Source organism: Cervus elaphus, chromosome 21 (assembly GCF_910594005.1).
Source record: "Cervus elaphus chromosome 21, mCerEla1.1, whole genome shotgun sequence".
In the NCBI taxonomy this organism is placed as follows: Eukaryota; Metazoa; Chordata; class Mammalia; order Artiodactyla; family Cervidae; genus Cervus; species Cervus elaphus.
This window is the reverse complement of record NC_057835.1, coordinates 13,533,684-13,822,041: the sequence shown is the minus strand read 5'-3', so window position 1 is coordinate 13,822,041 and position 288,358 is coordinate 13,533,684. Positions and strand designations below refer to the sequence as shown.

At 42.0% G+C, this 288,358-nt stretch overlaps 2 protein-coding genes and 1 pseudogene across 6 annotated transcripts; 2 read left to right on the top strand and 1 right to left on the bottom strand.

Moving 5' to 3' along the window:
• Positions 1–44,229: 44,229 nt before the first annotated feature.
• LOC122679335 lies at positions 44,230–45,147 on the top strand (annotated as a pseudogene).
• Positions 45,148–177,381: 132,234 nt separating this feature from the next.
• EFR3A (EFR3 homolog A) lies at positions 177,382–259,368 on the top strand. Of its 5 annotated transcripts, XM_043879191.1 has the most exons (24): positions 177,382–177,614; positions 178,613–178,636; positions 204,487–204,563; positions 206,700–206,827; positions 208,073–208,223; positions 210,772–210,893; positions 216,346–216,495; positions 218,127–218,264; positions 220,517–220,595; positions 222,905–223,040; positions 224,690–224,857; positions 226,627–226,741; positions 227,493–227,544; positions 228,877–229,049; positions 229,581–229,656; positions 230,873–231,034; positions 233,783–233,914; positions 235,026–235,093; positions 236,049–236,176; positions 243,119–243,210; positions 247,956–248,004; positions 251,953–252,056; positions 252,560–252,609; positions 256,976–259,368. In XM_043879191.1, the coding sequence occupies exons 1-24, from the start codon at positions 177,605–177,607 to the stop codon at positions 257,079–257,081; spliced, it is 2,490 nt and encodes an 829-aa protein (XP_043735126.1). In that variant the 5' UTR covers positions 177,382–177,604; the 3' UTR covers positions 257,082–259,368. The 5 variants fall into 5 exon arrangements, with proteins under 5 accessions (XP_043735126.1, XP_043735127.1, XP_043735129.1 ...); XM_043879192.1 differs by lacking the exon at positions 178,613–178,636; XM_043879194.1 differs by lacking the exon at positions 178,613–178,636 and having other exon boundaries at positions 204,487–204,633.
• Positions 259,369–261,745: 2,377 nt separating this feature from the next.
• Positions 261,746–285,982, bottom strand: OC90 (otoconin 90). Its single transcript, XM_043880542.1, has 14 exons — positions 285,937–285,982; positions 284,090–284,155; positions 282,533–282,589; positions 279,986–280,160; positions 277,444–277,556; positions 275,191–275,319; positions 274,998–275,039; positions 273,155–273,205; positions 270,986–271,033; positions 270,156–270,209; positions 267,405–267,521; positions 266,649–266,820; positions 264,864–264,970; positions 261,746–262,231 (listed from the first exon to the last, which is right to left on the bottom strand). The coding sequence occupies exons 1-14, from the start codon at positions 285,980–285,982 to the stop codon at positions 261,957–261,959; spliced, it is 1,452 nt and encodes a 483-aa protein (XP_043736477.1). The 3' UTR covers positions 261,746–261,956.
• Between the last annotated feature and the right edge of the window lie 2,376 nt (positions 285,983–288,358).

Genomic DNA, 288,358 nt, shown 5'->3' with positions numbered 1-288,358 from the left:
CAATTAAATGATTGTTCTGCTTATCAAAATCCTCATTGGAATATATTGGGCAGGAAGTAATTTTCTCCTCTCTGATTTTCATGAATATACATAGGATTGAAGCACTGAAATAAAATACACATTAGTCAGATTCTATAGCCAATGTGAAGGTGGATCTAATTTATCTTTTTTAAGATTTTAGAGCCTGAGGAAAAAGAAGGAATAGAAAGAGATTACAAAGTCATCAAATATTTACATAATGCTTAACAGTTTAGAAAGAAAATACTTTTTCTTGGAGAAAGAGATGTTTTAGCTATTATTACTCCACGGATAAGACTCTGAAATGATAATTTTCCCCTGAGATAAGTCAGCTGTTAAATCACCAATGGATTTAACTAACTCCATCCACTAATGCTAGAGTCTGTGTTTCTCCTGTCAGTAACTGCCTGGAAAAGTCAAAAGCTTGATTTTTATTTTGCTCTGCACTTTACTCATTATTTTGACACACGTTAACTTAATCCATCTGCTCACAACAGTCCTGAGAGTTGGGCACAAGAAAATTGAGGATGAGGTTTTTTGGAGAGACTAACCCAGGGAAGACTCTGACGGTTAGAGTTTAATTCCAAACATCAAGAGTCTGTAGTCATGGAATTTGGTGTCCAATGCACATCCCATCAGATGACTTCCTGTCCTTCTCCCTTCCCCTGTCTTTCCTCTTCTGGTGTCTCTTCCTCTTGAGCTGCAGCTCAAGTCCATAGATCTCTGGGAAATTGAGGGTAACCACCACACTGGTTACCTCTCTTGGCTTCTTTTGTCCCTGATAACCTGGGATGTTGCTGCACTGATCATTCCATAGGACAATGTTGTAATATGTTTCTCCCACTGGGGCACAAGTGCCTTGAGGACAGGAATCCTAGGTCTTGCATCTGCTTTACACCTACACTTGACATAAGACATGGATCAAAGCACGTTCTTATTGCATAGTTATTGAATAAATTGGGATGGGGAGACACATTTAGGAACCACCTCCTTTGGCAGGCACTGCTCAGACTGCCGTCTTCATAAACACACACAAAAAACACATAAGACATTAGATGATATTCTTAACTTCTATTCTGTATTGAATTCATTAAGGGTTTTTCCTCTATCTTGGTCTGTTCTGGCTGCTATAACAAAATAGCATAGACTGGGTAGCTTGAAAGTGAAAAGTGAAAGTGAAAGTCACTCAGTCCTGTCTGACTCTTTGTGACCCCCATGAATTCCATACAATCCATGGAATTCTCCAGGCCAGAACACTGGAGTGGGTAGCCTTTTTCTCCAGGGGATCTTCCCAACCCAGGGATCAAACCCAGGTCTCCCGCATTGCAGGCAGATTCTTTACCAGCTGAGCCACAAAGGAAGTCCAAGAATACTGGAGTGCGTAGCCTATCCCTTCTCCAGGGGATCTTCCCAACCCAGGAATTGAACCAGGGTCTCCTGCATTGCAGGTGGATTCTTTTCCAACTGAGCTATGGTCTGTTTTGGCTGCTATAACAAAACAACACAGACTGGGTAGCTTAAGCAATGGAAATTTTTTTCTCACAGTTCTAGTGGCTGGAAGTCCAAGAAGAGGGTGCAGCATGGTCAGATGAGGGCCCTCTTCTGTATCGTTGACTTCTCATTGTAATTTTACAAGATGGAAGGGGCTCTCCGGAGCCTCTTTAAAAGGTACTAATCTTGTTTGTGAGGACTCCACGTCTTTCACCTGATGGCTTATGCAATCCTCTTACTTACCTCATTTTCCTCCTCTGCAAGATGGAAGTGACATTATGGTTTTCAGAAGCGCAATTTGTTGTACATTGAGAGGCTCATTAGTATTAATTTTCTTCTTTCTTCACACTAATTGCCTTTCCATGTGGTTTCAGGGTCTTTTACTCTTCATTTATTGAGTTTTTTCCTATCTCTGAACCAACAGCACACTGTCTGGAACCAATATAATACTAATTAAAATCCAGTGTGTGTACTGTGTGTGTCAATATAAATTGACAACCTAATTTTAAAATTATATAGAGTCATGAAGACTAAAGAGACTTATTCATACTTTTAGACATGAAGGCTTATTATAAAGCTACAGTAAATAAAACTGTATAATAGAAGCACAAGTGTAGACAAATAGACTAATGGACTAAAACAGGAGTTTTTTTAAAACATCCATACATTTATGCCGAAAGTGATAGGTCAGTGTGGAAAGAAATTATTTGTTATAAAAGGTGCTGATCAATTGGATATCCATGTGGAAACTATAAACTTCAATTCCAGGTCCTTTGTAGATCCACATGTGAAAAATAAATCAATAAAATTTCTAGAAGATAATGTTCATTTGACCTTAGGGTAGGCAAACATTTCCTAAACAGGACATGAAAAGCACTAAATATAAAGGAAATAATGACAAACATAGACAATATTTGTATTAAAAACCTCTGATGTTCATAAGATACCTCTAGGAAATGAAAAGGCAGGCCAGGCACTGGCAGAAGATCCTGTACACGTGACTAGCAAAGGATTTGTACTGGAATATATATATTTAAGAAATTAATTATGTATAGACAGACAGCTAATGAGAACATACTATGTAGCACTGGGAGCTCTGCTCAATGTGCTGTGGTGGCCTGAGCGGGAAGGAAGTCAAACGGGAGGGAATATATGTGTGTGCTCGGCTGGTTCCTTTTGCTGCAAGCAGAAACTAACAGTAGATTCTAAAGCAACTACATTCCAATAAAGATTGATTTTAAAATAAAAATAAATTAAAAACTATGAACAAATAAGAAAAAGACAAACAACCTTATTGAAAACATGGCAAATGATATGAATAGAAATTGCAAAGAAATGATACATTCAAATGATCAATGAACGTGAAAACGTATTAGTAATCAGAGAAATGCAAATAAAATCACAATGAGATAGCATCTTGTAATTAACAGACTGACTCAAACATAAATCTTCTGATAACCATTGCTGATGAAAATGTAGAACAATTGGTATCGCCAGTCTTCCAGGATCCCAACTATATTGAGAATATAGTTATCACCACTTTGAAAATTAGTGTTATTTGTTGTGGTTGAACAATGTAACCGTGATAATGTTGAAATGTCATTCCTAGATGTTAACCAAATGAAATGAGTGCACATTTGCCCAAGAAGGCATGTAGAAGATTGTTCAGATTAGCATTTGAACAATACTCAAGAATCAAACATTGGGGAGAAAAACAAGATTTCATCAACAGTAGGAAAAATAAAGTGGTATATTTTTACATGGCAGTATCATACAACAATGAAAATTTAAAAATTACAGATACATGCAATAACCTAAGTGAATCTCATGAACATAATATTAAACCAATAAAGCCAAACATAAAAATGATCAATGTTGTATGATTCTTTTTGTATAAAATTCAAAATCTGACAAAACTGATCTATAACAAAAGGAGTCAGGATAGTTTTTACATTTGTGGGGGACATGAGAGGATGTCAGATGTAATAGAATATTTTATTTCTCACTTTTAGTGATAGCTATACCAGTGGGCTCCTTTTGTGATAATTCACCAAGCTGTAGAGTTGATTTCTGTTTCTCTAGCATGTTATGTTTTCATTAAAAATTGTAAGTGTTTAAGTATTTTTCCAGGCCAGAGGCATGTATGTGTTACTAGCAGTTAAATTATAGAACAGAACTAGAAGGAACCTCATAGGTTTTCCTGTTCAATTCTCTGATTTTATCCAGCAAATCATTAAAGGATGAGTTGTAAGAGCTGGGCTTCACTTGTCTCTCATTTTGTCAATATCGAGAAGAGGAAATATTTGGTGACAGATTTATATGACTATTCCTTGGGAGCTCAAATAAGGTCATCAATTATTTTGCAGAAAAGAATCAGTAATCAGTAGTGAGCTACTTTGTCCTAGACTACTAGTCAGACAATCATTCACCTTCTGGAAAACCCTTTTATCCCGCCTCTGTGGTTCATCTGACAGTGGAATGTAGACACGCAGAAAATAAAAGAGAGAGAGTGCTGAAATATGTAATTCAAACAAAACATATGCATTAAAAACAAAGGAAAATATTAATGCTAGCTAAGATATATAAATGAAGACAGAACAAAAAGAAGTATATTGGCAAATGAAGAAATGTGATTATAATAAATTTACTATGAAAGAAGAATGCAGAGTTTACTTCACAACAAAAAGCTAAACTTGTGCTACATATTAAAAAAAAAAACACTTCTAAAAATGAAGAAAAGCAAGAACGCTGAAGTAGAAAGAATGGCCAGAACACTACCAGGCAAATGCAGATCCAAAGGAAGAGAAAAGAGAGCTGCAATAAATAATAATAGATAATTAGATTTAATTCCATGTTCAGTTCAGTCACTCAGTCATGTCCACACTTTGCAACACCATGAACAGCAGCACACCAGGCCTCCCTGTCCATCTCCAACTCCCAGAGCTTACTCAAACTCATGTCCACAGAGTTGGTGATGCCATCCAACCATCTCATCCTCTATTGTCCCCTTCTTCTCCTGCCCTCAATCTTTCCTAGCCTCAGGGTCTTTTCCAGTGAGTCAGTTCTTTGCCTCAGGTGGCCAAAATATTGGAGCTTCAGCTTCAGCATCAGTCCTTCCAATGAATATTCAGAACTGATTTCCTTTAGGATTGACTGGTTTGATCTCTTTGCAGTCCAAAGGGCTCTCAAGAGTCTTCTTCAACACCACAGTTCAAAAGCATCAATTCTTCGGTGCTCAGCTTTCTTCACAGTCCAATTCTCACATCCATACACGACCACTGGAAAAACCATAGCTTTGACTAGATGGACCTTTGTTGGCAAAGTAACGTCTCTGCTTTTTAATATGCTGTCTAAGTTGGTTACAGCTTTTCTTCCAAGCAGCAAGCATCTTTTAACTTCATGGCTGCAGTCACTATTTGCAGTGATTTTGGAGCCCAAGAAAATAAGTCTGTCACTATTTCCATTGTTTCCCAATCTATTTGCATGAAATGATGGGACTGGATGTCATGATCTTTGTTTTTTGAATGTTGAGTTTCAATCCAGCTTTTTCACTCCAGGTAGAAAGCACTAAATTGGATAAAATAGGGCACATTATCAAAACAGGTTTTAATTCCTTGGATAAAATAGGGCACATTATCAAAACAGGTTTTAATTCCAGGTAGAAAGCATTAAATTGGATAAAATAAGGTGTTTTATTAAAACAGAATTATTGCACTGTTTGCTGAATATGTACCAGTCTTTAATAAGCCAAAGTCAATGTCATCCAAATTTACAAATCTAACAGAATATAAGAAACAAAGATAGAAATATTATAACTACTCAAGTAGCTTAATTCAACTCCTTTGGCCCATATTAGATCAATAGACCTAATGAAGTAAGCCAGTGAAGTAAGGCTATAGAAGATCTAAGTAACAAAATAAATGAATTAGAGCTTGTTCATCTATGACTAATTTAATGCTCCCCAAATAGAGAATAAAACACCTCCCTTTAAGAGTCTATGAAACCAACACAATTCTACAAAGCAGTTATCCTTCAATTAAAAAACAAATAAATTTAAAATAGACTCTATGAGACCTTTGTGAAAACAGATATTAAGGTGCAAAGAAAACCATAAATTTCAAAAAAAATAAGGAATACAAATAAGTACCTGGCCATAGGGAAATAGGGAATACCCTTGTGGCTCAGTGGTAAAAAATCCTCCTACCAATGGAGAAGACACAGGTTTGATCCCTGGGTTGAGAAGATGGATAGGTCATGGTGGAGAGTTCTGATAAAAATGGTCCGCTGGAGAAGGGAATGGCAAACCACTTCAGCATTCTTGCCTTGGGAACTCCATGAAGAAGTATGAAAAAGCAAAAAAATATGACACTGAAAGTTGAACTCCCCAGGTCAGTAGGTGCCCAATATGCTACTGGAGAAGAGCAGAGAAATATCTCCAGAAGGAATAAAGGGCTAAGCAAAATGGAAACAGCGCCCAGAAACAAGTGGATGTCTCTGGTGGTGAAAGTAAAGTCTGATGCTGTAAAGAACAATACTGCATAGGAACCTGGAATGTTAGGTCCATAAATCAAGGTAAATTGGAAGTGGTCAAACAGGAGATGGCAAGAGTGCGCATCAACATTTTAGGAATCGTGAACTAAAATAGACTGGAATGGGTGAATTTAATTCAAATGACCATTATATCTACTACTGTGGGCAAGAATCCCTTAGAAGAAATAGAGTAGCCCTCATAGTCAGCAAAAGATTCTGAAATGCAGTACTTGGGTACAATCTCAAAAATGAATGATCTCTGTTCGTTTCCAAGGCAAACCATTCAATATCACAATAATCCAAGTCTATGCCCCAATCACTAATGCTGAAGAAGCTGAAGCTGAATGGTTCTATGAAGACCTACAAGGCCTTTTAGAACTAACACCCCCCCCCCCCCAAAAGATGTCCTTTTCATTATAGGGGACTGGAATGCAAAAGCAGGAAGTCAAGAGATAGCGAAGTAACAGGAAAGCTAGGCCTTGGAGTACGAAATGAAGCAGGGAAATGGCTAACAGAGTTTTACCAAGAGAACGCACTGGTCATAGCAAATACCCTCTTCCAACAACACAAGAGATGACTTTACACATGGACATCACCAGATGGTCAACACCAAAATCAAACTGATTATATTCTTTGCAGTCAAAGATGGAGAAGCTCTATACAGTCAGCAAAAATAAAACTGGGAGCTGACTATGGCTCAGATCATGAACTTCTTATTGCCAAATTCAGATTTAAATTGAATGAAATAGGGAAAACCATTAGTCCATTCAGGTATGACCTAAATCAAATCCCTTATGAGTACACAGTAGAAATGACAAACAGATTGAAGAAGGGATTAGATCTGATATACAGAGTGCCTGAAGAACTATGGACGGAGGTTCATGATAATGTACAGGAGGCTGTGATCAAATACACCCTGAAGAAAAAGAAATGCAAAAAGGCAAAATGACTGTCTGAGGAGGCCTTACAAATAGCTGAGAAAAGAAGAGAAGTGAAAGGCAAAGGAGAAAAGGAAAGATATACTCATCTGAATGCAGAGTTCCAAAAACTAGCAAGGAGAAAAAGAAATAAGAAAGCCTACTTAAGTGAACAATGCAAAGAAATAGAGGAAAGCAATAGAATGGGAAAGACTAGAGATCTCTTCAACAAAATTAGAGATACCAAGGGAACATTTCATGCAAAAGGGGCACAATAAAGGACAGAAATGGTATGAACCTAATAGAAGCAGAAGATATTAAGTAGAGGCATCAAGAATACACAGAAGAACTATACAAAAAAGATCTTCATGACCCAGATAACCACAATAGTTGATCACTCACCTAGAGCCAGACATCTTGGAGTGTAAAGTCAGGTGGACCTTAAGAAGCATCCCTATGAACAAAGCTAGTGGAGGTGATGGAATGCCAGTTGAGCTATTTCAAATCCTAAAGGATGATGCTGTTAAAGTACTGCACTCAATATGCCAGCAAATATGGAAAACTCAGCAGTGGCCACAGAACTAGGAAAGACCAGTTTTCATTCTAATCCCAAAGAAGGACAATGCCAAAGAATGTTCAAACTACGTCACTTTGCACTTATTTTACATGCTAGCAAAGTAATGCTCCAAACTCTTCAAGCCAGGCTTCAACAGTACGTGAACCATGAACTTACAGATGTTCAAGTTGGATTTAGGAAAGGCAGAGGAACCAGAGATCAAATTGCCAACATCCATTGGATCTTAGATAAAGCAAGAGAATTCCAGAAAAATATCTACTTCTGCTTCATTGACTAGGCTAAAGCCTTTAACTGTATGGATCACAACAAACTGGAAAATGCTTAAAGAGAGGGGAATACCAGACCACCTTTCCTGCCTCCTAAGAAATCTGTATGTAGGTCAAGAAGAAGCACTTAGAACCAGACATGGAACAACAGACTGGTTCCAAATTGGGAAAGGAGTACGTCAAGGTTGTATGTTGTCACCCTACTTATTTAACTTGTATGCAGAGTACATCATGCAAAATGCCAGGCTGGATGAAGCACAAGCTGGAATCAAGATTGCAAGGAAAAGTATCAATAACCTCAGATATGCAGATGACACCACCCTTATGACAGAAAGTGAAGAGGGTACTAAAGAACCTCTTGATGAAAGTGAAAGAGGAGAGTGAAAAAGCTGGCTTAAATCTCAACATTCAAAAAACAAAGATCATGACATCTAGTCCCATCACTTCATGGCAAATAGATGGGGAAACAGTGGAAATAGTTACAGACTTTATTTTCTTGGGCTGCAAAATCACTGCAGATGGTGATTACAGCCGTGGAATTAAAAGACTCTTGCTCCTTGGAAGAAAAGCTATGAACAACCTAGACAGCATATTAAAAAGCAGAGACATTACTTTGCCTATGAAGGTTTGTCTTCTCAAACCTATGGTTTTTCCAGTGGACATGTATGGATAAGAGAGCTGGACCATGAAGAAGGCTGAGCACAGAAGAACTGATGCTTTTGAAATGTGGTGTTGGAGAAGACTCTTGAGAATCCCTTGGACTGCAGAGAGATCAAACCAGTCAATCCTAAAGGAAATCAATCCTGAATATTAATTAGAAGGACTGATGCTGAAGCTGAAGCTCCAATAGTTTGGTCAACTTTATGCAAAGAGCTGATTCATTAGAGAAGACCCTGATCCTGGGAAAGATTGAGGGCAGGAGGAGAAGGGGATGACAGAGGATGAGATGGTTGGATGGCATCACTGACTCAGTGGACAGGAGTTTGAGCAAGATCTGGGAGATGGTAAAGGACAGGGAAGCCTGGCTGCAGTCCATGGTGTCACAAAGAGTCGGACCCAACTGAGCGAATGAACTGAACTGATATAAGTAAATGGCTCTTCTTTAAAAAGTTAGAACCCAATAGGAAAACTGGAATAAAACAAGGACAGAGATTTCACAGACAAGTGAAGAAATTTGCCTTTAAACATATGAACACAGGCCTACTGTTTGTCATAGATTTTAAAATACAGTTTAAAAAAATGATGAACTGCCATTTTTTATTTATCTGTTGAACAAAGATTATAAAGTTAGATGAGGAGTAAGCTGATGAGAGAGTAACTCAGTAAAATTTCTTTGAACTGCAATTTTGGAAATGTCCACTGAATTCTTAAACCTGTTGATCTAGCTATCTGGTTTCAAGATATTTATCCTACAGCAATAAAGTACAAAAATAACTGTGCAGAAGAATATCTACGGCCGTGTTGCTTGTATTAGCAGTCTAGAAACAGTCTAAACATCCATCAAGAAAGAATGAGTTCAGTACCTTTTGTAACATCCATACGATAGAACAAATTGTAGCCATAATCTGAAGGTATTCATAGAAAATGTTCTTCTCCAAGTCAGACTACTGAGAAAAAAAAAGAGATATAAAACAATGCTCATGAACACACAAGTTGTATCAAATGTGCATGGATCCATCATATTTCATAAAGATACCAGGCTCTGGTAACAACAGTGCCAGAGGGATTTGAGAAGTTGAAGATCTGTGTTGGCAAAAGATATACTTTTCAATGGGTACCCTTTGAAAATGTTCTTATATGTATGAAATATTTTTCCAAAAATCCTTTAAAAATAGGATAAATCAGTGATAAAACAAAATATACCCCCAGACAATTCTGAAACAAAGCCAAGCTTGGGCACCCTTGTCCTAGAACAAATTTGTTTCACTTTACTTGACATCCCCTCCAACCAATTCCAGAGGAACCAAGGATAAGCAAGTGAGGGTCACTGTGACCTCTAGGCAAATAGTAAGAGTAAAAACAGCAATAATAAAAGTTTAGTGTCAAAGGTTATGCTGTGTGCTGGGGCTTCTGCCAAGCACTGTACATGCCTGGTCTCATTTGACTTCACCATTAACCAGTGAAACGAACACTAATATTGTTCTCATTTTACCATGAGGACCATGAGGAGTAGAGTCTGGATTCTGAATCAGTCTGCCTGCCTCCAACCTCATGCTTTACCATGAGGAAACCTTAAAGAGCAACTACCATTGTCCTTCGCAGAGAACAACACGTTGTCTACTCCAGGTGTTGACCTGGAGTGGAATATTCACTAACCTTAGGTCAGCACTCCGGCTCTATTGCCACTTGCTAGCTGTTGCCTGAGGCTTCGGATAAGTCTTTTTACCCTATCATCTGTAAAGCAAGGATAATGGTAAACATTTTTAGCTTGATTAGTTTGTCTTTTTTGGTAGTGGGACTTCCTGGGTGGTCCAATGGTTAAGACTTCAGCTTCCAATGTAGGAGGTGTAGGTTCAATCCCTGGTCAGGACCCTAAGGTCCCACATGCCTTGTGGCCACAAAACCAAAACATAAAATAGAAGCAATACTGTGATAAATTCAATAAAGACTTAAAAGAACGGCCCACATAAAAATTCTTTAAAGAAAAAACTTAGGTAGTAAATAATGATATGTTCCCTATTTTGCAGATGAGGTATTTGATCCCACATGTGATCAAGTGCTTTATTATAAAAGACCACACTCCATCAGTCAAGGACTGGAGAAATGGAGACCGTAAGTAACTCTCCCAAAAATGAGCACGGCATTTGGAAGCGATGCAGAAACCTGGCAACTACCAAGATAGAAAAGAATACCACTAACACGTTAATAACCCTCCAGTTCACACATTATGGCTCTTGATTTCTACCACATTCTTTCCATTTCAAATGCAATTATTCCTCATTAAGAGAGTAAACTCGAAACCTTGGCAGCCATCACGTTTAGAACTGCCAAGGAAAGCATGTGTTGTTGTCACCTACCCAAGTTCAGAAGTGAAAAAAGTTCCACTGCTTTTCATGATCAGTATCGACCGAAACCGGTTTATGTGCCAAATGACTGAGGTTTCTCCGCTAGACTGTGCGTTCCTTGAGAGTACTCATGGCACTTGCCCTGCCGCATTCATAGTACAGTCCCTGCACGATGAGCATTTGTTCATGACGGAATGGACGGAGGAGTGGGTGGGTGGGTGGATGGATGGACGGTCAACCAATGGACATAAGGGTGGATGGACAGATAAATGTTTGAGTTACCACAAAGAATTTTCCTGGTAATAATGACTACTTAGTTTGCAATATGAAATATAATCATTTTATAAAAAGCTACATGGCAGAAGGAGACAGTGGTTCCATTTAATCGGTACATGTTTGCCGTTTCTCAAAGCTCCCACTTATGATAAATTGGCATTTCAGGTGCACCTGCAGAACAAAGAGAACTTGCCAAGAACCTCTGAAGATGAGTTAACCACGTGACAAAAGGAGAAAACATTCAGAGAGAAAAATCATCTCAATAATCACTATAGCACTTAAACAGACTTCCAACTTGGAAAGCAAAGAGGGAATAATTTTCTAACTTTCTAATGAATGTTGCACTTAGCCAGCTGTCAAATACACAGTTAATTTTTCATTCTAATTATTTGGAGTTTTTTTTTTTTTCCTGGGTCGCACAATTGTTAGTTGCTCCATCGTGTCCAACTCTTTGCGACCCCATGGACTGTAGCCCGCCAGGCTCCTCTGTCCATGGAATTCTCCAGGCAAGAATACTGCAGTGGGTTGCCATTCCTTTCTCCATGAGATCTTCCCAACCCAGGGATCACACCTGGGTCTCCTGCATTACTGGCAGATTCTTTACCATCTGGGCCAGGCTGTAAATCCCAATTCTGTATGCTCTGTGACTGATAGTTAAGCTGACAAAGGTTCTGCAAGCCCAGAGTCCACAACAGTGTCTGAGCTTCTTACTAACGGGCTGTGCCAGTGCATACTTATGCCTCACAAACTCCTGTGTTACTCAGTCTTGTACAAGTTCACAGCCCTACCACCTTTACGGGGAAAGTGAGAGCTGGCTAGGATAGGAGGAGGTCAGGTAATTGTATGAGAGGTTCATCTTGTACCTTCCAGGATCCTGAGAGCAAAGGCTAAAGAAATGGCAGCCAAGGAAAGACAAGGAACCAGGGTCAGGGCAACACACACAACATCCGTCTAGAGGGTAGTGGCCAAATCAAAACTGAGAGACAATAGTTTGCAGTGAAATAGAAAGTGTGTGGTGGGCATGTTATTTTTCTCTCTAGGGTTTTTTGTTAGCTTGTTTTTTTGTTCCTTGTTTATTAGTTTGTCTGTTTTGTAACAGCACTTTGTTTTTCTCTGGGGGAATTCTCTCCCCACTGTATATAAGCTTACTGGATCAGTCCTCAATAGATTGGACACTAGCTTCCGTCTAGAGAGTGGAGGTTCATCCATTCACCCGAGGCTGGAAAACACATTCCTCAAGACCGGAAAAGAGAAATGTGTTAACTATCTGCCTCCCAGGGCTGGAGGGCTGGAGCCTTTGGAGTAATTATTTGTAAAGACAGACTTAAACATCATTTGCTATTAATTAGTTTGCATACTGGAGTCCTAACCGCTGGACTGCAAGGGAATTCCCCCTAGTGCTTTCAAATTCTGATCAGATTATATTAAATCTTGGCAAAATTTGGCTTTTAATACCATCACCTATTGTCTTTCAGTTTGCCCAGTATCTTGCTCGTATTTCACCATCAGGTCATCAATTAGATTTTGTCTGAAGAGAAGATAGATTAGTTTCTTAGCAGCGTTTCGCTGTTCAGTTGCCAAGCCGTGTCTGATTCTCTGCGACCCCAATGGACTGCAGCATGCCAGACTTCCCTCTCCTTCACTGTCTCCCAGAGTTTGCTCAAACTCATGTCCATAGAGTCAGTGATACTTACGCCATGGCACACTTACAATTATAATATTTGCAGGGCACTTGAGTCAAGTTTGAAATGAGGTACCCAGAGTCAACTGCCTTAGAGAGTTCAGTTGCCCCAGACACATTGTATCCAGCTCCCTGAGGGCCTAGGAGGTGAATAACTCAGTCCCCTGTAAACTGGCTATAGCACATGTGTTAGGAAATTTGCCTCAGATAATACAGCTACATCAGTTAAAAAAAAAAAAGCAAAATCAGAAACTCCAAACCTCTCTCTTCTGTCACCTCACCAAGTCCAACAGAGGATAACTGTTATTTCTGGAGAAGAGACAGCATATCAGGCAAAACTGGGAACATAACTCTTAAACCTGCATTAAAACTTCCAATAATCATTAGGTTAAGGGGGAGAAAGCACACAGGAACTGTGTGGCTATGTAATAACTCATAAATATAAATCAGAGACTTTAAATTGCTGTTTGAACAAATATTTGGACACATCGTTATCGATAATTATATAGCTTATCTGACACAAAAGAAAATTGAAGGAAGCGGTTTGCGCTTGAGATCCATTCAACTTGCAATAGACTTGATTCCTCAAAGGACAAGCTCAACAGTGTGGTTGCCTAGATGGCTGCCTCTGAGTTTTCCAATGACCCTGCATGGCAAAATATAGCTCCACAGTGACCTTGAACAATCTCTGAAATTCCACTTGCCAACTCTTTGGGTGAAGTCAAGAATGCTCTTATTCTTTTTCTTATTGCTATTGTTTTCTTGTTTTTTTTTAAATCAGATTTTTTAATTTTTTTGGCCACACAATTTGTGGGATCTTAGTCCTCTGACCAGGGATCGAACCTATGACCTTGGCAGTGAAAGTTCTAACCACTGAACTGCCAAGAAATTTCCAAGAATGCTCTTGCTTATTTTGGACTAAGCAGTTGTCATTAATTCAAATTAATTCCATATTAAGAGTTAGTTTTTCAGAAATCTAAGAGTTAGTTTTTCAGAAATCTTAAAGTTAGTTAGTTTTTCAGGAATCTAAAAACCTAACCTCAGTGGAGTTCCCAGGACACCTTCCCTGATCCTTAAGAAGAGGAGTGTAATTTGGGGTCAAGACCAGAAACACTTAAAGTCTTTAGAAGGACAGACCTGGGTGTACAGAGAGATTTTAACGACCTAAAAGCCTTTGTTTCTTAGCAAAGAATCTCTTGGCCATTGGATGTTATTTCTCTGTTGTATTTTTTTTTCTCTCTGTGACCTCATTTTGGGAGGTCTCATTCTCTCTGACTCCATTCAAGGAGCATTTATTGAGGTGTTCTGCAGCATGAGCTGGATGCAGAATACAAACAAGAGCAGGGCTGCTGCATTCCCTGACCTCGCAGAGCTGTAACCAAGAATGATGACAATCAGATGCCAGGTGATCTAGGAACAGGAAAAGGAAGACAAAGAGAAGCAAATGAGCAGACAAAGAGGTGCAAGAAAACCTTTATTCCAATAACACATTTTCTTCACAGAGGAGTAGAAAGCTCACAACCCCAGCTAGTTGAGTACCTTCAGTTAAAGTACTTTCCCATCTCTGGGCATTGGCATATGCTGTTCCCTCTGCTGGTAAGGTTTCACACACTACTTCCCATGCTGAAACCTCCCCCCATCCTTCAAGAACCAATCCAGGGCTTCGCTGGTGGCTCAGTGGTAAAGATTCCACCTGCCAATGGAGGAGACACGATTTCGATCCCTGATCTGGAAAGATCCCACATGCCTCAGAGCAACGAAACCTGTGTGCCACAATACTGAGCCCACGCTGTAGAGCCTGTGAGCCAAAATTACTGAGCCCACGTGCAGAGCTACTGAAGCCCACGTGCCTGAGAGCCTGCGCTCCACAACAGGAGAAGGCACCACCATGAGAAGCCTGCAAGCCACAGCCAGAGAGTAGCCCCCGCTAGCTGCAACCAGAGAAAAGCTCATGAAGCAACAAAGACCCAGCACAACCAAAAATAAATAAAATTATTTTAAAAGAGAACCATTCCAAACGTTCCCTCCCTTGTGAGTCCCTCCCCTCACCCCTCATCACCGCAGCCCAGGGTGGATCTGTGTATTTGTTGATGCCAACACTCCTTGCACACAACTCCATCCTATGACACATCGCAATGTGGCCTGCCGATGGCTTCTGTCTATATTGACTCTGCCAAATGATGACTTGTGTAAGCAGGGGCTGTTTGCTGTTCATTTATGCATCCAGAATCTAATATGGGACTTGATTTATAGCTGGTACTCAATAAATTCTTATTGAAGCTACCTGCGGATATCAATTAAGAGAGGGAGTGAATAGAGGAAGCTGACAGATTCATCACAACACACTACTTCTCCTTCTTCCCTTACCCTATTTTTTTAAGGAAAACTTTATTTCTGTCCCCCAGGGAGGCTAAGTGAGTAGATGCTGCCTGCAATCTCTGCCTGCAGCCTTGTGCTAATTTGCTAAACTTAACTCACTTTCCTTCTCTCATCTCCTCCCTTCCCTCTCAGTAAAAGCCAGTCAACAGGACCAGTAAAACCTAGAGGTGGATACATCTGCAGAACTGATTGAAAAAGAGGAGGGTGAAAGCCAAGCAATCCCTTTGGTGAAGCCATTTCCCAAGTCTGTCAAAACTTACCCATTTCCACTGTCTGTAAATGTCCCAGTTTCCACTGAGATCTCTAGATGTCAAGGGTAGTTCATCGTAAACTCAATCACAACTTTTCCTCCTCCTTATCCCAAGTCAAAACTAAAGAGCCTCTGGACCTGAGGTCTCACCTCTAGATGTTAATAACTGTGTAGTTCCTGAATGATCACTGCATGCAAGGTGGCATATCGTTGTTGTGTTGTGATTGCAACTTAGTTTTGTTAATGACTGGGCTGGTTAAAAATTATGGCCCTTTATGGGCCGTAAAGGAGGCCAGAATTTAAAACATATATGGAATCAGAGAAAGTAATTCCCAGAATCTTTGGAAACATCAACTCTGCTGTTCCAGAAAGAGAAACTGAGGCCCAGGAGGAATAGAATTTAACATCTGAGCTGTGTTCTTTGCTGTGAAGGAATTTATGACTCTATCAGAGAGATGAAGTATAAACACAGGGAAAATTAAGCAACAACCTAATAAAGTGCACGGGCCTTTTAGACTGAGAGGCTAATGAGTAATCCAAAGAGGGAATGTGTGAAATTTCATTCAGCATCATCATCATCAACATCATCACCACATCATCACATATCATCATCATCATCACCACCACCATCACCACGATCACCATCATCATCATCACCATCACCTTCATCACCGTCATCACCTTCACTATTACCTGTTGACTGTTTCAATGTGCCAGATGCTTTCCTAAGTGCTTTATAGGTATGACCTTATTTAATCTTTTCCCTACACTTAACAGGAAGATTTTATCTCAGAGATGAGGTATCTGGGGTCTAAAAAGTTAAGTTTTAAGGCTCTGGAGTCAGAATTTGTGGGTTCACATACCAGCTCTGCACCTAACAAGGTGTGGCTTTTCTCAACCTCTTTACACCTCTGTTTACTGACATGTTTAGTGGGGAGGCGAGTGCATAACTGAGATGAAATGACAATCAAGTGAGTAAGTGCATGTAAAGCATTTCACACCTTGCCTCGCCCACCGTCAGTGCGCCATTACAAGTCAGCTATGAGCATTCTTGTCGTTGTTGTGTTGTGACCGTAACAGTTTTGTTAATGATTGGAATGGGCTTTGATCTGTACCTTTAGGAAATAACAAAATAAATCTGAAGGAACATAAAGACAGACTATGAGAGAAAGTTGGTATGATTCCTAATAACAACAAGCACTTATATGTAGTTCCCTCTGTACCCAGCAATGCATATATAATGAACAGTGATTGGAGCTGAATGTTTGGTGGTGGTGGTGGTTTAGTTGCTAAGCCGTGTCCAACTCTTGCGATCCCATGGACTTGCTCCTGCCAGAGTCCTCTGTCCCTGGGATTCTCCAGGCAAGAATACTGGAGTGGGTTGCCATTTCCCTTTCCAGGGGATTTTCCTGACCCAGGAATAGAACCCAGGTTTCCTGCATTGCAGGCAGATTTTTTACCAACTGAGCTACAAGAGAAGCCTGGAACCAAAACAATATTGTGATGGAGAGCTGAGCAAGAAAATGGAAACTTGGGCTTCCCTGGTGGTCCAGTGGTTAAGAATCCACCTTGCAATGCAAGGGACACCAGTTCAATCCTTGTTCTGGGAAGATCCCACATGCAGCAGACCAACTAAGCACACACCACAACTACTGAACCAGAGCTCCAGAGCCCAGAAACCACAACTACTCAGCCCACATGTTGCAAGTACTGAAGCCTCTGCACATAGAGCCCAAGCCCTGCAACAGGAGAAGCCACTGCAATGAGAAGCCCATGCACTGCAACAAAGAGTAGCTGCCACTCACTGCAACCAGAGAAAGCAACAAAGACCCAGCGCAACCAAAAATAAATAAATAAATCTTTAAATAAGAAAAAGAAAAAGGAGGTGGAACCTCATTATAAAAAGCAAGGACACCCAGCAGAAGACCCTGAACTAAAGGCTCTAGTGCATACGGTCCAGAGGAAGTGCCTCCTCCTCACCTGAAGGAGAGTGAGAGTTGAGTCCCCAGGGCTATTCCAAGATGGCAATGACAACTCTTAGACAAAGGGGAGTGAGAGAGGCAGTCCATCAGAATCAAGCCTTAGGAGGCCAGGGTGGCATATGCAAAAATTGTGGTCCTCAGAGCAGTGGGAAATGCCCAGTGGCCTCAAGGTACTTTTATTCTTTTCTGGTAGCTCAGCTGGTAAAGAATCCACCTGCAATGAAGGAGACCCTAGGTTGATTCTTGGGTCAAGAAGATCCACTGGAGGAAGGATAGGCTACCCACTCCAGTATTCTTGGGCTTCCCTGGTGGCTCAGCTGGTAAAGAACCCACTTGTGATGCAGGAGACCTGGGTTCGATCCCTGGGTTGGAAGACTCCCCTGGAGAAGGGGACAGCTACCCACTCCAGTATTCTGGCCTGGAGAATTCCATGAACTGTATAGTCCATGGGGTCTCAAAACAGTGATACAACTGAGCGACTTTCACTTTTCACTTTGAGCCCACTTAAAGGGTTAAAGTAGGACAGAAGAGAAAGAGCAAGGACTATGATGTCAACATTTATTTGTTCATTCTTTCTTTTATTTATTTACTTAGCAATTAATGAGCACCTAATAGGTAGGTAGGTTCTATGTTGCTAGATACTAGAAATTTAATGAGAAGCAAGAATGCCTGGTTATCAACAAGATGCCAGGCACTATATCAGACCCTTTAAAAACCTTTCTAATCCCTAAAACAACTCTCCCAATTGGAATTTATTATTACCATTTCATGGGAGGGGGCAAGACCTAGGGCTCAGAGTAGAAAAGCATTAAATAACTTTCCCAAGATCATACAGCTAATAAGGAACAGTACCACTAGGATTTAACTCAGTCAAGTCAAACATCAGAAGGAAAATAAAAGAGAAAAACAAAGATTACCCCATTTCCATTCTCAAAATTCCCCCAGCATCTCATTTCCTAAAGTGGCTGTGGTTAAATTTAACAGTCTGCAATTGCTTCCCAGTCCAGTCAGCATGACTGACTGCAAGATTTGGGGGTGTCGCTCTTTGATTAGGGGCATAAAAACAAGCTGTGGAGCCACCTTGGCCCAGCACAACAGGGGCCCGGCTGGGGAGTGAGTCAGCCAGGAAGGCCTCCTGAATGTCAAGCACAAACACCCAAGAATAGCTGCTCACTGGCCAGGAGGCCTCAGGAACTGCCCCACGTGTGCCAGCCTGTGAATTGGAAATGGCAGTGAACTTGACACGATGGATCTGAGCCAAAAATAATCCCTGTCTGTTCCATAAGGTTTGCAGGGAAGTGAAAGCAATCTTCAGGCAGAAGCAAATTAGGAGGACTTCCCTGGAGGTCCAGTGGTTAAGACTCCATGCTTCCACTGCAGGGGTTGAGGGTTCGATCCCTGGTCAGGATACTAAGATCCCACATGGCACATGGTGGGGCCAAAAAAATAAATAAAATAATTTTTTTTTTTTTAAAAGAAGCAAATTGGGAGACTTGTAACTGATGATTCCCAACTACAGATGGGAAAGTGGTCCATCTCATGATGTTAGCTGTGATCAAGGTACTGGACATGTTTAACCTGAGGCCACGTTGGACATCTCAAGTGGTTTTTAAATATTTTTAACCTGACAACATAAGGTTCTAGACAAAAAAGAAAATTAGAAACTAGAATACTCACTAATACATGAAGAAACAGGGTGGACTTGAGTTTTAAAAAACAAGAGATTCAGGCTTTTAAATACCAAATACCTAATTAGGGCCTACAAAGTGGCAGGCAATGAACTTGGCACTTGAGCACTTGAGGTATAAACAAGGAATTGCTGAATACTATTTTGTCAAAGCTGAACCTCCTTAACCAAACACTCAAGAGTTCTCCCTTTGAGAGGATGCATAATATACTAGTTAGGTCTCTTTGGGGGCAAAGGTAAGAGAAGCACAACTAAAAATGAATTAAGGGAAACAAAAAGGAGTTTTCTGGCTCATGTAATAAAATTGGAGAGTTAGAATGTCTTCAGGTACGGCTGGATCCAGATGCTAGTGTCACCAGACTATCTCACTTGCTGCATTTCTGGGCTCCGTCTTCATCAGTTTTGGATCCCTTCTCTGGAATATTTTCCTTGGGAACTCCCAATGACTTTAGGCCTTCATACTCAGCTCATGTAGAGTATGATTCCTGTAAAGCATTTAAGATTGTCTCTAATTGAACTGACTTGGGTCGCATGCTCATCTTGAACTGTTAACTGCAAGGGTGATAAAATACACTTGTTGCTCAGTGTTGGGCTCTCCACCCAGTAACGGAGGATGAGAACAGACACAGAATTCACCTGTGATTCTGTGAGTAAGAGAACGGTGGCTTCCCTAAAGAAAGGTACCTTCTCCAGGGGATCTTCCCAATCCAGGGATCGAACCCACAGGATATCTTGTCTAATTCAATTCTATGCAGAAACCCAATACTCAATTTATACTTCAGACAGTCAAAAGAGCAAACTACTTGTGTTGAACCAGTGGAAATAACTGGGGAGGAGCACTGCCTTAATCCTCTTGGAGTCACCCCTGAGGCTTACATTGACACATCTTGTCAGCACTTTGCATCAGGTGGAGGGAAACAGCAGACAAAGAAAAAAGGAAGCCAGTCAAAGTGCATTGTCAAGTGAATGGCCACCGGAACTGAATCCCCCTGGGTCACCTTGGGAGACAATGTACAGACACCTCAGACTTAGCTCCCCCCCAAGATGTTTATCCATTCTGTCCCATCAGCCTTTGGTGGAGGGTTACACCCAGAGGGTGCTCTGCTCTGACACTTCCAGGTTGCCCTGCTCAGGTGACCAGAGAGAGCCTTCAGGGAGGGAATAGCAAGATCTGGCCATTGGAAATGTTAAATGCTGAGGCAATGAGGGACAGGTACCAACAAGGTCTGTCAGAGAGGCATAAACATTATCTCACGCACTTGACGTGGATTTATTGAGAAGTACTCCACTCAGGATGGTATTGGGCCAAAAATTTCATACCATCTTACAGGAAAACCCCAACGAACTTTTTGACCTATCCAATAAATAGCTGGAATTCCTGCCCTCCTAGAGCTTATGGTCTGACAAGGGGGCCAGATGGGTCAAGGGACTCTAGTGCTATGTGACGGGTAATGATGAGGCTGCAGGAAGTATGATACCACAGGGAATGAGGGGGGGTGGGGGATGGTTAACCCAATATTTAGAATGGAGGGAGTCGTGGAAAGCTTATTATAAAAACGACACCTTAGCTGAAATCTTCAAATTAATCATTTACTTCCCACTCATGCCAAGATTAGCAGAAATTCCATCATATTCTTCAATCACCCATCATAGGCTAAATGTGAATCCTAAAAATTCTTATGTTGAAACCCTAGCCCCCTTCCCCAGTATTTCCAAGTGTGACCCTATTTGCAGAGGGAGGTGATCTTTGCAGAGTTAATCAAGTAAAATGAGATCCTTCAGGTGGACTCCAGCAGGTTTCTGCTGGAGAGGGGAGAGGCTACCCACTCCAGTATTCTTGAGATTCCCTTGTGGCTCAGCTAGAAAGAATTTGCCTACAATGAGAGAGACCTGGGTTCCATCCCATGGTTGGGAAGATTCCCCTGGAGAAGGAAATGGCTACTCCCTCCAGTATTCTGACCTGGAGAATTCCATGGACTGTATAGTCCATTGTGTCGCAAAGAGTCAGACACGAGTGAGTGACTTTCCCTTTCAGGTGGGTTCTAATTCAGTGTGACTGGTGTCCTTATACAGAGGGGAACTTTGGAGAAGACACACACGCGTGGATGACACCATACAGAGAACTACCAGAAGCCAGGAAAGAGGCCTGGAATGGATCTTTTCCTCACAGCCCTCAGTTGGGTCACCACGGGCAAGTCATTTTACCTTTTTGAGCCTCAGTTTCCTTAACAATATCGTAGACATAATATCCCTATCTAAACAGTGTACTTCCTGATAAGATCAAATAAATACCACACATGTGGTGTTTTGCCAACAGCAAAGCGCCATGCATGCATACGAAATTGAACTCGTTGTACAAAGAGCTGTGGATGAAAACACTGGAAATATTTGATGGTAATCCAAGAATACTATCTGAAGCTCCCTTTTCACAACTCCATTTTACAAAGGATTTCCGGTATGATTCATTCTTCAGACTCAACTGGCTTTCCCACGTGAATCCATGCCACTTGAAATAGCTTTTCAAAGCCAGACCTTAAATCATCATGCTAGATTTGGTATCTTGCCCAAAGCAATATTCATATGAACCAGTCCAATTAAATGAAGCTCAAATGCCATCTCCTTCATGAAGTTTTCACTGATTCGAACGGTCCCCAGAACTACCACAGCAATAAGACTCTGGAAGTCTTCTCGTTCTCATCTGAATTCACTCCCAACCCTAGCACCCCTAGGATTCCTGTTCTCGTTGAGATGTCTAGTATCTTGGAGACATAAAAACAAACAGGACAGAATAGGACAAATTGACATAAAACTAAATTATTAGCCTGCCCTTAAAATATCTTGCGTAGGTAGGGGTTGCAGGCACCAGATTAGAAAGTAGCCCCTCCCCGAGAACCATAGTACCAAAACATAGATCCTTAGTAGGTCTTGGCACCAAGCACTCAGTATCACAGATACTGCCAAGCTATCTAATGGGACAGCTTCACTGATACCACATACAGAGTATAGAGTCAGATCTACATCATTCCAATCCTAGCTCCACTCTTTATACCACTTCTATGGCTTTGGAGAAGCCACTTAATTTCACTGAGTCCAGATACTTCATCTATAAGATGAGAAGTAATAATAGCTCTTAGCTTAGAGACTTGTGGCAAATATTAAATGAGATCATATAATACTTGAGTGCCAGACAGCAAGGAAATTATCCATAAATGTTAGCCATTGCTATTGCATATTTTCAGGGACCTAGGTCCAAATTCTCATGCTACTCATGTCATGACATAGGCGTTTATAGCAACCTCTCTAGCTAGACTTTCCAGTGGTCGTATGCTCCCAAGATGGAAGACATCTCTTTCCCTTTTGTGTTTATCATGCATTTGTTGACATTTATTTTTCAATCCCCTTCTCCTGAAGCATCATATACATTTTCCACAATAGTACTCATTGCCTTGAAGAATTGTAATTGACTCTCTTCCTTTAAGATTCTGGCAATCTTGTTTCCAGTTTGTGATTCATCTAGCCTGGTATTTCACATGATGTACTCTGCATTTAAGGTACATAAGCAGGTGACAATATACAGCCTTGATGTATTCCTCTCCCAATTTGGAACCAGTCCACTGTTCCATGTATGGTTCTAACTGTTGCTTCTTGACCCACACACAGGTTTCTCAGGTTATGGGTAAGGTGGTCTGGTATTCCCATCTCTTTAAGAATTTTCCAGTTTGTTGTGATTCACACAGTCAAAGACTTTAGTGTAGTCAATGAAACAGTAGTTTTTTTTGGAATTCCCTTGCTTTTTCTATGATCCAGCAGATGTTGACAATTTGATCTCAGGTTCCTCTGCCTTTTCTAAACTCAGCTCATTGGAAAAGACCATGATGCTGAGAAAGACTGAAGACAAAAGGATAAGAGGGAGGCAGAGGATGACATGGTTAGATAACATCACCAATTCAATCGGCATGAATCTGAGCAAACTCCAGGAGACAGTGGAGGACAGAGGAGCCTGACATGATGCAGTCTACGGGGTCACAAAGAGTCAGACATGACTTAGCAACTGAACAAAAACAACTTTAAGATTCTGAACACCTCCATTGCCTTTTATTTCCAAGTTGCCCCGAAACAATCAGCCCATCATTGATGTTTAATATTTGTTAAGCTAATTAAAAGAGGAAATATTATTTGATCTGACCTTGCTCAAAGCACTCACTGGGTAGCACAAGGAGGTAGAAGTAACACAGAGAGTTTCCACAATACATCAAACTTCATACTATGCAGTTTATGATTGTTAAACTATCTTCATCAGTAAAGAATACATTCAGGTAGATATATAAGCCAACCAAGAGTGGCTTACAGAAATAGGATTTATTTCCCCTCGTTTTCACAGGTGAGAACATTCTGTTTTTGCTTCTGCTCTTTATTGGCGCCATTTGGACCCTGTAGTGTGCTCCCTGCTCTGCCATTTTTAGTTTTGTTCTCTTGCTTGCAAAACGGCTGCCACAGCCCCAGGCAACACTTCTACACTCAAAGCAAAATAATAGGGGGGAAGATGCAGTAGTGTTTTCTGCCCCCTTTTTTTTCAGGAAATGAAAAACTGCTCTAGGGACTTCCCTGGTGGTTCAGTAGTTAAGACTCCATGCTTCCACCACAGGGGGTACAGGTTCAATCCTTGTCTGGGAAACTAAGATCCAACATGCTGTGCAACAGGGCAAAAAAAAATTTTAAAAACTACTTCCGAGACCCACAGTAGAACTCTACCTAGGTCCTCTTTGCCAACCCTAGTACGTGGGAGGCCTAGTATGTGAAGGTATATTTAGCTGGGTACTTGCTGCTCCAAACGTATAAGCAAGTTTCTTATCTAAGAAAATATATATTAGCTAGGCACTTAAGAGTTTCTGCCATGAAACCTCAAAGTTTCATGAAAACCTAATGGAAGTGTTATCAGTGCCTCCATTTCATAAAGACAGAACCTGAAGCTGAGAAATAAAGCAATTCATGCAACTGCAAATAGCGGTTCCATGGAATTTTGCTTAAGCCAACATTTTGCCAACTTATTGCCATAAACCACAAAGAAAATTAACAGGCAAAATATATCTAAAGTTGTGTTTATATATGGTTAGACTAAGCCGAGGCTTCCCTGGTGGCTCAGTGGTTAAGAATCTACCTGCCAATGCATGAGATGCAGGTTTGATCCCCGGGTCAGGAAGATCTCCTGGAGAAGGAAATAGCAACCCATTCCAATATTCTTGCCTGGAAAATCCCATAGACAGACGAGCCTGGTGGGCTACAGTCCAAGGGGTTCCAAGAGTCCTACACGACTTAGCAATTAAACCGCCACCACAAGAAAAAGCAAAGCTTTCACCCACCATTTCCTTATTTTTAAGAAGAGGTTGTTTGCTAAAGAAGACAAATTCTTGGCTTTCCTGCCATAGGCCTCAAATCTCAACCAAATTAGCAGCCACTCCCATTTTCTGCATGCTTTATAAATCAGTTTCAAATCATATTTAGCAAAAAGTCAATCCAGTGTGTCTCACTGCTAAAATGTGTTCAGCATAAGTTTTGAGAGTTGGAATGAATCGCAATGTAGTTTTAAGAATTGTGCGTGGCTAAGAAACCATTCAGACTGACAAAAATAAAAGCTTAATCCTGCTCTTTTGAAGAAAACCTTAGATGAGCCCATTCAACTGGAACATTCTAACAGCTTAGAGCAATAAAATACCTTTGTGGCCTTCCTAATCCATTTTTAATTTTTGAATAAAATTAATAACCTAAATACCTAGGAGTTTCCAGCTGCATTCTTTCCTAAGGATATAAGACTCTGATATAGTAATATATTCTCCATCTGTCTTTGCCAAATCCAGGTGCAATTTATAAACATAAGAATGATTGTGTCTGCTTTGCAGATGGAGGATTTAAGACCCAGAGTAGGTACAGTTTCTTGGCCAAGGACAGGAAGCTATAAAGATTAATGTTACTTTTTCATTTCTACATTCTTATTAGTCCCCTTCCCAGCCCAATACTTTGGCCACCTGACATGAAGAGCTGACTCATTTGAAAAGACCCTGATGCTGGGAAAGATTGAAGGCAGGACGAGAAGGGGACAACAGAGGATGAGATGGTTGGATGGCATCACCGACTCAATGGATGTGAGTTTGAGTAAACCCCAGGAGTTGGTGATGAGAGGCTTGGCGTGCTGCAGTCCATGGGGTCGCAAAGAGTTAGACACGACTGAACAACTGACACACACACACAATATCACAAAGAACCCAGGAAATAGCAATTCAGACATTAATAAGATGCCTAAAGAGGGCTTAAAATGGGGAGGAAGGCAGCCAGAATGTTTTCTACACAAATATAACTTCACTTGCTTAAACTTTTAATGTTGAATATAGCTCTTCGGGTACGCCTTAAGACATAAATAATTCAAATCACAGGTTTTCTTTTCTTTCAAAACTGAAATAAACTTCGGTACAAGCAAATATACCTATAGCTCTTTACCTAAAAGATAGCAGAGAGAGACTTCCCTGGCAGTCCTGTGGTTAAGACTCTGCGCTTCCACTGTAGGGGGCATGGGTTCGATCCCTGGTTGAGGAACTAAGCCACATGCCACACGGCCAAAATAAATAAATAAATTAAATAGAAGAGGATACCAATGTAACAAAAACACAAGCAAGGATCAGATTCCTAGTGTGGGAGATCAAACGTTGAGGCTGGAAAGGACTTGCTTTAAGTCTCTCCCAGTTAGCCAGAATGAAACCAGAGCAAATCTCCAAGGACATGGGGCTCCTCTCTGCCCTGATTTTCCACTGTGCTAACAAAAGACTGCATCTTGCAGGGTACTAGCTTGTCCTCCTCCTTCCTTACTCCTGCTACACAAACAGCTCCAAATGAAAATGTCATTTGGATCAAAATATTCGAGACACATTAAGACATCTAAAATTGCACACAGATCAAAGTATATGAAGTCATAGATTTCCTGGCTTCCCCTCAAGACTGTCATCAAAATAATAAAGAAGCCATTTGCCACCTCCCACACTAATTCCACCATAATCAGAACATAGTCATATATTTGCCTTTGCCAAATTGGGATTTGTGAATTATGAGCATAAGTGGGAACGGTAGCGGCTGCCAGGGGTTCAGAGATTGAAGCTTATATCATTTTGCTGTGATGGGTTGGGGAGTCCTGGGCTTTAACCTAACTGGAAAATGACCAAAGGTCAAAACTCTTTCCTTTGCCATCTACAACCAGGTAGCCTTCAGCCTACTAGAAAAGCCTTCCCTAATCCTGCCAGCTAAAGAAATCTGTTCTGTGTTCCAGACATACACAATGTCACCACTGAGGTCTTCCAAGGGATTTCTCAATAGCATGAGATGCTTTAGAATAATGAAAAGGTATTATTCATTGAAATTAGAAAACCTAAGTGTAGATTCCTGGCCCTTCGTTCACTCATCCGGACTGAGCAGTCTTACTGTCTCTGAGACCCAGACATGATGCCAATGTCATTCCCCGTGAATGTTACATTCAGTGGTTAATTTCTGCTCCCTATAATGAGACAAACGCGACCCCTCCAAGCTTATGTCAACACATCCTTTGATGTCCATTTGAGGACAGAATGTGATCTCCAGGCTGTTGTCTGAAAGCGACCGAGTAGTACAGTTGAATCAAGGAAGAACCAGGAAATTAAGCCATACAACAGAAGTCCATGACCACAGCAAGTGGGGACACAGCAGGAGGAAGAAAGACAAGGTCCTGGGCCCGGACTGCCATGGAGGAAACTGCAAACCATGGATGTGGACGTGACTGTGGCTTCCACTCGAGCATGGACAGTCTGGAGGAGCCACTTAACAACCTCAGCAACCCAGCGCCAAAGAAGCACCTCCTGCCTTGCAGACAGACACGGTGCTGGTGAGTGGTGTCACGCAAGCAGAGCAAGACGTCTAAAGGCCTTACCTTTATCAAGTTCTTGGACAGCCTGAAGGTTTGCAACTTTGGGAGAAATGACCAGCACTTCAGCCCCAGTAACACCAAGACCGTAAGTCTTTCATTAAACAAGCCAGAACACTTGGTGACCAATGACATGTTGAAAAGGAAGAATTTATATGAATATGTGTCAGGTTCTATTCTCTTCTCATTCCACTATAAAACCAACCTTTGTTGAGTAGCTCTGAATTACATATAGTTTATGGGTTGCTTTATTTTTTTCTTGGTGAATCTTTTTAAATAATAGAACTCATTATTTCTTTTCTTTCTTTTTTTTTACTAACCAGAAAGGATATAATGTCAGATATGTGTGAGATAAGCTTTGATGTAAGAAAAATGCATGAGTGAATGAAATATGATGCCACAAAAACCTTGGATTGAATCCCATCTGAATCTCTAGCTGGCTTTATGGCCTTGGAACAATGATTGATCTCTGTGAATCTGACTTTCCCTTATCTATAAAAAGTAATAATGGCTACCTGTGCTTGTCTCTCAATTAAAAATCTCTAACATGTGCTAGGGTTTCCAAGTTGGCACAGTGGTAAAGAATCTGCCTGCTGGTTCAGGAGATGTGAGTTCAATCCCTGAATCAGGAAAATCCCTTCGAGTAGGAAATGGCAATCCACTCCAGTACTCTTGGCTGGAGAATTCCATGGACAGAGGAGCCTGGTGGGCTACAGTCCATGGGGTTGCAAAGAGTCGGACACGACTGAGTACACGCACACACACACACACAACAATATGTGCGAAGTTTACCTCCCATAAAGAGAAGCTTAGAAAAACAAGGAAGGGGAAGACAGCTTTCCTGTGAAGCCAATGATGGCTCTCAGAGCCTCTATAAGACCAGAACTGAAAAGACATTTCAGAATCCACAGACACGCTATTCCTCCTAATCCTCTAGGGTCTGGGTGGCTGTGGTCCCCCCAGAGCAAGGGCTCATGGCGCTTCCCTCCAGAGCTACAATACCATGGCAGCCGCATGTGGCTTCTGCTTGCCTGTGTTTCATGTCTGCCCTTTTCCCCGTGAACAACTGCCGATTCGCCCTTAACTTTCCTGTATAAATTCTTGGAAAATTTCCAGTGTAAATTCCTGCAAGAGAGGATCTGTTTATCCTGATAAGAATCAGATTATCTGATAAACCACCTGGCACTTCCCAGGTGGAGCAGTGGTAAAGAATTTGCCTGAGACATGGGTTCGTTCTCTGAGTCGGGAAGATCCCCTGGAGTCAGAAATGGCAAACCACTCCAGCATTCTTGCCTGGAAAAGTTCCATGGGCAGAGGAGCCTGGAGGGCTAGAGTCCGTGGAGTCACAAAGAATCAGATATGACTGAGCACACACAACACACATACACACAGCTCCCATCATCTCCAGTGAAGTCAAGGAAGAGAGAACAGGGCTCCAGAACTCGCTTCCTTTTGCTCAAGGAACAACTAAGGATCAATTTCTTCAGTGGGGAATGTGGGTGTTGCAGCATCACCACCTATTTGTCAAGTATACCGGTGAATAGGCTGTTATAATGGGGCATATAAACTGCCTGGCTCCTAATGGGTACACTATAAAATGGAATTATTACTATTTTGAACAGACTCAAAATTGGATTCCAGCTCTCAGAAAAACTAATAATCATGTGATTTATAGCTAACACTTAATTGAGTACATTCTGTATCCCCCTGACTTTTCTTACATCTCTTTTAACCTGCACAATAACTTCATCCCATTAGTGTCCTTACTTTAAAGAAAAGGAAATTCAGGCTCAAATGATTTATGTAACTGACTTAAGGACGAGAAGCTAATGACCTTGAATCCAGAGCTCTTCCATTAGAGCCCACATCTATGAACACTGCCTCAAAGTAATCAGAAACACCTCTCTGGAACCTGAGTTCCAGGCCTTCAGCCTTGCCTAAGTCACTGAAACTCAGGTGCTTGGTGTCCCGGGTAATCAACAGAAAAGTGACCCTCAATGATAATAGACACTGGGCTTGCAGTGAGAAAACCTGGCCTCCGGTTTATGACCCCGCGCTTCTGGGTTGTGTAACTCGCACTAACCTCAAACTTTTTGAGCCTTACCTTCGTGAGCTGTAGGTTGGAAATGATATTACATGCTCTGTCGGCCTCACATCAAGCAGTGAGAATAAAAATGAAATACTACTTGGAGGAAATTGCCTAGGAACCATTTAAGCATTATATGAACGTGAGTTGTTATTATTATCAGAAGTCCATTTGGACTCACATTTTATCGCTTGAAATCCTGCAGTAGTATTCTGTTTAATGATATTGTTCAGCTAACTTTCAATTATTCATTCTCTCTCATATAAAACCTATTGACCACCTACGGTAGCCAGGGATTGTGAGAGGAATAGGAACATAACGATGAAAAGGGCAAGAGCTCTCTTCTCAAAATGCTCACAGTGTGGGCGGAGGCTGAGGGTGGGGAGTGGGCAGGAAACAGGTGATTTCTGGAGCAGTTTGGAAAATGCTGTATCAGGAGGTAGGAACAGAGCGATATAGTAACACAGATGAAGCAGGGCGGTCTGCCTGGGGAGAAAGCTTAATTTAATCAAGGTAGCATCTCAGCAGGTTGGATGGCAAGTGAGAAAGGTGGATGAAGACAATTATAAGATGACAGATCGGCCCGAATTCACCCCCTCCCAACCCCCTCAGCATCTGTTCTATTCTTTCTCTAAACCTCGTGGGTTTTAGCTGGAATCGTGGCTGCCTGGCAGTCTCCATTCACCACCTCCTTTGCAACTGAGTGTGGCCGTGTAACAGTGAGCTGGGAGCCCAAGCCACGAGCACAGCCTCTAGTTCATCTCCTTAAAGAACAAAACCAGGTGGGCACTTCCATGTGGTCCAGTGGTTACGGCTCCATACTCCCAATGGAGGGGGCCCAGGTTGGATCCCTAGTCAGCAAACTAGATCCCACATGCCGCAACTAAGAGCTAGCACAGCAAAATTAATTTTTTTTTAAATTTTTTTGTTTAAAAAAACCACTTGGACTGGAGCGTGAATGTGGAAGAGGAGTAAACTTCAACCACACAGCAAGAACAATGGGAGGAAACCTCAGAGCAAAAAGATGAAAGAGCCCAGGGAGCTGATGTCCTTGTGAAACAGAGCTGCCCCACACCAGCACAGGACCACTCACTTCTGTCTGTTTCATAAGAGAAAAATTAGCATCTTTCTTGTTTTAAAGACCTTATTTTTTAGTCTTTTTTTTTTTTTTAAGATACCTAACAGGTTACTCAACAGGAACATATGAAAAAATTCTGGAATCATGAAGAGATAAGCCAGCTGTGTTTAGGAAGTGATCAAAAATGTAGTTTGGTAGCTACATGGGGACCCAAAAGTGTAGGTAGGTTTCTATGAGAGCGTGAGGTGATCCCAGAGATGTAGACTTGGGTTGAGATTTCAGGACAATTATTGATCAAACTTGGGCTTTTCAACTTAGTCCCTGGGGCACATGGGAGACAAAGAGTGCCCTCATGTCTCCTAAATATCTTCTCTCTTAAAAAAGAAATATTATTTATTTGGCTGCGCTGAGTCTTGGTTGTAGCACGGGGGATATTTAATTACTGCATGTGGGATCTAGTTCCCTGACCAGGGATCAAACTCAGGTCCCCTGCACTGGGAGCAGGAAGTCTTAGCCACAGGACCACTACAGAAGTCCCCTAAGTATCTTCTCTTGAAAAGCCAACACCAGAGAGTACATTATGGGAAAAAGGGGAAAGGAAGGTAGGAAAGGAGAGAGGGAGGGTGGAAGAGAGAGAGGAAGTAAATGAAAAAAATAATAGAGGCAGAAATCAGAGCTGCTAAATCTTAGGCATATGGACTTCTGTAAATTCATCTCAACCTCAACTTTTTCAACTTTAAAATGGAAACAGTAATAGGTTTGCAGAATTATTTTAAGGACAAAATGAAATCAGGTAAATAAAGTATGTGACAGATGTTAGAAACCCCAAAATTATTCTATTATCAATAACCCAGGTCTTCTATTTCTGGAAGTTCTTCCTACTGTCCCACAGAGCTTTCTGGGTCTGATGTTAGAGTCACACAGTTGCTGCTGATTCCACTTTGTAGGACACACTTCCCCCACCAAAGTTTGCCTCACTCTTGTTTTCTTTTTTTCTTTTAAAGATTTTTTATGTGGACCATTTTTGCACTAGTGGTAAAGAACCCGCCTGCCAATGCAGGAGACATTAAGAGATGTGGCTTCCATCCCTGCATTGCAAATATCTTCTGGAGGAGGACACGGCAACCCACTCCAGTATCCTTGCCTGGAGAATCCCATGGACAGAGGAGCCTGAGAGGCTACAGTCCATGGGGTCACAAAGAGTCAGAAACAACTGAAGTGACTTAGCATTTTTAAAGTTTGTATTGAATTTGTTACAATATTACTTCTGTTTCATATTTTGGTTTTTTGGCCACAAGCCATGTGGAATCTTAGCTCCCTGACCGGGAATTGAACCACACCCCCTGCATTGGAAGGTGAAGCTTAACCACTGGACTGCCCACTAAGTTCCAGTTTGCCTCACTCAGTTACAGACATCTCTCCCTTGACCACCCAAAGCCACTGCAGCTGCTCAGCCAAACTCGGCATCATTTGCTCGTTTACTCTTCCCTCGTGAATGGATCCCTTCAACCCCATAACTATCCTGTTTACTCTCCCTTGGATGAGTTCTAAATTGACTCCTTTGGGCTGGTACTGAGATTTGCATGTGGTGAAAAGTGAACACAAAGCTGCCGTCACCCAAGGACAAGTGTAAGGGAGGAACACTTCTAATAGCCATTTTACTCCCTCTGGCTCCTGCTCCCCAGGTGGGATTTCTCTGGATAGGAAGGTGCAGGTGATTGGTCCCATCCTGCTGCAGCCTTCATTCGAAAGACAGAATCCTGGGTAACAGGGAGGGTGTTTAAGTATACAGAGTTGACTCACAAATTCAGGGGTTTCAGTGGAGACCTGTGGAGACCTCAGCTTTCAAGGGATGCCTAAGACCTATTGGAAAATGGTGATGAAGATCTTAGACCAGCAGATCAGGTCTCTGAAACAAAGGTATTTCAGGCACTAAATTAAGTGAGGAGGACCCTCCAATGCATTGGGCCAGCATAGGAATGCTCCAGAATGGCCCCAAATGGGATGTGCCCTGAGGGATCTTGATGAATAGAGAATGCCCTTGGAGAAGCTCTGCTGATGTCCCCAAATGCTCCAAGCCTTGGTGCTGGGAAATTTCATCCAAATTCCTCTGTGGGAAAAGCAGTAAAACTAAAAGATTAAGCTATTTTGGGAACCTGAAGAGCTTTAGTACTTTTTGAGAGGCCAGGTGGTATGAAGCTGACTGAGAAAAGCATAATCCCCATAAAAACAAAACTCAGGGCAGCAAAAGACTTGACCCAGGTCTTCTGACTCATGTGCCTTCTCTTCTACTGCTGGTGAAATGAGAAGGTCCTAGGGACTTCCCTGGTGGTCCGGTGATTAAAAGTCCACCTTCCAATGCAGGGGATGTGGGTTCAGCCCCTGGTCAGGGAACTAAGGGCCCACAAGCTGTGGGGCAACTAAGATTGAATGCCACAACTGCAGAGTCTGAGCACTGCAACCAGAGAAGCCCACACACCCCAACGTGAGAAGACCACACACCATGGCAAAGACCCGGAAGAGCCAAAAAAAAGAAACAAGAGGGTGCTGTATCTTTCTTTGGAGCTGCTCTGGTTTTCTCAAAGACAGGAGGATATAGGCCCCAGACGGGTACCTCACTAAATACCCCTAGACAGCATATTGAAAAGCAGAAACATCACTTTGCTAATAAAGATGCATATAGTCAAAGCTATGCTTTTTGTACCCATGTGACAGTTGGGCCATAAAGAAAGCTGGGCACCGGAAAATTGATGCTTCTGAACTATGGTGCTGGAGAAGACTCTTGAGAGTCCCTTGGACTGCAAGAAGATCAAACCAGTCAATTCTAAAAACAATCAACCCTGAATATTCATTGGAAGGAGTCAATATTCATTGATGCTGAAGCTTCAGTTTCAATACTTTGGCCACCTGATGTGAAGAACTGACTCATTGGAAAAGACCCTGATGCTTGGAAAGATTGAGGGCAAGAGGAGAAGGGGGTGACAGAGGATGAGATGGTTGGATGGCATCGTCAACTCAGTGGAAGAGGGAATTCAGTACAGCTAGAATGAATATGGGGTGGGGTGATGGGGAAATAAGTGAGATGACCTAGGGCTTGGGAAAGAGATAGGACCCCTGTGGTGACAGCACTGCCGCTAAGCTAAGGACATGTTTAGGGGAAGAAGCATATAAGGATTTTGAGGGAATAGCAAGGCCACTTGTATTTTCAAAATAGCACATCAGAGACTTATTTAAGGGGAAAAAAAGACTGGAGGCAGAGACCTCTCAGGAGGTAGTACAGCTGTTCATGTGAGATAGAACGCGTGCTGGTCCAAGCTAACTCTTATTCATGCTCCACAGGTTTGGTGTCTTCTCTTCCAAGAAGTCTTCCCTCTTGCTTAAGTCATCCTCATTCTCAAGACACATGGCACAAAACTATCTCATCCAAGGGCAATTATCTGTTTTAGAGTCAGTCGTCTCCAAGAGACTGAGTGCCCCATAAGGGCAGGGGCTGCATTTTATTCTTCTTTACATTCCCAGTACCTTGTAAAATGCCCAGCACGGAGTGGAAACAATGCATGCTTGATGAATTGACTACAGTCTCTTGGGATAGAAACAAGGGCAGGACAAGTCCCAGTACCAAAGGAGTAGGTGTAGGATGACTATCAAAGCAACATCTCAATAATTCAGGCCCAACTGCAAAAACAAGATACTTAATAACTGAATTGAAAGATGGAGGGGGCTTGGTACCAAGGCAGAAAACTCAAGCAGGAGGTTTGATAGTCAAGGTCAAAGTGATATGCAAAGTATGTGATCTGAGCCCCAGATTCTCACTTTGAAACGCCCTCCTGCAAACTCCTAAGACTGCAAGTAGGAGTCAAGGAAACCCAATGACTTGGGAGAAGGAGACAGAAGAAGGGAAGAGGAGAGGGCAGACTTTTGGTGGCCAAGTGCCTCCTGCGTTGTCATCATGGCTGTACATAGTGTTGGGAGACATTTCAGAGAGAAGTTCAAAAGGTGTCATGGGGCCCCTGGGAAAGTGGGTGGGGGCTGGGGAGGAGAAGTGCAGCTGGTATTTCTCCCCTCTTTTTTTTCCCTGGAGTGAGGCAGTGCCCAAGCTATTTGTCACCCAGCATGTGTCAGAACAGACCCCTCACTTACAGCTCACACCCCCCCTAACCTTAGAACACTGCTTCTCCTCCCCTTAGTATACTGGTGATTATCATACTAACAATTAATGGTGAACATGCAGGATGGATCCTTTTTGTAAAAAATATTTATTTGGCTGTGCCGGGTCTTAGTTGCAGCATGTGAGATCTTTAATAATAGCATGAGAACTCTTAGTTGGGGCATAGGGGATCTATTTCTTTGGCAAGTATTCAAACCCAGGTCCCCTGCATTGGGAGCGCAGTCTTGGCCACTGGACCAGCCAGGAAGTCCCCAGGATGGATCCTTTCAATGTGCCTAGAGCCTGGGCTCACAGCGAAGCTTCTTAGAGCCTGAACTAGGGCTGAGGTTCCCACAGTCCAGAGAAACAGGTAAAAATCCAGCTGAGAGCCCCTGGAAACAAACATCTCTGAATTAAAGGATCAGTCACGTGTGCAACTATCTCCTCTCCTTTCATCTCTGCCAAGAGCATCACAGCTACTTCTTCATGAGTTGCAGAAGAATGGGGAAAACTGAACTCTGCAAACTGAACACTGTGGAAAAGGATGTGGCCCTCATAAAACACTTTATAAGCACTCACTTCTTTGAGCCTGTTGTTTAATTGCTAGGTTGTTTCTGACTCTGCGACCCCATGGACTGCAGCACACCAGGCGTTCCTGTCCTTCACCTTCTCCCAGAATTTGCTCAAATTCATGTCCTTTGAGTCAGTGATGCCATCCAACCATCTATCCTCTGTCGTCCCCTTCTCCTCCTGCCTTCAATCTTTCCCAGCATCTTGGTCTTCTCCAATGAGTCAGCTCTTTGCATCAGGTAGCCAAAGTATTGGAGCTTCAGCTTCAGCTTCAGCTTCAGTCATTCCAATGAATATTCTGGTTTGATTTCCTTTAGGACTCAAGGTTGAATCCTATATGCTAGAGAGCATTGATAGATGGTTAAATTTTCCTAGATTCTGTAAGCCAGATCTGTTCTACTCTGCCACCAGGTAACAAAGGGCTATCACTGATTCTAAAGAGGACCAAGTCCAGGTAGTGAGAAAACTAGAGCTAGAGCATCTTATTTATCTGACAAATATATATTTATCAGTCAACTTTTGCCTCGCCCCAGCCAATCCTATGAATTCTAATTCCCAGTCAGCTGGCTAAGCATCTTTTAATAGCAACAGTGCAAAAGGATCCTTCAAAAAAGTCACTTTTTATGAAAACCAAATAGGATTTGAGGAATAAAAGAGGAGTTGATTTAAATTCTCTGCCAGCTGCTGTGAGATTTCAACACACTCCTGACCAATGCCTTTGATGTCCAAGCATAAGGACACTGCACTGATTATTGGGCCTGATTTCTATTCTGAGAGGAGCTGTTAATTTCTTTCTGTTTCCTCCAGTACTTTTCCATTTCTCCATCAATTACTGGAGGCCAGCCTGCCACTGCTATTATATCAAAGAATTTGCCCATTTCTGATCACCATACTGCATTCAGAACTTTTCTGAGAATGACAAAGCTTTTATTATTTGTCTGGATTTTTTAATGATTGTCATAGTGGTGGCTTTGTTAGTAAAGGGGGTGATGGTGATTCAGCTGTTAAATAATGATTAATGACTGAGCAGCAACAATGTGGCATAAACCACACTGTAGAATGGGTGCTGAGCCAGCCTTGTGGGGAGGCAGTGAAGGTAAGAATATAATGGAACTGAACAGAGGTATTGGCACTTGTGGGCATGGTGGAGCTTGTGGTGGAGATGGAGTTGGTATGATTCTGGCAGGGGTATGGTATCAGTTGTGACAATGGAGATGATAGTTGTAGAAGAGACTGCCTGTGAGGGAGATGAGATGTGACTGTGGGGACCTTGAGAGTCAACACTGATGGAGCTACCATGTTAGTATAGATGATGGTTATCAATGTAGAGATGTCAGCAAGCATAACAGATAGAAATATATGGAAAAATATCTATATCTATAATATATACACATACTATATATTTACGACATATATTTATATATATACTGTTGTTTCTCAAATAATATTGTTCCCCAAATATTTTCAGATTTGTCTTCTCAGCCAAACTCAAGCCAGAGACAAAGAGTAGCTTCTTTTTCCTCAGAAAGATATTCCCTCCACTGGATCATAAAAATAGAAAACGCACGTCAAAGTAACCAAGCCCTGGATGCATCATTAGCTAGAACAGCTAACAAGTTAGAAGTTGTCAGATGCCATCTGTACTGATGGAATTCTAGCTTAAGCCATCTTCTCAAAGTTCTTCCAGAAAGAGAGAGCACTGGGGAGGGAGAAGGAATTCTTACAGGGATTAGGGGGTGTGGGGCTGAAAAGACCTTGTATGGGGGTCCCAAGACTACTCCCAGGTTCAGTGATTGGCTGGAAGGACACAGAAGACTCAGAAATGGTTGAACTTGTGCCTAAGATTTATTACAGTGAAGGATACAAAACAAAAGTGACAAAAGGAAAAAAATGCATCAGGCAAGGTCTAGAGGAAATAAGACGCAAGCTTCCAAGAGATCTTCCCAGTGAAATCACACCGGACATGCCTAATTTCTCCTGGAACAAGTTGTGCCATCTCACATGAATTGTTGTCTTCAGGAAAGCTCTTTAGAAAGTCAGCACCCAGCGTTTTTAGTAGATGGTCATGTAAGCTCCCTCTGCCTGTTATTGTTGCTGTTCAGTCGCTAGGTCATTTCTGACTCTTTGTGACTTCATGGACTGCAGCATGCCAGTTTCCTCTGCCCTCCACTATCTCCCGGAGTTTGCTCAAATTCATGTCTTTTGAGTCGGTGATTCTATCTAACCATCTCATCCTCTGTTGCCCCCTTCTCCTCTTGCCCTCAGTCTTTCCCAGCATCAGGGCCTTTTCCAATGAACTGGCTCTTTGCATCAGGTCGCCAAAGTTTTGGAGCTTCATCTTCAGCATCAGTCCTTCCAAAGAATATTCAGGAGTTGATTTCCAGACTCCGGGGCGTTGAGGGGTGGGAGGGAACCCAGATGTTCAAAATAAACCGCATTGTTTGTCCAAACCGTTTAGACACAATAAGCCATACAGAAAAAAATTTTATGTCAATGTAAGAAACTGTATAAGTTCTGGCAGCTCTATGGTGGGGTTAATGACGACCTCCTCCAAGAGGGTTTATGCCATACCCAGGTCTGCTGCGCCCAGAGCCCCTGCCCCTGCAGCAGGCCACTGCTGACCCTGACTCCACACTCAAACACTCAAAGGCAGGTCTGGTTCAGTCTCTGTGGGGTCTCCTGATGTGCACAAGGCTTTGTTTGAGCCCTCCAAGTGTCTCTGGCAGGTATGGGGTTTGATTCTAAACGTGATTTCACCCCTCCTACAGTCTTGTTGGGGCTTCTCCTTTGCCTTTGGAGGTGGGGTATCTTCTTTTGGTGGGATCCAACATTCTCCGGCCAATCGTTGCTCAGCAGCAAGTATTAAACATATTGAAAACAGCACATTAAAAAGCAGAGACATTACTTCACTGATAAAGGCCCATCTAGTCACAGCTATGGCTTTTCCAGTGGTCATGTATGGATGTGAGAGTTGGACTATAAAGAAAGCTGAGCACTGAAGAATTGATGCTTTTGAAATGTAGTGTTGGAGAAGACTCTTGGGAGTCCCTTGGACTGGAAGGAGATCAAACCAGTCAGCCCTAAAGGAAATCAGTCCTGAATATTCATTGGAAGGACTGATACTGAAGCTGAAGCTCCAATAATTTGGCCACCTGATGGGAAGAACTGATTCATCTGAAAAGACCCTGATGTTGGGAAAGACTGAAGGCAGGAGGAGAACAGGATGACAGAGGATGAAATGGTTGGATGGCATCACCGACTCAACAGACATGAGTTCAGGTAAACTCTGGGAGTTGGTGAGGGACAGGGAAGCCTGGCGTGCTGCAGTCTATGGTGTCGCAAAGAGTTGGACATGACTGAGCAACTGAACTGAACTGGTAAGAAACTGTTTATCAGCCATGTTCCAAGACACCAACCTAAGGTCAGCTATGCAAGCAGCTTTCTATGAACAGATGTCTCATCTCCAATGTACAGGAGAGATGCAGATGGCGATGGCTGAGAACCAGCATCACCCATACACAGAAGGCTGGTCTCACAACCTCACAAGGCCTTTGCAAGCAAAAATGCAGATGCAGCAGCACTGTCCTTGACCTCACTGGGTTGGTGGATAATTACATAGCCCTGGGGATCTATTTCCACTGATTAAGAAGAGTCCAGCTGCATCACAAGCAGATGTGTTACTCATTGGGGTGACTATAAAGTGATGAGTCCTCTAACAAAAACAAATCTAATTACCTCAGAATTGCATCTCATAAAAGAAGTGTTTGCAAATCCAGTCTGGTTTTGTCATTGATTCATATTTGAGTTGCAAAATTTAGAGTGGTAAAATAGAAATTTTAAGTCAAAATCTGGTTTTTACTATTTATTAGCTAGTTGACTTCAGATAAATCACTCTGGGTCTCAGAAAGTTGCATGGTTTCTTTGGGGGCTTGGCATTCAAGGTCAGAGAATTGGGGTAATCAGTCTTCAGGTCTTGCTACACTCTTTTCATTAGTGCCATCAAGGACCCTCTCTTATGTCACTTTATATTTTAACTTCAGTTCTTTTTTCTCATTCCAGTTCTACCCACCAGCAGCTCCACATATAAATGTGCTTGGAAGAAGTCTATGTATCTAAACTTTATCATTTGTAAAATGGATATATTGATAATACCATCCTTACTGACCTCACTGTGTTTTTGCAAAGGTCGGAAAAAGATGCCTAAAAACACTCATCATCAGAAGCACCATGTAAATATTAATAGTGATTGTTTTTCAGTCACAAATGGCTCCTGACCTTTTTGTTCTAGGTTTCTGTATCTTCTCTTCCGGGCTTCCCTGGTGGCTCAGTGATAAAGAATCCGCCTGCTAATGCAGGAGACACAGGTTTGATCTCTGGATTGGGAAGATCCACTGGAGAAGGAAATGGCAATGCACTCCAGTATTCATGCCTGGAAAATCCTATGGACAGAGGAGCTTGGCGGTCTACAGTCCATGGGGTCACAAAAAAGGTCAGAAACAACTTAGTGACTAAAACAGTCACAAAAATCTTCTTTTTCATCCCTCTTGGCCCAACACAAACACTGGGACAGGACTGCTGTGTTCTCATCTACTACAGGTTGAACTGTGCCACCCACTAAAAAACGACATGCACAAGTCCTAAGCCCCAGTACTTGTGAATGTGAACTTACTTGAAAATGCATAGAGTCTTGCCAAAGTAAAAAAATTAAAATGAGATCACACTGGATGAGGATGGGCCCAATGGCAATGACTGGCACCCCTACAAAAGAAGGAAATTTGGACAGAGAGACACAGAGAAGACACGCATGGACAAAGCCATGTGACAGTGGAGGAAGAAATCAAAGTGATGCATCTACAAACCAAGGAATGCCAAAGATTGCTGGCCACCACCAGAGGCCAGGGAGAGGGAGTAAGGACCCTCCCCAAGAGTCTTTGGGGAGAGCCTTGTTGGCTTCCCAACAATTAAATTTTATACATTTAGCCTCAAGAAATGTGAGAGAATACATTTCTTCTGTTTTAACTCCCAGTGTTTTGTGGTGATGTGTTATAGCAGCCTTAGAAAATTTCATCCCATCTCACCACCATAGCACTCCGTGGTCTTGGCCAAGACGCTTCATCAGGCTAACATAGGCTGTGGTCCAGAGGAGAGACAGCATGGATTAGCCTTGATTCTGTGGGTTATGGAAATATTGGGTTGGCCAAAAATATTCATTCAGGGTAATATGGAAAAACCCAAAGGAACTTTTTGGTCAACCCAATAGTAAGACCAGAGCCATACCTTGGAAAAGCCAAAAGAGAAATTCCAAGAGTGCCCTCTTTAGTGTGCAGAAATGTGGCTTCAGGCCTGTGCTTCTAGGTTTATGCATGAGAGAACCAAGGCAGCGGGTGATGAAATCCCTCAGCTCTGGTTATACAGTGAGTTAGTGGCAGAGCAAAGGAAGAACGTGGGTGTTTGGCCTTCCTAAGTCTGGGCTTTCTCCATGTCACACAGGGTACTTTTTTCTGTTTGGCCCCCAACATCAGGAAGATGCAAGAACAAGGATGGCAAAGCAGCCTGTTCTGTGCGGGAGCAAGGAAGCCTGCTGCAAGGGGAGTGATGCGTGGGAATTCTTAGTGGCAGTAAATCATCTCTCCAAAGTCAGCGCCAGCAATAAAGGGAGGGGGGTTTTTGCAGTGGTCAGACCGGTTGATTCACTGTGGTTTAAGACCAGACCTGGCTCTCCCATTCATTTTAACTCCAACTCAGTTTGGAGGGATTTACGACCACATTGTATGAGCGTGATTTGAGTTACAGCTTGGCCTGGTAGTGTTCGGGAGTCAAGGGCAGAATGTTTCATTTTCCAGACTGTTGAGTTTCTTTTTAACTCTCCTTCCTTGAAAACATAAATAAAAGCAAGACATTGAAAAATGATCCTGCATTTCCTGATGGTTGAATCCTATTCAGAACTTCAAGAAGAAAAACTGAACAATCAGAGAAATAACCTGAGAAGATCTGCATGCGTGCTAAGTCGCTTCAGTCATGTCCAACTCTGCAACCCTATGGACCATAACCCACCAGGCTCTTCTGTCCATGGGATTCTCCAGGCAAGAATACTGGAGTGGGTTAGTTACCATGCCTTCCTCCGAAGGATCTTCCCGAACCAGGGATCAAAGCCACATCTCCCGTGTCTCCTGCACTGCATGGAAAATGGACCAAACTCTTGTGATAAGTTTTAGATTACATCATCTGAGTTTGAAATGAGAATTCCTGGCTGAAGTAGTCCAGGCTAGTGATGGTACACCAAAGAAGTGAAAAAGGAAATGTATGAATGCAGTGGAAAGATGCCTCTATCAGCCTATTCAGTATTAGTGGAAATATAGAAATAATTCGAGTGCCAAGCAATAATATATCCACGTGGCCACTTGTTCATTAATAGTCAAGCCCACTGCAAAAGAGTCAACTATCTGAATTTTCCACAGTGTGTCCATTGCTGGCCATTCCAGCCTCTTTATCCATTCAGTGTTCCCACCCCCAGGTATATTTTTTCATATATTTATTTCGGCTGCACCAAGTCTTAGTTGCAGCATGTGGGATCTAGTTTCCTAACCAGGGATCGAACTCAGGGCCCCTACATTTGGAGCACAGAGTCTTAGCCACTGGAGCATCAGCAAAGTCCCAGAAGCGGCTAGCCTCTCACTCCACCTCCTGGGAGCAGTGCTCAATATAGGATTGTTTGTTTGTTCTTTGATGTTTTGAAATATTTACTTTTGATGAAGAATGTTAGACCTAAAATGATTCTAGGAAAACTCATTTTCAAAACACAATTTTATAAACAAATATAAACTAATGGATGCCCGTGTCCATTAAAAAATGTCTTTGCTATCTAAATATTAAAAATTAACATAAATAGAATAAATATTTTATAAGTAGTCATGTATTTTAATGCTTTTCCAAAGAATGTATTATTTTTCAATTTAAACATTACTTTTTAAACATTTCAACATCAAAAACTATGCAATTTTTTTCAGGGCAACATTTTTTTTTAATTAAAAATAATTGATATATACATGGAGAGAATGACCAAAATACAGTGTGTGTGTGTGTGTGACAGAGAGAGAGTTAGCAAGAATATACAAGGAAAATAATTTAGTAGAATTATTATTTCTTTCTTTGCTCCTGTCATCAATTTGGTTTTATGCTGTTTGGAAAGGCTTTTAAATTTTGGTTACATTTGTTCAGAATAAGATGGCACTATTCAAGCAACCTATTAACAAATGGAGCACAAAAGCTTCCCTATTTTAAGAGGCTAAGAAGGCAATTATTGAAAATAAAGCTTGCAAGCATTAAGACATTGATATTTATACATAATAAAGAAGGAACTGAGCAAAACATAAGATGAGAATGTCAATGACGTAATACAAAACTTAATTTTGGAATTCTCTGAATATTTTAGGGCAATTTTGTACATGTGAAATTTTGTTTTTGAAACACATATTTCTAGAATTAAAATTATTTAGTTTTGAAAAATATGCACTTTTTTAAGACTTAAATTGCCCTCTAGAGTTTTATGTCAGTTTTCACCAGTAAATACTGCTTAAGAAGTTGTCTCTCCACTGATGTAGAGAGCAGACTTGGGGATACAGTTGGGGGAAGAAGAGGGTGAGACAAACTGAGAGAGTAACTGACATATATACATTACTATGTGTAAAACAGGTAGCTAGTGGGAGGCTGCTGCATGGCCCGGGAGCTCAGCTCGGTGCTCTGTGATGACCGAGCCTAGATGGGCGGGTTGGGAGGGAGGGAAGAAGGCTCAGGAGGAAAGGAATATATGTACACACATAGCTGATTCACCTTGTTTTACAAGAGAAACTAGCACAACATTGTAAAGCAAATATACTCCAATTTAAAAAAAAAGAAAAGAAAAAAGGAAATTATCTCTTGAGTTCAAATTTATCCTCAGTGTAAGATTTCCTTTGCCCAGTAGTTTTCCCAAGCTACCAGTCACATGGCTCCGTCCAGCTTCTTGGAACAGAATAGGTCAAGGGTAGAGAAAGGCCAAATGTATGTTTAGGGTAAATTCCTTTTTCATAGCAACAGAGTGGAGAAAATGACCTTCCCCTTCAACACGTTCTACATCCAGCTTCCTCCACATGGTGAAAATGTGGCACCAGGAACCCCAGACTTCTTTCTGCTGAGCTTGGCAACTCCAGGAGAATGAAACGTGTTCCTCCCAATGTCCATACAGCAACCCTTTCTCCTTCTCCTCTGAATCGTTCTGTTTCCCTCCGTGTCATTCTGATCCCTGTGATGTCTGTCTGTCATCTTGCACCGTCTCTGTGTTTCACAGGTTTTGTTTCTCTTTGCCATCCTAAATTTCTCTGACACTGTGCCTCTTTCTGTCCCTCAGTCTACTTTTGTCTCCCTGTATCTTTCTCACAATGTGGGAAGAAAAAAAAGTCAAAACCAGGACAGGGTGTCTCAGCAGCCCAGCAGCTGATGGAAATTTTCCATCCAGCCAGATCCAGCTCCATCAACTGGGTTTATGCATCCAGATTCCCAGACCACAGCCTCCTCCACCCACCTAGCAGGTGATATAAGACCTTGGAGGCCAAGGATACTAAAAAAAAGTGTCATTGTTCCAAGAGCTAATGGTCTATGAAATGAAAGTGCTTGGCCCACCTGCTCCACACGGCCACCTCACAGTGGGAAGCCTCCACTGGCTCAATCCAACCCTGAGGAAAAGGAGGAGGAGACTGCCCCAGATCTGAGTCAGCAGAGATCAGAAGAGCCTGCTGAATGCAAAGAGCTCAAGCCAAGATTTTCCCTTCACCAGTGCCATTGTCCTTGTTATTGTTTAGTTGCTCAGTCATGTCTGACTCTTTGAGACCCCACGGACTGTAGCCTGCCTGGCCCCACCATTCTTGGGATTTCCCAAGCAAGAATACTGGAGTAGGTTGCCATTTCCTTCTCCAGGGGATCTTCCCAACCCAGGGATAGAACTCCCATCTCCAGCATTGGCAGGCAGATTCTTTATTGTTGAGCCAACGGGGGAGCCCCTCACCAGTGCCAGGCAATATTCCAAATATGCCCAGAGTATGAGGTTCAAAAAACTCTAAACTGTCAGAAGACCTGGATTTGACTCACAGCTTTGCCACCAACTGACTGCAACCTTGGGCTTTCTGGACAGCCGTGTTCTCATATGTGAAAGGAGGTGCACAAATGTGATCAACTAATTCTACAGTGGCTTTAATTGTAAGGAGATTAGGCCCATTCTGTTTCCCTGTAAATTAGCTATCTGTTGCCTATACACAAGCATCTATAGTGCCTTTTCATAGGATGAAGGAGCCAAGCAAGAAATAATAAGGACTGGCGTATTGAAGTGAACCTGAACCGGCGCAGACTTAGAAAGCTCCAGTGAACCTAAGGATGGCGGGCACTGGTTTGGTGGCCGGGGAGGTTGTGGTGGATGCGCTGCCGTATTTTGATCAGGGTTAGGAAGCGCCTGGTGTTCGCGAAGCGGCTGCGGCGTTGGTGGAGGAGGAAACTCGTAGATACCGACCTACGAAGAACTATCTAAGCTACCTGACGGCCCCAGATTATTCTGCTTTTGAGACAGACATAATGAGAAATGAATTTGAAAGACTGGCTGCTCGACAACCAATTGAATTGCTCAGTATGAAACGATATGAACTTCCAGCCCCTTCCTCCGGTCAGAAAAATGACATCACTGCATGGCAAGAGTGCGTAAACAATTCTATGGCGCAGTTAGAGCATCAGGCAGTCCGAATTGAGAATTTGGAACTAATGTCCCAGCATGGATGCAATGCCTGGAAAGTGTATAATGAAAATCTAGTTCATATGATTGAGCACGCACAGAAAGAGCTTCAGAAGTTAAGGAAACATATTCAAGACTTAAACTGGCAACGAAAGAACATGCAACTCACAGCTGGATCTAAATCAAGAGAAATGGAGTCAACCTGGGTATCCCTGGTCAGTAAGAATTATGAGATTGAAAGGACTATTGTACAATTAGAAAATGAGCTCTTTCAAATGAAGCAGCAACACGGAGAGGCAAACAAAGAAAACATACAGCAGGACTTCTGAAGTAAACTGGCTTGGTGGGTAGAGTGGAAGGTACGTTGGGCTTTCACAGAACATCAAGCATCTTAACTATGAAGAACATCAGCATCTTTTGGAAGCCATCAGTGGTTATATGTTTAGAAACTGTAAAATGTGGATAGTTGTATTCTGTTTGTACATTTTAGCAAAATAAAAAACTTCAACATGGAAAAAAAAAAAGAAATAATAAGGATGGGAGAGTAAAGTTTTGAAAAGATATGTACTTCTCCATCCTTAAAAAGAAACGTAAGTATGAGACTTCCCTGGCGATCCAGTAGCTAAGACTCCAACTCGAAATGCAGGGGGACCTGTGTTCAATCTGCAATCAGGGAACTAGATCCCACATGCCACAACTAAGACCTGGCACAGACAAATAAATAAGTAAAAGAAACCTAAGTAGTTACTTAGGAGGCAGACATTTCAGGTTCCTTCTTTGTGCTACACAAATACCTGTTCTTGAGGACATGTCCCCAGACTCCTGTTTTATCTCTATTTGGGGGGATTAAACACATAGTTCATGATGCCAGCCCCTTTCAGCTCAAACTCCTGGCTGGCCCAAAATTCCCTTCTCAGGGAATCAGCACTACCAACATCTTTATTCAAGGGAGGCTTCTGATTGAACCAAGAAGGAAATATGACCCAAGAGATCCTACCACAGACTTTCTTGGTAGCACAGTGGATAAGAATCCTCCTGCCAATGCAGGGGACATGGGTTCAATCCCTGGTCTGGAAAGATTCCACATGCCAGGGAGCGGCCTAAGCCCATGCACCACAAGCAGTGGGCCCGCGTGCTGCAACCCCTGAAGCCTGCATGCCTAGAGCCCGTGCTCTGCTGCAAGAGGAGCCGCCACGATGAAAAGCCTGAGAACTGCATTGAAGAGTAGCCCCCGGCTGCAATTAGGGAAAGCCTAAACAAAGCATCAAAGACCCAGCACAACCAAAAAAAAAAACTAATTAATGATTTTTAAAAAGAGATCCCATCAGTAGTTTGGCCAGTGATTGTTGAGGTCGCCTGGAGTAAAGGACCAAAAGAGGGAAAAAATTAGCAAAGTCATCATCGGAGTCCCATCTGAAGCAGAAGTTAGTAACAGAGCTGGTTTACCAGCCACGAAGGAAAAGAAAATGGAGCAGAGACAGGAGAGAACGGGAGGTGATTAGAGACAGCGACAGTCCAATTCAGGAGGATGACAGAGAATAGTGGTCCCTGTGTCCAGGTGGCTCCTGGCAGCACCCAGGTCAGCAAAATTCCAACCTTCAGGAATCCATGCAGTGATCTCTCTTTTTCCTTTAGTGGCCTAAGGAAGTGTTCCTGGCAACCCACAGAATGTCATCAACACACATAAATGAGGACATCATGCTGCAAGCACGGGCACCAAATTCCTTTGATGTTATGCATATAGGCAGCCAGTGATGTCAACGGTATGACCTCTAGAAAAGTCTATGAAACCACACCTTTGGGCAACATAAAAACCTTTGTATTAATCATTTCCCCAAAACCTATAAAATATTGATACAGCAAGTTAAAAAAAAAGATATACAGACCATTAATTAGTACAACTCTTCATTTTACAGTGAATTTAAAGAAAATGTAAATGAAAAACTGAGTTTCAAATAACTTAAGAAGCACAGAAATGTTTATCCTGTTTTTCATGAATAGCTCTTCCATAAGCCCTCCAATCACATTCCTCCTCTTTGAAGGGGTAGGGTACATGAGGTAAAGCATGGTACGCTTGTGTTCTGGAGTCAGGAAAACTCAGTTTTGTGACATTGAACAACATTGTTTCTGTCCCTGTTTGAGTAACCCTACTTCTTTTAGCATATTGCTCTCCCCACCCTTGCAGGCTTATAATCCCATTTAAAATCCTCTAGCTCCCTGCTGAATGGGAAGGTAAGAGGGAGGACACAAGACCTTCGTCTAGGCAAACATAGGACCCAGTTCTCCTGACCACAATTTTTGGTCAAAAGGTAAGCATATAACCTGAGCAAAGCTAATCAGAATCATTTCTTAGAAGGGTTTAGATTAGAACATGAAGGAAAGGACCCTAGATTTTCAGGTCACAGAGCTGGAAGTATATGAGATGGGGTTTTGCAATGGGTGTCTTTCCTCCAAGTGGGGATAAATGGAGCAGAGAAGAGAAATGAGGGAGTAAGCAAACTATCTTGAGTCTCTAAAGCACGGGACCATAATTCAATGCATGCTTAAGCGCTGTCATATATAGATTTCTCTTTCCTCTGTTAATTCCATATCATTCTGTAAAGTAAGGAACTTTACCTATGCCCATAAATGTTCTGCTTCAGGTAGACAGATGATAGATAATTGATAGATAAAAATATATAGATATATAAATATGAAATATTTATGTGCTCCTCTGTCTAAGTGGGAAAGGATAGATGTAGGGAGTTATGGGTCAATCAGATACCTTCAGGAAATTAGAAGCTGTATTATGAAGGACTGATTGTCAACTCAGGTGGTCAAACACATAGACCGGGTAGAAAACAGATTCCAAAAAGGTTTAGAAGGTGATGCATTCATTGGTCTGTAGCATTTCCAGAGGAAAGCTGATTTGCTAACGGAGTCTCCTTTCTCCAGGAAGATGAAGCCTGTGAATAATGAGTCTAATTATCATGAAATGGTACAATAAAGTAAATGGCAAAAAGAAGTAGGATATCCTGTGAATAAGACTTAATGTTCGTGGGAGGCAGAAGGGAAGAAGGGAGAAAGGGAAAGGGGAGTTCTCTGTCTGCATTGCTGGGCCAGCAGTGCTGTTCACTGAGGTTGCAGACCACGAGCTGCCTGGAGGGCCAAGGCCACAGGTGGGAATAAAGCGAAGATACCTTCTGATCCACTGATTCTCGCTAGTTACCAGGGAAGCTAGGAGACCACCTGTGGAGAGACTGGGAAAATCAGCTTCTGAGAGAGTTTGATTTGCTGCTAGTAGTTTGAGGTCCCATGGTACTGTGCTGCATGATGTGAACTCACCAACAGGCATCTAGGTAAGGTGAGACAGCCCAGAACGTCCCAACTATCCAAGCTCATTTGATTGTTAACAGTTAACAGTGTGTACATGCTCAGCCGTGTCCGATTCCTGGTGACCCGATGGACTGCAGCCCACCAGGCTCCTCTGTCCTTGGAATTTCCCAGGCAAGAAGACTGGAGTGGGTTGCCATTTCCTTCTCCAGGGGATCTTCTCAACCCAGGGAATGAACCCATGGCTCCTGAGTCTCCTGCATTGGCAGGTGGATTCTTTGCTACTGCACCACCTTGGGGCTCTGCGATATGTAAATAATGCACTTTGAATCCCAACACTTCTGTTTTCTAGATTTGTGATCTCAAACAAATAAATTCATCTCTTCAACTGTGTTAGGACAATAATGTGAGAGAGCTCTGATAAAAAGTGAATATTGCACATAAGTCAGACCTAGCACAGAGCAGCCAAACAGTGGCCCTTTGTTCCCATCTTCAAGTGTTTCTTCCACTCGAGAAGGCAATGCCTTAGTCACTTACCACTCACATTTCCTTCTCAAAGTAGATGGCAGTTCTCCCTTTCAGTACAGAATTCTTGGCAGTTTAGCCTCTCTCTTCCTCCTGTTTTGGGTTATGGATGGTAGTGTCTGAATTTTTCACTGTGAGTCAAAGCTCTAATATTGGAGAGGCAGTGGCCATGGCTTTATCATCACTCTCTCTCCCATTAGAAGATGACAGTGAAAATTTTACCGATAAGTTCCTAGCTAACTCTACTTCATCCACACATGCACCTGTGATGAGTTCAAAAGCTAAAAGGCTCATAAAGGAAAGATAAAGGAAAGGCTTATAAAGGAAAGATGGCAGCATTAAGCATTATCAGTTTAGTCACTCAGTCATGTCTGACTCTTTGCAACCCCATGGACTACAGCATGCCAGGCAGGCTTCCCTGTTCATCACCAACTCCTGGAGTTTGCTCAAACTCATGTCCATTGAGTTGGTGATGCCATTCAACCATCTCATCCTCTGTCATCCCCTTCTCCTCCTGCCTTCAGTCTTTCCCAGCATCAGGGTCTTTTCCAATGAGTCAGTTCTTTGCATCATGTGGCCAAAGTATTGGAGTTTCAGCTTCAGCATCAGTCCTTCCAGTGAACATTCAGGACTGATTTCCTTTAGGACCCAGAGACCCCACAGAGACTCAGCCAGACATATCTTTGAGTATTTGAGTGTCTCCTGCAGAGGTACAGGTCAGCAGTGGCCTGCCGCAGGGGCAGGGGCTCTGGGTGCAGCAGACCTGGATCACACAGCGTGTGGCATAAGCCCTCTTGGAGGAGGTTGCCATTAACCCCACCATAGAGTCACCAAGCAGACGACCCACAAACTGCAGAACAATTATACCAAATAAATTCTCACACTGTTAAGAAAGTTCTAGAACCCACAACAGATTTCCCAACCTGGGGATCTGGCAAAGGGACTGAGAACCTCAAGGGAATTTTACTTTGGAGGTCAGTGGGATTTAATTATAGAACTTACACAGGACTGGGGAAACAGACTCTTGGAGGGCACAAACAAAACCTTATGTGCACCAGGACCCAGGAGAAAGGAGCAGTGACCCCACAAGAGGCTGACCCAGACTTCCCTGTGAGTATCCAGGAGTCTCTGGCAGAGAAGTGGCTTGGCAGTGGCCTGCTGCCAGGTCGGGGCACTGAGCGTGGCAGTGCGTGCATGTGACCTTTTGAAGGAGGTCGCCTTTATCTTCATTACCTCCACCATAGTTTGGTCTCAGGTCAAACAACAGGGAGGGAACACAGCCCCACCCATCAATAGAAAATTGGATTAAAGATTTACTGAGCGTGGCCCTACCCATCAGAACAAGACCCAGTTTCCCCCACAGTCAGTCTCTCACTTCAAGAAGCTTCCATAAGCCTCTTATCCTTATCCATCAGAGGGCAGACAGAATGAAAACCACAATCACAGAAAACAAGCATTATAGGGTGACATTTGGGTTTGCCTAATAGAGAAAGTCTTGTCACAAGGAACAGCTTCATTCCACAGACAACTGGCAAAGTGTCACCATCCAGAAGGGGAAGAGGGTGAGGTGACCCCCAAAGGAGAGAGGAATTGGAGAATGGACTTAAGTGTCAAGGTGAGGTTGTTCTACAGTTGGGAGAAGAGTGTCTGGTTCAGAGAGGTCCAAAGCCCACAGTAGATCAGGGGCTTTTAAAGACTTAAGTTCTTATTTATGGCTAGAGATGCTGGGTGCAGTTTTACATGGCAGGCAGACCAAACAGGCTCCAAAGGCTAGAAATGTGCATTTGCACCATATTAAAACCAATTTAAGGGCATTTCCTGGCAGTCCAGTGATTAGGACTCAATATATTCTTTGCCATGGCCTGGGTTCAATCCCTGGTTGAGGAACTAAGATCCCACAAACGATGCAATATGGCCACAAATAAAGTAATTGGATGTGTAAGAATTTTAATTTGGTGCCAATAGGCTTTGAATTAAGGCATTCATAATAGTACTAACTTGCTGTGAAGTGAACATAGGGGCGAGTACCCCAGGACCATCTTTATCACATTATTATTTTCAGTGGTTCATAGTCCAAGTTTTAGATTCAGAGCTTTGTCCCTATCAATAAGGAGAAAACTTCCTGGAAATGTCTATTCCTTTAGGCTAAGGAAGGTCAATCAGAGACTGTAACCAATATTCCACACCTTCCTGCCATGTCCCAGAGACTGTTTTGAAATATCACATGTACTTTTTTGGTCTTCCCTGGTGGCTCAGAAGGTAAAGAACCCACCTGCCAATGCAGGAGACTTGGGTTTGATCCCTGGGTGAGGAAGATCCCCTGGAGAAGGGAATAGCCATCCATTCCAGTATTCTTGCCTGAGAAATCCCATGGACAGAGGGGCCTGAAAGGCTATAGTCCATGGGGTCACAAAGACTTGGACAGAAATGAGTGACTGACACGTAACTTTAACTTATGTGCTTTTTTTGCTGTGAAGATTCTGTTTGATCTTCATCAAATTCAACTTTATTCCAGTGTTTCTAAATCTGGGGATATTACTTTGTAAATGTCCAGGGCCCAACCTGGACCAGCTAAATGAGAATCTCTGAGAGTGGGGCCTAGACATTGGTATTTAATCAGCAATTCTCTGATTGGCTGATGGTGAAGGAAGAGGATGGTGTCATGGTTTTTCCAGTAGTCATGTATGAATGTGAGAGTTGGACCATAAAGAAAGCTGAACGCCCAAGAATTGATGCTTTTGAACTGTGGTGTTGGAGAAGACTCTGGAGAGTCCCTTGGACTGCAAGGAGATCCAACCAGTTAATCCTAAAAGAAATCAAGTCTGAATATTCTTTGGAAGGACTGATGTTGAAGCTGAAACTCCAATCCTTTGGCCACCTCATGCAAAGAACTAACTCATTGGAAAAGACCCTGATGCTGGGAAAGATTGAAGGCAGGAGGAGAAGTGGACGACAGAGGATGAGATGGTTGGATGGCATCACCAACTCGATGAACATGAGTTTGAGCAAGCTCCGGGAGTTGGTGATGGAGAGGAGAGCCTGGCATGCTACAGTCCATGGCGTCGCAAAGAGTCGGTTACCAGTTAGTTCACTGAATTCTCTCTGTAAGAAGACAAATACAGTCAAATTCATATCATGGTATCTTATTCATTTGTTTATCTCAATGGGAGTGAAAGTGAGAGGGTAACAGGCAGGAAGGCCAGGGGTCTCCAAATGGAGGAAAGAGGCTGTAAGTGCCAGACATTTTTATCTCTCTTAAGCGGCAGGAAGAAACAAGCCAGCGATCTGTTTTTACTTCTCTATACATATTTAAAAGGAGGTTTCTCTTAACATTCTGTGTTGCCATGACACCTGGTCTCACCTAAAGCTAACTACTCTCAAACTTTGAGTTAACCAATACATTTCTTTTTCGTATGGAAATGTTGTCTTAAGCTATGTTAATGAACCCCAGACTCTATCTTCAAGTTGGTTCCGCCAAATGGCCTAGCTTACTTACTCAGGTATTGTTCCCCTAATCTATGTAAGCGGAACTATTTGTTGGTATTCTGCCCTTCTACAAGATTCAAAGTCAATCGTTTTATGGCCTGAGATGAATTATCTGGTGCCATTCTAAATTTTATGACATTCCTTTCATTTCATTAACAGACTGTGAGTGACTATATAACATACAGCTAAAGACTAGGAGGGGGGTACTCTTTTGCCCCCTTCTGATGCCTATGTCAGAAGCTTTCTCTATCTCCTTTATACTTTAATAAAACTTTATTACACAAAAGCTCTGAGCGATCCAGCCTCGTCTCTGGCCCCAGATTGAATTCGTCTCCTCCGGAGGCCAAGAATCCCGTGTCTTTTCATTCAGCAACAACCTTTCCAAAGCACTTTGAAGTTGTCTTGCTCCATAGCAAAGTTAAGGGCATCTTCTGAGTTAGTAGCTATTTCCTGAAGGAGCTGAAATGCAGAGGGAGCCATTCAGAACACCACCCAGTGCTCCATCCCCCTTTTTCTCATTCTCCATCTCATTTCCTGTTACAGCTTCTCCTAGGAACAATGGCCCAGCCCCAAGGCCAAGGCTGACCTCAGCAAATGCCTCCCAGCTAATTTCCCTCCCCCCAAGAGTGCAGTACCTGAAGGAGAGGTACAGGAACACTTGCAGAGGTACATGAGCAGACTTGGGACTTCCCACTGAGAAAGGCTTCCCACTAGCATCCCTGAGTTCAGTAAAGCACTAATTCATAGGCAATATTCAACACTGGGGCTGACAGTGAAACTTTTTTCTGGGTTGTAGCAAAAAAAAAAAAGGAAAAATGAAAAGCAATCACATACTGTTTCTGTCATAGAGATACCGCCTACCAGATCTGTCTTCAGTACCGGGGTACGGAGATGGATGAAATCAGAGCCTGTTTTCAAAAACCCGTGTGGAATCTAGAAAAGTGGTGTGAGTGATCTTATTTGAAAAATAAAAATAGAGACACAGACGTAGAGAACAAACATACAGACATTAAATGGGGAAAGAGGGTGGGTGGGATGAAACAGGAGATTGGGATTGACTTATATACACTATGGATACTATATATAAAATAGATAACTAGTGAGAACCTACTATATAGCTCAGGAAAACCTTCTCAGTACTATGTGGTGACCTAATGGGAAGGAAATCCAAAAAAGATGTGTGTCTGTATATGTGTAGCTGATTTACTTTTTTAGTACAATAGAAACTAACACCACATTGTAAAGCAACTATATTCTAATAAAAATTAATTTTAAAAAAATCTGCAGCCCTAAAAAATCTAATGGGAAGATTGTGGTTTGGAGAGAAACCTTCAACATCTAGTAGAGGGGGTGGGTTGCCGCCCATGGGAGTCACAAAGAGCTGGACACGACTTGGCTACTGAACAACAGAGAGGGCGGGGGCAGAGAGTGTCCTCGTTTGTAGAATTTGCCAACTTCTATGGCAAAGAGTGAGACACGACTGAGCAACCTCACTTTCGCTTCAGTGGCTCAGCAGTAAAGAATCTGTTTGCAATGGAGGAGACGGGTTCAATCCCTGAGTCAGGAGGATCTCCTTGAGAAAGAAATGGCAAAGCTACCCACCCAGTATACTTGTCTGGGAAACCCCATGGACAGAGGAGCCTAGAGGGCTACAGTCCATGAGGTTGCAAAAGAGTCAGATATGACTTAGAGAATAAACAACAACAACATGATCTAAATACTCCTGCCATTTCATTCGTTCTCTAGTTTCCATTATCTTCATCTACTTGTCATCCATTCCCAGTCAGTGCTGTTCATTCAATGTTGGTTTGTCCTACAACAGGCCTCAGTATCAGTCTCCATGTTTTACTTTTGCTTACATCAGCCCTGTGACTAAAAACAGTAAAATATTTTTAAGAGTAGTCATAGGAAGTCCTAAACAGAAAAGTTAAAACTTGGAGGCTGAGGCAGTTTTTTGTGATGCTAATAAAATATAAGCTTCCGGGTACCTTACTTGCCTGTGCTTCTTCTAAATATATGTATATTTGCATATCTAATTTTGTATTCAGAATTCTGTATGCTTGTTTTTAAAAGGCCAGACTAAATTATATAAACTTTAAACTCAATCTCTGTTTGATCTTGTCAATCTGTTTCTTTAAGGTGTACACCACAGTGCACAGGAGCTAGCCCACTGTTTTTTCTCATAAAACACTGTGGATCATGTTAAAATGCAGGCTCTGACTCAGGAGGGAAGTGCAGGTCCTGCAACTTTGCATTTCTAACAAGTTCCCAGGTGGTGCTAAGGCTGTGGTTCCATGGACCACATTTTTCATAGCAAAGTCTTACAATAGACTCTCTTACAATGCAGTCTATACAACATCGGCCACAGAATCTAGCAAAGCTTTTAACGGGCCCTTCATTTGAGATGACACCACACATGGTAATTTCACTATCTGTTTTTTCACTGGGCAAAGTAAATTACCAGTGTTCCATCATCTAATGTTAACCATGTCTTCTCTGCTTTCTAACTCAATGTGTTCAGATTCCCAGATTTCCTTTTCTGAGGTCTCTTCACTGCAATCATGCCCAATGCTAATTCACAAATGGATCAGAGTGAGTCGATGAAAGCAGTAGAATTCACTTTATCTAGAGAAAGCAGGAGGGAACTTCTTAAAATATTTATTTATTTGCTTATTGAGCTGTACCAGATTCTTTAGTTGAGGCATGCAAGATCTTTTAATGCAGCATTCAGGATCTAGTTCCCTGAACAGGGATCGAACCTGAATCCCCTGCATTGGGAGCACAGACTCTTAGCCACTGGACCACAGGAAAGTCCCAGAAGGGAACTTCTTATAGGGCCAGGCCAAATGAAAATCACTCAGTTGTGTCTGAATCTTTGTGACCCCATGGACTATACCGTGCCCAGCTCCTCTGTCCATGCAGTTCTCCAAACAAGAATACTGGAGTAGATAGCCATTCCCTTCTCCAGGGGATCTTCCTGACTCAGGGATCAAACCAGGGTCTCCCACATTGCAGCTATATTCTTTACTATCTGAGCCACCAGGGAAGTCCTGTTATAGCACACAAAGTAATTCACTGAAGCCCTAGGACTTAAGCACATATGTATTCTAAGAGAAACAACTAAGCCAGGAGAAATGAATGCTTGCGTTGGAGGTCCTCACATCTCAGCTGCCCATCACTCAGCACTTATGATGCTGGAGACCAGAAGGTATGTCAGTCCTCAGATCCTGGAGGACCAGATACCCCTATCACCCCATGAGCCAAAAGTTGCACTCTCCCTATGTCTGACTGACACCTCATGTGGGTCACTCTCCCTTCCAAGTCTCAGCCCATCTCATTCACTCAACAGAACCAAAGTCAGATGCAGAACCTGGCCCATAAGTGTTCCAAAAACACAGTGTTCAGCTTAGTAGTCCCTTTAGAACAGAAAGACATGGTAGAAAGGAGTGAGAGTGGATGTTGAATGAGCCAGTCTTCAGAATCAGACAAGCAACCAATGGTCTTGAGTAAATTAATGGATGTAATCTGATTTGAATTACTTACTTGTGATTCCTGATCTCCATTGTAATGTCAGCTGAGAGATGCTGACTCCACCTTTACTTTTGCGTAACTGTTCATCTCTGTAAGGCATAGTTCGGACTAAGGCAGAAAAGGAGAGACGACCTCAACAGATGTAGGTTACCTTTATTCAGGCATGGAGGGGCAACAGTCAGCCTAACGACCAGGCTGAGTTCAAGAAGGATCAGGGAGGCTTCATATTTAAAGGGAGGTTTGTGGAAGCGATCAGGGAACCATTAGTCAGGCAGGACGTTTTGGGTATTCTTTAGTTGAGATGGCATTTGTAATTGAACAGGGGGTGGGAGGTTTTGGGCAGGGAGTGATAAGTCCCAAGTAGATACAACTGGCCTGGAGCATCAGGGCAGGACCTAAAGTTCAGTTTTGTTTTCTCTGAAGTTAGATGATTCATCAAGGGCCTTTGAGACTGTTGGTTTCTTTTCTAGGCGCAAAGACTCTTTCAATCTCTAATCTCCATTACCCATGGGTTGCAGTCTGAGTCCCCTTACTTCAAAATCCCAGGAGACAGAAAGATTTTTCACTAGCTAGACAATAAACCGATTCTTCATGGGTCAGGTGTCCAGCTCAGCTTTAATTTGCTGTAGCTACTGAGGTTGAAGTGGTCAAAATCTGACTGCCTAACCCTGCTCCTTCTCCTGGGAAGGGGAATTTCCTTAAATAAAGAGACTTTGAAAAAAAAAAAAAACCTACCCGAGAGCCTGTCAGCTATAACGTCTGAGGTAGGTTTTAAAGGAGAAATAGGCATTCTCAGTAGTCGTGTACGGATGTGAGAGTTGGACCATAGAGAAAGCTGAAAGCCCAAGAATTGATACTTTTCAACTGTGGTGTTTGAGAAGACTGAAGGTCCCTTGGACTGCAAGGAGATCAAACCAGTCAACCTTAAAGTAAATCAACCCTTAATATTCATTGGAAGGACTGATGCTAAAGCTGAAGCTCCAATATTTAGCCACCTAATGTGAATAACTGACTCATTGGAAAAGACCCTGATGAAGGCAGGAGGAGAAAGGGATGACAGAGGATGAGATGGTTGGATGGCATCACTGACTCAATGGACATGAGTTTGAGCAAGCTCTAGGAGTTGGTGACGGACAGGGAAGCCTGGCGTGCTGCAGTCCATGGGGTCACAAAGAGTCATAAATGACTGAGGGACTGAACTGAGCTGAACTGAGGCATTCTCAAGACGGACAAAGAAGCAGACCATCAGAGGTAGAGTAGTGCATGATACTCAGTCGTGTCCATCTCTTTGTAACCCCGTGGACTGTAGCCCATCAGGCTCCTCTGTCCATGGAATTTTCCAGATGCAAGAATACTGGAGTGAGTTGCCATTTCATTCTCCAGGGGATCTTCCCAACCCAAGGATCGAACCTGTGTCTCTTGGGTCTCCTGCCTTGACAGGGGTATACTTTACCACTGTTCCACCTGTAGAGCAGACAGACATGCAAAGACATGACAATTTAAACTATTTGATTGAGTTGGTCAAAACATTTGTTCAAGGTTTTCCATAAGATATAATGGAAAAACCCAAACGGACATCTTGGCCAACCCGATACAAGTGTTTTATCTTTTCTTCCTTCCATATATTTGCTGACATGTGCCTCAAAACTCTACAAGCAAGTATTAGTCCTCTTTCCACTGCCTACACTCGAAAAAATAATTAACTCTTCTCAACCCCCATTCTCTTCATCTTGCTACTTCTTCATAAGCCTCTGACTATTCTTAGGCATATTATATAATTTCATTGAGTTTCCTTCCTATAAAATGGGGACAACAGAACCTAGTTCTTCTAAGTTATAGTGAGAAGCAAATGGCATGCTGTAAGTGAAAATGCCAACAGTGAACATTAACAACACTGCGTAAATAGAACTGATTAAAATGGTGATGGTCTCTCTAGCCTAGATTTTTTTCCCAAGGCATTAAAGATTCTTTTTGGAATCTCCTAATTAACCCCTGTGTTCCCCTCAGGCAGCAAAGGACATGATGTGAGATGTGGCCCCAGAGAGCTCCCTTCTGCACTGGCTCAGCAAGTTGGCTGCAAAGCTTGGCCAGGGTGCCAAGGTCTTCACCTTCCCATCCTCTGAAGGACCTCACCCACACTCAAGTTTTGCTCCCGTGATCACTACGGCTGCTCACCAAAGAATAACCTGAAGTGCAGGCTAAGCTGGGGGCCAGGCTTGCACCTGCCTTGGGCTTCTATTGAGAGTCAAGGACAGCTAAAACTGGAAGTGTTGCAGGGAGAAGTCAACTCTGACTCGATGTTGGAACTGTTTCTTTGACTTGCTTTCCATTCCTTCTGTTATTATAACCATACATAATGTCCTGCCTCAGCGAATCCTGCCCCTCTGCCTGACCATTAAAGTGACTTTGTTCAGAACCCTGTCCACCTATAGATGGCAGGAAGGAAAAAATTAACACATTCCCCTGCCTGAGGCTTGCCATTCTAGGAGATGTTTGCAAGCTTATTGGCCTTTTTACTTTGTTTCCTCATTTCCACCCATCTCTGATCTATAAAAGAGCTAGCATCCAGACCCTGATAAGATGGTTACTTAGAGACATTAGTCTGCCATCTCCTCAGCCATATTCCATGCCTCCACCCCTTGTCTCTGATTCCTAGGCCTGTTGTGTGGTGAGCAGAGTGAGCTTGAACTCAGTAACAGAAGGAACTTAGATTCTTTAATCTTGCCCTCACCCCAGCTTTTCCCTTTCTCACATGATGGTATGCACAGTCTCTCAGTTACTCAAGCCAGAAGTCTGATCTTCTTCTTCCTTTCTTTGCCCATCCACCCCTTGCCCATCAGCATGTCCTGTTAGCTCTACCTGCAAAGGATAACCCAAATAGAATCAATTATGTCAAACTCCCTGGCTGCCCACTGGTTCAAATCAAGTCATCATCTTGCGTGGGCTTCTGCAATGCCTTTCTAGCAAGGCTCTCTTTTGATGTTTACTCCTGTAATCTATTCTCCAAAAGAAGCTAGGGTAGCTTCTTAAAAATTAGTTCAGAACATCCTGTTAAAAGCTGCAATGCTTCCATGTCCTGGCTATTATAAACAGTGCTGTGATGAACATTGGGGTACACGTGTCTCTTTCAGATCTGGTTTCCTCGGTGTGTATGCCCAGGAGTGGGATTGCTGGGTCATATGGCAGTTCTATTTCCAGTTTTTTAAGAAATCTCCACACTGTTTTCCATAGTGGCTGTACTAGTTTGCATTCCCACCAACAGTGTAAGAGGGTTCCCTTTTCTCCACACCCTCTCCAGCATTTATTGCTTGTAGACTTTTGGATAGCAGCCATCCTGACTGGCGTATAATGGTACCTCATTGAGGTTTTGATTTGCATTTCTCTGATAATGAGTGATGTTGAGCATCTTTTCATGTGTTTGTTAGCCATCTGTATGTCTTCTTTGGAGAAATGTCTGTTTAGATCTTTGGCCCATTTTTTGATTGGGTCATTTATTTTTCTGGAATTGAGCTTTAGGAGTTGCTTGTATATTTTTGAGATTAATCCTTTGTCTGTTTCTTCATTTGCTATTATTTTCTCCCATTCTGAAGGCTGTCTTTTCATCTTGTTTATGGTTTCCTTTGTTGGGCAAAAGCTTTTAAGTTTAACTAGGTCCCATTTGTTTATTTTTGCTTTTATTTCCAATATTCTGGGAGGTGGCTCATAGAGGATCTTGCTGTGATTTATGTTGGAGAGTGTTTTGCCTAAGTTCTCCCCTAGGAGTTTTATAGTTTCTGGTCTTACATTTAGGTCTTTAATCCATTTTGAGTTTATTTTTGAGTATAGTGTTAGAAAGTGTTCTAGTTTCATTCTTTTACAAGTGGTTGACCAGTTTTCCCAGCACCACTTGTTAAAGAGGTTGTCTTTTTTTCCATTGTATATCCTTGCCTCCTTTGTCGAAGATATGGTGTCCATAGGTACATGGATTTATCTCTGGGTTTTCTATGCTGTTTCATTGATCTATATTTCTGTCTTTGTGCCAGTACCATACTGTCTTGATGACTGCGGCTTTGTAGTATAGTCTGAAGTCGGGCAGGTTGATTCCTCCAGTTTCATTCTTCTTTCTCAAGATTGCTTTGACTATTTGAGGTTTTTTGTATTTCCATACAAATTGTGAAATTCTTTGGTCTAGTTCTGTGAAAAATACCGTTGGTAGCTTGATAGGGATTACATTGAATCTATAGACTGCTTTGGGTAGAATAGCCATTTTGACAATATTGATTCTCCCAATCCATGAACACTGTATGTTTCTCCATCTGTTTGTGTCCTCTTTGATTTCTTTCATCAGTGTTTTATAGTTTTCTATGTATAGGTCTTTTGTTTCTTTAGGTAGATATACTCTTAAGTATTTTATTCTTTTTGTTGCAATGGTGAATGGTATTGTTTCCCTAATTTCTCTTTTTGTTTTCTCCTTGTTAGTGTATAGGAATGCAAGGGATTTCTGTGTGTTAATTTTATATCCTGCAACTTTACTATATTCATTGATTAGCTCTAGTAATTTTCTGGTAGAGTCTTTAGGGTAGCCAGGACATGAAAGCAACCTAGATGCCCATCAGCAGACGAATGGATAGGGAAGCTGTGGTACATATACACAATGGAATATTACTCAGCCATTAAAAAGAATATATTTTAATCAGTTTTAATGAGGTGGATAAAACTGGAGCCCATTATACAGAGTGAAGTAAGCCAGAAAGATAAACACCAATACAGTATACTAATGCATATATATGGAATTTAGAAAGATGGTAATGATAACCCTATATGCAAGACAGAAAAAGAGACACAGATGTATAGAACAGACTTTTGGGATCTATGGAAGAAGGCAAGGTTGGGATGATCTGAGAGAACAGCATCGAAACATATATACTATCAAGTGTGAAACAGATCGCCAGTCCAGGTTGGATGCATGAGACAAGTGCTCAGGGCTGGTGCACTGGGATGACCCAGAGAGATGGGATGGGGAGGGAGGTGGGAGGGGGGTTCAGGATGGGGAACACATGTAAATCCATGGATGATTCATGTCAATGTATGGCAAAAAACCACTACAATATTGTAAAGTAATTAGCCTCCAACTAATGAAAATAAATGGGAAAAAAAAAGCTGCAATGCATCCTATCATAATTAAATTAAAACCCATAATCCTTACCATGGTGGCCCCTGCTTCTCTCTGTGGTTTCTCTCTATCCACACCTTTCAACCACAGTCTCTTTCCTGTTTCTTAACCTTAGGCCATTGCACTTTGAGCTTTGCACGACTCCAACTTGCACAGAGTAGGCACTCAAGGAGGTTGGGATGGGTGTGTGGATGGATGGATGGATGGATGGGAAAGAAAATAGCCTCCTGTGACCTCTATGGTTTTGTTCTCACAAACACCACTATCAGCGAATGGGAAGCTCGAGGCACTTGGATCAATAAAGTCAAGGGAAGTCGGAGGATTGGGGAATCCAATTTTTAACAATGCTGACAATGAGAGGCCAGATGTCAGGCAGCCCCTCATTTTTCCTGGCAACTAGAGCAGAAATATTGAGATCTTCCAAACCAGAAGCCAGAGCCTGTTCAAGGAAAGAAATTGTTAAAGCCAAGGTAAGTCAAGATAAGCTCGGGAACATAGATTTTTTCCACCAACAGCACTTCTGGTGCCTCTTAATAAACCGCTAGATTGCAGGCCTGACAATGATAGAACTTTGGAGGCTCCAAGAAGCCATTATTCACTTATCAATAAAATAGGTAGAGAACACTGATCTCATTTCTCAGCTGCAGAAACAATTCAAAATGAAGAATCATCTTCAGTTTGAGCTTCTACATGCTGTTCTTTCTTTCTTTCCTGAAGCAGAATTTATTTCAAGTTGGAACATTTAATTGCCTTAGCAACATGTTGACTTAGGTCATGGATCAGAGAGAATAGTCCAGAATCATAGCAATTACAGGTTTCTGTAAAAACTAGTCACAATTTCACAAGAACCCCTACCCCTCTGGCTTCTCACTGTCCCTCCCCAAGCCCTCATGAGCCAGGATTGGACATCAGAGGAGTCCTTCAAATGGCAAAACACCAGAGTTTCATATTAACAAATCAACTTCCTTTTTCTCCTTCAGTGAAGGATATTCTTTGCTCACTTCCTGGAGTGGAAAGGCAGACTGAATGGGCTTTGAATTCTAACTCTACTAATGTCTGGCTGTGTGACTTTGTAAGAGTCAATTTTCCTTCCAGGGATCATGTTAGAGAAGGGATGATAGTGGAGCTAGGAGGAAGAAACATGAGAATCTATGTATAAAAGCACTTAACATGGTCCCTGGCATATAGCAGGTACTTTATTAATGTAGCCTTCTCTCCCCCACCCTAATATCAAGTCCTCCTTTCAGAACCCAAGCAAAAGCTTGGTCAGGCATATTGTGGTCCAGTGGTTAAGAGTCCACCTGCCAATTCAGGGACAGGGTTTGATCCCCAGTCCAGGACTATTGCCACTAAGTCCCTGTGCCCAACTACTAAGCCCACACTCTAGAGTTCGTGCTCCTCAACAAGAGATGCCACCACAATGAGAAACTTTCACACTGCAACTAAAGAGCGGCACCCACTCACCACAACTAGAGAAAGCCCACATACAGTACCAAAGACCCAGTGCAAACAAAAATAAATAAATTTTTTTAAAAAAGAACAGCTCTTCCACTCCTACTGAAGCACTCCTATGAAATGAGCTGTCATCCCAGTTGGGTCTTTCTGTCTTTATTCACGTAAGGCTAATAAGCAGCCATGTGGCAGCAGCATCACTCAGGAGCCAGTCTGCCCATAGACTCACGTTGGCACTTACGTTCTGGATAACCTGTGACAAGTTCCGTAACCTCTGCGTGCCTCAGTCTCCCTTCCATAGTAATAATGCAAAAATCCACATAGGATTGTTGTGAGTATCCATGAGTTATATGCCATGTGCTTGGAGCAGTGCACAGGGCATAGTAAGCCCCATAGAAGTGTGGATTGAGTTTATATGGCAACTTGCTCTAAAGGTCTGCTTTATTGAAATGCCCCACCCCCTGCTCCCATCTTTTGTCCTTCACTGGGATGATGATCACCTTTCTGTAGCCCAGGGGTATCAGCACACACCGGAGGAGAGGTATGGCACAGGGTGGGGGTGGGTAGGGGTGGGAGTGAGATAAGGCTTAATGATATGGAGGGCACATGGTCAAGTGCTTGAAGTTAAACCTTAATAGGAGAAGGAATGTTCTTTTCTCCATCAGTCTTAGGCTTTCTTGGAATCAGATTTCAGGGAGTCCCGAAGTCTGAGCTCTACCCCTGGGCTCAGATGGGCTTAGATGGTACCCATCACAGAGAACAGGCAAGAATAGAGCCTCAGAAAGCACACCGTAGTTTAGAACTCAGATTATCTAGTTTTGTGCTGTTCTATCCTTGTATCTCTCTTATGAGTGTTTGTACCTCCTCTTATGTGTGTTTTCCATAGCAAATGAATTTTGATTTACATGCCAACTCCACTCTGCAGGTAGAAGCTGCAGAGGATTGAGACAAAAAATCTAAGGCTCCCTCTGGAGTCAACAGAAAGTGTAGCCATGCTTAATTTGCATCGCCTTCCAGGTATTAAAGGTTGGAGCATGAAGGTACATGGGTCCTCGTGTCTTCCTGGATCTGTCCAGTCCTGCTTCAGTGTCCCTGCCTCAGCTCAACTGCAGCATCAGAAGCAAAGAAATAGCCAAATAATTCATGTGACCCAATCTGACCTGATAGGAGCCTGTCTCTCCATAAAGCAGTGGTTTTCTCTTACCATGTTTTTCAAGTTAATTTCTCAGAATTGTATGTGATGTATTAAGTCACTAGATAATACATAAAGAGGAACTGATGTATTTTCCCAACCAGCTTCCACACGCGCACCTCAAACTCCTTGACCTTCATCATTCAGACCAGACTCCAACCTGAGAAAACCATCCTGGGAAGAATCTGGAATGTCAAATTCTTGTCTCCTGAGTTTTAAAGAGCCTAGACTAGAACAAGAAGGTGGAGACCTCCTGAGCAACCTGTGCGCTGCCGTTATTTCGACTGCCTGGCTTCAGATACGAGGCACGGGGCAAGTTCCTGGACCTCCCCATACCTCGATTTTCTCAGATACTGAGCATGTGGTAACACGAGCACCTCCCTGGGAAAGTGAGCATCATATGAAATATATGGAACACTTGGCACTGTGCCTGGTGCATAGGAACCACTCCATCAGTGACAGCTGCTATTATGTCGGGGAAGGATGTGAGCTGAAAAGACTTTCCTTGTCTGCCATGACTTGATTAAAAAAAGCTACAAATAGAAAAAAAAAATATATATATATATATATAACTATAGTTAGATTATAGTCACAACTTGATTTTTTAAAACTGTATATGTAACTATGTATAGTTATATATATAGCCACAACTTGATTAAAAAATTATATATAGCTATATAAAACTACATATAACTATAGTTTTATATATACTCACAACTTGATTTTTTAAAAAACCATATATATATAACTATATGTATAGTTTATATATATATAGCCACAACTTGATTAAAAAATTATATATAATTATATAAACCACATATAATTATAGTTATATATAGTCACAACTCAATTTTAAAAAACTATATGTGTAACTAAATACATACATATATATAAAGCCTCAACTTGATTTTAAAACTATATATGTATATATATATATAACTATAACCAATGCAGGAGGTACAAGAGACTCAGGGTCAATCCCTGGGTCGGGAAGATCCCCTGGAGGAGGAAATGGCAACCCGCTCCAGTATTCTTGCCTGGACAATTCTATGGACAGAGGAGTCTGGTGTGCTAAAGTCCACAGGGGCGCAAAAGAGTCGGACATGACTGAGTACATGCACACCCATATAAACTACATATATAAATATACAAAACTATATATATAAGTACATATATTTATGTAACTGGAAAAAAGGAAAACATCAGTATTAGAGAAGCTGTAGCAGAGTGAGATGCTGATAGTATCTTGAAAAAAGGCTTCCTCATTCTACCTGACCCCCACCCCCAACCTCCACACACACCTGGAGTTGTCACCACCTTCTCCCACATCTGGATCTGGCAGCAAGTGTGATGAGGAATGGGCTTTCCAATAGAACACAGAGCTGAGGGGTGGTGGGGGGGATGGGGCAAAAGCTCAGAGGACATTGTGTTCCCTTCCAGACTTTTGTGCTCCCATCCCAAGCAGACACCCAAGAAAGGAAGGGTGTCCTCAGAGTTCCATCTTCACCGAGTCTGAGTGGGGCAGGACGAGGCTGGCAGAGGGCCTGAGAGATCCTGCGGGTCTCCTGCAGACCCCTATCCCCAGAAGAGCTGCTGAGGGAGTGTTCCCTCCTGGTTTTCCCAGGGGCCCACAGAGGGCAAAGTCAGGACAGAAGAAAGAGCCCTTTGGTCTGAGAAGAGAGTTTGTCATCACCAGACTCTGGACAGCCCCTCAAAGTCATTCAGCGGGAGAGTTGTCGGTTTCTGGGAGGTGGGTGGTTGGGATGTGGATGGGGTTGGGGACAGTTGAAAGAATTAAGGGGTTTGAACATTTATGAGGGAGGTTGGAGTTTGGGTTGTTTGTTTAGCTTGGTGTTTACTTTCCTGGAGGCTCAGATGGTAAAGATGGGCATGTATTTCTGCGGCAAATGAGACATAGGTTTGGTTTAGACCAAGCTAAACCAAACAACCTACAATGCAGAAGACCTGGGTTCAATCTCTGGGTTGGGAAGATCCTCCGGAGAAGGGCATGGCAACTCACTCCAGTATTCTTACCTAGGAAATCCCACAGATAAAGGAGCCTGGTGTGCTACAGTCCATGGGGTCGCAAAGAGTTGGACAGGACTGAGTGACTACACTTTGTTTCCAACACTCGGTCTGGAAAACATTGAGCTTAGACCTAGGGGACTTCAAGATGGCGACCACTGTCGCTGAGGGGAGGGGGCTCCTTCACGTCTTTCTTTGCAGTGTGGAAGAGCTGCTTCATTCAGGCTCCCTTGCCCCTTTACTCTCATTCTCTTATTCACAGGCTAGTCTCTCAGGGGCAAAAGTCACAACCCTCAGTGCCCCTGGGGCATTTGCTTCTGGGCTCTGAACTCAAAGTGTCTGTTCCATCCACCAGAAGGCAGCCAGGTAGAGAGGTTCCACCTGTGAGCAGAGTGGTCCTGGGCCTCCCTCAGGCACCTTCGCCTCCTCCACTGCTTCATCCAGGAGTTGGGACACAAAGAAATGTGAAAGAGAAAGCCTACTGTCAATGGCAGTGTTCCCATTTCCAGCTGTGTATTCTTAAGCAGATCAGGCCTGGGCTTGCAGATCATTTTCTCCATCTGCACCTCGGACATACATTGTAGACAAGGATCTGGGGGCCTAACAGTCCATGATTCACTGAGTCATCCGTTCAACTGTCCCTTCGCCTACCCCTTAATACCTAGCAGGACCCTCTGGGCCTCCTGGGCACAAAAGCTTTTCTATGTCCCCTTTGCTGAGTTCCAAAGGGCAGGTTCAAACAGTTGCTAATTAGGGAAGGGAGGGGATACCGAGAGAGGGATGAACAATCAAAAGAAGCAATAGCACAGCCTTGGGCCTGGATCCTGGCTTCTCCTCAAGGAATACACATAACAAAACAATATCTTCGAGTGGTTTTGCAGATCCTGAAACCCCCACCAAGTGGGAGAAGTGAGCTGTAAGGTGCCCACAATCACATAGGCCCCAGAACCCTGGAACCAGAAGGTTGGTTATGCTGACTCCCACTTACCTCCCCACCAAGCAATCAGAAGAGTATCCGTGAGCTGCTCACACCCTGTCTGAACCATTACCAGAAAACTCCTCACTGCCCTCTCAAGGGGGAACACAGTTCTGAGGGCATTAGCCTTCTGTGGCCTCCTTTGTCTGGCAAAGCAATAAAGCTATTCTTTTCTGTGTTACCCAAAACTCTGACTCTGAGATTTAATTCAGTGTAAGGGTACAGAAGCCAGATCAGCTTCACCCTCCACTGCCTCCCTGCACCCTGTCTCTTTAATTCCTGCTCTTGTCCCTGCGGTTGGGGTTAGGAGTGACCCACAGCCCATCCCAGACAAAGTATTTTGCCAAACTAGACTCAGGAGAAGAGCTCCTGCCATCTCCCGCTGTCTCCTGGTGCCAATCAGCCAAGCAGCGGCATTTGCAGAGGAACATTTTTAGAATGAGCCCTGGGCAGAGGAATAGGATTGCATAATTGCTCTGTTTTAATGAAGGAGAGAGGAAGAAAGGAAGCAAGGGAGATCTTGGCAGAGATGCAGGGCTTTAATGAATTGTTGAAGTGAGAACACTCAGTGTGGAAAGTTGAAGCAAGATGCTGAGCCTGGCTCATTTGCCACAGAAATACATTCAGGAGCACTGGTACCCAAACAAGATTGATTATTTGATTGCATCAGCTAGACAGTGAAATTAGAGAACTGGTCAATTCAGTTGACTATTACTTGTATTATTTTTTAATCTAACCCACTTGCACACTGAATGACTGGTATGTTGTTGGTGTTCAGTCACTCGGTTGTGTCCAACACTTTGCAACCCCATGGACTGCAGCATGCCTAGCTTCCCTGTCCTTCACCATCTCCCAGAGCTTGCTCAAACTCATGCCCATTGATTCGGTGATGCCATCCAACCACCTCATCCTCTGTCATCCCCTTCTCCTACTGCCCTCAATCTTTCCCAGCATCAGGATCTTTTCAAATGAGTCAGTTCTTCGAATCATGTGGCCAAAGTATTGGAGTTTCAGCTTCAACATCAGTCCTCCCAATGAATATTCAGGACTGGATATTCAATATTTAGGATGGACTGGTTGGATCTCCTTGCAGTCCAAGGTACTCTCAAGAGTCTTCTCCAACACCACAGTTCAAAAGCATCAATTCTGCATCACTCAGCCATCTTTATGGTCCAACTCTCACATCCATACATGACTACTGGAAAAGCCATAGCTTTGACTATATGGACCTTTGTCAACAAAGTAATGTCTGCTTTTTAATGTGCTGTCTAGGTTTGGCTTCCTAAATTGTTGGGGTAAACAACAATTTCAAGGGTCTGTTCAAATGCTGTTAATATTACCACCCTGGTTCCACCAGTTAAAAGACATGTTTCCTTCCTGATAACTTGCATAACATTATCTAAGTATCTCTCTGACCATTTGTTATTTTCCCCTTGAAATTGACCTTCCTTCTGGGTCCAGAATCTGATCCAGAACAGAACCCATGCACAGTGTCTACCTGTCCCCTCCATAGCGATGTGTTGTAATGCCAAGAACCAGGTACCTATGTTTCAGATATTTGTAAGTGAGTAGATGAAAAGTACCATGTTGGCACAGTGTGTCTCTCTTTAGTAAATTATTGAATGTCTACCATTCATTCATTTATTCAATAATAAATACTGAGAAATTACTCTGTGCCAGGTATTATTCTAGGTTCTGGAAATACAAGCAGTGAATAAAAGAGACAAGAGCTCTACACCAGGACTTACAATGTGGTCAGCTGATCAGTTTTAAACACCCAAACCCCTAATGGAAAGTCAGTAGGTCTCTGGAAAGGAATCAGTTTGTGATTCCAACAAACATCTTGACTCCTCAACCTTCTTAAGAACGTGGGAAGAGCACAAATCTTGGCATCACAAAATAAACAGTCGTGGGGCTCAGTTTTCTTACCTGTATAATTGGAATAGCAGTGTCCTATTTCTTAGGGTGGAAAAAGCGCCTGGCACTACACCTGGCACATTTGGGGCACACCTCGTATCACCTTCCCCCAAGCCAGCATCACCACATCTTCAATAAAGAACAGTGAGAGGCACATCTTACTTACCACATCTTCCTGATTCTTTTGTGGAAATTTCTGTCTCCAGCAGACTGTGGGGGAAAGAAAAGCAGTGCTTTCTGGGAGAATGTGACCCAGAACTGTGCTTACAACACCGGAAAACTCCCATCGCTTAAAACAAAAGGGGGATGACACCAGCTCTTTCTCTTCCAAGGCAAAAGTACAAGGGCTCTCAGCGTGACGCATCCAGCACTTCAGACCTTACAAAGTGACTTTTGGGGAGAATTTCTGAAAAAAAAGAAAAAATAGAGCCACTTACTTTTTCGACCTTAAAAGATGAAGTTCAGCAGTATTTTATAGGTTCAAAAGAATCTCATTTCTGCTCTGGCACTTTGCCCATCTCTTTAGAAAATATAAATGCCTGTAAAGGATTTCAAGTAACATCTCTTACTCGACCTTTCTGTGAACCCCTGTGAAAAGTGAAAAAAGTGAAAGTGTTAGCCACTCAATCATGCCTGACTTTTTGTGATGCCAGGCTCCTTCCTCTGTCCATGGGATTCTCCAGGCAAGAATACTGGAGTGGGTAATCATTCTCTTCTCCAGGGGACTTTCCCAACCCAGGGATCAAACCTGTGTCTCCTGCACTGCAGGCAGAGTCTTTACCATCCGAGCCACCAGGAAAATCCTGTAATGTTCCACAAAAGAACAAGGCTCTTCTGTCCCAAGCGGTAGACGCCAGGGACCCAGATATGGTACCTGAGAGCAGCATAACAGCCAGAGAAACAAGTTTCTATAGCAGCAAGAACACTTTCTCCAAAGATCCAAATTCTTGTTCCTGCCAAGACAGTGCCTGGTAGATATCCCTGTCCTGGACCATCCTTCCTCCCAAACATACCTCTCTCTCTTTGCAATTTATCCATTAAGAAACCCTCCCTCCTCTTGGCTCCCCTCATATTCCAGACTCAGAACACACTGGATAGTTTGCTATTACCCAAACAAGATGACTGTCCATATCTACAATCCTGCCCAGAAAAATTTCTTTCTCTTCCTAATAAACACCAGCTTATTTTTCAAGATCCACTCATCCATCACCTCTTATGAAAACCTTCTCCAAACCCTCAGATCAAATTAATGATTCCCCACTCTAGGCTCTCACAACTGTTTGTCTTCTTATTTGAATTCCCATTCTCATTACACACTGTTCAGTTTAGAGAAGAGGGGAGTGAGAATGAGAGCATTCAGGCTGCTGTTGTGGGAAAAACCTTCTCTTCTCTTGAAATATTCTAGTGTGTGGAAGGTTATTCCTGAAGGTTGGCCATTTACCTCTGTTCCTCCCTGCAGTGGTGGAATCAGTTACGTGATTGGTGGACAAATCTGTGGTCCAATGTCTAAAGATGCTGGAGTAACCCATTGAAGACTGTGAGCATCATTCACTTGTCCCCTTCTTCCATTTCCAGTAAGAAGCAGAGATCTGGCTATGTCCTTTGATCATTCAAATTTCCCCTTGGATGGGTTCCTCCTAGACCTAGGCTGAGGGAATTTGCTGTTCAGTCGCTAAGTCATATCCGACTCTTTACAACCCCATGGACTGCAGAATGCCAGGCTCCTCTGTCCACTCTCTCCCAGAGTTTGCTCAAATTCATGTCCATTCAGCCAGTGACGCTATCTAACCACCTCATCCTCTGTTACCCCCTTCTCCTTTTGCCTTTGATCTTTCCCAGCATCGGGGGCTGGAAGAACTAGCAAGTTCATTCTGCTTCTTAACCTAAGCAACAGCTTCCAACCTTTATTTATTATTAATAAAGCGATGCTCTGTTTCTCCATATGCTGCCTATTTTGTTTCATTTCCCCTTCGTTAAGCTCTCAAGTGGAGACATAGGAAGGCTCTGTTTTTCACTACCTAAATGAACTTTAACAATTGCAGAGATAAATTGGGGCTACAGGGTGTATGACTGGGCTTACAAAGAGGTTCTGTTGTGTTTCCCTGGCTAGCATGTTTCCCATTGTGTGGTATCTACTTGTGGTGAGAACCACAGAAGAGAGGAATAGGAGTAAAGGGGGGTGACCCCAGGTTGGACGGGATGCATCTGGATAAGCAGCCCTTGAGCTCTGGAGAGAGGTGTGTGCTGTGAGCATAGGAAACACTGGTGTAAGGATGGGAGCCAAAGCCTGGACAGACCTTTCCTCCAGGTCTAGGAGCATCTTGGTTTCAACCTGGAGGCTCTCTGGAGTAGCGGCTGTTTTTCTGTGACTTGTCACATATGCTGATCTTGTCTGCAGAATGCTCTAGGTGGTGAGCCAACTTCTCTCTCCTCACAAGGTAGATGCACTTTCCCCATGCTTCCTTCTCCTCTCTTCCCAGTTCCCTGATGAGATCCAGCGCCACATCCAGGACATCTTTGCAAACATCCTCGGCAAGTCCCTGATGAATTAGCAAGGCTATGGCTGGCCTGGGCACACAGGCAGCCATCACCCCTCATCACTCCCTCCTCCCAAGCAGAGACACACCTACAAACCTATGCACCTCTCACACTCCTGACAGAGCTAGCCAGCGTTTCCAAGTTACGTAAGCCTCAGTCAGCGACAGTTGCCTGGCATGAGGACGATTCTTAAAGAGGAAGAAATTAGGAGAGAGAGAAAGCAAGTCAGAGAGCAAAGGTAGAGCAGTAGAGAAAAGTCTGAAAGAAAAAAAAATTGAGAGAATGCAGTTAGTAGGGAACCATTCAGTCATATCAGCTAAAATCAAGTGTCTCCCCTGTGAGCATCTGGGAATGCTTCTGACCTTACTCCCACCTGGAACACCTTGCCTTAACCCATGGTGTCTTCTAATTCTCCCTTTCTTAAGAGGAGCCATGCTCCTCAGGGGCTTCCCAGGTGGTATTAGTGGTAAAGGAATCCTCTTGCCAATGCAGAAGACATGGGTTTGATCCCTGGATCAGGAAGATCCGCTGGAAGAGGGCATGACAACCCACTCCAGTATTCTTGCCTGGAGAATCCCATGGACAGAGGAACCTCACAGGCTACAATCCGTAGGGTCACAAAGAGTCAGACACAACTGAAGCGACTCAGCATGCACACATGCTCCTCAGCCCTGTCCTTTATCTCTATTGCAAGTGAGATCTCTCCTTTCCTCAAAAAATGGAGAGGATGATCAAGCTTTTGTTCCACTTGCTTCCTGCTCTCTCTCTCTTCCTCTCCCAGAAGGAACAGCTCATCTAATTGGTGACAATCTGACCCCACTCGTGTTTCACTAAAGGATGGGATCAAGGTGTGAGAAGTTGCTGTTTAATTCATGGTACAGCCTGCTCTGGTGCTCAGTCACTGCCTGACTCTGGGTTGGTAGGAAGGGCATCCCCTCTATTGTCACTCCCCTGCCTTGAGCCCACCTGCTCAGGTCTTCCTTTGGGCAGAGAGTGAAGGCCTGAAATTCTCTATTTAGAGGGCGTATGGACAACTCAGCGTAGAGCCAGCTGGGAATCACCTGAGTTAGAAGACCCCCACCCCACAGGCGGGCTCCAAAGTCTGGATGCGTGGAGAAAGCAGTCAGCATGCTCTGACCTCAAGGCCACACTCCCCAGCACAGTTTCCTGTGAAGCTTGCACTCTGGGGCTTATTGAGTTTTGTCGGTTTTGTTTCGGCCGCACTGCATAGCGTGTGGAATCTTAGATCCCCAAGCAGGGACTGAACCTGCACCCCGCACAGAGGAAGGGCAGAGTCTTAACCACTGGACCCCCAGGGAAGTCCCCTGAGCATCTTCTTAACTCTAGAATAATGTGCTTCTTTGATCCACATTCAGCTAGCATGGGTTTATTCTTGATTGGACTGAAATAGAGCTTCTCAAACTTGAGCACGCATCAAGGCTTGCTGAGGCTTGTTGAAACATTGATCTCCGGACTGTCTGAGTCAGCTGAGCATGAGTGGGCCTGAGAATATGCATTTCCAACAAATTCCCCAGTGAGGATGCAGCTGCTGGTCTGGGGACCCCACTTGGAGAACCACTGGATTAAACACAAGAAGGGAGGAATGGAAGCAAGATCTTTTCATAATACTCAATGTATTTGTTATTCCTTGTGATGGTGTTTTTCCCCAAAATTCCAGTGACTTTGTTTATCTTGTTTACAATTGTGTCCCCAGTGCCAGGCACAAATTAGGAGCTGAATGATCATTTGCTAATGAGTTACACGGAACACCTGTCCTTATTAATTGGATATCTCTGTCCCATAAGAACATGTGGCCCTGCCACAAGACAGTGAGTGCTTATCATTTTTGGCCATATCACAGGGGCATGTGGGATCTTGGTTCCTTGATCAGGGATTGAACCCAGGGGCAGGTGGAAGCACGAAGTCTTTACCACTAGACCACCAGGGAAGTCCCAGTGCACCATTATTACATACTCTTCTGATGGAAGACGCAGAGGTTATAAGTTGTAAATTTCAGAGAACACCCCTTCCCAAAGCTGCAACCTGTGTTCCTGGGCACCATTGCCCCAGGGTGTTCATTTCTATGAATACCTGTCCTGGGTGGAAACTGGAAAACAGTCAGAAGTACAGAAGGAGGTATTTATTTGTTTAACCAGTCACGTAGGGGAGTCTGAGCAGTCCTTCCAGCCTCCAACTCTTGGTGAGAGAACAGTGCTCTGCAGTAATTGTTATTAAAGCCATTGGCACTAATACGCCTTGTAAATTGTCTGCAGGGTTGCGAACAGCCAGGAATGCCCTGATTGCTCATCTGGCTTGCTCAGAATACATTGGAATGCAGCTCAAGCTGTGATGAAGGAATGATCTCAGAAATAAATCAAATTTGGTGCAGGAAGCCACATCTATATTTTATGTGCCTGCTTCTGCAGGAATGCTTCAGTAATTGGTTTAAAAATATCCATGACATCTGTTGATCCTTCCACTTTTAAGTGTGCATCTTTATCTTTGTCTTTTTTGCAAAAGATTATGCTGCAAAACAGAGTTGAGAAAATGTTGCAGCAGCTACATTTACAAAGCCTTTGTCCTTCTCCGCACTCAGAGTTCACATCCATCTGCTGGTCACCTGGCCTGATACAAAGATCATAGCTCTGTCAGACCCATGTGGGAAAGAAACAGCCTGTAAATACACAGCATGTCTACAGGTGAGCCCTCACTTGGGACCTGTCAATAACTTCACAGCATTGAAATGAGGATGTTTGGTAATTCCAAAATTTTACATGTATATCCCAGAAGTTAAAGCTCCCATTGGAAACTGCAAACAAAGCCACATCTGCATTTAGCATTTTCAGTCAGGGAAGTCTTCCAGGAGAGTTCACTATTGCTCTCTGGCCTCAGTTAAGTCAGATGCAGAAATGACAGAACCTTCATGAAAATCGTTACGAGAACTAAGGAAGAAAAGGTGGGAAATATTTACACGTGCAAATAAGGACTCTGAGGCTTCCCCAATGCCTCGGTGGTAAAGAATCCACCTGCAATGCACAAGAGACAGGGATTCGATCCCTGGGTCAGGAAGATCCCCTGGAGAAGGAAATGGCAACCAACTCCAGTATTCTTGCCTGGGAAATCCCATGGACAGAGGAACTTGGTAGGCTGCAGTCCATGGCATAGCAAGAGTGAGACACAACTAAACCACCACCACCATCATAAGTGTTGTTATTGTAATTACTGCTCATGTGGTTGAATAACATTCAAGGCCCACGGCATCAGAGACTTGTCAGGGAAGGGAGTTTGGATGCCCAAGGTGCAGTCCCTGCCTGGCTGAAGGTGCAGCCCTGGGGCCGTCCACGCTGCTCTCCTTTGTACGCTTATTACGTCCGTCTGGAATGCCTGTTCTCCTCCCCACTCCTTACCTATTTTCCCTTTGTCTAAGTAAAACAGAGGGGTTGCCATCTCCCACACACTATCCCAATCCAGAGTGGACGCCCTGTTTCAACTTCATCACCACCCAGGAGCATCCCGTCTGAGTAGTTTTCACAGGCGGTGATCCTTTTCTGTTTACTGGTCTGTCTTTTCCTCTAGATTTGTGAGCATCCCTGAGTATGAATCTGATATGCTTGGATATCTAATTTGGAACAAATGCATGTGATGAGTAAGAATTAAAGGGATGGCTATCACTTTTCTCTTTTGTTAATTTCTTAAAAGGAGTTGGTAGGAAAATTAAATGCCAAACAGGTAGAATTCACACTGGCAAAGAGAGAGTGAATTTTTGAATAAATAACAAGCGAGGACTGTGGCTAGAGTGAAGAGTATATGTGTTTTGAAGTCGGCCTGGATTCTAAATCTGGCTATGTCCCTTACTAGCTGTGTGACTTTGGTCATGTTGCTTCAATTCTCTAGACCTGTTTTCTCATTTAAAAAATGTAAGTAAGTCACAGTGTGGCAGAAAAAGATAAAATTGGTGCTACTGGCTGAACTGTGCCATTCCAAAACTCTGACCTCTCCTCCTCTCCCTCCTTCCCTTTCTTCCTCCCTCTCCTTCCCTCCCACTGTCTCCCTCTCCCCACAACCAATGCGATAAACCATGTGAAGACACAGCAAGAAGACAGCTGCCTGCAAGTCAGCAAGAGAAACTTCACCCAAACCTGACCATGTCGGCCCCTTGATCTTGGACCTTCCCGCCTCCAAAACAGTGAGAACATAAAATTCTGTTGTTGAAGCCACCCACTCTATGGTATTTTGCTATGGCATTCTGAGCAAACCAGCACAATCTGCGTGTGTAAAAGGACTTTTTGAACATACTGTATATCACATGGACAGAGGGCCTGGTAGGCTACTGTCCGAGGGGTCACAAAGAGTCAGACACAACAGAGCACGCACGCACACATACTCCACATGACGCAGAGTAAATGCTTCATAGACATGGGCCTGTCTGATCATTTGCAATTGTGCTTGACTTTTCAAATGAAACTTGTTATAATAACACCAGCATTTATAAGAAAATATAACCTGAAATTGTGTAAAATATAAAACAATTATTTTGCCAAGTATAAATTTTTATACTTTTGCTTTTATACTTTTATACTTTATATTTTTGCTCTTTTGAGCAAAAATAATTTTTCTCACCAAAACAGAACAAATCCTATTCATCAAGGAAACAGCACTGAAGTTGGTCACTGACCCAACCTTGCATGGGTACCATCTTAACCAAGGGCTCTCTATCAGCCAGACTCAAGCCATTGGCAGCTGCATCAGATCTAGCCTTGAGCATCTGTACCTGCCAGGGCTGCCAAAGGCTTCAAGAAAGCCCTGAAATATCCGGAGATGTCTACACATCCACACATGCTGCTTTTCTTTCTCATGTAGAAGCAGATGAATGGACCCTGAGCAACAAGGGAAATGCTTTGACTCTAAGGATAGCTAAAAGAAAAAGAGAAAACTATGTCTGTGTTATAGGAACATTGTTATACTAACATAGTGAAGAACAATGTTACAAAGCTACCTTGTTATAGATTAAATACCACATGTATATGGATTAGAGTAGGCAGGGGAACGGGCATAAAAGGAAGCTGTCTTGCAGGGGTGGCAGGACAGTCAGGGGAGATTTTCATTTTTGTTAATGTGACCATAATGCTGTTTGTGTCATAAGTAATAAAATAATCATTTTTTTCTGGTTATAAAGGAGAGAGCATCAAGGTACCAAGAATCTCTTCTCTGCAATTGCATCAGAAACCAGAAGCAGAGTGGAAAGTGGTGCAAAGAGGCTGGTACCCAAACCCAGTAAGTCAAGAACCTTTCATTCTTTCATCTCTTTTCCTCTAGTCTTCCTATTCATTGTAGAAAACTTGAAAAATATATGTTAAAACTGCATTTTTCAGAGATAGATAGATATAGATTTTTTTATAAAATTAAAGTAATGCTATACACTGTTATCAAATGAAGAAGAAACACAGGATTCAGGCATTTGGAAGTCAAAATATGAATTTCATTCCTGATAAAACTGTTTAGAGCAGTGGTCCCCAACATTTTTAGCACCACGGACCAGTTTTATGGAAGACAATTTTTCCACAGACCAGGGCTAGGGGATGGTTTCAGGATAATTCAAGTGCATCACATCTATTGTGCATTTTATTTCTAATCTAATGCTACCACTGATCTGACAGGAGGTACTGGTCTGTGGCCCGGAAATTAGAGATCCCTAACTTAGAGAATATAGCTTAGCTCTGTAGGCAGGTAAGCTTACTGACCCTCGGTGCCTGAGTGGGATTGTTTATTCGCCCAGTCTATCATATCTGGATGATAGAGCTCACCCTGCATGGGGGCAGGGCCTTTAGACTAAGACGACTGCCCAAGTAGAAGGGGTGAGTGAACCCTCGCTGCTGGAGGGCAGAACCCAAGGAGGCAAGGAGAAGGGGCTGAGTCAAGCTCAGGACTGGGAACATCATACCTGCTCTCTCGGGTAAGAGGAAGTCATGAATGGAGAGAGTGGCCAGCAAGTCCCCCTAAGAACACATGAGGAGTGAGAAAAATTACAGTTCCCAGGGATGCAGGCACTCCTTTTAGAGCGCCTTCGTGGCTTGCAGGCGAGAAGCTAAGCGCTATGCTGCGCAGACCCTAGTGTAGCTGGAAGACTTGGGTTAGATACGCTTGACAGACATTTGAAAGGTGGATACAGAAAGGAGGCTGTTTCTGCGGTGGTCGCTTTTATTTCAGTGAGTTTGGAGGGCAAGCACGGATCTGGACGGGGTCTGATTTTTCTCTGGTGACCTCTTGACCGTGCAGTCGCAGGAGCTTCAAGCCAATAAAGTCAGTGTCTGTACAAGCAGCCTACCACTTTAGCAGATGTCTTTCTGGTTTTTCTGGCCTCCAATTTATGACAGAAGTAACTGGCCCTAGAGGCAGACTTGGAGTAGCAGCTTCCCAATTTAGCCAGAGGCTTTCAGACCAGAAAAGAGACTGTGGTTTCTGGGGTGACTCAGTTCCCTAGGATATTCCTGGGAGCTCAACCAAGACGTGGTTACTTAGTCCCTCTGATGATTCCGGAATCTGTTTAATATGTTATAACTGATCCATTTCTGCTGATCTGAGGTAGAGTGAATTCTGATCTCTGCAATGGAGCCCTAACTTTTATCTCCTAAATAATTTTAAAGAATTATGATGCTTTAGGTTGAATGTTTGTGCCCCCTTTTCCCAGTCCTCCAAATCCATATGTTGAAGCCTTAATGCCAAAGGGATGGTATTTTGGAGATAATCAGTTTTAAACATGAGGAGTTTCCCCAGTAACTCAGATGGTAAAGAATCTTGCCTGCAATGCAGGAGACTTGGGTTCAATCCTTTGGTGGGGAAGATCCCCTGGAGAAGGGAATGGCTACCCACACCAGTATTTTTGCTTGGAGAATTCCATAGACAGAGAAGCCTAGTGGGCTACAGTCTATGAGGCCATAAAAGAGCTGGACAGGACTTCGTGACTAACACTTTCACTTCTCACGTTTTTTCAGGTTTAAATGTGATCATGAAGGTACAGCCCACATTGATGGCATTTGTGTCCTTTTAAGAAGGTGGAGAGAGCAGAGTTCTTTCTCTCTCTTTGTGTGGGGACACAGCAAGAAGACAGTCATCCACAAACCAGGATGAGAGCTCCTACCAGACATGGCTTCTTGATCTTGGACTTTCCAGCCTCCAGAGCTTTGAGAAATAGATGCGTGATGTTTAAGCACCCAACCTATGGGATTTTCGTGACAGCATTTCATACTGACTGAGACATATAATAATATTAGGACCACTAGTAAATTTCCTCTGTATGCCATGTATTCTGTAATATGTATTATTTTGTATAATTTTCACAAGAACTCTCTGAGATTAATATTTTTTATTACTTCTATTACTAATACACAGAGAGATTAAGTCAGATGCTCAGCATCCAATGTTTATGACAAGGAGAGCTTTGTGGGAATCTGGAGTAGAATCCGAATCTGTCTATACCTCCAGATCTGTCTAGACCTATTACTATATCTGGCCCATCTTCTCATCACAGTGTTTGCTTTTTCTCTGGTTTATTTTTAAACACACCCAGATGTCCTTTAAAATAAATTTCACATATATGCAAATATTTAGGAAGCCCCTTCCCCCATCAAAGGCATGTTATTGTCAAGCCAAACCTCTACCATTCTACCCAGGCAAGGTCTCCAATTAAACAGACAATAAAGCACCTAATCAACCAAATATCCAGTAAGGATGGAAAGAGGAAAAAAGATGGGCGGAGAGAAGAAAGACACAAGACAGGCTTGTAGAAGAAAATGTAGAGAGACTCCAGCAGACCTGCTATACCAGAATGTCTCTTAGCAACTCAACACCTTTCCTGCTCGCTCCTAAGTTCCCCTCTATTCCCCAGGGCTGGAAGCTTGGGACCTATGTTTCCTCGAAGTCTCTGCCACTGGGGTTATGGTTTAGCTTCTGGTAAGGTGTGAGAGAGGCAGAAGCCATATCACTGCTCTACATTTTCTGAGGATATGTATGGATTTCAGCAGATGAGAGACCGTCCAAAACTCTCCAGGCTTACTCTTACAGACCGCTTGCCTCCTTGCTGCAAGCAACCATAATCATTGGTGGCAGCTTCCTGCAATTCCAGATTGTTTGATAGCTAAGCAGCAAAACTCTGTGTCAGCAGCTTTTGCTAACCTTTGCTGCCCTAGTCCTTTCAATAATTTTATAGGCCATTAATCCCCACTATTAAACCACTTCATACTTACAAGACCTGGAGCAGTGTCCACTTCCAAGGTGGACAGAGCAGCTCCACTTACCAGAGTGGGTTCCCCTGGGCTGGTTCCTTCCCTTCTCCGGGCCTCAGTTTCCTCCCTTATCAGAGGAGCAGAATCAGACTGTGTCAAATCAAAGGTCCCTTCCAGCTCTAGCACACTGTGAGTCAACAAAAAGGAAAATCATGCACATTAGGAAAGTATCTTCTGGCCTCTCTTTCTTACACCCCACATAAGGCCATAGGGGTTTTGTTTATCTGGCAATGGCAGGATCGACACTGAGAAACCATTTTTACTGGTGAAACAGTGTTGAGAACCAAGAAAATAAGCGAATGTCAGATACACTCAAAGGTACCAATTCATTCAGATTCCATTCCCGTAGAAACTAACTTAATGTCCAAAAATGTTTCAATTAATGGCTACATGTCTGTTATTTTCTCCCCAGCAAAAGCAAATAACTTTCCCCAGATTTGTTCTTAACCTATTCCAGAAAGATCTGTGTGGGCCGAGGAAGAACATTTGAATAACTTGGAAAACTATGCTTGACTAATAATTCTGACTTCTCTGGCTGGCAGAGAAAACAGAGCCTCTGACTTCCTGGAATTAGGTTTGAGTTCCTCTGTATTACTCTGTAATAAATATCGTAGACGAGGTGGCTTACCCAGCAAACATGTTTTTCTTTTTTTTCTCCTGGGTTAACCAAGTAGCATAAGGGATCTTAGTTCCCCAATCAGGGATCAAACCCATGACCTGCATTGGGAGCAGAATCTTAACCACTGGACCACCAGGGAAGTCCCTTATGCAGCAAACATTTATGTCTCACAGTTTTGGAGGCTAGAAGTTCAAAATCAAGGTGCTGGCAGATTCGGTTCCTTGTGAGAGCCTTCTTTCTAGCTTGAAAATGACCAGTTCTTGCTGGGTCTTCACGCGGCAGAGGGAGAGGGCCCTGGTCTTTCTTCCGCTTCTTATAATTCCATCATGGGGTCCCACCGCCATGACCTCATCTGACCCTAACTACCTCCCAAAGTCCCAACTTGCAAATACCGTCATTTGGGGGATAAGAACAGGCTTCCCAGGTGGCACAGTGATAAGGAGTCCACCTGCCAACGCAGAAGATGTAGAAGATAGAGACGTGGGTTTGATCCCTGGGTGGGAAAGATCCACTGGAGACGGAAATGGCAACCAGCTCAGTATTGTTGCCTGGAGAATCCCCTGGACAGAGGAAGGAGCCTGGTGGGCTATGGTCCATGGGGTGGCAAGGAGTCAGACCTGACTGAGCACACAGCAGCACAGGGATGTGGGCCTCAACACATGGATTTTGGGGGAACACAGATGTTCACCCAGCACAGCTGCTCTCTCCCCCTCCTAACTGTGGCCCAGCTTACAGCTCATTTCTTGAAGAGGTCCTTCGCTAACACCCGCCTCACTCTAATGTCAAAACACTACATAACTTTCCTTTTGTGTCACTCCCCACAGCCTAACTGATTCTTATCTTATGTTATAAGTTCTATGAAGGCGAGAACACTGACGTTTCATCACAAATGTAACCCAGAACCCAATGCAATACAACATGGGGGTATTGATCAAATCTAAGATGAAGAAATGCAAGGGGCCATGAATCTGGTACTTTGGATAACTGAACTAACCTCTCTGAGCCTTGATTTCCTTGCCAACAGCTGCCTTACACTGCTTTTACGAAAGTTAAATGTAGTTGTACATGGAAGCACTGAACTTGTAATTGGGAGGATCAGCGTGTTATAGAGTAGGGGCTTGATCATCGAAGATAAACAGATTTGGATTTCATCCCATTGCCAAGCAGTGTGAGGTCATTTAATACTTCCGAGGAGTTATGATATTTTTTACATAAAATGGGAATATAGGTGCTTAATTCATAGGGCCAATGTCAGTATTCAAGGAAATCTCTAGGACAGTGCCTGGTCCATGAGTGATGTGTGCAGTAAACATTTACTCATGCTGATGGAGGCAAGTGAAGCAGGTTTTCAGGCACCCATCTAGGAAGGGAGAACAAGGGTGGCCCCTTAGAGACTCAGAAGGTCCAGGTGGCCCAGCTTGGCTTCCTGCCTGAATAGAACCCTCCACCAGCACCCCAGCTGCCCCAGTTGGCTGGTGATGTTCTGGTTTCATCAAGAAAATGAAAAGGCCAGATGGGCCTCCATCAATCCGTTACATCATCACGCTCCCAGGACCAGCAGAGTGATTCATGTGTCAGCTCCAGTGACAGGATTAAACCCAGCAGTAATGGAAATGTGACTAGCTCTCCCACCTGCAGCAAGGGGTGTTTGGAAACAAAACTCCTACATGTTTTCCTGAGGTGCAGGCACAGCTCTTTCCTCATGTGTGTGGCAGAGAGAAAAGCTCTCAGGTGGAGGAAGGAAGGAAGACGCTAGACTTCAGGATTTGTTTATGTGACCTTGAAGGTCTCCTTGATCTTGAAATTGTTTGAACCAATACTGCTGTGTGTGAGTGTGTGTTAGTTGCTCAGTCGTGTCCAACTCTTTGTGACCCCATGGACTGTAGCCCACCAGGCTCCTTTGTCCATGGGATTGTCCTGGCAAGAATACTGGAGTGGGTTGCCATTTCCTCCTCCGTGGGATCTTCCCCACCCAGGAATTGAAACTGCGTCTCCTGTGTCCCTTCCTTGCAGGTGGATTCTTTACCCACTGAGCCATCAGGAAAGCCCTAAGAGAATATATTTGTTTATTTTCCCATTTTCACCTCCTGCCCCAACAGTTACTAGCGTGGAACCCGTTACTGTAACACCACCCTCCCCATCTATGTAACATCCCTCAGTCTCAGCTACCCACCCAGGCCTGCTGCCTCAGGCACTGCTATGACAAGTTCTATCGATATAAATCCCTTCTACATATTTATGGAAATGCGGACCTATGTGAATTCTAAGAGCTCAAGCAGAACTTAGAGGACATTTGTTGGCCTTCTTAATTGCAGGTTAGGAAGTAAATGGCTAGTCATGTAGAGCTACTTTCCCAAGGCCCACTGTTTGTGGGAGTCCAGCTGCATGGTGGACCCAAGTCTTAAATGGAAGGGATCTTTACATGGCAGAAATTCTGGAAAAATAGCAGGAAGCTTCTGAATGCTGTTTCACTCATGTCACAAAATGAAGCGTTTCTCAATACATTGTCCTCTGTAGGCGGGGAAATTGTTACTGTTAGATCTCTCCCAGGAGAACATGATCATAGATGGATTGTTCTGAGATCCTATACTCTCATTCTCAAGAATAAGCCATGGATTCTGATTGCCCTTCAATTTTGGAAGTGGGCAGTGTGACTGTCAAGTCTCAGATTTCTTAGTTTCGGAATTTTTTGAAGTTCATCACTTTCACACACTGTCAGGCTCCTCTGTATAGCACCCCAGATGCATGGACATCCAGCCCTTGTTTGAATACCTCTAAAAAGAAAGACTGTGCTACTTCATGAGTTACCTGATACATCCATCAGAGAGCTCAGCTTGCTAGAGATAACTTTCTGCCGTAGCACTCCCCCCATGAATGTCACAGAGCAGATCTGCTTCTTCTTCCTGGAAGCTAATAGTCCTATTGCTCCCTGAAGACCTTCTGTCCAAATCCAACCTCTTTCCTGTTATGTCTCCTCAACCCACATCCCTCTCGTAGACCAGCTCCTGTGTGAAAGCATACCTACCCTTCTCAGCCTCCTTCTCAACTCATTTATTTTCCTCCAGGAAGGAAAACAGACATCAGAAAATTAGCTTTGGGTTGTGAATTAGCATCTCTTGGGTGGAAAGAGCACAGTTTATCATTTTCTCCTCAAGGTAAATTAGTAACATTTACTCTTCCGGACATTCCATCCTTTACCTGAATCTCCTTAATTAATTGGCTACATCTACAATCCTGGTTCTTAAAGAAATCTGTGTGTTTGCCTGGGCTGCTCACAGGAGTTGAGAACAGCCTAAGAGAGGCTGCCCAGAAAGAGGACGCTAGAGAACAAGACCGGGATTTCCAGGAGGGCCTAGTGCTGAATGGAGGGAAGACAGTGGTCAGGGTGACTGAAGTCACAAGCAAGCAGGGTGTTCGAATATGGGGTTTAAATTATACCTGTGATGTCGCTTCATAGCACTACTTGGATTAGTGTTTGATTGAATAACTGGGGAATGGAAATCTTGGGAACATCTTCAGAATTCTTACCAAAGCAAGACCCCTAACCCAGACTGAGCGAGTCATGGAAGGCTGCCTGGAGGAGGTGGCATGTGAGCTGAGTTATAAAGAAGTAGTAGGAATTAGAAAAAAATAGTAATAATAGGGAGAGCAAACTTCCCAGCAAAGAATCAAGGAAAATCCAAGTCCATAGGAGAATGGGGGGGGGGGGGGGGGGGGGGGGGATTCAGGATGGTTGGAGTAACAATTCAGAAGGGGGAAGAAAGCAGTGAAAGATGAGCTGGAGGGGAGAAGAAAGGAACTAGCAAACCTTGCTCCTCCTCCCACATCTTATTCAAGCACGTTTTGTTGGATGGATCTGTGTTGTGCTTCATGCTCAGTCGCCTCAGTCATGTCTGACTCTTTGCAACCCCATGGACTGTAGCCCACCAGGCTCCTCTGGCCATGGGATTCTCTAGGCAAGAAAACTGGAGTTGGTTGCCATGCCCTCCTCCAAGGGATTTTCCCCACCCAGGGATTTAACCCATGTCTCTTTTGTCTCCTGCACTGGGAGATGGGTTCTTTACCACTAACGCCACCTGGAGAGCCCGTATCTGTTAGCTACAGCTTTTTAGCTTTCTAGCCTCTGGAAGAGAAGAGAGTATCTTGAAATGAGGCTGGATTATGGACGTAACATGCCTCCCAGCCAGACATTTATAAGGTGTTCCAAAAAAAGTCTCTCTTCATTTTTTTAAGTTTTCTTTCTCTTGAACCTAACTGAAGTATTCATCCTTTCAAAATAAACTGATGGAGCAACTTTCCTCCCTGGAGCTGTTAAGCACAAAAGATACCAAGATAAAGAGATTAGCATGCTCATGCATCAGAGGAGCCCATGGTCCAGAGGGAGAAACTGACATGTAAAGCCAACAAATAAATCATAGAGCACACGGGCAAAAGAATAATGGAGGTCATGGGGATTCGGAAGCATTCCTTCGTAATTTAAAACCCGACTTGTGGTGTGGATGTGTAATCTAAAATAGTCAAACTCCTAGAAGCAGAGGATAGAATGGTGGTTACCAGGGGCTAGAGGGGAGGGGAGAAGGGGGGGTGATGGTGAAGGATAAAAAGATTCAGTTATGCAAGATACAGAGCTTCTGAAGATCAACTATACCACTTGGTGGCTATAGCTGACAATAATGCATAACTTGAAATTTGCTTTAAGGGGGAGGAGGAGCTCTTATTTTGTTTTCCAACCAATAATAATAATAGTAATAATAATAAAGGCAGGAGGAAACTTTGGGAGGTGATGGTTATGTTTATGACCTTGATGGTGATCATTGTTTTACAAGCACATCAGTTCAGTTCAGTTCAGTCATCCAGTCGTGTCCGACTCTCTGAGACCCCATGAATTGCAGCACACCAGGCCTCCCTGTCCATCACCAACTCCCGAAGTTTACTCAAACTCATGTCCATCGAGTCGGTGATGCCATCCAGCCATCTCATCCTCTGTCGTCCCCTTCTCCTCCTGCCCCCAATCCCTCCCAGCATCAGGGTCTTTTCCAATGAGTCAACTCTTCACATGAGGTGGTCAAAGTATTGGAGTTTCAGCTTTAGCATCAGTCCTTCCAATGAACACCCAGGACCTGTCTCCTCTAGGATGGACTGGTTGGATCTCTTTATAGTCCAAGGACTCTCAAGAGTCTTCTCCAACACCACAGTTCAAAAGCATCAATTTTTCAGCGCTCAGCTTTCTTCACAGTCCAAATCTCACATCAATACATGACTACTGGAAAAACCATAGCTTTGACTAGATGGACCTTTGTTGGTGAAGTAATGTCTCTGCTTTTTAATATTCTGTCTAGGTTGGTCATAACTTTCCTTCCAAGGAGTAAGCGTCTTTTAATTTCATGGCTGCAATCACCATCTGCAGTGATTTTGGAGCCCAGAAAAGTGAAGTCATCCACTGTTTCCACTGTTTCCCCATCTATTTGCCATGAAGTGATGGGACCGGATGTCATGATCTTAGATTTCTGAGTGTTGAGCATTAAGACAACATTTTCACTCTCCTCTTTCACTTTCATCAAGAGGCTCTTTAGTTCTTCTTCACTTTCTGCCATAAGGGTGGTGTCATCTGCATATCTGAGGTTATTGATATTTCTCCCGGCAATCTTGGTTCCAGCTTGTGCTTCTTCCAGCCCAGCACTTCTCATGATGTACTCTGCATATAAGTTAAATAAGCAGGGTGACAATATACAGCCTTGAGATACTCCTTTTCCTATTTGGAACCAGTCTGTTGTTCCATGTCCAGTTCTAACTGGCGCTTCCTGGCCTGCATATAGGTTTCTCAAGAAGCAGGTCAGGTGGTCTGGTATTCCCATCTCTTTCAGAATTTTCCACAGTTTATTGTGATCCAACACACTTATCCTCAACTCAGGTTACGCACGTCAAATATGTATGGATCTTTACATGTCATTCACTTCCTGGTAGCTCAGCTGGTAAAGAATCAGCATACAATTCAGGAGACCCTGGTTCAATTCCTGGGTCAGAAAGATCCCCTGGAGAAGGGATAGGCTACCTACTCTATACGCTTGGGTTTTCCTGGGGACTCAGATAGTGAAGAATCCACCTGCAACACGGGAGACCTGGGTTTGATCCCTGGGTCAGGAAGGTCCCCTGGAGGAGGGCATGGCAACCCATTCCAGTTTTCTTGCCTGGAGATTTCCATGGACAGAGGAACTGGTGGGTTACAGTGTGTGGGGTCCCAAAGAGTCAGGCACAACTCACTGACTGACACTTGCACACCTTCACTTCACTGGTGGTCTAGTGGCTAAAAATCCCCCCTGCAATGCAGGTTCAACCCCTATTCAGGGATCTAAGATCTCACATGCCACAGAGCAAGTGGGCCCACATGCCACAACTGGAGAGTCTATGCACTGCAGTGAATGATCCCGCATGAGGCAATGAAGAACCGCATGCTACAGCTGAGACCCGATGCAACCGAACAAACAAATACTTTTTTAAATACCAATTTAAAATGTTTTAATTAAAACACAACACCTGGACTCTGCAATCTGGTCCTTGGGCCTCTGGGTCAGAGTCTACTCTCCCTACAAAGAGAGGAAGACAACAGCTTTTCCAGGGTTTCTTGACAGACAATACATGTATTACAAGAAAAGTGCTCAGCTCCTGGTTTGATACATGGTTCAGGCTTTCTGTTGTTGATAAGAGTCCCAGAACCAATGGACGCCCTCAATGCTACACATTTATAAAGATGGGTTACATGGAAAAAACTTGGCATGTGTTAGGATTCTCTGTGTTCTCTCTGCTCTATAGAGGTGCTTTTCTCAATGTCTTTAACATTTCTTTGTTCAGTCCCCTTTTGAATGTCTCCTTCTAGCATAAGTGGGCTTCTACTGGTGGCTCAGCTAGTAAAGATTCTGCTTGCAGTGCAGGAAACCCCGGTTCCATCCCTGGGTTGGGAAGATCCCCTGGAGAAGGAAATGGCTACCCACTCCAGTGTTCTTGCCTGGAGAATCCCATGGACAGAGGAGCCTGGCGGGCTACAGTCCATGGGGTCGCAAAGAGTCAGACATGACTGAGAGATTAACACCTTTTCCTCTAGAATAAATGGTCTTCATTTTAGGTAACATCTGCTTCCCTACCACTTGTATAAATTGGTCCTAAGCAACATCTCACTTCCTTTAGAACAACTCTTCAAATGTGAGAAGACAGCACTCATAGTCAGCTTTACCACCCCCATCCTTCCTGTCCATCTTTTTTCTCCATCCTTCCTTCTCTTTTTTTTCTCTTATGCTTTCTAGTTTGTTCAATTATTTTCTTCTTAGTAATGATTTCTAGCATTGACAAAGTGCTGGCTCCATGTGCAAAGCACTTTACATCCATAATGTCAAGATTTTCCTCATGACAACCAGTTAGAAGGGCATTATAATGCTTTTTGTTTGTTTGTTATTTACAGATCACGAAAAGGAGACTCAGGGAGGTGGAGAGAGAACCCCATGGACCACAGTTAATGCAGACAGACCTGGAATTTCAGCACTGACTCCTAAGTCATGTTTGTATTCACATCTGTATTCCGTTTCCTGATCTTAATCTTTCAAAACAACACTATAGTGATCTTAAACTGAATAGTTTAATGCTCAGAAGAGATTTTTAGCTGCAAAAATCAATCAAGGCAGAATTTAACCAAGAGATCACAAAACTCCATGACCTGAATGTGTTAGATTCTTATCTATGCCCAGACTTGTCTGGAACAAGCCCATCTACCTTGGCAGACAAGGGTCAAGTTGTGAGGGACTGTGAACGTCTCATCCAGGGCTCCCTTCTGAGCTGAGCTGTAGTCCTGGTTCCTCCTCATCCATGTTCATCACCACTGTTCCTAACTGACAAATTTATGGGATACACATAAGTATTAGAACCTTCCACACACCAAGCAAGGCACTGAGCATGTTCCCATAGGCTGTTTTATAACAACAAAAAATGGGTCTTTTGATTCCCCACTCAGATCAGCATGCTGAGGCTTCCTCAGGTCAGGGGCTTCCCTAATGCACAACGCTCATGCTGAGCGACCTACAGAGTTTGATAGTTCAGTCTCTAAGTCGTGTCCGACTCTCTTGCGACCCCATAGACTGTAGCCAGCCATGCTCCTCTGTCCATGGGATTTTTCAGGGAAGAATACTGGAGTGGGTTGCCATTTCCATCACCAGGGAATCTTCCCCACCCAGGCATTGAACTCAAGTCTTCTGCATTAGTAGGCAGATTCTTTACCACTGACTTACCAGGGAAGCCCCACCTTTAGGTACATGTATTTAATTAGGCAGAGGGTCCTTCATGGCTGAAGAGTGTATATTATTCTTCCCTGAGTCTCCAGAGTCTATCCCAGCATACAGCAGGTGCTCATGACATGTGTGCTATGATGAACTGGGCAGACCTCTCCTCTACCAGCTTCTGGAACAGCTGCCTTACTGCAGAGATGAGAAGGAATGGGTTTCATTTATAACATCTCAAAAGATGACTGTGTCTGATGTTTATTTTTCCTGTGGTATAACATTGTAGCCCTTCATCACCCAGGGGTGGAGTGGAGGGAGTTATTAGGAAGCAGCTGGCTCAGGTAGGGTTATTTGGTTCCCTGTGTATTTCAGTTCTTGAGATTGATGGGCTGTCCTCTTAAAGGCACAGAGACGAAGGAGGGAGCCCTATTAAACTGTTTGAGGTTGAGTGCGATGGGGACAAGAGATAGAGATGAGAATTTGACACAGTTTGCTCATGAAATCCAGGACCTTGCCTCCAATCCTTAAAGTCCTGCAGAGTAACTGCAGCTAGCACTAAGCCTGCCTGAAGGGAACCAAGGACAGAGACAGGGTACAGTTTGGAAAACTGAAAGGTCAAATGAGACAAAGTAGCTGCCGTTTACCATTTAAGAACCCTCAATGTCCTTGGAATTATATTAATTGCTACCAGATATGCTCTCCTGTAGCTAAATTCTCACAGCAACTCTGTGAGGTGGGTAATGTGATACTCATTTTACATTTGAGGGAACAGGCTCAGAGGGGTTAAGTGACTCTCCCGAGATCACAAAGTTAACAACTAGAGAAGCTGGGGAAATGTCCTGCTCTTTGCATTACTCCACAGCTTTTTCAGTATTGTGGTAGCTGAGTAACGACCTCCAGAACATCCACAGGGCTTCCCTGGTGGCTCAGTGATACAGAAACCGCCAGCAATGCAGGAGACTCAAGTCTGTCCCTGGGTGAGGAAGATCCACTGGAGAAGGAAATGGCAACTCTCACATCCATACATGACCACTGGAAGAACTACAGCCTTGACTAGACAGACCTTTGTTGGCAAAGTAATGTCTCTGCTTTTTAATGTGCTAGGTTGGTCATAACTTTCCTTCCAAGGAGTAAGCGTCTTTTGATTTCATGGCTGCAATCACCATCTGCAGTGATTTTGGAGCCCAGAAAAATAAAGTCTGACACTGTTTCCACTGTTTCCCCATCTATTTGCCATGAAGTGATGGGACCAGATGCCATGATCTTAGTTTTCTGAATGTTGAGCTTTAAGACAACTTTTTCACTCTCCCCTTTCACTTTCATCAAGAGGCTTTTCAGTTCCTCTTCACTTTCTGCCATAAGGGTGGTATCATCTGCATATCTGAGGTTATTGATATTTCTCCCGGCAATCTTGGTTCCAGCTTGTGCTTCTTCCAGCCCAGCGTTTCTCATGATGTACTCTGCATATAAGTTAAATAAGCAGGGTGACAATATACGGCCTTGAGATACTCCTTTTCCTGTTTGGAACCAGTCTGTTGTTCCATGTCCAATTCTAGCTGTCGCTTCCTGACCTGCATACAGGTTTCTCAAGATGTGGGTCAGGTGGTCTGGTTTTCCCATCTCTTTCAGAATTTTCAACAGTTTATTGTGATTCACACAGTCAAAAGGCTTTTGCATAGTCAATAAAGCAGAAATAGATGTTTTTCTGGAACTCTCTCGCTTTTTCAGTGATCCAGCGGATGTTGGCAATTTGATCTCTGGTTCCTCTGCCTTTTCTAAAACCAGCTTGAACATCTGGAAGTTCACAGTTCACATATTGCTGAAGCCTGGCTTGGAGAATTTTGAGCATTACTTTACTAGCAGTTGAGAGGAGTGCAATTGTGGGGAGTTCGACCATTCTTTGGGACTGCCCTTCTTTGGGATTGGAATGAAAACTGACCTTTTCCAGTCCTGCGGCCACTGCTGAGTTTTCCAACTTTGCTGGCATATTGAGTACAGCACTTTCACAGCATCATCTGTCAGGATTTGAATAGCTCAACTGGAATCCCATCACCTCTACTAGCTTTGTTTGTAGTGATGCTTTCTAAGGCCCACTTGACTTCACATTCCAGGATGTCTGGCTCTAGGTGAGTGATCACACCATAGTGATTATCTGGGTCATGAAGATCTTTTTTGTATAGTTCTTCTGTGTATTCTTGCCACCTCTTCTTAATATCTTCTGCTTCTGTTAAGTCCATACCATTTCTGTCCTTTATCGAGCCCATCTTTGCATGAAATGTTCCCTTGGTATCTCTAATTTTCTTGAAGAGATCTCTAGTCTTTCCCATTCTGCTGTTTTCCTCTATTTCTTTGCATTGATCGCTGAGGAAGGTTTTCTTATCTCTCCTTGCTACTCTTTGGAATTCTGCTTTCAAATGGGAATATCTTTCCTTTTCTCCTTTGCTTTTTGCTTCTCTTCTTTTCACAGCTATTTGTAAGGCCTACTCAGACAGCCATTTTGCTTTTTTGCATTTCTTTTCCATGGGGATGGTCTTGATCTCTGTCTCCTGTACAATGTCACAAACCTCCGTCCAAAGTTCATCAGGCACTCTATCAGATCTAGTTAGTCCCTTAAATCTATTTCTCACTTCCACTGTATAGTCATAAAGGATTTGATTTAGGTCATACCTGAATAGTCTAGTGGTTTTCCCTATTTTCTTCAATTTAAGTCTGAATTTGGCAATAAGGAGTTCATGATCAGCTCCCGGTCTTGTTTTTGCTGACTGTATAGAGCTTCTCCATCTTTGGCTGAAAAGAATATAATCAGCCTGATTTCGGTGTTGACCATCTGGTGATGTCCATGTGCAGAGTCTTCTCTTGTGTTGTTGGAAGAGGGTATTTGCTATGACCAGTGCATTCTCTTGGCAAAACTCTATTAGCCTTTGCCGTGCTTCATTCCGTACTCCAAGGCCAAATTTGCCTGTTACTCCAGGTGTTTCTTTACTTCCTACTTTTGCATTCCAGTCCCCTATAATGAAAAGGACATCTTTTTTGGGGTGTTAGTTCTAAAAGGTCTTGTAAGTCTTCATAGAACTGTTCAGCTTCTTCAGCATTACTGGTTGGGGCATAGAATTGGATTACCGTGATATTGAATGGTTTGCCTTGGAAATGAACAGAGATCATTCTGACATTTTTGAGATTGCATCCAAGTACTGCATTTTGGACTCTTTTGTTGACCATGATGGCTACTCCATTTCTTCTAAGGGATTCCTGCCCACAGTAGTAGATATAATGGTCATCTGAGTTAAATTCACCCATTCCAGTCCATTTTAGTTCACTGATTCCTAGAATGTCGATGTTCACTCTTGCCATCTCCTGTTTGACCACTTCCAATTTGCCTTGATTCATGGACCTGACATTCCAGGTTCCTATGCCATATTGCTCTTTATAGCATCGGAGCTTGCTTCTATCACCAGTCCCATCCTCAACTGGGTGTTGTTTTTGCTTTGGCTCCATCCCTTCATTCTTTGTGGAGTTATTTCTCCACTGATCTCCAGTAGCATATTGGGTACCTACCGACCTGGGGAGTTCCTCTTTCAGTATCCTATCATTTTGCCTTTTCATGCTGTTCATGGGGTTCTCAAGGCAAGAATACTGAAGTGGTTTGCCATTCCCTTCTCCAGTGGACCACATTCTGTCAGACCTCTCCGCCATGACCTGTCCGTCTTGGGTGGTCCCACATGGAATGGCTTAGTTTCATTGAGTTAGACAAGACTGTGGTCCTGTGATCAGATTGGCTAGTTTTCTGTGATTATCGTTTCAGTGTGATTCTACCCTCTGACAGACACACACACTACTGAGTCCAAATTCAACCTTGGGAATTTGGTAGAACTGGGATTATAATTAACCACATTTTTCAGATGGGGAAAGTGGGACTCAGGGAAATCTATTCCTTTGCTTAATGTTACACAGAGGAGATAGAATTTAAATCCTAGATCTGCTGTTACACCACAGACTGAGCGGTTTAATTAACAGAAATTAATTTTCTCACGAGGGAGGCTAGAAGTGTGAGATCAAGAGTTAGTTTCTTCTGAGTTAGTTTCTGAGTTAGTTAGCAGAGTCAGTTTCCTCTGAGGCCTCTCTCTTTGCCTTGCAGATGGCCATCTTCTCTCTGTGTCTTAACCAGGCCTTCCCTCCATACAGCTGTGTCCTTCTCACAGGACATGGGTCAGATAGGATTAGGGCCACCCGAATGAGCTTATTTTGACTTAATCCCCCCCTGAAAGACCCTGAAAGTAGAGGATTAGAATTTCAACCCAGCCATTTTAGGGGGACTTCATTCAGCCCTTAGCAGTCTTTATGGTTCTAGATCAATGCTGCTGTCTGTCTCTATCAAGCATCTCATGAAATGGCATAGTTACTTCTCTTTATCCTTTTTATAATTTTTTATATTATATTTATATTTATTATAATATTTATAATAAATTTATAATAAATTTAAATTTATATTATATTTATATTATTTATTTATATATATTTATATATAAATATATATTTATATTATTATAAATTTAAATTTATAATAAATAAATATTTATTATATTTATATTATATTTATATTTATTGTAATATTATTATATTAATAAATATATATTTATATTATATTTATTATCCTTTTTATAATTTTTTTAATTGAAGGATGATTGCTTTACGATGTGTTAGTTTCTGTCATACACCAACAGGAATCGGCCACAGGTATACATATATCCTCTCCCTCTGGGACCTCCCTCCCACCTTTCACCCCATCTCACCCCTCTAGGTTCTCACAGAGCACTGGGTTGAGTTCCCAGAGCCAAGTTACTTCTCTTTAAATAACACTAAATAGCAGAAGAGTACCTAGTATTATCACCCCAGAGTTCTGGATTTCTGCTTTGCACAGTCCAGCTTCAAGACGGAGAGATGGAGGAAAAGTTTGGGCAATTGGAGCCAGACACAATGGACTACACTCAGAAAATTCTTAAGTAACCAGAACAGGAAGAGCTGTCTCCGGAAGCAGAGAAACTTCCATTGCCCAACCAGCAATTTGAGTTCTCAGAAAGCAGGGCTTCTAGGGTGAAGTCAAAAGGGACCTATATGGGGGGGCCTCCCCAGGAAAGGATTGTACTGTGCTTCTCTGAAAGATGACCTTTAAGCAAACACAGTGCAGCCAGTTTAGGGTTGGGGGGGAGGGTGCCTTCCAGTAGGGACAGTGAGAGATGTGACAGACACACCAGCCGTCCCCACATAACCCTGATCCCACCACGGTGGAGGATAAACAAACGTCCCTTTGTGACTGTGACCCTGGTTTGCTGAGAGATTTTTCAGTTTGATCACATTTTCAATTAAGTTTTATTTGGAACAATATTTGGAAGTAATACTTGTGGTCCCTGTAAATGACAAGCCAAATTGCTTTGACAGATTCACATATTTCCTATCAGGACCCAAAAAATGACAAAACACCCAGGATTCACATCCCGGATGTTATCATCATTATACCTTTGGGCAAAGACATTTTATAGTTCTTTCCACACGGTCCCCACACTCTTACTCCCCCAAATACACACTGACATGTGCACACTTCATGAAATTAAATTTCTTTTTCTGATGGCATCGAGCAATTACTTTTCTCTCTTGAAAAATTGAGCCACAGAATTTCAGCTTTTCTTCCTTCCTCAAAACACGCAGTCAAATAATCCAGATTCTCTCTGCAATCCATCCTCAACCTAAGGGCAGTCCGAGCTTGCAGTCGAATAGACCAGTGCTATTCAGAGACAGTCCACATGGTAAGGACAGGAAGTGAGAGTCAGTATTTACAAACTTTTAAATCAATTCGATATCATCACCATATTCTAGTGTAAGGTTATTTCCCTAGTGATTCATTTTTTATTGCAAAGTATGAAAGTATTAGTCCACAGAAAATGGAAAATTATTTTTAAAAAAAATCCACTCCTTCACTGCAGGAGGTTTGGAAAGCATTGAGTAGAGGATACCTGCTCCTAACTGGAAAATAATGGGATAGTTGTTGCAATGCACAGTTCATTCACTCAACGTGTCTACTGGTCATATTACAGTGGAGAGGATGCTAGGTCACAGTTAGAAGCACAAGCTCTGAAGTCCGATACAGGGGTTCAAATCCTGGCTCTGATGTTTACCGGCTAGGTAACCTTGGACAAATTCTTTATGCTCAGATTCAGTTTTCTCATCTGTAAAATAGGTATATTAACAGGACTTATGGGCTTTCCCAGGTGGTTCAATGGTAAAGAATCCTCCTGCAATGAGGAGACGCAGGTTCAATCCCTGGATCAGGAAGATCCCCTGGAGAAGGAAATGGCAGCTCACTTCAGTATTCTTGCTGGGAAATCCCATGGACAGAAGAGCCTGGCAGGCTACAGTCCATGGGGACGCAAAGAGTTGGACACGACTGAGCAACCAAAGAAGAACAGGATGTATGCAAAGCCTCTGAAGACTGAATGATACTTGGCCCATCTAAGCAACAATGGCTGATGGTAAGGACGAGGTGTGGAGCCTTCTGCCAAGTGCTAGCTTAGCTTGGAGGTTGAATAACCATAACCCCTGTTCTCTACATGCAGACAGTGTAAACCAAGTAATGCTGGGGGTAGGAGTGAGCGGGAGGAGCTGTAATGGGCACCTGGGGGAGTGAGGGAGAGAAGAGAAAGATATATACACCCTGGAATATTACTCAGCCATAAAAAGGAATAAAATCTTGCCCTTTGCAATAACACAGATGGACCTAGAGGGTATTACTATATTAACTGAAATAAGTCAGAGAAAGACAAGTGCTCTATCATTTGACTTCCACGTGGAATCTAAACCAGAAAACAAATGAACAAATCAAACCAAAGAGAAAGAGTCTCATAGATGTTCAGAATAAACAAGTAGTTTCCAGAGAGGAGGAGGTGAGGGTGGGCAAAATATGTGAAGAGAGTTAAAAGGCACCAACTTCCATTTATAAAATAAATAAGTCATCAGGATGTATTATACAGCACAGGGAACAGCGTCAGTGGTACTGTAATAGCTTTGTATGTGAACAGATGGTAACTAGGCTCACTGGGATGCTCTTTTCATAATGTATTTAAATGTTGAATCATTATGTTGTACACCTGAAATGAACAGAAGATTACAATCAACTCTGTTTCCATTTTTAAAAAGAAATAAAGGAAGCAGAGAATGGCTGGACTCTATCGGAGCAAAGGGTGTGTGCCGAGAAGGACCCAACAAACAGAGACGAAGAGAGGAGACCCAGGTGGCAGGCAGCACCCTGGCAGACGGGGATGTTCAGCACCGCGCTGCTCAGCTCCGGGCGCGGCATCTGTACTGCAGGCTGTGAACGCCCCGTGCACGCAACGCAAGGCGGGGCAGAAGCTGCTTCTGAAGCTGCACGACAGAGGCCTGGGAAGACCCTTAGAGGGTCCCTGCCGTTTCACTGAGCGCCTACTACGCACAGCATCCTGAGCTGGGCACCCGTCCCAGAACACGGGAGAATTCAAGGCGCATGCGGCTGCTCTCAGATACGGCTTCTCTTCCCCAGAAAGCGTCCCCTGACTCACAGGCTTGGTGGATTCGTTCAATCATTTAACAGACTTTTGTTGCCCCCCTGAGCCCCGAGAGCTGTATGAGCACACAGGGGGTGCCCCCCGTAACCGTCGTGTTTCAGTTCAGTTCAGTTCAGGCTCTCAGTCGTGTCCGATCTTCACCACCCTGCGTTACCGCAGCGCGATTACTGTTGTGTCTCTGCTAGGCTGTGAGCTCCCTGAGACCAAGGACTATTCTGTCCAATTGTGCCTTTCTAGAACATCACCTGACATGTACTAGCTGTTCATTAAATGTTACCCAAAATGACGAGAGACGACTAATGAGTGGAGGGGTGAGTGAATAAAGGGATGACAGATGAGCGTGCAATCTACCAAGGGACATGGTGCACTCGGCTAACACTGGGATTGGCCGAAAGAAGAGAAGGCAAGGAGCAGAAGGAGACATATGTCACCCCAGTCACCCCACAGCAGGAACTCCAGCTGTGAACATCTGTGCTGTTGTGCGGAAGGACCATTTTGACAGCCCATGCCTCACATTACTCCCAAGATGCAAATAAGCCCAAGTCTCAATACAAGGCAGTCCTTAGTCTCTGTTGGGGAACAAAGTTTTTGGCTATAGGTATGCTGGAGGAATTGTGTGTGTGCATCTCAACGCTTCATGGCAAATAGATGGGGAAACAATGGAAACAGTGACAGATTTTATTTTGGGGGGCTCCAAAATCACTGCAGATGGTGATTACAGCCATGAAATTAAAAGACGCTTGCTCCTTGGAAGGAAAGTTATGACCAACCTAGACAGCATATTAAAAAACAGAGACATTATTTTGCCAACAAAGGTCCGTCCAGACAAAGCTATGGCTTTTCCAGTAGTCATGTATGGATGTAAGAGATGGACTATAAAGAAAGCTGAGCGCCAAATAATTGATGCTTTTGAACTGTGATGTTGGAGAAGACTCTTGAGAGTCCCTTGGATTGCAAAGAAATCCAACCAGTCCATCTAAAGGAAATCAGTCTTGAATATTCATTGGAAGGACTGATGCTGAAGCTGAAACTCCAATACTTTGGCCACCTGATGGGAAGAACTAACTGATTTGAAAAGACCCTGATGCTGGGAAAGATTGAAGGCAGGAGGAGAAGGGGAAGACAGAATGAAATGGTTGGATGGCATCACCAACTTGATGGACGAGTTTGAGCAAGCTCCAGGAGTTGGTGAAAGACAGGGAAGTCTTGCATGCTGCAATCCATGGGGTCGCAGAGTCGGACTGAGGGACTGAACTGAACTGAACTGATGGGGGAGGAACTGTGTGTGTGAATCTGACCTATGAAAAATAAATAACATGCTTTAACAGAAAAGGCGGAGCCTTACTGTTGAGGAAGCCTGAACTAGTGTCAGAGTTTTTCTCTACCATTTATTACTGTGTGATCTCGAAAAATGACTGTCTCTCTCTGAAGCGCCATGTCCTTCTCTGCAAAAAGAAAACAATAATGGAAGCTAGCAAAGGTTGAAGATGAAATGAATTCACGCCTGAGAGGGCTCAGCTTGGTGCCTGGTGCCTAGAACGTCCTCGGTGGATGATGGCTGCGATGGTGAGGATGAAAATTAAGATGGAAAGGGAGGGAGTGGGGAGCAGAAAAAGGAGGGGGAGGAACAGGAATGGAGGGGGAGGAGAGAGGGCCTGGAGGCCACCTGCGGCCTAAGATTCCATGTTTCACCCTTCCCCAGCATTTTCCTTGAGATGCTGCAAGGAAAATCATCTCAGTGCCTGTTAGTCATATTTCCCTTCTTTCCTCCTTACACAGGTTACAAAATATCACTCCTGAGGCTGAGATCCCCAAGAGCAAAGGAGACAAATCTGTCAAATGGGTCTTCAACCTCACAAGTTCTGAGACTGAGACAATGCCGCCACCTAATGCCCAACAGAGGCACTGCCCTTGCCCTGCCCCGGAGCTGACAAGACCTTCAAGAACAGGGCTGGGGCTGCGGATGGAAAGATGCCGCTCCAACATCACCTCCGAAACACTCTGCCTGTCGCCTCTGTCACCACCCCTTCTCCCTCCTGGAAACATGAGTGAGGCTGAGAAACGCTCCAACAGGTCAGTCATCTCTACAGAATCCCACTTTCCAGATTAACTTCTGCAAGGGCACGGTTCGGGAAAGGATGGAAGCCGCATCCAGTGAGATTCTGAGCCGTGTCTCCAGTCCAGTCTCCATGTTCACTAGCCCGCAGGCATGCTAACCACAAACTGTCTGGATTTTAGGGGCTTTCGGGCTGTTCTCTTTTCCCGGAAAGCAGTACCCCTCCCCACCCCCACCCCCCATCTTTCCTTGTTAAGATTCTACTCATCTTTCCAGCCCTGTTGGCTTTCCTTCATTTAAGACAAAGTCTCAGTGTCTTAATACAGCCCAGGAGGCCCCGAAAGAGCTTTACACTTGCTGTTTCCCCAGTTCCTCTTTCTCCCACTTACTGATGAACGTACAGTCACTTTGAGGGGTTCATAGTCAATGTCACAGCTGAAAAGCCTTTCCTGGACCACTCGCCCAGCAGGTTAGTACCCCTACTGTTCTTCCACAGTCACCAAAGTTTGGAGTTATTTATGCTTATTTCTCTTCCAGGAGCCCGTGGCCACGAGTTGTATGTAGTAGAGTCGATGTATCATCCATTCTTCTATGCCCCAAAGAGCCTAGAAGCCCTTCAATTATTATGTGTTGAATGAGCAGAAGAATTAATCGGTTAATTAACCAACAAACCACTGAACAAGTAGAACGCCTGTTCTAAGGATGTCTCTGGCACTTGCTAACACTTGACTCTTGCCCAGTCTCTCCATACCTCTTGCCTTAGTTTGGGCATCTGGGAAATTGCAGTACTGAAACCGACGACCCGGGATACAATGGTGAAACAAGCAAAATTCCTGCCCTTGGGAACTTACATTGTAGAATGTTGGAGAGAGTCCAAAAACTAACAAGCAATGACTACAAGATAATTTAGCAAGCCCACAGGAGAAGCTTCTAAACCAACCTGGGATTAGGGCTGTCTTCCCAGAGGATATGACAAGTAAATATATACAACGACAAATAGTGAAAGCAGAGCAAGAAAACAGAGGAGGAAAGTGATCATGGAGACTACCATACAGGGAGGGGTATTGCATCACGTCAGAAGTGGTCTCACTTGTAAGGATGCAATAATGTAATTCACTGGGGACCAGACATGCCAGGCACAGGGCAGTACAAGTGCAAAGTATTAAACCAATCCTGGCGATCGTATCCACTGCATTCCTTTTAGGCACATGCCCTTTCTCTTGCATTCAGTTTCCCAGGAAAGGATACAAGATGCTCCTGCCAAAGATATAAACTGCACCCAAGAACAGCTTCTGTTCTCAGACTTTTAATGTCTTCTACATGGCCAGCGGGGCTGAAAATCAAGAGGACAGCCTGCAAGGGCTCTCTGCCTCTTTGTCACCTAGAAGCCTGAGCAGCATTTGCCTGCTTCCTCCCTCCTGGTTGGTCTTCACCTTCGATGGCTCCTTGAGACATTGATCTCAGAACAGACAGTGATGCCAAGGCCATGATTTTCATTTATGACAGAAAGAGATCTTCAGATTTCCATTCTGGTTTTTTTTTTAAGTCACTTTGGTTGCAGCATGAAAAAAACATATTGGAGGAAGCAAGCTGAGCATAAGGAAACCAGCTAGAAGGATGTTGCAGCCATCTGGCAAGCAATGATGGCGACCTAAATTCAGGTAACCGCGGTAGGAGAACCTACTGTAGAGCCCAGGAAACTCCACTCAGCGCTCTGTGCCATCCTACATGGGAAGGAAATCCAAAAAAAAAAGAGAGGGTACATGTATTCATATAGCTGGAGAAGGAAATGGCAACCCACTCCAGTATTCTTTCCTGGAGAACTCCATGGGCAGAGGAGCCTGGCAGTCTATAGTTTGTGGGGTCGCAAAGAGTCGGACATGACTAAGAGACTAACAGCTGATCTCCTTTGCTGTGCAGTCAAAACTAACACAGCACTGTAAAGCAGCCATGTTTTTGTTGTTTATTTGCTAAGTCTTGTTGGACTCTTTAGGACCCCAGGGACTGTAGCCCACCAGGCTCCTCTCTGTCCATGGGATTTCCCAGGCAAGAATACTGCAGCAGGTTGCCATTTCCTTCTCCAGGGGATCTTTTCAACCCAGGGACCAAACTCGAGTCTCCTGAATTGGCAGGCAGATTCTTTACCACTGAGCTACCTGGGAAGCCCATTAAAGTAATTATACACCAATAAAAATTAATTTAAAAAATAAAGGTTTAAAGATACTAAAAAAAAAAAAGTAACAGCAGTAGAGACAGAGACATACTAGGGCGGTCAGTGGAACTGATGGGACCTAGGAACTGATTAAATGTGGATCCATGTGGAATGGGAGGGGACGTTCAAGGATGACTCCTGGCTATTGCTCTGGCAACCAGAAGGCTAAGGGCTGGCAACTCAGGGCTTGGTGATGCCTCTGAGATGGGGAAGAGGAGAAGAAGCAGAGTGGAGAAAGATAATGAGTCCTGTGTCCTTTTAATCCACATGGATTGTCTTAGGATTTGTTAGAGATCAATCAATAAGGATATGAAGGAATTCATTTTTGTATAGTTGAAACAATATACCTTACATGTATAAATAACTAGAGGACATATTGAAGCAGGACATTAATTGCAAGACAATATGCTTACTACTTAAGATGGATACAAGGGATGCAAAAAGACTTCAAGTTATGGGAGCAGGAGAAGTAAAGTAACTCACCATGAGTGAGCACTGAAGACTCTGTTGAGTGGAGAAAACGAAGGGGATGAGAAAATTGTGACCAAGTTCACTATCTAAGGAGCCACGGCTGGCTCAGTGGTAAAGAATCCGCCTGCCAATGCAGGAGACACAGGAGATGAGGGTTCAATCCCTGCGCTGGGTAGATCTATTGGAGGAGGAAATGGCAATCCACTCCAATATTCTTGCCTGGGAAATCCCATGGACAGAGGAGCCTGGCAGGCTGTAGTCCATGGGGTCACAAAGAGCAGGGCACGACCTAGCTACTGAACACACATGTCATTATCTAAACAAAGTCACAGCAGCAAGAATAAGGCAGATGTGCTTGAGAAGCAGACTCAAAGAAATGTATAAAAATTGCCATAGCTGTGGTCCTGGGTACACTGAAATTGGTGAAGAAACCCCAATAGTGAGTGAACATAAATTCTGGAAATAGAAGTTGTACAAGATGGGCACCCTTATTTTTCCTGCAGGATTTAGTAGAAAGAACACGTCTTCTGGAGTCAGATAAGCTTGTTTTCATATCCTGGGATCATCGCTAAAGAGCTTTATGGTGCTGGGCAAATGAATTAACCTCTGCGAGTCTCACATTCCCAGTGTGAAAACAGAAAACCTGCAATATTTCCTGAAATAAATGAGATGGCACAGAGTAAACACTCAATATGCATGCTTTCCTTTCTGGAGCTCTTTTTGAGTCTCTGCTCATCTAACTTACCCAAATGAAATGTTTGAACAGGGTCCCTGGATTCTATGCTATATGGAGCTGATCCCAATGTCAGTGGACACTAAAGGAACTCTTAAGTGCAGGGGTTGTAGAAAGAAACCGCGATGAACTGGTCTATATACATACCTATGTGTGTGTGTATGTGTAATTGTAATCTTGAACATGAACATATTGAATGTGCTTTAAAAATTGCAAATAGCATATGAGCATGTGAACATGCAGGACTTACCTGGTGACTCAGTGGTAAAGAATCTACCTGCAATGCAGGAGACGCAGATTTGATCCCTGGGTTGGAAGATTCCCCTGGAGAAGGAAATGGCAACCCACTCCAGTATTCTTGCCTGGGAAATCCCATGGACAGAGGATCCTGGCGGGCTACAGTCCATGAGGTCGCAAAAAGAGTCAGACACAACTGAGCGACTAAACAATACGAACATCCTACTGCTGGTCTCTCCTTATGAACTTGTACCTTTAGCCGGTATGCGGAGGGCATGATTTGCCAGTGCCACATCCAATTCTGCAGCTGCTGCCCTACCTGTCCCCAACCTGCTTCCATATCCAGGTGTCGGCACCGACTCCAACAGCCTCAGAGTCAGCCCTGAAATTTATAAGCTTTCTGCAACTGCGGAAGGAAATTATATTTTATTGCTCTTGCTTCAGCTGTTACATTTAAGTGAAATAGCTTTGCTTTCCATTCTTTCTTCTTCCTAAATTTATTACTGTTTTTATTTAATGTATTCCCTTTGATCACCATTCCTACTCATATTCACCCAACCATCCCTTCAACGGGCTACTATATTTTTTTATGTTTAAAAAAGTTTAGACATATCCCTTAGAATATATGTTTTTCATTAATGGGTTATGTGTTGATACATTTGATCATTTTAATCTTCTGCCTCCTTCTTGACTTTCATCACTAGGCTATAAGCATCTCAGAAATGGCCCAGACTCTATTCATCTTTGTCTCTCCAGGATTTAGAACAGTATCCATACAGTAATTCTCCAAAAATATATGATTTTCAGATGCTACAGATTCTACAATATTTAGGATTCATCCATATTTTCAGATTCATCCAGATTCTACAATATTTCAGAAGCCTAAGGATTACACACATATGAAATATTTACAGCGCAATTCAAGATGATTAATTATGCCTGCCAACACAGTTTGTGAATGCATTACCAGATGCATTAATGCAATTTGTGAATGCATTATTCAGAACCAATCTGGAGTCCAACAGAGGACCTCAACAGATGACCTTGGTACAGTCCAATGGTTGCTATTCTTATCATAAATGATGCTACTTGAGTTATTCATTCCAAGTTTTGTTTCATACTGAGTCACCTAGGGTTTCAAGGCAAGAATGCTGGAGTCCTAGGATCCATGAATAAATTCCATCAACCAAGTCTACTGGGCTTCCTAGGTGAAGTTGTAAAGAACCCACCTGCCAATGTAGGAGATATAAGAGTTTCGGGTTCGATCCCTGGGTCAGAAAGATTTCCTGGAGGAGGGCATGGCAACCCACTCCAGTATTCTTGCCCGGAGAATTCCATGGACAGAGGAGCCTGATGGGCTACAGTTCATAGGGTCACAAAATTGGACATGACTGAAGTGACTTAGCACACACCCATCGACTCTATCAGGCACCTTTCTTAAGATGTTTTTAGGTGGCCAGACCTTAAATGGGGGTGGGGGGGGGAGAGACAGTATTATTATACGAGTTTGTATACAACAGAGCTGGAACATCAAAGTAAAAGTTTATTAGGGATCCCTAGATTAGGGTGTTATCTACTCTTCTCAACTCTCTAGGACCGCATTATGAATGTGTGTGTTTCTGGGAGTGCGCGTGGAAGGAAGTGGGTGTAAGATGGAAATGGGGCTGATATTCTGCCAGTACACACTGCTATGACTTTGCGGGTTATAAATTCTGAAAAATTTTCCAGACTATTAGATACATAGCCTCCATCCCATCCCCACGCTCCCAGTCCAAAGTGCCCTGTCCGCCCCCTGAGGTCTTCAAAGGTTTTCAGACCGTCTTGCAATTCAGCAGTGAAGTTCTTCAGGACCTGTGCAGGTGCCAGTCTTCCTACTTCTGTTCCGGATAATCATGTCCCTGCTGAGCTGACTATTGGCTCTTATGGACACACGTGCCTGAGAGGGTGGATGTCCATGTGTCATGGTGTCTCTGCTTCTTTCCACATAAGGACTGCGTTCTCCCCTAGCACAAGTCTTCCTGTGCTGCCTCTGGGTCATTCCTCACTTCCACCCTCAGCTTGCCCAGGATCATCATGCCTGCCCTGTCCATGTCCTTGTCACATCCTGACCCATCATTTCAGCTCCTGTATCTAACTGCCAGGTTCAACTTGCAGGTGCCAGGTACCCACATTGCCCCAGTCAGCTTCTCCATTCAAAATCATTTCACCAACTCCCAGAAACCCAGACGTGACCACTAGGATAGTAGGGGGGTGAGAAGACAATGGTTGAGGCTCCCTTGGAAGGGTGTGGTGCAGTTCTTGATCTGCACAGGATGGATAGTTTTGTAGGCATTGATTCTTAATGGATTCATAGGAGTTTGCTTGATCGGGTCTGAGACACGGTGGAAAAGCCAATAAATCTGAATCTGATTCTCTGAGAAGCTAGAGGTTAAGTAAAACACCAGTTACACCACCTACCCCTTAGGACTTTGAACTACATGGAGTCTCTAGGCTTTGGGATCTAACACAGCAAAGAGGAGAAGAGGAGGATTTCTGCCTAATGGGACTGTTGTGGGATTAAAATAAGACATGGGGTATGTGTGTGTGTGTGTGTGTGTAGTGGTGAAGGGTTGAGGGCAAATCACTCAATAGGTTACATCAAATACTTCCCCACCAAAATGGAGTGGGGGTTATTGGAAAACAGAAGTAACTCATAGAATCTGAAGCAAGACCATGCCTTGCATGGGTTGGAGAGGGAGTCTCAGCTGAAGATGTGGGTGAGGCTTCATCTTTTAATTCTAGCATAAATGATCTCAATGCTGTATTCAGTCAGTCAGTCAGTTCAGTCGCTCAGTTGTGTCTGACTCTTTGAGACCCCATGGACTGCAGCACTCCAGGCTTCCCTATCCATCACCAACTCCCAGAGCTTACTCAAACTCATGTCCTTTGAGTCGGTGATGCCATCCAACCATCTCATCCTCTGTCATCCCCTTCTCCTCCCGCCTTCCATCTTTCCCAGCATCAGGGTCTTTTCAAATGAGTCAGTTCTTCTCATCAGGTGGCCAAAATAGTGGACCTTCAGCTTCAGCATCAGTCCTTCCAATGAACACCCAGGACTCATCTCCTTTAGGATGGACTGGTTGGGTCTCCTTGCAATCCAAGGGACTCTCAAGAGTCTTCTCCAACACCACGATTCAAAAGCATCAATTCTTTGGTGCTCAGCTTTCTTTATGGTCCAGCTCTCACATCCATACATGACCACTGGAAAAACCATAGCTTTGACTAGATGGACCTTTGTTGACAAAGTAATGACTCTGCTTTTTAATATGCTGTCTAGGTTGGTCATAGCTTTTCTTCCAAGGAGCAAGCATCTTAATTTCATGGCTTCAGTCACCATCTGCAGTGATTTTGGAGCCCAAAAAATAAAGTCTGTCACTGTTTCCATTATTTCCCCATCTATTTGCCATGAAGTGATAGGACAAGATGCCATGATCTTAGTTTTTTGAATGTTGAGCTTTAAGACAACTTTTTCACTCTCTTCTTTCACTTTCATCAAGAGGCTCTTTAGTTCTTTGCTTTCTGCCATAAGGTACTGTCATCTGCATATCTGAGATTATTGATATTTCTCCTGGCAATCTTGATTCCAGCTTGTACTTCATCCAGCCCAGCATTTCTCATGATGTACTCTGCATATAAGTTAAATAAATAGGTTGACAATATACAGCTTTGATGTACTTCTTTTCCAATTTGGAACCAGTCTGTTGTTCGATGTCCATTTCTAACTGTTGCTTCTTGACCTGCATACAAATTTCTCAGGAGGCAAGTCATGTGGTCTGGTATTCCCATCTCTTTAAGAATTTTCCACAGTTTGTTGTGATTCACAGAGTCAAAGGCTTTGGCATAGTCAGTAAAGGAAAAGTAGATGTTTTTCTGGAACTCTCTCGCTTTTTCAGTAATCCAGCAGATGTTGGCAATTTGATCTCTGGTTCCCCTGCTTCTAAATCTATCTTAAACATCTGAAAGTTCATGGTTCACGTACTGTTGAAGCCTGTCAGAATTTTGAGCATTACTTTGCTAGCATGTGTGATGAGTGCAATTGTGCAGTAATTTGAACATTCTTTGGCATTGCCTTACTTTGGGATTGGAATGAAAACTGACCTTTTCCAGTCCTGTGGCCACTGCTGAGTTTTCCAGATTTGCTGGCATATTGTGTGCATCACTTTCACAGCATCGTCTTAACAATATTGTGTTAGCTTCAGGTATATGGCGAAGTGATTCACTTACACTTCTATATATTCTTTTTCAGATTCTTTTCCATTATAGGTTATTATAGATACTGAATATACTTCCCTGTGCTTTACAGTAGGACCTTGTTGTTTATCTAGTTTATAAACTTTATATATAGTAGTATATATCTGTTAATCTCAAACTCCTGATGTGTCCCTCCTCCACTTCTTTGCTCTTTAGTAACTGTAAGTTTGTTTTCTATATCTGTGAGTCTATTTCTGTTTTCTAAATAAATTTACTTGTATCATTTTTTAGATTCCTAAAACATGTAACTCATATCATATGATACTTGTCTTCCTCAGTCTGACTTATTTTACTTAGTATGATGATCTTTAGATCCATCCACGTGGCTGCAAATGGCTGAGTAGTATTCCATTGAATATGTTTATCACATTTTCCCTATCCATTCCTCTGTCGATGAACACTTTGGACGTCTTCTTTAAGAGCAATGCCATAAAATGTGGATTCCACCCTGGTTTCACATTCCTATAGGAAGCACGTGATTGGCTAATCTTTGTCTCTTTCCCTAAACCAGTCTGCCACTGGCCCAGGGACAGCAGGTTTGGGAGGAAAGGATTAGGAAGATGCAGCTTGATAGTGAGGCAGTTGCTTTGGATGCAGATCAAATGACATAAAATCAGCTCACTCCCTGACAAGTAAAACACATTGAATATATTATTGTGAGATAGTGCTTCGCAAAGAGTGAGGAGCTCAATATTTTCCTATATGCCTATTACACTGCTGGCCCCATGCTTCATTCCATAGGGGAGAGACAAATAGGAGATATCCCCTGCCTTCAGGGATCTTACGAGAACGATGAGAAAAATGACAACACATATCTAAAAGTTTGGTTTTATAATACAGATCACAAGCGTCAAAAGATAGTGAAGAACCTTTGAAAAAGAGACAGTTGTTGTTCAGTCACTAAGTCATGTCTGCCTCTGCAACTTCACGAACTGAAGCACACCAGGCTTCCCTGTCCCTCACCATCTCCTGGAGTTTGCTCAAATTCACATCCATTGAGTCAGTGATGCCATTCAATGGTCTCATCTTCTATTACTCCTTTCTCCTCTTACCCTCAATCTTTCCTAGCAATCAGGGTCTTTTCCAATGAGTCAGCTCCTCGCATCAGGTGGTCAAGGTAGTGGAGCTTTTGCTTCAGCATCAGTCCTTTCAATGACTATTCAGGGTTCATTTTCTTTAGAACTAACTGGTTTGACCTCCTTGCTATCCAAGGACCTCTCAATAGTCTTCTCCAGCATCACAATTTGAAAGAATCAGTTCTTCAGTGCTCAACTTTCTGTATGGCCCAACTCTCACATCCATATATGACTATGGAAAAACCATGGCTTTGACTATCGGACCTTTGTGGGCAAAGTGATGTCTCTTCTTTCTAATACTCTGTCTTCATTTGTCATAGCCTTTCTTCCAAGGAGATGCATGTGTGCTAAGTCACTTCAGTCATGTCCTACTCTTTGAGACCCCATGGACATAGCCCACCGAGTTCCTCTGTCCATGGGATTCTTCAGGCAAGAATACTTGAGTGGGTTAACATTGGATCTTCCCAACCCAGAGATCGAACCTGTGTCTCTTAAGTCCCCTGCATTGGCTGTGGGTTCTTTACCACTAGCACCACCTGGGAAGCCCCTCCAAGGAGATAGCGTCTTTTAATTCTGTGGCTATAGTCACCATCTACAGTGATTTTGGAGCCCAAGGAAATAAAACCAGTCACTATTTCCACTTTTTCCCCATTTATTTGCCATTAAGTGATGGGACCAGATGCCATGATCTTCATTTTTTGAATGTTGAGTTTAATTACAAACTTTTCACTGAACAAGGCAAAAAGAGAGAGAGAGAGAGAGGAGTGGTGGTAAATGAAAGGAAATTCCAAGATACAAATGGAAGTTTTGCAAGAAAAATAATTTGGAAACAATTGATTTTGAGACTAGACTGGAAAGTGATTTTCTGTTCCATTTCCTGAGCTGTCTCATACCCATAACAAAAATAGACTTTATTATAAAGCCATTGATTGCTTTTTGTTTACAGCTAAGAACATAAAATAGGAGAGGAGGACATTCCTTTTTGACAAACGCAGAAATAATAAGGAAAATGGGCTGATCATCCCCCCACTGCTCCCTCTGGATCTTTTCTGTTCTCTCTGACTCCCTGCCTTGCCAAGCAGTTTAGCTTTATCTCCATGAATGAAGCAATTTGCATGATTTGAGTTTGGCTTTGTTTGTGTACTACTGAGAAATCTCCTATACCTTCACCGTCAATTGTCTTGAACAATATTATAAGGATATTTGAAAACAACTTTAAGAAAACTGCATCACAGACACAGAGAGAGAGACATATATACACATCCAAGATCAGACTAGTATTAGGAGATACATTTACATTCCCACTGCTCTAATTCAGGCTCTTCGCCTGTTTATAAAGTGGGAATAGAAACATCTTTAATATGATGAAAGGGCTGTACTTTGATTATGCATCAGCCTGTGGATTTTGCTAGGGCTCTGCCTCCGACCTCCACTTTTCATTCTATCCCGTGCAGGCATTTTAATATTGCTGCATCCTGATTTTCTGCAGCAAGAGGCAATTTTGTAAAGAATGGCCCTGCAGTACAGCAAGACCAGGAACATCTTGGGCATGACATCAGAAGAGGTTACTGTTCTATAGCTCAGAGGCTGGAGGGGTGAGAGAGAGAGAGAGAGTGTGTGTGTGTGTGTGTGTGTGTGTGTGTGTGTGTGTGTGCGCGCGCGTGTATTAGCACATGTGTTTTACACTGAGGCTCATTTAAAGCTCTTTATTCAGAGCTGGTTGGACCAGGAAGAGAAATTCTCACTCTATCTTTCCTTTATTTTACTAAAATACCTTATTTTACTAAAAGAAATACCAATTTTTTCACACCTTATCCTAGGTATTTTATACCTATGAACTCATTAAATCCTCAAATCCACTCAAGAAATTATCTATTTTTTGCTATCACTGTTTTACAGATGAGAAAACTAAGACACAGAGGAGTTAAGAAAATTGTCCAAATAAAACATCTGGCTTAGAGTATGAGCTTATGGTTAACAGAGGGGAAGGGTCGAAGGGAAGGGATAGTTAGGGAGCTTGGGATGGATATGTACACACTGCTCTATTTAAAATGGATTACCTACAAGGACCTACTGTATAGCCCAGGGAACTGCTCCGTGTTATGTGGCAGCCTGGATGGGAGGGGAGTTTGGGGAGAATGGATACATGTGATACATGGCTTAGCTGCTTTGCTCTGTACCTGAAACTATCACAACATTGTTAATCAGCTATAGTTCTCCCTGAAAGTTTAAAAAATAAATAAATGAGAAAACTTTTTAAGAAAACAGCTGGTATATGCTGAAGACAGAATTTGAACTCAGGTTGTTTGACTCCAGAGCTCATGTTCTTAATCTCTTCACTCCACTGGAAGAAGAGATATGGGCAGCCTGTCTACAAAGACATCAGAAACCAGCAGGTCATTCTGGGGAAAAAAAATTCCAAATACAATCACAAGTTAAAATACTCAGCTTCAGATCCTTGGCTTCAGATAGAATGGATATGCAGTTCAGCCTGATCTGGAATTACAACTCTATGCTCTTCTTACCTCTCTGCCCCACTTGCTATAAAGGCGCTTAACTCCCATTTGCACGAATGAACTCCCTGCCATATTGGTGGAAGAATTGTGATTCCATTGCATTCTGCAGAGAAGTGACCTTATTTAGGGTATAATGGCCCTTTGAGGTGCCGTAGTTAATGATTATATCTTTATGAAGTATTCATTGTGTGGCAGGCTCTGTCCTCAGTATTTTCCATGCCTCCTGTTATTTAAATCATACCACAACTCCATGTGGATGACTATCATTGTCTCCACAGTATAGTGGAGAAATCAAAACTCAGTATCTGAGGATGAGAGGAGATCTTGCAAATAAAGTCCATTGCTCAGTGCCTGGCACCTACTAAACACCCCAAACTGTAGCTCCTGTTATTCTCAGAATTATCATCATTTATCATTGTCGTGTTTCTTTTACTATTGTTTTAACTGGTTTTCACATTGCTCATGAGAGAACTAGTCCAGGTTAGAACTCAAATCCACGTGCTTCCCAAACCCATGCCCTTCAGCATCCTGTAAAGTCTCTGTCCAGAAACCAGGAACCGAGACATCAGAGAGCAGAGAGCCAGCCCGTCTGAAGAGAGCTTAACAGTAGGATGTGTGTAGCTGGGGGTAGATAAGAAGCTCAGGGAAATGGAAATCATCTTTTTTGTGTTTTCTCTTTGGCACTGGAGGACCCAAATGTGACTGGTGGTCAAAATGTGGGCGAGGCAGATGTTTGACTCTACTTACAGGGCATTGCTGGGCTTACCTCGTGGCTCAGCTGGTAAAGAAACCACCTGCAGCGTGGGAGACCTGGGTTTGATCCCTGGGTTGGGAAGGTCCCCTGGAGGAGGGCATGGCCACCCACTCCAGTATTCCTGCCTGGAGAATCCCGTGGACAGAGGAGCCTGGTGGGCTGCAGTCCATGGGGTCACAAGAGCCGGCCACGACTGAGAGAGTAAGCAGAGCAGCAGGGGGCGCTGTCACATCCGTTCTGACCAACATGGAAGGAGGTTTCCTGCGCAGCAGCCTGGGTTCCTGTCCTTGGAAATCCTGAAGCAGAAGACATGCAGCCATTGGGAGAGGTTCTGGGAAGGACTTCTGGAAGCTAACGCCGTGGAAACAGTGAAGCTCAACTCCCCTCACAAATCTGAAATTCCACAATTCGTAAAGACCTCTGCAGCCTAGGAAATTCCTCTTCCTTGTTCCAGCTTGGACATCGGGTCTAAAGCCTTTTCCTTTGCTCTTCTTTTTTTGCTCTTTAAGTCTCAGAACCTCAGAAATGAATAAACTAGTCATAATTACTGTATCTGGTTTCCAGTGGATCGATGCTACTCCTTCTAGTGAAAATAAACAGAACAACCCAAAATCTTAACTGAATGGATAAAATGTGTTTATAAAAGAAAATGAGAAAATAGAAGGAATGGGGGGGGAGATAATTCACCCACAATTCTTGTTAATACGTTGATACATATTTTTCCAGATCTTTGCGTAATTTCATAAAAGTCAAATTATTGAGATAACATAGCTCTAAATATAGGAATATTCTGCACAGTGACAGACTGAAGATTCTCCATACTTTCATTGCAGTATACCAGATACTGAGCACTTAATTCTCTGCCTAGCATTGTATCAGATATTAGCAACATACACCCAAATAGGCCAAGAGCCCTTCTCTCAAGATGTTCCGAGTCTAGTGCTGGAGACAAATAAGTAAAGAGTCCAACAAATGTACATGTGTAGTAAAAGTTAAAACAGTATGCATGTATAGTTTTACTCATGCTCATAGAAAATGGCCATTATAAAATAAATAGTGCTCACAATCACAGTAACTAACAGATTTCAAAATGTTTACATTTATTTTAGCTGGTTTCATCCTTAAAACAACTTTTGGAGTTGGTAAGCATTTTTATTTTTAATATCTGTTTTTAAAAGAAAACATGACATATGCACCTATGCTGGTGCAGCATTATTGACAATAGCCAAGATATGGAAACAGTGTAAGTGTCCATCTTTAGATGAGTGGGTAAAGTTGTGATATATACATATCACACATACACACGCACACACACACAATGAATGCTCAGTCACTAAGGTGTGTTTGGCTCAGTCACTAAGGTGTGTTTGGCTCTTTGTGACTCCATGGATCAGAGCCCACCAGGCTTTTCCACCCACTGGATTTCCCAGGCAAGAATATTGGATTAGGTTGCCATTTCCTCCTCCAGGGGATCTACCCAACCCAGGGATCGAACCAGCATCTCCAGCATTGGCAGACAGACTCTTTACCACTGAGACACCAGGGAAGTCCAATGGAAAATTACTCAGCCATTAAAAAAATGAAATATTGCCATTTGTGACTACATGGGTGGATCTAGACAGCATTAGGCTAAGTGAAATAAATCAACAGTGGAAGAAAAATACTGTATGATTTCACATATATGTAGAATCTAAAAAACAAAACAAATGAAAACAGACTCATCAATACAGACAGCAAACATGTAGTCATCAAAGGTGAGGGATATTGTGGAGCCAAAATAGCTTAAGGGCATTAAAAGGTACAAACCTCTAGTTATAAAATAAACAAACCATGAGGATGCAATAAACAGCATAAGGAATATGGTCAATAATACCGTAATAACTTTGGGGGTGGACAGATGGTTACTAGATTTATCATGGTGATTAGTTTATAATATGTGCAAATATCCAATCATCAAGTAGTCCACCTGAAACTAACATAATATTGTACATCAACTGTATTTCAATTATAAAAAGATAACTTATAATGGAAAATAATTTGAAATACATAGATATTTCAGATTATTTTATATATATATATATGTATATAACAATCACTTTGCAGTACACCTGAAACTAACACAATATTGTAAATCGACAATTGTTGTTATTCAGTTGCTAAGTCGTGTCTGACTCTTTGCAACCCCATGGACTGCAGCACGCCAGGCTTTCCTCCCCTTCATCATCTCCCGGAGTTTGCTCAAACTCATGCCCATTGAGTCAGTGATGCCATCCAACCATCTCATCCTCTGTCGCCCCATTCTCCTCCCACCCTCAGTTATACTTCAATTTAAAAAAAGAAAGGAAGGAAGGAATGGAAGAGGGAGAGAGGGAAGGAGGAAGAAGACAGAAAAATAAAATGGAAAGACTGTGGGCTTTTGAGGCAAGCAGACTACATTCAGCTCTAGATTCTGGCTCTGGCTAGCAATGTGGCCCTACGCTGGCCTTGTAGAGTTTCCAACCACCTCTCAGGGTTGCTGTCAGGTTTATAAGTGATATCTGTAATGTGCCTGGCATGTGGTATTCCCTCAAATGCAGCTTTTCTTTTTGACTAAAGCTCAGAATAGGTCAGTGACTCACCCAAGGTCACCCAAGCAGGAACTCTAAATTTTCCGATTTTTAATGCTGGCTTCCTCTGACTGTGCCAATTATAGCTTTCAGGCAATCATCTATTGTTGGCTGTGGACAGTACCAAAAATAGAATAGGTACTGCATGTTTATCTATATCTATATAGATGCATTTTGCATGTTCTTTGTTTAGTCTCCTTTCATTCAACAACAAAAAAGTTACATAAAAATTGTCAGTTGTTTTTCCCAGTAAAAATGTACTGCCCAAATCCTCCTTCACATTCCATGATGTCAACACTAGAGGTGACAATTAGATCAGGGAATTAAAGGGACTCATTACACCTGTGGAAATTTCCATCCTGAGACTACAAAACCTGCTAAGTTATTCTGCTCCCAGGACATGGTCTATTTCCCTTCCAGGCTATGAGTCCACTCTTCCATGGACTGAGCTGAAGGGCCCCCCCAAGACCTCTTATGACTCTAGTTTAGTATCCATTTCATTTAGTGGGCAACCCATAAGATGCTCAACTTCCTTGGCTCCTTTAAAAAACAAAACAGGGCTGATGTAGGAAACAAAGGGCAATGAGGAAGAGAAAACTCTCACCGGAGCAGAGAACTGCCTGATGACCATGAGTCAGCAGGGTACCAGTGTTGTGTAACATGAAGATATGATGCTGAAATAAGCCACAGCCTCTGAGCACAACCACAGAATCTGGAGCTGCAAGGGACCTTAAAGCAACTTTTTAAAAAAAAAAAGCACAATTTTTTTAACATGATCCACAATCAGAAATACCTTTTACAATTGAAACCCAATACATGTATGTAAATAAATATATGAATAAAACTTCTATGAAATAATTATTGTAACCATGTGATACATTCTAATGCTGCCTATTCTAACCCATTCTGTTCTTTCCTGCTTCCCTCCAAATTAAAATTTCTCCAGATGCTCATGGATCACAACATGTACTTTGGGGGGAAAAACTGATTTGGAGAATATTTCATCCAACCCCCAGTGCAATGGCCATGAAAATTCTGACTCACATCAGTCTGAGGTACTCTTTAATAATGTCAAAGTTGTTCAAGAACCTTGAGTTTACAACAATAACACAGCAATAAGAGTATTCACCTACCATTTTGAGTACTCTCTAGGGATACATACTAGGTCCTCTACTTGTACTCCCTATCTGTACACTATTGAATCCTCACAGATGGTTCTTCAAAGGAGTCTATTATCACTTCCATTTTACAGTCAAAGAAATCAAGGGCTCCACCAAAAGCTAGTGACTTCTCCCAAAGGACCGTCTAACCCACCTGGAGCTCAGTTGCTGACGGGTGAGAGGATACTGGGCAGTAAAGCTTTTGCAGCATTCACTTTACCCTTGTTGTTCAGTCGCTCAGTCACGTCTGATTCTTTGCAATCCCATGGACTGCAGCACCCTAGGCTTCCATGTTCTTCACTATCTCCCTGAGTTTTCTCAAACTCATGTCCGTTGAGTCGGTGATGCCATCCAGCCATCCCATCCTTTGTCATCCCCTTATCCTCCCACCTTCAATCTTTCCCAGAATCAGGGTCTTTTCCAGTGAGTCAGCTCTCTGCATCAGGTGGCCAAAGTACTGGAGTTTCAGCTTCAGCAGCAGTGCTTGCAATGAATAGTCAGGACTGATTTCCTTTAGGATGGACTGGTTGGATCTCCTTGCAGTCCAAGGGACTCTCAAGAGTCTTCTCCAACTCCACAGTTCAAAATTCTTTGGCGCTCAGCTTTCTTTACAGTCCAACTCTCACATCCAAACACGACTACTGGAAAAACCATAGCTATGACTATATGGACTTTTGTCAGCAAAATGATGTCTCTGTTTTTTAATATGCTAGGTTTGTCATAGCTTTTCTTCCAAGGAGCAAGCACCTTTTAATTTCATGGCTTTACCCTTAGATTTCATTTTACCCTGGCACTTAACCCCTTTTGGTCTTGCCCCAGTTTCTGTATCTAAAGTTCATAAGTATGCAGACCCAGGTCTGGTCCTAGATGATAGCCCAGATCCAACCAAACACCTCTAGAACTGTGTCTTCACACACTTCCCTCCTCCATTTCTAGCCTGTCAGCTTTTGTTGTCATCAAAAGCGCAACAGATAATCTGACTTACCTTGCATCTGAAGCAGAAAAGAGGAAAGGGAAGGTAAAGGGCTTTCTCGTCACTATTCTTAAGCTGGAAGACTTTGTTCTGAAAGACCTCAGAATTCATCATTGCCTTGCATTGGCCAGATCCTAGTCACCAGCTCACCTGGGACTAGTCAGGTGGACATATTGTCACTTGCCCAAAATCACGATTCTGTTAGTAAGGAAGGGCCCATAGCTGTTGGGGAGGTAGCTAACAATGTCTACTACTGTGGCTTTTGGGGGCATGGATCTTGTTCACTCCATCTATCTCCCCAGTTTCTCCCAAGGTTGAAGTCCCACTCAGATGCTACTAAGCTTTTTTAGTCCTTCCTGGGTACCACATCTTGCTGACTTTAGGTCCTGTACTCTTGTTCTTCCCGTTGTCTGGAACATTCCTTACCTCACACCCATCCTCTTCTGCCTTGCTCATCCCTACTGCCCTTGAGGATTCAGGTCAATATCCTCTTCAACAAGAAACCATGTTTGATCAGGGTCTGGGTGAAGGGTCTCACCTACCTGCCCTCTGCTCAGCTGACATTTACTGAGTTCAGAGGTCTCTGCCTCACCTTTCCTGTGCCCTCAGTCCCTACCAAGGTTCCTGGCTTTTTATAAATATTTATTGAGTAAATGAGCAAAAGTCACATTTATTAAGCAGAAAGGGCACTGCATTTTAATATCATCTATTTTGAGTATGAGTATGAAATATTCATAAACCACATAATGCAATTACCAGAGTATTTATCCCAGTTTTATTCCACTGGAAAACAAGATTGAGAGGGATCAAGTTACATGTTCAAGGCCACACAGCTGTGAAAGATAGAGAGACAGGATTCAAATCCTGGTCTGATTCTAGAACCCAGGGATTATCCAGTCCACCACATTGCTGCCCAGTAAGAGACACATTGACTCTAGACCTAATTCATGGTTGGACCTAGAGTAGGAGTTAATGCATATTTTCTGTAAAGGAGCAGATAATAAATATTTTAGGCTCTGAGTGACATACAGTCTTTGTGGTAACTAACCTACTCTGTCGTTATAGCTTGAAAGCAGTCACGGGCATTATGGATAAGTGTGGTTGCGTCTCAATAAAAATTCATTTGCAAAAACAAGTAACAAGTAACATTTGATTCCCAGAGTATAGTTTGAAGAGCCCTGATCTAGAGTAATTCAGTTTCCTTGACTTAGCTTTGAATTCTTCATCAATAAATTGATGGTTTGAATTTGATGCAGCTTAGGTAGTTTTCTACTCTGAAATTCAATTATTAATTATTTTTCTGAAGCCCAGAAACCATCTTGTTTTACTCATTTTATTAGCAATAAGAAGAATAGAATATAAGGCTTGATTTAACTAGAATATAAACACAAAAATTAATATATATGCTCTAAAAAATATTACAAAGAAATCTGCAGAGTGAAGAGTTTAGCTAAAATAAACTAAAAGCACCAAGAAAGGAAAAGTGTAGCTACATATATATTTTTATGTGAGACTTTTTTGCTTGGGCATTTTTAATCTACTGGATAACCTAATATTTCTTTAAAATACAGTCTTTCTATTTTTAGCTTCTACCATCTCTTAGAATATAATAAGTCCCATAATTCTCATCTATAAACATGGATTTTTGCTTTTAGAAGTTTGCAATTCACATGTGAAGAAATGGTTGTGAATATTCATTATAAATCTTTAGAAATCCATAAATAAATATTTACTCACATCATAGGATTGTTGCAGTAAGTAAGATGACATAGCCGGCACAAAGCCTGACAGAAAGGAGATATCCCATACATTGTGATTTCTGTTGTGGTTATTCATGTTACTAAAGTGACTTTTATTTGATATCGATGGGAGAGGCAAGCTCTTGTTCATTAGAGCCTTAACTGGGGGACTTAACAATAGGCGGACAGCTTTGCTTCTTGGGGATTATTCAGCAATATTTAAATATTTGGTTGTGACAATCAGGAGTGCTGCTGGCATCCAGTGGATAGACACCAGGTATGCAGCTAAACGTTCCCCAATGCTCGGAACTACCCCTCCCCCCACAGAAAAGAATCACCACCATTTTTTCTAATGACATGGAATAGAAACTTTGCGCTACAATAACCCCTCTGCCAGGCACAGTTCCAAACATAACACAGAGTAAGTTGTCAGTAAATGTTTGAGACTGAATGAATGGAAAACTGAATGGATGAAACCAGTCACCATCATGATATTATTTCCCTTCTGCCTTATACTTTGCTAAGGAAAACTGACTCGATTGAATCCAGACTATTTAACTGATAAATATACACTAGACTAATTGCTTCATGTCAGCTGAGACCCTTTATGTATCGTTCAAAGTTGTCTCCAATGTATGGCATAGTGATGACACATAATAGATGCTCGATAGGGAATGAATAAATGAATAATCAAAGAATCATTGAGGGTAGTTCCCTTTGCCTATTCTACTAAATTCATACATTTCAATATTACTTATTTTTATTTTTTTTAATTTTACATTGGAGCAGAGTTGATTAACAATGTTGTGTTAGCTTCAGGCATAAAGCAATTGACCATTACTTATTGAACTTGGCCATGTCCCATCTCTATACTTAGAGCTGAAATGACAGTATTTCTTTCTCACCCTCCATCCCTATCCCACCCCCCAGCCCCACCCTCCAAAAGTAGATTTGCATGTCCACATAAAATTTCATGTCATTTGCTGTTTTTCCACAAAAGGAAAAAATATCTGTGCAGAAAACCCCAGCAGCAAAGTACAGCATGGCTTGCTCCACACTGACAGGCTGTGTGCATTTTTGTGGGGTAGAAATAAATACAGAGATAATTATGCCGAAGGAGCTGAGGCAGGAGAGGCAGGAATGTCTGCTGAACATGTCAGCGCGCAAGAACCGGAGAACTGCATTGAGCTCCAGGCAGCAGAGGAGACTTCTGGCCCCTGAGGGATGAAATGAGTGTTGTTTGTTGATGCAAGAGGCAGTGACTACACAAGGATTTTTTGTTTTCTGGATTTTGTTTTTGTTTTAAGCCATTGCCTTCAAGGAAGGAAGAGAAACATTTAGAGAAGCATCCATTCTAAAATCTCTCCTCTGAGAGATTCTTTCCCAGGAAATATTATTCTTGGATTTATTAACCCTTGGTTACCTGCAGCTATCCTGGAATCCATAATGGTTATATAAGGCTGTTTTTTCAGATCTCTGTTTTCCTCTGGACATCTGTTATTAGATTCATGACAAAACAAACAAAGAAGAGTTAGTAACCACATAACCACTGCTCTGGAACACTTTAATTATATCAACTAATGTTTTTGACTACTTGCATGCGTGTTCAGTTGCTCAGTCATGTCTCACTCTTTGAGATCCCATGGACTGTAGCCCACCAGGCTCCTCTGCCCATGGGATTTTCCAGCCAAGTATACTGGAGTGGGTTGCCATTTTCTTCTCCAGGGAATCTTCCTGACCCAGGGATTGAACCTGTGTCTCCTGTGTCTCCTGTTCTGACAGGTGGATTCGTTGCTACTGCACCACCTGGGAAGCCCTTTTGATTACTTAATGTGTGTTAAGTACTGTACTTAAGAATTGGGCCTCTGTTTTCTCCTTTAATTGGAAAAGCAACCCTATAAGGCAGACATTTTTATTGACCCCATTTTCCAGGTGAAGGACTGAGCCTTCAGGAGGTTATTGGACTTGACTGAGTGTGGAGGCTGGAACCTCAGCAGTTAGAATCTCACCTCCCATTGCTACTTCAACCACAATTCAATGGGACCACTGAAAACATTGGTGCATTTCATCCAGACAACTATCTATGTGGCTTTGGGAGAATTATTAATAGTTAGCTACTCCAGTCCTCAGGCTTCCCAGGTGGTGCTAGTGGTAAAAAATCGGCCTGCAAATGCAGGAGACATAAGATATGCTGGTTTGATCCCTGGGTCGGGAAAATCCCCTGGAGTAGGAAATGGCAACCCACTCCAGTATTCTTGCCTTGGGAATCCCATGCACAGAGGAGCCTGGTGGGATACAGATCATAGGATCACACAGAGTCGGACACTGCTGAAGAGACTCCACACACACACATGCACTCCAATCCCCAGATGCTTTGTCTATAAAATGGAGTTAGGAATGATAACCATCACCTCGAGACACTATGGAGGTTACATATAAAGAGTGTAGCTCAGTGCGTGTCACATGTAGAGTAGGAAATATATGGTCACTCCAATAATGCAATCCCACTACTGAATTTCCTACTATTTCACTTTATAGATGAGAAAACCAAAGTCAGAAGTGGGATGTGACTTTCCCAAGGTCACAGGTCCCAGTAAAGACCATTCAAGGACTGAATCTCAAGTCTCCCACCTAACATTTAGGGGTGCTTTCTGCTGCACTTCATCTCATCCAATTAGGTAGAAATCTTTCTGTCCTCACACGACAGGAGCCACGTGGAGGTAAGCAAATCTAAAAGCAATTGGAAAAAGTGGTCCTCAGCCCAACCATCACTACAGATATTGGCAAGCCATTTAAGTGACGTTAAGCAGCTACACTCCATTTTTTTTTTAATTCATTCACTGGAGATTGATCTGAGTGCAATAATAAAAGGGGAGAGCAGTTGATAAGGCACAGATTGAATTGGAGTTCTGTCTCTTTATCAGAAAAATTCCAACAATATCACTACCTAAATCATTCTGTTAGTCTCATTGGTGAAAGTGAAAGTCACTCAGTCGTGTCCTACTCTTTGTGACACCATGGACTGTACAGTCCTTTGAATTCTCCAGGCCAGAATACTGGAGTGGGTAGCCGTTCCCTTCTCCAGAGGATCTTCCCAACCCAGGGATCAAACTGGGGTCTCCTGCATTGCAGACAGATTCTTTACCAGCTGAGCTACCAAAAAGCTGGCTAAAAATTCATCATTCAAAAAACAAAGATCATGGCCTCCCATCACTTCATGGTAAATAAATGGGGAAACAATGGAAACAGTGAGAGATTTTATTTTCTTGGGCTCCAAAATCTCTGCAGATAGTGACTGCAGCCATGAAATTAAAAGATGCTTGTTCCTTGGAAGAAAAGCTATGACCAACCTAGACAACCTATTAAAAAGGAGAGATGTTACTTTGACAGCAAAGGTCCATCTAGTCAACGCTATGGTTTTTCCAGTATTCATGTATGGATGTGAGAGTTGGACCATAAAAAAAGCTGAGTGCCCAAGATTTGATGCTTTTGAACTGTGGTGTTGGAGAAGAGTATTGAGAGTCTCTTGGACTGCAAGGAGATCAAACAAGCCAATCCTAAAGGAAATCAGTCCTGAATATTCATTGGAAGGACTGATGCTGAAGGTCCAATAATTCGGCCACCTGATGTGAAGAACTGACTCACTGGAAAAGACCCTGGTGTTGGGAAAGATTGAAGGCAGGAGGAGAAGAGAACAACAGAGGATGAGATGGTTGAATGGCATCACCAACTCGATGGACATGAGTTTGAGCAAGCTCCAGGGGTTGGTGATGGACAGGTAAACCTGGCATGCTGCAGTCCACAGGGTCACAAACAGTTGTACACAGCTAAGCGACTGAACTGAACTGAAATCATTCTCTCCACAGGATAACGTGGAAGGATCAAGCAGTCATGAATTTTGAAAGTAGACAAAGCCTTGTAACACACCGAGCAGGTTATGTGACCTTGAGCTAGTGTCCTAGGTCCTCTGACTCTCTACACACCAGTGTAAAATGAGGTGAAATGCCCCAAAATGAGGGGAAATGCCCACTTGACAGTGTTGGCAAGGAGTCAGATGAGAGTCTAAAACACTTTGAGAGCAGTAAAAGTCAGGCTCTGAAGATGAACAGGCATGAGTTTGAATCCTGACTCACCACTTCTTCGCTATGTGACTGAGAAAAGCACTTCATCCCTTAAACCTCTTAACCCTCATCTCTAAATTACCATATTAGTATACACATCATAGAGTTGTTGTGAAGATCAAGTGCACTGATAGGCATGTAAAGAACTTGATAAGTTGCCAGGCCAAAATTTAGGTGTTTGATTGTCAGGAAGCATTTAACAGGAGGCTTTCTGTGTGCTGTTTTGGATCTGTCATGAATCCTCTGTTCCTTATTAATTCCTGAATATCCAGAAATTAAGAGGAGAGGCAAGCCTCTCCCGCGGCTGAAGAATCCATGCATTTCCTTTGTTAGTTTTTCCATATGGTGAAAAGTAACTATTTATGACCCTCTTTTGATATGGATCGCCTTTTGGCCTTATGGCCTCTATTACTCCTTGCTTCCTTGGTAAACTTGTAAAGTCTGGTCTCTTGATCTTTATCTAAAGAAGCTACTAGTATATATACTCTTACAGAATTCAATAAAGCACCCTTGTTCCATCAGAGTTCGGGTCCCCGCATCTTTCTTTCTCTCTCTCTCTCTCTCTATTTCTGGCTGATTCCCTGGAGTGTGAAGGCCGGCTGCGTAACCCAGGGAATATTAGCCTCTTTCCTTCTTTCACTTTCTCATCATTGACTCCAGACCACCAGGTTCTGGTCCATTAAAGGACCCCAACAAGTGGCACCTGAACCGGGACCTGGTACACACGGCAGATTCGGAGGGAGTGACCTCAGGGCTTATTGAAGCCGGTAAGTACTAAGACATGGGTCATTTGGCTGGAAAGCCCCCTCACTTTTCTACTTTACTTCATCACTTATTTAAAGTTCAGGGACTTTCAGTTTCGCACCAGCGAATAGAGGCTTGTCTTCAGACAGTGGTTGAATGCAACCCTTGGTTCCCTGATGAAGGTAGTTTTGATTTAGAAATTTGGCATCTAGTCAAACAGAATGTTGAACGAGCTGCCAGACAGGGAAAAAATATTCCGATAGATTTCTGGCCCCTATGGGCTTTCATTAAAGCCATGATTCTGCCATTTCAAGGTAATTCTAGCCCTCCTGATATTCAACAACAGGCAGAACACTTATTATGTGAATACAAATTAGACAATGAAGCCTAACAAAAGGCCCAATTAGAACAACATAAGATATTTCAAAATTTTCCTACTAACCCTGCCCCTATTGCTCCAAGCGCTCCTCCCCTGCCAGCAGGCACAAATCCCAAAGTCTCTCCCTTGATAGAACCTAATGATTCTGGCAGTGACTCCCTTTAGTCACCTTTTAACATTAAAACCAACAACACCTTTCTGAACAACAATAATCTACCTCCTTTGTGACAGAGGCTCTCTGAATTGCTGGTTTTGCAATCGCAAGTCTCTGAAGCTGATGGTTTCTCCGCCTTTACAGTTTTAAGAAATGTTGATGCTCAAGGACAAATAATACCTCAATATGACGGTATTAATATTTTTCACATGCAACAAATTAAAAAGGCTGTAACTATGTATGGCCCACATTTGCCTTTTACTAGAGAGATTCTAAATGCTATGGCGTCTTCTAGTGGAAACTTTATTCCCTATGATTGGCAAATTTTTAATAAAAGCTCTCCTTAATCCAAGAGAGTATCTTCAATGGACAATGTGGTTTCAAGATATAGCCAGAGATCATGCTAACAAAAATGCTCAAGCTGGCACTCCCTGAAACCAAATTACTTTTGAAATGTTAACTGACACCGGACAATTTGACGCTATAAAAGCTCAAATACAGTGCCCTCCTTTGTTGCATGGACAATTAAAAACAGTGACCCTTAAACCTTGAGATAAAATTACTCCTCAAAAAAAAGAAAAAAACCTACAGGTAGCTACACTAAAATGTTGCAAGGACCTAGTGAAAATTATGCTGATTTTTTAGCTAGATTAGAAACAGCTATTTCCTGTCCTGTAATCGGAGAAAAAGCTAAAAGGCAACTAGAGAAATTACTTGCTTATGAAAACGCAAATCAGGAATGTCAAAAGGCTGTAGCCCCAATTCGTGAGACAGGGACTATTTTTGATTATTTGAAGGCTTGTCGCAATCTAGGATCAGAAACTCAAAAGATGCAAATGCTAGCTAAAACAATGGTTGCTGCTTTGAGAAAGAAAAATGAAAGATGCTTTATATGTGGAAATAAGAACCATTTAGAAAGGGACTGCCCTAAGAAAGCTAAGAGAAAAAAAAAAAAAAACCTCCAAAAGTCTGCCCCCGCTTCCATAGAGTAATCCATTGGGCCACAGAGTGTAAATCTAAATTTGATATTGAAGGAAAACCTATTCTGGGAAACTCCAAGCAGGGGACCTCCCCCCACCCCCAGGTCCCCTTCAACAAAAACCAGGGGCAAATTCCATCTTTTCCCTCAAACCCTCAACATCCAGCAGTGCTGCTGTCGATATACCAGCCCTAAATGACTTTCTCCTTTACCCTCAAGCAGTCCCCTCTAGAATACCTACTGGACTTCTTGGGCCCCTGCCCCCACAAACCTTCAGTCTTTTACTTGGCCGATCTAGTTTGACTTCTAAAGGAATTACTGTTCACCCTGAAGTAATTGATTCAGATTATATAGGGGAAATTCAAATTATGATGTCATCTTAGATTTTATGGCAATTTAAAAAGGGGAGAATGAGAGGGTAACAGGCAGGAAGGCCAGGGGTCTTCAAATGGAGGAAATAGGCTACAAGTGTCAGACATTTTTATCTCTCTTAAGCGGCAGGAAGAAACAAACTAGCAATTTTTTTTCCTTCTCTATACAAATGTAAAAGGAGGTTTCTCTTAAAATACTGTGTTTCCATAATGACACCTGGTTTCACTTGAAGTTAACTATTCTCAAACCCTGAGTTAACCAATGCATTTTTCTTTTGGAAATGTTTGTCTTAAGCTATGTCAATGTGCTATACATTTACCCCAGACTCTGTCTTCAAGTCGGTTCCGCCTAATGGCTCAGAACCTACTTGACAAACCAGTATGTTATACTCAGATATTGTTCCCCTAATCTATGTAAACAAAACTATTTGTTTGGTAATCTGCCCTTCTACAAGATTCAAGTCAATCGTTTTATGGCCTGGGATGAATGATCTGGTGCCAAGATTATCACAAAATGCAACTTATGGATGAGGGGCCTGGTGCCATTCTGAGTTTTAAGACATTCTTTTCTTTTCATTAACAGACTGCCAGTGACTATATAACATCCACCTGAAGACTAGCAGGGGGTGCTCTTTCTGCCCCCTTCTGATGGTGATGTCAGAAGCTTTCTCTATCTCCTTTACACTTTAATAAAACTTTATTACAAATAAATCTCAATTTGAGAACACATTACAAACTTCTACCAATTTCCAAATAGCTTTTCTGAAATATTTTGTAGAAATTGCATTTCATTATCCTTCTGGTAAGCTGTGGAATTTCTCCAAAAATACTAAATGTATTATTTATTGCATTATCAGCTCATAGCCTATACCACAAGCTGAGGTTTTTTATACTGATGGGACTAAAAATGCCAAAGCTTCATTCTGGTCTCTTAAAGAATATAAAGTTTTTATACTAAATTTCATTCTGCTCAACAAAATGAATTATATGCTCTTATTCAAGTTATTTGTCTACATCCTTACCCCATTAATATAGTCTCTGATTCTATATATTCAGTTTTTGTATTAAAAAATATAGAAACCTCCACCATAAACTTCAATCAACCTATTATTCAACAACTCTTTTTTGAACTACAATCTGTTATTAAAGACCACACTTCTCCCATTTATATTACACATACAATCTTTATCTATTAAACATATTATAGGTATTCCTTATTATCCACAGACACAAGACATTGTCGAACAAGCACATCACACACTAAAGTTGCAAATAAAAAAATTAAAGAAGGGGGAATACACAGTAACACTACTGTCTTCCTTATCTAAAGCAGACTTTACTAGATTCCAACATAAGATATTTTCTAAACCTATAACTATTGTTAATACAGCTTTATTTGTTTTAAATTTTTTAAACTTGCCACAAGGAGATATCTTGACAAGAATAGAAATATATTTCAAGGAATTGAAGGATACTTCTCTTCCTCTGCCCATTTGGTATCAAGACAGGTTCAATAAACAATGGAAATCTGGGAAACTAATCTTACAGGGAAAGGGATATGCTTGTATTTCCCCAGATGGATCCAACAAACTCACGTAGCTTTCTCCTCGGAAAATTCAACCCAAGGGGGCCCCCAGCATTCAAAATGGAGACGAAACAACAAGAACCCCAGGAGGAAGAAATTCCAATACAGGCCATGGCGGCTCTAAACATCTCCAGGAAGCACCACCCTCGGCGGCATCAGCCTTATGATCTCCCCACTTGAGGACAAATAAAAACCCTTACTAATCAAGTGAAACATCTGGTTTCTCAACAGGAAATGCCTCAGTCCTGAAAACCTTCTTATCACTACGCTGGCTCCGTTGGCCTGCAAGACCCCCGCTTGAGCTGGATTAACAAATCAGACTTAACTGGGCTTACTAACCCGACCTGCGTTTATTACAGGTCAGAAAATGGACGGAGAAAAGACCGATCATATCAACCAGTGACTCCACCCATATGCCCCCTCCCTGGAACCCTCACACCCTGGGGGGGAGGGAAAACTAATTAACATCTCTTTAGGCTATGAAGTCCTTCCATTGTGCCTGGGCTCAGGGAAATTATGCATAAATGTCAGCCGACAAACTTGGGCTTTCGTCCTGCCTCCAAAAGAAGACCTTCGGACATTGCTTAGAACCATGCTTACACTACTGAAACTTTAGGGAAAGAGTTAGGGAAAGAACAAAAACATTATGTATTATGCTACTTACATGGCTTAAAAGGTTACTAACACTACGATGAAACATTACCATGACAAAGGACTTCTTGGCTGGCTTGACATCCCCTCATCCTAGAATCATCATCTATAAACAGAGTGGGCCTAAACAATGGGACATCTGGAAACTTGCTGCCAGCATCGAAGAACTTGGGACTTGGACTGGACATTTCACAGGGACCAGTCATGGTCACAGTAACTATTTCTTTCACTATAATCAGTCATATTTTATACAGGCCTGTGTCCCACTTCCTTTTGTTATAGCCAAAGGAAATTTACAGTTTAATAAGACTTTACTTTCTGTAACTCATATTAATTGCCAATTTTGTGTTACTCCTGTTCATTTCAATCATAGTACCTACAACTAGGAACAAATCAAATTTCATTTACATGATAATGCCTCTCTGAATGTACAATTACTGCAAAAGGAAATCTTTGAAACTTTTTCTAAATGTCTGCCCTCTCCCATTTACTTGGAAACTTCAGTTGAACAACTCACTGATCAATTATCTGGGTCAGACCCACAAAGTTGGTTTCAAAGTATTACCCACAACATCAGGTCTGGGACTGTAACTTTCGTGATTGTCTTGGTGATTATATTTGTTGTTTATTGTTGCCTTTCTATAAGATTGGTTAATACTAACCAAACTCATTTGGTCAGGACCTTTTTTACAAATATAATAAAATAGGGGGAATTGTCAGGAAGCATTTAACAGGAGGCTTTCTGTGTGCTGTTTTGGATCTGTCATGAATCCTCTGTTCCTTATTAATTTCTGAATATTCAGGAATTAAGAGGAGAGGCAAGCCTCTCCGGGGCTGAGGAATCCATGCATTTCCTTTGTTAGTTTTTCCATATGGTGAAAAGTAACTATTTATGACCCTCTTTTGATATGGATCACCTTTTGGCCTTATGGCCTCTATTGCTCCTTGCTTCCTTGGTAAACTTGTAAAGTCTGGTCTCTTGATCTTTATCTAAAGAAGCTACTGGTATATATACTCTTACAGAATTCAATAAAGCACCCTTGTTCCATCAGAGCTTGGGTCCCCGTGTCTTTCTCTCTCTCTCTATATATATATATATCTGGCTGATTCCCTGGAGCATAAAGACCAGCTGCATAACCCAAGGAATATTAGCCTCTTTCCTTCTTTCACTTTCTCATCATCAATTCCAGACCACCAGGTTCTGGTTCATTAAAGGACCCCAACATTTGATAAATTCTAACAATTTAGTATTGTAAATTATTTACCATCATAATTTTTTACTGAGCAAAAAGGCTGCTGGCAACCTCTGAATTGATCTGCACATTCATCCATCAAATGTGCATTGAGTAACTGCTACACACTAGATTTTGGGCAAGATTTTGCACATCACCTTCAAAAAAAAGATTGGCAATCACATTTTTCAAATCACATTTGAAAAAGAAAAGAAATAATATAGAATTCAGGAAGACACAAGAAGTTCTTACATTCTTGAAGAACTGTCAAACAAAGAGTTTAGTTTTCGTTTCCACATTTCCATAGAGAAAATGAAGACCAAATCATGAAAAATTAGAAGACAGAACATTTTCTAGAGATACCAAGGGATACCAGAGGATGAGATGGTTGGGTGACATCACCAACTCAATGGGCATGAGTTTGAGCAAGACCTGGGGAAAAAAAAAAAGAAGATAGAACATTTTCATTCATAGAAGAAAGATTTTTCTACTGATTAGACCCATCTAACAATAGGACTATCAAATCTTGAAAAATAGAGAGCTTCCTATTATTGGAAATAATATATTATTCATAGTATAAATAATAATTTATATTTAATACAAATAATGAAAGTGAAAGTCACGCAGTCATGTCTGACTCTTTGTGACCCCATGGACTACACAGTCCATGAAATTCTCCAGGCCAGAATACTGGAGTGGGTAGCCTTTCCCTTCTCCAAGGGATCTTCTGAACCCAGGGATCAAACCCAGGTCTCCCAAATTGCAGGCAGATTCTTTACCAGCTGAGCCACAAGGGAAGCCCAAGAATACTGGAGTGGGTAGCCTATGTAATTATAATACATTATATAATATATAAATAATATAACATAATATTTCATTGTCCTCCATCTCCTGTTGATGGGCATATTGGGTTTCTAAACATGTCATGCCATTTCACAGGCATCCCTGGGACTTACACATGTCCCTCTGCCTGAAAAGATCTTCCCCCACCACATATACCTGGTCACCTCTGAGCCAAGGTTTGAAATTCTTGGGACCCTTCCCCAAAGTTATCCTATTTTCTGTGATTCTGTTAAGAAATTGTACATCCTCAACTAGAGTACTTTCACAGTTTTAATTTTTGCAATCTATGCCATCCTCATTTGATTATTTATGGGGGAGTAGGACTATGTCTCTTTCCATTTTATGTCACTTTAAGTGCCAATACTCTGTGTACACATAAGATCCTCAGTCAGTTAAAGTGCTGAATGATAAACGGTAAATTACTCTACCTTGAGAACATCAGAGAAGAAAGAACGTCAGAGAAGAATCATCTTAGATCATTTCTACATGGGATCTATGTCAGTGAAGATAGACTAGCCCTTTGTTGAGAAACAAAGAATCCAAGATCTGGAATATTAACCCCTATTAGTTTATTTCTCTTTCACCCAGGATTATCTGTAGGTTGGGTACCTGTCCAGGTAACCCCTCTGTGCTGTGACTCCCAAAAGAAGGTCTCCATGGTCTTCATGGCAAGAAAACAAAGATGGGAAAATCTCAAAGGTGTGGTTTTTTGGGGTTTGTTTTTTTTTTTCTGTCTATATTATTTAGAGGTAACAAACTTCACTTCCACTCACATTTCTGTCCAGAACTAGCTCCATGGCCTCATCTAATCCCAAAGGGAACTTGGAAATATATGTTTCCATAGACCTCAAGGGAAGAATAAGACACAGGATTTTTTTAATTCAAAAGTATAATCTCTGCACATGGTCATTGGGAGAGAGTAGAAAATATTTTTAGAGTGTTATTAATGTTTGTCGTTCTTCAAAAATAATGCCTCTGAGCATTAAAGTACGTACTGAATTTATTCAAATTTCAGTTTATCCATGTACTAAATATTATGCAATAATTAAAAAATTTTTAATTTTAATACAAAAGTGTTATAAAATAATATATACAACATGTCTTCAGTTTTCTCAAAGAGTAATATGTGTGCACATACATCAAAAAGGCAGAAAGGATACATACCAATGACTCAAGTCTGGTTATCTCCAGAAGGTGGTGTTACATGTGTTTCCATTTTCTTCCTTGTGCTTTTCTGTATATCCTATTTTTTTATAAGAATGAATTATTACTTTTGTTATCAAAAAAAAGGAATTTTTCCTCCCAATTTACCAAAATAAGATACCTGCTGAGCCAAGTAACTATTAAATCACTCAAGAGTGGAATTATCTTTTAGAGCTTTTTGTTTCCATACTCCTGTGGACTCATGAAATCCACACAAAGAGAGCAAGGTTTTTGCCTGCCTAAATGATTTTGCCTAAAATGATCGGTCTAAAATAATACCCTTTGGAGTTCAGACTTCACATGTGAGAAATGCCAACTCTAAATTTAAGAGGAAAAATCACCAGGTTGCAAAAAACGGTACAAGCACAGGCCAGCTGCTGGACGAGGGACCAGGGACCCAGGGTTCAGTTGCCATCAAACCCACCCAGGAAGGCATTTCTGGAGCCACGCAGAAAGATCAGGATCTCAGGTGTACTTTGAGACAAGGGAAAAGAATACAAAGAAAGGCTGAGTCTATCCTCAACCCCCAGTTGAAGTTCTACTAAGAGAGAAGAGACTCAGTCTATCTGCTGCAGCTCCTTCAAAATGCAGGTGCAGTAAATCCATGGCTGATTCAAAGAATAAAAAAAAAAAAAATTTTTTAAAAAAAAGAAAAAAAAAAAAAATGCAGGTGCAAAATAGCAGACTCAGAGAGGTGCTGTGACCTGTGCAGGGTCACACAGCAAGCTAGCACCTCAACCAGAACTAGAATCTCTGTTTCTTGGCTCCCAGTTTTCGATTTGCCTTGGTTTGTTTGTATCTTCCCATTACGTTTTACTACTTTCAATAGCAGCCAAAAGTTAGATGACCTGGTCCTTGTGCAGACTGCCACAGTCATCTCTGAGACTTCGGACAGAAGTCCAGTTCTCTTGGCCAGTCAGGGAATAATAATATCTGCCCTACTGACCTGAGTTTATTGAAGGTGAATTGAAATAATGGATCAGAAATTACTTTTAAACGTTGAAAGAGAGACAGACAGAAAGAAAGGAGAGAAACAGGAAAGGAAAAAATGTCAGGTGAGGAATGAGAAAAGGAGAAACAAAGAGAGTGGGTTATTATTATCAGAAATATGCCTATTTTCTCTTTTTTTTATTGAAGGTGAATTGAAATGGTGGATCAGAAATTACTTCTAAACGTTGAAAGAGAGACAGAAAGAAAGAAAGGAGAGAAAGAGGAAAGGGAAAAATGTCAGGGGAGGAATGAGAAAAGGAGAAACAAAGAGAGTGGGTTATTATTATCAGAAATATGTCTATTTTCTCTTTTTTTTTTTAATTAGTTTAATGCCAGCTGGTCAGGGTGGTATGGATATCTGAAATAACAGAATTAACAGCTTTGTGACCTGAGTATGCTGGTAAGCCAAAGAGTTCAAAGAATTCGACTCAAAGTAATGAGATGCTGCCAAATCGAAATGCTTCCTCACTGTTTCGGACTTAAATTCTCATCACCTCTTGCCTCCTGTCACCACAGGAGTTATTTAGCAAATACAGAGCTCTCCTTCTGAGTGTGTAGTTGTCCTGCGCAAGCTTCCCAGAAACTCTGGTTACCATTCCATCATTCCATTTCTCAGAAAGCCCCACCCACCTTCTGTTCCATGTAAAGTACCCTGTCCTCGTCAGGCATAGCAGGAGCTTAGCTAAGTTCCAATTCACTGGGCAAGGGATAGAACATCATCTTCTCAAATATTTAGGGTCATATAACCTTTTCTCATTCTAGGCTTAAAAAAAAAAATCATTTATCTTTGCCTGTACCGGGACTTCATTGCAATGCCTGGGCTTCTCACTGCAATGGCCTCTCTTGTTGCAGAGCAAGGGCTTCAGTAGTTGCATCATAGGGGTTGAGCTGCGCTCCACATGTGGAATCTTCCTGGACCAGGGATTGAAACAATGTCCTGTCCTCTGCATTGGCAGGGAGATTCCTATTCACTGAGCCACCAGGGAAGTCCAAGGTTGTATAAGTTTTATTTTCTGAATTCTAGTCCCAAATATTGTTCCATATACTCCTTCTATAATTTAATTTTCATATGCATGCTTCATACAATTTGTCTTATTTATGATGAAATAATCTCATGCATTTCTTTAGGAATGCAGTTTAAGTGACATTTTGGCAACACAATAGCTACAGGAATGCAGTAGCAGTCTCTTTGGAGCAGTATTATAACACCATGTATAATTTACCTAAAGAATATTATTTTACCAGCCAATGAATGTTCTTAGGTCCAGAGCCACAAACCCTACAGTTAAGAAGATTTAAAACTAAGTTTCTAACTTACAGGTGTGTTGGTTTGATCCTCCAGGAAACATGATAACCTCAAATCACTGAAGAGAAGAAAATGCCTGGAGAGGTTACTACTGGGTCAAGATTTTCAGGCCAAATCCTCACCCAAAACTTGATCTCCAAAGACAGGATCACCTCTAAGATGAAGATTCAGGATCAGATAACAGGTGACTTCCTGAGAAGAATCCAAGTTTCTTCCCTGATCAGTACACAATTCTGATCTTTTTTCCCTGGAGACTTTATCTAATCTGACTCTTACATTTATCTTTTTCATTTAAAACTGTGGACTGAATGGTGGCCCCAAAATTGATATGTCCTTGCCCTGGTGACTGCAAATGTGACTTTATTTGGGGAAAGGGTCTTTATAGATGTAATTACGTTAAGAATCTTGAGGGTTTCCCTACTGGCTCAGTGGTGAAGAACCTGCCTGCCAACGCAGAACCGTGGTTGATCCCGTAGGTTCAGTCTGATCCCTAGTCCGGGAAGACCTCACACACCTCAGAGCAACTAAGCCCGTGGGTCACAACTATTTAGCCCGCGCTCTATAGCCTGGGAGCCACAACTATTGGAGCCCGTGGCCCTAAAGCCTGTGCTCTGCAACAAGAGAAGCCACTACAATGAGAAGCCTGTGCACCATGACTAGAGAGCAGCCCCTCACTAGAGAAAGCTCACGCAGCAGTGAAGACCCAGTACAGCCAAAAATAGATAAATAAATAAAAAGAACCTTGAGATGAGCTCTTCCTAGGCTACCCAGGCAGGTCCTAAATCCAGTGACAAGCATCCTTAGAAGAGACAGCAGGGGAGAAGATGCTGAGAGAAAGACAGAGGCCGTGTGAAGACAGAAGAGATTAGAGGGATGCTGTCCCTGGAAAATCCCATGGACGGAGGAGCCTGGTAGGTTGCAGTCCATGGGGTCACAGAGTCGGACACGACTGAAGTGACTTAGCAGTAGTAGTAGCGGTCCCGAGGAAAGGAACACCTGGGACCACCAGAAGCTGGAAGAAGCAAGGAGGGACTTTTCCGTAGAGCCTTTGGAGGGAGGCTGGCCTGCTGACCCTTTGATTCTGGACTTCTGGCCTCCAGAACTGTGATGGAATGGATTTCTGTTGTCTTAAACCACGCAGTCCGTGGTAACTTGCCATGGCAGCCACAGGGAACGTAACACAACGTGGGGCCCCAGATCCGGCAGAAAACAGGCTGAGTGGTAAAGTCTTGTACTTGAATTAGAAAAACAGAACTGGGTAGCCTCTCTCCAAAAGCTCCTAAAGTATGTCTCAAAGGTTTTTACCTCTGAATCTGGCATCCAGGATTCAGCAAGGAGCATCTAATTCCAAGGTCCTGAGAATGAACATAGTCACTCCGAGTCAAAGAGCCAGACTGTGGTTCCTATCCATCTGGAAAGCAGGCAGAGGAAAATGTCTGCTACCTCTTTGCCTGGGGAGAAGAGATTCTTAGCAGCCAGGAGACGCAGAGATTCATGAAGTGTACATTTCTCTCAAGTTCTTGGTGAAGGTAAAATAAAAGCCCCAGATCTGGCTTTGGAATGAGCAGTCAAATGGGCAGTTATATTAGGAGGAATGTGCTTTTCCTCTGAAACAATAGATAAATAAATCCCTTAGCAAGAGCCCCAGGAAAGCTTATTACGTTCATAAAATATTTTTCTTTCCATTTCAGTGCTTGGTAAAGATGAAAACTAGAAGACAAATGGTACTTCACTGCTTGTTTTTGTGTGTGAACCCCAAAAAATATTCTGTAAAGATTCAATTTTTAAAAATCTATAGTTTCTGAAGGAACTTTGTAGTCTGAAGTTCCCTGGTAAAAAGTCATAATTTGGGGGTGATACAGAGAAGGCTTGCAGAATTGCTAATTAAAGAAATCGGCTAAAAAGGAATCGTGCTTCCCTGAAACGGTTCTGAATCATCAAGTCCGGGGGCTGAAGAAGGGACACAAGAGATCATTTTGTCATCTCCCAAATCAAACGGTAAACCAGAAAGATCCTCATCTGTTCTTTTCCATGAGCCTCCAGAAAAGAATTCTCATTCTCCCTTGGTAGTACAGCCAGTCAATGAGTCACTGAGTCAATATTGAGCATTTATTTAGCACCCAGTTCGATATTAATTGGAAAGAATAAAATTGTTCTTGGCATGACTTGGGTAGGCAGGAGAGATGAGACATTCTGGGAATTCAGCTTAGTAAAATTTCTCAAGCTTTAGTCCTTGCCGTTCCCAACTCTCCTCATTTTATTAGCCTCCATTCCTTCATCTGTTAAATGCAGATAAAACATTGCTCACTTCACACGGTCAATGAGAAACTTACAAGAAAAACATGGGCTTTGAAATCAGACAGCCTTGACCAGGATTTAGATCCTAGCTTGATTCTTCTGTTATTGGTGTGAAGTGGTCACATCTCTGACTACTTTTCAGCCTGGTTCCCCATCTGGAAAATGCGTGATTGAAGTCCCATGAAGGGCTGTTGTGAAAATCAGAGGTACTTTACACAATATGGAGTATTTACATCTAATACATGAGTTACAGTTGTTAATGAGAATGTTGCTGCCAGACCAGTAAACAAAGGATGTTTCAGCAGATTCTTTACCAGCTGAGCCACCAGGGAAGCCCAAGAATACTGGAGCAGGCAGCCTATCCCTTCTCCAGTGGATCTTCCCAACCCAGGAATCGAACTAGGGTCTCCTGCATTGCAGATGGATTCTTTATCAACTGAGCTAAGAGGGAAGCCCAAAACAAAGGATGTTTCAGCCATCAAGGCATGGTGCTGCCCCAAACTGTGCTCCCTGAGGGGACTCAGGATAGAGAAAAGTAGGAAACTGGCTCTAGAGAGTGAAGGTACAATCAAAGGAATGATTCCAGTGAGCCCAGACTCTTTCTTCATGCCTTACCTAGAAAAGTACTAAATTCATTACCCTGAGCTGTCTGGTTTTCTTTTAGCTAACAGTAATCTTTTGAAGCTCTGACTCCCCCATCTTTGTTGCAAAAGCTCCTATATATCCAGGCTCCTCTTAGAAGCAGTCCTTCAGTGCTCTCTGAGACGCTGTGTCCCAGGCTAAGTTCTCAGTTCTGCCTGTCGAGTGAAACAACTCTCAACTTTTAGGTTGTGCTCTTTCTTTTTTCAGTTGACACAGCTGCTGTTGAACACACTTCATTAACTGTGCATTCAGAATACATTTTAGGAATAGCTGGTTCCACCCAAAGCCCCCATTGGCATCCCATGCAATTGTTGCAGTGACAGTCCCAACTTGGTTGGATGTCAGCGTGAGTTTTCTTTTCTTCCATCACTGCCCATACCCCTCCTCCTCAGTTCTCAACCCCAGTGGACACCTTGAAGCCTCTTAATGCTGGCATCCCCCTGCCTACCTGATGAAGCATCAGATGGGACAGTGGCAGTCTGGCTCTGTGCAAAAGAAACTCACACGTCTTTTGAAGCCGAACAGTAGGAGGATAAGTCAGCTGCATCATCAACCCTGCATCACCAAGCCTAGAAGTTCTTTCCTGCTCTCTTTCATCTGGTCTCATAAACTCAGGTCAGATCAACAGGCCCACTGCTTAAGCAGACAGCCAACCAGGGCAAAAGATGCCAGGCTCTTCCTCTCTTGCCAACATCCCTGCTTCTATGAAGATCCTCTGGAGCCCTGTACCACTAGGAGCAGGGAGAAGGGGTGGGGTGCAAACATTCCAGTCCTTTCAAAGCAAAACTTGATTCACCTTTAGCATTGTCTTCTTAAAGATGCTGAGGGCTCCTTCCTCTTGCCTACCATTTTTATTTATAAAGTGGGAAAATGGTGGGTGTAGCAAAGACAATGGCAGGTGTGGTAGGTCCAGTTGAGCAACCTCTTTTCTTCTTTTTTATAGTTAATTTACTATGTTGTATGAGCTACTTCTTACTAAGCCTGAAAGAGATGTCCAGGCCCCCAATTCTGCTGGCAACTTAGTGCTTTTCTCTCTTTGTGTTTTTCTTTGTTATCAGCTTTGGGTCATAGCCATCAATCTTCTCAGCATCCTTTGATACCTGACTCATTCTTAATGCTGTCAAGAGATGTCACTTATGTAGACTGGACCCAAGCTCAAGTCCTAAACATTGGGGCGATATGGATATTCTGCTCCGGAAATGGAAGAGGGATAAACATGAAGGGAAACTGACCAAAGCAGTTCCTTAGATGTTCTGACATTCCTGTTTTTTCACTAAAGATTCTTACATTTGATATTCCTATTTCTTATAAGGTTAACATTACAAAGCAATGTTCTTTTTGTCCAGATAAAGAATACATTCAGGGCTAACATATTTGGTCCCAAGTTCACAGAGACACTTGGATTCTTTTCCATTGTCTACTTCTTGGGTCAGTTTTAACAAATTTGGGTTGAGAAGCTATTTGTGGGCAATTCTTTTTACGAGTCAATAGATTGCCTGGTTTACCCAATTTAACTTGCTTACTTTCTCTCCTAACGTTCAAGTCCTTATCTCTCGCTCTCTGATCAAACTGCTAACAATTATTCGAACTTTTCCTTATTTGAAGGCACTTTCCTAGACCATCTCAGAAAGTTCTAGAAACCTAGATTTGTGCTACTGTACAGGGAACTTTGCTCAAGGTTACATGGCAGCCTGTTTGGGAGGCAAGTTTGGGGGAGAATGGATACCTGTATATGTAAGGCTGAATCCCTTTTCTGTCCACCTGAAACTATCACAACAATGCTAGTCATCTATATCCCAGTATAAAATAAAAGGTTAAAAAATAGATTTGTGCTACTATAGTACTTTGCACATAATTGAATTAAAGCCTGTTTGCCTTTATTTTTAGTTACCTGCCCATGTAGCTCTCTGCTGCCACAAGAGTGGCGACTGGTTACCAGAATATATACCTGTTACCTAGCATGTGCACTAGGGCTTCTAAAAATATCTGTTGAATGGTCCTCCTTGTTGAAGAGAAATTCTCATCAAGAAAAATCAAAGCCTTAGCTACATCAAAATACATTGAGTTTCAATTTCTCTGTCACGGAAAGATAATAGAGTACTTTGATGATATCGATTCTCTACAAAGGCCTGCTGTTTTTCACCCAAAACCCTGCACTTTTATGGCTGCTTAGACATTGATTTCTGGTGAGATATTCTGTTTGTTTGTTTGTTTCCCAGCATGACGTGTTGATGGATCCATATTAGGCCACACTGTCCTGGCTCTCCTTTCCTGAGAATGGACTTTCAATTGCTTCTTTCGATCACTTTGACCACCTCTCCCAATCTTCATGATTCATTTACAGTCATTGCTAGTGGTTGTCCCAGCTGGACCTTAGGGAAACTGAACTGTGCTGATTAAAATGCTTCCCACTTAAAATGTACCAAGATTTCCCCAGGCCACACTAACACAGTGATTAAGTCATGGTCATCCTAACACTAGTAGAATATTTCTGCTCCACAAATTCTTATGAGACTCCCATCTGATTCAAATTCCTGCCCACCCAATACTCCTACACATCACTTAAGAAGTCTCAGATGTTTGCAGACATACCTTCTGGGTTGCCAGGAGGACCCATCACCTTCCTCCTCTCCTGCTCTGATGTGTCCTATTGCTGCTGGTCATGAAACCATCATGAAGCTGCCTCATGTCCTCTGTGGTTCTGCTAACACAACTAAAGAGGGGCATGGGGGACCACTCTTCCATCTAAGAAGAGAGCTAATTTAGCAGGTCCCAGGTGGCTGAGACTGCACTGTGCTTGAGAGTAACACGTGATGTGAAAATGCCCAGCTCCTGTGCCACTCTGTCACGGCAGCCGCCAAGACTTAGGGACTCCACATTTTATGATGTTTGATGTTTCATATGATTTTATGATGTTTCAGGTTTTATCCTCCATCCCCTCCCCCTAGGGTCAGGTGAGAGTGTGGTAGCGAGGCCAAGGACAGGCTGAGTGGCAGACATGGGCACCATTCAGAATGACCTTGAACTTCTTTATAAACCATTTATTCCAGGCAAAATCCTTCGTCCAAACTCTGTCTTTGCTTAGAAAGATGTTGGCCCTAAGAGACCTTTAGACTGTTTGGACAATACAAGGCTCATGGGTCCTTTCAAACAGCCTTCAGACATGCCCATATAAATCTGCATCATAGAGCTAGTATAGTCTGAAATCAAGCTGATGTCCTCTTCACATTAAAAAGCAGAGAACTAGCAGCTACACTTCTATGTTGTCTCTTCCTAGTCTCCTATTTCTGTACATTGCCCTGTTCACAGATTATAGATGACATTTAAAAGTGTTCTGTTTCTGGGACCGTCGTCACCTGTTTTACTTCACAGATGAGGAAACTAGATACCAAAGGCAGACTGTGGTCTTCCTTGATGCCTAAGATAAAGGTGAAACAGTTTAGGTTAAATTTGCCATTGTCCAGTTGATAAGTTGTGTCTGACTCTTTGTGACCCCATGGACTGAAGCACGCCGGGCTTCCCTGTCCTTCACTATCTCCCAAAGATTGCTCAAACTCATGTCCATTGAGTCAGTGATGCCATACAACCGTCTCATCCTCTGTCATCCTCTTCTCCTCCTGCCCTCAATCTCTCCCAGCATCAGGGTCTTTTCCAATGAGTCGGCTGTTTGATCAGGTGGCCAAAGTTTTGGAGCTTTAGCTTCAGCATCAGTCCTTCCAATGAATATTCAGAGTTGATTTCCTTTAGGATCGAGTGGTTTGATTTCCTTGCAGTCCAAGGGACTCTCAAGAGTCTTCTCCAGTACCACTGTTGGAAAGCATCAACATAAGAACTATTTTGGACACATTAAGGAATGTGTCCTTAATGTGTGTCCTTAAGGAAGAAGGAAAAACTAGGTCTGACCACTGCCTTTCATAAAATTGATTACTGACAGAAGGGAGCGAAGAGAACAATGGAGTTAATTCTGCATTGTATCTTTATGTGGAATACAAGGCCACTTCCACATGGTAAAATCAGAGGGGACTCACCATCATAGGCATGGAGAACAGTGGATAACAAACTTGTGTAGTTTGCGCTTCAGTATTTGTGTGTATGAGCTAAACATCTGAAAGAGATCTTGAAAACTAATACTGGAGAAAACTAGAAAATGGAGTATGAAACTTTCTAAGCTCTAAGAGTTTGTGAGTTTTACTAACAAATGCTATAGGCTAAGAAATGGCCTTTCATGTTTTCCCTTTTGAATCTGTACTTACAAGACTGTTAGCAATTTTTTCCATATAATAAGATGTCAGATTCCTAAGAGCGCTTGACAACACCCATCTCCAAGGACTGTTCCTCATTGACCATAGTTGCAACTTAATCAAATTAAATTTGGGAGGAAAATATACCTTTTTTATCATCTGTGAGCAAACATCTACGTAATGACAGAGCCCATGTAACATTTACACATAGATCTAAAGCACTAGCATCTTGGGGGAAATGATAGAAAATGAAGAAGGTCATTTTGGTTCATTACATCAGATTCTTGCAAAGCTTCAGAGACTTTTGAGCTAATTCTACATTTTTTACATTTACCATTTCACTGCCTAACTGCATTCTGTATAGCCATATGTCTTTACTTTAAGACCCATTTAAAAATTGCAAAACATCTTCTTATGAAGCATTACACTTTATACAGAAATATAAAGCAATCGAATAGCTTGTGGAAACATAGAAACGCATTATATTTCAAGAAATACCCCTACAATGCTGACTTAAGAGTGCTTCAAAACTCACCTTACAGTGGTCATTTTGTGTAGGAATTTTGAGTCCCAATATTCTTATTTTTTCTGCCCTTCACCTTCCAGCCTTTGATAATATAATCATTGATACTATTGTTTTGGCAAACAGGTAATACAAGTCACTTTCTTACTGTGTTGGCACTGGGGTCAAATGGGATACATATACACATGATCATTTTTGAAGAAGAGAAACATTGCAAGCTTATACTGTTTGGTCTAGGACAGGAAGGAGTGGCCATCTAGCCAGTGTCCTGTGGGCATTTCTCTGGGGCAATCTTATCTTCTGGGCCTGTGATTATCTATCATATAGTCAGGACTTGGTGACTGAAATGTGCTTGTGGTTGGTTAGCAGGTGCAACAGCGATAACAAGGAGGACTTCATGGGAGGTGGGCTAGGCGCCATGCATGCATGCATGCATGCTAAGCTGTTTCAGTCATGTCTGACTCTTTGTGACCCTATGGACTGTAGCCCACAGGCCCTTCTGTTCAAGACATTCTCCAGGCAGGAATATTGGAGTGGGTTGCCATGCCCTCCTCCAGGGGATCTTCCCAACCCAGGGGTCCCACCCGAGTCTCTTATGTCTCCCGCATTAGCAGGCGTGTTCTTTACCACTAGCACCAGCTGGGAAACCCAGGCTAGGCACCAATGTGGCATCAAAACCAACACATACGCAACCTGGAAATAAAAGAGGAGTCCTCAGTGTTTTCCATTCTTAGACAGGAAGACATTGAACACCTACCAGCCAACCTTCCCATCTAGGTCCATTGGTTGACACTGAGAATTTCACATCTACCCCAGCTCCAGAAGCATGGAGAGAATACATCTGATCCAGCCTCTCTCTTTACTTGTTACCCACAGGAGGCCGTCAGATTAGAAAGAGCATCATATGTTTTAGACCATAGCTACCCAGATGGCAATAGTAGCCTCCTAACTCATCTTCTGCTATACTTGTCTCCCTACAGTCTGTTCTCAACATCCAGAAAGATGTTTTTAAATATTAAGGTATTAAATCTCAACTCTGTTCAAAATCAGTGATCAGTGCAAAGAATAGAGGAAAACAATAGATTGGGGAAGACTAGAGATGTCTTTAAGAAAAATTAGAGATACCAAGGGAACATTTCATGCAAAGATGGGCTCAGTAAAGGACAGAAATGATATAGACCTGACAGAAGCAGAAGATATTAAGAAGAGGTGGCAAGAATACACAGATGAACTATACAAAAAAAGATCTTCATGACCCAAATAATCATGATGGTATAATTACTCACTTAGAGCCAGACATCCTGTAATGCGAAGTCAAGTGGGCCTTAGGAAGCATCATTACGAATAAAGCTAGTGGATGTGATGGAATTCCAGTTGAGGTATTTCAAATCCTAAAAGATCACGCTGTGAAAGTGCTTCACTCAATATGCCAGCAAATCTGGAAAACCCAGCAGTGGCCACAGGACTGGAAAAGATCAGTTTTCATTCCAATCCCAAAGAAAGATAATGCCAAAGAATGTTCAACCTACTGCACAATTGCACTCACCTCACACGCTAATAAAGTAATGCTCAAAATTCTCCAAGCCAGGTTTCAACAGTACGTGAACCGTGAACTTCCAGATTTTAGAAATTCAAAGCTGAACGAAAATCAGTTCAAGCTGAATTTAGAAAAGGCAGAGGAACCAGAGATCAAATTGCCAACATCTGCTGGATCACTGAAAAAGCAAGAGAGTTCCAGAAAAACATCTATTTCTGCTTTATTGACTATGTCAAAACCTTTAACTATGTGGATCACCACAAACTGGAAAATTCTGAAAGAGATGGGAATACCAGATCACCTGACCTGCCTCTTGAGAAGTCTGTATGCAAGTCAGGAAGCAACAGTTAGAACTGGACATGGAAAAACAGACTGCTTCCAAATTGGGAAAGGAGTATTTCAAGGCTGTATATTGTCACCCTGCTTATTTAAATTATACAGAGTACATCATGAGAAACGCTGGGCTGGATGAAGTACAAGCTGGAATCAAGATTGCTGGGAGAAATATCAATAACCTCAGATATGCAGATGACACCACCCTGATGGCAGAAAGTGAAGAAGAACTAAAGAGCCTCTTGATGAAAGTGAAAAAAGAGAGTGAAAAAGTTGGCTTAAAGCTCAACATTCAGAAAACTAAGATCATGGCATCTGGTCCCATCACTACCTGGCAAATAGATGGGGAAACAGTGGAAATAGTAACAGACTTTATTTTTCTGGGCTCCAAAATCACTGCAGATGGTGACTGCAGCCATGAAATTAAGATGCTTGCTCCTTGAAAGAAAAGCTATCACCAACCTAGACAGCATATTAAAAAGCAGAGGTTACTTTGCCAACAAAGGTCCGTCTAGTCAAAGCTATGGCTTTTCCAGTAGTTGTGTATAGATGTGAGAGTTGGACCATAAAGAAAGCTGAGCGCTGAAAAATTGATGCTTTTGAACTGTGGTGTTGGAGAAGACTCTTGAGAGTCCCTTGGACAGCAAGGAGATCCAACCGGTCCATCCTAAAGGAAATCAGTCCTGAATATTCATTGGAAGGACTGATGTTAAGGCTGAAACTCCAATACTCTGGCCACCTGATGTGAAGAACTGACTCATTTGAAAAGACCCTGATGCTGGGAAAGATTGAAGGTGGGAAAAGAAGGAGATGACAAAGGATGAGATGGTTGGATGGCATCACCGACTCAATGGACACCAGTTTGAGTAAGCTCCGGGAGTTGGTGATGGAAAAGGAGGCCTGGCGTGCTGCAATCCATGGGGTCGCAAAGAGTCAGACATGACTGAGTGACTGAACTGAACTGAACTGAACTGAATAACATGTGCTCATTGGTAAAGAATCTGCCTGCAATTCAGGGGACCCCCGTTTGATTCCTGGTTGGGAAGATCTGCTGGAGAAGGGATAGATTACCCAATCCAGTATTCTTGGGTTTCCCTTGTGGCTCAGCTGGTAAAGAATTCACCTGCAATGCAGGAGACCTGGGTTTGATCCCTGGGATGGGAAGATCCCCTGGAGAAGGTAAGGGCTACCCACTCCAGTATTCTGGCCTGGAGAATTCCATGGACTGTATTGTCCACGGGGTTGCAAAGAGTCGGATATGACTGATTGACTTTCACTTCACTTTTATGACATGTAGGATGCTAGTTCCCTGGCCAGGGGTTGAAACCACACCCCTGCTTTGGAAGCGCAGAGTCTTCACTGCTGAACCACCAGGGAAGTCCCTAGAGTTCCTCCTAATTTCTTGCAGTAGCCTCTACAAGGCCCTCCATGATCTGTTGTTTCCCTGGGCCTCTGTTGTTTCCCTGGTTTTATTTGCTCTCTCTTTTCCAGCTACCATGACATCCTTGTTCTTTTTTAAATATTACATACCTGGAACTTCCCTTGTGGTCGAGTGGTTAAGACTTTGCCTTCCAATGTAGGAAATGCACATTGAATCCCCGGCCAGGGAGCTAAGATTCCACATGCCATGGGGTCACAAGGGTTGGACATGAGTGAACAACTGAGCACTTGTTATCTTATAATTTTAGAGTCATTTATTCATTGATGTATCCTAAGCACTTGAAACTGCACCTGGCACACTTGTCAACTTTGAGAATGAACTCACAGATGCATGAATGAAAGTAAATAGGAATTTGTGGATAACGGGAATAGCAATGAGGCAGGAAGCAGCCTGGGGAGAGAAGGGTCCAGTGAGAAATGCCTGGGAGTAGAGAAGTCAAAAGATTTTTAAAAAAGGAAAAAAAAGGGAGGGGGAGGCACATAAAATTAAATGTCCTATTGACAGAATCACTGAACTACAGCCCTCTGGTGGCTGAAAAAAAAAAAATGATTGAGTCTTGAGAGTCCCTTGGACTGCAAAGAGATCAAACCAGTCAATCATAAAGGAAATCAACGCTGAACATTCATTGGAAGGACTGATGCTGACGCTGGAGCTCCAATAATTTGGCCCCATGATGCAAAGATACGACTCCTTGGAAAAGACCCTGATGCTGGGAAAGATTGAAGAGACAAGGAGAAGGGGGCGACAGAGGATGAGATGGTTAGATAGGATCACCAACTCAATGGACGTGAATTTGAGCAAACTCCAGGAGATAGTGGAGGACAGAGGAGACCGGCATGCTACAGTCCACAGGGTCGCAAAGAGTCAGACACAACTTGGTAACTGAACAACACCAGCAAAGAGTAACTGGAATAACCTTCAGCTTTCAAAGTCCACCAGTGAAACAGTGTGGCCAGATACACACCTGGGGGATCCAAGTCAGCACAGGCAGAGAGTAAAAGGACAAACACAGAAACAAAAACTCTAGTTCAGAGGCCAAGAGTCTTCCAGGAACAAAACCTCAGAGGCAGGAGTGATTGGGCAGATTACAGATCTCTAGAAATCAGCTGAAATCGGTGGGCATGGAGGGAAGCAGAGGAACTGCCCACCCGTTGGGAGGTAGGGGCTGGAGATAACTGATGGCAGGGGACCTCACCCTGGGTGTGGGCAGGAAAGTCCAGGGCCTTTGTATGTTAATATTGGTTATATTGTAGTTCTCAACTGGGATAGAACGCATAGAGTGTTTAGGAAAGTATAGGATGGCATGTGATCACCCCAGTAATCTAGAACTGGGTCTACCAGTGAACCTTCTGTCCACACTGGGCATCTGGGAATCCTTCCCACCCCTCCCTCTTCTTCTCCCCACATCTAATACTGGGGACAAAAGAGCAGAAACAGCCAAATAAGAAGCTTTGGACCCAGTTTATAGACCTTCCCAGGTAGCTCAGTGGGTAAAGAATCTGCCTGCTAACACAGGAAATGCAGAAGATTCAGGTTTGAACCTGGGTTGGGAAGACCCCCTGGAGGAGGGTACGGCAACCCACTCCAGTATCCTTGTCTGGAGAATTCCAAGGACAGAGGAGTCTGGTGGGCTGCCGTCCATGCGGTCGCAAAGAGTCAGACATGATGAAGGGACTGAGCACCCATGCACAGCACTATGGGTCTGAGTCACAGCTGCTCCACTTTGCCCTGTACATCCATGGACAGTTTATTTCACTTTCCTGGAACTCTTTTTCCACATCTGTAAGTGGGGATTATAATAGTGGCTATTTTATAGGATTGTTCTAAGGATATCATGTTAGTATATGGAAGGCACTCTAAGCCAGGACATACGTAATTCCTTAATAAATAAGAGCTAGTCATCTCATCAGTGACAAAATCCTGCTAGGCATTCCTCCTTTTTTGGATATTTATTCATTCATTTATTTGGCTGTGCCTGGTCTTAGCTGCGGCATGGGCAATCTAGTTCCCCGACTAGGGATCAAGCGAAGGCCCTCTGCACTGGGAACTTGGAGTTCTAGCCACTGGACCACCAGGGAAGTCTCTAAACATGCTTCTCAATAACCTTCTTTTCCAGCTTTATCAAGGTATACTTGACAAATAAAAACTGTATGTGTTAGCACATTCACATGCTTATACTTTATAAAATGATCACAATCAAGTGAATTAACACATATATCACCTCACATAGTTTTAAGATGGGTAAGTTCTGGGACTCCAATGCAATAATATATATATTAGTTATATTATATTAATATATTAACTAATATATATATTAGTTATATTAGGATATAGTTAATATATACTAGTATCATAGCTAATAATACTGTGCTGTATATACTTGCAATTTGCTAAAAGAGTAGATCTTTAAGTATTCTCACTATACACATAAAAAAAGATCTCCAGGGGATCTTCCCAATCCAGGGATCGAACCCAGATGTCCTGCATTGCAGGCAGATTCTTTACCATCTGAGCCACCAGGGAAGCCCATGATAACTGGAATGGGTAGCCTATTCTGTCTCCAGGGGATCTTCCCAACCCAGGGACTAAATCGGGGTCTCCTGCATTGCAGGTGGATTCTTTACTAGCTGAGCTACCAGGGAAGCTCAGACACATAAAAAAGATAATTTAATTGTTTTACAGAATGTGTCCCCTCCACTCCATCCAGACTATCTTATTTCCCTTCTCATTCTGTTGCAATTCACCCTTCATAACAACTCTGTATCATTTATCTGTAGAACAGGTCCCCAGCCAAATTAAAAACAACCAAGGATTCCATGTTGCCTGAAAAGGCCACAAAGCTTTCCCAATTTCATGGCCCCAGAACTCCCAGTTTTCTCTCCTACCACAGCCTGTCTTCTAAAGATACTGACTTTTTTCCACGTGTTTGTTTTCTGGGCCAGCCATGCCCTCTGCCCCCACTTCCCTCACTCGGTAAGGCAGTCTATGAAGGCATGTTCCCAGGAAGTCATGTTCCGGGGAAGGCATGTTCTGGGAAGGCATGCTGAAATCTTAATGAGAACTCACTGGCAAAAACTTCAATTCTAAGAACTGTTTTCTGCTTCATTCTGAAGTAAAAGAGGAGAAAAGGCTGGAAGCAAATGCACATTCAGGAAATTGCTTTTAACTGGTGATTTCCAGGCTCTAAGAGCTGTTTACTACCTACGGAAGGGCAGCCCTGACCAACCTCTGTCTTACCTCCCCATCTCTCCTTTACCTGCCAGCCTGCAGCTCCGGAGAAGGAGAAGATGTCCCTCCCGGCTTAGCAACTGCACAGCTGCCTCTGATTCTGAGGGGAGGGGCTAGGCAGGAGCCAGGAAGCAGTTGAACAAAATGCATTAGGACAGTAAGGAACATGCCTACATTATGATTGTTGGTGCGCGTGCGTGTCTTTCCCACTCTCAGCTCTTTGACAGCTGCCCAGATAAAGCGTGATCGCAGGAGCGCACGCACAGAGCGCACGCGCACAGGCGGGGCGCCGCCACTCCCTGACCCGCTGTGTGCGGGCTGCTGCTGTCTGCTGTCTGTCCCTGACCTCTCTCTCACTAAGACGGAAATTCCCTGCGACTTGGTCTTTTGTTCTCTATTATATATGGATCCCTGGGTCAGGAAGATCCCCTAGAGGAGGGCATGGACACCCATTCCAGTATTCTTGCCTGGAGAATCCCGCGGAAGGAGGAGCCTGGCGGACTACAGTGCATGGAGTTGCAAAGACCCAACGCAACTGAAGCGACTTAACACACATGCACATTGTACACCCAGCGCACAGCATGGGAGTAACACAGAGTAGATTCTGGACAAACATTTAATAGATGGATGGATGACTGAACAACTCATTAACATCTAACAGAACTGTCCTACTCCTTAATTGCACTAGCTTAAGTCAGGACTTGGAGAAGGCAATGGCACCCCACTCCAGTACTCTTGCCTGGAAAATCCCATGGACGGAGGAACCTGGTAGGCTGCAGTCCATGGGGTCGCTAAGAGTCGGACAGGACTGAGTGAATTCACTTTCACTTTTCACTTTCATGCACTGGAGAAAGAAATGGCAACCCACTCCAGTGTTCTTGCCTGGAGAATCCCAGGGACGGGGGAGCCTGGTGGGCTGCCGTCTATGGGGTCGCACAGAGTCGGACACGACTGAAACGACTTAGCAGCAGCAGCAGCAAGTCAGGACTTAAATCTTTTAATGAATGAGTGATGAATGGATGGATGGATGGTGGAAGACCTCACTAAACAAAATCAGTAGAAATTTTGCAACTTCCTAACTTCACAGTCTTAAGTCAGGACTTAATACTCTGGATCTCAGTATTCCCATCTGTGAAAACCTGACAAAACCACCTTAAAAGAAAAAAAAATTACAAAAGAAAGAATTAAATCTCTTCATACCTCCACGCCCAGTTCTACACCATCATCTCTCTGGAGACTTGAATTGTTCCTCTGGACAGCATCTGATGGGCCTCCAGTTTCCATTTCCATTTCCTATGTATCATTATCACGAATGATCACTGTGGTCCAAGAGTGTGCTGTGAAGAAGAACGGAATTTAAAGATTGATTGAGAGGCAACCACGTGGGAGACCAATGAGGGCCAGAAGAGAGCACAAGAAACACATTAAGGGGGCATTAGGGGCACTTTCTGACAAAATCAAGAAAATTCACAGAAAGAAAGGAAAACAAAGAGATAAAAAAGAAAGTGGTAAATACAGCCAAACGCCCACACTTCTAAGGTGAACAAACTATGCAGGATGCCAGAGGAGGGTCTCAGGACTCAGCACAGTGGAGCAGAGGGATCTCGAGTTGGTCACTCGTATCCTAGTTGAAGGGGAACAGCACCACCCAGTGTTCTAAAGCCTGAACCCACTCAGCTTTTCAACATTTCTCATGACTAGAAGAATTTGAGAATCTCTCAGCTAAAACATATTTGGGGCTGAAATATAAACAGTTGATTCATTGCCAAGTGCAAATGATGCCAACATTCATTTAATTCATTTTATGCTTTGAGAGAGGGAGGATGGATTGGGAAATAAAAAAGAAGATAAGAGGGGCTTGAAAGTGAAAAGTGAAGTCAGTCATGTCTGACTCTTTGCGACCCCATGGACTGTAGCCTACCAGGCTCCTCTGAGCATGGGATTTTCCAGACAAGAGTACTGGAGTGGGTTGCCATTTCCTTCTCCAAGGAGAGGGGCTTGAGGGTTCCAGTTAATACAGCCCTGCAGAGATGGCAGAGAAGGCATTCAACACAGACAACAGGGTTCAGAGGCTTCTAGTTTTGCAGAGGTCTTCCATTCAGCTGGAGGAGGATAAACAGGAAGCATGTACTAATCTACCAATTGTGCTAAGGTGTAGGGAGCAGGGGGAAACTATATAGCAATCCTCACATGCTCAGCCGCTCAGTGGTGGTAGGCTCTGTGACCCCATGGACTGTAGCCCACCAGGCTCCTCTGTCCATGGGATTTTCCAGCCAAGAATACAAGAGTGGATTGCCATTCCCTTGTCCAGGGGATCTTCCCAACCCAGGGATGGAACCCACATCTCCTGCATTAGCAAACAGACTCTAACACTTAGCCACCTGGCAAGCTAAACAATCTCTGAAATAGAAGCAAATGTGAAGGTCTGTGGGAACAGAGAAGGGAGCAATTAATTAAACACCAGAAGAAGATGCCAGATAGCCAGAGTCCTCATCCCAGCTCAACTATTTCCCTGCGGGTCCAAGACAAGTTATCTTAAACCTGAGCCTCAGTTTCCTCTGTGAAAACAGGGACGGTGATAATGACCATAGCTCACTGCAAGGATTAAACAGCTTGATGTGTCTGAGAGAGCCTAATGTGGTGCCTAATGTCTACAAACATTTCCTACATGTGATTGCCTATTACGGAAGAAAGTGCAGACAGGGTTTCATTGGAAAAGCAACCTCTGCAAAAAGAGAAAGACAAATACCATATGATATTACTTACATGTGGGATCTAAAATATGACACACATGGACTTATCTATGAAACAGAAACAGGTTCACAGACACAGAGAACAGACTTGTAGTGGCCAAAGGGGATGAGGGCCAGGGAGGAATGGATCGGTTAGGGATTAACAGAGGCAAACTTTTATATATAACCTGGATAAACAGTAAAGTCTTACTGTATAGCACAGGAAAAAGTATGCAATATCCTATGATAGAAATTATGAAAAAGAATGTATGAGGACTTTTCTGGTGCTCCAGTGGTTAAGACTCCGTGCTTCCAATGCAGGGGGCACAGATTCGATCCCTGGTTAGGGAACAAGGATCCCACATACCATGTGTCACGGCTTAAAGAGAAAAAAATAAGGAGAGAGAGAATGCATGTATCTGTGTAACTGAATCTACTAGGCCACATAGTAGTCAACATTGTAAATTAACTATACATCAGTAAAATAAATTTTTTTTCAAAAGTGACCTTTGGGATACATCCCAAAGAAGCCGATGTTCCATTTTCTAGGGTGAAGAACTCTCATCCTCCTTAATTAAGGACATAGTTCAAGAACAGTGAGAACCAAAGTGGCCGTTCTTCCGGCCAGCCAGATACAGGACTTTTGCAAGAGGTCAGTGGGTGCCAGCTGTCACAGGCACGTCACCCAGACATCCCAAAGAATCAGCAGATTACCCTCAGGTGGAGACAGCAAACACCCTTCCCTGAAGCTCCGCAGATTGAAGCCTCCAGTCTGAGCTTGTGTCCCAGAGGCTGTCTCACAGACTGTGGCCGAAAACTCAGGTCAGGGTGGTATGTATCACAGACAGCAATAAAAACCATCCTTTGGGAGGGCGATCTGCTGCTTTTTGGCCTCTAATAGACTCAGAAAGCATTGGTACTGGAGAAGGGGAGGCTTATCCCGTTCCAGAGATATGGCTTCTCAAAAGCATCGGTGTTTTCCTGGCTGGTGGGCAACACAGAACAGATCTCTCAGCTCTCACGCTGGAATTTGCAGATTCTTCTAAGTCCTGATCGACGATCACAGCAGCGCTTCAGGTGAGAGGAAATAGATGTCTGCGGTGAAAATGAAAAGCTTTCTTTCCCTCCACTCTGCTCAGAGGAAGGAAAAGCTTCGGCTCATCTCTAGGCCTCGCTTACAGCGCCACCTAGCGTTCTGAAGGAAGTGCTTTCCTACACGCGCGATATTTTCCCTTTAGGAATCTTGTGGAGTCCGTGCTTTTCGCCTCACCTGATAATCTCTAGGTCCATCCATGTTGCTACAAATAATACTACTTCCTTTTTATGCCTGAGTAGTATCCTACTGTATATACATACCACATCTTTATCAGTCATCTGTCCTTGGACATTTGGGTTGCTGCTATGTCTTGGCTGCTATAAATTGTGCTGCTGTGATCACTGGGGTATGTGTATCTTTTCAAATTATGGTTTTCTCCAGACCTACGCCCATTAATGAAATACCAGTATCGTATGGTAGCTCTATTATGTGTGGAATCTAAAAAAAATGTGATACAGTGAACTTATATACAAAATAGAAATAGATCCACAGATGTAGAAAACACACTTATGGTTTCCAAAGGGGAAAGAGGGTAATTGTGGTGAATTCCTAACCCCCAGTACCTCCGATGTGACTGTCTTTGGAGATAGACTCTACAAAGACATAACTAATGTAAAATGAGATCACGTGGGTGGACCCTAATCCAGTGTGACTGATGTCCTGATGCATAAGACAGGGTCAGGGCTGGTGCACTGGGATGACCCTGAGGGATAGGATGGGGAGGGAAGGGGGAGAGGGGTTCAGGATGGGGAACACATGTACACCCATGGCTGACTCATGTCAATGTACGGCAAAAACCACTACAATATTGTAAAGTAATTAGCTTCCAATTAAAATAAATTAATTGAATTTTTTTTAAAAAGAAGAGATTAGGACACAGAGAGGAGACCATGTGAAGACACAGGGAGAAGTCAACCATCTATAAGTTAAGGACAGAGGCCTCAGAAGAAACTGACACTGCTGACACCTTGATCTTGAACTTCTATCCTCCAGAAGGGTGAGATAATAGATTCCTGTTGTTAAGCCATCAAGTCTGTGACACTGGATCGTGGCAGCCCTAGCAGAATCACACACATGTGTATCTTTCCACACCTTTCTCTTTTCTTTCGTGTGTACACTTACCACATATGTACACATAATCGTGAGTTCATCGACCATTTTTACTGAGTCATATGATGCACGTTATTCTGCAAGATGCTTTTGCCACCAAAAAAAAAAAAATGCATATTGCAAAAAATCAGTTGATGTCAAGCTATTATTGATATGTTTCCTAATCTTTTAATGCATGTATAACTGACACAAATATAATTTTATATAAATGTGATCGTATGCATACTGGGTTTGGGGAGGCTTATTTGGTTGGTTGGTTGGCTTTTTTAGTGTGTTGTCTTTTCTTCCATTTTTATCTGAGGCTTGTTTCACCTTCTCTTCCTTCATACTCAAGAGAAACCAAATTGACAACCTCAAATGGGTCATTGTTCCCATACTTTTCTCTAAGCCATGTCATCCTTTTAGTGCCTAAGTTTTGTCATGCAGGACTCCTAAGAGTTGATGGCTGTAGCACATAGTTGTGGCTTCATCCCAGTCGAGTGATTCCCATCATATGGTTCGCAGTGGATCCTGTCTATTCCCATGGCCTCAGGAGTTGAAATGAAATTCCCCTCCCCGCCTCCCTCACCCATATAGACACGGCCCAAAACCTGGACTGGAAGAAACATGGCTGACAGCACATGGACTGAGATACGATTGCATTTGTGTGCACCCAAGACACCCACTGGAGAGTCTCAAGTTTGACTGGAAAAGTCAAATTATGCAGTGGCTGCTGGACACCCTTAATAGTAAGTTCAACGAAAACCACTTTTTTCTCCTTTATTTCAACTCCCTGCCCGACATGTGCATTTCGATGACAATATGAGAACTAGGCAACTAGAATGCCGGTCCTTAAAAACAGCTCAGGCGTGCTGATGGCAATCCGTATTGTCTCCAATGACAGCAAAACTGCAGACCCCAGGGTCTGTGCCCTCATCAATCAGCAAAATATAAAGATAGGAGGCTCCCATTTATCTCCCCTTCAGAGAATCCAGTTACTGAACCACCTCTGTTGACCTTCAAGGTGACCCGCCTTCAGCAGGCAGAGGCAACACGGACCAGAGAGATTCCAGATTCGACTCGAGAAGTGAGCAGGGGCTTCCCGCAGAGGGTGGCCCCAGACGCACGCCATTCAGAAGACGACTCTGTAGTCCCTGGACTCACGCTCTTTGGAGCCACACGTCAGCATGTCATCAGCATGTCTGTGCCCTATCCTCAGTTTTATTTTATTTCCAGAAACTCTGATCTCACCTCTTTTCCCAGCTGTTAGACATAGGTTCATCTGGGCTCAGACATGCTAGAAATATCTTGTATTTTCAGATAGATAAGCCTCAAGGTTTTTATCTTTCAAAGGAGGCTCTTGCGAGGCTTAACTGAAAGCAAGCCCATAAAGTGCTTTGCATAGCGCCTGGCTCTCAGGGGTAAAGGTGCAACGAAAGATCCCTGGGTTTACAGAGGTGGAGACAGACAGGATAGCAGAGGGTTTCTCGAGCCTGTGGTCAAGGGGCTAATGTCTCCTTCCCCTGGTAAATCAAGAATGTGATGAGATGGCATTCTCATCCAAGCAGTCAAATTCCATTTCTAGTGCATCCTTTTACGTCTTTTTAGCAGAATCTTGATGAATTATAGCCATTCATATCTTACCAGAAAACCTAGATTGCACAAATTTGACAATCTGTTCATCTTTTGCTTCAGTCTCTGCTAAGAGAGACTGTGTGTGTGTGTGTGTGTGTGTGTGTGTGTGTGTGTGTGTGTGTTTATTCTTTTACTAAGTCCAGGTTCTTTACCTTCATTGCCTCACCGAAGTGGGTAGTAAATCCTCATTCTACAAATGAGGATAAAATGTTACAGTGTTAAGGAAGCGCTTCTTTCTCTCTTTTGCTGTAGTTTATTAGTATCTAAAATTGCCTTATTGGTTTATATGCTTAATTATTTACTATTTTTCTCTCTTACTAGACTATGATCTTTTGCATCTCTAGCACCTAGAACAGTGTCCTAGAACCAGGACATAACTGGTGTTCAATAAATACCTATCAAAGAGAAATGTACAAGGAGAATACACCTTTCTGAAAAGATTTGACCAGCCTGAACCATAGGGAGCAACCCAGGAGTCCCAGGTGATACAAAAAAAAAAAGTCACTAAGTTATTGGATATCTATTAAAATCTTGAACATGTGCTTTCCTGGAAAATTACTTGACTCCTAGGAAAATATTAAAATCCTAAGTTTTACTGTAATCAGTTGATACCACTTCCAAGTGATGTAGACTCCTTCTTCCTACACATTTTATCCCTACTACCAAGACTCCAACTAGAGAACAGAAATAAATATTTAAAAACCATCCCTGAATCCCAACATACTCAGAAAATTCTCTTTATTCTTTTATTAAATTCTTGGAGTTTTTTTTTCATTGTTGAACTGTAGTCCAATTTCATATTTGTTATTTATGGTGCAATAATATCACAGTTAGATCTACAAATATATGTATGTGTGCGTGTGTGCTCAGTCATGTCTGACTCTTTGTGATCCTATGGACCGTAGCCCACCAGGCTCCTCTGTCCATGGGATTTTTCTGGCAAGAATACTGGAGTGGGTTGCCATGCCCTTCTCCAGAGGACCTTCCTGACCCAGGGATGGAACCCATGTCTCTTGCGTTTCCTGCATTGGCAGGTGGGTTCTTTACCAGCTGAGCCACCGGGGAAGCCCTACAAATATATATATACACAACCTAAAACTATGCTTGTGTCTGGTTTGGAAAGGTATGTTCAAAAGTATCCTTTGAGATATCTTTCTGAGTAAAGTTGCTGCAGGGCTGTACTCTCATTATTGTGGTTTGATTCCTTATTCTTACTCACACGATGGTGAGAACATATTGATGATCAAGATGATCTTAGGCCTTTGTGCTTGTAGAGAGATGCTCTCATTGAGTGCAACAGCACTCAGGGAATCACTATAAGATATTTGGTTGTTGAACTTCCTGCAGCACACGATGGCAATAAAGGATTTTCGGCATCTTTTAAATATTCTAACCGTCTCTCCTAACACTTGCAAACTACCTTTTAAGGAATACAGGAAAAGATAGCTCTAAAACCAGCTACAGTTTTTAAGAAGAAAAACATAGTTAAATGGCAGTGGTGATAAAAATTACACTAAAGGCTCCCTTTACTTCCTATGACATTTTAATCACACTCAGTTTTGTTGAGCCTGAAATTGGAAGCCTGGTAATTAGCAATTCTGACAATACTGATTTACTGAAAGGCACAAGAAATCCTTGGCCTATGACTGACCAGTCTATAGGGACACAGGCAGAGTTTCTTGTTTTTTCTTTTTTTCTTTCCTCATCTTTGGTGTTTCCCAAAAAAAAAAAATCTGCTTATTAATACAATGGGAAAGAATCTCAGAGGACATGCAGTTGATATCCTTCTTTTAACCAATGAAGATTCTGGGGCAAAGAAGGATCTTCTTAAGTTCAAGAAGCAGGATGGACTCACAAGATGGCAAGGAATCTTTTTCACTTCTAGTGTTAAAATGATAAAATAAATTATAATAAAATGACTCATATTCTCCTTCCTACTCAGTAGACTAGTTTCATTCATACTTGCATAAAGATTTGTGTAATCGGCATGAGAGGGATGGTTGTTTTCTCTTTTTATTCATTTTTATTGGAGTATAGTCGCTTTACAATGCCGTGTTGGTTTCTGCTGTGCAATGAAGGGAATCAGCTCTGTGTTTACATATATGCTCTCTTTGTGGATTTCCGTCCCATTTAGGTCACCACAGAGCGTGAAGAGGACTTCCCTGTGCTCTTCAGTAGGTCCTCATCAGTCGATTATTTTCAAGAGAATTGATATGACTTGATCTTGAGATTAGATGTGGGGACAGAGGAAGTCAGAAGTTGCAGATTTCTGGGACTCTGAAGGGTAGCCTGACACAGGTAAACACCTGAAGAGTCCCATCAGCCCAGGAAAGAATGCAGTCTGATTTTCACAGCCTCCGTTTCTGGAAGACTCAGCCGCATGACTCTGCTCCACCGGTCAGACTCACCATCATGTCTATTCTAAAGTTGAGCAATGGGCATTTATTGTCTTTAGAAAGCCGTGGTGATATGAATCAATTTTAGTGCCTGAGAGAGAGAGAGAGAGATGTGACTCAGTATAATGGCTCCCTGAAATTTGTAAATTCTTCAGGCAAAATTACTGGAGTGGGAAGCCATTCCCTTCTCCAGGGGATCTTCCTGACCCAGGGACTGAACTTGGGTCTCCTATATAACAGGCAGATTCTTAGCCATCTGAGCCACCTGGGAAGCCCTACATTACAGACATGAGTATCAATAAAATAATGACCACACCAAAAAAAAAAAAGAGAGAGAAAGAAGAGGCCACCATGAAATTTATTTTTCCAGAGAGCTCTGGGAGTCAGGTAGTAGAGTTTCAAGCGTGCAGAGGCTAGCATGTTGCATCCATGCCCAGGCATGACAGTAGGGGGTTCTACTGTACAAGCTTCGCCTTGTGGCTTGAGTGCTCTTCCTGAATGTATAGCTTCCAAGCCTGATTCTTGTGCTTTCCTGGGGTATCCCAGGGTCACCTGTTACTTTCACACACCTTCCTGCTCACATCTGCAGCAGTCGCGTGGCAACTGGCCTCCAAAGGTAACTCCCCTAGGAGCTGGTGTTGATTCTGGTTATCCTTGTGTCTCCCCCAGAACAATATGACATAAAAAAGAGTATGACTTCTAAATCTAAGTTATGAGAATCCTTGTAGCTCTGCCTACCCCGCTGGGAATGCTCGCACACTAAAAAGTCTGGTTTGGAATGAAGCTGCCATGCTATGAGAAGCTTAAGCCACATGGAGAAGTTCTGTAGAGTAAGGATTGTTGTTTAGTTGCTCAGTCATGTCCAACTGTTTGTGACCCCATGGACTGTAGCCCACCAGGCTCCTCTGTCCATGGGATTGTCCTGGCAAGAATACTGGAGTGGGTTGCCATTCCCTCTTCCAGGGATTTTCCCGACCCAGGGATCAAACCCACTTCTCCTTCATTGGCAGTTGGATTCTTTACTGCTGAGCTACCAGGGAAGCCCATAATCAAATTAAAAGGAAGAGACTTCATTGTCCCTGTTGAAAAGAAGAGTAGAGATTTCTGTTTATCCCTTCTTTTCCTTACAACATTTACTTTTTGGAAAACTAAATAAGTCTTTTTGTCAGCTTTACAACACAAGCATGCCTTTCTTACGGACCTGGGAGCTGTTTTTTTCAACATACACGTCAAGATAAATAGCACGTCTCCTCCCACGCCCTCAGTTTCTGTGAGAAGGTAGGATCCTGCCTTGACTGGACACCTTGCTCCAAGCTGCAAAACAATCTCCTACCATAAAGATATCAAAAATTTGTTATTTCTGTGGATAAAGCCAACTGGCTAATCCAGATGGTCACCCCAACCACCAAGTAAAGTTATGTGTGATAAATGGTGCCTTGAAGTCCTCTGACCTGAGGACTTGTTATAGTTTATAATGAGAACATGTATACACTCGGCTATATCTGCTTGGCTATCTACAAGGGTGAGATTTCTTTGTGTCTCCGCAGTCTCTAGCAGACTGCCTCTGATGTGTCCATCACATTCTGGTCTTTTAATGTTTATTTGATAATGAAACTTTTCTTTCTCTGCTACCTTTGTGGAGCAGTTCTCCGGGTGGGGAGAAGATTCTGGTTTGAATTACATTTCCCAGGAGTAGGCCCTCTGTCAGTCTCTGGGATCCCAGATGACAGCCAGCACCAAGGGTCAACCATGGGAGTGAGCCATCCTCAGCGTCCAGCCCCATAAACCATGAAGAATTGCAGCCCAGCCAATATCTGACCATGATTACATGACAGACTTCAAGCCAGAGCCTCCCGGCTGAGCTCAGTCAATCAAACCATGAGTGATAACAATAAATTAAGCCACTAAGTTTTGGAATAGTTTCTTAGACAGCAAGAGATAGCCAAAACACTTAACTCCTGCTGTTGTAACTAAGGACTCTGATTGATACATGTAACCTCTTCTCTTCTTCTGTGTGGTGAGTATCTTGGGAGAGGGGGATCCATCCATCTCTGAACCCTCCTTCCTTAAAACTGGTGCTATTTTTTTTTTTTCTTGTTTTTTTTTTTTTTTTTGCGACCCCATGGACAGTAGCCTGCCAGGCTTCTCTGTCCATGGGCTTTTCCAGGCAAAGATACTGGAGTGGGCTGCCATTTCCTCCTCCATTAAAACTGGTGCTATTTTTTGCACAGAGGAGATACCAATATACTTTCCTGCTTAAATTGCTTTTTGGACAGATTGAGGTTTAAATAAAATAAAAACAACAAATTGGATGCAATACATGTCAGTCAAACTGCACTGAATATTTTGATCTAACAACTGCTTCTAAAATGCATTTGCTTTTGTTTGTTTACACACTCCACTAAATATGCGATGTTGATAATTTCCCTACAGTTTAAAGCCAATACACATGAAATTATGTTTAGGGAATATCAAGCCTTTTTTTTTCCTTCCAAAACCACTTCTGAGCTCTGCCTTTGGTTCACTGTGCATTTTGCTCTTCTGTTTGCTTCAGGCGACACCATTCTGGGTTCTGTGCCTGTTTTTTTCCTGTTTTAATGGTGTGATTAAAATTTATTTGTTGGCCATAGGGGCCTTTCACAAACATCCATAGAACATTGTCAAGACTGAAAGCAAATGATTAGGGACAAAAAAAAATGCCATCTGCAGGGAAACCCATTGTTCTTTTTCTCTGGAGCATCAACCTGTTTGTGCTACAATTATTGGATTATGTGTCTGCAGATGCGTGCGATCTCTTGTGATTTGACTTCCCCACTCTTTTGACTCTCAGGCTTCAAGATAAAGGCAATCCCAGACACTGTCTTAATGCTCTTTCTGGGACTGGTAAGTGCCTGTTAGTTGCGATGTAAACTGAGCTTTAGAAGCTTAAAGATTCTTTCCCTAGTGGTTCTGGATCCGTCCTGACATGATTAGCCCTCGACAGAGAGGTTCAGGCTATGCAGGCTCACAACATCCCCTCCCTGTCCCTTGCCCCATCCATGTGTAAGAACCTCAAATGGCTGGAGCCAGCATGCCATCTACCTGCAGAGAAAGCACTGTCAGAAAGGAGGGAAAGTGAGGGAAACCAAACAACAAACTGTTCCTAGCAACCACTGCCTGTCTGCTGTGCTGAAATCACCAATTTCCCTGTTTTTCTTAGAACCTGTGACAACCCCTGATGACTGGGGTTGGGATGTCAAAAGGACTTGAACAATTTGCAAAAGTATAGTAAAAGAGGGAGGTCAGGAGGATTCATCCACAGATTCAACAATTTCACCTGTAAAAAGGGGAAAATCTCAGCATGCATCTTCCAGGGTTACTGGGAAGCCTAAAAATGTAAGTCAACCTAAGAACTTAAGCAACTCTCCAAGGACCATGCCAGGCTTCTTAGGCAATCAGCGTCCCCTTGGATGCTGTCATGCCCAGAGCAATGCTGGGGGTGAGGCATCCTGGCTGGGTCACTATGCTTTAACACTGCCAAGTGTCGAGTTACAAGAGAAAAAGAAGGGGGAAAGAAGCAGAAGAGAAGGAAAGGAGAAGGCACAGGAGGGAGAGAGAGGGGGGAGAGGGAGGGGACCAGGACGAGGAAGAGCCTTAGAAACAGCATCCTCTGAGGGACTACAAAGCACAAAATCATGAGAACGGAAGTGCATCCTGATTAAGGAACCAGACTTTGTTCATTCAGCCTCACATAGTTAATGCTTATCTTGTGACCAGCGTGGTCCTTGCCCTCTTAGAATTTACGGTATAGCAGAGATGACAGCTAATTTAAAAGGTCCCTGCTGTACAGTGAGTTACGATACGACAGTGGAAGAAGAAACGGCTCTGATGGAATAGAGCAGGGGCAGGGAGATAGTCTTCGGTGAGTTAGAGGGAGGTGAGGGCTGTCTGGGAAGGCTTCCACTTACCAGGAACCAGGAATAAGGTACAGGAGAAACTACTTAGAGTTGCCAAGTCTCAGTTGCTCATCTGTCAAACAGGAGTTATGACGCTACTTACGTCACAGGGATGCTATAAAGAAGAAATGTGACAATCTGTAAAGTACTTCATCAGGATGTCCCTTGGGCAAGCAAGGAGTTCAACCTGGTGGCCGCGGGGCAAATTTAACCTCCCGCCATGTTTAGCCAGTGATTCAAAAGGAAATGAGGTGGCCATATTTAAAAACTGGGACATTTCCCAGGAATCTGTATCTCCAGCTTCTCATGAAAAATACGGAAGCCCGGCAACTCTGCTCTCGTATTCCGTGTGGCAGAAACTGGCTGGAATTGAGGAACAGCTGCCCTTTTGGGCATGGGGTCTGGCCTCAGGTTGGCTATGCCCTGGGCTCCCTTCACTCACGTGTGTTCGCTGCCCACCCTGCGCTCTTCTGAAATGACCCCTCAGATTACTAAATACAACGCAGATCCCTCACCCCAGCTTTGCCCCTCTTCCTGCCTTTGCCCTCTTCATTTCAGCAATCCTGAATAACCTACATCTGCCCCATGATCTCTGGGCAAAAGTGCCCTTTCTCCTGCTGTTCTTTCTGCCCAGAAGAAGAAGCATCAGTTAACTCTTACTGAAGTGGATTTGAATTCTGCTTTAAGGCATGAAAAAATTCGCTCAGACAAAGCCATGGGACAAATGGCACATCATCCTTGGGGTAGTTTCAGGCTATACGCTCAAAAGAGAAAAACGGGGCTGACCGTATTACAAAAGGGGGAACATTTCTGCCCAACACCTGTTGTTTCCTTCCAAGTGAAGGGAGCTCCTTCATGGTGTGACACCTGGATTCTCCCAGCTTTCACTTACTCTTCCCAAGGAAAGAATGAATTTGGGTGAGTTTGGAAGAAAGAACTGGAAAGGCCCCACCCAACCCTTTTATCAATCCTTTTCTTCTACTTGCTGGTGTGCCTCCAGAAAGCGTATGTCTTGCTCTGCCTCTGTCCTGCGGGAAAAGAACCTTCCCAGCAAGGATGCGTTCTAACTTCACTGAGTCTAGATGGGTAGGCCTGGATGGTAGATTATTTGCAGAAAATGGCTGTAAGTATTCCTTGTCCTGTGTCCAGCCCTGGTAAGTAGTTCATACAACTTGCAGGATAAAGACAGCTTGTGCGGCAAGGCGAGAGGACATCTGGGAGGTGGCAGGGTTGGGGGTTGGGGCAGGGGTGAGGGCATCCACAAGCTATCTGGACAGCACCTTTCGATTCTAAACTCCTTTACTTCTCTGCCACTTTGAAATTTTAAAGTCCCAATCCTGTAGAGGACAATCTTCAGCCTTTGTTCACCTAGCATTTGACCTCTCCACAGAGGAGACAGAATCTGCCTCCTAGTCTGAAATCTGAAATCCTGGACATGCCCTTTGCCACCCTCGCCTGCAGCAAGAGGACCCTCTCCACTCCAGAAATGCTGTTTCTAGAGAGTCATTGTGGAATCTGAAATTAAAAGATCACCCTAACCACAAAATTTCTACCAGCAGGACTCTCCACTCCAGAAATGCTGCTTCTGGAAATTCAATGTGGAATCTGAAAATAAAAGATCACCCTGACCACAAAGCTTCTGCTAGCAGGACTTCTCAATGACTTATTTATCATCAACCTCAACGATATAATACATTCAACATCGTTTCTTCTTTTTTTTGTTTTTCAACAAGAACCTTTTCTTTTTTTACAGTGAAAGAAGAAGAGCTTAAGCCCTGGGATCCACTGTGCTTATCATATACCCCATCACCTAAGGATTCTTGACCTTCTAGAAGAGTGGGAAGGCTTCTTGAAAACTCAATCTTCATGCCAGTTGGGCTGCCTTGCATGGCCAACTTACAGTTACACGTATAAAATGTAGGATATGCTCTGAGCCAGACAGTAATTCACTGGGTGTTTTTGTCATAGCCCAAATACATTGCACTCCACACCCACAACTCAACTTTAATGGTTTTAGAAAACTCAGTGTCCAAGAGAATGTTTCCTTTAGGAGACACAGAAAGATTTCTTTGGATGGGGCCCTGACCCACTGCCTACACATTCTGGCACCTCTATTAGAGGAATGGGAGGAAATGAGAGGTAAAGTGTTGGTTAGGATGATAAATTCTGATCAGCTGGGGAAGCTAGGGAGATGGAAGGCTGTGTTTTGATCTCGGGTGGTCTCCTGTGATGGCTTTTAGTAGCCCTGCCCTGTCTAGTGACAAAAATCAGTGGAAGATAATAGCAACCCCAGGCAGGTAGAACACAAAGAACCCCTACTCTGCAGGGATGAACATGTGGGTCAACCCGCCAGGTAGAAGACTTCAAGCATCTGACAAGTCAAAGAAGTCAAAGGCAACAGGAAATGGATAGAAGAGAGGTCTTAAACTGACAAATGCTGACTGTAGCCTTATGAACAATTACTATAGTTAGTTCTCAGTATGTCCTGGCACTTTCTTCCTCCTTGACTTGCACGTACACAGACATATTGACTAATTTTCTTCTTTCTTCTGTCTCCCGCTATGTCAACTTCACAATTTATTTTCCTAGAATACAGAAAGATTGAGATGGGATGGTGACTTTACTAAAATAAAAATGGAAAATAGATGCCCCAGACCTGGAGCTGAAGCTAGAAATGACTTCACGTTGCTTTCTTTGAAGGAGGAGATGCAAAGTATTTTTTATTTTATGAAGGTTATCTGCATTATATGAGATTTTGTTTGGTCATGTGTGTGTGTTGATACTGTAAATTTGGGGGAAACAAAACAAACATGTTAGTGCAGAACATTTAAATGCCAGACATTTGCCTTGATTTTTGGCTGCCCAACATCTACACCCAGCTTCCTACATGTGGCGTGTCTGCCCCTGGTAAGGCAAAACCCTTGTCCCACTAGAATCTGAAAATGCCTACTATTTGTTTACCCATTTTTCTTCTTGCAGTTGGGCATGTGACCTCCACCTTTCCTACTGAGTATACCTGCACAAAACTTTGAACCAGAAGGTAGTGATGGAAAAGAGGCTTCGCTGGTAACTCAGCTGGTAAAGAATCTGCCTGCAATGAGGGAGACCTGGGTTCAATCCTTGGGTTGGGAAGATCTCCTGGAGAAGGGAAAGGCTACCCACTTCAGTGTTCTGGCCTGGAGAATTCTATGGACTGTACAGTCCATGGGGTTGCAAAGAGTTGGACACGACTAAGCAACTAAAACTTTCACTGAATCTATGCTTGGATGGGCGGTGACACCAGAGGCAAAAACAGCAACAGTCAACGTAGTGCCAGTGAAGATAATGACCAGTATGGCCAGCAGCAGCCCAGGGATGCTTCAGGCTAGTTCCTGTGCTTTGGGTATTGTCCCTGGCTGTAAATTCTGAGCTGAAACCTCAGGCTTTCCTAACCATTCTGAGAGTTCCTCTATTATCCTTAAAAAAAAAAAAAAAATTATGCATTTGGATGCTCTGGGTTTTAGTTGCAGCATGTGGGATCTTTAGTTGAAGAATGCAAGATCTAGTTCCCTGACCAGGGATCGAACCTGAGCCCCCTGCATCGGGAGCATGGAGTCTTAGCCACTGGACCACCAGAGAAATCCCTCAATTATCTTTTAAAGAATTTGCTTAATGCTTAAATCAGTCAGAAGTAGTTTCTGTTGATTGAAACTCTAAGCCCTAAATTGATAAATATCATTCATCCAGTGACTATTAACTGAACTCTTACCACACACCAGACACTGAAGTGTAGAGAACAAATGTACTACCCCCCAGTAGAGAGCAAATGTAGATATGGTTCCTGCTTACAGAGAGCTTAGTCTAGAGAGGTAAATATTCATCAAATAATACTGAAGATACATTTGAGTCTGATTCTCAATCAGAATATGTCTTTTCCACATTTATAGTTCCTCAAAGTCCATGACACTATCCTCTCCTCACACTAAAGTGAACTGTTATTTCTGAGTAAGAGGGAGGTGAATGAGAACAACTGGCATTTTCTTCTTTACACTTTTTGGCACTTTTTAGATTCTTTAGAATTGGTAAATATGTCTTTTAAAAATCTATCTTTTCTATTAGACAGACTATACTTCATTTTTCAACTGGAGTCATTAAAATCTGCAAAGATTTTTGGTTAATGCAATCAAAACTATTTTCCACTTCTCTCTATCATTATAACAGCGTTTAGAACCTGTATTCTGTTTATGGAAAATTACACCAAATGAATTAATTAAATATAGCTTAATGTGATTGGAAAGATGTGCTTTATTTTATTGTGAGCACAGTTATAAACCAAGAAAAGCAGGTCAGGTTATGGTGAGAACAATGTTATTGCACATTAGAATAAATAACCACAGAGGGAAACTATTCTCAAAAAATTTGCAAATAAGTTCGGTAATCTGAAAACTGACTTATTAAATGCCTAAACTGTGGAACCTGCTCAGTTATGTAAAATGGTATCACTTTGCCACCATGGTGAATGAACCGTTATGACAACAGAAACTGACGCCATTTTTCTCTCTCTCCTCCCTCCCCCGCCAGCTCATTCTTCATGCTGTGTTTGTTTATCTGAGTCATCTGATGGTCCCTTATGTTCAGACTTCTGCATCCCACCAAGCTTTCCCTCTCTGATGCCATTTAAAAGAGTATAAAATTTAGCATGGTTTTGGACAATTAGCTTGAAAGAAAGTTTAATAGCAAAAGGGGAATTCTACTTGCCACATTTCATGAATCACTGGGGTTTTCTTTGGCCAACAAATCCCTTCTTTGGGAAAGTAGATTCCTTCTTCATTTTGCTTCCTCTATTCCTGTAGCCTTCTTTCTTCCCCACCTAATTTCTCCTTCATATGTATGTAAACTGCTCAATCCACTGGAGAAGGGATAGGCTACACACTCCAGATTCTTGGCCTTCTGTGGTGGCTCAGCTGGTAGAAAATCTGCCTGCAATGTGGGAGATCTGGGTTTGATCCCTGGGTTGGGAAGATCCACTGGAAAAGGGAATGGCTGCCAGTATTCTGGCCTGGAGAATTCCATGGACTGTACAGGATTGCAAAGAAACCAACACAACTGAGGGACTTTCACTTTCACTGTTACCAGTGATCAGTCACCCATCATCAAACTCAAGGACCTACTCCTTTCCCTACTGGAGATTTTTATAAATTAGTAAGATTGCCTTCTTCCTTAAAAACGTAAAACCCAAATCCTCTGAGGTCAACAATGTGAGGGAAAATTTTCACATGAAAAGGGAAGCTGGACTTGGAAGCCCTCACCATTTTCCTCTGAAGCTCCCCTTCCTCTTTGTAAGATATTTGCTCACAACTTCTTGTCAAAACCACCACGAAGCTGGCAGGATTGAGGGAGGGATGTTACTCAGCTCTAAGCTTTAACACTCCTTTCCTTATCTTCCCATGACACCTCATATAGGCTGTTCACTTATGCTTAAGGAGCTAACTTTTGGCTTTTTCCCATTATCAACAGTTAAAATTCTGGATGAAAAGATGGACTGATCTAGGACACAGTGTTCCCAGGGTCCTTGTCTGGATGGAGGTGTTGGACTGCCCACAGATTGACTTTTATTGGACAGATGCCCATCTTCAAGAAACCCAGTGGTACCTCATAAGTTTGTCACCTGAAACAAATCCTTTTAAAACAATCTGTTCCTCTATACATCAAAAACATTTTTAGTAACCATGTCATAATCAACAAAAATTAAATGCAATATTGATTATTTACTTTTACAGCAAATAATTTGAAGAAAAGATTTTTCAAATTATTGTTTGAAACCCATAAACCAGTTTATTTATGAACTAAAATTTGTACTTCTTGGCAATAATATGTATTGCAGCTCACTGTCTTAAAATTTAAACAAATAAAAACTTCAAGTCACCCCATAAAACTAAAGTAGTTCAACTTTGTTTCCCTTTTTTTCTTTTAACAGTCATGGGAAAACATTGTTAATTTCAATTCAGCTATTTAATTTCAGGGTTATCTTGTGCCAGAGAATCTGGAGACAAGAACTGAAGCAGAAGAGAGCTGGGACAAGTCAGAAATACTTTCATCTGACAGTGAGTTCAGAATGAGTCTGCATTTTTAAAAAATTTAAAACAGCTATATCCATATGCATCAAGGCTCACTTTCATGATTGGGAGGTCTTCAAAGTGACTTTCACAGGGAATATTACACTTGTTAGATGATAAATAATACAAATTACATTACCTGTAAATGATTAGAACTCACAGTAATCACAGAAATTGAATAGAACTTAGACCAACAGAAGACTTTTTCATACCGTTTTATCACTGACATTATTTACAATAGTGATAATAGAAACCTTGATTTGATTCTCATCTATATTAACATGGTGATAATGTAAAGCATTTGGCCTTGGAGTACAGAATGAAGCAGGGTAAAGGCTAACAGAGTTTTGCCAAGAGAATGCACTGGTCATAGCAAACACCCTCTACCAACAACACAAGAGAAGCCTCTACATATGGACATCACCAGATGGTCAATACTGAAATCAGATTGATTATATTCTTTGCAGCCAAAGATGGAGAAGCTCTATATGGCCAGCAAAAACAAGACTGGGAGCTGACTGTGGCTCAGATCATGAACTCCTTATTGCCAAATTCAGGCTTAAATTGAAGAAAGTAGGGGAAACCACTAGACCATTCAGGTATGACCTAAATCAAATCCCTTACAATTATACAGTGAAAGTGACAAATAGATTCAAGGGATTAGATCTGATTGACAGAGTGCCTGAAGAACTATGGATGGAGGCTCTTGACATTGTACAGGAGGCAGTGATCAAGGCCATCCCCAAGAAAAAGAAATACAAGAAGGCAAAATGGTTGTCAGAGGAGGCCTTACAAATAGCTATGAAAAGAAGAGAAATGAAAGGCAAAGGAGAAAAGGACAAATATACCCAGTTGAATGCAGAGTTCCAAAGAATAGCAAGGAGAGATAAGAAAGCCTTCCTCAGTGATCAATGCACAGAAATAGAGGAAAACAATAGAACGGGAATGAGTAGAGATCTCTTCAAGAAAATTAGAGATACCAAGGGAACATTTCATGCAAAGATTGGCTCGATAAAGGACAGAAATGGTATGGACCTCACAGAAGCAGAAGATATTAAGAAGAGGTGGCAACAATACACAGAAGAACTATACAAAAAAGATATTCACAACCTAGATAATCACAATGGTGTGATCACTCACCTAGAGCCAGACATCCTGGAACGTGAAGTCAAGTGGGCCTTAGGAAGAATCACCATGAACAAAGCTAGTGGATGTGATGGAATTCCAGTTGAGCTATTTCAAACCCTAAAAGATCATGCTGCACTCAACATGTCAGCAAATTTGGAAAACTCAGCAGTGGCCACAGGACTGGAAAAGGTCAATTTTTATCCCAATCCCAAAGAGGGATGCCAAAGAATGTTCAAACTACCACACAACTGCACTCATGTCACACGCTAGCAAAGTAATGCTCAAAATTCTCCAAACCAGATTTCAACAGTACATGAACTATGAACTTCCAGATGTTCAAACTGGATTTAGAAAAAGCAGAGGAACCAAAGATCAAATTGCCAACATCCTTTGGATCATTGAAAAAGCAAGAGAGTTCCAAAAAAACCTCTATTTCTGCTTTATTGACTATACCAAAGCCTTTGACTGTGTGAATCACAACACACTGTGGGAAATTCTTTAAGAGATGGGAATACCAGACCACCTGACCTGCCTCTTGAGAAATCTCTATGCAGGTGAGGAAGCAACAGTTAGAACTGGACATGGAACAACAGACTGCTTCCAAATCGGGAAAGGAGTATGTCAAGGCTGTATACTGTCACCCTGCTTACTTAACTTATATGCAGAGTACATCATGAGAAATGCCTGGCTGGATGAAGTACAAGCTGAAATCAAGATTAGGAGAAATATCAATAACCTCAGATATGCAGATGACACCACCCTTATGGAAGAAAGTGAAGAAGAACTAAAGAGCTTCTTGATGAAAGTGAAAGAGGAACGTGAAAAAGTTGCCTTAAAACTCAACATTCAGAAAACTAAGATCATGGCATCTGGTGCCATCTCTTCATGGCAAAAAGATGGGGAAACAGTGGAAACAGTGACAGACTTTATTTTTTTGTGCTCCAAAATCACTGCAGATGCTGATTGCAGCCATGAAATTAAAAGATGCTTGCTCCTTGGAAGAAAAGCTATGACCAACCTAGACAGCTTATTAAAAAGTAGAGACATTACTTTACCAACAAAGGTCCATCTAGTCAAAGCTATGGTTTTTCCAGTAGTCATGTATGGATGTGAGAGTTAGACTCTAAAGAAAGCTGAGCACTGAAGAATTGATGCTTTTGACCTGTGGTGTTGGAGAAGACTCTTGAGAGTCCCTTGGACTGCAAGGAGATCCAACCAGTCCATCCTCAAGGAAATCCAGTCCTGAATATTCATTGGAAGGACTGAGGCTGAAGCTGAAACTCCATTACTTTGGCCACCTGATGTGAAGATCCAACTCATTGGAAAAGACCCTGATGCTGGGAAAGATTGAAGGTGGGAGAAGGGGACGGCAGAGGATGAGATGGTTGGATGGCATCACTGACTCAGTGAACATGAGTTTGAGTAGGCTCCAGGAGCTGGTGATGGACAGGGAGGCCTGGCGTGCTGCGGTCCATGGGGTGGCAAAGAGTCAGACACAACTGAGCGACTGAACTGAACTGAACTGGAAAGTAGGCACACTTTTAATTGGTTTTATTATTGCTGTTAAGTTCTCTGTAAAGAATACATCCCTTGGAGTCTGCATCTGCAATGGAGCACACACCCTGCTGCCTGGAGGTATGGTAAACCAATGGAGAGAACTTCTCCAATCCTTCTATCTATTAAGTAAATCTAATCTCTACTCTTATCTACTCTTATCACCAGAATCCTATTCATTTCCTTCACAGCACTTATAATGTGTAATGATGTGGTTTTTGTGTGTACTTATTTACCATCTATCCGACCACATTGCAGTCATCATTACTTAGTGGTCATGTGTCCCAGCACTTTCTGGATATCTGACATATAGTAAGCACTCATATAATAAGTCATTATTCTGAGGTTTAACAGAATAGTGATTTATTTCCCCTTAATGGTTGGGGAAAAGGAGGGAACAATACAGGGGGACAAAGCCTAAAATGCTGTGCATGCTCAGTCCCTCCAGTCACGTCTGACCTTTTGTGACCCCATGGACCATAGCCCACCAAGCTCCCCTGTCCATGGGATTATCCCAGCAAGAATACTGTAGTGGGTTGTCATTTCCTCCTGCAGGGAATCTTCCCAACCCAGGGATTGAACCCACGTCTCCTGCAGCTCCTCTATCGGCAGGTGGATTCTTTACTAGTTAGCCACCAGGGAAGCCCTCTAAGATGCTGGGGTAGGTCTAACTCTTCTTCTTTTAAACTAAATGTTGGAGTAGAAAATTCAAGACACAAAGAGACCTAACAGACAATTCAAAGTGTTATCCACAATAGCGCTCCTTTATACTCTAGTAAAAACAACGTCACACGTATGACATTCACAACTTCTGATATTGAAGAGGATAAGTTAAAATTTTATGTAACTTCCTGCTCCTTCGGCCTCTATAACTCAGCTTGCTCCTTGCAAAGTCTGGATCAGGTAGTTCTCAGAAAGTGGGAACTCACAGTACCAGGAACTGGGGCTTATCTCACTCACCCTTGTCCTGCTCTTTACAATTTTACAATTGTCCTGCTCTTTACAATTGCCCAACCCCTGCAAACCTGAAAACCCACTTAATCATGCCTGTTGGTATATAAAAACTCTGTAACCCCTTTGTTCAGGGCTCGAAACTTGGAGTGTTAACTCCTCTGGGCCGGCCAGCATAATAAACCTGAGTTCTCCAACTCTCCAAGTGTGATGCTTGGTTTCTCAAGTACTGGTTTCTGCAACAGTATCACTGACACTGGTTTCAGCCCCCTGCTTGTGAGACTGTTTGTTTTTCTGTCCAAGCAGATCTGCTGCTCTCTTCCCTCATTTTGCTGGATATAGTATGTTTGTCTGCAATGGGGTTTTTTCTTTAAAGGCATAAAATATTCTGCCTTTATTTCTAGTGACTGACTAACCACACCACAGCACACTCCCACCGGCACCCCCTCCCACATTCATGATTTAAGGTAATATTAGCAGTAATATTACTTTATAATTTTTCCAGTAGTCATGTGTGGATGTGAGAGTTGGACCATAAAGAAGGCTGAACACCAAAGAATTGATGCTTTTGAACTGTGGTGTTGGAGAAGACTCTAGAGAGTCCCTTGGACAGCAAGGAGATCAAACCAGTCTATCCTAAATGAAATCAGCCCTGAATATTATTCAATATTAATATTATTATTGGATATTAATAATACCCAATATTATTATTGGAAGGACTGATGCTGAAACTGAAACTCCAATACTTTTGTCACCTGATGCAAATAGTTAACTCATTAGAAAAGACTGTGATGCAGGGAAAGACTGAAGGTAGGAGGAGAAGGGGATGACAGAGGACGAGATGGTTGGAGGGCATCACCTATTCAATGGACATAAGTTTGAGCAAGCTCCGGGAGATGAAGAAGGACAGGGAAGCCTAGCATGCTACAGTCGATGGGGTCTCAGAGTCGGACACAACTGAGCAACTGAACAACAACAATATTATTTAATCATAATGTTATTAGCTTATTTGAAGCAAATTTGAATATGTTATGTATTTATTTGACAGCGCTGGGTCTTAATTATGGCATAACTCTTAGGGGTGGAATGTAGGATCTATCTAGTTCCCTGATCTGGGCTGAACCCTGGCTCCCTGCACTGGCAGCATGGAGTCTTAGCCACTGGACCACCAGGGAAGTCCTTGAGGCAAATTTAATAAGCACCTTTCTCTCTTGTCTGCACAATCCCCCCACAGCCCCACTCAGTTGCTCCCTTAAAAGACCATAATGGCAGTCTATCAATGAAGATTTCTCATAGGAACTTTATATGCATTGCATATACCATCAAATGCAACATTTTAAAACATTACAGCATACTAACACATATATATGGAATTTAGAAAGATGGTAACGATAACCCTATATGCAAAACAGAAAAAGAGACACAGAAGTACAGAACAGACTTTTGAACTCTGTGGGAGAAGGTGAGGGTGGGATGTTGCGAAAGAACAGCATGTATATTATCTATGGTGAAACAGGTCACCAGCCCAGGTGGGATGCATGAGACAAGTGCTCGGGCCTGGTACACTGGGAAGACCCAGAGGAATCGGGTGGAGAGGGAGGTGGGAGGGGGGATCGGGATGGGGAATACATGTAAATTTATGGCTGATTCATATCAATGTATGACAAAACCCACTGGAAAAAAAAATAAATAAATTTTAAAAAAAAACAAAACATTTTTCTGAGAAAGATGAACACCGATATCAGTTCAGTTCAGTCATTCAGTCGTGTCTGACTCTTTGCGACCCCATAGACTGCAGCACGCCAGGCCTCCCTGCCCATCACCAACTCCCGGAGCCTGCTCAAACTCATGTTCATCACGTCAGTGCTGCCATCCAACCATCTCATCCTGTCATCCCCTTCTCCTTCCGTCTTCAATCTTTCCCAGCATCAGGGTCTTTTCCAATGAGTTGGTTCTTTGCACCAGGTAGCCAAAGGATTGGAGTTTCAGCTTCAGCCTCAGTCCTTCCAATGAATATTCAGGACTGATTTCCTTTAGGATGGGCTGGTTGGATCTCCTTGCAGTCCAAGGGACTCTCAGGAGTCTTCTCCAACACCTCAGTTCAAAAGCATCAATTCTTCAGTGCTCAGCTTTCTTTAGAGCCCAACTCTCACATCTATACATGACTCTTGGAAAAACCATAGCTTTGACTAGACAAACTTTTGTTGGCAAAGTAATGCCTCTGCTTTTTATATGCTGTCTAGGTTGGTCATAGCTTTTCTTCCAGGAAGCAAGTGTCTTTTAATTTCATGGCTGCAGTCACTGTCTGCAGTCATTTTGGAGCCCAAAAAAATAAAGTTTCTCACTGCTTCCATTGTTTCCCCAAGTATTTGCCATGAAGAGATGGCACCAGATGCCATGATCTTAGTTTTCTGAATGTTGAGTTTTAAGTCAACTTTTTCACTCTCCTCTTTCACTTTCATCAAGAGGCTCTTTAGTTCTTCTTCACTTTCTGCCATAAGGGTGGTGTCATCTGCATATCTGAGGTTATTGATATTTCTCCTGGCAATCTTGATTCCAGCTTGTACTTCGTCCAGCCAGGCATTTCTCATGATGTACTCTGCATATAAGTTAAGTAAGCAGGGTGACAGTATACAGCCTTGACATACTCCTTTCCCGATTTGGAAGCAGTCTGTTGTTCCATGTCCAGTTCTAACTGTTGCTTCTTAACCTTCATACAGATTTCTCAGGAGGCAGGTTAGGTGGTCTGGTATTCCCATCTCTTGAAGAATTTTCCACAGTGTGTTGTGATTCACACAGTCAAAGGATTTGGTATAGTCAATAAAGCAGATGTAGATGTTTTTCTGGAATGCTCTTGCTTTTTCAATGATCCAGCAGATGTTGGCAATTTGATCTCTGGTTCCTCTGCCTTTTCTAAATCCAGCTTGAACACTGATACAGGTGGAACTTATGTGAAAACAATAGTTAATCACATCAGAATTGTTTATCTCTTTCTTAAGTAAGAGGAGGGTTTCCCTGGTGGCTCAGATGGTAAAGAATCTAAGTAAGAGTAAACCACACCATGACTGTAATTCATCTTCCACCCCATGAAAAAAGAATCGATACAAGATCTTGGCTTCCCTTAAAGTTGTTGAAATAGATGGAAAACGTGACTCCTCCCCCAGAGGGCTTAACAATTTTTTCCATAAAACAAACTCTAACTCCACAGAATCTCCCCTTTACATCTCCTATTGGGGCTCTGATCTGTTCTTCAGCTGACTCTGTACTGCCTGTAGTTAAGAGCTTGGGTTTGGTATACATAGACCTGAGTTCAAATTCCAGGGCCATTTAAGTGCCTGTACGAATTTTGAGACCTATTTAATCTCTCCAAGCTTCAGTTTCTTCTATTAAAATCAATGTGGGATATTCATGCTTATCTACTCAGGGGTTTTGTGAGCATTTTGTCTGAAAATACATGTAGCGTACATAGTACAATACTGGATACATACTAAGATCATGAACAGTTATACCTCCTGTGATTAATTTCATGGTTTTTTTCAGTGGTCATGTACAGATGTGAGAGTTGGACAGTAAAGAAGGCTGAGCGCCCAAGAACTGATGCTTTTGAACCGTAGTGCTGGAGAAGACTCTTGAGAGTCCCTTGGAGTGCAAGGAGATCAAATCAGTCCATCCTAAAAGAAATCAGTCCTGAATATTCACTGGAAGGACTGATGCTAAAGCTGAAGCTTCAATACTTTGGCCACCTGATAAGAGCCGACCCATGAGAAAAGACCCTGATGCTGGGAAAGACTGAAGGCAGGAGGAGAAGGGGGTGAGAGAGGATGAGATGGTTGGATGGCATCACTGACTCAGTGGACATGAGTTTGAGTAAACTCCAGGAGGTAATGAAGGACAGGGAAGCCAGGTGCGCTACAGTCCACAGGGTAGCAAAGAGTTGGACATGACTTAGTGACTTCACAACATCGAAGGATGTTAGCTATGTGCTAACTCAGTTCACTTCGGCTGAGTTCAGTCGCTCAGTCGTGTCTGACTCTTTGAGACTCCATGAGCCCCAGCACGCCAGGCCTCCCTGTCCATCACCAACTCCCGGAGTTTACTCAGACTCATGTCCACTGAGTCGGTGATGCCATCCAACCATCTCATCCTCTGTCGTCCCCTTCTCCTCCCGCCTTCAATCTTTCCCAGCATCAGGATCTTTGTAAATGAGTCAGCTCTTTGCATCAGGTGGCCAAAGGATTGGAGTTTCAGTTTCAGCATCAGTCCCTCCAATGAATATTCAGGACTGATTTCCTTTAGGATGGACTGGTTGGATCTCCTTGCAGTCCAAGGGATGCTCAAGAGTCTTCTCCAACACCACAGTTCAAAAGCATCAATTCTTTGGCGCTCAGCTTTCTTTCTTTTATATGCTAACTAATGCTAGCTAAATGCTAGCTAGTAATAGGGGTTATGGGGCAGATAACTAACCGACCTCAAATTTGCTGGCTTAAAATAAGGAGTTATTTAGCTCATGTCTCTCTGTGTTGACAATTTGGGGTGGTCTCAGCTAGGTTCTTATGCTGGTCTTGGCAAGGCTCACTTCTGACTCTTTGTGGAGTTGGAGGGTCAGTTGGGGCAGGCTGACTTACAGTGGGTTCATCTGGAATTGTTGGGATCACTGTGGCCTCTCTCCTCCAACGGAGCCCAGGCTCCATCACATTTTCTAAGTCTCTGCTTGCACAGTGTTTGTCTCGGTCACATTGGCCAAAGCAAGCTGCAAAGCCAGTCCAGAGTCAGGACTGGGGAAACAGAGTCCCAAAGCCAACTGCAAGAGTGTGCACACAGTCAGAGAAAGGAAGAAACTCAGGACTTTTCTCCAAGACACCTCAAAGAGCCTCTTCTAATACTTTTATTTATCTGTGTTTGCTTCTTGTCTTTATGTCCTTCATGTTTATTATCCTCCCCACTTCTTCCTCTCTGTCTTCCTCTTTCTCCCTCTCTTCTTCAAATATTTATTAAGCATCTAGTGTGTTTCATGTAGAGAGAATACACCAATATATACTGTCTAATTCGAGTTGTCTTATAAAGGATCTCATTGCCTACAGTGCCTCTATGTTTAAAAGAAGCTTTTTTTCTCTGTCTCCTTGTAGCAGCCCCACTCTAACACCCTGTGTTAAACGCTAAAGCTAGCTAGCATTTTAGTAAATAACAATGAGAGATAATGCTTTTCTCTAATTGTTTAAAATGATAGTGTTTCTAAGGAAGGGTTACCAGCTGTTTTGTCTGTTCTAATCAAGAACTCAACCTTATTATCTCAGGATTTTGCTCCCTATCCATTTGCAATTCTCTTTATAAAGCACAGATGATGGTGACATTTGGCTCGAGGAGCGCGTGCCTCACACGCCGTCCTAGTTGGCGCAGAGAGGGGTTGTGAATGGCCTTCTGGATTAGAGGCTCATCCTTCATTTGTTCTCATGTGTTTTCCAACCTCTTTGGCAACGACGGAAGTGAGAAAATTACTCTGGCATTCAGGGTGCTGTGTTCTTAAAGGCATGAGCTTAAATGGCAACAGAAATAGCCTGATGACATGTGTGGCATGCATGGGTAGAGCCTCACTGTACTTCAAGTCTTTGCTTTCTTTTTTTCTTTTTGATGTGGACCATTTTAAAGTCTTTATTGAATTTGTTATAATACTGCTTCTATTTTGTTTTGGTCTTTGACCTCGAGGCATGTGGGGTCTTAGCTCCCTGACCAGAGACTGAGCCTGCACTCCCTTCATTGGAAGGTAAAGTCTTAACCACTGGACCATCAGGGAAGTCCCTCACCTCTTTCCTAAGAGAATAGATCTCCACCTTGGTTGCACATAAAAACATCTGGGGAGCTTTCAAATTAGGCCCACACCCAGGCTACGCTGCAGACCAAACTACATCAGAATCTGAGAAGTGGGATCTGGGTGTGGCTAGTTTTTAAAAGCTCCCCTGGTAATTCCAAAGTTGGGTCAAGGTTGAGAACTACTGCCTTGAGGGGACTCATAAAATGTTACAACACAGAAATCTCTCTTGATTTTGAAATTGAGGAAAATTACATCCAAAGAGGTAAAAAATCCTCAAAAGGCCAGGTAAAAGGGAAGGCAGGATTCAAACCCAGATTTTCCAAGTCCAAAGTCTGTGTTTTGATGCCTCATAAGAACGGGAAAACCCTGAGTCACTATTAGGCAATAGTAGAAATAGAATGGAATGAAACAAAACAAGAAGGGTATATTCCTGATATAAATATTTAGTGATAAAGAAAACTAAGCAATGAGAGCATCAAATTGCATCATTATGACCTTTTGGGAACAAACTTTTGGGAGAAGTAAATAACTTAACATCTATTTCCTATAAACTGTAAATATGCTGGCAAATACCTTTGAATATGCAAATGCATGCTAATTAAAAGTGAATCATCTCAGTGCCTGATTTAGAAATTGGAACAAATACTGGACTAAACCTAAAGCGGAACTATTTTGAGCAATTCGGGCTATAAGCAAATATTCTGATAGGATGTCGACAATGGTATTTTTAATACCATTTGGATGGATATTATTCTTTCTGGAAGAGCGATCTACGCAGAGGCTCATCTTTGTGTTGGCCCCACACAGTGTGTAAGAATCAGAGCTGGGAGGTGTGGGGACACAGAGATCGATAAATCCCAGTTCTTACCAGTCCAAATTCGGCTTTAAGAGAGAAGCACTGGCACAGAGGGGATACAGAGGGTATTCACGAGAGGTTCAGGACAGGCAAACACCCTTAGCTCAAGTACTAAAGAAGGTGGTGGCAGAATCAGTCCTCTAGACATTGAGGATGAGGGGAGGGGTGATACACAGGCAGAAGCCCACCCAGAAGATTTGATAGGGAAAGAAGGTCTGTTCAGTAACACTGTTACTGGAAGCCCACCTGTACTAATTTGGAAAACACTTCGGCAAACACTTAGGCATAACACTCAGGTTATGTGATCCGATATCCGTGATATCATTATTCCTGACTTTCAGCTGTCCCTTCCTTAGGATCTTTGGCTGCTGACTTTATTTCTGGCACTGATACAAAACCAAAAGACCAAGAGGGAGTTTTTTAAAAAACCAAAAAAACCAAACTCATTATGGGTCAAACGATTCAGGGCCTCTGGGATTTGTATCTTTTTTTGCACAATGTAAGCAGAGATGTCTGTCATTCAGCAGCGTATCCTCCTTTGCCTTCTGGGGCACTGTGCCCTCTGGATCTCCTCCATCTCTGTCATTCTGGCTCCACTCTCCCTCGGCAGGCTTTCTCTGACTCCTGCCTTCGGCTTCTGTCCCTGGGCCAAAGATTTCCAAATTTCTCTGAGATCCCTCTGCCTGCCTTCCACCTGGTATGTCAGCTGCCTTCAGATCTATTCGCTCGGATGTTTCTCTTGGACATCATCTCAAGCTTAATACGTAAAAGAGAAACTCACATCCTCTCTTCACACCCCCTCCCTAAAGCAGCTTTCCTTCCCAAGTTGTCTCCTGCTCTTCCAGCCCCATCCGTTTCCTTACTCCAACCTTTGAGTTACATAACTAACAGATGCCTCCCTTTTGCTCTCAAGTCAGCAGCCAGCAAATGCCAGGGAGTCTGCTTCTGCAGTAAGATTCAGCCCTTTCCTTTTCCACAGCCACCAATACTTCCTTCTGTATAAAAATCGAGGTCTCCCCTCCATGGTTCCTCTGCCATGCTGTCTGGTCCATAGAAAGCTGTTCCTGATCATGTAATGCTATTGTCCTTATAAAGAACCTAGATTCTTAAAGGACAAGTTCCATGTTTGCATGTAAAGTTGTTCATTAACTAGTTCTATTGTACTTGCTTCATTTTTATATCTGTTGAATAAATATGCATTTTATTTACATAGTTATTAAATTAAAATGCTTTAGATGCTTTCGAACTGAGGTGTTGAAAAAGACTCTTGAAAGTCCCTTGGACTGCAAGGAGATAATCCAGTCAATCCTAAAGGAAATCAATCCTGAATATTCATTGGAAGATTGATAGTGAAGCTGAAGCTCCAATACTTTGGCCACCTGATGTGACAAGTGAACTTACTGGAAAGGACCCTGATGCTGGGAAAGATTGAAGGCGGGAGGAGAAGGGGATGACAGAGGACGAGATGGTTGGATGGGATCACTGACTCAATGGACATGAGTTTGAGCAAGCTCCAGGAGATGGTGAAGGACAGAGAAGCCTGGGTGCTGCAGTCCATGGGGTTGCAAAGAGTTGGACAGGACTGAGCGACTGAACAACAACAAGCCCCCCTACTGCACGCCAGGCTGGAATACAGACATAGAAACCAAGTATGATTTTTGCCATTTTCTGAAATGTGTACAGTCCAGAGGTGGAATATAAGCATGTATAAAAGTTTAATTAGGATTCAGTGAATAAACTGCTACAGTAAAGGTGTCCTGAAAGTCTGGGCAAGGTATCTGGGAGCAGGAAAGATGTTACAGATGATAAAAATATGCAGCAAGACATTGAAAGAAAACCAAGTACTTGGTAATTTGGCCTTTACTGTTAGCAAGAAACAGTCTCCTACATACGGATTGTACACTCTCCTCTCATCCACTTCCCTGACTCACTTTAAATTGCCCTCTACCCTCCCCCAGTCTCTTTAAGAGCTGTCCAGGTCTTTGCTAATTCAATGTTTTTTGCTAATTCTGCTTTTTCACAAGTCCACCTCAAGACAAACTTCCCTCAAGCCCTGCCCGCTCTTAGCTTCACCTTCTTTCTCCTTTCCGTACTGCACAACATCATTTCTTAACCAGAATGTTGGCACTACCCTCAAAGACAAAGAATTTCAAAGTTAAATATGTACTTGAATCACTCTCATGTGTGATTCATCGGGTTTAGGTAGGAAGGCAGGAATTCGATTTTTAACAGATTCCCAGGTGATTCAGGCAGAAGAAACAATCCTGAGTCACTTTGAGAAACACCGTTTCAGACCCCTGTGGGCCTCCTATTTCTTTCTCCACATAGGCTGTCCGCAGCTTATGAGGACTAGCAAAGCCAAAGTGGGTTGCTGAAGGCTCTGGGCTCCAAGTACCAGCTCAGGCCGTTGACTATTAGATACATCAATTACCAGTGACATTCAGAGAGTCAGGAAAAATGACTCAGTCGAGTGGACAGAACCTCTGTCTCTGGAGGAAAGTAACTCCGGAGGCAAGAAATCTCTGTGAAAGTCATCCGAGGAGCAAGAGGAAATTATATTTTCTGTCCTCTCAAAACAGACGCAGCCATCGCCCCAGAGGACCTCCGGGCGTCTCAAATAAATCACGCTTCCACAGAATAAAGGACGCACTGCAAGTTCAAGGGCTTAGAAGAGAAAAACCCTAAGGATACTAGATGCATTCATTCAAGGCCATCCTGCTTAGCCTCACAACCTCATAAACAGGTGCAACTGTTAAGAAAAAAAACGATGCTAATGCACCTCGAGTAAGGGTTCGTGAAAACGAATGTGACACAAACCACTCCTTTTCAACAATAAAACGAAGTCCGAGGATGCCCAACGCGCTGCGCAGTCCTGCCGCGCGTTCCCAAGGCCGCCCAAGCCGCCCCTCCCACCTCCGAGTGCCACCGCCCTGCGGGGGGGGGGCGGGGCCGGGACGGCGGCGACGTGCTGACGTCAGGGCGTGGGGACGCCCCGGCGTCGTCCGGCGCGGGGAAGCGGCGGCGGGCCCCGCTGCTGCCCGTTCAGTCTGCGTGGTAGCGGAGGTCCGCGTCGGCTTCCTCGGCCTTTCGCCTTTCCCCTTGTCCCGGCCTCCGTGGCCCGGGCGGCTGGCCCGTCGTGATGTGGTCGGCGCGCCCGGCGCGGCCCCGCTGAAGCTCGGCGAGGCGGCGAGCGCGGCTCGGGGTCACCATGCCTACCCGTGAGTGGCCGTCCGAGGGCCGGGCCGGGCCGGGTCGGGCGGGGAGCGTTGGGCGCGCACTCCGAGTGTCGCTGGGCCGGGGAGTGCCCGCTACCGGCCGAGTTCGTTTCGTTTGGGCTTAGGGTTCCCCGGGAGTGGGCGGGCGGAGGTGGCGGCGGCGCGGGAGGCCGTTGCACGGAGCAGGAGACCGCGGTTCGAGCGCGGAGGGCGCCCGGCTCGGAAGCGGCAGAGCTGCCAGAAGCCAGCCTCACGGGACTTAAGCGCCCAGCTGTTCCTCCAGCAAAGCGCAGGGACTTCCTGCAAAGGCGGAGAAGAGCTCAGCCCCCATCGCCATGGCCTCCTCACTTCCTCAAGGACGGGCGTCGCCGGTGGGGACGCCCCGACCTGGCCCGGAGCGCTTCCCCGCGACGCCCCAGCCCCGGCAAGCCTGGGCTTTTCCTCTGAGACACGTCCCGGTGGTTGAAATAGGCGCGCTCCTTGGGGAACTTTGTCAGGCTCGGGTGCCCCGTGGTGTCGGACCATCGGGCTTAAGATCCACTGGGCAGCAGGTTGGAAAAGGAGGGTTTAAGGTCCCCTTCCCTAGACACGTTGAATAAGACTCCCGGAGCTGGGGCCCCGGAATCTCTGTGTCCTGCGTGTTAAACGGAGGGATTCTGAAGTTTGAAAATCGCTGGACAGTTGGAGGCATTTTGGGCAAACAGGGTGTATATACTACAACACTGCCAAAGACCAATTTTTCAACGACCCCACAGACTCACCAAGTAGTGATTCTTTAAGCCCAGCGGCCTGGCTTAGGTATGTGCCGACTAGGGTAGTTACAGGTTTAGGACGCAGAGGAAAAGCATTGATGATGATTGATTTGAGAATTTTTTTCGGGTAGGGCTCTTGTGAGCAAGGTGTTTCATAGTGTGGAATCCTGAAACACTTGCCAGCATGTTTCCAGTTATCTCGTATTTCTTAGAATTCATAACGTTTCCTAATTGTCTTTATTTTTGTAGATACATGGAACACTGGATTTCCAGGTCAGCCTCAAATGCTTATTTTGTCCAGTGGTGGGTAAAGAGGTGTTATGTCCTGATACTAGAAAGGTTTATATATTGCTGTTGCAGATGTTTAAACAGTCTTGATGTAAAGATGACTAACAACTTCTCCTGTATGTGTGGGTAAGGTGGGTCTTGTTCTCTTTAACACAGATTTCCTAACCTTGATCTTCTTGGGTTTTGTATCCAGTATGTATGTCAACAGGCTTCCCTGGTGGCTCAGTGATAAAGAATTTGCCTGCCAGTGCAGGAGAGGTGGGTGCCAACCCTGGATGGGGATGATCCCCTGGAGGAGGAAATGGCAACCCACTCCGGTATTCTTGCTAGGATAATCCTGTGGATAGAGGAGCCTGGTGGGCTGCTGTCCATAGGGTCGCACAGAGTTGGACACGACTGAAGCGACTTAGCATGCATGCATGCATTGGGAAAGGAAATGGCAGCCTGCTCCAGTATTCTTGCTAGGATAATCCTGTGGACAGAGGAGCCTGGCAGGCTGCAGTCTATGGGGGGTTGAAGAGTTGGACACGGCTGAGCATGCACAAGTTCCTGTGTCAGCAGTTTATATTTTAGTTTTATTCGTCTGGACTGGAGGAATATCCTCATCACTGTTATTGTCAGTTTATTGTTCCTTAAATTCATGTTCATGTTATTCAGTGAATTAGCACTATGCTAATCTACACTCCAGTATTCTTGCCTGGAAGATCCCATGGACAGAGGAGCCTGGTGAGCTGTAGTCCATGGGGTGGAAAGAGTGGGACATGACTGAACAACTCAACCACCACTATGAATCTACTTTCTTAGAAAGCAAAGGGTGGGGAGGGGACACCTTTCTTGAAAGTTAGGGCTTCAAGTGGAATTTATTGGTAAAGTGGCAGTTACTTTTTTTTTATTATGTTTTGGGGTTACCTAGCCTCTTAGAATGGACATAGGAAACGTTTGTTTGTTTCCTTAGTCGTGTGCTTTACAGTGCAGAACGACACAAGGATGAGCCACGGTGTACTTTGCATAGTTAAGAATACAATATTCATGACCTGATTGGAAGTAAGTGAACTACTTGAGTTGCCTGTCATTGTTAATATTTATTATGGTACGGTTTCTGTGATTGCTTCAAAGTATGATACTGATTGGTGGTACCCAAGTGAAGTCAGTTGTGTTTGTAATTGCCTTTGTCTCTCTCTCTGTGACCAGAACCACCAAAATCACTGGGGTAGTGCAGTGGACATTAGTACCTCTCAGAAATTCTGCATGTAGAATAAGTAATTTCTGCAAAATCATTATCTTGTTTAGGGATTTTTTTTAGGGAGGAACACCTACCCACCCCAATAAACGAAAGTTTTTCTTTTTGGTGTCAGGCAAGTTAAGAGGCTCATGTATATGCTCAGCTAGTTAATTCTTAAGGGTTTAGTGGGCTTCGCTGATGGATCAGAGGTTAAAGCGTCTGCCTCCAATGCGGGAGACCTGGGTTCGATCCCTGGGTCGGGAAGATCCCGTGGAGAAGGAAATGGCAACCCGCTCCAGTATTCTTGCCTGGAGAATCCCATGGACGGAGGAGCCTGGTAGGCTACAATCCACGGGGTCACAAAGAGTCGGACATGACTGAGCGACTTCACTCACTCAGTGAAATGTAATGCTTTTCTGTAAAATGAAAAGTGTTGGAGATGATCACTAGGGTCTTTTCAGACTCTATAATTCTGTCATAGAATTTTTCTATTCCTGCTATTTTGTTGCTTACTTGGCATGTTGATTCTCTCAGTCATTGAAACCGGAATTGGTGAGTAGAATCTAGTGGAGCATGGCACACCCATGAAGGCACAGTGACAGCCTGTCTCATGAATGTTAGCAGTCATGTCATTGCGGTTACTTAGATCCAAAAGGGTCTTTTTCAGAAAGCGGCTACCTGGAAGGATGTCTGACAGGAAGTGACTGCAGCACAGGAACAATTCTGTGGTCATGTCACTGTAGTGAGGCAGTAGTGTGCAACAGTCACTAAGCACAGATTTCAGGACTATCTCACTAAGCGATCTTTTCAAACCTACAACCCTGTAATTTGTCATGTCATTTTTCTAAAGGCCTTTATTTCATCCTTCTCTGATCCAAGGACCATTAAGAAACATTTTGATTGTGAGGATTCTCCAAATTCTGAATCAGAGTTTGAGTGGAAGACATGTTAAAGCTTCTTAATTCCAGTCGTTTTATTTATTTTATTTTGTGTATTAGGAGACTGAGACTCAGTGAGTTTCAGTAACTTGCCTAGAGTCAGAGGTAGAGTAAAACCAGGACTTGAACAGAGATCTGGGGGTTGGGTTGAGTTTCAGTAACTTGCCTAGAGTCAGAGGGAGAGTAAAACCAGAACTTGAACACAGATCTGGGGGTTGGGTTGAGATTAGGGTTCCTATACATAATCACAATGAGCATAGATACTGTTTATTTTTCTGTAGCTAAGCTGATAATAGTTTATCTTTTCAAAAAATGTTCCCTGGAGTTACACTAAGGCAAAAATGGTCTTGGCCAAAATTTGCATCAGATATGTGAACTTATAAAAATATTTAACAGTTTTGTCTTTGCTTCTGTCTTGTCACCGGAATCTGAGGGAAGAATACTGGGGATCCCAGGGTGTGTTAGGTAGATTCTTGGTTATTTAAGTATAGACATAAAGTTTTTAGTAAACTACTTATATGAAAGGGACCCCTCAGCTGACAGATAACTTGTCTTGAAACAGTTCAATAAAATCTCCAATTGAATGTGCTCTTTTTTTATATATGAAAACCTATTGTATATTGGCTAAGGGAAATTGCAGTCTTAATCATTCTTTGCTGTTAACTGTACTTTCAGTGATTATTTGTGGTTAATGTGTTCTTTTCTCATTTAGATTGGCTTTGATATTTGGCTGCATATGTTAGGCTGTGGTAATGTGGTCCATCAATGTTTGGTTTTTTTCTATTGATGAGGTTAATTATATTTGACTTATTTTTCAATCCGTTCTTATGAAATAACTGCAGAATACAGATGAATTGTGACGTGAGGGATGAATGCCGTTTGAAGTGTTTTTGTTTAGAAACGTAAGCAGACTTGACCTGCCCCTGGAGTGTGGGCATTCTGTCTGTTCCTTCTGTCTCCCTCCCTGCCCCTCACCCCCTCCTCTCTCTCCCACCCAGCACCTGGATATCCTGCCGGAGTTACAGCTGAAACGTTCTCTCTCTCACAGCAACCTCTGGCCTGACACTGTGCGGCTTACTACCAGAAGTCATCTGTCCCCACTCCTGGGGACGTGGGGCTGCGCTGAAAATGAAATAGGTGGTGGGAGATGAGACTGGACAGGGAGGAAGGAGCCAGAATTTGCAAGATTTAATATGCTGTGCAACTAACGTGACTAAAATTGTCTCCCAGCTGTCACACACAGGTAGTGGCTGTTTTGTAGGCATGTTAGCAGTTTCCAACTTACTGGCTACTTTACAAAAACTTAAAATTTGCTCTTAGTAATAGAAGTTATTTATGGAGTGTTGATTGTATACCAGACAGTATACTTTGTGCTTTACAGGAATGATCTTATTTAACTGTCTCCCACATTGAGGAAGGTCCTATGTGACCAGTTACAGAAACTAAGAGATTGGTTCAGGGAAGTCAAGTAACAGCCTTATGGCAGTAGTGTGGAGCTGGGCTTGGAGCCGGATGCCTGTGACTTTGCAGCGCTCTGCTCCAGCGCAGCAGGGGTGGAACCTGCCGTCAGAGCCTGTCAGTTTCTTTTAACATGGTCTCCTCTGCTTAGCACTCTGCCTGATCACGTCACAGGTACCTGGTCGGTATTGACTAAAAGAAGGAATTTGAACTGGAGTCAGAGAAGTGCTTCTTTAGATATAATAACTTGAAATAACTTTTTTCCCTATAAAAACTGTTCTGAAAGGTTTTATAGCTTATGATTAGATTCTTAGCAGACCTGTCTGAAATATTTGCCAGGCCTGAGACAAAGAGTACCAGTGGAGGCCTGCAGACATAACCTAAGTTGGGGTTTCTCAGTTTCTGCTCTGTTGACGCCTTGGGCTGGATCATACTTTGTGGGGCAGTCTCGGTCTGTCCTTGCACTGTGGTTTGTGTAGCCGTGTCTCTGGCCTCTCCCCACTAGAAGCTAGTTGTAGTCCCGCTGTCCTGAAGTGTGACAGCCAGAAATGTCCTCACACACTGCCACGTGTCCCCCAGTGTACAGGGGCTCTGTCCCCGGGTTGAAAACCTCCGGTCTAAATACTGAGTGTCACTGACGACGCTGTGCCCGCAGCCTGGCCTGCTTTCCCATCCAGGGCCCTGCAGCCTGCTCCCCAGAGGTGACCTCAGGCTGCAGGCCCAGGCGGCCTACAGGCCCAATCCAGGCAGCTGTGACCTCTTGGGTTAGGGCAGGCTCTTTCCTGACCCTGAAGTGAGACTGGCATGTCACACTTTCTGGGGAGCCAGAGTGAGCAGATTCCCTCTGCCCCAGCCCACCCTGCCCCACCCCTCACGGTTCATCTCAGGAGTTTGGTCCAGTTCTGAGCCCCTCCCAAAGCTAACCCACCAGAGTAGGGGGCAGGTAGGAGGAGGAAGCCCAGCTTCCTGGGGAGACTTGATCTGCCTAGACTCCCACTTGGGGTGATTTGGAAGGGACAACTTGACAGAAAAACAGCTGCTGCCATCTCTCTGGTTTTTTAGGGTGTGATTTTCAGTATAGTCTCTGTCCCCTCTGCTGCCCACATGTGCTTCTCTGAAAGAAAAGAATGCTCTGTCTTTTGGGAAGCAGAGGTCCTTGATCCCTGAGTCAAATGAAGGCACTAATTCTTAGGAGAAAGCACCTTTTACCTATTGTATAGCCCAACTTTGGTACGGAATGATCTGAATACTGGGTGGGTGTTGACAACTACATAAGTTCATGCTGTCTTTATGGGGGATGGAGAGATACAGGATAGAAGTATTATAAAAATCTGGCTAAAGATTTGAAGAAGGATTCAAAGTTAATATCAATTAGAAGAGATCAGTATTTGCAGTATTTACACAAATCAGAGAGCAAAATATCACCAGCCTTCCATGGTTAAGGCACACACCTATGCTTGTCAATGTCTGAGTAGAAATGATTGATCAAGGCTTGGGGAAAGAGGATTCATTTTCACTAATAAAGAAATGCTAATTAAAAACTGAAATCATTTGGAGTTTATCACATTACCAAAGATAAAAGTTTAATCACTTCTTTGGCAATAATAGGCAAAGGTGGTGGTGAGGTACAATAGAAAAGGCAGAACTTTAAATTAGTACAACTCTTGAAAAGTAATTTGTCAGTATTTTATCAAGTGCTCTGATAATGCATTTACTCATTGACCCAGTAATTTCACTGTTGGGAATCTATCCTTAAGAAATGATGAAAAACGTAAACTGCACCAGGATTTCTGCACTGAGATGTCTATCACAGTAATATTGGTAAAATAGTAAAAACCCAGAAACTTTAATATTCAATAATAGGGAAGTGGTACAAATTGAATATAGAACATCCTTGCAAAAAAATTACCATACAGCCATTAAAAATGATACTTGTAGAAGCACTGGGTTTATAAATTGTTTTTATTTTGTGTAATTTATGTTTTCCAGATTTTCCACAGTTGGCATATAATCCACAACCAGAAAAAAGAATGCTTAAGATTTTTATAACTTTAGCATAATTTTTTCAAATTTTTCATAATTTTTTACAAAACCTAAATGAAACAAAATATTGCCATGAACTGGTTCTTCCTTTAGCCCATAGAAAAGAATTTGGGTAACTGATGAGATAGTGTCCATTGTGTGTGTATGTACATTTATGGCTTAGAAAATAGCATGTTTACTGTCTGATTGCTCTTGCTGTCAGGTGGTAGCAAATGCTTGTCATGCTGTTTTATTCTGAAAGGAAGAAAAATTAATTTCTGATCTATTAGGTGGTGTTTTCAGTTGTGAAAACCTGAAAGGTTGAGATGAACCACTTTGTATGACTTCAGTTTATCAGCAATTTGTAGGTTTTTTTTTTTTTTTTTTCCCCCTCTGAATGATGTGTGTTGTAGAATGAACACAGTCCTGGGGAAGTATCATCACAGAATGAATGTTGGCAATCCCTCCTATGATTAATATGTCAGATCTGTCAAAATTCTTTCGTCATTTCTATCTGCCAGGTTCACTCCACTCTTGAAATGAGCCTGTTCTCACATATTCTTGAAATTCAGCAGGAGCTACTGTCAGTACTAATACTCCTCTTTCTGTGTAGGCTGTCATATTCTCCCTTCTGCATATTATTAGACAGCATGATTCTAATTTCTATTAAAGAAGGAATCACTACTCAGGTGTTTTTCATTGTACCTCTGCATGAAGAGTTTGCTCTGTTCTAAAAATAAGCATTAAGTCTTTGCTCTGTAGTCTTCAGGAGGACTTTCATTCTCCCCAATGCTATTATTTTGGGTTTTTTCCTTAGTTGGTGAGTTACTCAGCTGTATCTTTTTGTTTTCATTACCTGAGCTCCAGGGTATTTTTGCTGCACTAGTTTGCTGGCTAATTCTAAGTGTTCTTCATACCCCTGCTATTTAATTGGCTTTTTGAACAACTGTCTTGGCTATTCCGCTACAAAGTTTTCTGTGCTGTGGTTGCACTGAACTTTAAATGGATCTCACTCCTGCCAGGCAGAGAAAATGAAATGTAAGCTGTTCAAGTTTGCCATAGTCAGTTCCTGGGGCCTTATAAACTTTGCAGCAGGTGCCGGCCTGGAAGCCAAAAGGAGCAGTCTGTTTATGACATCTGACATACATTGATTTATAAACTTAGTTATAATAAGTATTTTTATTAACTCTTTGATCCATTAAATGGGACAGGATAATTCCTCTCAGGGAGATTTAGATGCAGTTGAATTTATGTCATTGTGCTTTAGAGGTAGAAATGCCTTATGACCATGTGATTGGAATCAGAATCAGAATTGCTACTTGGATTGTCAGCCTTTATTGCACTTGATTCCAGAAGGGCATCTGCAGTGGAGGGTGCTCCAGGCACATGTGTAATAACTGAAATTTGGGGTCTGAGTCCCTGTGGATTTTTCCCATTCTCTTAGCTGGCTGCATTGCGTGAGCTTCAGGGGCCCACTTTCCTTTTCAGTTCACAGCCCGGAACAGAAACAGACTTAAAGGATCTGTTCCCTGCTACCTTTTCCCTTGGTTCTGTCCTGCTGCTTTGCGTGCTCTTCCGAGGATGGGAGTGCCTTTGGCAAACTGCCACAGGTTTGTCTTAGAGCACCGTCTTTTTGAAATGGAAGAACTCAGGTCCAGGAGTCTGGGGGAAGAAACATGGACGTCTGCCCCAGGTGGGTTCTGTCTGTATTCCCTTTACTACAGCGCCATCCCCGGCACAGGATTCCCGTGTTAGCTCCTGAGCGTTACGTGTTGCTCTTGATCTGTATTGGAGGCTGGCGCAGGGGAAGTTTGAGCTACCATAAGAGCTAGTCTCCCCAGTGTCTTCCATGGAAGCATAAGAGGGCCTGTTGTGTGGAGCGGGTGCAGAGGGGACTCAGCAGGTGGCCTCGCTACCTGACCCCACCTCAGCTGGACCAGCTCCATTTTTGTCTTGTTGGTGAAATTCTGCATTCTGTTTCAGGAGGTAAATAATACTGCTTACTTTTTTAAAAGTTTGGAATTTATGGTCTTAGATATTAGAATATGTCCTCTGACAAGAACGTGAGATATTTTAGAATCAAAAGCTTAGGAACCTAGAAGCAAAAACAGAGGCATTGAGTGATGATGTCTGACCCGCTTTTGCTCTCATGCACTCCAGGAGTGGAGCTGTCTCATCTCTCCTTGTAGTCACTTCAGTCATAGGCACTGTCAGTATACTCTTAAGAGTCACAAATGTTCTCTTTCAACCTTTCTTATTTTCCTGTTGGATTTCTCTTAGGGGTTGATTCATTCAGCAGATTATTGTAGTGCCTACATGTGCGAGGCTTGGGGAACATAGAGGTGAATAAAGCAGCCCCTAGCTGTAAAAAGTTGATCCAGTTTATAGAACCTTGTGTAAATGGCTCTGACACAAAGAAGGAAATGACAAGCTCCCTGAGAACAGTGCTGTGGAGTTCAGAGAGCCCGAAAGAAGGTGAGTGGCAGATGGCGTCCTTGTCCTGAGTCATTTCAGAGGAGTGTGGGTTTGGGGAAGACATTTGGGTTGAGTCACACAGTTGGAAACAACCAGCAGCCAGTTGGAGTAAGTCATTGGTGCTGGGGATGTGACAGCTTTGAGGCCATCTATATAATTGGTAATTTTGTCTTTTAAGTAACACCTGCTTATCAACACCTGATGTGTGTCGGTTACTGTGGGCACCAAGGACATAGCAGCACCTCTCTCTAGACACCAGGGCATCTTCCTGGACATTATCTCTGTCCTCGTGAAGCTCAGTCTGGTGGGGAAGACAAGTGCTGAGCGGACAGAGAGCTTTACAGGCACTGAATCCTGGTTTTCTTTGACACTGTACATGTAGTTTTTGGTATAGCCGGTGGCTCATGGTACACCTCCAGTGTATATTCATAGAGTGACTCAAATTACTGAAAGCAGCAGAGGTTGCTGTGGGAACATGAGCGCGGTAGCAGGGAGAGCAGCTAGAGGTTATTAACGTACAGCGGACGGAGTGGGGGGTTTGAACTTGGGTCATAGGCTCACCTGGCAGTGCAGTGGTGAAGAAGCCGCCTGCCAGTGCAGGAGACGCAGGAGACACGGGTTCCATCCCTGGGTCAGGAAGGTCCCCTGGAGGAGGAAATGGCCACCCAGTCCAGTATTCTTGCCTGGAGAGTCCCAGGGACAGAGGAGCCTGGCGGGCTGTAGTCTGTGGTGTCGGAACGAGTAGGACGCACCTGAGCACACACACAGTAGGCTGAATTGCAGTATAAAATCTGAATATTGTTGAGAAAGTGCAATTCACAGGATTAGTTGGGTGAGGGGTGGAGGGAGGAGTCGGGATTGATGCCCACATTTCAGGCTTGGCCACTTGGGTGAAGTGCTCCGGTGTGATACGGGACTTTTTGGAGGACGAGCAGTTTGGGAGGCTCGAGATGGAAGGTGAGTCCTTTTTAGGGTATGATAGGTGTGGTGCCGTACAGGACTTTCGGGGTACATTTGTAGAAATAACTGTGGATGAAATTACTAAAGGATAGGTTGTAAAGAGTAAAAACAAAATGCCATTGAACAAATACTTGCATGCAAGAACTGGGTAAAACTCAGGACAGTCCATCTGGTTGTAGAAGCATTGGAAACATTTCAGTGTAGCAAGAAAAAGAAGCTAGACCGCCTCTTACTGTTTGATCTGCTGCTTTGACAATGATAATTTATGGAATGTTAGGAAAAAAATCTTACTTTAAAGCTTTGGGCCTTAAAGATGATCCTATGTCTTAACCATGGTATGTACTACCTATCCTGTACTTACGCCATTCACTTGCCTTGTCACTGCTTCCTAGCTAGGGGAAGAAATTGTCAAATTATACTAGGCTGAGAGTATGTAAACTGTTCTGTAATTCCTGGGCAGACAAGCTAAATTGTGCAATTTAAGAGTAGAAATTAGGGAAGCCCCACATGTGTAACCTAAAAATTTCTTCTCGATCTCTAATATCAGTAGCTTCTCATCCCATTCTGTTTTGTTCGAGTCTCACTGTCATGTGAATTTATGCAAGAGCTGAATTTGCTTGCGGCAGATACAATGCTCGTGTAAACTTGCTGAGGAACTGCTTTATTTCAAAGAAGAAAAAGAAGTGAGGGGGCATTTGGTTTGGAGACGAGCAGAGCGCCTCAGACAGCTCTTGAGTGTGGATCACCACCTTCTCCTCCACACAAATGGTGCTCCTCTTTGTTCCCTTCCCTGCCCATTGCTCTCTGCACATTTACTCAGCGTCTTGGAGTAAACAGCTCTGTTCTCTTTTCAGCAACAAAGAAATACTGCAGCTCTTTTTGTTGCCTACCCTGATAGGGAATACAGCAACTCACTGCTTAAGGGCTGAACAATTGTAAAAGCTTTGTATCCAGGGGTTTCAAGAACATGAGGGAAGGGTGATTGTAATTAAATGTGGTTTGGCTGCTGCACTTTTGCTGGAACAATAGTTGATTCCACCAGTTCTTTATGTTTTTCCTTCTAAAATTGCACTGGATTCAACTTTGATAAAGAATCTGAGTATTTCCATCAAAGTGGGATGATTTTCTGTTGTTCCCTTTTAATTTTCAGGGGCTTCCCAGGTGGCTCAGCTGGTAAAGAATCTCCCTGCAATGTGGGAGACCTGGGTTTGATCCCTGGGTTGGGAGGATCCCCTGGAGAAGGGAAAGGCTACCCACTCCAGTATTCTGGCCTGGAGAATTCCATGGACTGTAGTGGCTTTCACTTTTAGTTTTCAAGAGTGAATAGTTTCTGTTTGTAGTTGCAGTAATAAAATGAATACTCCAAGTGTGTACAGATTTCCAGATTCTCCCTTTGTGTCTGATGCCACAGAAAGTTGCTGTATTTTTTATTTCTTCCATGCACTCATTGTTACAAGTCTTACCTTTGAACTCGAGGAAAATATGATAATAGATTGAAATCTTGGGTAGCATCAAATTTTGGTTTATGAGTCATTAAAAAAATTATTAGAAAAGATTAGATGGCCTTCTTAGAGTTTGGATTAACATAAATCAAAACATGTAACCATTGCATGTATAATAAAGTATAAGAATACCTAAGTTAAAGAAGTTTAGGCTTTTGATGTTGTGTTACCAAAGTCTCGCCTGGAGTAAATGCAAAATGTTTAGAGTCTCAGTGGTTTCTTTGGCAGTTTTGAGGAGACTCTGTCAAGCGCTGAACCTTGAAGGTTTAACTTAGTAGCTTAGTTTTTTGAAAATTAACTTTGTGCTTGGCTCAGCCCCGCCAGCAAATCCTGTTACGTTTTGCTGTCTTCAGACTTCAGATAGTGTGTATATTCTGTTCAGGTATATAACTAGAGTGCTCGCAGTTTTTTCCTTTACTGTTTAATCAAAAAAACTAATCATCTCAATTGGAATGAAAATCTTCAGCATATGGCATAGACACTGTGGGTGTTGTGAACTCTGTAAGAAGAATCAAGGCTGTTGGTATATTGAATGTATTTGTTCTAAAAATAATTTTGGAAGCTACAAACAGCACCTCGCCCTCCCAGCCAGATTTAACACTTCTGTTACTCTCTGACTAATGAGGAAATAAAAATATGTTAATATTTAAGCAGTTGAGGAATTTTAATGCTGTTTTGGATTTTGCCTGAAATAACTCATATCCTACTTTTGAAATATTCAGAGGATTTTTAATTAAAAATAACTCAAATGAATGTGGTCCGCTGAGAAAGATCCTAGTCATTGCCTATGGTGGATTCTTTGTATTTGTAATGGTGACAAGCGAATATCTTTTTGATTTAGGATTTGAGGGTTTGTTTTCCTGGACTACAGTGCCTTATCTCAGTTAGGTGGAAATTGGATTTGGTGGTTTGTGTATGTGTGTTTAAGAGCTTAGCTAAAAATCTGCAGAAAGCCCTACCTTTATCTTTTTTTTTTTTTTTTTAAATATCCAGGTTTTTGTTGTGGACAGTAGTATAGCAAATATTTATTAAGGTCACAGTAAGTATACTGATGGGAATAACTGACTTTTTAAAAAAGCTTTATTAAGATATATAATTTGCATACCATTAAATTTACCTATATTAAATATATGGTAAGACTTGATTTTTATGTGAAACAAAAATGATACAGATTACCCAAGCAGTGATTATGAATGTCAACTCCTGGATGCCCAACCTTTCTTTTCTCCCAGGTTTTGATTCAGTAGGACTCATAATTTGATAAATTGCACTGTGTTAGGAGACATGCTAAAATTAAAGATATTGAGTGGCAAGATTCTGAAATTCTAGTTCTTTTTAACCTCTTTATTTTAGGTCAGAAATTAAAGCTTACACATATATTTTAAGTTTAAAAGTCTGAACTCATCTAGTATCAGATTGCCATAATCCCAAAATGAATGCTTTAATCTGTCGAGGGGAGAATTAACTGGACTTTTCCCTCTGTATACCCACATTGTAATAAAGCAAAGGATTCCCACCTTATTTTATAAAATAAAAATGGGCTGTAGCTTCAAAACTGGGACTTAGTTTACATATAGATTTGCTGCTGGAATTTTGTGAAAGTTTATATATAAATGTTTTTATTATTTTCTTTGGTAATTTTGGGAGTATTTTGTTGTCACAGTAGGTAAGAAAACTTTAAGACAGTGATTGGTTGTGATTTTGTAAAGTGATGAGGTTCTGTCTCCCTTTTTCCAGTGGCTGAGCTCCATATAGCTCTTGTTCACTCTCTGGCATGCTGGGAACTCACCAGTAACTTCTCGTGGGGGCAATCTAATAGCCTAATAAAAGTTTCTCATTCTTCCTTTCATGATGTTCTTGTACCCTTAGGGACATTTTAGAGCTCAGAGTAACCTATAATAGAAAAAGAAGATAATTTCTGGAAGTGGGAAAAATGAAAGTGAAAGTCGCTCAGTTATGTCCGACTCTTTGCAACCCTATGGACTAAACAGTTCATGGGATTCTCCAGGCCGTGATACTGGAGTGGGTAGCCGTTCCCTTCTCCAGGGGATCTTCCTGACCCAGGGATCAAACCCAGGTCTCCCACATTGCAGGCACATTCTGTCCCAGCTGAGCCACCAGGGAAGCCCATATGTGGGAATATGACATTTTGTAATAGGACAGGTTCTCAGGCAGGATGTCTCTTCTCCATTCTCTACTACCTGACTTGGTTTTTATACCCTTGGAGAGCTGTGGTGACAGTAGTGTCATCTTTGGGTAGCTGCATAATATAGTCAATATTAAACAGTGCATATTATTTAAAAAATTAAAGAGAAAGCCATCTCAGGAAGACAGTACAGTTTAGAAACTGTCAAGAGCACAGACTCTTAAGGGGGTCCACCACTTCTAGTTGTGTGACCTCGGACAGATTGCTTTATCTTTGTGATTTCCTATTTGTAACCTGTAAATGTTGATGCCTACCTCATACAGTTATAAGCATTAAGGAAGATAAAATTTGGAATGTAGTAGATGAATATTTGTTGAGTGTGTTCTGAAGGAATCAGACTGACAGATAGGGAGTAAATAAGAACAGCATATTCCTGAGCTGGCTTGGGTTGGGTCTTTGGGTTTTCTACTGCGTTTTGCACTGTATCCCTGCAGCCAGAATTTGTGCCCTAGGGAACATGCATTTTGTGTTTGATGTTCTATTAGTTGACCAGGACTGCTGATTACAGTGGTAATTTTATTAAAATACCACAAACTGAGTGACTTTGAACAGAGAATTTATTAGCGTACAGTTCTGGAGGTCAGCAGTCTGAAATCAAGGTTGGTTCCTTCTGAGGGCTGTGAGGGAAGGTGTGTTCCAGGTCTCTTTACCTGGCTTGTGTTAATAGATGGCCAATTTCACGTGCATGTGGAACTCCCCCTGCATGCACGTCTGTCTAAAATTTCCCCTTTTATGAGGATACCAGGTATGTTGGATTAGGGCCTCCACTAATGACGTCATCCTAACTGAATTACCTCTTATTCTAAATAAGGTCCCATTCTGAGGCCCTGAGAGAACTTCAGCATATGAGTTTTGCAGGGGATACAGTGCAATTTGTAATAGCTATATAAGACTTGAAGGTGAAGTGATTTCTTTTACTTACAGTATTTTCATGTTTTAAAGCATGCTTATTTATTAAACTTTGATGTAAACTGATGGCATAGTCACTTTTTCTTTTACTGAAGCCAAATATTCATTTACTTAAAGAGAAGTATATCTAGTGCAAGAAGAAAATTGGTAGAAGTGAATAAAAATTCTTTTCATGCTTCGGTTATCTGGTATGCTACCAAGTCTCTTGGAGAAGGAAAATGGCAACCCACTCCTATATTCTTGTGTAGGAAATCACGTGGACAGAGGAACCTGGCAGACTACGGTCCATGGGGTCGCAAGAGTTGGACACAACTTAGTGACTAAACCACCACCGCCACTAAATTCTCTGGAGCCTGGCTTCACGTCATTTTAGCATTTGAACTGATTTCAGGAATGGTACATACCTAATATTTAAGCACATACAGAATTTACTGATCTACACATTCTGTGAAATTTTATTTGTTTTAGTTTCTCTAAGCTGCAATAACAAGATACCATAACCTGAATGGCTTAAGGCAGCAAAGTATTGTCACAGTTCCTGGCAGCTAGAAGTCTGAAATCAAGGTGTGGGCAGGGCCACGCTCCCCACAAGGTTCTAGGGAAGGAGCCTTGCTTGCCTCTTCCGGCACTAGTAGTGCTGGCAAGCCTTAGAGTGCCTTGGTTTGTAGCAGCAGAACTTGTCTTTCTTATCTTCATGTGGCCTTCTTCCTTTTGTCTCCCATATCTTTCTCTTTTGAGGGACCAGTCTCTGGATTAAGGGTCCACCCTAATCAAGGATGAGCTCCTTTTAATTTGATGCCATGTGCAAAAACTCTGTTTCCAAGTAAGGCCACCATCACAGGTACTGAGGCTAGGACTTCAGCACATCTTTTTGGGGGACACAATTCAACCTGCAGCATTTGTCTGTTGCTTTCAAAAATTAGCTTCATTTAATTTCTCTAATCTTCCAAGTATTCCTGACTAGCAAATGGACAACTTTGTTATCTTAAATTAATATACTTGAGCCTCATTATTCTGAACCCTCCGACTGTCTTGTCAGGCCACTGCGTTGGTTTTGCAGGTACAGAATTCTGCTCCACTGTCAACTCTGTCCTGTTTCTGTAGTTAGTTGCAAAGATGCCTTTCTTTCTTTCTTCTCATACTTTCTTGACCATCTCAGTGTTATGAGTTATGTTTGAAATTGTTGAACCTACTATTTTAGAATTTACAGTGGATTCCAAGTCCAGGAGCCTTTTGTAGTTGGAACATCTGTTATCTTACTACTGAATGCATCTGATCTGTACTACTTTTTGTGAAGGTAGGATATTCTGTATAGATAGAATGGTATAAGCAAATGCGTGGAAATGAAGTTTGGGCCTTGATTTTAAGAACTGTAAATAGTCACAGTTTTTATTTGCGAAACAAGGCTGAAAAGGTAGAGATTGTATCCAGGTTCACCTCCAAGACTAGCCTGTCAATGAAGTATAAGTAAATTGGGGAGATGTTTATTTTGGTAAAGTAACTGATTTCACTTTTTAAATCTTTAAATAAATGTGTGTGTGTAGCTAAAATAAACTATTAGATTTATCGTATATATTTTGTAAAATAAGTAATTTGGGTTTTTGTAGGTATGCTCTGAAATGAACTATCTTATAATTGGCCTAATGTGGAAAAGTTTATTTCCATTATATTCTCAATATGTTTCTGACATACAATGAAATGTCTTGTAGTCATATTCTTGCTGTGTTAATTTTGCTTTATATGAGCTGCACAGCCTTTCAAAGGCGTCTGGAAATGTCAGGTTTTTTTTTTTTTTTTTAAACTTTCACAAATTGGAAATGTCACATTCAGACAGCTTCTGAGGAGAAATAAAAGGCTTTTACTGTGAGTCAAGGTTCGAACTTTAAACATTGATCTGGTTTTGGTTCATGGTGTTTTGTTGACCACAACTTCAGTAGACTTTCTTGTTACCTGCATGGCACGTTAATTTAGAAGGGAAGTATCAAAGCATATGTATCCTTGTTAAATAATAGTTTACATTGCTGGTCTTTTCTATACCTTCCACAATACCTTGTATAGTACTTTCCACATAATTAGTATTCATAAATATTTGTTTTGCAGTTGAGTTGGAATGTCATGTGCTTTTAGAATCAGAAGGAATCTTTGGTTACTTAGTGAAGTCGCTCAGTCGTGTCCAACTCTTTGCAACCCCATGGACTGTAGCCTGCCAGGCTCTTCCATCCATGGGATTTTCCAGGCAACAATGCTGAAGTGGGTTGCCATTTCCTTCTCCAGGGGATCTTCCTGACCCAGGGATCGAACCCGGATCTCCCACATTGCAGGCAGACTCTTTACCATCTGAGCCACCTAATCTAACCTCTAGTTTGAATCTGGACAGCAGCTGACAGATAATCCTATCTGAAAGCGCTCAGGGAGTTCTAAAGTATTTTGACTACTTCTGTCCAACTTCTGTCCTCTGAGGGCATCACAGACCAGTCCTTTTTTACATGATGTCCTTTAAATATTTGGGTAATGCCTGACACTTTGACATTTACTACCAGATACATTCTGTGCTAAACATTTTTTTAAACTAAAAGAACGAAGATTGTTAAGCATTATGAGTTGCATTTAGTAGCCTTCAAACATACCATATTACAGTCTGTCTACAGTTAAGTCAAATCCAACAGCACTTCTTTTTTTTGCAGAATCCATGAAATAGGACAAAATTCCTTTTGGTTAACAGTTAGATACTTAGCTCTTGTAGACTGAGGATGTACTATACTCCACTTCTGACCACTGATACGTGATGAAGAGCATCCAGAGAATTATATAGAAGTGATTTGCTTTCAAAGGATATTAAATATGAAAGCAGCAAATAAAAATGATACAAATTTATACAAATACAGTGTGACAACTAGAATTTTTGAATTGTATCTTTCTCTGGAAAACACACATCTTGTATTTCTGGCACTTAACATATAGTAGAGGCTTTATAAATCTCTTTTGATTGGTTGACTAGACATGAAACAGTTACAGTGTTTTTTGAATGTCTATCTTGGAAGACTTCCTTAGATGTGAAACTTCTGTTAAATTGTATCTATTACTAGAATAAAACCAGTGCTCAATTGATGATTTTTTAGAAGAAATCTTGCTTTTTTATCCTATTTTCAACACCACATGCCAAACGAAGTTTGGGTTTTCTTCAGGAATAGTTTTTTTCTTCCAATCTTTAGTAGAATTTTCATTTTGCCATTATTTCACTCTAATCAATTATTTTTATCCTTCATTATTTACTCAACATTGTAGAACATAGTCTAGTTATGTATTTCAGATAGAAGACTTGTATCTTACTAAAAACTAATTAAGATAGTAATGAAATGTATTACTAGGTCCTTTTAAGGGATATTTCATATTATCCATCATTTTATTTTTAAGAAGAACCTTTAATCTTTGTAAACTATGTGATTAGTCTCTATTTTTTCCCACATCAAATGTAGAGTCTGTAGAATAGTGTTTTTCATTCTGGATATTCTGAAACTGCCACTGCTTTGATTTATTTTTGGTTAAAATATTTAACACGTCTTGAAATTTTAATTTATATTACTGTAAAATATGAAAATTTTCACTTTCATGTGTTTTTTAAAAATACTCTTAATTTCTTTTTCTGCTCTTCCCTAGTTCTTAGAGTATTTCTTTTTTTCCTGTTTTTTGGAGTTCTTATTTCTTTTATCTATGTAAATTGGTACTTTTATAGAAGGCATACAGTTTGGAAAACTCTCTTTTGTTTTCTCTATCACTATTCTTTTTATCGTTTTCTTCCTATCTCTTTAAATGTCTCCCTTTCACTTCCTTCTCTGCTAGTCATTCCTTAAATGCTTGCTTTCCCCGGAATTCTCTTAATTCCATCCTATGTTTCTTTGTTGACTTCAGCTAGTTAAACTAGTTGCTTTTGCCATCATTTATATGCTTTTGGCTCTTAAATTTTTCTTTCTGGTCTAAATCATTTGCCTACTACAAGATGTCTCACTTTTAGGTTTGTAACCTCAAATTTAACATGTGCAGAATAAAATTTATTCTCTTTCTGATACCCTCCTCCCACCGCCAAATTTATCTTCCTCTGTTCCTTATTGGACACCACCATCCAGTCACTTGTTCAGACTATCCTGTCTGTTACTTTTGACTCCTCTCTCTCTGTACCTTCTACTTTGAGTTGGTTTCCACGTCAGCTTCCTACAAGTTTGTCTAGCCATTTCTCTCATGCTGCAGAACTTTATGATTTGTTTGGAAATTAAAACTACACTCTTGTTCTTGTCATGTGGCTCTCCCCACCTGGAATGATCCTCCCTTTTTTGCTGAATTTTTGCTGCTTCCTTAAGACTTAGTTTAGTCATTACTTCTTGCAGGAAGGTTAGGGTTGCACTGCTGTTCTCCGATAGCAGTCTCTTCTGTCATGTCTGTTACCCCATCGAGTTACAGTTCTTTTTGTATATGATTATCTTGTCCTGTCAGACTGTGAGCTACTGAAAGCCAGGGAGAGAGAATTTATCTTTGACCATTACATAATTCTCTCTTCCCCCAAAGCATGTTAGTTGTGCAGAGTAATTGCCAACATAATTAGTCAAGAACATGGTGTGGATTCAAGAGGAAAGTTATTTCTCACATGCTTTTTTTTTTTTTAATTACACATGGAGAAAAGGTGATTCCTTTTGTAATTCTTAACAGTACTACTGGCATTATCACAGAGGACATTTAGTCAGTATTCTGTCTGTTAAACAAAAGGAAAATCACCTACTATTTCAGTTTCAGTTCTGCCTCATCTAGTTTCTTACCTCGGGAGACCGGGACACTGGAGTGCTGTGTGCTCCCGCCCAGGACCACCCTGGGTGCACTGAAGGAAGGTCTGTGGCTCGCAGAGTCCAGTCATGCAGTCTGGTCCTGGAAGCAGACGTGAGCCCGGGTTGTGTCCTGATGGTGGAGACAGAGGTCTCAGGACTTTGCTTTCCTGCCTGCAGCTCTAGTTTCTGTGTCACCCAGTGGATCCTTTCTTGTTTGCTTTGCCAGCTAAGCCAACGTCAGATGAAATGAGTAGAGCATTATATTTCCTTATTTTAATTTTTGTGGAGTTTTTTTCCCCCTGTATGATGATTCCAAAAGGTTTTCAAATGCAGTCTTAACAGAATTACATTTTCTTAAAACCATATCTATTGTATATTTTATTTTTCAGGTTAACTCTGCTGAGTAATATTTTTTTTTCAGTTAAGTATGGTAGAATACTGTAAAATCTAGGTATAAATCTATAAATTGACTATTTCTAAGTAAACAGTACCTTTTTTTTCTTCTTTAAAATTGTGATAGTGGGGAAAAATATGTTAAGTATAGACTGATCGATCACGAGTTGACTCAGAAGAAAAGCTGTTTTTTTTTTTTTTCCTACAGACAGTATTTCAGAATAGTTTTGTGATAACAGACTTTTGTCTACGTTATGACTTTTGTCTACGTTATGCCTTTTGCAGAGGCAAGTATTGCAATGCAGTGGAAAGACCATCTTTTAAAAAAGAATTGGAGCTTTAATTCCAGTTAATGCCTTTGTTGTCCTCTTTTCCATGAAGTTTATGTGCCTGGGAATAAAAAACAAGTAGTGAAATTGAGAATGAGAAGAAAGATGGTATAGAATTACTTACGGAAAGAGTCATGTAATAAAATACTCCTCTAATGGATTAGAAACCTTTTAAAAGGAACACTTTCCTGAAGATAAGAGTGTTTTGTCCCCATTTTTCTTTGACTCCTGTCTAATTATTCAGCAGACCTTTTGGATGCTTCCTTTGTGCCATCTCCTAGGTTCCTTCCTTTCTGAGCTCTGGGTCATTGGAACACGCATTTGGGGTTTTCCATGTGCCGTCGCCCATAGGGAAACTTGCACTGTTCCATCTGCCTGTAATTGTCCTCGGTGTCTCCAGTTTCCTTATAGTTCTACTCATTCTTCAGGGGGAGCCCTCAGCTCAGCTCCCGTGTCCTTCATAAAACCTTTCACGTGAGCTAGGAGTGCTTTCTCTCTTCTCTCAACTTCTGTGGCCCTGTAGCCATGTGGTCCATTTGACATTAGATTGCTCTTGTCCTCCAGTATTGTCCAAATCTTGTTTTCAATTTCAATTTTTATTTATTTTCTAATTGGAGGAAAATCGCTTTACAATATTGTGCTGGTTTCTGCTGTACAGCGACGTGAATCAGTCATAATTATATACGGGACCCCTCCCTCTTGAGCCTCTCTAAACTTCAATTTTTAAATCTTTGTCTCTTCAAGTAGTTAGTTACCTTTTGGACTCTATAGTTCTTACCACGATACCTTGTACCCAAGTTGAAGTGCAGGAGTAACACCCATATTACAGGCTTTATAAGTAGTGTATGTGTGTGTGAATGGTAAATGTAAATTTACATGTTAAGTGTTAGTTACTTGGGAGGGATGTGTGAGTATGACTGTATGTTACTAAGTCTTTTAATGGTATGAAGTAAGTGTCTTGTTCTGACATTAACTGAATGAGTAGTTTTTAATTTCAACCTTGAAGAGAATATATGTGATGCAGAGTCTTTTGCGTTTTGGATACTACAGAGCTAGAGGTCTTGAAGTAATGAATTTTTAAAATCTTCTAATAGAAAAACATGCTCTCTCTTTTCAACTTGATTACTGATAGCTTCTGCCAGGTCTAAAAAGAAAACATGAATTGTTTAAAGTGATTCAGTTGACATTGTCAGCTATTCATTGGAGAAATTATATGATTCTGGCATTTATTTACTATTTTGTGATGGACAGTTTTCTTATCATTTTGATTTGTGTAGTACATATCAACAGATACTAAATTTGTTTTATCAGTGAACCTTGGGTCCACATTCGTTAAGTGAAGGAGCGTTTTTTGTGAATGTCTATTATATTCCAGACATACAACAATGAACAAAATATATGGACTTTATATTGATGTGACTCATTCTGGTGGGAAAGACAAATGTGTGTATAACTAAGTACAATAATTTGTTTTAGGTGCAATGATAGAAATATCATAAGGACCAGAATCCAGTAATCATAGCTATTCCCATTTAAAAATATGAGATTTAGTAAGCCCTAAGTATACCAGCAAATTCCTAATGTATTACACATAAGAATTATAAACCAAGGTAATATAACTGCTGTGTAGAAGGTATAGATACTGTGATTTTTTTCCTTTAATAAAGCGCAAGACAAACCTAATACAGTTGGTTTCCACCAGAAGATCTAAGCGTTCTTCAACTTCAGTGACAGTGATAGTAACTTACTATTTTTGTTTTAGAGGGTAGCTTTATCCCAGGTATCCAGTGCTATGGTGATGTTTAATAATAAACACTAATTGTTTAATTATTAGTAATTTAGTAATGGAGACATTAATAATTCCAGTTAGATTTAAATTATCATTGGGTAATATGGTTAGTTGAAAGTATAGCTTATTTTAAAAGGAGTCTTAGTTATCCAAACCCCCAGACTTACAGAGCTGCATTAGGAAAGCGGATGTCATTACAAAACAGCAGTATTCAGCACAACCACGTGGAATGTTGGCCCATGAAGCAGAATTCTCCCAGCACCCCAGAGTGCTCCTGCACCTGGTCCATGCTTCTGTCAGCTCAGCTGTGAGGCTTTCTGTGCAGTTGCTGAAGGCCTCTTGGCTCAGAATGGGTTAGAAATTATTCATAACACCTCACCATCAGAGGAGGAGGATTCTAGAGGCCAATATATCTCACACCTGTCCGCGGGGAGAACTAGGAGACTCTGATGAATTCACGTGTCTTGGGTGTCTCTAAAGAAGAAGTGGTTAATTTAGGAGTATGCAAATTTTACTAAAATAAATGTGTGGGTGTAGTGTTTTTAAAGTGGCTTCTACATTCCAGGCATTTTTTGTTGTTGTTGTTAGTACTCCTAACCCTGAGAGATTGGTAGAAGGACTTTTCTGTTCCCTGACTAAGGCTCAGAGAGCATTATTGAACAGATTGCCCCATGGGCCTGCCTGCACACCACTATAATACACAGCTTGGCACCCTTGTTGGTCATAATTTTTCCTTCCAGCTATGCTCCAATTCAATTTTTCCATAGTTCAGTTACCCACTTGAGATTTCCTATTTCTCCTACTGTATCGTAAGTCAGGTTCTGAATTCCGTATGCTACAGGAGGAGAATAGTGGATTACCTTCTCCTTTGTGTGTTAGAATTAAATTTAAAGGAAGTGATTGCTCACACTTGCCAGTTGCTTGAGCCTCTCTATGCTACACTTAGCCCCCTGTTTTCCTTTGGAAAAGAGAAAGTTGGGACCAGTTGAGAAGTGAGGAGTTTGTTGGACGGGATCGGAAGCTAGGATGAGGAAGAATTAAAGGGAAAAAATAGAAAATAGGTTTATTTTCTTATTCGAACTGTATAAAAATCTATCTTTAGTAAACTAGCAGTGCAGTGTTTTAATCATATCTGTTTAAGCTGTTTGGCCTCGCTAGCAGAATTCGATACGGATATTATCAGGTTCTTGATAGCTTTATGTTTGATGTCAACAAGTAGATACTTTACAGTATACTAGTACCCTCCGCTAATTAATTACAAGTAAAGTGAACTAGGCACTTCCTGAACAGGAGGTAAAAGGATCTAAGAGCTGGAAGAGCGACTAGAAACTCGCCTCTTAGAACATGAAGGACTATGTTCAGGTACCTGCAGCTGAATTCGAAAAGCCTTATGAACTGACGTCGACGGGGGAGTCCCCCACACTTCTATGCCTGAGTAGGTCCAATGCTTTCATTTTGCTTGTTCTTGTGATGTTGATGAGCACAGTATTCTCTTATCTAAAATAGCTGATGGAGTTCTCTCTTTTGTGGTTACAATTACCACTCACTTCATCTTCAGCGTTATCATTTTCTAGAAACCCGAGTATACTGAAGCTTTTAAACCTCGTTTCAGCTGTCTCTCTTGATTGGTCGGTTTCCATGTACAGTAAGAGGTCAGGAAGTCGTTTTGTTTGGACTTCCTGGAGAAACGCGCGGTGGCCGTGTATTCCCTCCACGGCAGGGCACTCCTCATCTCAGACTCGTTCCTGCGGCCGTGTCCATTGGGCAAGGTTTGTGGAGAGCTCAAATGTTTAAAGGGGTTCAGAAAGCGTCCAGGCCTTGCGTTCTGCTGTTGTTGTTTAGCCGCTCAGTCGTGTCTGACTCTCTGTGACCCCATGGGCTGCAGGTTAGCGTGGCAGTCACCCTTGAAAGTCATCATGTCTGTTGGAGTCTCTGCTCCTCTGTGTGGACCAGCTGTGCCATACGGGATATGGGGCAAACGAGCCTCCCGTAGCTCCTTAGCCAAACAGAGCCACTCCTGGCCCTCTCAGAGTTGCTGTGGGCGCGCGTGGATAATGCGGCCAAGTGCTTGGTATAGTGCTACGCACAGCATGTCAGAAAAAAGCAGTCATCCCCTTGGACTCGGGTCTTGTTATTGAAAGCTTGTTGTGAACCACGTAGAGAATTTGTTGGATGTTTAGATGATTAATTCTCAGCAAAGGTTTTCACACTGTCGGGAATACTGTCTCAAGGACCCTCACGCATCTCGGTTACTCTGATTGTAGTTCTTATCTTATTTGTTTTTGTTTAGTCACTCAGTCTTGTCCGACTCTTTTGCAACCCCGTGGGCTATAATTTGCCAAGTTCCTCTGTCCTCCACTTACATATAGCATTAGTAATAGTAACTACCAATCTGTTGGATGCTTACCAAATGTTACACCCTTAATAAGAACTTCACGTATAATTTTATTTCATTTTCCCAATAAATATGAAGAAGGTGTTACTACACTGATGAGGAAACAGGTAAGATAAGAGAAAATAATGTGCCTGCCTCACTGGACAGTAAAAGATACTGGGTTCACCTCAGATCTGTCTGACTCCAGAGCTTCTGCCCTTAACCCCCTATTGGGCATTTTGTCGTTTTTCTCATCTGTCTCTTCCAGTAGACCCTATGCTTCTTCAAAGTGAGAACTGGGTATTATGTGTATTCCGAAGTCCACATTTTTTGGAAGCTTTTTTAAAACTAAAAGCAGTGTATAATATCAGAAAGTGTCAATGTAAATGAGACTTAATACCTTATTAAGAATTCTTAGCCTTTTGAACATTACATAATTTATCCTTCTAACAGGAAGGATATCCTTCTAACCCTAACAGGAAACCTGAAGCTTGGGGAGTTTTTCAGTTGCATTGCTAGTCTCTTTGCCATAATAGCAATTTGAATTTTCTATATTTGGCTTTGCATTAGTGTAGCAAAGTATTCCTCCTAATCTTCTTATCAGGTTATAAGCTTCTTTCATCATTGCAATACCCAGCTCAGTGCCCTGTGTAAGTTAATCACTTGATACATATTTGATTTTAATTTATTTCTGTGTATTAATATTCATCTGAAGTATTTTTATATTAGGTATAATTGACACAGGAATGTGACTTTCGCTTACTTTGCTTTTACCCTTGCTCTTCTTTCTAATAATCAGGCCTGTGTTTTGCTTTTGGGCTTTAAAAATAGTTCAGGTATTTTGGAGTTAGTCTGAAAAAAAAATCCCCTAATGGACTCTGGAATTTTTTTCTCCTCTTGACGTAGAAAACATCCTGAACAGTAGGCAGCATTTTATATTATCTACATGTGGTGCCTAAATATATGCTGTTGAATTATTCACTATTTTTATGACAGTTTATAAACTCAAGGGCAGAGATCTTGACTCTTATACTTTCCTGTGTCTGTGGCATCTGATGTGGTGTTCGGGAAGTAGTATGTGCAAATAAACATCTGTATGTTAATTGATTTGACCTCTGGTATCAGTGGTTCCGTGGAAAGAGCATGCGGTTTCAGAGTCAGGCGTTGGATACTCACCTAGACGTTGCTGCTGAGTAAATTACTTGGTCGGTTCTTCTACAGTTTCTTGTAAAGTGGTAGTGATAACAACATCTCACTAATTTGCTGGAAATTTTAAATAATGTATGTCCATTACTTTATAATCACCAAAATTGCTGTATATGTCTTAATTCTGTCTTGTTTTTATCAGCATAATGACTCCATTCTACTGCAAATCTGGACTCAGTCTTACATGTTTTGGCATGTTGGGCACTCACTTGACATGTTACTGCTGCCTGCATGAATTATGTATGCTTCATGAGCAAAATGAGACCCGGAGTTGTCTGTTGAATAACATTCCTCGATGAGATGGTAGACGTCTGCTTAGGTCTGAGCTCCCTTGGCTTCTGGCTGGTGTTCTCTCATGCCATCATTTGGTTTCTAAGCACATACACATGCACACTTAGCCACAGACACACATACCCCAGTTTCATAAATCATGGGAATGCTTGTATAGTGGCTCAAGACCAACATTCCCACTAAGTTATTAGTTTGTAGGACAAGAAAACGGATCCCTCCTCCTCCTCACAGTTCTTTCCAGTGAGATGATGTGCTTTCCCTCAAGGGCATGCGACCCCTTAAGTGAAAGAATTGGAGTGAACCTAGGTCTTCTCATCCAAATGCATGACGGAAAATGTACAGAGCAGTCTTTGAGCAGTTTTTGAAATTCCTGGACTTACCCTTGAGGTTGATTCTCTCTGTATTGCAGCTTCTTTATATAATTCATCATGTAGATAGAGGTGTTAACTGTTTTCACCAGCTATACTTCCTAGTGTAGCGAACTACCATTTTGAGACCATTGTAGCTGAAACTGAGTGGATTGGGCCAGGCAGAAGTGGGGTTTAGGGGGAGGTAAGTAGGGGATGATGCAGAGAATAGTAGAAGATGAGATCAGAAAGGAAATGAGGTGGGGGTACCAATTACATATATACTTTATAGGGTGAATTTGGTAGTCATGCATGCATGTATACACACCCACACCATGCTCCAGAGCAGTTTGGATCGAAACTCTGGAATAATTCATTAGCATGTTCATTTTGGCCTGGTGTCTTTGGGGAGGGGAGGAGAAATTTGACTTTTTCATTTCTTACTTAATAACTGAATTTGCATACCCATTTCTGTTTCTGGCTGTTTGAACTTTTCCTCTTTATTTTTAATAACCCATAAATACTCAGAACTTGAACTTTTAGATCAGTTTACAATATGATTAATTGCCGTACTTTGTGATTTTGTTCTTTTTTGAACAGGAGTGTGTTGCTGCTGTTCTGCTCTGCGTCCTCGCTACAAACGCCTGGTGGACAACATATTCCCTGAAGATCCAAAAGTAATTTGATCTACATCTACTGATCCTTCTCTTTGCTGACCCATCCTTCCCCCCTGCTGATCTCCCTAAGGTTTCCCTAATTTCATTTCTCTACTTTTACTCCCAAATCTCATCATGTACACTACTATTTTTATACTTCCCTTTTTTTTAACCTTTAAATGATCCATGCTTGCTTGCCTGGTTTTCAGATTCTTTTCTTAGATTAGGCATGTATTCAGAATGATGGCTAGGTGATGTTCTTAAGTGTGTACAGTTCCTAGATTTATGAACTAGTCTCAGATTATTTACAAAATGCCAAGAACACAGCTGTGAATACAGACACAGTCTTCTGCTCCCACCAAGCTCATAGACAAGTAAATTGGCAACTGCAATATTAGTGAAAGAATGCTGTGATAGAGAAGTGAAGTACAGCGTACTGCTGGAGTAGGTGGGAATGATACCCAATTTGGACTTGGAAGAAGGAATACCTGAAGGAATGAAATCCAGGCTAAGAGCCAGAGAATAAATAGGGTTGGCCACACAGTTTTCAGAAGATAATTGAAAAGTAAAGGGAGAATATTCCAGGCAGCGTTTGTTCTCTTTTTACTTAAGTGCTTTTTAATTTTTTATAAAAATTACTTTTTTATGGAAGACTGCTGGCTTCAAAGCAGCTGTGTTTGATTGATTTTATTTAACACTGTCTTTCTAAGACTCCTTTAATCTAGTGTTAAATAGATAGGAACAAAAAAATGTTACACGGGTTTGAGTTCCAGAGGTTGCTTTATTTTAAACGGTGGCCAACTGTAGAAACTTTTCGGTTATCTTAACATTAATTTATGAGCTATATTTTGTTTTTAATTTAATCTGATTTAAGGAACTGTATAAAGGCTAATCTGTTTAACTGAGGCTAATCAGTTAAATATATTGGCTACCAGATATCCTGGATAATTCATAACATATAAGTAACTCCGAGATACGGTACCTGGCTTAAGCTTTCCATCCATTGATATAAAGTGAAAGCGTACTAAATATTAAATCACAGTGCATAAATCAGAAAGTAAAATGTTAGGTAAAACAGGGTAAAGTTTCTGCCTTTAAATCAGGAAGGTATCACTCACTCTGAGTTGGCAATCTCTGTGAAGATTCACAGAAGAAATGAACTTGGAAGGATATATACCATCTGGAGAAGCAGAGATTAGTTTCTTTGTACCTAAGAGAAAAGGCGTGATAAAGTAAGAGGTAACATTTGGGACAAGGGCCTTCAAGTGGAGGTTCTTGTAACCTAATCGTAGTATAGTGAGTGGTAATAGTGCACAATTCCTGAATTCCTGATTGGAAATTTCAAAAGTATCATTTAATAGACTGCATATTCAGATCATTTCTTTAAGGAATCTGAAACATGCAGCTAATCAAGATAAGGTGGAGGCAAGATTATGGAGGAATGTGTAACAGATAAGAAATCTGCTTATCTTACTGGCAGTGAGGGAGCTTTGAACACTTTTGATATGGGAGTGGTGGCAGGTCAATTGGAGAATGGCTACAGAAAGAATCTTTATTTGTGCCAAACATTTAGAAAAAATCTACTTGAAGAGAAATCTGTAAAATAAGATGTAAGAAAAAGAAAAGATTTACATGAACCTTGCATATATATGGCAACCATAAACCCAGCTGACAACATTTCTTATCTTTAATTTGTTAAACAAAAATATCTCCTATGTCCAAAATGCACCCAGCAGAAGGTGCCCAGAGTGCAGATGTCTGCCTGCCATAGTCCCTGCCTTCAAAGGGTGCTGTAATGAGGAGAGCAAATAACAACCTTTTCTGATAAGTACTACAGTATACTGTATAATTGAGCTGTGTTTTTGGTTTTTTTTTTTATTTTACTATATAAAGGAAGGTGTTAGAATAATCCGTTGCTTGTGAAGGTGTATGCTTTCCTAAATGGGGCAGTGCTTTAACTTTCTGAAAGCTCTACGTATCCAGAATGGTGATTAGCACTCAAGAGACTCTCTCAGGCAGGCTCAGGGTAAATATGGATTAATTTCCAATCCATAAAGGGGGGATGAGGAGCAAGCAGCACTTAGAAATACAAACACTAAGCATGGAAATACAGGCATAAGTAGAACCTATTTCTCTCATTGTTGTTTTTATTTTTAGGATGGTCTCGTTAAAGCCGATATGGAGAAATTGACATTTTATGCTGTATCTGCTCCAGAGAAACTGGATCGAATTGGTTCTTACCTGGCAGAAAGGTTGAGCAGGGATGTTGTCAGACATCGTACTGGGTAAGGAAACTAATGTAGTATCTTTGGAAAATTCTTCCTAGGCTAAATCATCCTATAAATTATTTTGCCATCTAGGCAGGCAAAGATAATGGATGGAGAATAAAGTGTTGTAATGTATGAGGATATGTATATACCAAATAGATGCTGTGGCTTTTATTACTTTCCTCGTGGTCAGGTTTAAGAATAATTAGTTAACAGAGTTGTTTGTTTAAGCATCCACTGATTTTTAAACTTCCCTAATGGGAATAGTAGAAATTGATTCCCTTAAAGGTTTGTCAGTGCAGTACTGTAATTTAAAAATCAGTTTCAAAATTGAAAACTTATCAAAAATTGTGTTAGCAAACTAATTTTTAGCACAGCTCCAGTTTTGCCTGTCAGAGGAATAATAAAAGAGAACTACGTTTAGGCTTAGATATTATAATAGGTTCAGAATATGTAAATTCTGAACAAGCGTGCTGATGTGAACTATGCTAGCTATACATTGACCTGTAAATAAAGGACTACCATCTTAATCCATTCTCTGTGCTTGAACAGTAATTACTTTGCAATTTGGTATATAAATACTTTTCCATATTATCATTTTGTGATCCTAGTTTCTTAGTGTATTCCATTTTCCACATGATATGCTGGCTTTCTCTACTTTTACACTGTTACCATTTAGAGCATTTGCTACAATTGTGAGTCTTGATACAAATAGTTCTTATGGTCATTTGTTCAAGCAAAGTTATCTAAATTCTGAATTTTAACTTTTAGTACAAGCTTTAAAATCTGATGAATTGGAAGGTAAAATTTATACCTTTCCTTATAATACTGCTGATACTGTTTTATATACTCATATTAACAAATACAAATAGATTGTGTTAGAAATTTAAGCTCATTTCTTATAATAACTGTTTTGGGTCAGATGCAGAGAAATATGGTTAAAAAGCTGGAAAATGGAGAATATTTGTGTTTATAAAAACATTCACAGGAAGTTAACATGGAAGCAGCTTTGGGAGAGGTTTTGCTGAGGAGAAGAGTTGGAGGAGTGCAGTCTGGTCTCTGCGTCCTCCCACCTGAAGGTCATTTTAGGACCCCAACATCCTTAGTGTTATGAGAAGATTAGGCTCTCACTCAGATGCTGCTAAATTAGCCTTTCTGTGTTCTATGCATTTAAATAAATTTATTCTAATTATTCCTGTGAGTGCGCTGAGGAGAATCTGGAGAGCTAGAGATGCTTTGATATTATTTTTCTCTTATGTTTAGGTATGTTTTAATTGCTATGGAGGCATTAGACCAACTTCTTATGGCCTGCCATTCTCAAAGCATCAAGCCATTTGTAGAAAGCTTTCTTCATATGGTAGCAAAACTGCTGGAATCAGGGGAACCAAAGCTTCAAGTTCTCGGAACAAATTCTGTAAGTAAACGATTCTAATTTTAAGAGTAATTAGCGTAACTTGGATTAAGTCTTCTTCGAGTGTCCTTATCTGGTAAAGGCAGATACTCTGGTCAGGGTATTTGGGCAACCAGTAGAGTTGTAGATTAGAACATTTTGTCTCAAAGTTTTATTGTTGTTCTGTGTGAAATCCAGGACATTAACGAATCATAAGAAGTGGTAGAAACTCAGCTGGCCATAAGTGGAAGGTGTCCGTGTCCCCTCACAACCTCCTCCTGCCCCTACCCCTGGCCTTCTAACACTGCTTCTAAACTGTTTCTGCTAACGACATTCATTTTCTTTTATCTGGAACTGTAGTTGATGAAACGTGTGTAGTTGGGGAAGGCATATCTAATGAAGAAAATAAAATACAGTGATAACCTTTCTCCTCATCTTTAGTTTCATTGTATTGCCTTCAGCCTCAGTCTCTCAGTTCCAGCTTCATCTCTGAGGAAGCTTTTAGGCATTCAACCAATCGGCATGTTCCCATCCAGATTCTTATCAACAAAAGAGTCATCTGTTACCTGCTGTTGCTTGCAGACAGCTGTTGGACGGTTAGGAACCGTGGGTGCTGACGGACAGCACGGCCTCTAGGGCTTGACCGCCTTGCTCTGAATCAGGCCCACAGCACTGCCTGGCTGTGTGTCTTGGGCAGGTTCCTTAGCCGCTCCCTGCCTCAGTTTCTCACCTGTGAAGCGAGGATGACACCAGTGCCAGTCTTACAGGGTTGTTGAGTGGCGTGAGCTAATGTAAAGTTCTTACAGCATGTAAGTGTATGGCCCTGTTATTTTTGTTGGTAGTAATACAGTATTCTCCTTTTTTTCACCAAAATTATGTAAATAAAATCCTCATTTGAAAACCTTTAATATGATTTTGTCCGTTAGTTTCAGAGGGAAAATATTGGGTATTTCCAAATACAGTCAGGTGGTGTGACAGCCTCCATTTCAGTGAGTGTAGCTACTTAGGCTTCTCCTACTTCCTTTACAGTTAGGTGAGGAAAGTCTAGAATTTTTTTTAATTTATTGAAGTATAATTGGTTTACAACATTGTGTTAATTTCTGCTGCACAGCAGACTGACTCAGTTATATATACATGTATACTTTTTCATTTTCTCCTCTGTTACAGTAGGTCACAGCACACTGAATGTAGTTCCCCGTACCGCCGTACAGTAGGACCTGCTCATTCATCCATCCTGTATAATTAGGGGAAATGTGTTAATGGCTGTGGGGCAAAGGAGTTTTAGTGTAAATCTCCAGAAGTTTCCTTACTGAAAGTCAGCCATGCCATTAGAATTCCTTTAATGACTTATTTGAGAAAAAGACAAACATCTCCAGGTACCTACTTTTGATTTGAGTGAATTGTATTCAGTGAAATGCTATATTATCTTGACCAACATTATTTATGTAGTATTTCCTGGAAGTCTGATTTTAACTTCTTTGGGGTGCTAAGCCGTCAGACGTGACTGATTCAGTACTTTGTGTTTGTCAGCCGTCTTTGTGCACTTTTTTGGTTGTGCTGGGTTTCTGTTGCTGCCTGGGGCTTCTCTGCTTGCTGAAGTGGGGACTTCTGGCTGCTCTGCGGGCTTCTCCTTGCTGTGGCTTCTCACTGCGGGGCACAGACTCTGGAGTGCGCAGGCTCAGTAGTTGGGTGCACGGACTTAGTTGCCCTGCCGCAAGTGGAATCTTCCAGACCCGGGATGGAACCCAGGTCTGGTATTTGTGGCCTTTTTCTAGATCATCTGAGTCATATGAAATTATTTAAAACAGATAACTTGGCTCTGGCTGAATTAATTTAAAATACTTTTAGTATCATAATTTTATTTTTTCAAGTTTATGCGTACTTTAGTTTTGTTCCCAGGACATCTTTAGGTTATTTTAGAAGCAATAAGCCACCAAATAAATGAGAAAGCAAATAAGAAAAAAAGGATGCATATTAATGGATCATATGGTTGGGTTTGTGAATCATGTAGGATATTTAAATTTCCTAAACATATGCATATCTCTCTCTCTCTCTTTTTTTTAATCTTTTAAAAAGAGTAGAATAAATTTTACTGTCTGAGTCTTTTTCTTCTCTACTGTGTTGGTGATGTTTTCTTCATCTTAGTGCCCTTTTTCTTGTCCCATCTCGTTTGTATAAATATTCATTCATGTGTTATACAACAGCTGTCAAGATTTCCTACCTATGATTTAAGAAATAGAACTCCCTGAAGGTTTGGGCCTGACTGCGGTTATCACGAAAACATTGCCAGCATCCGGGAAATGCAGAGGAGCATCAGAGCAAGCACTCACTCACTCCAAAGAAACTACGTCAGAAAATTATAGTTAACACTTACAATGCTGTATTCTTGATTTTGTGAAGTTTGTTATTTAAAAATTCCTTTCGTATATATGTGACATTTATGATATTTCATATTTCATTTGCTTTTTTATTTGGAATTTCTTGTCAATGTAACAAATAATGAATGAAAATAAATGTATTTTTTTTACACTTTGAAAAAGGTGATAATACACTTTATTGTTATTCTTTTTAGTTTGTCAAATTTGCAAATATTGAAGAAGACACACCATCGTATCATAGACGTTACGATTTTTTTGTATCTCGCTTCAGTGCCATGTGTCACTCCTATCATAGTGATCCAGAAACACGAACAGAGTATGTATTGTTTTATAATTTATAGTCATGGAGTAATTTATTCAATATTGTGTTTGTATCTTACATAATGATTACCAAAGAAGATGGGAAATGTATGCTTTATTCCTAAAATGCAGCTTCTCATTGCTGTTAGAGGAACTGACTGAAGAAGCAAAATTGAGAGTGGTTTCCTAACTGGATCAGAATAAAATGCAGTCTCCACTGTAGCCCAGAATGCCCCTTTAATGCTCCCCTCATCGATGTTAGATCCTGTCATCCTGTCATTTCTTCCCCCTTCCACGCTGATCCAGCGCATAGGTCTCCTCACTTGTGTGAGCACCTCAGGGGCAGTTCCCCCCGGGGCCTCTGGACTGAGTGGCCTCCTGGCTTAGAACCTGCCTTATGGCATCTTCCCTCACTTTGTTCAGATTTCTGCTCAGGTGTCATTTTACCATGAGAATCCTCCCTTGGCCACCTTTTATTTATTAAATATCAACGCCTGCATTCCACCCCCAGTCAAGCTTTATTTTCTTCTCATATCTCATTCCCTGGTGGCTCAGATGGTAAAGAATCTGCCTGCAGTGCAGGAGACCTGGGTTCAATCCCTGGGCCAGGAAAATCCTCTGGAAAAGGAAATGGCTACCCACTCCAGTATTCTTTCCTGGAGAATTCCATGGTCAGAGGAGCCCCGCAGGCTATAGTTCATGGGGTCACAAAGAGTTGGACACAGCTGAGCGACTAGCACTTTCTCTTTCACTTTTCATGGAATATGTTCATGGCTTTGTTTTATTATTAGAAATCCCTTTTTCTTTTAGCAGTACACTGTCAAATAAAATTAGAGGTCATGGCCAGTAGGAAATGCAACTGATAACTTTAAGATTTTCTTAATAAAATACTTGACTTGGCACATACTAACTTTGTAGTAAAGTTAGGCTTATCCCTTTGTGATTGCAGAAGAATCTCTCAAGACTTTAAGAGAACTGCATGAAACAGATCCAGCTTTGTACGAGAGGCAGAATTTGTCTTGTCTCCATGTTCACTTCCTCACCTGTTCAGTGCCATATTACTGCCACATCCCATTCTCCACCCACTACTCCTGTAGGCGTGTATTATTTCCCCGTGGGCTTGTAAGGCAATATCACCCACTTCCCCCTCATCCTCCAGTCTCTAAACCTATTTTATAGCTTTTGGACACAGTCCTGGGTAAGCTGAGTAAACTTCTAATGATGAATATTTCAGGTAGTAGCTAAGTGAAAGTGAAGTCGCTCAGTTGTGTCCGACTCTTTGCGACCCCATGGACTGTAGCCTACCAGGCTCCTCTGTCCATGGAATTTTCCAGGCAAGAATACTGGAGTGGGTTGCCATTTCCTTCTTCAGGGGATCTTCCCAACCCAGGGATCGAACCCGAGTCTCCTGCATTGTAGGCAGACGCTTTTACCATCTGAGCCACCAGGGAAGTCTAGTAGCTAAAAAGGAGGGTAAGTAATAGTCACATTTGGTCAGAATGAAGGTCTTTCAGGGAAGGTGGGCTACCAGCTTAGCTCTGCTTGCGAGCTTGTTCCCCAGATTTTATATGCTGTTTTCTGGTTACCTTTCTTCTTATCCTTGAACCAATAGATTAGATTTTATTTATTTATTTTTTTTAACCTTTAAAAAAATGTTTACTGGAGTATAATTGATTTATTACAATGCTGTGTTAGTTTCAGGTGTATAGCAAAGTGATTCATTTATATCTATGTATCTTCATCTATATCTCCATTCTTTTTCAGGTTCTTTTTGCATATGCAATGTGCGACGTGTGTGCATGTTCAGTCTTTTTTTTTTTTTTTTTTTTTTATTAGTTGGAGGCTAATTACTTCACAACATTGCAGTGGGTTTTGTCATACATTGATATGAATCAGCCATAGATTTACACGTATTCCCCATCCCGATCCCCCCTCCCACCTCCCTCTCCACCCGATTCCTCTGGGTCTTCCCAGTGCACCAGGCCCGAGCACTTGTCTCATGCATCCCACCTGGGCTGGTGATCTGTTTCACCATAGATAATATACATGCTGTTCTTTCGCAACAGCCCACCCTCACCTTCTCCTACAGAGTTCAAAAGTCTGTTCTGTATTTCTGTGTCTCTTTTTCTGTTTTGCATATAGGGTTGTCGTTACCATCTTTCTAAATTCCATATATATGTGTTAGTATGCTGTAATGTTCTTTATCTTTCTGGCTTACTTCACTCTGTATAATGGGCTCCAGTTTCATCCATCTCATTAGGACTGATTCAAATGAATTCTTTTTAACGGCTGAGTAATATTCCATGGTGTATATGTACCACAGCTTCCTTATCCATTCATCTGCTGATGGGCATCTAGGTTGCTTCCATGTCCTGGCTATTATAAACAGTGCTGCGATGAACATTGGGGTGCACGTGTCTCTTTCAGATCTGGTTTCCTCAGTGTGTATGCCCAGAAGTGGGATTGCTGGGTCATATGGCAGTTCTATTTCCAGTTTTTTAAGGAAATCTCCACACTGTTTTCCATAGTGGCTGTACTAGTTTGCATTCCCACCAACAGTGTAAGAGGGTTCCCTTTTCTCCACACCCTCTCCAGCATTTATTGCTTGTAGACTTTTGGATAGCAGCCATCCTGACTGGCGTGTAATGGTACCTCATTGAGGTTTTGATTTGCATTTCTCTAATAATGAGTGATGTTGAGCATCTTTTCATGTGTTTGTTAGCCATCTGTAAGTCTTCTTTGGAGAAATGTCTGTTTAGTTCTTTGGCCCATTTTTTGATTGGGTCATTTATTTTTCTGGAATTGAGCTTCAGGAGTTGCTTGTATATTTTTGAGATTAATCCTTTGTTTCTTCATTTGCTATTATTTTCTCCCAATCTGAGGGCTGTCTTTTCACCTTACTTATAGTTTCCTTTGTAGTGCAAAAGCTTTTAAGTTTCATTAGGTCCCATTTGTTTAGTTTTGCTTTTATTTCCAATATTCTGGGAGGTGGCTCATAGAGGATCTTGCTGTGATTTATGTCGGAGAGTGTTTTGCCTATGTTCTCCTCTAGGAGTTTTATAGTTTCTGGTCTTACATTTAGATCTTTAATCCATTTTGAGTTTATTTTTGTGTATGGTGTTAGAAAGTGTTCTAGTTTCATTCTTTTACAAGTGGTTGACCAGTTTTCCCAGCACCACTTGTTAAAGAGGTTGTCTTTTTTCCATTGTATATCCTTGCCTCCTCTGTCAAAGATAAGGTGTCCATAGGTTCGTGGATTTGTCTCTGGGCTTTCTATTCTGTTCCATTGATCTATATTTCTGTCTTTGTGCCAGTACCATACTGTCTTGATGACTGTGGCTTTGTAGTAGAGTCTGAAGTCAGGCAGGTTGATTCCTCCAGTTCCATTCTTCTTTCTCAAGATTACTTTGGCTATTCGAGGTTTTTTGTATTTCCATACAAATTGTGAAATTCTTTGGTCTAGTTCTGTGAAAAATACCGTTGGTAGCTTGATAGGGATTGCATTTAGATTTTATTTTTAAAGAAGAATGCGGAAAGAGCTGGAGGAACTTGAGGTCTATGAATTGAGAAGGGATGAGAGGGCAGCTTTCTCTCAAGATGTTACCTGTGTAAATACAGTAATGTGTATGTGTCAGGACACACAGACATGTAGTGTGTACATGGCTTGGATCATCCACACTCCATTTTGTTAGTTCACATTTGTCATCCCTCTAAAGGAACCAGCAGTGTTCCATCTAGGTGGACTCGGAGGGGAGAGGTTCTAGGGAGAAGCCACGAAGGGACCGTCTGAGGGCACATTAAGGGTGTTCAGGACGGTAAAATCCTGTTCTCACTCAGCTGCTGAGACTTCTAGGCAAGAACTGGGAGAGAATCTGATCCTCATTAGTTTGAATTATTATCATCCTTTCAGAAAATTAATTCTCTTTTAAACTTTATTGAAGTATAGTTGATTTACAGTGTTGTTTTAATTTCTGCAATATATCACAGTGATTTAGTTACACATATATAATTTTTCATATTCTTTTCTGTGATGGTTTATTACAGGTTATTGACTATAGTTCCCTGTGCTATATAGAAGGACCTTGTTTATTCATTCTGTGTATAATGGTTTGCATCTGCTAATCCCAGACTCACAATCCATTCTACCCCCATCCCTCTTGGCAGTCACAAATTCTGTTCTTTATACCTGTGAGTTTGTTTCTGTTTCATAGATGAGTTCATTTATGTCATATTTTAGATTCCTCTTGTGAGTGATATATGGTATTTGTCTTTCTCTTTCTGACTTACTTAGTATGATAATCTCTAGGTCTAGCCATGTTGCTGCAAATACTGTTATTTCATTCTTCTTTATGGCTGAGTAACATTCCAGTGTTGGTGTGTGTGTGTGTGTTTTATATATGTGTATATGTATGTAATATATATCTATATATCTCACATCTTCTTTTATCTGTTCATCTGTCAGTGAACACCTAAACAGCATTTAGATTGTTTCCATGTCTTGGCTATTGTACATACTGCTGCAGTGAACATCAGGGTACATGTATCTTTTCAAATTCTATTTTTCTCTAGATAAATGCTCAGAAGTAGGGTTGCTGGATCATGTGGCAACCCTGTTTTTGGTGTTTTGAGGAGCCTCCATAGAGTTTTCCATAGCTGCCACACCAATTCACACTCCCACCAACAACATTAGGAGGCTTCTCTTCCTTCACACCCTCTCCAACATTTGTTATTTGTGTGCTTTTTAATGATGGCCATTCTGGCTGATGTGAGGTGGTATCTTGCAGTTTTGATTTGCATTTCTCTAATAATTAGTGATGATGAGCATCTTGTCATGTGCCTGTTGACCATTTGTATGTCTTCTTTGAAGGAGAGTCTATTTCGGTCTGCTCATCTTTTGATTGAGTTGTTTGTTTTTTCGTTATTGAGTTGTATAAGCTGTTAGTATGTTTTGGGAATTAAGCCCTTGTCAGTTACATCATTTGCAAATATTTCCTCCCAGTCTGTAGGTTGTCTTTTTGTTTTATTTATGGTTTCCTTTGCTGTGCAAAAGCTTACAAGTTTGATTAGTTCCCATTTGTTTAACTTTGTTTTTATTTCTTTTGCCTTGGGAGACCTAAGAAAACTTTGGTACGCTTTATGTGAGAGAATATAGGAGAATCTATTTCTTTTGATTAGGTTATTTTTATCGAAAACTGACACATAGACTAACCCTATATTTTACAGCCCTTTTTAACTTTAAATGCTGATTACAAAAGATGATATTAAAAGTCAGTTTCTTTTGGAACTGCCATATCTGTCCATCTTAGATTTTTGAGATTTTAATTTCTTAGAATTATTGTGTATTATTTTTGTTTTATTGACTTGAGATAGTAGTATTTATTTTAACATCCATTCCCTTAACTAAGCTAGCAAACTTATTTAAATAACTTTTTTCATGACTGAATATTTTTGTTTTTCTTTTTTTATAGAATCCGAATTGCTGGAATCAGAGGTATTCAAGGTGTGGTTCGTAAAACAGTAAATGATGAACTTCGGGCTACCATTTGGGAGCCTCAGCATATGGATAAAATTGTTCCATCCCTGCTGTTCAACATGCAAAAGATAGAAGAGGTTGACAGGTATTGAATAAAGATGGTAGGGTGGGGCTGTGTTATTTTGTATGGGTGTATGTGTGCTTGCTTGTTGGATAAGAATGTTTTCTCTTTAGTATTGTGTATATAGTAGTCTCCTAAACTTGAGTGAGTTTCAATATATGTCCTTTCCGAAAAAATTATCATCTTCAGTAGGCTGAGTAGACCACAGATTCTTACAAACTTCAGGCTTTATTTCTTTTAGAATAAATTATTACTTGCTGCTTATTATTAGACAATCTAGATTGCTATTTGAATTAGTCCTATTTAAACTGCAAGTGTAAGAAATAGAAATTATAAACCAAACTTCTATTATTTAGAGATCCAAGGTGCTTTTTCATAGGGAATTACTGCTACTAATAATAATAGCAGCTACTATTCACTCTATATGCTTTTTCAACATAAATACTAGACTGTTTATTTCTTGTTTATTCTTCTAAGATATTTTGGCATGGAATATTGTTTGGGGGCATATGCTGACCCCTCCACTCCCTGCACACCAATATCCTGTTGAACTTAGAATTCTGTACTTCATTCTCCTTTTTCAAATGCCACGAGCATGCTTTCCTGGCAGATTTCTGTTGCCTTACACAGAGGTACTATACAACCAAGTTTTAGAAGCAGTGTTTTCCAGTTCGGCTTATTTCCTGATCTCCCTTTTCTTGTAGTTTAAAGAGGGAAGGTCTGAATCAAATTTAAAAGATGTTTAACTCTGTAGTTCTAGAAGTTTAACTTTATTTTGTAGTTTTGATGATTATGTGTGCAGTGCCAAAATAAACATGGTCTAGAAGTGAAAAGATGAAATTGGTAACTCTGTAAGCACTTAATATGTTTATCGAAATTTATGGCAATTACAGAAAGTATTTACACTAGATTTCTTAGGTGTGACTGTCTGCAGCTTTAGAAACCTAAAGTGTGAAACGTGATATATTTTAACACCTTCTTTATTTTTCCTAGTCTTGGCATTGTAGCTGAGGTTAGTTTTTCTGAAGGTACCTAGCTGGTTGAGAACTGATTCCCCATGATTGTGGCTCTTGAGGTACAGGATTAAATTTAATTGGTTGACAGATTTTAAGAAGTTGTATTTTCTCATGGCTTTATCCCAGTGCCACAGATACGCTTTTTTTGGTTATTATTGTACATGAAATAAAGTGTTAAAATATGAACAAGTAGTGTCCACTGAGGAGATTTACAGGTGTTGTAATTAGCTTTTATTTATACTGGGTCATAGTTTTCTGCTTGATTTTACTTTTGCTCTCTTACAGTTAATCTGGATGATCTTTGGGCACTTTTTTCTTACTGAGACTGTGCCCTAAATGTACAGAAGTTGTAGAAATTTTACAAAATTGCAACTGTTGAGTATTTTGTCTTTGGAAAATATATTCTGTTAGAAACAAACTAATACAATTGAATTTAGTTCTCCAGTCTTGAGAGATTATATGATCAGCTTCAGGGTGTTGAATTCATGAAGTAAAATTAAGCTCTAAAGTTATTTTGAGATAAAAAGAAAATGTCATGCTAGAAATTCCGAGAAGTCAAATCTCTTCTGTTTAATTGTTAGAACTGGTGTCAGAAGTCTTGCATTTGTTTGGTTGTCTTCATTTCTCTTTCTTTTCCAGTCGCATAGGCCCTCCTCCTTCTCCTTCAGCAGCAGACAAAGAAGAGAATCCCGCTGTGCTGGCTGAAAACTGCTTCAGAGAACTGCTGGGCCGGGCGAGCTTTGGGAATATGAATAACGCTGTGAGACCAGTTTTTGCGTAAGTCGGTGTGCTGTATGCATTCTGTTTGAGTTTATTTGAAATCCTCTTACCTGTATGAGAGAGTTATTCGTGGAGCCAGTGGAGCCGGTGTGGGAAGAGTACGGGATTGAGTCAGACAATGTCCCTTTGAGCACTGGTTCAACCACCTCACCGCTTTGCCCCTTTAAGTAGGAAATGCAGTCATGTTCTTGGTATCATGTGCGTTGTTCCACTAGAATTTCTGCTAACACCTTGGAATGCATATATCCGTTAAAATATCAAAGCAGAGTGTCGAAGTATGATGTATCTTGTTTTATTAACTTCTGGTCAGTTCCTCATATTTGGCTTCTCTTTCTTTGCTTTCTTTTTTGTGTGACTGGGCTGCCTTAGATTACATTCTCTTTTCTGAGTAAATTTTATTGTATACCGAGTAACTAATCGCAGGAATATTAAATATCTTGTTGGTACTTATATGCTGCCCTCCAAGCAAAATACATTTGTAAGCTTTGAGTTTCTCCACATAGACGTGGAGGCTCTTGTCAAACCTCTAACTCAGTTGTCAGATATAGACCTATATAATATTCTGTGTAATTTCTGGATATTTTTGCTAGTCTTTCTTTTTAATCATTTGCCTTATTCTTTCCCCTTCCTTATTCCATCTTTATAGCATGTGTAAAGTAGCCTAAATGTAATATCCAGAAGTCTTTTTTTTAGGGAAAATATTTTGGTGCAAAGTTGATCTTTAGTTACAAGAATCTATAAACCACAAATCAAAAATCAGAGAGTTTTTATATTTTCAGAGACATTCCCCCTTATTGCTACCACCACCAAAAAATGATGTTTATTATTTAAAGATTTTCTGGGCTTATGAAGATGCTGCTAAAAGCTAATCAAATAATGTCAGATATAACTAAGGGCAGATTTATTTTTTAATGTCTAGACCTGCTGATTTAATATCAGAATTCTAGTTTTTATCTTGTGCTTGTGTTTGGTCATTCAGTTGTGTCCAACTCTTTGCGACCCCATGGACTGTAGCCCACCAGGCTCCTCTGTCCATGGGGATTCTCCAGGCAAGACTACTGGAGTGGGTTGCCATGCCCTTCTCCAAGTTTTTATCTTAATGCTGTTATTAACTAAGAGGTAGTCTGTAACGCCTTAAAAATCTAGAGAGCTGGTGTAGAAGAAAGAAGTTACCATGTTAACTATAAGAGATTGCTTGAGTAACTTGAAAGTGGGCTCTATTTTTCTCTATGTATAACTTAATGGACTTACATCCTGATCATGTGTTAGTTAATTAATCTAATTAAATGTTAAATTGTTAATTACATATTGGCTAGATAATTAGTTATTTAAATGTTAAATGCCCTCTGCAAATAAGATACCAGGCATTTAGGGGGAATATAGTCATGAATAAAAGTCCTTAAAAACTTGTCCTAGTCCCTTAAAAACTTGAGAGATCATTGACATTCATAGTGGCTTTTTACCTTGTGTGTTCTGTGACTTTGAATTTTGAGCTCATACTCATTGTCATTTTCTTTGGATATGAGGCTTGGATTAATGATGTGCAGTCCATAAAAGGCTTTATTTTGCTTCTGCTGAAGACATGGGTGCAGTGTTATCCAGGAACCACTTTGAACTACAACCTTAGGTTCTGTGTTTTTCAACCACACAGATACTTATGAATTCTGTCAAACTACTCTCTGGGTGCTGGGAAGGACTTTCCAGAGAGACTTTGATTTTTTATGGTTCCTCTCAGAGTCAAGGCCAACACAGACAAACTTCTACATGAAACATTTCTACACATTCACTGAAGGTGTCTTGGATTGATTTGATGGTCTTTGATTGATGCATATATTTCTGATCTGATAGCCATCTTTCTCAGGTGGACCCTCAGCTTTGTCTCCAGTTTTCTGTGTATCCCATTAAACCACTAGCTGTCAACTACTGGAAATCTGAAGATATACCTAAGATAGCTAGCTGCTGGCTTCAGTGTATACTTACTTCTTCAGATTCCACCTTCTTATGGAGTCTAGACTGAGGGACTTTTCTTTCTTGCCAGCTCATGTAGGTATTAAAAATCTTTTATTGTTGTTTTATGAAAAGATCTGCCAATGAAGGGAAATAAATATCATAGTTCTTGAAATGGAAACCTTGTTTCTCTTTTAGATAATATTCTTTTGATTGTTTAAGCTTTGCATATTGTTGAGAGTTCTAGAGGAGAAAGTATAATAAAAATAAGGAACTCTTAATTTTCTTACTGTTAATTACAGGCATTTGGATCATCACAAGCTATGGGATCCCAATGAGTTTGCAGTTCACTGCTTTAAAATTATAATGTATTCCATTCAGGTAAGGATTGGATATATTATATAAGTATATATAAGGATTATGTAAGTATATATATAAGGATTATATATTATATAAGTAATTTTGGTTCTCTGTCAGTAAGGATGTCCTCAGAGATAGAAGACACTATAGGAGATAAGACATGTTCTTAATTTAGTTCTTTGGCTCATTTATTTCTATTTATACTTATATTCTTATTTGCCAAGATGAGAAGATACCTAATAAAAAGAACTAAATGATTTTATGATGATAACCTTTATTGTGCATTTATTAAATACGTTATTGTGTACTTGTGTTTAACTGATAAACTAGTATTAGAATTGATTATTATAGCAGCATGTGACTGATACATTTATAGGGTATTTGCTATGTGATAGTGCATGTATTAATGTATTAACTCCTCTGGTCTTGATAGAACCTTGATGAGGCACTGTCATTTACTGCAGAAGACAACCTTGGTTTTCTAAAATCTTGGGTAGACCCAGCTAGCTCTTAATTCAGTTGGAATTTTAGGCCTTTTTTTAAGCATCGTCTACATTTTTAATACCCTAAAAAGTCATCATTAATTTAAAGGAGATAAGGTTGTAAGAAGCAACACAGCTTTTAGTACCGGTCATAACAGGATTTGCAACCTCAATGGGCTGTTTCCCAGTTGCATAGAACTTAGGCAAATTATTTAGCCTCTCTGAGCTTTAGTTTCCTCATTTCTGAAAAGAAAATTTTAGTGCATGCACTGAATGCTTCATTTTTATACTAAAATAGAAGCTGACATTTATCAAGTGCTGGCTATGCCTCTGACTATGCTAATAACCTTACATGCTTTATTTCATTTGATCCTCCTTATTTTATGAAGTGAAAGTGAAGTGTGAAAGTATTAGTTGCTCAGTTGTGTCCGACTCTTTGCGACCACATGGACTGTATCCTGCCAGGCTCTTCTGTACATGGAATTTTGCAGGCAAGAATTCTGGATTGGGTTGCCATTTCCTTTTCCATGAAGTAGATGTTGTTATCCCCCTGTTATAAATCAGAAAACTGACCTTTAGAGAGATCAGGTACCTCACTCAGGGGCACACAGGTAGAAAGTCAGGATTTGAATTCTGTTCATCCTATTCTAAAACTTTTTGTCTAAATAAAATACTAATTATAGATTAGCATAATGTAGGTTTTCAATACGTGGTAGCTAGTATAAAGCTGGTTTATATGTGGAAGGATAATTTTTTTTTTAGTTTTCCCAGTTTATTGAAATATAATTGACATATAATGTTATATAAGTTTAAGGTGTACAATGTGATTGGTACATGTATGTGTTGCAAAATGATTCTGATAGTAAGTTTTCTCAAGATCCATCACTTCACATAGCTACACATTTTTTTTCTTCTGATGAGAACTTTTTAAGATCTTTTAATGTTAGTTTAGTAGGTGAGAAGTTGATCTGGCAATCTGTAGACATAATTAAGGCTCTTCCCCTACTCTTCATAGCCTTGTATTTCTTTGTTTGCCCTCCTCATTCAGATTCAGTTACTAGATGAAATTATTTTTTGCAAGAAGTAAATGCTAAAGTTGAATAAACTGAAGGAATCAATAAATATTTGTTGATTAAATGTTTAAGAAGTTATTCTGGTCCACAGCATTGCTTTAGAAGAAGCTTTAAGTGCACTATAAGTTTTATGAAGTCCATTCATTAAAAATTGTATGTTAGTACCCATCAGGATGGGAATTTCTATTTAATAAGGCTGTGCTAATACAATCAGGATAATGTTTATTATGAGAATAAAATTTTCTAATAAATCTCCTTCTCAGAGATGGCCAGTGTTAATATTTAGACATACCTAATTCTAGTTTTATATGCTTTTTTAAAAAAACAGATTAAATTTTATTTAACATAGTATTTTACAACTGGGCTTCCCTGGTGGCTCAGATGGTAAAGAATCCGCCTCCAGTGCGGGAGACCTGGGTTTGATCTCTGGGTTGGGAAGATCCCCTGGAGTAGGGCATGGCAACCCACTGCGGTATTCCTGCCTGGAGAATCCCCACAGACAGTCCATGGGATTGCAAAGAGTTGGACAGGACTGAGCAGGTTAGCACAGCACACATTTTACAACTTGCTTTTTTTCACTCAGTATATCATGAATATTTCCCATTATCCTTGTTATTCTTAAAAAGAATGGTTTTTAATGGCTATATATTGTTCCATGACTTAAGTACCAGTCTCCTATAATTGGATGTTTTAATGTCATGTGATTTATCATTCTTATGAATTCCAGGATGCATATAATTGTTCATATATTTTTACACCACTCTGTTTCTCTTAGGCTCAGTATTCTCACCATGTAATCCAGGAGATTCTTGGACACCTTGATGCTTGTAAAAAAGATTCGCCACGAGTTCGAGCAGGTATTATTCAGGTTCTATTAGAGGCTGTTGCCATTGCTGCTAAAGGTTCCATAGGTAAGTGCCAGCCAAAAAAAACAAACCATTAATCTGTTACAGAGTGTTTTTTCCAGCAGGTATCGCACTGTGTGGGACACTTTGAAAATATTTCTGACATTTCTGAATGTGCTATAATTTCTCTTGGAATTTTGGATCTGCATGACTGTTGTCAGGCCCCTTTAATGTACAGTCAGACGTTTTCTCCAAATCAGCCCCTCCTTCCCTTCCTCTTTTCCGGTAAAGATTTTCGAGGCCAGTTATATGCTGAACATTTGGGAGGGCTACAGATAAACAAGAAACTTACAGTGTACTGAGTTAGACAACTCTCCCTGATGCCATAACATAAGGCAGAGTTTGATCAAGTATCATAAGAAAGCAAGGTCCAGAGAAGGGGGGAAATGGGTTAGTGGGAGCAGAGTATTATGTAGCCCATTTGACTGGGACATGTGGTGGTGGTGTGGAGGAAGCTAGGGAGGTGGCTTCAGGTTCAAGTTGTGGCCAGATCATGGGTGTAATTCTTCAGTTGACTGACAACGCTTTGAAGATTTAGTATAATCTTCATCAGAGATAATGTTATATGATGCTGACCTTGATGGCAGCAGTAAAAGTGGGAATGTGCAGTCAGCAGGATTTGATTGACTGACTGACTGTGGGGGTAACACAGAGAAGGGACAGGTCAGACATCATGATTCTTCACTCGTGTGATTAGAAGGATGAAAGGGTCCCTCATAAAATTTCTGAAGTTAGGAAAATCTAGTTATGTTTTCTTTGCTTCAGAATCAAAGTGGAACTATGTATTACCTACTGAAATATTGTAATGCTCTCTCAGTGTCAAATGAGAGTGGACATTTTGTATATGGACTTATCATTACTCATAATTTACCTCAAAGAGACGGAAACAGGTTATTTTTTGGAGAGCTACTTCATTTGATGTATTAATATGAAGTGAATCACAGATGATGCATTGATTGAGTCATCTCACTACTGATGTCTCTTACGTGTGAGGAACTGTGTGTTAGGTTCTGTACATTCAGAGAAAGGATTTACACAAGGCTGCCTGTCCTGGAGAAGGTTATAATTTAGAGTAGAAGGCAGAAGTAAAAAGCACTGATTAGACTGTACTGTGATGGATGCACTGACAGAAACACACAGTGTTCACAGAATTAAAAGCAGAGAGTAAATGTAGTTTATCCAAATTGGGGAAATTGGCTAGCTTCATTCTAATAATTGAGGCAAAATTCTTTCTTCTTCAGCCTTAAAAGATGCAAAATAAATTTCCTGTGCCACAGCGGACTGTATTATCATAATTCTGTGGATTCTGACCCAGCAGGTTGCCACAATATGCTTTCTTTTGAGTAGACAAGATTAAATAGATGGGAAGTTTTTGGTAACTTTTATAAGAATATGCACGTTTTGTGTGTTTGTACCAAAGATTCCAACAGCGAGTTGTTCCGAGATGCCCAGTAGATGTTTACTGGAATAACCAGGAGACTTTCTTACTTACGGATTTCTCATTTACTTTTTCAATGAATGGTTGGTTCATAAATTATGAAGTATTGCCAGCTACTTAGCAAATATCTAGAAGTCTCTGTTGCGAAACATGAGTATTGGCTTTGAGTCTGTGATGCTACAAGAATGCACTCACTCACACCGGGGCTCGTTTGCAGGACCCACAGTGCTGGAAGTCTTCAACACCCTGTTGAAGCATCTGCGTCTCAGTGTTGAATTTGAAGCAGATGATTTACAGGGAGGCTCTGTAGGCAGTGCCAGCTTAAACACAGGTCCCAGAGACAGCGATGAGAAGATTGTGCAGAACGCCATCATCCAAACAATAGGTGAGCACACTTCCCTTCTCAGATTGTTGTGGAGAACAGTGATTCAGAAAGCCCTCATGGAGGGTACTTGACTGTTACGCTGCGTTAGTTAAAGGTGAATGATAGGTTAGACTTTTAAAAAAATTTCTGTGTTTGAAAACTAAGCAAACATGAGAATACAGCAAATTGCCATCAAGAATACTGTATGTACCTTTCACCTAGATTCATCTCTTAATATCTTATGCGTTTATTATATCATTTCCTTTCTCTCTGTCTGCCTCTCTCCCTCCCTTTCTGCATTTCTCTGGTGCGTATGCATGTGTGTATATATCTGTATATCTACATATATGTGCATATATAAATCTATACATACAGAGAGATGCATGCTTGTGTCCATCTACCTTTCTTTCCTAACCACTGCATATTAAGTGCATATATATCATGGATCTTTACTACAGAGTATTTTTTCCAAAGAATAAAGATATTTTCTTACATACCCAGAATACAGTTATCAACATCAGTAAATTTAACTTGATATAGTACTTTAATCAAACTTGCATGTTTCAGTTTTGTCATTTGACCTGATAATGTCCTTTATAGCATGTTTTCCATTAGGTCCAGGATCCAGTCTAGGATCGTATATTGTGTTTAGTTGTGATGTTTCTTTGGTTCCTGTAGTTTGGAACATTTCTCTTATGACCCGGACATTTTGTAAGAGCATAGGTCCCCCTTGCTGCTGCTGGCAAGTCACTTCAGTCGTGTCTGACTCTTTGTGACTGTAGCCTGCCGGGCTCCTCTGTCCATGGGATTCTCCAGGCAAGAATATTGGAGTGGGCTGCCATTCCCCCGTCCAGGATAGGTCCCCCTTACCCCTCACTTAAAAAAAATATCCTTACATGGGTTTGTCTGATGTTTCCTCATGATTAGATTCAGCTTATGCATTTCTGGCTGAATACTATTTAAGTGATAATGTTCTTCACAGATTATCACAAACACAGGTACACAGTGTATATCCGCTTTTTGCTGGTAATGTTAGTTTTGATCACTCAAAGTGTTGTTCTACTCTGCTGCACAGTTTCCATTTTCCCCCTCGTAAATAATAAGCAGTCTCTGAGAAGATACTTTTAAGACCATGCAGATCCTCTGCTCTCCCTACATCTAGCAAACATTCAAAAGACATTAGAGATCAGGATCTGGATACAGATACTTAGGGTTTAAAATCACATGCTTCCCTGCTACTCCACTCCACACACACACATGCACGTGTGCACAAAGGGTACAAGGATAAAGAGCGTGGTGTAATGTTGATTGTTCTCAATTAATGTCTTGATTTGGTCACTGTCAACTTTCAAGTGGTCAGTCTGACTGTGGAGTATTATCCAGCGAGAAATCTGCAGCATAAAATTTACAAACCACTTTTGATACATTCATTCAGTCACGGCACCTTCTCGATACACTGTACAAATCGTTTTTTGCATTTCAGTTGCATTTTTACCTTTCTTGAAATAATAAAACATAACATGCTGTAAATGTTGCTTTTTTTTCCATCTTCAGTATTAAAATGGCTGTACAAAAATTCGACTTTGGTAAGTGTTTTTTCTTAATGCACTGCTGATATGACAGCTGTCACAATACAGTCTAACAAAATTGTTTCAAATGACGTTAAAGACAACTGAGCACTACTAGAGCCATCGTATTGAAAAAAACCAAAGGAACCTGTTGACCAACCTAATATTACGATTTTTTTATTATATGGAAAAATAAGGTTTCCTATCTTGATGTTTTTATAGGATTTTTTGGAAGTAACCTACCAGATTATCAGAGGTCAGAAATCATGATGTTCATTATGGGGAAAGTACCTGTTTTTGGGACATCTACACATACTTTGGATATCAGTCAATTAGGGTATGTTTTTGTGGTTGTCTTGTGTTCTCAAACTGAAAATTTGTCAAACTGTAAAGTTGAATACTCCAGGCCAGAATACCGGAGTGGGTAGCCGTTCCCTTCTCCAGGGAATCTTCCCAACCCAGGGATCAAACCCAGGTCTCCCACATTGCAGGCAAATTCTTTACCAGCTGCGCCTCCAGGGAAGCCCTAATTTGATTGTACAACATGCTGACGTTTTAGTTTGTAAGTCATTTAATAAGGAAATGATAGTCTTATTTAAGATATTTATTTGTTTGACCATTAGTAACCATTTTTTCATTTGTTAATTCTTTTTTGAAAGAATTATTTATATAAGAATTATTTAGGCACAGCCTTGCCTTCTTATTAATATATATTACATAGATACTGTTTGTCAACTATATTTGCATTTGATATATTCTCAAGTTTATAGTATCTCTTAATTATTCTGGATCTTTTGTTGTGATTTCATACAATTGTCTTTTCATGTTGTTACATGCATAGGTCTGTTTCCTTTGCGAATCAGTAGCTTTTTACTTTTTTTTGTTTGAATTTGATTTTTTTGCATATAACCCTGTAATTCATTTGAAGTTTACTTTATAAAATTAAAGTATAAAATGAGCCATGACTTAGCTAGTATGAAAGCAAAATCTGTTTGGCTAATATGAATAGAGTTTTAAAATCAAAAATAATAATTTAAATAAGGTTAATTACTTTTAATGAGATAATGCCACTATTTTGTGTATTTTAGGGATTTGGGAACCAGGCGGATTCAAATAATGTTGTTGAGATCTTTGCTTATGGTAAGGAATTTAAGACAGATAAAGAACACCCTTAACCTTAAATTATTAAAGAGGTTAAAAGAATAGCTTCACATTATCAGCTTCTTTTTCTTATAAGATAATATTTATGGTAGGTTTTCTTTCTGTGGTTTATATACTATACTTGAATGTACTGGAATTTTGCTTTTACTGTTTATGCCTCACTTTCCCATCATCTTAATTTGGTTTTCATAATGATGAAAGATACAGAAGGCAGAAAGCATTACCATTTTATAGAAGATGATGCCTGGGTCCAGCTATCGCCAGATTTCTCAGTTCTTTCCTATATGTTTTTTGCTTTTTTATTTGTATATTGTTTAAGAGCTGTTTGCCTACTCTGATGATATAAACACATTTGTTTATATCTTTTTCCAAAAGGTTTATAGTTTGGCTTTCCACATCTAGAACTTTGATCTGAAGTTTTATCTATTTTTGTATGTGGTATAAAATATAGATAAATTTTTAGTTTTTTTAGGTAAGTAGTAATTGTCCCACCAATTTCTACTCACTTATAAAATCACCTTTATCCTATAATGAATGCCCAAATATAAATGGTAGATGTTCCCTATATGCTTGTAATCCTGAATATAAATAGAGATTACCCACCTGAAATTTCATTTGGTCCTAAGCTTTTTTTATTAAATAAATTCCCTGAGCAAATAACCTTGTCTCTAATCCTAATTGTACTACATACTCTACTGAATGAATGTCGGTGTGTTATGGTTAAACTGTTTAATAGCATTTACGTGTAGGCTGATTAAAAGCTCCAACTTTAGATATAGGGATATACTCAGAAATGTCACATCAAATAATGAAAACAGCTTTCCAAAATGAAAATGCATTCCTATTAAACTGAACTGCTTAACTTAAAATAATTATTTGCCAGTTTAAAATTTTCAAATCTTACTTGTGTTATTTGTTACCTAATCTCCTTATATCCATTTAGTACTGACTTCCTGCCCCATATATTCTTAACCTCTCTGAGCCTCGGTTTTCTTTTACAAAATGGGGAAGCAGTAATAATTCCTAGCCTCACAGGAACATGGTAATGATGACGTTAGTACACATATACTGCTTAGAGTCATGCCTGGTATATGGTAAATGTGTGCTGATACTGATTTTATTAACTTTATGAATGATGTTTTTGTAAAATCCTCATCTCACAAATTTTCTTTTAATTTTTCCTTCAGACTTATATTTGTACTTCCTGTTTTCCCTAAGCTTATGATTCTTAGAAAACAACTTGAGAGTTTTACCAAAGAAGTAAGGACTCATGACAAAGGTTTTCTGTTTGTTTTTCCTCCCTGTAATCAGGTAACTTCTGGATACAAAGCAAAGACAATAGTTACTGCACTGCCAGGGTCTTTTCTGGATCCCTTACTATCACCGTCACTTATGGAAGACTATGAACTGAGACAGTTAGTCTTGGAAGTAATGCATAATCTCATGGATCGCCATGACAACAGGGCAAAGCTTCGAGGGATCAGGTATGTGCTGTTTGAAAATAGGCTTAATGATGAAATTTTCAGGTTTCTACATTAATGATTTTAAGTACAGTATTTTTTTTTTTACCCTTTTAAAGTATTTAATTCAATGGTTTTCAGTACATTCACAGTTACAGAACCATCACCATTACCATTGTGCAGTATTGTACTTTTTTTCATCTAGGATTTTTAGGTTTTATTAATCCAGAATTTTATTTAATTTGTTTAACAGTTACTAATATATTTTAAGTTAGTAAATGTTAAAGGTCTTTTAATGTACTTTCAGAGATCTCATCTACTATTAATCATTAGTTACATAGATTTTGTTTTGGTTTTGCCTCAAGGACTACTTTGTGTAGTGTTACTTAATTAAACTTGTTTATTCAGTAGAATCATTACATATAAGCTTATTTAAAATGCTCATTGAAATGAGTGGTAAATAGCTGAGATTTCTAAGTATAGCTATGATTTGTCATATAAGATATGATATAATAACTGTCATTCCTTAAAAAATGATGCATTGGTTCTCTCTAGAATAATACCAGATGTGGCTGACCTAAAAATAAAAAGAGAAAAAATTTGTAGACAAGACACAAGTTTCATGAAAAAGGTAAGATCATCTCTGAAAAACAGTGCATGACTTAAGTTATTGCCATTTGAATTCTCTGGTAGGTTTGTATTGATCTGTAACCTTAAAATGAAATGAAGGGGAATCTATTAGAAGAGCATACACAGTTCTGTATCTGTAGCCAGAAAACCCCCACTTACTAGCACTGAACCTCAGACCTGCACAGGCTTAACCAGTCAGGCATTGGCACAGCGGGACGGGCCCCTCTTACCTACATGGGTCCATGTGCATGTTAAATAGATTACAGAGCAAAATGCACAACCTTACAGACAGACTGGCTTCAGAAGACTGCTGTTGTGGCCTGTGACCCTGGCCACACATTACAATCACCTGGGGAGCTTTGTGCTTTTAAAAACACTGATGCTCACGCTTCCTCACTGATGAGTTAAATCCTATCTGGGGTGGGCAGTGGGGCCTAGTGGAGAGGAAGCGTGGTGGTCATTCAGTTTCCCAGTTGTAACTTACAGTTTTGTGTTGCAAACCAGTGTAACATGTTGAGTTAATTTCCACATGGTACTTTGAAATGGGAAAAACTCTTATTTCTGTTTGTTGTCACTTGACAATTGGACCTGTACTCTAGGATGCTTTAGACGACAGGCTTTTCTGTTCTTGACGAACATGTTAGATCAGTTTGTTTTAGAGGGAAACCTCTTACAGTCCCGGGGGTGTACCTGTGACCTCTCCTCGTGGGTGGGCTTTAGACGTGCCTGTGTCACTTCAGACCAAAGTGTGGCAGAGCCTGGAGATGCTCTTCCCTGGACTGCTCCTAACCCACCTCTCAGGAGGTTGTTCCCTCAGGCAAGAAAACCTGAGTTCATTTCTCCTCAGCCAGGTGTTTCTTATCATTGCCAAGGCTCCCATAATTCTGCCAATCGTTTCAGGTTTTCTCAAATCTGTGTATAATTTGCTTGTCTTTTCAGATTACTACTAAAGACATTTTCATTCTTTACACTGGAACTATTTCTGACTTGCTCTTTTTATTTAATTTTGTCTTCAACTCCAATGTTAGTGTGTAGTTATATATCGATATATTTATTGATGTTAATTATTGGAATACAATTTGACCCTCCAATTATTAGTTTAAATCTCTCCCATGTTATGTGATAAGATAGCTACTTTGTAAGAGGTTATACAGGCCTGTGAAATCTGCATTGCTACATTTTAAGCAAGACTTTTTCTGTATCATTTCCCTTTTCAGAATGGGCAGCAGCTATATCGGCACATATATTTGGGCTGTAAAGAGGAAGACAATGTTCAGAAAAACTATGAGCTGCTTTATACTTCTCTTGCTCTTATAACTATTGAATTGGCCAACGAAGAAGTAGTTATTGATCTCATTCGATTAGCCATTGCTTTACAGGTATGCTTTCATAACCTTTCATTGACAAAAACATTTTTTTATGAATTAGACACCATCTTTAAAGTATTATCATCTTTATTCAGGGACATGAATTTTTTTTTTTTTTTTTTTTTTTATTTTTTTTAATTTTTTTATTAGTTGGAGGCTAATTACTTCACAACATTTCAGTGGGTTTTGTCATACATTGATATGAATCAGCCATAGATTTACACTTATTCCCCATCCCGATCCCCCCTCCCACCTCCCTCTTCACCCGACTCCTCTGGGTCTTCCCAGTGCACCAGGCCCGAGCACTTGTCTCATGCATCCCACCTGGGCTGGTGATCTGTTTCACCATAGATAGTATACATGCTGTTCTTTTGAAACATCCCACCCTCACATTCTCCCACAGAGTTCAAAAGTCTGTTCTGTATTTCTGTGTCTCTTTTTCTGTTTTGCATATAGGGTTATCATTACCATCTTTCTAAATTCCATATATATGTGTTAGTATGCTGTAATGTTCTTTATCTTTCTGGCTTACTTCACTCTGTATAATGGGCTCCAGTTTCATCCATCTCATTAGGACTGATTCAAATGAATTCTTTTTGACAGCTGAGTAATATTCCATGGTGTATATGTACCACAGCTTCCTTATCCATTCATCTGCTGATGGGCATCTAGGTTGCTTCCATGTCCTGGCTATTATAAACAGTGCTGCAATGAACATTGGGGTGCACGTGTCTCTTTCAGATCTGGTTTCCTCAGTGTGTATGCCCAAAAGTGGGATTGCTGGGTCATATGGCAGTTCTATTTCCAGTTTTTTAAGGAAATCTCCACACTGTTTTCCATAGTGGCTGTACTAGTTTGCATTCCCACCAACAGTGTAAGAGGGTTCCCTTTTCTCCACACCCTCTCCAGCATTTATTGCTTGTAGACTTTTGGATAGCAGCCATCCTGACTGGCGTGTAATGGTACCTCATTGTGGTTTTGATTTGCATTTCTCTAATAATGAGTGATGTTGAGCACCTTTTCATGTGTTTGTTAGCCATCTGTATGTCTTCTTTGGAGAAATGTCTGTTTAGTTCTTTGGCCCATTTTTTGATTGGGTCATTTATTTTTCTGGAATTGAGCTTCAGGAGTTGCTTGTATATTTTTGAGATTAATCCTTTGTCTGTTTCTTCATTTGCTATTATTTTCTCCCAATCTGACGGCTGTCTTTTCACCTTACTTATAGTTTCCTTTGTAGTGCAAAAGCTTTTAAGTTTCATTAGATCCCATTTGTTTAGTTTTGCTTTTATTTCCAATATTCTGGGAGGTGGGTCATAGAGGATCTTGCTGTGATTTATGTCAGAGAGTGTTTTGCCTATGTTCTCCTCTAGGAGTTTTATAGTTTCTGGTCTTACATTTAGATCTTTAATCCATTTTGAGTTTATTTTTGTGTATGGTGTTAGAAAGTGTTCTAGTTTCATTCTTTTACAAGTGGTTGACCAGTTTTCCCAGCACCACTTGTTAAAGAGGTTGTCTTTTTTCCATTGTATATCCTTGCCTCCTTTGTCAAAGATAAGGTGTCCATAGGTTCGTGGATTTATCTCTGGGCTTTCTATTCTGTTCCATTGATCTATATTTCTGTCTTTGTGCCAGTACCATACTGTCTTGATGACTGTGGCTTTGTAGTAGAGTCTGAAGTCAGGCAGGTTGATTCCTCCAGTTCCATTCTTCTTTCTCAAGATTACTTTGGCTATTCGAGGTTTTTTGTATTTCCATACAAATTGTGAAATTCTTTGGTCTAGTTCTGTGAAAAATACCGTTGGTAGCTTGATAGGGATTGCATTGAATCTATAGATTGCTTTGGGTAGAATAGCCATTTTGACAATATTGATTCTTCCAATCCATGAACACGGTATGTTTCTCCATCTGTTTGTGTCCTCTTTGATTTCTTTCATCAGTGTTTTATAGTTTTCTATGTATAGGTCTTTTGTTTCTTTAGGTAGATATACTCCTAAGTATTTTATTCTTTTTGTTGCAATGGTGAATGGTATTGTTTCCTTAATTTCTCTTTCTGTTTTTTCATTGTTAGTATATAGGAATGCAAGGGATTTCTGTGTGTTAATTTTATATCCTGCAACTTTACTATATTCATTGATTAGTTCTAGTAATTTTCTGGTAGAGTCTTTAGGGTTTTCTATGTAGAGGATCAGGACATGAATTTTTTAAGTGAACTGTCTAGTTTTAAATCTAAAGTACTCAAACCATGATCACATTCATTTATTCTTTTTACAAATGTTGAGTAAGTATTGACCATGTGCTAAATATTGTTCAAGGCCATAGGATTACCATGATGAAAAAGACAGATGGGCCCTGCGCCCATCCTTTCAGTGGGGAGGATAGTTGTTAAGTAATAAAAATAACATAGATGGAGTTGTTTAATTAGAGTTTAAATATTATGTAATAATAGAACTGAGTGCAATGAGAACACATGCATTTATTTTTATATATCTGATATACATTTCACCAGTCCCTGAGTACCCCTGTCTTTAGGAAAGGCTTTCCTAAAGAAGACCTATTTGAATTGAGAGTTTTAAGTCTCTTATAAATGGGCATTTATTCTCCTTTTAGAATTTTTTTTTAAAAGAAAGCTTCTTCTAAGGTGACATTTTTGTTGTCATTCCAGCCTACCTGCAGTTTTTTTAGTATAATCATAGAAAAAACACTAATGGAGCATGAGACCTTGATCTATCAGTGTTTGTTTGTTTGTTTATTTAATTAAAGGACAGTGCAATTATCAATGAAGATAATTTGTCAATGTTCCATCGTTGTGGAATCATGGCGCTGGTTGCTGCATACCTCAACTTTGTAAGTCAGATGATAGCTGTTCCTGCGTTTTGCCAGCATGTTAGCAAGGTAATATATTTAGCTAAGTCCTTGCATTTGAACTGTACGAAAATGGCAGATTTTCTACCATTGATAATTATTTTTAATTTTGATGATTATGTATCAAATTATTACGATAATGCTATGTTCATATTTTCTTTGATGCCTGTTGTTGTATTAGAATTTTTCTGTGTTACGGTTTTCTTCTAGAATACTTCATGCAATTTCTTATACAATTGTTTTCCTTTTAAAACATTATGAATCTTAGTATCTCATATTTCCTTAATTATACTGTTTTTATTGTCGTTATGTTTTAAACTAGTCTCCTTGAGTTACATCTCAAAAGTTAAATAAATAATACATCTCTCAGAGATTTGTCCTATGTCATTTAACTGTATTTAGCTTTTTCAGCAGTAACTCATTAAATAGTTACTGCATGGTTTAGCATACATTTCAGAGCCCCCCTGACTTACCTGAAGAGAAAGTCCACTGTAATTTTTATTCTTTAAAGACATCTTTGAAGGAGAGCCTCATTTTTATGAAACTGGAAGCACATTTCTCAGTCCTTCCTAAAATTTAGGGGTTTTTTAGTGCTTTCTAAGAAATAAAACTCATTCATTCATTCAGCAAACGTTTGAGTGACTGTTTGACATCTGCTGTTAAAGATCCAAGTTCTGTGAAAGCAGGGTTCCCCTTTAGGTGGCTCCCAGGTGAGAGGGGGAGCTAGACCTCAGAAGAGCGCAGAGACCACAGACGTGGGTGGCAGAAGGCCCCGTGGAGCAGGGGCCCCGCGCGGGCCTGCTGTCTGTGGGGGCGGTCCCCACACAGGGTGTTTGAGAAAGTTCAGGTTCTGACTGCCTCTGTGCCAGGTTTGATCGGATGTGATGTAGCATCTTTTTTCACAGCTTGTATTATTTTATCACTGTGATTTTGTTACCTGCTGAGTTCATAAACGTGAAAACAAAACGAACTCTTCATTTGGGTTCTAAACTGTAGCTTAAATTCCAAAATAAAGTGATGATATTTCTTATAAATGTTTAGTTTTTGTTTCTGTGTTTTTAGTTTTCCAAATTTTTGTGGCAGCATCCTGAAGGGTAAGGCTTTTGATCTTTACTTTATTTTGTTTTTGGATATTTTTCAGGTTATTGAAATTCGAACTATGGAAGCCCCTTATTTTCTACCAGAGCATATTTTCAGAGATAAGTGCATGTATGTCAATGCTTTACATTTCAAGGAAGGGGCATTGACTTGAGAAACCAGTAAATGATTGCAAGGGAGTGAACTAGTGTTAGAATAATTTTCTGATGTTTTATAATTCTCGTTGTTTTATGTTTCTGTCACTTAACTCATCTAACTTGTTTCTCTTGTTATAAAAGTTCTTGTGAATTATAAATGTGGACTCATACATGCATGGATTCAGTCTTTGATGAAAAAAATTTTAGCTTACCTTTTTTTAAACATGAAGATGCAACTCTTAAATGTAGCGTGTTCTGATATATAGGTGAATACTCCTTGAAGAGACCGTAATATCTTGTTCAAGACTTTCGATAATAGATAAGAATATTAATAAAACTATGGGAGGAAGAATGTTTTCCAAAAAACGATGGTTATACCCTGAATTTTTTTCTTGCTGTCCAAACAAAAAAATATATATATGAAAAATACTTCATTCAAACTTTTGGACTCTAAAGCAGTTTGATACTGAAAGCATCAGCATAGTGTAATACCAAGCAGTTTGAAAGGACAGTGAAGCTGTGTGTCTTGGGCGAGAGCTTCCTTTCACTTAGTTGGCTAGTGTATTCTTGATTAATAGTCAGTGAGCTTCATTTTTATTTTCTTCTCACAGTAGATTTTTAATTAGCATCATAGTTAAAGCTGAATTTAGTCCTCTTCATCATTTAATGTGTGAATACCAGCAGGATAAGATAAGGCTGACCTCACCCTTGGGACGTTACTGGGAAAGAATAACAACAGAATGCTTCCTAACTGGGTCCACGCTCCATACGTTTTTAAAGAGCTCAAATTAGTCACCTAAAATATACTGATTTTCCTGTGACTAATTACAGTTTAAGTTGCATTTATATTTAGACCTTGATCTAGAATGTTTATATGTTAATTTATTTTAAATAATACTAAATGACTTTTGTTTTGATCAACTTGACAGGCTTCCAAAATCTTTAGAGAAGCATGACAAAAATCTGTACTTTTTGACCAACAAGATTGCAGAGTCACTAGGGGGCAGTGGCTATAGTGTTGAGAGGTTGTCAGTCCCATACGTACCGCAGGTGACAGGTAAGGGGGGTGATTAAAACTTCCTCTATCGAGTACGTTATCAGCAATTGTTCTGCGGGTTCAGTTAGCAATGAGAATTAATTCTGTTTGTGTACTTACTATATCACAGCTGTTTCAGATTTAAGAAAGCTTCTATTTTAAAATTTTGTTCTTGAAAACCTTTAGTAAAAGACATATACATGATTTTATCATGAGCAAATTGAATCTTCAAGTGATAACTATTATACTTTATGTATTATTATACTGAATAATATTATTCTTTAAACAGAGAAGCAAGGTAAGATCTTTGCTCTTTAAGCAATATTGTGTTTAACTTCAGGAAATTGGTAAAAATCATTTGGTTAGTAATTTGTGACTGTTGAGCTTAATGAATTAGGTAATTTTTGTCATTTGAAAGAGTACAGACTATTTGCTATGTAAAGAAACCTGCAAACTTTTTAAGTTAAGAATATGTTTTCCTCTGTGTATAATGTATCTTCTTCTGTTCTTTTCATTGCCTGAGATAATTGTTGTGTTTCAAAGCAAAACTGCATCATATCTTGCATTCACTTTTTACTTTGAAAACGAAAATCAAAGATTTTTATCTTAGGACACCTTCATTTTCTTTTGATGATTGTATAAATGTTAAATTTGTTAGAAAAACTAGTTCTTCCTTCAGGGGTGCATCTGTTCTATAAGAGAGCTGTTTGATTTCATTTAGGTAGTTTTCCGAATTAATCGCTAGAAGTAGCATGATCTTTGGAAATAACTTTTTTATAATATGGATCCAAAATATGTATATTTATTACAGATAGTTGTTCATAATAGTCTGAGATGTTAATGAAAGCTTTTGCATTTTCTTTTAAATTCCATAGTATAGAAAATTCTGTTCCTCAGGAATTCCTTGGGAAAATAAAAGTGCTAAAAATAAAACATTAGTAGAGCTTTGTAATTTAAAAGAATTTTTTAAATAGGTTTTTAAAATATTTCATTCTTATAATTTGGATTTAGCTCTCTTTCCTTCAGGCAAAAAACCTCATAAACCCAGGCACAAGTGCAAAGGTAAATCCAGTGTCAGTTGGCCTGCCCTTTCCCTCCCCCATCCCTCCCCTAGCTTAATACAACTGCCTTCTAGAAAATGAAGACAGTGGCCTGTGTATTTTATGTAGTTGTAAATTCAGTTATTGTTTTGCTCTACCTTCCCCATAGCTGTAGTTTACTTTCCATCCCTTGTTATTTCCTTCTACCCTGTTCCTTTAACTCTAAACAGTTCTTAATGAAAATTATGGTACATTTATTTTTTTTAACAAATGGTTTGTGTTTCCCATTTCTTCCCACCCCTGAAAAGGATGTATTCTCTTTTTTAATGCCAGTCTATCACTGACTAGAAGAATTCTGAGCATTTCAGCATATACTTAGTTATGTAACTGCACAGAAATCCCTCAGTATGAATAAGGTTTTTCTGATTTATAAAGATTTTGGCAGTTTAGAACTAGTCGGTGGCATGTGTGTCCTGCCTTAATGCAGAGAGAGTCAGAAGACATAGTAAGATTTTGTGGCATAATCAATCAATTATTAAATTTTCCTTTTGCTGTATAACCATCAGATATTCATTTTTTTAAAAAATAAGGGATTTAAGATTTAAGGTATCTTTCTTCTTAAAAGAAAAAAGTTTAAATATTTAGGTTGTGTATCATGCATGTATATCCTTCATCATCAAAATAGTAGCTACCATTTATTATGTACTGAGTGTTTGCCAGTCACAGTGATACTCTGTATTCGTGTTCTCAGCTAATCTGAGAATGTAGTTTGGTGAGGAAAGTAGCATTAATTTTGTTTACAAATGAGGATAGTGAGGCTGAAATTAAATAATTTGATTAGGTAAGGCCACTAGAATTAACTGCCTTGCCTGTTCAGTTAGGTGCTTAATAAATTGATTTTGCCAACTGTGTGCTCAAAGATTGTTCAGTCATCCGTATTGATCCAGATTTATTTTTTCTTGTATTCCACAAACCTTTACTGAATGTCTCCTATATCAAATATTCCTCTGACATTCGGGGTAGAAAGATGTTAAGATTCAGTCCCTATCCTCAAGGATTAAAGTTTGGTGGAGAAGACAGACAGACAGTTGAAATATAATGGTAACTGGTTCTAAAGAAAGAAGAATGGTCTGCCTAAAGCTTACTGAACAGTTAATGACTGGCATAAAGTAAGTGATCAATAAATGTTAGCTAATTATTACAAATCAGCCTAGAATTTGAGTTAATAGTGTATGTCTAGGTGTGTGTTACATGCTCCTCTATGAAGGGGTAATGAGTATTTAATGAGTTTTTACAGTGTGGCAGCCGCTGTGCAGACAAAAGCAAGAATAAGCAAGACAGGTAGAGGTTCTTGCTTTAACAAAGCATACAGTCTTTCCTAATGGGATTCCTCATCTGGACCAAGAAACACAGAAGATGATTTTGAATGACATTTTTCTCAGTTCTCCCGAGATGGCACATCAGCAGTTTTATTCTAGATGCATAGGAAAGAAGTTAATTCATTATACAGTTTGTCTAACAAGACAATTAACTAGATGATTGCAGTACGCCTTAAAGACTATCATCAGAGGAGATGATGATAGCACCTGGAAGAGTCTTCTGTCCAGGTTTTGTGAAACCAGGGGTGTTTTCCCCTAAGCTGAGCCTAAAGCAAGTTAGGCTAATGAGCCAAAGTAACAGTATGTGTGGAAGAATGGAGGCGAGCAAGAAGATGATTTTTCAAGGAACTGCTATAAAGTTAGTCTACTTTGGAGTGACTTGGAAGAGTAGGATTGGGAATTGTAAAACCGGATTAAATAGTTCGAACTGTTCTGAAAGCAACGGGGGTCATTAAATGATTTTAAATAGGGAATGGCTTGATAAGAATTGATAGAACCTAAAAAAAACAGTGTCACTATAAATAAACATGCGTTAGCTCTAGGTGGAATTTTGTGTTTTTCTATAAAACCAAAAAAGTCTATCTGTATAAGTACTATCAGTGTTAAAATGAAGTTTTGTATAGATAAGTTACCTCTGAGATTTCATTTTGCCAGTTAGCTTTTTAATTGAATCGGAGCAGCATTGTGGCCCTAATTATATTTCATGATTTATTAATACACAGTTAAGTAAGTTCTTCTGCCTTTTTTTATACAACCATAGGCAATTATATTGAGTAATTTGATGTAGTTCTGTGTTATACTTGTGTTCAGAGTATTGTGTATACTTGTGTTTCTTTATTCTTTAGCCGTCTGAATGCAGTTCCATACATTATACACCGACACTCCAGGTGGCAGCAGAATATCACTGAAGGAAGTTAGGCCTCACTGTCTCCAAGTATTGCTCTAAAACCCAGGTTGCAATTAAAAACAGAAAGAAGAAACAGTGATTACCATAGCAAACAGCAGATTATAGGAAGTGGAGAGGGAGGTGGGGTGGGAAAACGGAGGGGGCGTAGAAAGTAGCGTCTGAGACTGCCTAGGCCAGCCTGAGGAAGGGAAGCAAGGGTCTGCCCCGGGGGTGCACACACGAGGCTCTGAGACTCTGACAGGCAGTTCTCGAGCCGGCAGGACAGGGCCGTCCACAGCGGCTGCAGTGATGTTGTGTCTCAGCCAACCTTGAAGGGCAGGTCAGGAGCAGACGTGAACGGCCCATGAAAACAGGGGCATTATCTTCTGTAAGCTGTGTTGTGAAGAGCTTACTCATGTGTAGATGTGCACGATACTTAGTTGTGACTGGGCTTTTTCTATCACCTTCAAGCAGGTTACTCTATTGATGAAAAGAAAGAACTTTCTGAGAATAGAGTGTTAAGAGTTTCCCATTGAGTTTCATGTTCTTCCTTTGAACAATTCCTTTTCTGTCTTAAATCTCTGCCCCTATATGTCCCTCCCGTTCTGACTCATTTTTGCCACTCAGTGATCCCTCTCCTGCCTCTGTACTTCTCCTTTCCTTTTTATTTTTATCTTAAGCTTCAATTTGTCTCTTTTCTGCAACCCATCAGGTTTCATATATTAACCTAGAAATTCTTGTATGGGTTTTTTTGAGAAGCAGGCTGTTACTTATTCCTCATTTTGAGTTCTGGTAAAGCCTTGAAAGTTGAAAAGCAAGTCAGCAGTGATGACCATACTGTTTTGTAGCAGTTCCATTGATGTTGATTTTTATGTTTGGTGATTTATATTAGCATATGATCATGAGGAAAAATTAGAAAAAGTACAGTGTCTTGGTTACCTCAGTAATAATCATATGCAGGAGATAAGATATTTTCAACCTGAAAACTGTAGTGAAACTATATGTAGTAACTTGTCACAGATGGGTATGTATTCATTCTGTACCTCCAGCCTTTATACAGCGGAACCTGAGTAACAGCTAGATGATAGATGCAAAACACAGTCTGCCACTAAATTCTTGTACAGTTGCGGAGAAAAGGCACTGATTTACATGTTGGTAGTTCAAGGCCCAGTTAGTGACTTACCGGTGAGAATGATTGAATAGTGATAAGGAAAGATCAGTCATAACCGGTAGGAAATTTCTGTAGCTAGAAGAAAGACAAGTAAGTAAAAACAATTAAGTAATATTTATGATTTAAAGGATGCGATGCAGTGTGTAAGTAGAGCTTGAAAGGTAAGAGTCTTTATGGTGGAGGGGACATAAGAAAGGGCAGGTAACAGGTGTTTCCCGAAGGAGTTCCTGTTTGTAGAAAAGCATGTGAGGCAGATGCTCAGAGACTGGAGAATAGGCGCATCTGCCTTAATACATCAGGAACAGCCGATGTTCCTGTTTGTAGGATCTGACTGGAGAATGCAGATTGCCTTTTTACTTCCTCAGGCAGTGGGTAGAATTGCTTGGAGGAGTGATGTGGTTAGTGTTCAAGAAACTTATAATAAGATGGTGGCATAGAGGGAAAATTCTCGAAAGGTCTATTATCAGGATGGGATGGGTCAGTGGTCCTCAACTGTGAGTGATTTTTCACACTCTAGGAACCATATGTCAACCCTAGAGACATTCTTAGTTATCGCCAGTGGGGCAGGCCTATTGGTGTCTAGCAGGCAGAAATTAGGGATGCTGCTAATATTCTGCAGTACACAGAATAGCTCCCACGGCAAGAATTATCTGGCCCAAAATGCCGGTAGTGCCAAGGTTAAGAACCCTGGCTAAGTTGTGCTGTGAGAAGAAACAGACACAGATTCTTAGTGATTTAAAACTGTAAAGACTTATTCGTTGCTCCAGCTAGCTGTGCATAACTTTACATCCTCCATGTTCTGGAGCCCAAGCTGATGGAATAGCCATAGTCTAGAAAGTTGCTCACTCTTCATTGGCCAGAACTAGTTACAGAGTCCCTCCTAACCACCGAGAGGCCAGGAATTGCAATCCTTCTGTGTCCCAGAAAGCAAATTGCCATGTTTGATTAACAGCATTAATTTATTGCCATGGAAGGCTACCTTGGAGTAGAGGAGTAGTCAGTAAGAAAGAAACCAATGGTTTTCTTAGGCCGTGCCACACAGCTTTTGGGATCTTAGTTCCCCAACCAGGGAGCAAGCCCACGCCCAGAGCACAGAGTCTTAACCACTGGACCACCAGGAAAGTCCCAAGAAACCAGTTTCTTTATGTTTGCCCTCTTTTAGTTCATTCTTCACCCCTTCGGAAGAATAAAATCACAGTACAGTTGACCCTTGAACAACACTGGTTTGAACTGCATAGTTCCACTTAAAATGCAGATACTTTTCAATAAACATGTACCACGGTATTATGTGGTCTCCAGTTGGTTGAATCTGCAGGTGCAGAACCATGGATCTGGAGGGCCAGTTAAAGTTGTAATGCAGATTTTTGACTGCAGAGGAGTCTGCCCCGAACTCCCAGGTTGTTCACGAGGTGAAGTTGCTCAGTCGTGTCCTACTCTTTGCAACCCCATTGACTGACAGTAGCCTACCAGCCTCCTCCGTCCATGGCATTTTCTAGGCAGGAATACTGGAGTGGGTTGCCATTTCCTTTGGTCAACTGCATATACAAAGTGAAATTAGAAAGAGAGAGTGTTGCCAGATTATGACGTGACTGACTGTGCCGTTAGGCTAATTCTAGACCTGAGCTCCCTGTTATTGGGAACCTTACAGGTGTGTCTGAATACTGATCTCCTTAGCTCTTCAGCTAGCTGGGTCTGGTCTTGGGCAGTCAGCTTACAGTGCAGGCAGCCTCTTCCATTGAGCTCCGTGTGCCTTACATGTACTATAATTTTGTGTATGCTTCGATGTGCAAAATCTTGGGAAGCTCAGCATTAGTCAGTAGGCTGGATTTGTTTTAAAATTGTAAGTTAGTCTGAAAAAGATTCATTTTAGAAGCAGCTCTACTGGCGGTATAAGAGGGAGTGCTGTTTTAGACCACTTCAGAAGCCATCCTCAAGTCTACATAAGACAAGATAAAAAATTCTGAAGGATGGCTCTCTTGAAAAATAAATGTGACAGTGTACAGATGAGGAAGGTTTTCTTAGAGACATTAAAATTGAGTTTAGAACGTTTTTTTTAATTAATTGATATTTTAATTGAAGCATAATTGCTTTACAGAATTGTGTTGTTTTCTGTCAAACCTCAACATGATAGAACATACTGAATAGAATTGATTAATACAAAATTGGAAAATTTCGACTGGAAATGGAACTGGGGGTATGGAGGGCCAACTTTGAAGTTCTGTACTGATTTTTGGCTCTTCAGGTGTCAGCGCCCCTACCTCCATGTCATTCAGGGGTCAACTGCATGAAACTGAGTCCATCAATTTTATTTTTTAAATCTGTTAAAGTCTGAGAGCACACTGCTTTATATATTTAGTAAAAGCAAAAAAAGACAAACTCTCTTAATTTTCTGAAATTTTTTGAAATCTGAAATAACTGGAATTTATACATGGTACACCATTTCTAACTAGGAAATAATGGGGGAATTTTTTTTTTTTTTTATTGTAGATGAAGATCGACTTTCTAGAAGGAAGAGTATTGTGGACACCGTATCCATTCAGGTGGATATTTTACCCAACAGCATTCCTTCTGATGATGTGGTAAGTTGCTGAAAGTTTATGACCAAGTACTGTCTTGAGATAGACATCAGTCAATTTGAAAGAGCTTTTTGCCCCTCTGCACTTTTAGGAGCAAATACAACCCTGAATTATTCCTAAATAAGCAAAATTGTTAGTAGATGTTAATTTGATTTAGCTTTGAACTTGTAATTTACAATTTATTTTGCTGAATTCATTTCAGACACTTACAAAGATACATAAATTTAATATTAAGTGTTATGGTGTCACTCACATTGTAGTAAAAGAAACCATAGAACTAAGCTTTTTTAATAAGTAAGAACTTATATAAGGCCTTTTATTAAATAAATAGGCCCTCTAATCCTATTTATTTTAAAAGATTTATAAAACATAAGTTGTGAGAATAAATGGGATTATACACTCTCAAGTGAAGCCAAATACCCACTACTTTTAGAAAGTTTAAAAATTTCACCTATGAGAGAATTTTTTTAATCATTTTGGAAAGTAAATATAACATTTAATGTAGGTTAAACTGTATCAGTGACCTGTGTACTCTTGAAGGAGTTATTTGAAATATCATAGATTTAATGTTCTCCTCCTGTTTCAATAGAGCACAAGAGTGTACCCTCCTGAGTTATAGGAAGAAAAAGCAGCCAGTATTCTCTAGGACTTATCCACACAAATCAGCAGAGAATTTTTTGATAGTCAAGTAAAAGTGCCGATGTGCCAGCATGTCAAGTCAGCCTCCTCCTTGTGGTTTATCCATTGTTTGCTTCCTAGGTATTTCATTATTTCTCTTGGTACAGTATAAATGATTAAAAGAATATCCATATAAGAAAAGGGGAAGGAAATTGTCTGACTTTGTGCTTTCTCAGCCTCCTCTCTCCCTCCTGCTTCCATTCCCTGTCAGTTAATTTGTCTGCAGGAATTAAAACTATTTGGTGGCCAGGGTACAGCCAATTAATTTATATCTTTCAAGCTTTTTAGCTCCCTCTTACGTAGAATTAATCAGTTTTATAAAGAAATTAACTTCAGAATATTGGAGTAGTTTGAATAAGCTGTTGGTGTTCATTTTGGAACTTGAGGCCTCAAGGTTGGTTTAAGTTTTCTTACCAGTTTAAGACTCAAGAAAAATCATCTTCCCTAAATTTCACCTCTCCAAAGACATTTTAATTTTTACACGTTATTAGCAAGGAAGATGCCTTGCTAAGTCTATCTTTAATGATTATGAATTTGCTGATAATACCTTTTGAGGGAAGAAATTCATCCAAAGCCTTAATTTATATGTGTCAAGAGTGCAGTCTGTTTTATTGACTGTATTTTTTCCTTTTGCCCTTTGTTAACCATCTTTATTTCTCCTAAAAATACATATTTAGCACTTGAAACTGTTGCAGAGAGTCAGTTTATTTTAGTAAAATGAATTGAAAAGACATTTGCATGAAGACTTAGTATAGGAGGAAGATTCTTGAGCATGAATTTTACATTAAAAGTTCATTAATACATATGTTAAATTACCAAAGATCCTTTTGTTTTATCTTTGCTCTAAGTATAAATCCTAAGTCAAATACACCTCACCCTGAGTATTTGAAAAATTAAGTATAGTTTTTAGTTGAGCACATTGGAGTTTCAAACTCATTTACCGTTGTGGTACCTAATTTTGTGTGTTAGGAATGGTGGTTGAGATACCAGAAGACAGAATAACGGTACCTTTTAGGCTAAAACCAAGTAATTTCATTGTGTGGACGGGAGAGATTTTCATCAGTTAGGTATTCTCCAGTTAATGGTGTAACAAAATATCAAACTGAGAATACATATATTTGCTAACAGTGAATCAAATTAAAAACTGCTCATTTGAAAAATCATTATTTCATCAAAATTATGTGAAATTATATATACATAATCTCATATAGTCCTCAGATTATATTTGATACCTGCTTTTAGAGCTTGTAACTTTTTTATTGTTGTTGTTTAGATGGAGATCATAGCAAAACTGTTGTTTTTCCCTAGTTATGGCTCAGCTTATTATTGATCTATTAAAATAAACTGGTCCATTGCGGTATGTCAGTTCTAACATTTGCAGTTCAAGGTTTAACCCACTGTGAATCCTTAGTGAACTTCTCCTAAAAATTGCCCTATATATGTATAAAGATACCTAAATTAAATTAAAGAATTAAAGAAGATAAGTGACTAAAATAGAATAGAGGCATATCTGCTTCCTGAAATTAAACGATCAGCTTGACTAATAGAATAAGGCACCACAGGCAAGACTGTGATCTCTGGTGCTTGCTGAGCCCCATCAGCATGACTGATACACATAAAGAATATAAGTAAAACCTGAAACCATGACTCAGTTCTTCTCTCAAAAAGATAATAGTCAGTGCTTGATTATTTGGGGGAATGGATGGGAAGTTAGACATGTTAAATTTGGAGTACAAATTAAATTTTTTATACAATATTAAGTCACTGGTTGGCTGAGAAGGATTGTCACTTTTTCTAGGACAAATAGCAGATCTTTTATACATACATGCCTACTCCTGCCTTTCCCCCAAGTACAACTGAAGGAACCTCTGTGTGTGCTAACAGAACAAGAAGGCACTCATCAGTGAAAGTGACGTGACAGCCAGTCTGGTTGGGAAAGGCGTAGCAGATTTTACACAGGCTCAAGGGCATTGTACAGTCTAAGCGAGAGTTACAGGTCATACGTGAGGCCAAAGTCATAACGAGTAAAGGAATGTTGGAACTCCTCCAAGAGCCTACCTTTGTACCATTTCCCAATAACTGTAGCACAACCAGTGTTTTCTATAGATTTGGAACAGACTGTGGTTTGCTTGAGCACCAAGGCTTGTATTTAGCAGCTACTTTGTATGAAAAATATGAATCATTAAACATTAGTATAAAGAAATTCCTCTTTTAAAAAAAAAAAAAAAAACGAAAATTCACAAAAGGCAAAAGTGGGAGACAGAATTGAAGCCAAGTTATGGAACATTTCATCCCCAGGCCGAGGGCTTCATGTGTACTCCGATAGGAAATGGCAACACGTTGAGAGTTGGGCAGTGTCGTTGTCAGAGCTGGGCTTTCGTAAAAAGAACCTCAAATGTGTGACTGAGCTACATTGGAAAGAGGAGACTGGAGGTAGAGAGGCCAGACAGGAGACACCTGTGGTGGTTTGCACTGAGGTTGAAGCGGGTCTGGGGTAGCCAGGCTGGAGACGAGGGAGAGGTCAGGGGAGGAGGAGGTGCCTTTCTTAGAGGCATGATGGAGAGGACCAGCAGGGGACTTCAAGGGACTCGGAGGAAGGAGGTAAAAACAGGACGGAGACTGAGTGACCTGAGATGTTTCCATGCTGAGGAATGCATCCTCATTCTCTAAAGTAAGGAAAACAAATAGAGAAGAGTTATTAGATCAAGTCCTTTAGCTTTTCACTTACCCATAATTGAACAGCTAACAGGTAAAAGTTCTGTGTAACAAGGATCCTGACCTTCTGGCTTCTCCTGTGTTCTTTCTCCTGTGCTCTAATTGTTTCTCAAAAGTCTAAAAGTCTTAACCAGTTGTAAGAACAACTTTGAAGTACTAGATTGCTTCTAGATACAAATAATTAACCAGCCAGAGCCTAATCTTGTATATCTGCTCCAAATATCTAGAACAAAGCAACTGAAGATTTCCAAGTTTAATCTGACTTCAACTAGAAATATGAGCCTTCAGTAGAAAAACTGAGGTAGTGAAACTTGCTGCTTGAATTCCAGCCAAAGCCTTTGTATTACAGAAAAGCTAAGGTGCAAAGCGTGAAGTCTTTTGCTTTCATTAGTCTTTTTGCCTTAGACTTAGCAAAAGGAAGCTCATGAGCTAAAATTAGGGATGACCAGAGTCCAAGGCAAGTACTCATATATCATTTCTTAACTTTTATTGAGATACTGTAGTAACTGGATATATTATTCCTCCTGAAAATGTGTTAGTGCTACAAAAAGTATTCCTGACTTTTTATATAGCACAAACATGGCTCAAAACAGGAGAGATTTGAAAACTTCAAGTTAAAAGGTGTTTTCTGGAGAATCAGACTTGATGGTTGACCTTAAAAGATCCAGAATATGATTATTTTAAGATGTTGGTTAACTGTACTCATTGAACACTTCCCAAAGTAGTGATTCTTGCTTTTAAACCATTCAGAGTTTCTGATTATTTCATTTTTGATTTGTAAACATATATGTGGTACCAAAATTATAGAGAGTATAGAATACTTAGTTCTCCTTTATTACACAGCTGAAGCTGCATTTATACATAACCTCTGCCTTGAATATTAGTTGGGTTGCCTTAAAGGGTGTTAGTTCTGCCAGCCCAGCATCAGCCTGTAACCTTGTTTGGGGAACCACTGTGGTGTGTGTGTGTTAGTCGCTCAGTCGTGTCCGACTCTTTGCGACCCCATGGACTGTAGCCCACCAGGCTCCTTTGTCCCTGGGATTCTCCAGGCAAGAATACTGGAGTGGGTTGCCATTTCCTTCTCCAAAAAGGCTGATGAAAGTGTGTGAAATCAATATGATAACCGTACTTAGCAGCACAGTCGCAATAAAGCATCACCACTATGGTAGCCTATTGTTAAAACCAAGGAAAACATGATGATTATTTGATACTGTGGAGTATAATCATGAATCCTTCCCAACACAAAGAAGAGAAAATATTTGTAAAAGGTCTTAGATGACTTGTAACTAGGTAAGGGTGTCATTTATATTGACCTTTCTTAACCCTTTATTTTACTTAAAATCACTTTTCTCTAGGTTAGTAACACTGAAGAAATCACCTTTGAAGCACTGAAGAAAGCAATTGGTAAGATTTTTGCTTGTTCAGTTCAGTTGCTCAGTCGTGTCCGACTCTTTGAGACCCCATGAATCTTAGCATGCCAGGCCTCCCTGTCCATCACCAACTCCGGAGTCTACTCAAACTCAAGTTCATCGAGTCGGTGATGCCATCCAGCCATCTCATCCTCTGTCGTCCCCTTCTCCTCCTGCCCCCAATCCCTCCCAGCATCAGGGTCTTTTCCAATAAGTCAACTCTTCGCATGAGGTGCCCAAAGTATTAGAGTTTCAGCTTCAGCATCAGTCCTGGGTGTGACCTTCCAATGAACACCCAGGACTGAACTCCTTTAGGATGGACTGGTTGGATCTCCTTGCAGTCCAAGGGACTCTCAAGAGTCTTCTCCACCGCCACAGTTCAAAAGCATCAATTTTTCGGCACTCAGCTTTCTTCACAGTCCAACTCTCACATCCGTACATGACCACTGGAAAAACCATAGCCTTGACTAGACGGACCTTTGTTGGCAAAGTAATGTCTCTGCTTTTTAATATGCTATCTAGGTTGGTTGTAACTTTCCTTCCAAGGAGTAAGCGTCTTTTAATTTCATGGCTGCAGTCACCATCTGCAATGATTTTGGAGCCCAAAAAAATAAAGGCTGACACTGTTTCCACTGTTTCCCCATCTATTTGACATGAAGTGATGGGACCAGATGCCATGATCTTAGTTTTCTGAATGTTGAGCTTTAAGCCAACATTTTCACTCTCCTCTTTTCACTTTCATCAAGAGGCTCTTTAGTTCTTCTTCCCTTTCTTCCATAAGGGTGGTATCATCTGCATATCTGAGGTTATTGATATTTCTCCCGGCAATCTTGATTCCAGCTTGTGCTTCCTCCAGCCCAGCGTTTCTCATGATGTACTCTGCATGTAAGTTAAATAAGCAGGGTGACAATATACAGCCTTGATGTACTCCTTTTTCTTTTTGGAACCAGTCTGTTGTTCCATTTCCAGTTCTAACTGTTGCTTCCTGACCTGCATATAGGCATATGTTGCTTGTTAACTTTCCTAGTATTTTACTAGCTTATCTTTATCTCAGTACTTGTTTAGATGCCAGAATTACCAGAGGCAACATGGCAAATGTATATACTGTTGATTTCTCTATAAATATAGTATCAGTTTATTAGCTTACATTCTTTAGGTTTTTGTGATTGTCCTGTCTTGTCCTGGATAATTATTTTCCTTTGTACAGACTGCCGTTTCTAAAACTATGAAAGCACATCACTGTTTATTTGAATGTCACCCTTATTTGGTGGCCAGCATTCAGGCTGCATGAATTTGTGAGAAGCAGTCAGTGTATTTCCTTTTATAAGAAATGGGCAGATGAAAATTCTGAAAATTATGTAGAGTCGTTTTTAGTAGGCATATAGCAGTGTAGTTAGAGGTGTGTTTCCAATGGGGTAGCAGAAAGGACCTGGCAGAAGTTGTCAGTAGGCATTATCACGTTAGTTCTTGCTATTTCATCAGTGAGAACACTGAGGCAGAGAAATTAACAACTCTCCTGAGACCACATAGCTAGTAAATACCAGAGCCAAATCTCATACCCATGTCTGGCTGACTCTGATCTTTACACTTATCTTTGCATAAAATAATACTCTTGATTTTTCTCCTTTCGCCTTTCTGGAAATAAATTTTATCTCATACACTTCGCCTCTTCTAAAATTTTTTTGAATGATTCCTTCAATTAAGTATTAATATAAATTCCTGGTGGCTAATGATGCTCTGATCTGAATTTATTTCTAATTGGTAAAGCAATAGAGTGTGGAAATTGACTTTCACTATAGAGAGTGGAAATTGGCTCTGATTTTAAGAAATATTAGAATAAGAACATCATTATCAAGGGACATGAAACACTCTGGTACCCATCATACATGAAATAAAATCTGACCTTTTTCAGCTTAATCTTTTAGAGGATTTTTTTTCTTATTGTATTATGATATCAGATTTGTCAAAATAAAATTGAATTTACTAAGCAATTTTGAACACCTATTATGTACGAGATACTTGGAGACATTTAAATATTGATAAGGCATGTTGAGGAATTTACAGTTTGGCAGTGTTGTCAGAGTATCTTTGGTCCCTTGGAGCCCTAGGGGAGACTCTTTCAAGAGATCCTCAAGTCTAAAAGTATTTTCTGCATAACAGTAGGACATAGTTTGCTTCTCTGCTACATGTACTAACATGAATGAAGGCAGTGGCCTCAGACTGGTCTGGTGGTCATCGCATTCTTTGATGCCACACACTCCCAGTTATTTAGAGGATCTGCAGAAATCAGTGGAGCAGTATTCCAGATGACCATTGCATGATGTTACAGAATCATGCATGAGTAGAACTCTATTCAAAGTGTAAAACAGACCAATAAATGTTAATGTAACCAATTGTAAAAAGTTCATTAATAAAGCTTCAGATTCCATATTGCAACTAACTTTTAAGAAACTACCACTTGTCATATTTTATTGTAGAAGAAATAGCTACAATTCTGTAAAAAGGCTATTGAATTACTCTTTCCCAACATATCAGTACATGCTTGTGTGAGTTTAGTTTTTTCTTTATATACTTCAACCACAATAACATATTGCAATGCATTGAATATTTGCAAATAGAATACAGCTGACTTCTATTAAGTCAGACATTAAAGGAATTTGCAAAAATATAAAACAGTGCCATTCTCTTCACTAAATTTTCACTTTAGAAAATATGGTTATTTTTTCATTAAACGTTTATGTTAATGTATAGTGGTTTGAATTTTTGATGAATTTAATGAATATTTTTAAAGTCTCATTTTTATATTATAATACAGAAATTATCAAGTAATGTAACACATAAAGGAGTCTTGAAAGCAGAAAGTTTGAGAACTGCTGGACAGATTTGCCGCCTGCAGGCCAAATTTGGGTGGAAGCATTATTTTCAGAAATTGAATTTGAATAAAGACCAGAAATATATGCTCAGCTTGCCCAAGTCTGTTTTTCTTACTGCTTTTACTGAGCTAATTTAAAACATTTATGTCTCCTGCCTGACCTCTGGCACATTTAAGCTTGTGGCCCTGGGCCAGTGAACGCCTAAGATGTGATCATAATTCTGTATTACATTCACTCAGAAGAAGTACATAAATTCTACAACTTTGTTAGCCTGGCACAATTTCAGAGGGGGTGGGAAAAACTATTTCCTTTCTATATGCTACTTCCCATTTTTTAAACTAGCTAATTGTTACCTAGTTTGTGTACCTGAAGAGCAGCTTTGTTTTAAGAACCTTGAACAGAGTGTGTTTTGCCTTATGAAGTTGTTGACCCACTGGGTTGTTAAAGTAGACCATCAATAACTAAACCATTAATTAGCCTTCTTTCAAATTGTTAAGCAAATAGACACGGTTATTATATCAGTAGTATCAAAAAGACAGACCACTTATTGTTTTATTATCTTTGACCAGACCACACATCATTTTAAGATAAAAACAGTCCCTTTTCAAATTGTGGAAGATAAATGGAAAAGACTAAACCAATATGGTTCCACTTGACCATATCTATATTTCAGTCATGCCATTCATTATCAGATTTAGCAGACTTTTTATTTGGTACCTCATATGTGCAAGGGCATGGTTATAAATAAAATAATCATCTTCAGGAAGGGCCTTGAAGTTGCTTGACTTGTAGCAAGTTGTGCTTCTGCTTTTTTTGGTAAGAGAGACAAAGATAGTCTATGAATAAAAGGGTTTTGTGCGGTGTAATTTTGAAGTCTTTTGTGTGTGCTCTCTGGCCTCAACTAAGACATTTCAGGGGGTGTTACACATTTTGCTTTTTTCCCTAAACAAGTAGTCCTGTAAATTATCCTTATTTTTTATGTATAGATCATTTGTTCTTAGGGTCGTTGGCAATGTTCTGTGAAATTCTGTATTCCTTTTAATGGTTTTTTTTTTTAAACATTTCTATAGATACCAGTGGAATGGAAGAACAGGAAAAGGAAAAGAGGCGTCTAGTGATAGAGAAATTCCAGAAAGCACCTTTTGAAGAAATAGCAGCACAGTGTGAATCCAAAGTAAGTGAACACATAGTGAAGGCGGTGGGGATGGAGTTTGATTTTTGTTGAAGCTTTTCGTGGTAATTGATGGGTAGATTCTAAGCTTTAGGCAAGTCAGTAGAATCCACAAGGTAGTGGATTGGCTAGGGACCAAAAACTGAAGATGTAGCTATGAAGCCTTAAATAATTTCTTGTGTGGTACAAGCTGATTGAAATGACAGATCCCAAATTAAATGTTAATGATTTTTGTTGCTTTGAAATTTTTTTTGCAGTGGTTTTCAATGATTTTGCTGTAGCTATTTTGTTCTGTATGTGTATCAATTTATTTTTACCAGTGAGACTAGGAAAGGAATGAAGAAAAACTTCACATTAAATTCCAGTGTCTGAGAGAAAGCCAAGACAGTAAGCATTCTGCACCATCAGCTTAACAGTTGCAGTCGCGCTGCGTCCTTGTGCTCTTACATATGGACCCTGCGAGAGTAGTGGGTCCATGGTTAACATTTGCTTTCTCTCCTTCGTAGGCAAATCTGCTTCATGATAGACTTGCTCAAATATTGGAACTCACCATACGGTAAGGGTTTTGGTACTACAAGATGAATAAAACAACAAACAGAAACTATTAGACCCCTATAAATTTCTAGCTTTTAAGTAATTCTGCTTTTCATTGAGAGTAAACCCAAGATCATATAGATATCTTTGCCTTAATAGTTTTTCTGTTTACTGGATAGTCTGATACCATTTCTTAACGTTTTTCTAGCTTTCCTTTTTAGATCACTTAACTGCTTTTAAAATGGTTCTATAAAGACAGGGCTTTCCTGTTGGTTCAGTCGGTAAAGACTCCGCCTGCAATGCAGGAGACCTCAATTCAGTCCCTGGATTGGAAAGATCCCCTAGAGAAGGAAATGGCAACCCACTCCAGTTTTCTTGCCTGGAAAATCACATGGACAGAGGAGCCTGGCAGGCTACAGTCCATGGGTCGCAAAGAGTCAGACACGACTTAGCCACTAAACCACCTTATGGACATTTGAGTAATTGGAAGACTTATTCTAGTGATATGTTTAACAAGGTAGTTTCTCAGATTTAATCATTTTGACCTATAAAAACTACTGTTTTGTATGGTTCAACCTCATCGTTCTTCTGGGACCATAACAATTCTGCCTCTGCAGGTGGCTCACTTGAATGATCAAATGTCAGTTGAATTTTCCTAGGTTTGAGTCCTGTTACTAATTATAGTCGGCCCTCCATATCCATGGGTTCTGCATATTCAAATTCAACCAACAGTGGGGGGAAAAAATCCCAGAAAATTCCAAAAAGCAAAACTTGATTTTACTAAATGCTGACAACCACTTATGTAACATTTGCATGGTATTAGATATTATAAATAATCTAGATATGATGTAAACTATAAGGGAAGATGTGTTGTATAGGTCCCATGCCAGTACTGCTCCATTTTATATAAGGGACTTGAGCACCAAGGTTTTGCTCTCTGTGGGTGGTCCTGAAACCAAAGCCCTGTGTACACCATTAAGCAATTGTATTTTATGCTCTGCAGACGTCAGGTATCTAACACTGGTTATTCTGTGTCTGTTGTTAAGTAGTGAAGCCCATGAGAGAGGGAGGGAAAAACTCCAGGTTCTGTCTGAGGAGTGAGTTTGCACCGGTTCTTATGTTGACTCCGTGTGGAGACTGCTCTGTGTACACAGTGGCACAGTGAATGAGCCATACATAGAAGCTACGCTTCTGAGATTTTTTCCCCTGCATGTTTCACATTTTCAGCTTGATTAAATTAGTTTTGCGTCAAACCTTGTAGCCTATAAATAGAATAAACGGGTAGATGCTCAGTTGACTTGCTTTTTTCCCCCCCAGCCTTTTTACTGCCTTCCTATACAAGGCACCTTTTCATCAGTAGAACATCTCATTCCAGGCACTTACCGCCACGCCACCCCCTGCTAAACTGAGAATCACTCCTGTAGAAAAGTTCAGAACAGAGACTCAGACTGAACTGTGCAGTGTGCTCCATACCTTAGACTCGGTGAAAATCACTAGATGTGGGCACTTACACAGCCTACAAGTTTTCGTGCTTTTCTGTCTATAGGAAGGTGGGAGGGTCTGGGCTCATTGAAACTGCTCCTGGAATGTGCACCTTGGCCGTGGGGCCAGTGTCTAAAGAGCAGAATGCTTTGCATTTCTCCCCGTCCTGAATCCCCCTCAGGGCGCACAGCTGTGGGAAACAGCAGTGGCTGATGGCTTGACCTTGTAGAATGGGAATGGCAGGCAGCATTCCCTGTCTGCAACGCTTTTGTTGCCTCTTAGTTGTCATAGTAAATATCTACCTGCTTTGTATCTGTTGTTTTTGCTAATCCTCACCACAGTCCTGAAAGTTAGGTAGATGCTGTGTTTTTTTATTTTCCAGGTAAAGACACTGAGGCTTAGAGAAGTAAAGTAACTTGCTGAAGTTTATCCAGCTAGTGAGTGGAAATAATCGAAATTCAAATCTATAACTCATGTTCTTGACAAGAAATATTGCTAGAGACCTCTATGTTACATTTAATCCCACTATCATAACTCTGTGGATTTAGTATTTTAGAATAAGTATTATGACTAACTCTCTTTCATTGGTACTGCAACTAATAATTTGCATTTATTAAACCTTATTGCTACTAGTTATTTATTGAAAACTTGTGGTATTCTAGGCACTCTGCTGAGTGCATTCTTTTATGTAGTATTTACAGCACATTTAAAAAATATATAATGATTATTTTTACTTTACACATGTAGAAGCAGATTCAGGTAGATGTTCGGTAATTATCCAAGGTCACCTAGTTAGGAAGTAGCAGTCCTGCGTAGTTTACATGATGCAGAGAAATGAAGCAGGCTTCTTAGTGTATCTTCAGGTTTTCCGTTTCTATCTGATACGTTTCCTCCTGTCAATTTGCCTCACTCTAACTACCAGATAGGCTGCCCTGGTGGCTCAGTGGTAAAGAATCCACCTGCTAATGCAGGAGACACGCGATTGACCCCTGGGTCGGGACGATCCCCTGGAGAAGGAAATGACAACCCACTCCAGTATTCTTGCCTGAGAAATCCCAGAGGAGCCTGGCGAGCTACAGTCCATGGGCTCACAAAGAGTCAGACACAACTTAGCACTAAACAACAACAACCAACTACCAGATAGAAAAGTGAGTTTGTGCTTGTGAGAAAAGAAACAGAATAAGCAATATTATACCTCAGTTTCCCGTGTTCCTTCATTCATTTTGACCTTAGTACAGTAAGGAAAAGAAATGACAAGAAATGCAAAGAAGCAGAAAAATACAGTAAGAATAAGCAGCCCCACAGATCAGTTATTGGAATGAGTAGATAATGATCTTAAAAGAACACACACATATCAAAGAATTTAAAGGAAAAAAATAATGTATATTTTAGGAGAGAACTGGAAACTCTGAAAAAGAACCAAATTGTAGTTCAAGAACTGGGTGATACAGTATCTGGAAGAAGAAAAAATGTCATTGGATGAACTTAATAGTATATTGGACATTATATAGAAGAGTCTGCATATATTGCTCATAGGAGTATAAAATGGTACAAACACTTCGCAAAACTTACGAAGAAGTTTCAGTGTCTTATGAAGTTAAACATATACCTGCTTTTGATCCTGTAATCCCATTTCTCAATATTTCCCAGAGAAATTAAAATGTTAGAATGTTTTAGCAGCTTTTTTCTTAATTACGAGATATCCGTGAACAGGAGAATGGGGAGCTGGTAGACAAATAGTGGTGCCCTTGACACAGTGAGATATTGTTCAGCAGGAAAAAGGACACATGGGGCAAACTTAAAGGTACACCAGGCAGAACAAGTCAGACAGAAAAGAATATAGCTTGAGTTGACCCTTTCTGTGGCTATATGGACCATGTGTATGCAATTCAAGAATGCGGGACACCAGTCTGCAGCGATAGAGATCAGAACACAGTCAGTGTTGGAGATGTGTGAGCATGTGGAGTAAAGAGAAATAGATTGGAGACACCAGGGGATGTCTCTGAATGGTGAAAAGTGTCATCTTTATCTGTGGTAGAGATAAGAGTTAAGTAACAAATCGAGGAAAAGCGTTTGTATCATATGGCAAAAGATCAGTTTCCCAAATTGATAAGAGAAAAATGAATAGAAATACAGGCAGTAGACTCAAATAGACAATTCATTTTCAAAGAAACACAAAATGAATACTAAGTATGTCCCATTAGTAGTAACCCAAAATGTGAAAATAAAAATAGAATGAATTCCCTTTTGCCTACCAGAGTGCCAAAGATGAGAACAAGAAAGAACAATTATACCCAATATTTATAGTGGTTTAAGAGAATGGTGCAGCCAGATGTTGAAAGTATGAATTGTGGGGATTCTGACAGTGTGTACCCGTCTCAAAATTGTGAATCTACTTTGATCCAGAAACTCTATGTGTAAGACTATAAACCAAGAAGGCAGGATAAAATTATGTACATGTAAGAATAGACCTGTCAGCCTTATTTATAATAATGAAAAATGGAAATGAATGTACTATCTGCCCATGGAAATAAATTAATCATAATATATCTATATATTGAAATACCATGCTGTGGTCATCAAAAAGGTTAATATATATATATATATTAATACTAAAAGATTTTTTACTACTGAAACAAAGCAAGCTTACATGAATGGATATGATGTAATCCCATTGTTAAAATTACATATATTCAGAGGAGAAGGTCTAGTTCAGGCTTAGAAACAGCTTAGTTCCACTGTGATCTTTGCGCCATGCCCCCTTGCAGCTGGCCCGCACCTCCATCACACTGGTCCCGGTGATGACAGAGCCTTACCCTGCTGTTGGCAGGTGGTGATAGGGATGCTGTGTGGAGTGAACAGCTTTTCCACGGACCTGTTGACAGAGCCTCGTTCTTCTCTTACAGTCCTCCTCCCAGTCCGTCGGGAACGCTGACCATTACTTCTGGGCACGCCCAATACCAGTCTGTCCCAGTCTACGAGATGAAGTTTCCAGATCTGTGTGTGTACTGAGTGGCTCATGAAAGACCTCAGCAAAAAGCCTAAAAACTCAGGCCAAGCTGATGTTTCAGGGTTTACTTTACTGAAAATTATTACGGAATTTATCTTTAACCAAATGCTTGGCATACCAGGTTAGAAATTTTGTAGCTATTATGATTTAGAGTACTTCTGAAGATGGGTTTATGCCATGTTAATTTTTTATTTTTAGTACCTGTTGGCTTTTAAAATTGAACATATATTGGTCTCACATTAATTCATTGTTAAATAGTATATTTAAAGCCTTTCACAAACATACAGTTAAAAAATTAAGCCTTCCAGAGTTGAAGATGTATGAAGTGTCTAGTGTATTTCTTAAACATCTAGGCAACTGCTTAAAATTAGAACTGCTTTTGTTTTTGTCTGCAAAAGCGAAAACATACAAATATATTAATCTTGGGGCTGTAAAACTGTCCTGTGGCTTTTTGTCCCCATGTTTTGGATGTTGTGATCGGCATCCTTCTGTTCGTTCACTTCAATAGTTTGTGACTGTCATTCCTCAACTTGTCTATGGTAATGACATTTGCTGAGTAATAGTCCTAGAATATGACCCCAAAATCTCCATACGTCTAAGTGTCTGGTTCTTGTAATACTGTGTTTTCTGCCAAAAGTTTGACCATTCTACTTGAGAGTCTTAGAACTTAACCTTGGAGTACCAAATTGTGCAATATTTTTTACATCATAAGATGTATTTAGTTTACAGACTATACTTTGAAATTATAGTAGTATTTTTGCTGTGGCTCCATTAATTAAATGAGCTATATATTTAGTATAGGAAAAAAAGACATTTAAAACAGCTACTAGTTCACCTGTGAAGAGTGTGTACATTTTAATTTCTCCTGAGAACACATTAATTTACATTTTTATATGGTGCATTGTTTTAAATCCTTACAGTCAAAAAAGTGCCCCAAATGGAGTTTTAGCTTGTAAGATTTGAACTGTAGCTTATATGCATTTCTGTTTAGGATTCATGATACTACATTTGAAAAGAGTGCCTATGGGTTTAGCCATTAAGTGTGCTAAAAGGTTGTCAGTTTAAGCTCGTGTTGATTTAATAAGCTACCAGGATTACATGTGCTGACAAACACACAGTGTTTTCTTAAAATTATGTACATTTTAGTGAATTCCATCACACAGCAAAAATGAACAACTTTCTTTGCAGCTCTTATACAATTATTTTAGGACATTTTTATAAAATAGTCTGTTTATAATTCTACCTTTTCAGGTTTTTGATTCCTTTTTACATCAAACAATATACATATCACAGATTATGACCCAAAAAACAATTGAATTTTAGCTTTAGCTTTTGTTTAAAAAATCGCAGTGAAGAATGACTTTGTGTTTACAATTATTTGGGCACTTTCAGTAGAAACAAGATAGAACAAGTATACTCGAAATTTTTTTGAATATTTAAACCAAAGTACAGCATTCTTGAAACATCTTGCAAAAGATTCTAGTCTTTGAAACCTGTCAAGCATCCTTGGTGGTTTTTTCAATGTAGAGAAACAAGACATTGTTTTCCAAATAATAGTGCGGTCACCACTGGGCTTAAACGGCCCTATTGCAGCTATCACTGTAACTTTAGCTCCTGACCAGGTAAAAACGTTTCAGCATTTAATAGGCCAATTTTTATGTTTTTCTTTATTTTTCCTTTTTTTTTTTCTGTATTTTTAAAGAAAGATATTAACTCGATTGTGAAAAATCTAAGCAGGGGGACATGCAAAAACAATCATCATCCACTTGGATGTCATTTTATAGATTAACACTGTGTGCTTTTGTATGAAAAATATATATAATTTAATAGTATAAGAAAAGAAGATATATATTCATTTGCACTCATGCAAAACAAACTTTGCTGGACAAAATTTCATGTTTCTCTGTGATTTAAAAATGCATGTATAGCATGTGAAGGAAAATCATTTCAGTTAATGTTTATCACATTTTTCTTGTGGTCTGTTTGTAAACAGTTGATTTGGGTTGGGGGGGGATTTTCTTGTTGTAGTTGTTTTTAAATCACAGTAGACTTCTGTATATGCTAGATTACTGAACTGCTCTCATTAACGATTCGTAAGAAATGTGGGTTCTTGTCCTTGGCTTGCTGTCCCTTCCAGGAGATTGCAGGAGATCATGCAAGTCATAGGTATGCGTGCTATTTTAGTATAGCCGGTTTGGGTACTGAACGTTTAGGATGTATTGAAGTTCACTGTATTGCTATATTTTTGTAGATATTTAAAACTCAATAAAAACAGTTCATTGTTCTCTCTCTGCTGTATACTGTTGCTTATTTCATTCATTTTTTTCCTTGACATTGAATAGTTAACATTTAAATGTTCCTTCTAGACTTGTATTGTCTGCTTTATATATAGAGTCATTGGAATTGACCTGAATACACACACGCACGCACACACGTGCACACACACTCTTCCTTAATGGTTCTGAATTCATTTTCTTAAAGAATCTTAATTCTGTACTTTACCAGCAGTTAACTTCCTCACAGCATTTTTTCTTCTGCCTGTCTGAAAAGGGGACTAATTTGTTTTATTTGTGCCAATGTATATACTAAATGTAATTGAGTACAAATGTAAATTAATTTTTTTGTAATGTAAAAATTCACTGTGCAATTCATACGTAAGCAATAAAACAAAATCTAATAACTCCTGTATAATAGCCATTCTTATAATAGCTATCCCATTTATTAAACTTATCCACTGTTTGGATTCTATTAAGAATGAAGTGCTTTAGTAAAAAATCAAGTTGCCAGATGGAGTCCTCTTCACATACTGGGAAGAATCAGCTCCGTAGCTGCAGTCGTGAACAGACGTGGCTGAGATGAAGCTCTCAGCGTGTGCCCGGAGAGCACCGTCGCCACGTCTGCATCAGTCTTCGTGTCTGTATTTCCAGCCCCACCCTCTGCTGTATAAACCCCACAAGCCTTTCTCTCAAAAAGCATAGCTCCTCTCTAGCACCCTCTGCCATCTGGCCTGCTTTCCTGCCCCCCGTGGAGCCGCGCACCACAGCCCGTGGGCTTCAGGGTCTTTCTGAGGGGTGCGGTGCAGTGGCAGGGAGCCCAGGCTCTGGGTTCAGATCCCACGCTGCCACTTCCTAGCCGAGCGGCCTTCGGGAAGTGGCTCAGCTTTGAGCTTTGAAGTTTGTAAAATGCAGCTCTTAGAGTTTTGCCCCTCAGAGGTTATCTGTTGAGGGGTAAGTGAATCACTAAGAAGTTCATCATGTCACGCCAGCATGGCACAGAGTAGTCACTGAGTCTGTTTATCATGAATGATCCTTGCATTTGCTGTGCAGAGGGTCTTATTCACTATTCAGGGATAAACTGATCTGGAATAAAAAGGAACTATTTGTAGGAATCAAGCCCCGGAAAAGGCAATAGGGTAACTGAACCCAGAGCAGAGGAGAGTTGGAGGGATTGACCTTTGATATGGATAAGGAACCCTGTTTTTCATCGTAACAAGAAGGAAGACAAAGACCACCAATAATTCTGTAGCTTTGGTGGCAGGAAGATCAGGGCCTTCCCACTGGAAAACTTCAATTTTCTCAAGGGAGTATTAGGTGAGGCCCTTGTTAAGACAACTGGCCATATGCCTTGCATTCCTGCATATCTTGTGAACCAGGACACTAACCACCTTTATTCTGGACTACCTCTCTGAGGTTGTATACAGCATACAGACATAACACAGAGATGGCAGGCACCCATCTGGTGATCTCCCTGGAAGACAGGAAAGGATATCAGCTGTCGGCTTGGCACTGCGACCTTTTGATTTCCTAAGGTGTTCTACCCTGTTGACTCCAGGATAGTCCACACCGTGAGAGGCTGACAAGCATGAACTAACTCAAAAGGTTCTGCTTTCCCACCTGAGGAGCAGGCAGGGACCATGCACCATGTCACCGCAGGCCACACGATTTACAGGAATTGAGAACCAAGGATGCAGTGTGAACTTAGAGTCTGAGTCCTTATCAAATACTGAGGGGGATTCTGGAGGCATTGCCTATTGCCTGGTACACGGTAAGATCTCAGGAACTGGCATGGGTGGGTGAATACATGATATAGTTTCAATTTATTGTAATTCCTATTACATTCATCTGTGTCCAAAAGGGCATTTATATCCCCCAGACTTCCAGTCACTGGGATCATCCCCTATTTTTTTTAAATCAATATTGCCAGACCCAAGACAGAGTTGTCAGTGTTTCTTCATGGTGGCGGCTGTGGCCACTCAACATACCAGAAGGGCTGTCATGTCAGCCCTTGGCATACATCTTTGGTGGGCTACTGGTGACCCATGTCATCTCATAAGATTGGTTAAATACACTCCTTTATAGATACATATATATATATATATATATTTTTTTTTTTAATAGGAAAAGTAGCTTTTGGTGATTAGGGAGTGGAGATACTCTCACCCTCCATTCCTCTGTCATCTCTTGCAATCTATTCATTTGTCAGTATCCACAACATTGCTTCAAAACAAAAAACAGGGAACTTCCCTGGCAGTCCAGTGGTTAAGAATATGCACTTGCATTGCAGGGGCTGCTTCAGTCCCCGGTCGGGAAACTAACCCTCCATGACACACGGCTCAGCCACGAGGATTAAAACAAAGAAACGTTGGTTGGAATATTTATTGCGCGTCCACAGTGCACTCCAGGAAGCATCGAACCACCCCTTGTCCGCCTTCTCCAAAGGCACCCTGGCATGCGAACTGACAAACAGGTCACGATGCGTGTGCGGGGTCTCCCCGCACTGTGAGCCTCCGCTGAGGACGGGGAGGATGAGACCGGCCCAGAGGGGTTACGGGGGCAGAGGGACCCACACGGGGTGTGCCGCTCACGTCCTCTGGGCGTCTATCTGGGGCCGTACGGCGGCCTGGGCCCCGCGAGACCCAGCGGCTTCCCCAGGAACCTTCTGGTGAGGGGCGGGGCCTCCTCGCTGTCCTCCTCGGAGCTGGAGCCCGGGGCGGAAGCCGCGGGCCCGCCGCCCTCGCAGGTCGGCCGGTCGCCCCGGCACTCGCGTCTGCCTGCCGACTGCAGGCTGTGGTTGTAGAAGGCAGAGGCCATGCACCCGGCCGCTGACTGGTCACAGGCGCAGAGCAGCTTCGCACACAGGTTCCGCCCCACACCTGAGGGGCAAGGACAGAGGAGCAGCCTGAGACGCCGCGGGATGCTCGCCCCTTCGCCCGTCCTCCTCCCTCCGTCTCGAACCTCTTGGTCCTGCAGGCCCCGCTTCCTCTGCTGGGAATACTCGTATCTTCCTCCTGGCTGACTCATACTTGTCCATCACGAAACCACTCGGCCACCCCTCTGCTCCTCGCCCGGCTTAAAGGGGGTGTCTTTCCTGTGGGCGCCCTTCGAATCCCACCCAGCGCTTCTTTCTATCACAGCAGAAATATATATTTATGTATATATTTTACAAGTTGTATTTTTATTTGCTCAGTCTAGTGACCCTACTTTATTTCTTGACTGTTTCAGCTGCCTGCAGTAGGGGTGGAGCGCTGAGCATCTGCGTGATCCGAAAGAATGAATGTGTTTGACGTTGCTCAGACATAGACAAGGATTCTACAAATGTTATCCTTGTCTTTGGTTTTCAAAGACATATTAGTCGCTTGGTCGTGTTCGACTCTTTGCGACCCCAGGGACAGTAGCCCACCCAGGCTTCTCTGTCCATGGGATTCTCCAGGCAAGAATACTGGAGTGGGTTGCCATTCACTTCTCCAGGGGATCTTCCCAACCCAGGTTTGGAACCCAGATCTCCTGCACTTAGGTGGATTCTTTACCGTCCGAGCCACCAGGGACACCCAAAGACTTCCTGGGGCTGTTGGGGCTGTATTGGTTCTGTTTAATTTTCTTTTTTGTCTCATACTACCATGAAGTACTCATCAACCAGATCAACCAGGCTTTTTCCACCACACTGACCCTCCAAATCTCCGACACCGGCGTTCCCATCAGCCCAGACTCGCCCATGGCATCTCCACAGCAGGGAGCAGAAGGGGGAGAAACAGGCGAGCAGAGAGGACAGAGGCGGCGGCCGGTTCCCCAGAGCCGCTCCACGGCCCTGCCCCTGCCCCTCGCGGAGGACCGCCGCGAGCGGCCCCAAGGCGTTCGGCTCTTAAGCCCGGCCCTCGCGTCCGCTGCAGGAGACCGCGCTCACAGCTCACAGAGGGTTGGAACCGGTTCTCTGAAGCCGCCAAGGACTTCAAGTGACACCACAGCGCTCCCGGGCTCACTGAGGCCAGAGGGATGAACTTAAGCTGAGCAGGTGGGACCCCGAGGCATGACGGCATCACCGAGAACAGCGGTCATCTCATCCCGTTACTCACGGCTGTAACCCCACCCCTGCCCCTCACCGCCCACAGGACAAAGCGTGCAGCCTTCAGCCTTCAGCCTTAGGTGTCTGACCTGACCTGTCTCCCCAACCTCACGTTGCACCACCACAGTCCCATCACCTCCACTTCCTGCTCCTGAAATGCGGAACCACGTGTCGTTCCCAGACTCAGGAGTTCCCGAATGCCACTTGTCTCTCCTCCCCTCCCCTTTCTTTTTTAAAAACACACACCCAGTGTTATCAGGGAACCTGTTAACCTCCCTGCCCTTCCTTACTCCTCCCAAATTCCCCCATCCCGGCTGCCGCGCTCCGCGGGTTCAAAGCCCTTTCCCGCGCTCCTGGGCACTTGTACTACCTACTAGTGATACCAGGAAGACTACAGAGTCCCCTGCTTGTCTCTCTTCCCGCCTGTGAGTGATTCAAGGCAGGGACCCTGCCTGTTCACGGTGTTTCTTGTTCCTGGTGGCGGTTTTTCGGAGAAGCACATAGGTGAGTGAATGACTGACTCAACTGATTGAGTGACACGTAAAGCGCAGAGCTCCTGGGAGGTAAGAGGCACACGTGGTCCTCAAAGGCTGGGTGCCCAGGGAGGAAGGGGCACTCAGCCCGAGGCTTCCCCAGATAAAAAGTGAGGGTGACACACAGCCCCACGTGGCTCTCGAGAAATGCTATGGGGACCGCTTCCTTTTAAGCTGCAAAGCCTAAGGGAACTACACCCACTGATGTAGCGGTCAGATGTAGATGAAGTCAGTCCTACAGCAAGCCCGGCACAGTGAGGCTCCCGGGGGTCGGGCTATTTCCCAATGGCTCCCCCCCAACCCCAGACCCTGAATGGCCCCAGAGGTGCCTCTGGCTTCCACCACTGGGAGGAGTGGAGATGCAGGCCCACCCCTCCCTGAGGCCGGAGTCACTTCCCCTTCTCTGTGGGGTTCTTCAGGAGACTCCATTGGGAAGGGGTTCTGTTTGTAGGAAAAGGGACCCACTTGCACAGTGAAGACTCAGTTCTGGGTCCGAGGAATTACGGTTTCGCAGTCCCAACCCCAGTTCTATCACCTCTTCCAATCTGTGTGATCCCGGACCTCAGTTGCCTCATCTGTAAAATGGGCAGGCCTGCGGGGCTACCTCAGAAGACTGGAGTGAGGATGAACTCCAGAACTCAGAAGGGCACATGCGAAGCACTGAGTAAGTGTGGGTTGTGGCGTTAGTCCCCACCTGCTCTCACGGGCTCTGTGACTTTGGTCAGCTGACTTGGCCTCTTGAACTTGAGTCCCCTCCTCAGTGGAATAAGGGTACTAATATGTGCCTCAGAGTACATAATAAACCACATTAGAGGTGAACAAGTGCTTGTGAAAGCATCTGTCAGATGAGCTGTGGTCCTCATGCCGACCTGGATGAAAGAACAGCCCACTGTGCTGGCCCTCAGCACTTACACTTGGGGGTACCGTCCACGCACAGCACCGGCGGCTGAGGAGGCCTCTCGAGCAGACATCCCAGCTTTCTCACCTGCTCCAGGCAGCAGTGATGGGACAGACAGCACCTAACAGCAAGGAAAATCATTTCCTGTCAGAGCCCCAGCTGCCCCAGAACTCCCTCCAAGCGTAGTTCTCCCACACTCCCCATAGTAGTGAGAGTAGTCAGTGCCTCCTTTCCAGTGCACACAGGGCTGACTGATATACACACCAAGGGCCACCATGTACGGTTGTTCGGGTTGTGGACTGCACCAGGATGCCACATCTAAGGCAGTGTCCATCGCACTGGAAGCATCTTGTAATTGTAAAAAAAGTTTTTGGTATTTTTATCATGATTCTGTTGACCGAAAAGATGGGTGACTTGCATATTTACTACAGGAGTCTTCTAACAGAAAGAGTCTTGAGGAAAGGGTACCACTTTTAGTATATACAAGAGTACCACATGGGCTAGCAGTGACACACTCCCTCTAACCTTTTACACAACAGAACAGTTCATCCTACATCCATAGGGTACCCTCTATGTCCCCAGCCTTAAAAGAGAAGAGAGTAACTATCCTGAGCGTAAAGACCTGCATCTAAGGAAGTGACCAGCAAAGAGCAAGATCTCAGGAAATAGATGGGGATGAATCATGGTCTTGCTTTTTAGACTCACCCATCTGGCCCTATAAAGCCTCACAATCTCCTTCAGTGTCCCCCCAGCCCAAGGAAACTTGTGATATAATTGTCAATCCTCCCTTGGCAACTCCACCATCAGAGGGTGTGGACAGTGTACACCATTTCACTGGAGCTCTAACTAACCGTGAAATGGGTGAGTCTTCAGGTGCAATCAATATTTAAACTTGACCAGTTCTACTCTCAGAATCTTCCTCTAACTCATCTCCAGGTTGAGCCCCCCATTGTTTCCTCTGTGTCCTAACCGCATGTGTTACAGTGGGTGGTGTTTTGTTGAATTGTCCATATCTCTCACTCTGCAAGCTCCAGAGGCAATTTGTTATGATCTGCTTTGCTGAAGTTTAGTCCTTTTTATGTCTCTACCACCTAGCACAGTGCCAGACACAGAGCAAAAGCACAACAAACATAGGCTGAATGCCTATATTAATGAATGAATAAATTAACGAATGCATGAGGTCAGTGGAAGTTCTTCCAAGAGCAGTAGGTACAACATTTGACAATTAAACTTAGAAGCTGTCAAGAAGCTCCTTTCAACGTGTCCTCTTGCAGAGCAAATCAACTGAAGACCCCAATTCTACACGCTGCTGTTGTTGCTGTTTAGTCCCTCAGTGGTGTCCGATTCTGTGACCCCACGGACTGTAGCCCACCAGGCTCCTCTGTCCATGGAATTTTCCAGGCAAGAATACTGGAGTGGGTTGCCATCTCCTCCAGGGTATCTTCCTGACCCAGGAATCGAACCCACATGTCTTGCATTGGTAGGTGGATTCTTTACCACTGGCCACCTAGGAAACCCAATTCTACACTTTACTCATTGTTTAAATAAGCATGTTTGGGGTTTTCTGAGGTGTCTTTGCAGATCAACCCTTTTAGAGCAGCTGGGCAGTACTCGTGTTGGAACTCTAGACTCCCATATCAAAAGATCTGAATCTGGCTCTGTCCCTTCATGGCTGAATGACCTCAGCAAGCCAGTCTTGGAGCCTCTGCTGCTCGTCAGGACAGAGGGGTTGTCATGGCAACAAGCCCCGCTGAGTGCGGTAATGCAAAGCTGTGAGCCTGAAGCGATAACCGACGTACCTGTCCAGGGCGTCCCTCGGCTCGCCTTGTCCTTCCTGCCCACAGTAACAGCCATAGGATTCAAAGTCCTCGGGGCACCGGGATGTCAGACAGAAGAGCATCTCTCCAAGCTGTGGCCTCACCCGCGCGTGGTCCCCGCTTCCCGGATGCAGGAAGGTGAGCCTGTCACAGGCTGAGAAACAGGACTCTCATTTCTGTCTCTCTCTGCCCTCCTTCTCCCCTCCCTTCCTCCTCGCCCTGCAACTTGGGCTTAGCCAAGCAAAAGCCCACCTTGCAAACCCCATCGTCACGAGTTCAGAGGGGGAAGGACCACAAAGCCCAGAGGCCTGCAGCGCCTTGCCAGGGTCCTGCCCAGGAATGAGCCCAGTCCTCCTGTGTGTGTCCCGCCCGCTGTGGCTCCTTGCAGGTACGGGGCCTTTGTTAAGGCGCCCGAGGAAGGAGAGCCAAGGAGGAGGACCATCAAAACCCAAGTTCATTCCTTCCAGCAAACCACGGTGCGGACGATGCCGAGCTCTTTCTTTCTTAGCCAGTTAAAAGCGACAAGAGCCCTCCGTCAGCGGTTCCTTCCCCGGTTCAGCCTCCAGCGCTGATGACTAAAGGCGCTCAAGCAGCGGGAGAGATGGCGCCCTCTAGTGGCACCGAGTGGGATGGTCGCAGTGCCTTACGGAGACCTAAGGGGCTTGATGAACCACCCCACTCATAAGAGGATCTTAAGACTGGGAGAAAACAGACCCCTCTCTGTCTGCTCCTGCTCACCTTTTCCAGATGTCTCCTCGGGACCGCTTTTGGTGGATGATACCGTCATCCCCAAAGATTTAATGCCAGCGGGGACGACGGTTACACCTTTCGCTGTGGCAACAATTTCTGCAGACCCTGAAAACACACGCCGTTATGGCCCTTATTCAAAAAGTGGTTCGAGGGAAGTTAAGGACTTTGGGAAGGCCATGTACACATATTTAAAATGAATAACCAACAAAAACCTATTAAATAGCACCTGGAACTCTGCTTAATGTTATGTGGCAGCCTGTCTGGGAAGGGGTTGGGGGGAGAATGAATAAGTGTATATGTACGGCTAAGTCCCTTCCCTGTTAGCCTGAAACTATATAACATTGTTAATTGGCTATGGTTCAGAGAGTTGCAGATGGACATGTGCTCAAGGCCAAGTTCAGACAAAGCATCAGGAGAGTGTCCTCACACTGGGTCTGCAGACAGCCAGGGCAGAGCCTCAGGGATCCTCGGCTGCTGCGTGAGAATTTCCAGATTTTCCATGATGACGTTAAAACTGATGGGGCCCAAGCTAGAACCTGTGGATGACGTCTTGGGGGCGAGAAACAGCACAACTTCACAAGCCTATGTTGGTGTCACGTTTAATGTCAAGCGCCTGCCAAGTAAAGGCCCACCAAGGTGCTCACAAGTGAAGAGGAAAAAGAATGATGGAGACATTAAGCTGGTTCTCAGTACAAAATCACACAGGCAAGCCAGACTCTTCCCCGAACGCTTCAAAACCGCATTAGCCTCTCTTTGTGCTCAGAATTAAGTGCAAAGGCCCTTCCACTGCGGGCGAGGCTGCCAGCGATGTGGTCCTGCCCTCCTGGACCTCCCTTCATTTCTGTGTATCAGTCCCACCTGCCCCCTTGGCTGCAGGCAGGAGGGTCTCCAGCCCCAGGCCAGATCTCCAGCCCAGTCTGGTCCAGACCAGGGAGCATCAGGAGGCTCTGCCCCACTCGTCCACTGGCCCAGGCTCAGTTCCCAGAGCTCAGGGTACGGCCCGGACCTCTAACTGCAGTCCTTCCCCAGACATGCCATATTGGTTTTCTTCATACATCTGGGCTCCTGTCTCTGCTTGCTCAACACTCTGGTCCTGATGGGTTAGAAGCAGCCCTTCAGGAACCTTGTCGTAACCTCAGCCTCCTAAAGTTAGCATCCTGTTCAGTTCTCCAGCCCCGCAAGTGGAAACCCATTAAATGCTGACTTTCTACCACACTCCAGAGAGCTGGAAACAAAGACTCTCCTTGACCATCAGTCAGGCCCCTCTGCGCCCACCCTTGACCTTAGCCCGTGAGCACTGCAAGCTCTCCACGCTCCCCACACTAAGAGACGTAAGCAAATTCTAGTGTTAGTCACTCAGTCATGTCCGACTCTTTGTGACCCCATGGACTGTAGCCCACCAGGCTCCTCTGTCCATGGGATTCTGCAGGAAAAGAATACTAGAGTGGGTAGCCATTCCCTTCTCCAGGGAATCTTCCCGACCCAGGGATCGAACCCCAGTTTCCTGCATTGCAGGCAGATTCTTTACCATCTGAGCCACCAGGGAAGCCCAAACAAACCCTAGCCTGGTTTCTAACACTGAAGGAAAGCCTTGTCCCTGGGATATCCCAGCTCTGGTCTTCCTTAAGGTCCTGTCCGAGAAAGCTCAAGGCAGTCAAGAGAATTCACTGCTTTGCATCCACACCCACCTTGCCAAACAGGTCTCAGAAAACAGCCCCTACCCTCTCTTTGGGATTTTCCACTTTTCTGGCTCTGCAGGAGCTCCTAAGGGTTTCCCCTCACGCCTCCCTCACCTGCCTTTAAAATGCCCGTCACCTCCGCACAAATCGGAGTTGAGCTCAGATTTTGCTGAAGTCCATGCCTGGACAAGCAGTCCCAGAGTGAGAGAGTCCAACCCAACTCAGGTATAAAAAAATACCACTTCTCATCTTAATCACAGGGAACAATGGAAAATAATGAGCTACCATTTTTCTTCTATTAAAAACTAGAGGTTTCTCGTTCTCTTTGTTTTTAAATAGTATCCACTGTTGGCCACTGGGATGTGCCTGTGAGTGAAAATTCAGTTTTTCTCCAGGGCAATATGGCAACATATTGAGAGCCCTGAAATGATTACACCATTTTACAGCAATTCAACTTCTAGGCACCTATCCTGACAAATTAATCATAAGTGCATAGGCATAGAGAGAGTGCATATCTATTATTTATAATAACACATGTTAGAAATAATTGGTTAAACAAGTTATAGGATTCCATACAAGGAACTGTTGTACAGCTCATAAAAACCATGTTACAGAAAAATATTTCATGTCAGGCGAATATCATCTCACTGTATGAAGTGATACAACTCAGACTGTGAAACCATGGCTGCCAAGTGATCTCAAATTCATTTTATTTATGTTACAGATGTGCTTACTGTGGGTTGGGTAGAGACGGGAAGAAATCATCTTCAAATATTAAAAGTAGCTATTTTTATAATGTGGAATGAAATAGACAACTAAGTATAGTTTTCTGTATTTTTTTTTCTAAATGCATCTTTTTAGCAGGTAGATTTCTGTATCTTCCTATTAATGGATCTTTTGATTTCATTTTGTCTATTTTTTTGTAACGGGGGGCAGTTTTTGTAGAGGAGGGGATTTAAAAGTAAATTGGCTTCAATTTCTCTCATTTGGGGGAGCACAGTTGATAAATGCACAGGGGACAACATCATACGCAAAGGCGGGAGAAGCTGAGCATGCCTACCTGGAGAAGGTGTGGTCCTAGAGTCTTCCATGCCTTCCTGGTCTCCACCTGGTTCTGTCCCCAAAGGAGAGACAGGGAGTGAGCATTAACTCCAGTCTGTCCCATCTTAGTCTCCAGAGGCAGCTCCCATCCCCTGGGCACAGGAGGCAATGTGCTCCTGCTCTGCCCCTGGTCACTTCCCAAGGGACAAATAAATAGATAAGTAAATATTTTTAAAAAATAGAGCCATGGTTGTTGATCACCACGAACAAAGTAAATAGGTTAATTCTCTTGATGACATCTTAGCCCATCTATTTTTGGATAAGAGTTTGTTCTCTGTGAAATCACAACTGTATAACAGAAAGAAGATGAATCTTACATCCTGACATCTGGGGTTAGAAACCAGTCCAGAAGTCACAGCTAGAATGACTTAGAGATTTTAATGTCTTGGTTAAATGTCTTGGTTTCCTATATAATCTGCAGAACAGGCATAATAACATTCACTCCAGACCCTGTCAAATAGTGGTCACCAGTGTGTGTGAGTGTGTGTGTGTGTGTGTGTGTGTGTGTGTGTGCATGCTTGGTTGTGTCTGACTGTTTGCGACCCTATGGACTATAGCCCACCAGCCTCCCCTCTGTCCATGGAATTTTCCAGGCAAGAATACTGGAGTGGATTGCCAGTTCCTACTCCAGGGGAGCTTCCCAATCCAGGGATAGAAGCCATGTCTTCTGCACTGGCAGAGGGGTTCTTTACCACTTAGCCACCTGGGAAGTTGGTCACCAGAACTCAGCACAAATACTGAGATGGCATTTTCTACTGGGTGCCCTCCTCTGAAGTCCCCTCTGCTTACTTGTCCTGGAGACCGTGATCAGTTGGTCAGCTCTGGTCTCAGATGCCACTGTGAAAAGAAATCATCAAATCTCAATTACTAACCCAGCTCAGCACCTTAGCCGGGCAGAGAAGAGAAGACCCATGGCAATCTGATCAGGGACTCTGTCTGGGTGTTGTGGATCCGTTATTTCTCAACTCAGTGGACAAGAGGCCAGTTAAGGGCCAGTCTTGTGTTTAGACAAAGAGACCAGCAAATGACACTCTGGGAGAAATAGCCATTATTTTCTCTGGTTGGAATGGCTTTGTCGGAAGTCAGCTTAAGAGGAAATGTAGGTCTAAAAGCAAGGATGGAGGAAGTGGCAGCTTCAAATCTCAACCCTTCCACCAACTCTGGGTTTCGACAGGTTCTCTCTCCATCTCAATATACCATCTGAATATGGAGATTATAGTAATTATTTCATAGAATTTTATGAGCATTAAATAAGATTACATAGTTTCAGACGCCCAGTATCCTGCTTCTGGTTTGACATTGTGTGCATTTTTTTTGTAGCCACATCAGAATCTTTGTAATAAGATGCTGGCCCAGAACCTTCCCATGCTCTGTCTCATTTAATTCTTCTGTCTCCCCTAAGAATAGGAATAGTCATCCTTTTCCAGGGATTGGTAAACTATGACCTGGCCCTCAGCTCATTTTTGTCAATAAAGTTTTATTGGCACCACAACCACACCCATCTAGTTACAGACTGTCTATGGCTGCTTTCCTGCAGCAACGGTACAGTTGAGTAGTTGTGAAAAATATCTTCTTGCCCCCAAGTCTAAAATATTTACTATCTGGCTCTTAATCGGAAAAAAAAAAACCTGATTCCTGTGCAAAGTGAAACTTAGAGAGGTTAAACCATGCTTCCCAAGTCACACAGCTGAAAAATAGGAAAGTCAGGAATCAATCCCAAATCTGCCTGACAACAAAACATAATTTCACCCCATAATGGTGAGAACAGTTACAAACCTTCACAAACTGTCCCATCGGCACTCATGTGACTGATTTTTGAGCCCACATTCAGGCTTCCTCTTCAGAGGGCATTTGTGGGCACTGCTGAGGTCATGGGTGTGAGGGTGTTGAGTGTGTGTTGGGGCGCAAAGATGTAAGTGCATCCTCTCTCTTCCTCAACTTAGACTCCAGACTCCTTGATGAACCTTATTACTTTGAGTCTTTCCCAGGGTCATGCCACAAGGGAAATAAGGATTCTGGTTGAACAAATTGGAAAATGTATGAATTGGGGGTTATTCTGTGAGTGTCTGGTAGGGCCAGGAAACCCATAGCTTATGCTCAATTTTTTTATTTATTCTTTTTTTGGTCTGCTTTTGGCCATGCTGTGCAGTAATGCAAGACCTTAGTTCCTCAGCCAAGGATTAAACCTATGCACTGGGACCTTGGAGTCTTAAACACTGGGCAGCTGAGGAAGTCCCATTATCCTCAATTTAGAAGGGATGTGGCTGCTGCCAGTCATGCGGGACTTGGCGGCTGCTTGGGGGCAGGGCATATGGCGGAGCTTTGGTTTGGTATTGGGGCCCTTTCCTCTTTTCTCAGGACCAGGACTCCAAGGCACAGGCTATCTGGGAGCTGTTGGGGATGACATGACCTTGGACATGGAGGATGGCCACGGGATGAGCCCATGAGCCTCTGCTTCTAACCTTGCAGGAGCAGCAGCAGCAAAAGAGAACAAGACACAAACCTGTAGGCAGCGGGTGTGCGGTGGGGTCTCCCTGTGGTGAGGAGTTGCCAGATTTAGCAAATAAAAAGCCAGGAAGCCCAGTTATATTTGGGTTTCCCATGAACGATAAATACCTTTTTAGTAGAAGTAGGGCTCATGCAAATTCTGGGACACATTTATACGAATACAGCATTTGTTGTTCATCTGAAGTTCAAGGTCAGATGGTCAAGGGTGTGGGTCCTGGGTTTTAAGTGGTAATTCTCTTGAGAGGGGCTAGGAGTTGTGGGAGAAAGCTGAGCAAGTAGAAAAGAGATCTGTGGGTCCAAAGGAAGTAGGAGGGACTCTGGAATGTTCTGGAGGCGGTTCCACTGCAAGCCCAGGCAGGGGGGAGTTTTAGGTAGCCAATGTCAGTAAGTAGGCAGATGGCACCATCAAAACACGGGTATTTGGGTTCCCCATCTGTCCCCTGTGCTCACCTTCTCCCGAAATGGCCATCAGGCTGGAATCCGTGGGCTCCACAGGAACCACTGCAGAAAGAGAGACCCCGGGAACAACGTGTGATGAAAGCAGGTACCAAGGGTCCCCAAGGCCAGGCTGTGCAAGGGAGGAGCGAGGGGGCTGGTAAAGAGGTTCCTAGCGGGGCTGCTCGTCCCGCCTCTCACACCCCACCCCAGGACATGGGAGTGCCCAGCAGGGCCCCCGCTCAGGAGGCGCTCCAGTCAGTGCTGGTTCTCGTGGGGAAAGTGACACCATCAGACACGGCTGTTGCAACCAAAGGGCTGCAGACCCCGAAGGCTTGTGGCTGTGGGCGGTGGTTCCCACCTGAGAAGACTGCTGTTCACACGGGAGGGCAGACAGAAAAGGGCGCTGGACTCAGAAGGTCCGTAGAGGTACCACATGCACACACAATCCCCCCACACACGTCCACACAAGCACACCTGCACATGCTCATACACAAATCCACACACATATAGGCACGGGCACACCCACATCCACGGCACACACGGTCACACCAGCTTCCTCTTTAGCAAACAAGCCAGGACTAGTTCTGCAAAGAGACTGCAGCCCCAGGAAAAGAAGGATGCTTGGCCAAGGCGCACCTTGAACTTCCCATCCTCAGGCACCCACGAGGTTGGGACTGAGATGGGGGGCGGGGGGATTTGGTGGACAAGGAATGACGTGCATAAATTTAACTCTCACTTTTTTTTTTTCATAAGACACATGTGTTAGAGTTAGAACCTCCCTTGCTTGGTTCAGTAGACAGTTATGAAGAGCCCACCCTGTCCTGAAAAGTGACATAAAGAAAATAGCCTCCTCTTCAGGGAGTCCCCACCTGGGCCAGGTGGCTCCTTGGGCTGCAGGCTCTGGGGGTCAGAGGAGGGAGGCAGCCAGTCTGTCCCCAGGAGGCCTCAGCCACCAGGAGATCACCCAGCTGGAAGGGCCTTGCCCTATCTGAGCGCTGAACCGTGTCCTGCTCACAGCTATAGACAGAGATGAAGAACCTGGGGTCTTCATCCTAACTGGATTAAATTCACACCTGTCTACCTAGCAAGGGCCATTTGATGTTGGATATGGACTGAATTTATCAGAAGTAACGGTGTCTCTTGGAGAAGGAAATGGCAACCCACTCCAGTACTCTTGCCTGGAAAATCCCATGGACAGAGAAGCCTGGTGGGCTACAGTCCATGGAGTTGCAAAGAGTCGGACTCGACTGAGCAACTTCACTTCACACTTCAGTGGCGCCTCTGGCTGGAGGAGGTGGACATGCCTTCAGTGCCACGGGTCACTCCAGCTCCCCAACCTAACCCTGATCCATCCACTCCCATCTGTAACCAAGGCCCTGTGGTCCATGTGAGGCGAGCAGAAGTAACGCCATGGCAGGCAGCTTAGATTAGGAGTAGGCCTTCCTACTTCTGGGTGGTAAGATTATCAGGCCACCTGGATACAACCAATCAGCATTCGCTTAACACTGACCGCTGTTTGCCAATTAGGAAATTAGAATGGGGCGGAAACCCCCGGGAAAGTCCCGTGCGCGCGAAAGTTTTGACCAATGAAATTGCTTTGCAAACTTGTAACCAATCCGCTTAAACCAACTACCAATGGCATGTGCTCACCCTATAAATTTGTGTAACAGCTTGGGCTCGGGGCTCTCTGACCCGCACCACTGCATTGGATGTGGCAGAAGCCCTGGCTCGAGTCAGTAATAAACTTCCCTTTTTGCGAGTTGCATTGTCTTGGAAGCCTTCTCTCTTCCCGCTCGGGGATTCGGACATCGGGCAGAACAGTCCAAGCAAGAGTGGCTTCCCGAAGAGGCCTTACCTCTGGGCAGCACTGTCAGCAGCTCCTCCTTGCTGGCTGTCTCTGAATAGAAAGCACATTAGAGGAGTGAGTTTGGGGATGTCAGAAGGCGCTGGTCTGGGGCATCTGAAGAAACACAGCGATGATGGTCTCTGACCAGCTCCCACCCCAGATCACCATCCCCAGCGATGACGCCGGGCCTGGGGCTTCCTACCTGGAGGCTGAACCAGACAGAAGGACGTGTCCAGAAGGTTCAGGGAAGAGTTGATGCTGGACTGAGCCAAGCACTCTATGGCAGCCTTATCGCAGGTGCACAGCAGGTGCTCACAGGTGTCCCCGGACGCTATACACAGAGCAAGGACAGGGCAGGTCGGAAGAGCTCACTGGGAATCCCAAGGGGTGATGCAAATGCGCAGACTGACTCCTGACTTGCCCCCAAAGCCCTGCTTCTCTTGTGGTTCTCTTCATCTCATCCATGCCGGCTCCATCCCTTCCACTGTGTTGTCCAGCCTGGGAGCCAAAGGCACTTTTCTCCCACACTCACACCCCATCCACCAGGCCACCCTACCGGCTCTGCTTTCAACCTATATGAATCTGATCATGCAGCCCTGGGCTTCCCTGGCGGCTCAGTGGTAAAGAATCCTCCTGCCAATGTAAGAGATGCAGGTTTGATTCCTGGGTGGGGAAGATCCACTGGAGAAGGGAATGGCAACCCACTCCACTATTCTTGCCTGAGGAATCCCATGGACAGAGGAGCCTGGTGGGTTACAGTCCACAGGTTGGAAAGAGTCAGATGCAACTGAGAAGTTAAACAACAGCAGCAATGCACCCCACCTTCTCTCCATCCCCCACCATCCTGCCTGGCTTACATCAGAGGCCTCGCTAGACCCCCTGCCTCCTCCCCTGTTGCCCAGCCTCTTCTCACCACTGAGGGGCCAGAACAGTCCTTTAAGACTCAGGTCAAACCACGCCTTTTTGTGTGTGTGTTCAGAATCCTCCATCAACGTCGTCACTCAAAGTAAAAACCACTACCTCCTGTTCCTTCTCAGACCTCACCTCCTTTCACTCCTCCTCGTCACCCCACTTCTGACCTACTGTCCCCCTTATTTCTGAAACACACCAGGCACCTGGAGCCCCGCGTCCACCACGGGCCACTTCTTCCAACCGCTCTTCTCCTGAGAAGCCACCTGTGGCTTCCTCCTCCTCTCGGTCCTCCCAAGGAGGTTTCAGTTGACTTTCTTATTTAAATGGGATCTCCTTCCCCAGGCCTCTCTATGCATTTCCTCTGAGGTTATTTTCCTTCCCAGATCTTAGCACTACCTAACATACCATACGATTTCTTTCTGACATTTTCGGTGTCCGACAGCCCAGAGGAGATTCCAGAAGGCCAGGTACCGTCAGCATGCAGGTGATCACCATGCACCGGTGCAGGTGCGCAGCGTGTAAGTGCTGAGTGAGCGAACAAATGAGCCACGTTTCCCTGGCCCACTGCGCTCCTCACCAATGATTTACACCCTTCCTGATGCTCCAAACGCCTGCCAGTTGACATTACCTGGATTGAGGGGCCAGTCAAACCTGGGTTCAAACTCTGGCTTTGCCACTTGGCAGCTATGTGACTTTGGGAGAGTTATTATTTAATTTCTCTGAGCCTTTCTCTCCTTGTCTGAACACTGGGGATGACGACTCCTGTCTAACAGAGTTGTTAGGACGACCAGAGTTGCTGTGTATACTAGCCACAACATGTAACAGGCACTCAAAAAGCCTGGCTCTAATATAGTACCCCATCTTGCCATGGTCCTCTTCCTTCTCTGCTTTGGCCTATTTTACTTCTTCTACCAGGATTGTTCAGAGACATGAAATAAAATTCCTGGAGTCACACAGCAGGTAAGGTGGAGAGCTGAGATTTGAACATACAAGTATCTGATTCTTATAAACAAGCACCCCAGCCTTATTCATCCATCATGGCATCGCCTCCACTTCCACCATCACTGTGTTCTCAACAGATGCCAGTCTCCATATTGGTTGACATTTAACGCTGCTTAAAAATTTTAAATGTAACACCATTCTACATTTAAGCATTACTTAATTTTTATAACAAATCTATGAAGCAGGTTCTGTCCTCGCCATTTTGAGGATCTGAGTTAAGTAGGTCAGGGTACTCCCTCCCCGAAATCACACAATGCATAAGTAGCAAACTATTTGCCCTTCCCAAGCTTCCAGGGTTGGTACAAGCATAGAGTTGTAAATCAAATAATCTGCTGAGCAACTGTGGTTTCAATTCAGAAAGCATGCAGTGTGCTTCTACTCCAGGCAAGGTGCAGCTGCCCTAGATCTGGCGGGGCTGTAAGTACCCACAGCGATGCTGGCAATGGCGACAATGATGCTCGTGGGCCCTGGGAGCCCGGGCCTGGAGTCTCTGAACTGTCATTTCTCAGCCCAGTCTCCTGGGACACCTGGAGATGCTCACCACAGGAGATACTCTTGCTGACGCAGTTGACATCTGTGCTAAGTTTGGCAGGGTCTTGCAGACAGTCCATCTCAGCGGCCTCCTCGTAGCACCTGCGATGCTGGAAGCAGCAGCTGCGGCAGGAAGGGTCGGAAGGAGAGTGTGGGTTAGAACGCGGGCGGGCAGCACGCCATCATTCAGTATCTCTGGATGGTTCCTGGCAGTGACCTGTTTCAGTCCTTAGTGCGCGCACACACACATCACGTTTGAATTTGAATTGTGTTACCTATGCAGCAGGTGCTATTATTGCTATCAGCATTTACATATGTGAAAACTTAGATACACGGAGCTCTGTAACTTGCCAAGGTCAAGGCTGATCACAGAGAGAGGCTGACACCAAACAACTAAGTCAGGTGGTTCTTGCAGTGCAGGCAGGAGGACAGTGGTGCCCACTGTAAAGAAGGAAAAATACAGGCAGCTGATGGCCTCGGGCAAGCTGCCGTTTCTGACACTACCTAACTCATAAAGGTCTGGTAAGGTCAATAGAATGTCAATACAGACCCTGCCATGCGTAAACACTCAATAAACTATAGCAATTATTTTTGGGATCTGGCAAGCAAGTTCAATGTGGAAATAATCTGTCTCCCAGAAGTCTGGAAATTCCCACCTCCATCAATTGCACTGTGTAAAGTCATTGAAATTGGGTGTGACACACCATTCTGCCAGTTTCGGCCATCAACACTTTGATCATTCACACAGTGATGAATTGCTGCTTTATTTTTTTGACTTCTAGGTCTGCTCAGTATTTTAATAACTAAAAGAAGTGGCAGGAGAGGACCTGAGAGAAAAACAGGTTCCCAGAAATGGCGCTGGCACCATGCCCCGAATGGAATCAGTTTCTCCCTTTCTGAATGTCAGTGAGCTGGCTTATGGTCCCAGGGATGAAAGATTACCCTCTGGTCCAGAAACAACTTATACCAAATGGGAATCCTTCCTTATCTTCTGGGAGTCTGTGTGGATGGAGGCACACACTCCATCACACTGGGTTTGGGCACAAATGTAGTACCAGTGGGGCTTCCCAGGGGGCACCGGTGGTAAAGAACCCACCTGCTAGTGGAGGAGACATCAGAGACATGTGTTTGATCCCTGGGTTGAGACGATCCCTTAGAGGAGGGCATGGCAACCCAAGCCAGTATTTTTGCCTGGAGAATCCCATGGACAGAGAAGCCTGGCAGGTTGCGGTCCAAAGGGTCACAAAGAGTCGGACACGACTGAAGTGACTTAGCATGCATGCCTAACACCAGTGAGGTGTGGACATGGTCCCAGAGTAAAGGTGAGACATGGGTTCTGTTTCCTACTTCCACACCGCTGCAGTTACTGTGGCTCCAGTTACTGCTGTAACGCAACTACTACTGGTAGTACTTCTACTACTACTTCTCTTACTACTTTTACTACTACTACTATTACTATTACTACTACTACTACTACTACTATTACTACTACTATTACTACTACTACTACTACTACTATTACTACTACTATTACTACTACTACTACTACTATTACTACTACTCCTACTACTACTATTACTACTACTATTACTGACCCAATCCCTAAACCCTAATTGCGGTTTTACTAGTACTGCAGCTATTGCTACTACTATGATTATTACTACAGTCACTATAGCAACTGTCCTACTACCATTGTTACTACCACCAACACCAGCCCCATCACGGGTTTACCAGCACTGCTCCTGTTGCTCTCACTGCCATTACTATTAACACTGCTGTCGCTACTGTGACAAGCGTTCCTGCTGATATTGTTAACTATTACTGCTACCATCCTCACTCCTGATACAGCACTACTAATGCTGTTACTGTTCTTGTCAATCACTAACACCCTTGAAAAGAATAAGCCAGGAGGAATTCCATCACATTAACTTGTATTTGGTCGTGTCATCCTCAATAATAACTCTGTGAGGTAGGTGTTTTTATTACCTCCATTTAATAGATAAACAAACTGGAACACAAAGAAGTAAAATAACTTGCCCAAGGTCAGGTCCCTAAGGAACAGAGAATGGGAATTACTGGGTTATAGGTGATCTGCTTAAAACTCTAACGTGCATGCAGCCTCAGTCACTCAGTCGTGTCCGACTCTTTGTGACCCCACAGACTGTAGCCCACAAGGCTCCTCTGTCCTTGGGGTTTTCAAGCAAGAATACTGGAGTGAGTTACCATTTCCTGCTCCAGGGCATCTTCCCAACCCAGGGATCAAACCCAAGCCTCCTGAGTCTCCTGCACTGCCGGCAGATTCTTCACCGCTGAGCCATCAGGGAAGCCCCCAAACTCTAACAGATACCACCACATTGTCCTAACGGACCCTCCTGCTACCAGTAGCTATTTGCTGTATCCCTGCTAATAATGAATGCTTCTAAGATTTTAAGTTGTATTGCACATGCCCATATACACCTGCACACAGAAGCACTGGCCAGGGAGCCTTCTGCACCTGTGTTCTGCCCAAGGCTCAGCCGGGCCTCCACGAGCTCACCTTTGGTCTTGCTCACCTGTCAGACTGGTCCACAGGCAGCCCTTCCATCTCAAACCTGCAGGCACAGCCGTAGTCTTCGAAGTCCCGGGGGCAGAGCCCAGCCACGCACCTCATACCATTCACGAACTGGAGCAGCGCCGGGAAGTTGGTGAAGACGGCCTGCAGCCAGGTGAAGTGGGAGCCCAGGCAGTCTGGGGGAGGGGAGCCGGGTGCACCGGGAGCCAGAGTTGAGGAGGGAGCCCCCTTCTCGGGGGGATAGTACCTCCTCACCTACTAAGCACCAACTGCATCCTCAGGACTTCTAGATAATTGAAGGGAGGCGGGTTTACAAGCTGCGGTCCCTGTTGGTTGCCCCCCACAGCCATTCCTCCTTCTGCCTTACCAACAAAACTGAAAAGTTCTCAAGGAAGGTGAGCCTCCTTCCAAAGTCCCTAGGGATGTTTAATAATTATTCTCAGCTCATCATGGTAATCTCATGATTCTATGATAAGGTTAGTCTAGGGCTGACCATGAAAACCAGGTATGACCCAAGAAACTTCAGGGGTAATCTGTTAGAAGCTTTGGAGAAATCTTCCTTTCCTAATAAACACAAAGACATAGAAGAGGGCCTTTCTGACCTACAATTTTCTTCTTCCTTGAATGTGGTGAGGATATGCTGGGCTGGAACTGCAGCAACCACTTTGCAACCATGAGGCCCCATATCTAAAGCTGAAAAACTATGTCCAAGGGAGCGGTGGGGCAAGATAAAATGAGCCTGCTGGGTCTCAGATGCCTGTGTTGAGCTACTGCATCACAGTAGCTCAAGTCCTTGGGCCTTCAGATGGCTTATGTGAGATCATTAAATGTCTTCATTATTTAAGTCTCTATTAGTTTCCTGAATGCATCCCAAATGATACAGTCCTGGCAATAAAGAACTATAAATCAGCCTGAGAGAAAAAAGGAGTATAGACACTAATAATCTGGGGTTACCTGTTATGTGCCAAAAACAGTTAGATGCTTTAAATAGTGCAATAGTTAAAATTGATAGAGAGTAATGCTATGAAAAGCTTTCATGGTCAATGATCCCATAAATGTCTTGTTCATTCGGATAGACAGATCCTATTCTGTCACATCCCTTTCACAGGTAAAAAAACAAAGGTCAGAGACATGCCTGAGCTATCCACAAGCGATGATGACTTGCCCTAAACAAAATGCTCTTGCAAATGCAACTAGCAAGCAAACAGCATCCAGCTTTATGACTCTACATCTCGTGCTCACCCTCTCTGCCTGGAGGATCATTAAATACTTAATGAGATGATCCTATAGCACCAATTTAAATGCACAGGGTGATCAAAAAGAGCTTCAGTTCAGTTCAGTTACTCAGTTGTGTCTGACTCTTTGCGACCCCATGGACTGCAGCACGCCAGGCCTCCCTGTCCATCACCAACTCCCGGAGCCTACTCAAACTCATGTCCATCAAGTCAGTGATGCCATCCAACCATCTCATCCATTGTCATCCCCTTCTCCTCCTGCCTTCAATCTTTCCCAGCTTCAGGGTCTTTTCTAATGAGTCAGTTTTTCGCATCAGGTGGCCAAAGTATTGGAGTTTCAGCTCCAGCATCAGTCCTTCCACTGAATATTCAGGGCTGATTTCCTTTAGGATGGTCTGGTTGGATCTCCTTGCAGTCCAAGGAACTCCCAAGAGTCTTCTCCAATACCACAGTTCAAAAGCATCAATTCTTTGGTCCTCAGCTTTCTTTTAGGGAGATCCAAAGTTGTGAGGATCACATCCACCTTGACTGTTCGCTAGTTTCTTCCTACCTCATTCAAACTTCCCTACTCATGTTTTGTTTCCACACAATCTAATCAGAAACATGATAAAAGGTTCTATGTTGATGGGAAAAGTCCATCTAGGGTTTATGTATGTGTGTTTATGGAAACATACATATTCATTCAAGACCTGCACTTAGTCATTTATATATTGTAAGTGCACTTTTAAACCTAGCATAGCCTAATAGGCAATGCAGAGCCACCTTGCTTGTGTCCATCATATTATAATCTTGTTTTGGGTACTTTTAGTTGTCAAGGCTAGAAGTCATCACAGCATCCACAGCATCATGCAATTGGTAGTCACGTAATAGATATATAACTGATCCATGGAATGTTTCTCAAACTTTATGTATATTTACTAGTTAAGAAGGAAACATAAAACTACTTCGGTGTAAGAGGACCAAGATCTGGACTCAGAGAAGACCTTGTCCCTTCTAGCTGTGCGGCTTTGGGCGATTCCCTTAACTCCTTTGCCTGGAAAAGAGGGATGCCATTCCCCTCCTGACCAGGCTGTGCTCAGCAAGAATGAAGGAAGGACAGTGAAACGACCTGGTCCCTCAGTGACTCACCCTACAATAAAAGGCACCACTATTCTCATCAGGGTCTGATCACATTGTTCAGAGCTTGCAGGGGAGGCCATGGGAGCTCAGAGGGCAGACCCCTGAGTCCTCTTAATTTTCTTAGATTCCACCCCCGCCCCGCCCCGCCATGCCCTAACAGCCAGGGGATAAAAGCAAGTTCAGATTTAACTCACCAAAAATTTCAGCCACACCTTCCACATTTTTAAACATCCCATTGAAGAAAGTCATACCTAAGTGGGAGGAAGAGATAATACATTAGAGCTGGGTTCTCCCCTTTCTTTCACTGTCCACCCCCTTCAGTAAGAGTGAGTAAAACTTCTCTAAGGATAGATTTGACCTTGGGCTAACTTTCTAGTAACACAGGTTACCATAAGCCTGATAAGATAAAAATTGAACTGTGTTGTTGTTCAATTGCTCAGTTGTGTCTGACTCTTTGTGACCCCATGGACGGCAGCATGCCAGGCTTCCCTGTCCTTCACCATCTCCTGGAGTTTCTCAAATTCATGTCCATTGAGTCAGTGATGCCATCCAACCACCTCATCCTCTGTTGTCCCCTTCTCCTGCCTCCAATCTTTCCCAGCGTCTGGGTCTTTTCCAATGACGGAAAAGACTTCCAATTCCAAGTCTGCCCTTCACAACAATGCTCAGTGGTGAAAAAGACCCCTGGATGGTGAGGTCTGTCTGGACTGGTAGAAACTATGGCTGAACTATAAACACTCAGCAGGAAGTCATCATTTTGGGTCTCCATCAATGTGACGACTTTTGGAATTGGGTAGCATCCCTTCTGGGCATTTTAGAAATTATACTTATGAGCTGGTTACTAGGTATATTGATGTCTATAGAGAATGCAGCGTCAAGGTTAAAGCAGGTCTGGGGCTGCTCCAGGTGAGCCACTTGTATCTGCGCTATTACTTAGGAGCTCCTGGACTGCTGTGTAGATTGATGCCAGGGCTTCTCCTGTTAAAGAAGAGTGGCTGGCATGGCCTGCTAGCACACTGTGCTTCCTGGCCTTGATCCTTCCAAAAACCAAGGGTGGCTTGTGAGTCTAAACGTCTACCTGAAGAAGACGTCCTCCTGGGCATTGCACATCCCAAGGGGGTTGTGCCATTTGGAGAGAGGCCACGAACATGTGTCTGGATGGGACTGGTCACTTAGCTTGCATGGGCTCATGCACAAATAATTTGGTTGACTACACTTACCTCTCTGAAAGGTCAGAAACGAACCCTTAGCTCAGGGTAAACCTCAAGAGCTAATTCACTATGTATTCTATTCTTCAGCAATGCCTATATAAAAACCCACCTGAGAACTCTTCACAATCCAGCACCAGGAAAACGTTCCCTTCTCCAAGGAACAATTACAGATTCCCTTTTCTCATAACCTGAGCCCTGCAACGCATCACCATTTTTGTCCTGCCTTTCAATACAATTACAGTGTAACCCTGATTGATTAGCCCATTTACTTCCTTCTCCTGGTTTCCCCTTCCAGCTGACCCGTCTCTTTCGATAAGAGTTTTTAGTGCTTTGTCTCAAAGGAGAACCCGATAGTGGATCAGACGCCAGAATAAACTGTGAGGGAGACGCTTTGGAGTCTTACTCAAATCACTGTACCATCAAATGCCATAGCACTAAGCTACTCTAGGGTATATTCAGAAGGGATCAGTCTCTCTGCCAATATCCTAGACGGCTTGCTACCCAGCTAGGTCTCCTAAGAAAAGAGCAAAGGATCCTTACTGATGTTTTCTGAGAGTCCCAGAGGCAGCTTATTTGGAAGGTGTGGGGTGTCAAGAGGGTGGCCCCCTATAAACGAGGAGAAGAACAAGGTTAGTACAAACACAGGCACTGCCCACATGCTGGGTAGGGCTGGGAGGTGGCAGCCAGGATAGCAATGAGGATGCAGGTTAGTTGAATTCAACACATATTTTTCTAGTAGCTGGAGTGACCAGGGTGGCCCAGTGTTTTATATTGGTTGGTCTTAAGGGAGTAGTCTTCTGGTTTGGGGTGGAGAGATTTTGAGACTTATCTTGAAGCTGTTGCTGCATATGAAGCATACAATTTTAACTTATATGGCATCTTTGCTTGTAGTTCCTTGAGATGAAGGATTGGTGGAAATAAAAACAGATACAGAAAAGACCCCAAACCCCAAGTAGTTTGTAATTGAGGACAGGGGTTTTCCCCAGACTATCAGCATCAATCTCACCTGGGATGCAAGCTCATAAAAAATTATGGTCCTTATGCCCTCACTCAGGTCTGATCCAGCAGTCTTACTCCAGAGTCAGGATCAGAAATAGATATTTTTAACAAGCCTCCCAGCTGGTTTGAACGTTGCTTGTCTAGAAGCTGCACTTTGATAAATGTTGCTTGGGGAGAAGATGACGATAGGGTGGAAGACATCTGTTGTTGTTCAGTCACTAAGTTGTGTCCGATTCCTTGTGACCTCATGGACTGCAGCACACCAGGCTCCTCTGTCCTTCACTATCTCCCGAGTTTGCTCAGATTTATGTCTATTGAGTTGATGATGCTATCCAGCCATCTTATCCTCTGTTGTCCCCTTCTCCTCCTGCCTTCAATCTTTCCCAGCATCAAGGTCTTTTCTAATGAGTCCACTCTTCGCATCAGGTGGCCAAAGTACCGGAGCTTCAGCATCAGCATCAGTCTTTCCAATGAATATTCAGGGTTGATTTCCTTTAGAATCGACAGGTTTGATCTCCTTGCTGTCCAAGGGACTCTCAAGAGTCTTCTCTAGCACCACAATTCAAAAGCACCAATTCGTCAGTGCTCAACCTTCTTTATGGTCCAACTCTCACATCTGTATGTGATTACTGGAAAAACCATAGCTTTAACTATATGGACCTTTGTTGGCAAAGTGATATCTCTGCTTTTTAATACACTGTCTAGGTTCTTCATAGCAAGGAGCTTACTTAGATGACATTAGGGTTTGAATGTACTCTTGAGAGTCCCTTGGACTGCAAGGAGATCAAACCAGTCAATCTAGTCTGAAGGGGCAAGGGAGCGACTGCGGGTCAAAGAGGCCATCACGCTCCAAGGGAATCAGCAAAGCAAAGGACGGTGGCTGTGAACTGCGGGGGAGATGCACTGTTGGGCAGAGAGGCCCTCGCTCACTGGCCCCCTTGCCCTTCACTTGGTGCCCACCTCAACACCCAGCCCCCATGTCCATACTCAAGATATGGATTAACCCTCAAGCTTATCAATGTTTGATTTCTATCACTCACTAGGCAAGGCAAGGGGATAGAAGTACACATAAGTAAATCAAATAGAATTTGACAAGATGGCCCAGTGTTCATGTGTGTGTGTTTGCTCAGTCCTGTCCCACCCTTTGCGACCCCGTGGACTGTAGCCCATCAGGTTTCTCGGCCCATGGGATTTTCCAGACCAGAATACCGGAATGAGTTGCCATTTCCTTCTCCAGGGGATATTTCCAATCCAGGGATCGAACACGAGTTCTTTCGCCTCTCTTGCATTGGCAGGGGCATTCTTTACCACTAGCGCCACCTGGGAAGCCCCAGTGTTCTTAGTAAATATATACGAAGCCAGAAGTACCGTCAAATACCATTACTCACCGCCACGTGGGGCCGTCAGCATTCCTAGGAGGAGAAGCACAATCATGGCGGCAGACCAAAGGGAAGGACTTTGGCAACAACTGGAGCAACGTCCTGGGGGGAGAAGTCAGCGGGACGCGGTGAGTTTGCTTTCAGAAAGCAGGACACTAGACCCCACAGGAGCCGTTTGTCCTAAAATGCAGCATAGGAAAAGGAGAGAGGCCCGAAAGTGATTCTGTCCCAGCCTTGCAAGCGGCTTAACTAACAGTGACGAGACAGGCTGGGGCCTGGGACTCTTTCCTGCAATGCTGCAATGCTCACACCTGGACACACCTCTCCTCGAACAACAGAATATTAATACAAAGAAACCGTAAGAAACTAAAAATAACTGTGTGCATGCTCAGTTGGAGCAAATACTGGACCCAAAAGACACAAAGAGACCAAAAATACCAGCTGCCACTTTTGAAGAGCCTGGAGTAAAAACAGTGTGTCGGGAGCAAAAACAGGGTACTGGGCACGCCCACTACACACACACACACACACACACACACACACACCACCTAAAGGGGTGGGCAAACCACCTAAGCCACCCCTTTGGCCCGACCCCTGGACATACGTCTACCCTCACCCCATGTAAGGAACAAACTCATTCACCCCTGCGGGAGCCAGCAAGCAAGGGAAACTGTTGTTTGTTTTTGCTCTCCCCTGCTACCACAAAGCCCCCAACAAAGCCTTGCCTGAACTTCTTGTTTAGCCTCTATTCAATTTCTCTTGACAGGGGAAGGCGAAGAGCCCTGGTCTGCAACAGTATGGCAGTAAAGGGATCACATTCCCTCTCTGAAGCTCAGTTTACCCATCTGTAAAATGGAAATGTCACCGTGCACTTGCTGAGGACATAGTTCTGCTCTCATTTATTTATTCGCTAAATTGGCGGTCATTAATTGTGTGTCAGGCACGTAGCAAGGATGCAGGAAAGCAAAGTGAAGAAAGCGCACCTTACCTGTGAGTGGTTCATGGACTTTGGGGGAAGGCAGCAAGTGAACAAGCACTATAGTTTGACTTTTGTAAACTGAGGTTTGAGGAACCCATGTTTTATGGTCCAGCAGCATTCTGAGCAGTATTCTTTTTTTTTTTTTAAATTTTTAATCCATTTTTAGGTTGAAGTATAGGTAGTTTACAATATTATTTTAGTTTTGGGTGTACAGCAAAATGATTCAGTGATTTATAATATATACATATATATTTTTTTTCAGATTCTTTTCCATTATAGGCTATTATAAGATACTGAGTATGGTTCCCTGTGCTATACAGTAGGTTGTTTATCTATTTTATATATAGCAGTGTGTGTCTGTTAATCCCAAACTCCTAATTTATCTCCTCCCACTAATCTCCTTTGGTAACCACAAGTTTGTTCTCTATATCTGTGGGTCTGTTTCGGCTTTGTAAATAAGTTCATTTATATAACCTTTTAAGATTCCACATATAAGTGATATCATGGGATATTTTTCAGCAGGCTGACTCTGAAGCTTCATACCAACATCACAGGATAAATCCGGCCACGGTGCCACTGCCCTTTAGCAAATGGTGCTTTTCCTGCAGCGGCTCCATCTTTCTTCCCTTCGGCTTCTGAGTCATTTAAATACTTCATGGCAAAAAGTATGGTTGGGCTCAGGAAACAGCCACATTTCAGCTGTAGCTGCCTGTGATCTGAGCAGTAAATGTTGAACTTCAGTAGTCACTCACTGCCTATTGACTCAAGTAGGTCAACTATTATTTAATAGAGAAGGAACAATTTAAAGGCCAGGGGGATTTAGGATGGTTTTAGCTCCCTGGGAATCTAACTCCCAAAGGATTGTCACTTATACATATTCTGCTTTAAAACATGTTTTTTATTTATTTAATTGGTGGCTAATTACTTTACAATATTGTGGTGGTTTTTGCCATACATTGACACGAATCAGCCACAGGTGAACATGTGTCCCCCACCCCAAACCCCCCTCCCACCTCCCTCCCACCCCACCCCTCTGGGTTGTCCCAGTGCTCTGGCTTTGAGTGCCCTGTTTCATGCATCGAGCTTGGACTGCTCATCTGTTTCACATATGGTAATACACGTTTCAGTGCTAATCTCTCAAATCATCCCACCCTTGCCTCCTCCCACACAGTCCAAGCGTCTGTAGAACGTGTTTTTAGGACGAAGTTTGAATGATAATACAGAGTGATCGTGCCACCCCAGTGGCACACACAGGGCTGCTAAATACGGTTGTGCGTATTATGCACTGTGCCAAGGGGTTGTGTGTGCGATGGGATAAGGAGGGGGTGAAATGCAGCCAGCGCTCAACTCCCGAGCTTGCCTTCTGCAGAGCTGCATCAACCCGGAGGAAGGGGCACTTTCTGCAATTTATTCTCCCAGAGGCAAAGGCTGCCCCGTGTCCTGGTGGCCAGG

What these genes read in the sequence shown, in the direction of transcription:
- OC90 (XM_043880542.1), bottom strand. Translation starts at nt 285,982, where the DNA reads ATGATTGTGCTTCTCCTCCTAGGAATGCTGACGGCCCCACGTGGCG. An exon ending in CCTGTGGACCAGTCTGACAG is followed by an intron (nt 277,557 to 279,985) that starts GTGAGCAAGACC and finishes TTCCTGCCGCAG; the next exon opens with CTGCTGCTTCCAGCATCGCA. An exon ending in GCTGACAGTGCTGCCCAGAG is followed by an intron (nt 273,206 to 274,997) that starts GTAAGGCCTCTT and finishes CTCTTTCTGCAG; the next exon opens with TGGTTCCTGTGGAGCCCACG.
- EFR3A (XM_043879191.1), top strand. An exon ending in GCAAAGCTTCGAGGGATCAG is followed by an intron (nt 229,050 to 229,580) that starts GTATGTGCTGTT and finishes GGTTCTCTCTAG; the next exon opens with AATAATACCAGATGTGGCTG. An exon ending in ACACAAGTTTCATGAAAAAG is followed by an intron (nt 229,657 to 230,872) that starts GTAAGATCATCT and finishes TTCCCTTTTCAG; the next exon opens with AATGGGCAGCAGCTATATCG.